This window comes from Acomys minous (assembly GCF_964271855.1).
Source record: "Acomys minous genome assembly, chromosome: 7".
Taxonomy (NCBI): Eukaryota; Metazoa; Chordata; class Mammalia; order Rodentia; family Muridae; genus Acomys; species Acomys minous.
In genome coordinates, this window is record NC_140488.1 from 94,396,062 (window position 1) to 94,684,419 (window position 288,358).

At 40.7% G+C, this 288,358-nt stretch overlaps 1 protein-coding gene and 2 pseudogenes across 15 annotated transcripts; 1 reads left to right on the top strand and 2 right to left on the bottom strand.

Annotated features, from left to right (window-relative positions):
* Positions 1-8,408: 8,408 nt before the first annotated feature.
* On the bottom strand, positions 8,409-222,187 carry REPS2 (RALBP1 associated Eps domain containing 2). Of its 13 annotated transcripts, none has more exons than XM_084790165.1 (19): positions 221,821-222,187; positions 157,908-158,031; positions 150,444-150,592; positions 148,197-148,320; positions 142,481-142,578; positions 123,283-123,421; positions 119,762-119,825; positions 116,953-117,095; positions 114,848-114,942; positions 108,588-108,660; positions 107,125-107,178; positions 102,266-102,311; positions 98,147-98,283; positions 97,408-97,479; positions 69,477-69,538; positions 34,087-34,170; positions 31,591-31,736; positions 22,847-22,952; positions 8,409-14,127 (listed from the first exon to the last, which is right to left on the bottom strand). In XM_084790165.1, exons 1-19 carry the CDS (start codon positions 222,052-222,054, stop codon positions 14,059-14,061), a joined length of 2,019 nt encoding a protein of 672 aa, XP_084646291.1. In that variant the 5' UTR covers positions 222,055-222,187; the 3' UTR covers positions 8,409-14,058. The 13 variants fall into 13 exon arrangements, with proteins under 13 accessions (XP_084646291.1, XP_084646292.1, XP_084646286.1 ...); XM_084790166.1 differs by having other exon boundaries at positions 108,588-108,657; positions 148,197-148,323; XM_084790160.1 differs by having other exon boundaries at positions 148,197-148,323.
* Positions 222,188-240,405: 18,218 nt separating this feature from the next.
* On the top strand, positions 240,406-241,169 carry LOC311601249 (prohibitin 1-like; annotated as a pseudogene). The gene has a single exon. The product of its transcript is annotated as a prohibitin 1-like (transcript).
* A 41,972-nt stretch (positions 241,170-283,141) lies between these two features.
* Positions 283,142-283,546, bottom strand: LOC311602673 (zinc finger protein 431-like; annotated as a pseudogene). The gene has a single exon. The product of its transcript is annotated as a zinc finger protein 431-like (transcript).
* Between the last annotated feature and the right edge of the window lie 4,812 nt (positions 283,547-288,358).

The following is a 288,358-nucleotide window of genomic DNA, read 5'->3' on the forward strand; positions in this document are numbered from 1 at the left end:
GAATTAAGCTAGCATGGTTAGATCATGTTAAAAAAACAGTTGTGTGCAGTCTTTGGGTAAAGTTTTTTTGTAGATAGCAGGAAATGGGGGAATCACAAATCACTCCCTGAATATTAGCAATATGAACAATTACATACTTTTTTCCTTAAATGTTGGAAATCGTTTCAATCTCACCTCATGGTAGCGTATGCCTTCCCAGAATCTACACTTAGCCTACCCTATCACAACATACTCCACTGTGCCTGTCTATAGCTCTCCATCCCACTGATCTGCGAGCCTCTTAAAGCAACAAGTTTGTCATCTTGGTCTCATTTCCAGCTCCTGAGCCAGCACTTGGCTGTGCAGTAAACCATCTATAGATGGCGAGTCAGCACACAGAACAAATTCATGGACAGTGTAGTAAACTTTCTTCCCTGTGACAAAATGCCTTACATAAACAAGAAAGATATATTTTGACTCATGGTTGAATGAAAAAAAAAGAAATAAAAACTGAAGAATATGACTGTTAATAAACCTGCCCCGAGTCTGCCTAGCAACCTATGATGTCATCACCTGCCCACTACAAGGCGTGCTAGATGCTCAGATTATGAAAAGGGCTAGCCCACCTTGTCTCCCTCTCTTCCTCTTACCTCTTCCTCTTCTGCCTGTTTCTCTCACTCTCTCTCTGTCTCTGTCTTTCTCCCCCTTTGGGACACTCCTCCCCCTTTCCTGCTCTCCCACTTTTTTTATAATAAACTTTTCCAGATTATACCTGTTGCCTGGCATCTTATTTTTCATATTTAATATTGCTGGTCCCATACATAGAGGGCAATCCCATTGTCTCGTACTCTGGGAACCCTTTCCACCTGCACACAACAACAGATCTTTCTCTTAACTCTTCTCAATCTGCCGTGTTACCATCTAATGACGGCTGACCCTCCTTTGCTCATGATTGCACTCCTCTCTCTCTCTCTCTCTCTCTCTCTCTCTCTCTCTCTCTCTCTCTCTCTCTCTCTCTCTCTCTCTCGGTTTTTAGAGACAAGGTTTCTCTGTAGAACCTTGACTGTCCTGGAACTCACTCTATAGACCATGCTGGCCTCCAACTCAGAGGTCCACCTGCCTCTGCCTCCCAAGTGCTGGGATTAAAGGTGTGTGCCACCACCACTCCACATGTTGATTGAGCATCTTAATGACCCTGTTCCACTTTTAAAATGTCCTGCTTCTAGCTGCTCACAACATGTGGCTGATGTGACTGCCATGCTGGTTTGGGGATGGGGGTGGAGCTATTGCCTTTTCACCATCTTAGCTGAGAGCAACCACGTGACCAGCCACTATCTTTGTTTTGGGAAAATAGTTGCTATGTCCATCATCATTACAAAGAGCTACCAGCTCTGTTCAAAACTTTGCTAAACTCCAAATACAGCTTCTGTCTTTTAAGATTTTGCTGCTCGGTCTGCAATGGTGCAACTAATTACAGGACTAAGCTTTACCTAACTTTTAGTTTTACATTTTCAAGGTTATATACTTACAATATATAGTTCAACCCAAGTTCAAAATGTTTTTATATAATGTTTTATTTCTAACTTATGTCTTTATTAATTCCTAGACAAATAAATAAATGTTGTTTCTCCCACCACCAGCTGCTCTGGATTCCCTGTACTGTCTGTACAATTTTAAAATTGCTCTACAGTGTTCTACTATATTGCCAGTCCTGGAAACTGTGATATATTAATTCTAAAGACATTCACTTGTTTACAATGTTAGAACTTTCTTATTATGCTCTTCTTTCATTCTCAAAACCCTAAAAACCACTGCCTTACAAATATGTTTAGCCCTGTTTTCTGAAGACAGTAATGTTACTAATTTATTAATATAGCATTGGATTTTTATAACATGAACTTTTAATAAACTAAATCATACAGGAAACTATAATGACCTTTTTTATGGACTATGTTTGTTTTTAAGACTTCAGCTTAACAGGGATAAAAGCTAAACTATAGATCTTTTAAACTTTAACATCCTATACATATCTTCAAAATTAAACAAAGTTTGTCTATCTAAATATTCTTAAGATAGACTGCAATCTCACTTCCATCTTAACTAAAAGGCTGAGGATGGTTCCTAACTCCCCACCCCATAAAGGAGCTGATAAAACTGGTTTTTAAGCTGGGCAGTGGTGGCACATTCCTTTAATCCCACCACTCGGGAGGCAGAGGCAGGCAGGTTGCTGTGAGTTCAAGGCCAGCCTGGTCTACAAAGTGAGTCCAGGACAGCCAAGGCTACACAGAGAAACCCTGTCTCAAAAACAAAACAAAAAAAATGGTTTTTAAAATCTTTAAAGTCCTAGAGGAGCCTTTCCAACAGGCTCAGCTACAGCAAAAAACTATGCCCCAGGACTTAGCCACTGCCCTGAGGCAAGGAAACAGAGGTCTGCCATGGCCACTCCTGCCAGTGTCCAGCCTAAGTCAGCTCCATTAGGGACCTGTTTCTAATGCAGCCAGGAGGGGACACCGGTTACACAACTGTCTTAAAAGCCCATGCTCTGCCTGCTGGCAGACTGTCCTCTGGAAGTCAACATGTTCCCATGCAGGTTTGTCCTCTGTGCCCAGCCACTGGAGGTTCAACCAGCACAGATGGTATAGATACTTCTAGCCTTCAAGCTCTTTGACCTAGTGGAGTATGGATGGCTCCTAGATTCAGCAACCCCGCCAAATCCAAGGTAATGCTACAGGTCTGCTTTAACCTCATAGGTGGGTTACACAGTCACATTGCTAACTTCTGCCATGGGAAGCTTCAGATACCTTCCCAGTTTTCATATGCAGGAGACCAGGCCTTAACTCTCACTCCTAGAGCTGCTACTGCCAGGTCTAAGAATAGTCTACCTTGTTACCAGACTTAGAAGGCAGGTCTCAGATACAACTTTTCACCATTCTTTCAGCTAAAGGACAGTGACTGCTCCCCACAATTTCACCTGTGTCTTAAAGCTTCCAAGAAGATGTTTTGTGAATTTTGGAGGGTCTAGGAAAATGTTTTAAGATTGATACATGCAAGTTATAAATATTAAAGGTCTTAGAAGGTGTTTTAAGATTGGTAAATGCACGTTATGAAGGTCAGAGAGTCTAAAAGGGTGTTTTATTTCTTCCTGTTGCTATGCTATTGTTGTATTAACTGGTCAGAGTGTTGGCACTGATCAATGGAGCTCTGACTTATTAATCTAACTATGGCAAACATTTCACTATATGATCTACTATCACCATTCCTAGCTCAAAACTGTTTCTCATTGTGCCTGAATTATACATATTCAGCCTTCTGGACAGAAGGAAGAAGCCCCTCTTTCAAGATATATACTGATGTGGAAAATTAAGATCAAATGAGTTTTTGCCCTTCTGCTCTACAGGTCACTGTCCTCCTCACGTTACCATTCCAAAGATGTCAGAAAGATCCATAAGGTTTCTGCCTTTCCTAAGCTCACCTCAAAGAATATTCATGCTTTTACCCCAAAGTTTTTTCCCAAGCCTCTGCTATACTGTAACACAAAAGTATATATGTCTACTGCCTTTTTCTACAATGTGCATTTCACTACAGATTACAAACAATGATGATGCTAACATGTCTAAAACTTATCTCTTTTTACAAACTTAAAAGGATTGTTGTCCAGAGGGTCCTAGAAACCTAGAAGTAGAACATTATGATAGGCAGATTTGGGCCCAGGGGTCCCACTCAAACTAAGGCACCAGCCAAGGACAATACAGGCAATAAACCTTAAACCCCTGCGCAGATCTAGCCAATGGACAGGACATTCTCCACAGTTGAGTGGAGAGTGGGGTATGACTTTCACATGTACTCTAGTGCCTCATATTTGACCGTGTCCCCTGGAGGGAGAGACCTGGTGGCACTCAGAGGAAGGACAGCAGGTTACCAAGAAGAGACTTGATACCCTATGAGCATATACAGGGGGAGGAGGTCCCACTCAGTCACAGTCATATGGGAGGGGAATAAGGGGAAAATGGGAGGGAGGGAAGAATGGGAGGATACAAGGGATGGGACAAGCATTGAGATGTAACAAGAATAAATTAATAAAAAATTTTTTTTAAAAAAAAGGATTGTTGTAAGCTACAAGAAATCCACCTCTCAGGTCAAATGGAACCCAGAAAAATACTGCCAATTAACAGTATAAGTTTCCCACCTATCACCTATTTAAGAGAGTGAAATTCCTCCCCCTTTCACTGGTTTTGGAACTCCTCTCCCTAACTACCCAATTGCCACTTTTCTGCACCCAACACCTGCTGATTTTTTTCTCTTTTTTTAAAAATAATTTATTACAATTTATTCAGATTACATTTCAATTATTATCCCCTTGCTTGTATCTTCTCATTCCCACCCTCCCTCCCGCTTCTGTCCTATTCCCCTCCCCTAGACCTCTGACAGAAGGAGACCTCTTCCCCCAACATATGACCACAGCTTATCAGGTCTCATCCAGATAACCTGCTTCTCCTTCCTCTGTGTGCCACCAGCAAGGGGAAGTGATCAAATCAGGGGCACCAGAGTTCATGTCACAGACATGGAGCATGAGTTGTCCATTGGCTATATCTGAACAGGGTGTCTAGGTTGACTGCATGCATTGTCCTTGGTTGGTGCAACAGTTTGTGCAGGCCCTCCAGGGTCCAGAGCTGCCTGCCTTGATGGTCTCCTTGTGGGGCTCCTGAATCCTCTGGGTCCTTTCATCTCCCCATTCTTCCATACCACTCTCAGTGCTCCACCTGGAGTCCAGCAGGGAGTCCCAGCATCTGTCTAGATCTCCACTGGGTGGACTCTATCAGAGGACATCTATGTTGGGCTAATATCCACTTATACATGAGTATATATACCATGTGTGTCTTTCTGGGTCTGGGTGACCTCACTCAGGATGATCTTCTCTAGTTACATCCATTTGCCTGCAAATTTCGATTTTTTCCTTGTTTTTAATAGCTAAGTAGTATTCCATTGTGTAAATGTACTAGTTTCTTTATCCATTCCTCAGTTGAAGGACATCTAGGTTGTTTCCAGATTCAGGCTATTATGAATAAAGCTGCTATGAACACAGTTGTAATGGTGGAGCATCTTCCAGGTATATGCCCAGGAGTCGTACAGCTGAGTCTTGAGGGGGAAAAAAGATAGTATCAAATGGTGCTGGCCTAACTGGGTGGTTACATGTAGAAAAATGCAAGTAGACCCTTATTTATCATCCTGCACAAAACTAAAGTCCAAGTGGATCGAAGACCTCAACATAAAACCAGACACACTAAATTTGTTAGAAGAAAAAGTGGGGAAGAGTCTGGAACACATTGGCACAGGAGACAACTTCCTGAACAGAACACCAACAGCCCAGGCCTTAAGGTCAACAATTAATAAATTGGACCTCATGAGGCTGAGAAGCTTCTGTAAGGCAGGAGACACTGTCAAGAGAGCAAAGCGACAGCTACAGACTGGGAAAAGATCTTCTACATCTGACAAAGGGCTAATATCCAAAATATATAGAGAACTTAAGAAATTAAACACCACCAAACATAATAACCCAATTAAAAATGGGACACAGAACTAAACAGAATTCTCAACAGAGGAAAATGAAATGGCTAAGAAACACTTAAAGAAATGTCCAATATCCTTAGTCATCAGGGAAATGCAAATCAAAACAACTCTGAGATTCCATCTTCTACCAGTCAGAGTAGTTAAGATCAATAACTCAAATGACAGCACATGCTGGTGAGGATGTGGAGAAAGGAGAACACTCCTCCATTGCTGGTGGGAATGCAAACTTGTACAACCACTTGTACAATCAATCTTGTGCTTTCTCATAAAACTCTGGCTGATTAAATGAGTTCCCCCTTCTTAGTCAGTGCAAATGTTTCCCTTTGTCCTAGAGACTGTTGACACCTCTCTGGTTCACTGGGGAACAGAGGTAGGCATGACTGAGGCTGGTCCTTCTTCCTGTCCTTCAGTTAGGACCTTTCCCATTGGGCAAGGCTGTTGCCAACACAGCCCCCACCCCTGACTGCTAAAACCCTAGCGCTAGGTGGACTGTGTCCTTAGGCCAGCTCAATCCTGTTCAGGCTGTGCTATTTTGGTCGCTGACCAGCACAGACAAATCACTGGGACAGATTGTACCAATTTATTTTATAGTTAAACCTGGCTTTCAGGGATGCCCCAGTGGGTCACTGCCTCTACCTCCCCATGGAAATAGTCCTTTTGATGACCCTCCAGGCTCCTCTAAGATGCCTTCTGGACAATTTCAAATCCCTATGCCACATTAAGGGTTGCTAAGCTTACATGCCACTGCAACCAAACTTGGATAGATCCAAAATGAGACCTTTTTAATTACTGCCAGCAATCAGGTAAAATGGAAGAAGACTCCTTATTTTTAAGCCTTTTCTCTCTTCTGCTCTCCCAAAAGTTTCAAATGTACACCAAAAGGGAATTTTCTCCCTAGCCTACTAACTTTGTCTTCTGCCCATATATATGCTCCAGTATCCTGCCAGATTTCCTACATCTAGGACAGCACCAAAACAGCTACCCACAGGTGCTCCACTCCAGCCTCACAGATCATGTCAACTAGACCTTCATTGCCCTTCCCAGCCAGATGTTCTCAGACCCGGGACAGCAAATACAACAGCCTGCTCTTCCCAGAACTGGCCAACATTTCAGCCTTTTCACCCCATAATCGCTACCTCAATGTCAGCAGGAAGTAACTAAAGGCAATTGATTTCTTTGCCCCTTACCCATTTATTATCAACAAAAGGCTGAAATGGTGTGCTTCAGAACCCAGACAAACAGCTCCAGGTTCTCCCAGCACTCCTCAGTCCATATCTGCTGCAGTATATGGCTGGCCCTGCACTCTATGTTGGACTTTCTAGAACAAGGACTTTTCCTTCCTTCTCCTACACCATATAGTCTGGATACTTTGTTGCTCCTGTTTTCTCTCTCTCTCTTTCCCCCTTACTTAGCAGCCAAGAGCTGCTTCCAATGAACCTACAATTATATACTTTAAGTTACCTTACATTGGCAGCCTGGGTCAAAAGACTGGCTAAGAGTCTGGCATAGCCAAAATGGCCCATCTATATAGGGGCCAGAGGAGCTTCAGGGATGGAAGCTGAGCCAATACCTGGGTGGGGGATGGGGTATGCTAGCCTGGAAGGTTCTGTAACAGGTAGAGACTAAGGGATGCTGGGAGAGCTTGGTGGTCAGGTCTGCTTTGATATGTTAATGGACACCTCAACCATTTGTCTGGTGTTTGAGACCTAGCAATGGTTACAGACAATTTAGTGCTTTGTGGAAGGGAGGGTACAATAAAACAGCTCACATTATAGCATGCAGAAAACACTGAAACCAAGACGGGCCTCAAGGACTTCCTAAAGTCCTCAAAATCTTCCAAAATAATAACCAACGGCTTTACTACACGTCCAAAGCATAATAGATGAACACTATAACACAGCAGAAAATAAGAAAAAGTCTTGAGACAATAGGAGACTTGTGTCTCCTAAAATTATACACATTTCAAAGGTAAGAAGTTGCAACTGAGGTGCAAGAGTCCTTGGTCAGGATTTGAGGAACCATGTTCTTCACTGTCCTTTACCACTCCTGTGATGGTTAGTGTTGTTAGCTTGACAGAACCTAGAATTGCCTGGGAAACAGACCTTGGGCATGCCTGTAGGGGTTATCTTGATTATACTAATTGCAGTGGGAAGAGCCCTGGCTGTGGATGGCATTGTTCTTGATGGGATTCTGAACTGTATAAATGAAGAAAGGGAATTGAATAGCAGAGTGACCAATAACTCCAAACTCCTGCCACCCTGATTTCTCTGTTATGATGGATTGTGAGCTGGAATAAACCCTTTCTCTCTTAAGTTGCTTCTGTCAAGGTATTTTATGACATTAAAAAAGCAAAGGAAGTAAGACAAACCCTTTTTTAGCTAAGAACATCATGATGGGAACACTTTTTGTTGTCATTGTTTTATTTGTTGTTGTTTTAGTTGTGAGACATGGCTTCACTATATAGCCTAAGCTGGCCTTTCACTCATTAGATAGCTCGGGCTGGTCAATAATTTATGACCCTCTTGCCTCAGCCTCTAAAATGGTAGGATTACAGGAATATACCCAGTTTATGAATATTTACAAACTAAAAGAATGCTGAAAGAATAAAGCAAGTAATCTGGCTCCATGCTAAGTCCAGTTTCAAGTCAATAGATTTTTCAAGTGAGTCTGTTCTGATGTTCCATGACTATGTGCTTACTGTTTATAGATACTAAAGAACCTGCCAAATCAGGAGATAAATTAACCAAACCACAAACTTTGATTTCAATGGAAAGACCCTCCAACTCCTTTCACATTGCCTGATTTAAGTGCACATGAAACCAAATAGAGACCAGAAAATATTGACACCAAGACGCCATCAAAACCATTAGTTATCATACATTTATTTTTAACATAGCACCCCAGTTTCACATCATGTACATTTTCCAAGTTGGAAATCCTTAACTTACTATGTTCTTCACAGATTTTTCAACAAGTGTGAAAAAGAGGCAGTAAAGTTAGCATGAGTCTACAAATCACAATCCAAATCTAGGACACTCTTGGAGATTTATTTATGTTTAAGGTAAATACACAGAATGTTCCCAGTGCTTAGCAAATGAATGAGACTCTGGCTGAGTTAAATATTAGCACAACTTGTTAGCACAATATCAAGAAAAGACAGAAAGCATCAAATATATACTTTGCTGTTACACTTTTTACTGTTACATGTACCTGTAGTGAAAAAATATAATATACATTTTTACCTTCAAGGTTAAAATAGACAGTCAGTTCATTATCTCTCTTAGCCAATAACTAGGAAGACTAAAATGGCTCTTTTTGTCTCTGGCTCACTTAAATGCCTTACTTGTGCTGGAGATGAAAAGAATAGTAGCTCTAGTTCTAAAGAAGAGGGCATCCCTGCTTCCCAAGTTAGGAGCAGTGGAAGTTGTCACACAGTTGACTTGAAACAAAAACTACAACTTAGTTGATCAAAGTGACGCATGATTGGTACTGTGTTCAGTCTTATGGCAGAGCTCCCTGAAAGAACCTTAGGATCTAGTCCTATCATCCCAGACTGTTATGAACCTGGTACCTGAGGGGTTTCTTAATGTAGTCCTCAAATCATAAGTTAAGCCCTCTTAAGCCTGCTGTCCTCTAGTCTTTAGAGTCATAAACCTACTGATGCTAATGTCCCACAGCGATGACACTAGCTAGGAGCAAGATAGGAAAAATCAGACATACAAACTAAGCATTCTTCAATAGTTGCTAGCAAAGCAAGGCTTCTGCAGACAGAGTGGGTACTGTCAACTACAACCTGCAGTGCTTTCAATGTATCATTTACTAACCATGTATGTTTAGAGAAATTAGAAAGGAAGGAAGCCTACAAGCCTAAAACTAACTATCCCTGGGCTTCCCAGCTCATAATTGCATAATGGCTGCTTCAAGACATATTTACTAGACTTTCTCTGAAAGCCTGTTTCGGGCTAGGCAGCAGCTCTCAGAATCTGCATGCATTGCCTTTAAAGTCTGTCTATTATTCTTGTGATGTTCATATATTTAGATGTATTCTATTCCTCTTCACAAACAAGCAAAGCAAAATGGCCCACAGAAATATTTATTCAAATTGCCATCAGTGGCGAACCTGTCTGTGTTGGTGAGCTGTCTTCATCAGCTGTGCCAAAAGAGAAACAAAACGTGCAGGCTGAAGATTGCACACATCCAAATCTCTGCTTCTTACTAGGAACTTGAGCTACACTGAGTCATGACACAAAAAATCTATAACACCTATAACTAGAGTCGAAATTCAACTGATCTGTTGAAGTCTGAGTTTTAATGGAACACTTGAAACAGAATTAATCAGCTGGAAAGAGAAAAGAAAACCACTAGTGTTGTACTTAGTGTGGGGTGGGGGGATTCTTTAGCCACTACTTCATTTTTATCACATTCTCAATGTTCAAACCACAACCCAATGAGCCTCCTTCTCAATCACATGGGCAATCTGCTTGTGATGAGATGGCTTTATGTTTGTAAGACCGTATTCTCTTGATGCTATCTAGTCAGAGTGTGACTGTAGTTTGTGTTGAACAAATGTTTTAGCTTTAAGGTGTTAATACTATAATTGAGATCTTTCTAACTACTGCTTTAAAAAGACATTTGCAAATGTCTGTCTTGATTGCAAGAATTACATCAATTTCAGATGTTGTCTAAATGATCTTCTAATTATGTATCTTTTATGGCCACAGGTATGAGACTAATCAGGACAGAGACAAATATTTAGCAATACTATACAACCAAATCACAGCTAAAGGAAAATATTTTACAATAGTGTAGACATTGGTAGGAAGTCAAAACAAAAGTTCATGTTTTTGATTACTTATCTCTAAAATGTGCTAAAATGGAACATTTGTGACACAAGCAACCAACGATATACTGGAGAAAACTACAAGCTACTACATATTGAGTTCTGTTTTATCACAGTAGTCTATCTGAGAAAGCAAATGCCCATAGGAATATGGGACTGGAATCTGTTCAAAGCAATAGCGTTTGAAAATTCTGCCAAGATGTAAAGTAACATACTGCATCTTCAAAGGTGAGGCATTAGAAGAATAGTTTAATAATATTATTTCCCTTCAAATTGTATTTTTCACTTAATTCTTAGAGAAATATCTAGACCTAAAATTCCTTAGGAAATGTTTTCATAAAGACCAATTAACATGATAAATAGAAAAGGCTTTCTTATCTATTTTTAGGATTGACAGGGGACTAACTTGGAATCTATAAAATCAGGCTAGCATCCCAACTCTGCCACTAGCTATCTATTTCTATGGATTCCTGGGTCAAGAGTCCACAGCTCTTAGGCATGTGATTTTCCCATGCCAGCAACAGGAGAGGAACATTGCTCCAGCCTAGCTCTAACTTTCACATAGCCACAGCCTCCAGCTAAGCTGATTCATTTCCCAATAAATCCCAAGCACTTGTATGATATTTATAAAGTGCTTTGATCTTTCCAACTAGAGCAAACATCTATCTTGATTGTCACGTTACATATCCATTCTTTCTATTTATCATTTGGGCTTTGCTTTAGGTCTATGGATAGAAAGGCAGTCAAATGCTATATGACACTTATAAGAGATGCTAAAGGCCCCAATAAGCCCACGATCAGTTCCTACTGTGCTTTCATCTCTAGTACTGGATGATCCCCATGCAGGAAGATCATTGAACAACAAGGCAATTAAACCCCCATGAATGGAGATAGGGTTAACATTCACTCTGTAGAATTCTGTACAACAAGCAAGTCTCATCTCTCATCCCTCATCAAAAAAGCTTCTTTTTGTGGTAGATGGTGATTAATTCCAGAGTAGTGGGTGATTTCAATGTGTTTACCTTCCTGTAACATATTAAAGGCTCTCAAAAATATTATCAGGCACTGTAACCCTAAGAAAACACAGAAGTAAAGGATGAATACTAGTCATATAATAATATGTATTTAGTAGTATATATTTAGACAGAAACACAAATATTTATTTTTAAAAATCTATTTCTAAGCAACTAGTAAACTGATAAAAATTAAGTACAGCAAAAGAATTCTCTCTTCCTCTCTCTCTCTCTCTCTCTCTCTCTCTCTCTCTCTCTCTCTCTCTCTCTCTTTGTGTGTGTGTGTGTGTGTGTGTATTATTGGTATGTGTTTTAATACAATGCCTAAATTAAAATATTGGTGATGAGATGGAGGTGTGGCCCACCATTTGTCTAGAATGAATGATGTCTTGGGTTTGATACAGGTGAAGCTATGAAATTCAGAAGGCCTTGATTGCCCAATGCAAACTTTAGCCTTTACAGAAAACAAAGCCAACTAAATAAAATTCCAATCTCTTCACTCAGTTCCTCATGTCATTTACTTCATGAGGGAGTCATGTCAGGGTTTTAAAATGCTCAGTATAGACTAACATTCCTTGGGTTGTGTCTAGTTGGTGGATATGAAGCGCTATCCCAAGTGAGTGTATATGCACCTGAAGATTGTGAGCTAAAGTACATATGCTAGTCTTTCCTGTATTCAGTGTACCAAATGCTAAACATGCTGTGAAAATCTGCACTCATAACACTGTTGAAAATATATCACAGCCCTCACATCCCAGCAAATGGAAAAACAAAGTCATCTAGGAATTTGAACTGACCTACTCATAATCTCAGGAGGGGTTAAACTCATTCCTGAGCCCCTCCCGACAAGAGCAACAACTAAAGGCAGCCAAAAGAGAAAAAGAAATGCAGAAATAGTTCAAGTTTCATGAATTTCCAAATCAAATCAGATTCAAATCCTTAAATATGCATGGAAGAGATTCAACAATTTGTTTTTCTTTGGGAAAACATCATCTGTTTGAACCCTTCTCTTCTGATGTTAAGCTACTGCTAAAGCTTGCCAAAGGAACAGAGAAGTATTAAATAAATGCCTATTTTACTAAATGCTCTCAGCTCTATTGAAATCAACAGCTTAATCTTACATATTGTAAATCTATCCAAAACCATATCAAAAAGTACCCTGTACATACCACATCCCACTACCCAAAGAATAAGAAATGCACAAGAGACAGCATGCTGTGCTGGAAGTCTCTGGAAGTAATGCTAACATTGGAATGCCCTGTTGAGGATCAGCGAACCAGGGACCCTATGACCCTATAGGTCAGTCATTTCCTACTTTCAATTGGGCTACACTACTAAATTTCTACAGGATACTGGCTTCTGCCATTTGAGCTTGCTTCCACTAGAATTACCTGAGCTCCCCTGAACTGTATATAAAGCCAATACCTCCCAAAAGCACGCTTTACAAAGAAAAAGTAGTCATATAGCTGGTGAGAAGATTACATTCTTTCATTGTCTTCAGGCCCCACACATTTGAAATCCAGGCTAAAATAAAGACAATGGCAACAACAACAACCAGGAATTGTTGCAGAGTTGGTAGCTATTTCCCTTCCCTTCTTAGCCTGGATAACTGGGTACAACAACAAATAGGTAGCAATCCAGCTACTCATATTTGATGGGTGGCTTCCAAGTTCATGCATTTACAGAGATGCTATCCCATGCAGGATAAAAGTAGGGATCTGGCAAGTATTTAAAGTAGATTGTTAAAGTAGATTGTGCTTGCCCAAAAGTTTACATGAAAAGGACTAAGTTATCTAGGTTGATGGCCTAGACTGGACACATTAAACAGTCCATTGCCAATTTCTCTATTTCATGGAGGTGTAAAGACCCAATAAGATTCTCATATTTAATAGAAAACAATAATCATGTATTATTTATAGCTTATACAATATCAAAATGGTACTAGAGAAGCAGTTTTTAGCATATAGTGGTAGAGGGCACTGTGCCAGTGTAAATCTGATACTTTAATTGTATTTCAGCTTTTGTTTTTATTATCATCATGCCAAGACTATCCAGCTTGAATCCACACTATTCAGGAAGCCAACCTACTGTGTGTAACACACATACAAGAATAAAATGAGCATCCTGGTAGTACTTCATTAATAGCTTCTGTAAAAAGTATAAATTTTTAAAATAAATAATGCTTTGAATTATCTGCTAGAAGACTAACTTTAATAAGGAGCAATATCGAAAAGTGGTTAAATGCGAGATAAATCCCACTAATAAGTATAATTTTTAAATGATATTTGGATTAAACTGGAGTATTTCTGCCCATCAGGCAAGCATTCAATCACTGCACTATATCCCTAGCTCTCTTTTTACTTTTTATTTGAGACAGTGTCTCAGTAAGCTTCTCAAGATGGTTTTGAGCTTCTGACCCTCCTGCTTCAGCTCCCAGGTAGCTGATAATTAAGATTTTAAGTGCAATAATTAGTTGAAGACATTTTTACCACCACTGTAAAATTCATGTGAACTGCAAAAGAGAAAGTCATATAGATTATGTTGTGCTGCTCACAGCTTTTGACATTGAGACATCTATGACAAGTAGTTGGGCTCAAACACTCAAAAGAAAGATCTTGGCAGACAAAGTCACCCACTGTCACTCGAGCCTTGAAAATGTCACAACACTGTGACTGGACGAAGTTGTTCCAATTGGTTTTCCAATGCAATCCGTTCTTGATGAACCTCCTAAATTATACAAAACAGGGGAAAGAAAAAGAAAAGGCATCATTTCTTGGGTTCATTTCTTTTCTTTACACATTCACAGGAAATACACATGTGGATGAAAGGCACCAATTTCAATGCTAGTGATTGAATGATGGGGGATTCACAATCACTAAGCCACTGTACTGCTAGCACTGATATGTGTCAACACAGAGTGGTAACCTTGAAACAGTCATCTCAGACACAAGAACAGGCAGCCAAGTGCCAGCACTGTGAGCATGGTACAACAATGAGCATGCACTTCATAGTACAACCGATCAACTGTTCTTTGCGACCCTGGCCTTCGCCTCACTCTGCATGGATGGGCCCAGAAGGTGGCAGAGAATGACAGTAAATATTAAAAAGCCAATAGGCGAAAACTAAAAGGAAAAGTAGACTCCAAGTACAAAACTGAATCACCTCAGCTAAATTTCTAGTTGCAATCTCTGGCTTCTTTTCTGACAATACTGAGCCAGGCATGAAGGATAAAATGATACACTGGTCATCCTCCACCAAAATCTCTTGTCTAGGCTCTTGCACATACTACAGCTTAATGTAATTACTGGGTAAAAGACAGAAGAGAAGAACAGCAAACTGCTATTTGGAAATGCAAATTTTCAGTCTTAAAACAGATTTTGCACAGACAAAAAGGACGCATAAAGGCACTCTTAAATGTGATTGGCCAAGGTAGGCAAGAATTCTTATGTGAAGGATCAACTCTGAGATGCTCCAGAGAGCCAATATATATTTGAAAAACTACTGCACCAACCAAGGACAATACATGGAGTAAACATCAAACCCCTACTCTGATCTAGCCAATGGACAGGGCATTCTCCACAGTTGTGTGGAGAGCAGGAACTGACTCTGACATGAACTCTGGTGCCCCATATTTGACCACTTCCCCTTGGTGGGGAGGCCTGGTGGCACTCAGAGGAAGGATAAGCAGGCTACCAAGATGAGACTTGATACCCTATGACCATATAGTGGGGGAGGAGGTCCCCTTCAGTCTTAGAGCTAGGGGAGGGGAATAGGGTGAAAGTGGGAGGTAGGGAGAGAGGAATGGGAAGTTACAAGGGATGGGATAACCATTGAGATATAATCTGAAGAAATTAATTTTTTTAAATGCCCAATGGTTAAAAAAAAAAAAAAGGAAGGAAGGAAGAAAGAAAGAAAAAGAAAAACTAATGTACAGAACCAAATGTTCATTCATTTATACTTTTAGCAACCTATCTTCTATATCTATGGGCTGTAGGTCAGATGCTGCTCTAGCTATGATGGTAACAGCAAAACCCAAGAAAGAATAGGCTTGGGGGAGCAAATGAGTTTTGTGAAAGTGATATGCAAAAGGAATGGAGTTCAGTTCGCAGCGTACTTGCCTAAAAGGTCAGTCATTCTAGGTTCCATGTCTAGCAGCACATAAACAGGCCATAGTGCATGTGCCTGGAGTCCCAGCACTTCAGGAGATTTAAAAAAAAAAAGGACGACCAAAAGGAGTTCAAGGCTGGGATATATTAGTGAATCTGATAGGAGCCTGAGTAAGAAGGAGACCCCATCTCTATAAAACAAAGCTGAAAAAAAGCAAAAAGAACAATAAACCTGACCTACCCAAAAGCCGGAGAGAGAACATAAAGCCAAATAAAATGAAGTAAAACTGATACAAAAATAGATATCACTTCAAAAGATTACTGAATGACTTTCCAGGGTCTGGGTAGCATTTTGCAGTCCCACCACCAATGCATTAGGTCCCAATTGCCTTCCCTTAATGATATCATGTTTTGCTTCAGCAGTTCTAATGTATGTATAGTAGTATATAATTCTAGCTTCAGTTGTTATTTCCCAAGTGGCTAATGATGGAGAATATCATTGCACGTGCATATATGTCATCCCTACATTCTCTTTGGTGAAATATCTGTTTCAGTCCTGTGCCAATTTTTAAATCAAGATGTTTAGGTTCTTTTTTAAAATTTATTCATATTATATCTCAATTGTTATCCCATCACCTGTATCCTCCCATTCCTCCCTCCCTCCTGCTTTCACCCTATTCCCTTCCCCTAGGTCTAAGACTGAGGGGGACCTCCTCCCCCACTATATGGTCATAGGCTATCAAGTCTCATCTTGATAGTCTGCTTATTCTTTCTCTGAGAGCCACCAGGCTTCCCCACCAAGGGGAGGTGGTCAAATATGGAGTTCTTAATCTTTTTAAAAATATTATTTAAATTTTTTCACACTACATATGTTGATCATATTCTTTCCAGTCCAACTCATTCCAGATCTCCACTACCCATCCAACTTCATGTTCTCACTCTCTCAAGCAGGAGAAAGAACAAAAAGTGAAAATTAAAACAGACAAGCAAGCTGAAAATAATACAAAAACAGCAAAACAAAACAAAAGCATGCACAGAAAATTTGCTTTGTGTTGGACAACTACTCCTGGGCATGGGGCTTCCCTGGAGTGTGCTCATTATACCCAGTGAGAGTCCATTGGAGAAAATGACTTTCCCTTTCCCAGAAAGGTCAATTGCAAATAGATTCTTAACTAGGGGTGGGACCTTGTGTCCACGTCCCCTTCTCCATACTGGGATTTTGCCTGGCTTGTGCATGTGCAGGCCTATGTATGCTGCCACAGTCTCTGTGATGTCATATGTGCATCAGTCTTGTTGAGTCTGGAAAATGCTCTCCCCTTGGAGTCATCCAGCACCTCTAGTTCTCATAATCTTCCCGCCTCCTCTTCCATGTGGATCACTGAGGAAGGTAGGATTTTGACGAAGATATTCTATTTAGGACTGAGTGCTCCAAAGTCTCTCACTTTCTGCACATTGTCTAGCTGTGGGTCTGTGTTAATTCCCACTTGGTGAAAGAAGCTTCTCTGATGAGGGATATAGTAGTGTGTCATTAGGAGCCATTTTATTGCTATGTTCCTTTAGCAGGCTGATAGTAGTAGGTTTTCCCTCAGACTTATTTTTGAGTTTTAAACTGATGTTTTGATCATAATACAAGCTTTCTGTCTAATATGTAGTTTGAAAATATTTGCTCCCTATCTGTAAATTGTCTCTTAACTCTCTGGTGTCTTTGGCAGAGCAAAGGTGTTTAATTTTAATGAAGGCCAATAAATTATTTTCTTGTAGATGATGCTTGTGGTCATTTCTTTATACTAAGGTCATGTCTAACCTCAAGTCATGTGGGTTTTTCTCTTTATTTTCTCCTAAAAGTTTTATCGCTTTATGTTTTCCATTAACATGGATGAGCCTTTGTAAGTTAATCTTTGCAGATGGGGTGAGACTTAGATCAAGTTTCTCTATTACATATGGATAACCAATTGCTAAATGTGTTGTTGGGAGACTAGCTTTTTGGTGAGTTGATTTTGCATCATTGTCTTTTACCAAGTGGCTTTATGTGTAGGATCTATTTCAGGATTCTGATCTGCACACCACTCTCGGCACTATACTGCCTTGATTATTGCAGCTTGACAGTGATTTCTTCATTTGTTCTTTCTTTTCACACTGGGTTTTTGCAATTCCAAGTTCTCCAGCCCTCACACACAAAATTTTGGATCAGCTTGTTTGTATTCATTTTTAAAATCCTGCTGGGATCTTAATTGGTATTGTCATGAATCTAAAAGATCACTGGGGAGAAAATGACATCTCTATTCTATTGACTCTTCCGAATATACAGAGAAGATGTATCTGTACCTGTAGGGTTCCCTGGATTTCTCTCGGCAGTATTTCTTTGTTTCCAAGTATACAAATCTTATGTGTATTCTCATAGTTTTGTACCAAAGTATTTCATTTCGGGGGAGGAGGCCAGCTACTGTGAAGTGATACTTTTTAAAGATTCCATTACCAATTATTTATGATTTATACACAGGAACATGACTGGTTATTTTGTGTATTGTTCTATATCCTATGACCTTCACAAATTCAACTGAACAATCAAATTGGTTTTTTTTCAGTCTAATTTGCAATAGTATCACAAAAATGTTCAACAACTTTTCAAAAGATTATATACTCAAATTTCAGAATCCCTTGGGAATTTTAGATGGCTGAAATAGTTGTAGAGACTCCTCTGCTTTCAGGTTAGCAAGATCAACATTGTTTACATGTCAATTCTCCTTAAACTTGTTGATAGATTCAATGCATAATCCTAACAGTTTTTAATTTGTGGCACTTTCCTACCAATCCTCAAATTTGCATGAGATAAAAGACTTACAAACCCCAATGGAATCATTAAAAAACAAACATGTTGAAAATGTTATATTACCACATTTCAAGACAGTATACAGCAGCAGCAATCAAGACTGTGTAGCACAAGGATCCACAGAAAGACTGATGGAACAGATAAGAAGTCAGAACTGAACCCACAATTTCAGGTCATTAGATTTATGATAATGGCACCAAAGTGATGAAGAGAAAAAAAAGTATTTTCATCAAATGATGCTGGATTAAGAAAATACTACATGGAGAGAAATGAAACCTGACCCTAATGTCACATCATGTACAAATTTAATTTAAAAATATAAAAGAAAAACAATAAAGCTGTTAGAAGAAAATATTAATTATTTCATAATCTATAGATATACAAAGTTCCCTTACATAGAAAGTAATAATCATATTTCTTTAAATGGCAAATTTGGATTCTATCAAAATTTGAAGTATCTACTCATAAAAGTATATAGTTCTTAAGTTAATAAGGTATACAAACACTAGAAGGGAATATTGACAAACATTTTGTGGGACTGTTTGGGAAGGATTAGGAGGTATGGCCTTGTTAGAGGAGTTCTATCACTGGTGGTAGACTCTGAGCCTTCAAAAATTCACTCAGAGCCAATCCCTTTCTCTGCCTGTAACTTGCAGATAAGACATAAGCTCTCAGCTACTGCTCAAGCGCTATGCCTATCTGCATGCTGCCATGCTTCCTACTGTGATGGTCATGGACTCATTCTCTCAAATTGCCAGTAAGCCCATATCTAGCTGCTGTTTTTCATAAGTTGCCTTGGTCGTGGATTGGTTTGGTTTGGTTTGATTTGGTTGTTTTGTTTTGTTTGAAACAGGGTCTCTCTGTGTAACCCTGGCTGTCCTGGGTTTAAAGACCAGGCTGGCCTCGAACTCACAGAGATCCACCTGCCTCTGCCTCCCAAGTATTGGGATTAAAGCTGTGTGCTACCACAGCTGGCTAACACCAATTATCAACTAATCCTATTTCTAGGATAAATGAGGATATATTTCCACATAAAAACATGTCCAAGCACTAGCCCAAGGGACAGGTCCCATGAAAGTCTGCACCTACCAGGAAACGGGGATAGAGGTGAGGACATCCTATTGAGACTCTAGATGAGGAAAATATAGAGGATAGGCAAGTAGGGGGACCCAGAGGGTCCTAGAAACCTACAAGAAGAACATTATGATGGCTAGATCTGAGCCCAGGGATTCTGCTTGATCTAAGGCACCATCCATGGACAAAACGGGCAGTCATCATCAAACCCCTACCCAGATCTAGCCAAGGGACAGAACATTCTCCACAGCTAAGTGGAGACTGGGGACTGACTTTCACAGGATCTCTGGTGCCCCATATTTGGCCATGTCCCTTTGTTGGGGAGGCCCAATGGCACTCGGAGGAAGGATAGCGGTCTACCAAGAAAAGACTTGATACCCTAGCACCATATTCAGGGGGAGGAGGTCCCCCACAGCCACCATCATAGGGAAGGGGGATTGGGGTGAAAGTGGGAGGGAGGGAGGAATGGGAGGATGCATGGGATGGGATAGAAAATGAGATGTAATAGGAATTATTTTTTAATTTTCAATAAAAATGTGTTATTATTAAAAAAAATGTCCAAGGTTTCTGTGGACTGCTCTGGCATAAATGAGACATTAATGTCATCCCTCTCTGCAGGATTCATGGGACATTTTTGGAGAGTAGGTAAAAAGAATATAAGTGCCACAGGTTGTAAAGAGGACTAGGACAAAACAGTGTTTTCTGAAAATGCAGAACTCATGAACTCACAGAAGTCATGGCTACCTGCAGAAGATCAAGCCAGTGAACATTCAAATGCAAATGGAGAGGGCCCAGAGGCCCCACCCATAGGCAGAGGAACTACTGGCAGTTGATGGCTGCTACCTCAGAGAGAGTCAGTTTTCTTTAGGGCTGTGGTCCCCCCTAAGTTGACCAGCAGTTAGTTGCAGTAGATGGCCCTACACCCATGCACTTAGGGGCAGCACAAGTTAGACTCAGTGATTTATTTTTAAAAGACATGAGGGGAGCAAAAGGGGTGAATATAATCAAAATACACTGCATGGAATTCTCAAAGAGTAAGTAAAAGCATGATATTTTTTTAAAAAAACATGTTCAATGATGCAGTTTTACTCACAATATTCTAAAACTGTAAACGGTTCAAGTTTTCATAAGTAGATCTAATAATAAAATTGCAGCATATTCACTCAGTGTGATATTAGGTAGCAATAAAAAGAGTAAATTCCTTATGCATATAACAAAACAGACAAATCTCAAAAACTTTCTACAAAAGTATTTGTTGTCGGATACTATCATATATAGTTACAGAACAGGCAAAACTATGATATAAAGACATCAGAATAGTGGTTGCCCTGTGGCGGGGGTAGAAGTAGAATGAGAAAGAACACAGGGACGCCTCTTATGGCAATGCCAACAGTCCCTAAACTCAATTTGGGTTCTACAAATATATGCATTTGCCACAAGATCAGCAAGTATGCAGATAAGACTTATATGTGTTAAATTTCACATTATAAGAAAAAACTGCAAAAAACATTGAACTCTATGAGGCTAGCTTATTCTGCATACATAGTGAGTTCCAGGACAGAAGGGACTATGTAGAGAGAGCTTATCTCAAAAAAATAAAATGTTAGTGGCAGAAGTGAAACAGTAGCTGTATAAATAATCACTGCGCAATTATTCCAAATTTTCTAATTATTTACAAGTTCTGGAATAAAATATCTTGGCAGAGGTGGGAGGCACATAAATGAGAAGTGAGGATGGGCGAGAGTAGGGAGTGCTGAAAGCAGTACCCATGGAGGAGGAGGCAAAGGAGGAGAAGCGCAGCCTCTCGGTCACAAGCACTGTTTCCAGATGGGCCTGGTGGTACATAACTATACCTCAGTGCTTAGGAGGTTGAGGTGGGAGGATTTTGAGTTCTAGTCCAGCCTGGGCTACATAGCAAGGCCCTGTCTTTTAAAAAAAAGAAAACTAATTTTAGAGAAGAGGATGGTCATTTATGCAGATCCTTCTAAAATCCCAACAAACAAACAAACCAAAGCTCATTAGGTTTGACCATAAGAGGAATGCAGGAAAACAGCAGGACCGAACTAAGGTGGGGGAGAAAGAAAACATTAAGGAAGTAAAGACAGTGAGTGAGAATAACTGCTAAGAAAACTCACAAGAAGGAGGCCAGGGAAATGGAGCAGTAATTACCCAAGGGGAACTAGTAATGCTGGAGTATGTTTATACATGGGTTGAGAATAACCCAGTAAAATCATGTCCCACCAAAACATGTCCAAGTCCTAATTCTCAGTGCCTATAAACACAATTTTATATGCAAACAGAATCATGTGAGGATGACACCGTGATAGATTAGGCTGGACCCTAACTCAAGGACTGGTGTCCTTAATCAGAAAGGCACAGTAAGAACAGATAACAGACAAGACACAGGAAGGATGTCACATCACAACAGAGATAGAGATTGCAACTTTATGTATAGGCCAAGGAATGGCAAGGATTGCCAGAAACTGCCTGGAGTTGGGAAACAGTAAACAAGGTATCATTTCTAAAGCATTCAAAGACAGCAGGGCTCTGATGATGCCTTAATTTCAAACCACAGAGCCAGGACAGAATAAAGCACTACGGCATGACATCACTAAACTTGCAGTATATGGTTAGAACAGCCTAAGAAACTGATGCCAAGGAGAAATGAGTGAGAAAAACAGGGATGATGTCCTTGAGAAAGCCAAATGGAACCATTTCCAAGGTACCAAAAGAGAGGTTAACCCAGTCTGTCTACTTCCACAGAAGTGTAAGCATCATTCATAGATGATCTAAACAATTATGCACTCACTCGGAAACTTTGAACAACAAAGAATGCAGAGTTGGTTTTGTTTCCTTTTTACTCATAACCGGTATACAGCCTCTATATTAAAGTTACTACCCTTAGTCTAAGCATTCAATACCAACCCTTGGAACTTAAATGCATTCATTCTCCACCAATTAAAAGAATTTTGACTCTGATTTAGCCAATGGACAGAACATTCTCCACAGTTGAGTGGAGAGTGGGGTGTGGCGAGCAGGAATTGCCTATGACATGAACTCTGGTGCCCCATATTTGACCACCTTCCCTTGGTGGGGAGGCCCGGTGGCACTCAAAGAAAGAATAAGCAGTCTACCAAGATGAAACTTGATATCCTATGACCATATAGTGGGGGAAGAGGTCCCCCTCAGTCTTAGACCTAGGGGAGGGGAATAGGGTGAAAGCGGTAGGGAGGGAGGAATGGGAGGATACAAGTGATGGGATAACAATTCAGTTGTAATTGGAATAAATTAATTAAATAAAAAATAACTATTAAAAAAGAATTATGAGAACAAAGACAGGACTTAGGGAAAAGAATGGGGAGCTGATGGTCAAAACAAATCAGAACAAAAAGCCAGGGTAAAGTGAAGGGATCCAAATGTGAGGAGCACCCCTTACCTTCAGCTGTTGCTGAAGCTCACTGTTTAAGCGGGCCAGCACTGCGTTGGCTTCTTTATTTTTGCGAATGGCAGTCTGAATGGCCTTCTTCTGTTTGGAAGACTGCCTGTAAAACAGTGCAAGCATTTCTATGAAAAGAGACTCAAAAGTCTGGACCCTTTCTTGCAAGTCAGAACGTAGACTCATGAGAGGTGCTAAACTGACAAAGGGTACCATCCCAGTGCTCCAAAAATAATATCCCATGTTCTCAGGCCAACAAGCAGGTAGGCCTACACCAAAATGAAGCAAATTTGTCAGGACAAATTATTTATACCTGAAGCCATTCCCATTTTACAACTTGAATAAAGGCTGTGAATTAGGCCTTTTCAAACATTTCTGTTTAAGTTATTCTAAGACATTTTAATAAGCATTTTTCTGACAATTTTTATTAGTCAAATGTCCCTTTTGTACAGGCATTAATGGAATCTACTTCAGTGGACAAGACTGGTGAAAAGGAAGAGAACATTTTCTTAAGCACAAGTTCTACATTAATTTAGCAAGACTGCCATATCCTCCTTTCTTTCTTTCTTTCTTCTTTTTTTTTCTTTTTTGGTTGTTTTGTTTTGCTTTGTTTGTTTTTGTTGTTGTTTGTTTTTTGGAGACAAGGTTTCTCTATGTAGCCTTGGCTGTCCTTGATTCACTTTGTAGACCAGGCTGGCCTTGAACTCACAGAGATCCTACCTGCCTCCACCTCCCTCAGTGCTGGGATTATAGGCGTGCACACGACACCCAGCTTCCTCCTTTATTTCTTTATAAGATAAAGAAAAATATGAGTTTTAATATGTACCTGAAGATGAGGTACTTAAGGAAAAGGGAGACTGCTTTTATACCAGCATACCTTAGCTAAGCCAGTACTAAATTCAAAGAAGAGGTGTAACTAGGGAGATCATGTGCTCCACTTGGGTCTATTAAAGTCTCCAGTTACAGTTTGGCCATAAGTCTTCTTAGTACCCTCTTGACCTTTTAAAACTGTCCATGGTGGGAATGATAAATCAACATGGTCTCCACAAGTATAACTTACAAACTCTTTTTCCCACAGCAAGAAACACAACTAAAGGATAACTCACACTCTCCTAGAAAAACAACCCTATTTTCAATCACTGAGAAATAAATCACAGTACAGATCTACCCTGTAGATATTTCCTGACTATTTCCTGCGGGGGTACACTATGCTAGCCACCCTGCTAGTCTGTAGATTAGTTACTCACGCAGTAAGTTGAAAGGTTGATTGTTTCAGCCATATAGAGGCAGGAAAGAAGCATCAAAAGTCTGCTTGTTTATAAAACAGAGATTACACTTAAAGTTGTGGTTCTGGGACTTAAACTCGGGTCCTCATGCTTGTAGAGCCAAGCACATTACCCACTGAGCTATCTCCCCCACTTTTTAAAAATAAATTCTGTTAGCATGCACTCATTGAGCAAAGGGAAAGGTTTTATAATGCCATTTTCATTCGAATACATCATGCACTTTGGCCAATATTCACTACTCACTACCCTTCTCTGCCCTGCTTCCTCTCCTACTAGTTCCTGTCATCTTCACAAAAGTCTTCTTTTTATTCTCATGTTGCACATGTGTGTGAGACAGAGACTATCTATGTTCCACAAATAAGAGTAATTTTTAATTCATAACTTCTTTACTAAATGATTAACATATGCAAGAATACAATAAAATAAATTGATACTGCAAAGTACAATTTTGAGAATAATACCAACATAACAGAAACAAAATATATATAACATAAGAATGTTTGAATTTTGACACATGATGCATTCCTCCGCTCAACAACAAACAGATTTAAATTTCTACTTAAGAGAAACTGTGCCTTGGTCCAATTTTAGTGTTTTTTCCAAAAGGACAACATTCTATAAGACTTTTACTTTGAGATGTTTGATATTCAAACATTTGTTCAAGTATGTAAATTTGGTTTCAAAGGCACATCTACAGCTATTGCACTTCTGGTAACATCTTGAATCACATCTACTTCTGATCAAGTACTATTTTAAGTTCTCAAACTGTAGACCCTTGAAATAAAATTTATTTCAGTTGTGTGTTTTTAATAAATTGAAATGAAGTAAAATTCATCTTCTCTTCACCACAGGAACAAAGAGCTATTATTAAAGTTTAGAAACTCAAGTCTGCCTTTCTACTCTAAAGAACAGTAATTACTAGTATTTCTGGTAAGGCAATAAATGTTCCAGGATAATATTTAATATATATACAAAGATTACACTGAATATCAACAACTAAAAGAACACAACAAAAAAGAAAAAATAAGAAAACACAATGGCCTATAAAGAGAATGAAAAGACAAGTTTCATCATGGCACAAGCTATGTGAAAACAACAAATCTAATAATGGATTTCTTTTCAGAATACAAAAAGTTCTCAAAACTTAGAGCACTAGCATTTGTCTCTCTGCTTTTTGACTGTGTATTTGCCAATGCAACAGCAGCAGCAGCCTCATGTGCTGTAGCTCTCCAAACTGTGAACCAAAATTAACCCTTCTTTCCAAAAGAAAGAAAGGAAGGAATAAGGAAGAGAACTCAAAATACAACAGTTAAAAAAAAGAATCAGAAAATCATCAAAGGAAAGGAAGAGATGTATGACCAAAGAGGATATGTGGTGGCAGATGCACACACACAGACACACACACACACACACACACACACACACACACACACACACACACACACACACACACGTTTTCAACATCACTAGCCTTCAGAAAAATACAAATTAAGACCACAGTGGTACAGAGTTCAAACAGCAAAAATTAAAAAAGGAACACCACTAAATTCTGGCAAAGACATTGAGAAACTCAATGTCTCACTCATATATTGCTGGTGAGAATGTGACATGGCACCACCATTCCAGAAGATAATTTAGTTTCTTTTCAAACTACACATATACTTAGCAGACAATCCAAAAATCACAGTTCAAGAGGCTTATCCCTTCATATCATTAAGTAAAGGAAGTGAGTCTAAGTGTAAATCTTTCCATTAAATAATTATTTTTATCAAAAAAAGATGCTTATCCCAATGAAAGGAAAATCAATTTATAAATAAAAATCTGTGCAGGGATACTTACATTACAGCAACTTTATTTGTGATATTCACCAACTATACACAGCTAAAATATCACTTAGTAGGAGAGTGTCTAACAGACTGGTATACCCATGCCACTGGACACTGCTGTGCAGTGCTGACTGATACACACATCTACCACACTTGGATGGATTTTTAAGGAATGAAAGTTTTCCTTTCTTTGGGATAAGTGTCCAGGACTGTTTTGTTTGGTTGGTTTGGTTTTTTATGTGCTAAATGTATACTGAGGGAAAATATATCAAATCCATAAGGTTGCATGCTACATGGTTCCATTTATATAGCATTCTTAAAATGAAAAGAATGGAAAATTACACAAGTGTCTGCTAGGGGCTATGGATGTTAGAGAATAGGAGGTAAGTGGGACTCCTCCTCAAGGACGTTGACACAGGAACTGCTACACAAATCTATATAACATGTGACAAAATGGTATAGAATTATCCTGGCTATATTTAGGTAAAATGTAATCATTGGAACAAACTTAAAGATAGACAAGCTTCTTTGGTATTACTTTTTGTTAGTTTCTATGAATCTATATAGTTCAAAACCTAAAGTTTACAGAAAGAGACCAATAAGAACCAGCTGCCTCTTCACCCTTAGACTATTACCATCCTATGTGAGTCAGCTTAGAACAGCTTCTCCTTCTCCAAGAATTGCCTCCGTTGCCCCTCTATACCTACATGGACAGATGCCTTGTATTCACGCTTGTTTGATGAAACCCTTACTTCCAGTTTCACACTTCAATGGGTGCTGGCTGGGGCATACTCATCTGAGCAGCTTCTCTCTCTCCTAGGTATGTGGATGATAGTTATGAGTTCAGTTCAGCCTTGGCACTTCACAGCAGCTGAAGGCTGTAGACTTTTTCCACAGAGAAAAATAGTAAATACCCTTTAGAACACTAGAAAATTTTCAGAAGGAACCCAAAGGTTGGCAGTTCCCATTTTATGATGTGTTCCTGCCACTATTTTCTATAAAACACCCCTATATCCTTATAAGAAATATGATTCCTTAAAGTTCTTTATGAATCAAGAAATAATATGCTAAGATATTCCAAGTTTTTTGTTGTTGTTGTTGCTGCTGGTGCTGCTGCTGCTGCTGGTGGTGGTGGTGGTGGTGGTGGTGGTGGTGGTGGTGGTGGTGGTGGTTTTGGTTTGGGTTTTTTTTTTCTATTTTGCAACCAAAGGAGTCCTAAGTAAAGAAAAGATCAGGTCTCCATTTAGACACCAATGTTAGGCCCAGGACTCCTGTTAACATCTTAGGAAGGTGTTTATCTTGCCTCATAACTGCTTCTGAAGCTTTCCACTACAGATTCCCCTAATATTTTATTCTGTGTTCCAATCTAGGTTACAACTGGCCCAGTTTCAAAGGAGGAAGACCTCTGACTAACAATTCAGCAGATAATCATTTTGTTTCATTGCGTTGCATGCCACACTATCTGCTGATGTGGAACAGAAGTACTGTGCAACACTTTCCATATGATCTGAAGTATAAATATGTTGGTGACAAGTCACCATTAGCCATATGGATAAAGGCAAGCCCCAACAAAATCTAGAATAGGAAGACAAGATGCCCAGTTTCCTGGACAGAATGATTCTACCCTTCTGAACTGTATTTTCTGTTCAAGTAGCAAATCCAAATTTATAAAAATATTTTTTGCTTATTCTTTGAGAATCTGATACATGTATACAATATACTTTTATTATTTTTAAAGGATATAAATAAGCTATGCATAGTGGCTCATGTCTATGATATACCAGCACTTAGAAGGCTGAGTCAAGAGGATTTCCATGAGTTTGAGGCCAGCCTAGGCTATATGGTGAGTTCCTGGCCAGCCTGAGCTACAGTGTGAGACTCAAACTCAAAAAAAAATCTTTCTCAGAAAGAATATAAATAGAAGTCTCTAAATAATAAAACTATTAGGTGGAACATGTAGGTTTGCATCTATATCCCAACATTTGGGCAATGAAAACAGGCGGATCGGGAGTTCATCATCCTCAGCTACACAAAGATCCAACATGACTAAATGAGATCCTCCCTTTAAGAAAAGGATACATCTTCTTAGCCTTCTCCCTGGGCTTTGACTTTTCCTAAGGAAACTGGGTGCATCTTCTAAGTCCCACACTTGTACTGCCTTTTCTAGAGTTGGAAATGGAGGACTTCCATCAGGGATTCAAGACATCAATCCCACAAACAATCCCAATACACCAAGCATGAGGAGGGAAAGAAAACAATTGCAACCACACTGAGAACATCATGTAGGTAAGCAAACAGTCTATAGTAGCTGCTAGACCACTCTGGAGTTACAAGGAAGAGTAGAGACTATAGAAGCTGACCATGGAACCATCACACGGTGCCCTCTGTCTCCATGTTGCATGAATAATCCTGTTTCCCAGGGGTTTATTTTTAATAGACAGAAAAGATGCAGCAAAGAAACAACTAAGCCAAATTGCTGTTAAACCAAATTCATGTTGGACTTTATTAATGATGACACATTATGAATTTTTTTGCACATAACCTGGACTCAGCAGTTTACTTGGATGAACTTACTAATTTCTTTGTGTGAACAATGTAATACCAAAAGTGAATTTGTTTCTGACAATGGTTCATTTTTTATGTTCATTTTTATAAAAGCTGATGACAGTTTTATAGCTAGCCTACTTTATTTTTAGCCTTTCTCGGTGTTCTGTTGGAGAATTTAGGCTTACAGAAAATGATTGTGACTCTTCTTCTCATTTTTCCCAAAGATATTACATAGCAACTAACACTGTAAATGAGAAGGAAGTGGGGGGTAGGTAACTTAGCTATATACAGCACATGTCTAAGGGAATCTGAGCTTATTCTCTCTTAAAACTCTGTCTGAGAAAGAAGGGTAGGCCAACCATTTTGTATAGTTTGGTTTTGCTCCTGGCCTTTAAGAAGTATGAATGCTAAATTCCTTCCTATCATGCCAAAGTAAACTAGTCTTAGAACTAAAATAAGAAGCTGTATACAATACTCTCATGTGAAAACTTAGGCCTTGACTATTCACATTGTGCATTAGTCTCTTAGCTAAATATCACATGGTCCCCACACTAGTATGCTGAGGGACATTCACAGAACATATGAATAGAAGAAAGCACCATTTTAATAAATACTGTAGGGACAACTGTATAATTACCATGTCAAATGAAGTTGAACCCCATCTTCTCATGAGACACAAAATGAGCTCAAAATAGAGCATAGGTATCAGCATCAGATATAAAGTGACAAGACTTTTTATAAGTAAATAATCTTTATGGACTTGGAGTAGGCATCAGTTTCTTAAATATGACACTAAAAATATAAGTGACAAGCCAGACATGGAGGTATACAACCTCAACCCTAGAAGTCAGGAAGCAGAGGCAGGTGGACCTTTGTGAGTTCAAGGCCAGACTGGTTTACAAATCAAGTTACAGGTCAACCATGGCCATACATTGAGACCCTGTCTCAAACACACACACACGTAAACTTGGTACTTCAAACTACACAAAGCAAATAAAAACACAACCAACAGAACAGGAGAAAATATCTGAAAATGTGTATATGAAAGGGGAGCTGTATGCAGACTATATGAAGAACCCAAAACACAAATATAAATGGGTTATGAGTAGATGTTTATCCAAAACTGTATTCAAATGGCCAATAAGCACAGGAAAAGATGCTCAACACTATTTATTAATCATTAAAGAAATATAAATCAAAACCACTGTGAGGTACTACATTACAGTCACTAGGATAGATTGTATGAATACAACAATAGTTAATGAAAAAGAGGTCATAAATCTGAAAGAGAGCAGGAGGCACGTGGAAGGGTTTGGAGAGAGGAAAGGAAATGAATAAATGATGCAATTACATTATAATCTCAAAAAATAAAAATGTATATTTTCTTACACAAACTAGATAAGTATTGATGAAGAAATAGAGAACTAAAACCCTCACATACATTGTTAGAAATGTTGAGTGGAGTGGTCACTGTGAAAAATAATTAGGCACTTCTTCGATGTGTTACATAGCATTATCATGTAAGTCCAAATTTTACCCAGATATATATTCCCACAAGAAACAAAAACACATGTCTATACAGAAACATGAACATAGACAGCACTACAGCATTATTTATGCAAAAAGTTCACACAACCCAAAAGTCTGACTGATGAATCACTGAATAACATGTGGAATATTAATAGAGTGGAAAAGCACTCTACATAAAAATTAAGTTCTAATTCATGTTACAACATGGGTGCACCTTCTAAGCACTAAGAAAGTAAAAGGTAATCGAGGACAAAGGACCACATGATACATGACTATATCTATGTAAAATGTAAACAAAGTAAAGACAGAGTAAACTAGTGATTTCTAGCAGCTGAACAGGGAAGGGAAAGCAGGGAGCAACTCCTACTGGGCAGGAAATTCTTTTGGAGATAACCACAAAAAAAGGTCCCAAAATTATAGTGTGGCAATGGTCACATAACTTTTGTGAATATACTGCTTTGGAGGGCAACAGGACCACTACTGACTAACTAGAATTAATATGAAGCTGAAATTCAGGAGGAAAATAGTCATCTTTGTGCTGACAGAAATCTATCCTTTTGGTTAGGAAGGTGAAGACAATGCGGAAAAATCACTTCCTGTACTGGTTGATGCCTTCAGGGAACTACCCATCTGAGGAAAGAAAAATCCTCTGAAGAAGGACATAAAGAATCCAAATGGGACCCAGCTTCCCAGGCAAGCTGCTGACATCAGACACAGAAGCTGTTGCTGTTCTTTCCACAGTAATCGCAGAAGGAAAGCTACAGAGCCCTGCGACCTGAAGGCCTCTACAGAGATATCACAAAGGTTCGCAAGTATTTGTAATACTGGCCAGAGAAGCTCTCTTCTAGTCAAGTGACAGCAGCGGGATTTTGCCCTCAATATATCAATGTCACTACAAAAGGACTGAGTCAAGTAAGAGATCTTCTCAAAGGCAGCCTTCTACAGAAGGGCAATTTGTCCAAAACACTGTTGTCTGATCCTTGGAAGTGCCCACAGTGCCTCCACAATCTCTCTGGTGTCTGTTGCAGGTAGTAAGGGAAGTATTACAGAGGATCTGACTGTGCCATTCAGTACTGAGGAAACTAAAAACAGACTCTGCATCAGGGTCCCTTTTAAACCATACCCTATTGCTGCTGAGACTCGGTCTATGAACCCCGAGCTAGCCATGTACCCTGAAGGAACTTCAGATCAGCCATGAAATAAGAAATAATTACCCTCACCATACTTGTTCCCTTCATAGAAAAATCTGGACCAATACAAAAAGGGAGGTTAGGAAGGAAAGAAAAGAGAGAATGATGGGAAACCAAACCAAATACTCCTAGAACTTGCCTGCTCCTTTGGGCAGGCTAAGTCCTATGGAGTATAAGATCTACTTTATACTGTCAGATTAGGAGTCTGTAATGCCACCACCATCACCATCACCATGGCAGAGATGACTATGGCAACCATAAAACCCTATGGCTAGGACTGTAAGTGCAAACACATTAACAAATATATATGCATGCAGATGTAAGAGGAAGTTCCCCACCGTCTTTCACTCATCTGTGCCACTTACTTCTGTACTGTTGGTTGGGGTTTCACCATTGCTGCAGAAGCTGCCCCTCCAACTGGAGCAGCAGGCTCTTGGTTTTCAGTAGTTTGGTTCTCAGGTCTGAATTTCCTGCGAATAGGTTTTGATGGAGGCTGAGCATGTGGCGCATCCTGTGGATTAAAAAGAAACCCAAAATGCTCAAGAAGTTTTTTTAATGATCCCTCCATCCATCATGCCACTATCCAAAGTTCTGTCCTCAAGGTCAGAAGACTTCTCTATTCAAACTACACACCACAGACCTATAGCTGATACCTAGCTCACCAAGTGCTGGAGTGCGGTTAGCTGCAGCCTCCAGCAAACAGCCTGCCTGCCTTTCTTTTTAAATATGCTGAGAAGCTACTACCCGCTTCTATTACCAAGAAGGACACCAAAATAAAATTCTAGTGTCCTTACTCTTTTCCTTTTTTAATGCTGTAAACAATCTATATTTTTCTTGCCATTTAAACTCACGTAGACTGTATGACATCAGTTCCCAACCTATGGGTCATGACCCCTTTGAGGGTCAAATATCAGATATCCTGCATATTAGACATTTATATTATAATTCATAACAGCAGCAAAATTACAGTTATGCACTAGCAACAGCATAATTTTGTGGCTGGAGGTCACCACAACATAAGTAACAGTATTAAAGGGTCACAGCATTAGGAAGGTTGAGAACCACAGTTATATAACCACAAGGTCTTTTCTAATTGAAGACAAAATTGACTCTTGTCTCACTCTGAGGCTTTTTGGAGACTACAGTTCAAAGTCTGTAATGGTCTTAGTCACGTGTTCATCATTCTCCTACTCTTGATCCCTACGTGAAGTCAAACAAAAAAGCCAGTGTGTTCAAGGAAACAGCTGTACTGATTCCTTGTAGGATCCCATGTCCTCCCAAGTCCAAGGTCCACTCTCTTTGCTAAAAGAAAGGTCTAGGAGACAATACCAAAGAACAGAAAGAGGGGCGGGGGAGTACATAGGGAGCACAGCAGTGAGGAGTTCTAGCTGTGCAAAGAGCAGGAGCCCAGTGGTATGGCCAGGCAAAGGTAAAGGTGCCAAGATACAAGAAAAAAACCTGACACTCAGCAGGTGGGGAACAGGGAGATGAGAACCAACAAAGACAAATACATATGGAAATGTGATGGCCAAACTTACTGCTCTGCAAGCTAATTTTTAAAACTAATAAAACAACCAAAAAAAAAGCAAGAAAAGAAAGAAATCATGGTACCAAGAAGGGGAGACTGTTTCACCCACATGAGATGCTAACAGGGTCTCATTGTCCGAACTAGATGGTCCCAGATTCTTGGTGCCTTATTCAAAGGATTGGAAAATGAGCACATGAATGGCAAAGCAGCAAGAAGCTTGATTTAAACAGACAGTACAATCTGCCTCCATAGCATAGTGAGCAACGCGTCAGCCTCATCAATGGACAATACGGGACACATTGGAGAAATTAGTGGGCTACTTAAGCTTGCTATTTTGGGAGGCTTTCTTTTATGGGGTCCAGGAGGAGGACAAGTTGGTTGCTAAGGAGTGTAATATGGAGGATTCTATTTGACTGACAGGCTTGAGTTATATAAGCCTTTTCCTCACTGTGCATGTCCTTTCTGGTGACACATCTGATTTTAATCATATGTGTGCCCAATCATGCACAGACATAAGATGGTAAATAGAAGGTTTTCCTTAAAAGTTCACACAGAAAACAGTTTGCCTTAATGCACATGCATCCAAAACTAGTTCAAGCCAGAAGGGTTCCCTGGGTCTCATGCCTGATATGCTCTGGAGCATTTCTCAAAGGAAAATTACTACAAACAAGAAACTACTAAATGATTACTAAAAGGCAGGAGTACTTTATGCTATTGTTTGAAGTGGGGCATGCATGAAACTTGATGCAAATAGGGGTCCTAGGTTGCTGGCTGCACTGTTAGGAAAACCATGCATGCATATCCAAAACCAAGTGGAGTCCAAAGTTGCTGAGCTATTCCTATACACGTCTACCTCCTTAGCAGATGTATGGAGTGTTACTAAAGTCATCCAGCTCTCCCCACATTTTAAAAGTAGTTATTTATTTAATTTTCCATTTTGTGTGTAAGTACACCATATATGTGCAATGACCACTGAGGTCAGACAGTAGGGTGCCACAATAGAGGTGCTAGGAACTGAATCCAGGTCCTATGTAAGAGCAGTGAGCGCTCTTAACCACTGATCCATCCATCTCTCCTGCCCCTCCACAACATTTTTTTGATCTTGCCAAAAGCAAGGCAGCTATGCTTAGTTGGAAGGTTGAGAAAAGCACAAACATCCAGGGGTATCCACAACCCAGCTCCAAAGCCTTCAGGATCCCAATCTTCAGAAAGAATGCATACTTCAGGACTGTGGACCGTCACACTCATCTTGGTAGAAACTTTCAAGTGATAGATTTGTAAGATGCCCAGAGGTCTTTATGCTACCACGGCAGCATCTTTCTGCTGTACCTACCTTCTTTGCTGGACTGCCTTCTGTAGCTTGGGAAGGAGCTCTGCTTAGCTGAGGATGTAAGTCAGCTTCAGACACTTGTTCAGACTGTAACAAGATCAAAGAGAAGGTATAAATGCAAAAACCCAACCACGTAAACATCTGACCAAGAATACTTCAGAAAAGACTCACTCAGAGAAACTAAGTCACACTGATGTAAAGCAAGCACGGTTGCCCTTGGGGAAACCTTTCGCCACAGACCTTGCTAGTCCCCTCCATGTCTCCTTCTAGTATCGTTCAAGAAAAGGAACCACACATGAGCATCTCATATATTTTCACATACAGATTTCTTAAAAGCTAACACTTTACCCCCCCCCCAACATAAAAGTTACCAGAGGAGAAAGGGTTAGGAAAAGACTTAAGGAGCAGCGAGAAAAACAATCAGCACTGTAATTTCTAATATTAAATTCCTAATAAAGAAACATTGTATGGGCTGGAGAAATGGCTCAGCAGTTAAGAGTTGCATTTCTGGAGGACTGAAGTTTAATTCTCAGCACCCACACCAGGCAGCTCTCAACCATCTATAACTCCAGCTCTATGAGATTAGATGTCCTCTTCTGGCTTCTGCAGACACACACACACACACACACACACACACACACACACACACGCACGCACGCACGCACACACACACACACACACACGCACGCACGCGCACACACACACACACACACACACACACTTCTTTTAAAAACTGAAACACCCTGATAAACATAGCCATTTACATTTTAAAAAGGAAGTATGTGATGGGTGTAGTGATCAGAAAGGCTGACTATTTAGTGCACAAAGACTGATGAGGGATACCCCAAGCACTTCAAAACACATGCAAATAGAAAACAGGATAAATGGGTCTTAAACATAAGGCTCCCCATGTCCCCCAGCTTGCTACCTTCACCTGTGTCAGAGCACTCTGCTTTCAGTTGTTATTACCAGTGGTGCCAAATATTAACATGATGAGAAAGCCAGCTGCTTAGAAGCAAAGTGACTTCCACATTTCACTGGAATCAGTCCTTCATTTGCCCCCAAAAGTAATTCACACCACAAAAACGTACACTGTAACACACACTGCCACTCTGCCCCTTTCATGGCTGTCTCTAGCCTCCTACAGTGCACCTTCTTTCCCATCATGCTACTGAACAGGGTGGCTCCTAGGGTGACTCTCTGGCTGCCTCTTGTATTCTCCTCATTCACCTTCCTTCCAAAATGGCACCGTTGGTGGTCTCAGGTGGCTGGAAGTAGCAATCTCCTAGCTGTAATTACTCTATGCCTGTTCTGCTCTGTCTGCTTTTACCTCTGAAATGTGCGCTTTCTTGGGGTTCCGTGTCTTCAGTCCTCCTGCCCCAGTTTTTCCCTTCCTCATTCTTTCCCAGGGCAATTCCATCTGCTCCTGAATCTTACTTATCTTTCATCAATTAACTAATATATTTATTGTGTGTGCAAGCACATATGCACGTGTGTCATGGTACATGTGTGGAGGTCATGAAGGACCTTTTGTGAAGGTCAGTTCTCTCTTTCTACCATCTGGATCCCAAGGATCCTGCTCGGGTTGTAAGGCTTGGCAGCAGCCACCTTTATCCACTGAGCTACCTCACTGGCCAAATTATTTATTTATTCATTTCACAGTACCGGAGATTGAACCTAAGGCTTCACACATGTGAGGCAAGCACTCTCGCCCAATATCTCTAGGCCCTGTCCATGCATTTTATCCTGAACAGATTCCTACCTCTTTAAAGTCTATATATAAGTAATCAACATGTCTGGTTTCAAGTTCCATGTATTTCTTACAGCTTCTCCTCCCATTAGAGATGGCTGGTGTTCATGCTGCTGCTGTTGCTCTGATTAGCCTCTATGACAAACTGAATTCTATGTGTCATACACATATTGCTCAAGTGTTCTGCGTAAGTTATTATGCCATATCCTCACAGCCTTAAGAAGCAGTGATTTACAAGACATGTAGAGATAAAGGTAGAGACTGAGGGAATGGCCAACCAATGCTGGCCCAAGCTGAGACCCACCACATGGAAGAGAGCCAACCTCTGACACCATTAACAATACTCTGCTATGTTTACAGACAGGAGCCTAACTTAACTGTTCTCTGAGAGATCCCACCTAGCAGTTGATTGAATCAAATGCTGAGACTCACAGCATTAGGTGGAGCTCGAGGAGTCCTGTGGAAGAGTGGGAGGGAAAGATAGAAGGACCCAGAGGGGACAAGAATGCTACAAGAAGACCAACAGAGTCAACTAACCTTGTCCTATAGGGGCTTACAAGATGGAAACATCAACCAAAGAGCATGCATGGACTGGACCTAGGCCCCATACACACATGTAACTTACGGGTAGTTTAATTTTCATGTGTAAGTTGAGTGGGTACTGTCTATGACATGGACTCACTTCCCCCTAATGGGGCTGCCTTGCCTGGCCTCAGTGGATGAGGAGGAGTTCAGTCCTGATGCAACTTGATGTGCTGGGGTGAGTTGGTTGGGGGGAGCTCTCCTTTTTTGAGGTCAAGGGGAGGCAGGGTTAGGGATAGGTGGGAGGGTGGACCAGGAGGAGAGGAGAGAGGGGGCTTTGATAAGGATGTAAAGTGAATATATAAATTAAAAATAATTTTTAAAAACAATCTCAAAAAAGGAGTAGTGATTATTCCCAGCCTACCGATGACAAAATTAAAAATAAAAAAAGTCAAGAAACTCACCCAAAGATCATATAAATAGCAGGGTCTGAGGCCAGGTTTCAAGCTCCAAAGCTAGGCTCGTTACCATGGTCTCAAGTTCTAAAGCTAGGCTTGTTACCATGGTGCATGCAATACAGCCTCAGGCACTCGTAGACCTCAATGCTGTTTCTGCAAGGCATTATTTATCAAACAGCTGTGGCTGGCTGGCTATGCTGGCATTCAAGGATGAACAAAATCTAGCCTCTGCTGACAGCCATCTGGGAGTCCAGTGGAAGAGGTAGATAAACAGAGATGCACATTTCAATGCAATGTGGTAGAGAGAGTGGGGAGCACTCATTCTTGTTGGACAGTGAAGACCTAGGAGGTGACACTGCAGCTGAGGTCTGAGTGAGATGTAGTATGTAGTCAGCTACAAGAGCTATATGTGTGGCTAAGGAGAGAGGTAGGTCCAAAGGAAACTCACAAAGGCCTACTGTGCTGGCCAGTCTTTATAAACTAGAGTTGTCTGAAAGGAAGGAACCTCAGTGGAGAAGATGCCTCTGAAAGATACAGCTATAAGGTGGATTAGTGAGTGATGGGGAAGGGCTCAGCCCATTGTGGGTGATTCTAGCCTTGGGTTCTATAAGAAATCGGGGTGAGCAAGCCATGATAAGCAAGCCAGTAGCCAGCACTCTTCCATGGCCTCTGCATCAGCTCCTGCTTCTACGTCCCTGCCCTGTTTGAGTTCCTGTCCTGGCTTCTTTCAGTGATAAACTTCAATGTGGAAGTATAAACCCAATAAACCCTTTCCTCCACAACCAGCTTTTTGGTCATGGTGTTTTGTTGCAGCAATAGAAATCAGAGGTAAGATGCTTATATATACTCAGACAACTAGAATTTTAGCTTGAAATATCACAGAAGATTGAGGCCAGTCTCTCAGACAGGAAGTGCAGAAGGAGCAGTGTCTTAGGGTTTTATTGCTGTGAAGAGAGACAGCATGGCCATGACAACTCTTATAAAAGGAAAACATTTAATTAGGACTGTACAGTTTCAGAGGGTTAGTCCATTATCATCATGGCAGGAAGCATGGCAACATGCAGGCAGACATGGTGCTGGAGAAGGATTTGAGAGTTCTACATCTGGATCAGCAGGCAGGAGAGAGAGAGAGTGAGAGAGAGAGAGAGAGAGAGAGAGAGAGAGAGAGAGAGAGACAGAGAGAGACAGAGAGAGAGAGAGAGAGAGAGAGAGAGAGAGAGAGAGAGAGACAGAGACAGAGACAGAGAGACAGAGACAGAGAGACAGAGACAGAGACAGAGACAGAGAGACAGAGACAGAGACAGAGAGAGACAGAGAGAGAGAGACAGAGAGAGAGACAGAGAGAGAGAGCACACGCCAGTGGGCCTGGCTTGGGCATTTGAAACCCCCAAAGCTCTCCCCCAGTGACACATTTCCTCCAACAAAGCTTCACCTTCTTTCTACTGCCACTTCTTAAGCATTCAAATACATGAGTCCATGGGGGCCATTCTTATTCAAACCACAAGCAGAAATAAGGAGAGCTTATTTTGGGGGTATGCCAAGTTCAAGTAAGGCTCTCCAGGAGCCATACATTGTCAGCAACCCCCTTGTCCCTGGGTGCTCAGAGTCACACTCCTTGGAGTCAAATGTCAGGTTTCCTAGCAGCTTGAGAGCTCACCACCCACTCAAATACAGGGCTTCTGCTGAAGAATCCATCTCAAAGCTGAGGTTCCCTCCCACCTGACACTTGCAATTTATTACTTGGAAGGTATATGCTCTGGCCCCAAGTCTATGCATGCCGGCCGCTGCAGGGAGTACAGGTGTGCAGGGACAAATCCCAGCAGGCAGGCAGGCAGGCAGGCAGAGGAGGGGCGGCAGGTCCAGGTATTCTGCCTTTTGATTTGCCAGTTCTCTCTCAGTGCAAAGCAGGCAGAGAAGTGTGTCCTCCACCGATTCCCTGTGGAGAGGAGTGATGTCTCCTTATGGAAATACTGAGGGAGATGGCAAACTGACCTTTTCGGCATAAATGCGGATTGTGAGCCCAGCAAGAGAAGTAGACTGCCTTTGTTTTTGCCACCTTAAAATAAGCAGCAATCAGGTGGAAAGCTGAGGGAGCAGTGGTAGGGCTCTCTGATTTGGTATTTTTCCATTTACAAATGTACCTTCCTGAAATTATGTGCAGTTGCCTAGGTATTCTGCTCTATGACTACAGACAAATAGCTGCACAGCATTAGAGAGAATCTCGCCCGCCATCAGTGTCCTTCAGAAGCACCTCAGAACCTTCCAGCCATTTTTTACTACCCCATGGCTGATTTTTTAAAATATTTTATTAACTTATTCATATTACATCTCAATTGTTATTCCATCCCTTGTATCCTCCCATTCCTCCCTCCCTCCCATTTTCCCCTTATTCCCCTCCCATATGACTGTGACTGAGGGGGATTACCTCCCCCTGTATATGCTCATAGGGTATCAGTCTCTTCTTGGTAGCCTGCTATCCTTCCTCTGAGTGCCACCAGGTCTCCCCCTCCAGGGGATGTGGTCAAATATGAGGCACCAGAGTTCATGTGAAAGTCATACACCACTCTCCACTCAACTGTGGAGAATGTCCTGTCCATTGACTAGGTAGGGGTTCAAAGTTTACTGCACGTATTGTCTTTGGCTGGTGCCATAGTTTGAGCAGGACCCCATGGCCGACTTTAAATGGGTTCATCTAGTGACTATTCAAAGGAATGGATCTTGCCAGGCATGGTGACGCACGCCTTTAATCCTATCACTGAGGAGGCAGAGGCAGGCGGATCTCTGTGAGTTCAAGGCCAGCTTGGTCTACAAAGCAAGGATAGCCAAGGCTATTACAGAGAAACTCTGTCTCAAAAAACCAAAAATAATAATAATAATAATAATAATAATAATAATAATAATAATAAAAAAAAAAGGAATGGATCTCACAAATGGATCATAGGAATTCAGAGGGGGGTCCAGAAAGTGGCACAGGGAAAGAAGACTGGCTCTGTGGTATGAAAAATTTGAAAAGGAGATTTAGACATGGAAAACTGCCTCATCACAATACACTCTCACACTTCATGGAAACAGCATAAGCTTCATGGTTCACTTCAGGCTTAGCCACTAGGTGGCAGCATAAACTGGGGAGGTTCCTTTGCTATTTCTTTTTTTTAATATATTTTATTAATTTATTCATATTACATCTCAATCCTTTGCTGTTTCTTCACACTTCCATAAATTATCAGTTTTAGAAGAATGATCATCTGTAAAAGCAGGAAGGCCTCAGAAGCTGGCTTCTTCCTCTGTGGATTCAAGAAAGTGGAGGTGGGAGAGACTCTACCACCTCCACAATATGGCCTTCCCCCAAAGTCTTGGTTCTATAAACTGAAATCCAACTCCTATACCAATGAAAGAAGCATATATTTGGTTTATAACTAATGTAACAAACACCAGTCATGCCTTTGTGGCTCCATGTGAAACAACATATACTCAGTCAGGATGTAGAAGCCAGGTCACTGAAGCTCAAAATACATATGTATATGTATTTATATATTATATATAACATGTTATATTTCATAACTTTTTACTTTATATTAATTGTACATAACAGGTTTGATTATGACATTTTCATATATACACAAACAGGTATATGTATGTATATACATATATATATGTAATTTTGATCGTATTCACCCTGTCACACTCTCTTGTCCCTCTCCCAATCACATTGATCCTTTCCTCTTCCTTATGAGTCCCTCTTCTATATTTATGGTTTGTTGTTGTTGTTGTTGCTTTTGTCTTTCTTTCTTGGCAGTTCAATGAGTTTCAGGGTTGCTTATAAAAGCCCAGGTGAGAGGACCATTTACAGGAACACAAACAACTCACTAGTCGCTACACCACTGAAGAAAAGCTCTCTCCCTCTTTCAGCCTCTATTAACTACCTATAGATGCTAAGGGAGGGGTGGGGCTTCATGAGTTCCTCCCCCTTCCACAACAGCTTCTATTGGGCCCAATTGTGTGCTGATCTTGTGCAGGTAATTACAAATTCTGTAAGTTCAAAAGGGCAATGACCATGTCATTTCACAACCCCCCAACTTCCTCCAGCTCTTACATTCTTTCCACCCTCTCTTCTGTGATGCTTCATACACTTTGTAGAGGGTGATATGGACATCCCATTTAGGGCTGCACATTCAACAATCTCTTATTTTCAACAGTTTGACCAGTTACAAAACTCTGTATTAAGCACCCTTCCATGCAAAATGTAGCTTCTTTGACCAAAGCTGACAGCAGCACTAATCTATAGCCATAAACATAGTTTCCTATCAGGTAATATGACAGGCACATCATCTCCATTTAACAAAGCAACAGCAATGGGCCTGGTAAATGGATCAGTGGTCAAGGGTACTTGCTGTTCCTGTAGAGGACCCAGGTTCAGTGCCAGCACCCATGTAGTGGCTCATAACCACATGACTCTAATTCCACGGGATCTGATGCCCTCTTCTGGCCGCCACAGGCAACAGGCATGCCAGCATTGTGCTCATTCATACACATAAAATAAAAAGCAAATATTTTTTAAAAACAAACAAATTATTAAAAAACAGTAGTAGTTTCCCTAATGGGGCCTACTATCTTCCCAGCCACTGGCTTTTGGTCACATATATATCATGTTTTAATGTTAACATTCCTCTTCCTCTAATATAAATGAAAACATTTTTACTCTGGATTTACAATGAAAAAGCCTCATTACATAACAAAGTGATACTACTTTGGATGTGAAAAACAAACTTTGTATATTCCCATGGCTGATGAGACAATATGGCCTTTCCTTAGCTGGCTTACCAGAAACAGTCATGGGCCCAGAGAGGCTTCTGTGCATTCATTTATTTAGCCACAGAGTTTGGGGTGGTTTTTTTTGGGGGGGGGGTCTTTTGCCTCTTTTGTCTCTTGTATGCTAGGGACAATGGTAAAAGGCGAATAGCTGTCAAAGGTCCCGTGGTGCCCCGCTTAGATCACCTTTATAGAGATGGTATACCCATCCAACTAGCTGCTCTGAGTGCTAGCTACTAAGGTCTTACAGCTGCTATCTTCTCCATGGAGGGAAGCTGCCTCCCAACCTCACCCTCACTAGTCCACAGATAATGACTCACTTTAGTTGGATATAAAGGCAAGTTCCATGCCTCAAAGGGGATAACTCTGAGATGTAACTTATGTACCAAAATCCTCCTGTATATATTAGGCTTAGCTTTTTCCCCTTCAGCATGCTCCCATCTCTTCTTTCTGTTTTCCCCCTGAAAAGCACTCCCTTAATAAATCACTTTCTGAGATTCTTCACCTCAGACTCTGCTTCTAGGGAAGCTGACATGAGGCTCTACACAACATGCTCCCAGAAGAGGGGAACTTCAGGTGAGGTTGGGTTTTTTATGGGTTTTTTTTTCACTTTACATCCCAATCACAGTCTTCCCACCTCTCCTCCCAGTCCCACCCTCTTCTCCTTATTTCCCCTTTCCACCTCCTCAGAAACGGGGAGACCCCCACTCTGTACCAACTCACCCTGGTACATCAAGTCACATCAGGACTAAGCACATCCTCTTCCACTGAGCCCAGACAAGGCAGCCTAGGTAGGGGAAAGTGACCAACAAGGAGGCAACAGAGTCCAAGTCAGAGACAGCCTCTGCTCCACTTGCTAGGGACCCACATGAAGACTGAGCTGCCCATCAGTTACTTATGTGTCATGGGCCTAGGTCCAGTCCATGCATGCTCGTTGGTTGGTGCTTCTGTCTCTGTAAGCTCCCACAGGCCTAGGTTAGTTGAGTCTGTTGGTCTTTCTGCTGTGTTCTTGTCCCCTCTGGGTCCTTCTATCCACCCCCTCCCCGTCCCCTGCAAGTCTTCCAGAGCTAGACTCCCTGAGTTCTGCCTAATGTTTGGCATCTGTTTCAATCTGCTGCTCGGTGGAGCCTCTCAGAGAGTTCTTAAACACTTTTTCCTGGTGTTTGTTTTTGCCTCTCTCTCTCTCTCTCTCTCTCTCTCTCTCTCTCTCTCTCTCTCTCTCTCTGTGTGTGTGTGTGTGTGTGTGTGTGTGTGTGTGTGTGTGTGTGTGTGTGCATGTGTTTCTGTCTCTTGTATCACTTGTCCTGTAGGAAGCCACTTGCCATGTTATAAAGGACACCCAAGCAGTCCTAACACAGGATCTAAGCAAGGAAGTGAGGCTTCCTGTCAGTAAGCCATCTTAGCAGTGGATCCTCCAGGTCCTGTTGATTTTTCCCTCCTGCTATCTTGACAATAGCTTCAGGGGAGACTGAGTGCGAACCATCAACCATCCTATTCCCAACTTCTTCATCCAGAGACAGTTACACATGTTAGTTGTTCACTTTTCCTTTCTGAAGGTACTCTGCTGCTCAGAATTTGGGATCTGGTTAGGGTAGAGCAAGGGGGAGAATATGGGAGAAGAATGCTGGCAGGGCTGGACTTGCACTATCTAAAGCATATTTGATACTATTCCCCTACTTCTATACTTTGCCCTACATTGTACCAGGAAGAAGCATGGGAATAGCTAATCTTTTTGGTAAACTCTTAATTCCTTAAATTACATTTCTTCCACTAAGAAATAGCATAGCACTTCCTGTTTTTCTGACCAGACTTAGCCCTGTATATGTAAATGTTAAGAATCTGAAGCTTTGCCTGAGGGCATTGGGCTATGAACAGACTTTATGTAGAGAGTGACTTGATTTTTGATGCATTTTCAAAAGATTATTCTGGATCCAGTGAGTGGAAAGGACTGGAAGAACCCACATTGAGCCAAGGGAATTCCATTATGATGCTGAAGAAGAAAATGAGACAAGAGTCGATTGTTATGGAAGCCATGTTCCAGCCAGGCATCGTAGTACATGCCTGGATCTGAGGCAGGGGAACTGCAAGGTCAAAGACAGCCTGAGCTATTTATCAAGACTCTGTCTCAAGAAACTAAAATAAACAAGTAAATAAAACAAGCCTGGTCGACAAGAATGGGAACAGGCAGTTATGAAAGCTATTTAGATTAGAAACTGGATAAATGCTTGGTAACTGATGAAATATAGTTAGGTGAAAACAAAAAGAACAAAGATAAGGATCTCCAGCTTTGACCTTGGATGATGGGTAAATAGTTGAGAGAGAAAATAGCTCAAAGCAAGAGGAGAAAATTATGGGCATACAGAGACTGAATCTAATTAAGCAGGTGCCTCACAACACAGCGCTAGAATGACACATAATGCCCTGTGGCGATAGCTCTCAAATGCAGCTCCCCAGGGAAGATTAAGGCATGAATTGTCTAGAGTCGGGACATGCAAGCTTTTTCCATAAAGGGACATACAGCAAATATTTTACGTACGGGTCTCTATTTGCCACACATAAATACAATGAATTGGCATTGCTGTGTTCCAAGAAACCTTATTCCAAAATTTGATGATAAATAAACTTGGCTGTAGACTATAGTTGCCCGCCCTTCATATAAAAGGATATATATAAAGATCAGCTTGCACCGCCTCATCCATCTCTTCCTTGAAGCTTCATGGAATACATTATACACATTCCATGCTCTGAAATGCACATCCTAGACTCACTGGCTTCAGATCCTTCTTTTTGTGTTAGTCCTATTAGCATCCAGCAGAAGTAATGCTCTATGGAATATACTTTTAGGACACTGAACATGGATTGGGTATTACTGGGATGGAGAACATACGATTTGAATTCAGTGACATGGCCTACTGTGCTGGCTAGTTTTTGTGTCAACTTCACACAAGCTAGAGTGATCTGAGAGAAAGGAACCTCAAATTGAGAAATTGCCTCCTTAAGACTGGGCTGCAGGCAAGCCTGTAGGGCATTTTCTCAATTAGTGATTGATGGGGGAGGGACCAGCCCACTTGCAGGTGGTGCCATGCATAGGCTGGTGGTCCTGGTTTATATGAGAAAGCCATAAGGAATAAGCCAAAAAGCAGTACTTTTCTGTTGCTGTCAAGAGACACCATGACCAAGGCAACTTATAAAAGAAAGCATTTCATTAGTGGCTTCCTTACAGTTTCAGAGGGGGAATCTATGACCACCATGGCAGGAAGCATAGCAGCAGACAGGAAGTCAGGGCACTGCAGTGGTAACTGAGACCTTACATCCTGATCCACAAGTTGCAAACAGAGAAAGATCACACCCAGGAAGGGCTTCTGAAACCTCAAAGCCCACGTGCAATGACAACATCCTCCATCAAAGCCACACCTCCTAATCCTTCCCCCAAACAGTTCCACCAACCGGGGACCCAGCATTCAAAAATATATGAATCTATGGGGGTTATTCTCTTTCAAACCACCACGAACAGTAACGTGGAAGCACAAGAAAAATAAACCATTTCCTCCCTGAATTACTCTTAGTTGAGATGTTTCATCCCAGCAATAGTAACCCTAACAAAGACACCCACATTCCATCCTTGGTCAAAAACATAACAGAGACTTTCAATGTGGCTTACCAGGTAAAAGCACCTAACACCAAGCCTGACGACCTGCGTTCAATCCACAAAACCTAAACAGTAGAAGGAGAGAACCAACTCCCAAAAGTTGTCCCCTGACCTCCAAATGTGCAACATAGGGCATGTACACATACACATGTGTGAGCAAACACACACACACACATAAATGTTAACAAAAACCTTTAAAACAGAGTAGAAATCATCTATGACATTGATAAATTATGGGTTTTTAACTAACATAATACAACACAATCAAATTCTTGTTCCACTAAGGCAAGCTAGCTCAATAAAGGGCCTATTCCCAGATCTGAGCCCAGGTGCTCATCACATGTCCCACATGGAGTACTTCATCTTGCATCTCACACTAACTCAAAGCCTTATAGTGAGACCTCAAGGTTTGCTGCATACAACACAACCCCTCTACCAGGCAAAGGTTTTCATCATAGCCAGTTTAGTACAACCATAGAGAGTCTGCGCTGGGCACAGTGACATTCCAAATCTTCCAGCCCAGTGCTTCCCAAATATAGCTGGCAGAAGAGAATTGCCTAGGGAAGCTTAATAAACTACGCATATCAAGACAGTACTGCAGACTTTCCTCATCAGAATTCTCCTAGGGATAGAGCATTAGGAACAGATTTTAACAAGCCCCTGTGTGATTTTTATGCAGCCAGCCCAGACCAACTGGGGGGCACTGATAGACCAAATTCTTCATTTAAGAGATGGAAAAATCAAGTCTCCAAGATGCGAGGCAGGCCTGGGCCACAGGTGCTCTTGAAATGACTGACTAGGCTTCTGAGTTGTTTGCTCAGCTACTTATATGTCGGATTGGAAAGTAAGTCATAAAACTCTGTAAATGCGTATTAGCAGTAAGACTTGGTTTAAAAGCTGATTTTGGAACAAAAACATATACTGTTTTTTTTTTTTTAAGTTTTACTACAGAACTTTGCCAAGGCATGGATAATTGGTGACTTTTAACATTTTAAATCTCCATACTATTGGTGGTTTATAAAAAAGAAACTCAAGCATTGTTTAAAACTGAAGATCCCAGAAGCAACAGCTACATTCCAGAGTGGTAAGTGGACAACCCTGCAGCAGCCTTCTGAGGATTTTCAGCATCATCTCAACATCCTAAATGCCAGTGAGTGCCTGATTTACACCTGGCCTCATCTTTGTTCAGCACGGTCTCACCAGAAAGCCAAGTAATGCAACCTAGGCAGAAGATGCAGAATCAACAGGCAGCAGCTCCCTAGCCACAGCAAACACTGCAGTTCCACAACCAGTTTCCAGAGCTTCCTAAGAACTCAACTCTCTGCCAGAGTGTTTACTACAATCCACAACCCATGTTACCTGCAAAATAGAGAAATAGAAGTGTAAGCCCCTTGAAAGCACAGTGTGTGCCTTTTTTGTTAGCCTCTACCAAGGGCCTAGTCTACTTTCCATCAGACAGGGGGTATTGTAATCAGCAAGTGGAATGGGACAGCAACAAATGCAACTCTTTTGTGTGCCATGAAACAAGAGGCAAGTGGAATAGCAGAATACAACAGGAGCTGGGTGCACACTATAGAGTCAAATCCAGTTTGTGTCCTTACTAGGTGCATAAGCTGGTCACATACGTGATCTCTCTAAACCCTGATTTCTTCATCAGCAAAATGAGGATAATCTATCTAATTCATAGTACTGTGAGGATTAAGCAGAATGTCTGTCCAGAATGCTAAACACAATCGCATAAGAACTGTTCAATAAGCCAGGTGTGGGCTCATGCCTTTAATCCCAGTATTTGGTAGGCAGAGGCAGGCGGATCGCTGTGAGTTCGAGGCCAGCCTAGTCTACAAAGTGAGTCAAGGACAATCAAGGCTACACAGAGAGACCCTGTCTTGAAAAACCAAAAAAAAATTTTTTTTAAAGAACTCTTCAATCATGGCAGAAACTACTATAATTAGGACTAAAAGTACAATAGATTTCTTAGGCACAGTTTCTGTTGTTGTAAATAGCAGCCAATTCAATGACTGGAAGGGACATTTTCTCCTTTATGGATTAGATGGACCCCTATAGCGAAACCTGCTGGTTCCAGTTGAGAGTAAAAGTGACGAACTATCCACAACCCGGATCTGTGCGCTAAATATTATTCCTATCTGTACAGGATGGGAGAACAATTGTAAACTTTGAGAATTCATGGCTACCCCAGCTCCAGCCATCTCAGCTAGTTTGCACTGGGCACCTCTGAAGCACCCGTTCCTCACAGCAGATCAACCTAACATGGGGACAGCACCAGGGCAAAGAATGCCAAGGTTCCCTATCATAGTTCAGTGGTACCAGAAATCAAGAACTGTAAACTAAAACCCTGGGCTCAGTAATCACATGGCCAAACCTCTGGGAGACTGTGGAAACCCACTGGATTATGGACAATATCCATGAAGCACACTGGTTCGTACATATAAAGGAAGGTGCTTTACCTGGGGATAAAATAAAATATTTTTTCACCATGACTGAACTTTGGTTTCTTCTGTTTGCAATGTCTAGGAACAGAATAAAGGTCTGAGCTGAATCCACAGACCATTCTCTCTATCACACCTACAGTGGAATACAAAGCATGGTCCTCACAGACACAGCTGTCAATGGCAGGCTTCAGAGTTGAATTCCCCATGAGTAGGTTGGATAAAGATGCCTTCTGCAAGCCTCTGGCCTCCCAAGCTCATAGTGAGGCTTTGAGAAAGCTTCACTGCTTCTCCCCTATTGCTGACTCCAGTGACAGAGTATTAGAATAGGATCTTCTCGGGTCCTGGAAACCTACAAGAAGAACTTTATGACAGGCAGATCTGGGTCTTGGGGTCCTTCTCAAACTAAGGCACCAGCCACAGAGAATATAGGCAGTAAACTTCGAACCCCTACCAAGACCTAGCCGACGAACATGATATTCTCCACCGTTGAGTGGAGAGTGAGATCTGACTCTCACACGAACTCTGGTGCCCCTTTTCTGACCACGTCCCCTGGATGGGGAGGCCTGGCGGCACTCAGAGGAGGGATAGCAAGTTACCAAGAAGAGACTCGATAATCTAAGAGCATATATAGGGGGAGGAGGTCTCCCTCAATCACAGACATAGGGGAGGGGAGAAGGGGGGAAGTGGGAGGGAGGGAAGAATGGGAGGAAACAGGGGAAGGGCTAATAATCGAGATGTGAAAAAAGAAAAAAATAAAAAAAATTATTAAAAAAATAAAAAAGAAAAAGAAAAGAATAGGATCTTCTCTTAGCTACTTTTAGCTCACAGTCAAGCTATTACAAATGTCCAAAGTTGGGTTGACTCAGCCCTTTCTGCATGAGCTTTATCTATGAGAGGACTATGGCTTTAAATTTTCAGTTAGGAATAGCTTTCCAACAAGGAACTATTTTTTAAAAATGTAGGAATTGGGAAGCAACTCTAAACTAAGTTAGCGCTGATGGAATTGTGCAAGTGAGTGGGTGGAGAGATGGCTCAGCAGTTAAGAATACTTGTTGCTCTTGCAGAGGACCTGGATTGGATTCCTAGCACCCACATGGGCAGCTCACAATCATCTATAACTCCAGTTCCAGAGGCTCCATCACCCTCTTCTGACCTCCACAGGCACCAGGTACACATGTGGTTCACAGATATGCAAGCAACATCTATATACATAAAGTAAAAGAAATAAATCTGGTTGAGCATTGTGATGCATGCCTTTAATCCCAGCACTTAAGAGGCAGAGAAGGTAGATCTTCATGATTTCAAAGCCAGCCTGATCTGCATAGCAAGTTTCAGGCCAGCCAGGGCTATATAGTGAGATCCTGTCTCAAAAAATCAAAAATAAATAAATCCTAGGGAAAAAGAGAATGTGCAAGTGGAAATGTAGGGCAACTAATGAAGTATGCCTGTACTAACACCTTGTAAAATTGTGTTGTAGTGTCTATGAAAGCTGAACATATACCCAGATAATTCTATGCTTTATAACCAAAAGAAATAAAAATGCATCCACTCAACAGCTTGGACATGATGGAACAGAGTAGCACTATTCATCATTGACAAAATCTAAAAACTACTCAATATCCATCCACAAGAGCAAGCTACAATATTTGCATACATAGTAGAATATTATACAGCAATGATCACATATGGTAATTCAAACATCACATAAACAATAGCAGTCAGACAAGAGTACACATTACACAATTCAACATAGACAAAATAGTAAAGACAAAGGTAATCTATACTGTTAAAAGACACAACAGTGTTAATCCTAAATATAGAAGATAAGTATAGGAAAACAGCATGGGGTGGAGGGTATGTCTGGAATGTTTATTATATTCCACTTCTTGATTTGTGTATATATTACATGTGTGTGTTCATCTTTCCAAAATTCATTGAGTTCCACACTCAATGTAAACCTTTCGATATTTCTATATTATGTGTCAATAAAAACTTTAAAGCATAAATCCTGTAGAGCTAATTTTCTGCAATGTCCCTAAAGTGCCATCTAGTGGCAGAAGCTTAATGTATACAAAAGAGAAGATCACCTCAAACAACCGCAAAGGTTGTTTTAACAGATGTATAGGGATTGGGTTAAAGCAGTGCCCTAAACTAAATGTGGTCCCAAGGGGTGGGTGCTCTTGTTCCTTGCTGTAGAGATTCCCCAGGAAGGAGTCAGAAGCAAGAGAAGCTCCAGCACACAGCAAGTTGGTACCAGTTGCTGATGATGCACACCTCTTCCTCATTCTACCTGTCATCAGCATGATGGGAACACTGGAATATTACCACGACTAATAGCACTGATGGCCCAAAACTGAGGCTTCCCCAGAATCCTCCAGAAAGAGGGGTAGCAACATACCACTATGTTGTCAGCAGAGTGGGGCACTTTGGAGGGAGTTGAGAAGAAAACTTGCTTTACTCTGTTTGCTCTAGCTACCCTTGTTTAGCTCTTTTAAGACAGCAAGCCTTTAAAGCTGCCAGTTGAATAAAAGATACTTATCAAGAGTTTTTCTGGTAAAGTCTGAAAAAATGGTTCATCTTGCTCAGATACAGGTCTTCAAGAGAAAAAGAATCTACAAATCATACACACACACACACACACACACACACACACACACACACATCGTGATCATTGAGTTGGGAGACTGTAGGGTCAAAGGCTGATAAGATGGATGGTCCACCCTACTTTTGACACATTCATCTCATTTGCATTAGTTTCATTTATGTTAGAATTCTATTTAGACTTGTATTCTCCATGAGAGAAGCTTGAAGAAATATGGCCTAGGCATGCCTCTTGCCAACAGATTCTCCTCCCTCTCATTTCTATTATGAACAGAGCGATATGGATTAGCAATGACACAAGCAGAAGACAAGGTCATAGGTCACAGACATGAATAAGGAGGTGATTTTAAAGCAGATATGCTGCCAGTACCTGTAACCCCAGCACCAGGGTGGCTGAGACGTGAGGACCACAGGTTACAGGTTAGCTCGGGCTACACAACAAGACTCTGCCTCCCATAAAGCAAAAACAAAATAAAAAAAGGGGGGACTGGTTACGTGGCTCAGGGGTTTGGCCCTCCCACATTACACCAAAAAGGAAAAAATGGGGGGGGGGAACTAATTCAACTACAAGTGATCATGTGCTCCAGTCCAGCATTCGTTCTGAGCTTGTGGCCGTTCTGGCTATCCTGAGTCTCCTGTATTTTCTAACTACATTTCACCCTTTTTTTTTCACTTGGCCTGGAGTGATAATAATTATAACATCTGCTATCAACTGTGTATGGCTGGTCATAAGTTAGGCATTAAATGGCCTAAAGACTTTCACTCCTTTAGTTACAAAATATATACTCCTACAATGTCCACTTTTAAGATGATTAAATTGAGGCAGGAAGGCACTAAGTACCTTGCCCAAAGTCTCAAAGCCAGTAAGACACAGATTCAAATCCCAAGTCCATGTTCTTAGTTCCTTTCTCTGGCTGCATCCCTGATCTCAATTCCTATTGTCTTCCACTGTCATTACCCATTAAGGCCACAGTACATTTAGGACTGCTTCCTGTTTTCTGTCACTATCTGGTGATGAAGAAGGAGAGTGAAGAGAAGAGAAGCAAGGACTTCAGGAACCTAGAAATCAACCGTAACTCACCCCGCCATGGGAAACAGTGAGCTATCTTGTTACTCAGGGAGAAATTAATAGCTAGCTACTGCCTATAATCCTTAGCAGTGAAGCAGGAGGAGACAGATGGGCTTAAATGAGACACATAGAATAAAACAGTTATATAAAGGTGCCATGAGAAAGTACAGAAGATATGGTTTAGGACATGGGCTGCCTTCTGAGAACAATGAACTGTGAAGGAGCTACAGGACAGAGCTATTACACCTAGCTTCATATTCCCATTTTTCTTAGCAAAGTATGGCCCTATTCCATTAAAACCTGATAAAGTTATTGCACAAACAGATAGGAGTGACAAGAAAAAGACATGCCAGCAAAGCAAGCTTTATGCAATGTGACACTATCAGGAGCATAATGGGAGGGGTACTAATAAAAAAAAGCAAGCAACACTTGTTTAACTATATTAATAGCAGCTTTATTCATAATAGCCAGAAACTGGAAACAACCCTAGGTGTCCCTCAACAGAAGAATGGATTTTTAAAAATGGTACATTTACAAAAAGGAATACTACTCAGCTGTTAAAAACAAGAAAACCATGAAATTTGTAGGCAAATGGATAGAACTAGAAAATATTATCCTAAGAGAGGTAACCCAGGCCTAGAAAGACACACATGGTTATGTACTCACTTAAAGTGGATATTAGCCATGTATTACAGGGTAGATATACTACAAATCATGGGCCCAAAGAAGCTAAGTAACAAGGAGAGTCCAAGGGAGAACCCTCGTTGAAATGAATCTCATTTAGATGGAATAGACAGTGGAAGAGGAAATAGAGAGGGTGTGGGAGGGAAATGAGGGGTGGATCAGATGTCGGGAGAGTGAGGAGGGGAGATTTGAGGGCCTGTACAAAACATGAAAGCTGAAGGAAGGGGCTTCAGTGGGACAAGCTGAAGACCTGAGACAGGGCAGGCTACAGGAGGATGTGGGGATGTCTCTAGCTGGGCCTCCTAGCAGTGGGAGGCATGAGACTGAGGAGGTGACCTTCTAGCCAGTCAGGACCTATAGTGGTGGGACGGGAACACCAATCTACCTATAAAACCATCAAACCAAAATTGACCCTGCCTACAAGATGTACAGATAGAGTAGAGACTGAGGGAATGACCAATCAATACCTCACCCAGCCTGAGGCCCACCCCATAGGAAAGAGCCAACCCCTGACACCATTAACTATGCTTACAGACAGGAGCCTAACTTAACTGTTCTCTGAGAGACCCCTCCCAGCAGCTGATCAAATTAGATGCTGAGGCTCACATCTATGCCAAGCATTAGGTGGAGCTCAGGGAGTCCTGAGGAAGAGTGGGAGGGAAGGATAGAAGGACCCAGAGAGGATAAGAGTGCTGCAAGACCAACAGAGTCAACTAACCTCGGCCCATGGGGGCTTACAGAGATGGAAGCACCAGCCATAGAACATGCATGGACTGGAGCTAGGCCCTGCTGCCTTGCCTGGCCTCCGTGGATGAGGAGAAGCTCAGTCCTGATGTGACTTGATGCTGGGATGGGTTGGAGGACTCCCCTTTTCTGAGGAGAAGGGGAACAGGGATGGGGGAAGAGGGCGGGAGGGAGGGACTGGGAGGAGAGGAAGGAAAGGGGCTACGATAGGGATATAAAGTGAATATACCAATTAAAAATGAATTAAAGAAAACAAATCGCTAGTAATGGGGTAAAGATGTTTCATTTAAAATGTTTTTTAAATAAAATACATTCCTGATGTATCTAGTTGGTTGATAAGAATATAACTTGATTCACAGAATGGTGCTTTGAATGAGAAGAGCCTCACATAAACTCACATATTTGAACACTCAGTCCCCAGTTGGAGGCTGTTTGGGAAAGTTATAGAACCTTCAGAAGGTCAAGCCTTGCTGGAGGAAGAATGTCACGGGGGTGGGCTTTGAGGGTCTACAGCCTTGCCCTACTTGTTGTTCATGTTCTCTCTCTCTCTCTCTCTCTCTCTCTCTCTCTCTCTCTCTCTCTCTCTCTCTCTCTCTCTGTCTCTATCTCTCTTTCTGTCTCTGTCTCTCTCTCCCCCTGTGTGTGTGTGTGTGTGTGTGTGTGTGTGTGTGTGTGTGTGTGTGTGTGTCTCCTCCCTACCTTCTTCCCTCTCTGTTTCCTCTGTGTGGATGAAAATGTGATTAGGCAGCTTCCTGCTTTTGCTACCATGCCTGTCTGTGCCATGCCTTCCTCCACCATTATGGACTCTAACCCTCTGGAACCATAGGCTAAAATAAACCCTTTATTCCTTCAGTTGTTCTTAGTCAGGGTATTTTATCACAGTAACAGAAAAATAACTAGTGCACATAGTATAGCATCACAGTGGGAGGTGGTACTTGGGGTAGGCAGCAGAGTTAGGGTCACAGCTTTGTCATGGTCCTGCTCTGGGTGACATTGCACAACTTCCTAAAGGTCTCTGAGCCTTAGTTTACTTATCTTCAAAATGAGGCTAGCAATGGAGCCCAGAGCCATGACCATCAGAAGGATCAAATGGGTTAGCATTTATAAAGCACTTCAAAGAGCATTGTCACATAAGCACCAAGTATTTGATAAATGAACTTAGTAAGGAAGGTTCACATGCTCTCTATGGTTTATAGACTTCTCAAATCAATTCTATAGTGCACAGAAATATTAATCATACAAAAGTTGTAATTTTTTTCCTTTTGGAAAACATAATAAAGGTTACACATAACCTTTTGCTACAATAAATATGGATCCCAGACCAACATAAAAGACTTTTAGGGACAGGATGATTTTATAAGCACCAGAGATGGCACTTTTAGATAAAAATAAAGAGGACCACATTTAGAAAATGACTGGGAGTAACAGGGACTAGAAATTCCTGTCACCTTTTGATTAGCAGACTTCTAATTGGTGACTTAGAGCAAAATTATTTTCTCTTCATCTAAACATTCATCATAAAATTTCTAACACTTTCTCCAGAAACTTTTTCCAGCTTTCCTTGTCTACAGGAGAAGGCTCTGTTACCTACTAGCTATGAGACTGTAAGTAGCTCACTTCCAATTACTAAAACTCAATTTCCTTTATGATAAAATGAGAATGAAATGACACACAAAAGCATAAGCATGAATGTGTTCACATTAGGTAGACTTAGGGCATACTCAGGAACAAGCCAAAGGCTCCTATAGGTGAACTCACAACTTGGTAAACCAAACTAAGGTTTCTGACATGGATGGAGGCGGCTTTGCCTTTGCGTATAGCACAATGGCATGGATTAAAATGCCTTGACTGGACAACAAGATAGTGGTTCAATGGGTAGAAGTGCTTGATGTACAAGTCTGATGACTGAAGTTCACTTACTGGAACCTATGGTGAAAGCGCAGAACCAACCCCATCCCCCACCACACCAATATGTGCACCCACATTCACACACACACACACACACACATACACACACACACACACACACACACACACACACACACACACACACACACACACACTCCCTCTCCCCCCCCCCCCATAAAATAAAACACTCCATGCGAGGCGAGGCACGAAATGGTATCAAGCTCATCCCTTGAAGCGAGACTACAGGGGCGCTTTATTGCTTGTAGTACTAGAGTCTGTGAATGTGCTCAGGCTGTATTCTCAGGCTGGTAAGCAAACATACAGGCCCTAGCTTAACAAAGGTTTAACTTAGGATCTGTCAAGTTTATAAGTATTCAAAATATCCCAGTAATCATCATGCTTTTCACTTTCAGTATAATATCTAAATTACATAAAATAGTCAACAGTTTATGACAAAACAGGTTTGTGCTAAATGGTTTGGGGCTCCTGTAGCCTAATATAGGCATTCTCAACATATATGAGATAGGTTAGGCTAAATTATAATGCTGAACAGGTCAGAAATACTAAATGTATTTTTAATTTATACTATTTTCAATTTACAATGAGTTTATGGGGATGAAATCGTGTCATAAATCAGGGAGCAGGGAGTATTTGTATATTATCACAGCATGGGACTGGGATAAGCCACCATCTGGGACCATCTTTTAGAACTCTTGATAGCCACACTAGATAAAAGTGCTCTACCTCAAGTCAAAGAATTGGCTCCACACTGAAGGTCATAGGTGTGGGTCTGGGGTAGCCTGGAAGTACTAGAAAGGAAGAACTGGGACAGCTATGAAGGAAGTTAAAACACAAAACTCAAAACCTGTAATATATAATCAAAATCAGAGGATACAAAGCCTAACATTAAAACAAATATAATTAGCAAAAAAAAATTCACTCCTAATAAAAATTAAAACAGAAGCTATGCATGGTGGCACACAACTCTAATCTCAGCACTCAGGGAGGCAGAGGCAGGCAGATTTCTGTGAGTTCGAGGCCTGCCTGGTCTACAAAGCAAATCTAGGACAGCCAAGGACACGTAGAGAAACCATGTTTTGAAAAACCAAAAATAAAATAAAATAAAATAGGACAAACTTAAAATGCACATTTCTGTCTAGAACTTTCCAAGATAAAAGTGGGCAACTTGTGAAAGAAAAAAGAACACTTGCTATCAGGTGGCCTGTACCCTCCAGTACTTCCAGTCCCTGGGGACCTGATGACCTTTTCTGACCTCTAAATGCTACTGAACTCACTGAGCTCCACACAGACACTCATACACATAATTTAAAAACCAAATCAAATCTTGTTTTCTATGCTGTACACAGCTATGCAGACTATTAAGTTAGAAGATGATCATTTCATCTGGGGCTAGCGCATTACTAGAAATAATAGAAGTGCTGAAAGGCATACAGTAATATGGCCAAGTGACATTCAGGAAGAAATAAACAGAAAAGCAAAACCCATGGAGATATGGCTCTGAATGTTCTAAAATTAAACACATGATTTTCCAGATGGAAAATGTACACTGTCACCTGGCATAAATAAATTTAAATCTATTACTAGTCACATTATAGTGACATTAAAATAAAACATCGAGACTACAGTTTTAAAAGCTACCCCAGAGAAAAGGCAAAGTCACTCCAAAGGAACTAGAAACTAGGTTGGCAGTAGGCTCTTCAGTGCTAGCAGTAGCCCAATAAATGGCAGACAGGAAGGAGCTAGTGCATTTTAATGCTGAGAGAGAATAACCTGCAGTCTAGAATTCTGATCATAGGAAGACTAACATTTAAGAGCGAGGGCACTAAGTGTTGACCTATCCAGAGAAGTAGATGAGGTGGCCTGTTTCCATAAACTACTTATTTGAATCTGACAACTCCTAGAATTACTCTAACTACATCAGTACACAATGTCTCCATTTCTGAGAGCATGTTCTCTTAAAGGGGCTTCCAATAGTCATTTTAGTCTGGCAAAGCTGCAAATGACTCCTTAAAATTCCAGACATCATATCAGAGGGTTTCCGCCCTGTTTTCTTTGATTATTAAAAAAAAAAAGACATTTTTTCTAAAACTGTATTTCTCCCACCACAACAGCTATTTTTAAGCTTCCACCAATCCCTGTATACTGTACCACTAAATGCTTAACAGAGCACAGAAGATCCGTTTCTGTTCTAGCATGCCTAGGGCTGTAGGTACACAGAGCAGGTGAGAGCAGGGAAAACATGGCTTAAGCCAACCTGTCCCTCAACTGTGCTTTATGACTATCCATCTACATTTTTAATGCAACAGACTCAAAGGCCTTCATACTAGGACCCATCCCACCTAATCCTTTCACTTTGCAGAAGAAAAAATAGGTCCAGGGGAAGAATTTACACAGTTCCTCCAAGGTCACAGAGTTACATTGGAGGAGTGCTAGGATTAGTGCATGGATAGACTCCTTCATGATAGCCCATTTAACAGTGTTGAACAGCATCATCCTACAGAAAGATAAATCCTTGGTTTACATCTTCTTTTTCTGACCACTGAAATGTTCATTAACATACTTCTGGCCTACATTGCAGCACAAAACAGTCACACTTGGGGAAAAATTAAAAGTGGCATCTTATGTGACAAATTTTGTAAATTCACTTCAAATTAATTTAAGTTTCTCATAAATAAAGATATTTCTAATTTTTTCAAAGTTTCATACATAACATTCTCCTTTTTCTCCTCCCTATAATTCCTCCCATGCCCATTAATTGTCAAATTCAGGTCTTCTTATTCTATAATTATTACATATGCACAGAGAAAGAAAGAGAGAGAGAGAGAGAGAGAGAGAGAGAGAGAGAGAGAGAGAGAGAGAAACTTACAAACACAATCTGCTGAGTTCTTTTAGTGTTGCTCATGTGTACATGTGTGTAGGGCCAAATACTTGGGACTGGATAATCTATTAGGAGGCTTGCCCCTGTAAAAGAATGTGTGTGTGTGTGTGTGTGTGTGTGTGTGTGTGTATGTGTATGTATGTATGTCTTAGCAGCCACTAACTGTCTATAGCATGTCCTCTAGGTATAGGGCAATGTGAGCTTTCCCCTACCCACGATGGAATGTCCACATGGCTACTGGTGCTATCATTTTCCAAGTCTTGTTTAGACAGGTATATTGCTGAGATTTCATGGGTACAGCTTCCCTGTCTCATATATATATCACTAACATGCAACAAATAGCCTGGTCCTCTGTCTCTTATGATCTTCTCCCTTTTCCTCAATGTTCCCCTAGCCTTAATTAGTATGGGAAATTCTATTGTAGATGTATCAGTTAGGACTGGGCATCACACACTCTGTTGGTCTCTTCAGTTGACCAAAAGTGGCTTCTCATAATGGTTTCTGATGGTTTTTTTAAAGCTTCTTTGAAAGGAGGTGATAACTCTACTTATCTGTGGGCAAAGGGCTAAGTATTTAGAATGTAGTTAGAAATTATACTGGTTTAGGGAAGTTGCAGTAGTAGCTTCTCTAGGGTCTAAGGCCTCACCAACCACAGATAATAGGCCAGGTTTACAGTATCAGATATGAATCCCCTTCCACTGAGAAGGCCTTAAGTCCAATTCGATAGCTGTTGGTTACCACCATTGTTGTGCCATTGCTGTGGTTCCTAGGCATCACAGCTGGTTAAGATTACTGATCCTCTTTCTTCCTTGGCAGCTTCTATTACCATATAAGAAAAGCTAGTCTTCAGGGAGGAGGCTTCCAGGTCAGACCCAGCTCAATTCTTCTAAGTTCTGTGTCCAAAGCAAATGGTGTCTTCGACAATAGGCTTTTACATTCAGTTTCTTGGAGGCAACCAAGGATAACAGCAATAGCCTATACTTGCTTTAAGAGTCTATGAAATATTATACTTAGTGAGACAACCCAAACCAAAAGACAAACACTGTAAATTCCCTTATTTGTGGATTCTAACTCTTACATCTTTAGATGTGAGTATATAACACGGAGTAACTATAGATACAAGGAAAGTAAAAAGGAACAATGAGGTTGGGGGAGAAGGAGATCTACAGAGCGAATAGTAGGATACCAGTGCTAAAAGGGGGGAAATGAGAAAAGGATAAGGGAGGGGCCTTAACTTGGTAGGGAGGGGTGGAAGACAATCTATAAGGAGAGGGAGAGAGATAATGCTAAGAATGTTGAAAAAGCCTTGGTGAATCATTATTTCATGTTTACTTAAAATTACCTATTTTATATGTAAGTGTATGTGTGTGTGTGTGTGTGTGTGTTTAGATGAAGATATGTCACTTGGGATAACAATGCTCACCCCAGAAGCCATAAACTAACAAAAACCCCAGTGACAGACATGAAAATCCTCCTTTTGATGGATAAAAGATACTTCTTGATACATTATTAAATTTATATTTTGAAGACTAAATATTAAGAAGTGGAATGTAGGGGGATGGAGAGATGGCTCAGCAGTTAAGAGCATTGACTGCTTTTCCAGAGGTGATGAGTTCAATTCCCAGCAACCACATGTTGGCTCACAACCATCATGATGTGATCTGATGCCCTCTTCTGGCCTGTAGGGGTACATGCAGGCAGAACATTGTATACATAATAAATAAATCCTTAATAGTCACTGGTCACTACTATCTCTCAACATAAATGGTCTCAATTCTCCAACAAAAAGAGACAGACTAACCAAATGGATGCATAAACAAGATCCAACATTCTTCTGCATCTAAGAAACACATCTCAGCCATAAGGACAGATATTACCTCAGAGTAAAAGGCTGGGAAAAAGTATTCCAAGCAATGGACACAGGAAGCAAGCTGGTGTAGCCATTTTAATATCTAATAAAATAGACTTTACACCAAAACTAATCAAAAGAGATGAGGAAGGACACTTTATACTCATCAAAGGCAAAGGCAAAGATGACATCACAATTCTGAACATTTATGCTCCCAATACAAGGGCACCCACATTTGTAAAAGACCTGTTAACAAAGCTTAAACCACACATAGAACCCCACACACTAATAGTGGGAGACTTCAAAACCCCACTTTCACTGAAGGATAGGTCATTAAAACAGAAACTAAACTGCGAAATAATGACATTAGCCAACGTCATGAATCAAATGGATCTAACAGATATCTACAGAACTTTTTGTCCAAACACAAAGGATTATAACTTCTTCTCAGCACCCCATGGAACCTTCTCCAAAATAGATCACATATTAGGTCATAAAGCAAGCCACAACAGATTCAAGAAGATTGAAATAATACCATGTATCCTATCAGATCACCATGGTCTAAGGCTGGACTTCAACAACGACAGAAATAATAAAAAGCCTACACACACATGGAAACTAAACAACTCTCTACTTAATGACACCTGGGCCAGGGAAGAAGTAAAGAAAGAAATTGAAGACTTCCTGCAATTCAATGAAAATGAAGGAACAGCATACTCAAATTTGTGGGACACATTGAAGTCAGTGCTAAGAGGAAAATTCATAGCACTAAGTGCCTTTTAAAGAAATTGGAAACATCACACATAAGCAACTTAACGACACATCTGGAAGCCCTAGGGAAAAAAAGAAGCAGAAACACCCAAGAGGAGTAGACGTCTAGAAATAAACTCAAGGCTGAAATCAATAAATTAGAAATAAAGAGAACAATTCAAAGAATCAACAAAACTAGGAACTGGTTCTTTGAGAAAATCAACAAGCTAGACAAACTGTTAGACAAACTAACTAAAAGGCAGAGAGACAGTATTGAAATCAACAAAATCAGAAATGAAAAGGGAGACATAACAACAGACACTGAAGAAATACAAAGAATCATAAGATCCTACTTTGAAGGCATATATGTCACAAAATTTGAAAATCTAAGGGAATGGACAATTTTCTTGATTGATTCCATTTGCCAAAATTTAATCAAGATCAGATAAACAAATTAAATAGTCCTATTTCTATAGAAATAGAAGCAATCAGTGATAGTCTCCCAACCAAAAAAGTCCAAGGCCAGATGGTTTCAGCACAGAATTCTACCAGACCTTCAAAGAAGAGCTAATACCAACACTCTTCAAGCTACTCCAAAAGATAGAAATGGATGGAACTTTCCCAAATTCATTCTATGAGGCCACAGTCACGTTGATCCCCATAAAGACCCAACAAAAAAAGAGAATTTCAGACCAATTTCTCTTATGAACATTGACACAAAAATACTCAATAAAATACTTGCAAAACGATTACAAGAACATATCAAAGATATCATTCACCATGACCAGGTAGGCTTCATTCCTGGCATGCAAGGATGGTTTAATGTACAGAAATCCATCAATGTAATCCACCATATAAACAAACTGAAAGAAAAACACAACATTATCACCTCCTTAGATGCAGAAAAAGCATTTGAAAAAATCCAACACCCATTCATGTTTAAAGTTTTGGAGAGATTGGGAATACAAGGCACATACCTAAACATAAGAAAGGCTATATACAGCAAGCCAATAGCCAATGTCAAATTAAATGGAGAGATACTCAGGGAAATTCTTCTAAAATTAGGGACCAGACACGGCTGCCCACTTTCTCCTTATCTCTTCAATATAGTTCTTGAAGTTCTAGCCAGAGCAATAAGACAACAAAAGGAGATCAAGGGGATCCAAACAGGAAAGGAGGGAGTCAAATTATCCCTATTTGCAGATAATATGATAGTGTACATAAGTGACTCCCAAAATTCCACCCGAGAACTCTTACAGCTGATAAACACCTTCAGCAAAGTGGTTGGATACAAAATTAACTAAAAAAATGTCAGTAGCCTTCCTATATACAAATGGCAAACATGCAGAGGAAGAATTTAGGAAAACCACACCCTTCACAATAGCCACGAGCAATATAAAATATCTAGGAGTAATTCTAACCAAGCAAGTGAAGGACTTGTTTGAAAAAAAAAACTTTAAATCTCTGAAGAAAGAGAATGAAGATGACATCAGAAGATGGAAGAATGTCCCTTGTTCGTGGATTGGGAGAATTGCAATTCCTATCAAAATACGTTTATAATATTTTAAAGATATTGAAAGATCAATTCTCAAATTCATATGGAAAATCAAAAACCCCAGAATAGCTAAAACAATCCTATACAATAAAAGATCCTCTGGAGAAATCTCCATACCCGATCTCAAGCTGTGCTATAGAGCAACAGTAATTAAAACTGCATACTACTGGCATAGCAATAGGTTGATCAATGGAATCGAATCAAAGACCCAGAAATGAACCCACACACATATGGTCACCTGATTTTTGACAAAGAAGCCAAATCTATTCAATGGAAAAAGGATAGCATCTTCAACAGCTGGTCTAACTGGATGTCTACATGCAGAAAAATGCAATTAGACCCATATTTGTCACCATGCACAAAAAGCAAGTCCAAGTGGATTAAAGAACTCAACATAAAACCAAAGACACTAAATCGGTGAGAAGAAAAAGTGGGGAGGGGAAGAGCCTGGAACACATTGGCACAGGAGACAACTTCTTGAACAGAACATCAACGGCCCAGGCATCAACAGCCCAGGCCTTACGGTCAACAATTAATAAATGGGGACCCCATGAGGCTGAGAAGCTTCTGTAAGGCAGGAGACACTGTCAAGAGAACAAAGCGACAGCCTACAGACTGGGGAAAGATCTTCACCAACCCTACATCTGACAAAGGTCTAATATCCAAAATATATAAAGAACTCAATAAATTAAGCACCACCAAACCAAATAACCCAATTGAGAAATGGGACTCAGAACTAAACAGAGAATTCTCAGCAGAGGAATATCGAATGGCTGAGAAACACTTTTTAAAAAATGCTCAACAACCTTAATCATCAGAGAAATGCAAATCAAAACAACTCTGAGATTCCATCTTACACCCATCAGAATGGCTAAGATCGAAAATTCAAGTGACACCACATGCTGGCGAGGATGTGGAGAGAGAGGAACACTCCTTCATTGCTGGTAGGAATGAAAAATTGCACAATCACTTTGGAAATCTATCTGGCACTTTCTCAGAAAACTGGGAATAGGGCTTCCTCAAGACCCAGCTATTCCACTCCTTGGAATATACCTGGAAGATGCTCCTCCACACAACAAGGATATGTGCTCAGCCATGTTCATAGCAGCCTTTTTCATAATAGCCAGAACCTGGAAACAGCCTAAATGTCCCTCAGTAGAAGAATGGATAAAGAAACTGTGGTACATTTACACTATGGAATACTACTCAGCTAGTAAAAGTAAGGAAATCCCGAAATTTGTGGACAAATGGATTGAATTAGAAGTGATCATACTGAGTGAGTTAACCCAGAAGCAGAAAGACTCACATGGTATATGCTCACTTATAATTGGACACTAGCCCAAAATGCATGTCCCATGAAAGTCTTCACTTATCAGGAGACGGGGATAGATGTGAGGACATCCTACTGAGACTCTAGGTAAGACAAATATAGAAGATGGGGAAATAGAAGGACCCAGAGGGTTGTAGAAACCTACAAGAAGAATATTGTAATGGGTGGATCAGGGATCAGGGGTGTCTGCTCAAACTATTGCACTAACCAAGGACAATACAAGTAGTAAACACCAAACCCCTACTCTGATCTAGACAGTGGACAGAACAGCCCCCACAGTTATGTGAAGAGCAGGGACTGACTCTGACATGAGCTCTGGTGCCCCATATTTGACGACCTCCCCTTGGAGGGGAGCCCTGGTGGCACTCAAAGAAAGAATAGGCTGACTACCAAGATAAGACTTGTTAGCCTGCAACCATAAAGTGGGGTAGGAAATCCCCTTCAGACATGGACCTAAGGGAGGGTAATAGGGTGGAGGTGGGAGGGTAGGAGGAACAGAAGGATATGAGTGATGGGAGATCAATTGAGTTGTAATCTGAATAAATTAATAAAAAATGAAAAAAGTAGTAAACATCGAACCTCTACTCTGATCTAGCCAATGGACAGGACATTCTCCACAGTTATATGGAGAGCATGGACTGACTTAGACATGAACTCTGGTGTCCCATATTTGACCACCTCCTCTTGGTGGGGAGGGCTGATGGCACTCAAAGAAAGAATAAGCAGGCTATCAAGATAAGACTTGATATCCTTTGACCATATAGTGGGGGAGGAGGTCCCCCTCGGTCATAGACCTAGGGGAGGGGAATAGGGTGAAAGCGGGAGGGAGGGAGGAATGGGAGGATATAAGTGATGGGATAACAATTGAGTTGTAATCTGAATAAATTAATAAAAAATTTAAAACAACAAGAACAGAAAATAATAAATAAATCTTTTTTAAAAAAAAGAAGTGGAATGTACTTTTGAAAGCTGATAAATATGTCAGTTTGAATGGTCGTGCAATGAAGGAGTAGGCAGTGGTGTCTTGCTGTGTATCTGACTAGGCTTTTCTCTGTCATGTTCTAGCTTTATCAGAATTTGAAATGACTGGTGGTGAGGCTGAGAAGGATTCTGGAGAACCCAAGACAAAGGTGGTTCCCTGCTCACAGCCTGCCAGCCTGCAATTCTCTATGGGCGATATTCAAGGACATCTGAAATCTCTGACAAGCACTTATGGATGTGTGGGTGCAACTGCTGCTGAGCATAGCACAGCCATCCTGGAGTAACTCCCCACAGAGGTAGTCACACTGGCAGGAAATGTCCCAAAGGACTCAAAGATAAAGTGCATTACCACACATTACTTACACCTTGCTATTTGTGGAGATGAACAATTGAACTCTCTCATCAAGATTACAATTGCTGCTGGTGGTGTCACCCTGTATATCCACCAATCTCTGACTAGGAAGAAAAGACAACAGAAAATTGTCTAAGCATGCCTGGATTCCTTATATTATCTCAGGACTCCACTCATAACATAATGGTAATTCCAATGCACTGCATCACTATAAAATATAGCTTTGTCTTTCATAACTGTAGCTGAGCAAACTGGGCATTTACTTAGCTTTCTTTTTTTATTTTTTTATTAATTTATTCTTGTTACATCTCAATGGTTATCCCATCCCTTGTATCCTCCCATTCTTCCCTCCCTCCCATTTTTCCCTTATTCCCCTCCCCTATGACTGTTCCTGAGGGGGATTTCCTCCCCCTGTATATACCAAACAAATGTCTGTGTTCAAATCTTAATCATACTTAGTGGTTACTGTGCCTTCAAAGAAGCTACTGATTCTGAAATAGCAGGTTTGGATTAAGCTAATTAAAATTTTTTGTTTTTTTCAAGACAGGGTTTCTCTGTGTAGCCTAGGCTGTCCTGGACTCACCGTGTAGACCAAGCTGGCCTCGAACTCACAGCGATCCTGCCTGCCTCTACCTCCCAAGTGCTGGGATTATAGGCGTGCTAATTAATTTTTAAAACTGGATTTTATGGGCTGGAGAGATGAATGGCTCAGTGGCTAACAGTGTGCACTATTCTTGCAGAGGACTCAAGCTCAGGTCCTTTACACTAGCGCTCTGTATCCTTCAGCCACCTCAAACAGAAAGGCTCTCCCGTTTCTTTAAATGTCACTTCACTGGTCACCCTCCTCACTGCATGAGTCTTCTTAGTTTGGAGACAAAAGGCATTAAGATGACAATCCTTCACCCCTACCTCTGTTCTATGTTAAATACCTTACTTTAATTGCCCTTTGCTTGCTTATGCTATGAATAAATCATTTAAGTATGAAATAAAAATAAATCACGTCCTGGACTGAACCATGCCCTGGTTTATGGAAAATGAGGAACAAAAGCACCTGATTCTTTCTTCACTTAGTACTCCTCAATCTTATCTATACAGGAGAAAATATGAGATTTTTTTTCTTTAAATTTACTCCCTTTCCCAACTCTGGGGCCCCATATGCATAACCCAATCCAGGTGTTCATATCACTATGGCTCTTGGTGTAAGAGGAGCCAGATAAACGGCACTTTATGTTGAAAATCTGTATTTCACCTCTCTCAAATGACGGAAGTAAATGTACTTTTTTGTTTTGTTTTGTCTTGGGTTTTGTTTTGCAGTGCTGAACTCTGAGCCTATAGGACCTCTGTACATGACAACCAGTGCTCCACCAATGAGCTACATCCTAGCCCTAGATACACTTTAGTTGTATACAGAACATACTGAGAAAATGGACGTATTTCACTAATGACTGGCTGCATGCTTTTAAAGATGGTATTCCTTTATAGAAAATAAAACATTTTCTTGTTTATTGCAATCTTGTCTTTAAATCTTACTTAGAGCTACTAATAAATGGAATTATTTAAATTATACCAGGCTCACTAGCTTCTCCTCTAGGTGTCTGATGCTGCTGCTGTAATCTAAACCTCATAAAAGTCTCTATGGATATATTTCCATAGTCATGGATATATTTCCAAGGTCAGGTTGATGGTCCGTATACAGGAACAAAAACTTCAAAACCATTCAACAGAGCAAAGGAAGAATTCAGAAATGTTTGAGTTCTCTATAATAAAATCTGCTATGAGGTGATAAAAATGATCTCATGCGAGAGTGAACAAGAAGTGAAGAAGAAAATGAGACAAACTAAAAACCTGGACAATTTGAAAGTCTAAGCCAATGTGCATGCAATCAGCTTTCACTTTCAAATCTTCAAGGGGGCTATTAGTGTAACATGCAGAATCTAACTTTAATCACATAATGTAAAAATGAGGTAGCAGATGAGAGCAATTTGGCAACATTCAAAGCAAGACCTTAAGGTGGGTGTTCTAGTGTTTTTAACCACTAAGCCCTTGGAACAGTAATAAGTGTCTTAACAATAAAAAGACGGTCCAAACATCTAGAAAGACTATCAACTTTAACAAAACTGAACTTTGTTTTGTGTTTTGCTATAGGACTTCAAAGCTTTTAGGGGGTTTGTTTGTATTTTCAATCTCCTAGAGAAGTTAGGCCAAGTGGCTTGCAAATTCATCTTACCACAAAGCCCTATTAATATCTCCCAGATTCTTTCATCCCAAGTAGCTTTGGAAACACTCTGATGTCACACGCAGGTGGCTTTTTAGCTGTTTCTAGTTTGGCATGGCACAAAACTAAATACAACCACATGTTTACTACATAAGACTTTATATATTAAATAGATGTGTCCCATTTACAGTGAACAAGGGGGAGTAAGAGGAGAGAAGTGGTCTGGTGGTTTTCTGCCTGCATTCCTTACACACCTGCTCCTGGAGTCTGATATATGAAAGTTGGGGCTGAATGCTGGGCTCAGTGCTTATGTCTTTCTGAGAAATCTGGTAGACAATGGAGTGGACTTATTCACTAATACCGACTTGAGAATTCCCAGACTCCCTTTAAACCCTCCATCACTAAGTCCCAAGCAGGCAAGATACTCAGGGCAACCATCTCAGATAAGGGCAGCTGGTAGCAGCAGTACTTTCCAGATAAGCATCCCAAAATGCCTGCTAATGCTATTGTGACCAAGTCCAGGTTTGCTGTTGGTACAAAGTGGGAGGCTCAACTATTCTTTGCCTTCTGTAGGAGGATGCACACAAAGTCTCAGTTACAAGTGAGCACAACAGATCTATTGTTTGCCTTGGTGTATATTATATAGATACTTAGACTCCCAGGATTCAGTTTCGGAGGGGCTCTACTATTTACTAGCTATGGCCCCTTAGTAACTTGCGTAAGCCTGGCATACTCCAATTGCCTTGTCAATAAAAAAAAAAGAATAATATTACGACCTACATCATAAGGATTTGGGAGGATAAAATTTATGCATTAAAAATGATTAGTGCTGACAGACAGAATTCTGCCTTAAAAAGGGCAAGCTTGGATGCAGGCAGACTCAACAGCCTAACTCTGCCAAGACAGGGTAAGCAAGTCCTCAACAGTTCCTGCCTCACAAATATGTCTGTCAGATATATTGGGTCAGAAGCCTGAAGAAGATTCTCCAACGTTGTAGAAAATTTTGGGTGACTGCTCAGGCAGCAAATTGTCTCTGTCACCTTCTCATTTGGGAAGCTGCTAACCTGCACTCCCTGTATACTCAGGTAATCAATTTTATTCCTTCTCAGGTCTCTGATGGGGTTGAAGACCAGGTAGTTTAGTTTTATAGTTAAGCTTAGTCGTTTAGGGATTAATATATTTTTAGGTCTAGTCAGATGTTTTAAGTTGATGAAGACAAGATGTGATGGATATTGATTTACATTCTGAATTTTAGATGCACCAAGATAGGAAAGATGTTTTCTTCAAGGCTGCCAAATACAAATAACCAAAACACTAGAAAGTAACATCTACTGGATTCCTGATTGTCTCATGTTTCTTCTTGCTGCAGGTAGTTCATTGTATATGTGTGTAATAATATAAATGCATATGTAAAAAATAAAAAATATTTAATAACGAATTCAATGAGAAATATAAATAAATAAATAAAATTTTAAAAGTGATTAGTACTATGTCTGACCTGATGCAGATGCTCAGGTAACACAGCTAATAATTTTGAATGAGAATAAATTATAACAAAGGAAACACTTGGGGTAGAACTAAGGTTTGGCATTTATCAAACAGCAGGGACTCAATTACCACTTCTTAACAGATCAATTTCACTTAAAATCAGTGCTGAATTCTGGAAAGGGGGTTCTCACTTGTTTATATGCAGATAAGGAATAACTGTGCTCTTTATTACTCGTCAGACTAAAGCAAGAAGCTAATACCTCATGGTATTTGCATCTTCTGATTGATTGCTAAAGACCATGTAATTATCTGAAGCAAGGACAAGCAAATGTTTCAAGCAAATGTTACAAATGGTTTCCAAGACTAACTCCAAGACTCGCCACATGATAAGGTATGCCCTGATCCACACAGAGCAGCAAAACAGAAACCATGACTCTTTGTAGAACCATTTCCCAACATTTTTCACCAACAGCTAGAAGGGCTCTTGAGAGACAGAAGATTCCTCAGTAGTAATAATGAGTGACCTACAGCACTACATACACTACTACATGGGTTTGCTGCCCATTCTCATTTTCAAATCTTGATGGGGAAAGCCATGGTAGCACAGGCAAAGGTGGCACAATAAATTTACAGGTAAAGCAGATTCTGAGTACACAGTCTCTCTTCCCAGTTCTTTCAGTTTATTAATCTGAGTGCAAAGAGCATCCTTAAGAAGCCACTATCAACTGAGTGTGGTGGCGCACACCTGTAATCCGAGCACTCAGGGAGGCAGAGGCAGATGCAGGCCGACCTCTGTGGTGATCTACAGAGTGAGTCCAGGAGAGCCAGGGCTACACAGAGAACCCCTGTCCCAAAAAACCAAAAACCAAAAACCAAAATGAAAGAAAAAGAAAGGAAGGAAGGAAGGAAGGAAAGAAGGAAGGAAAGAAAGAAAGAATATAGACCAAAATCACAATACTAATACCATGCTAACGGTCACTTATTTTCAGGATATGTGGAATTAATACAGTTCCTAAACTGCCATTGAATATAAGGTCATGCAGGCTGCATGTACTATACAGAACACTCATGTCTCTTGACCCCCAATTATAGACACACTCCTTCTACTTCTCTTTGTGTAGAAAAACCACACCCAGCTCTCAAGAACCACAACTGAAAGTATGGCTATTAGCTGAAAGTGAGGCTGTGAGGCTACCTGAATTAGAAGAAGTTAACCTCTCTCTATTTTCTTAATCCAGAAATTAGCTGGCAACTCCAATGTGGGGATCAATCACTGAAAAGCAGCATAGTGATAGGACAATAGTGTGCAGAAATCAAATATGTAACCTACCTGTGTTGGGCATGGTCTTGGAGGAAGTGCCGGTGGTGGAGGTAACAATCCTGAGTTAGTACCTAAAAAAAAAAAAAATACTGTTAAGAATCATCTTTTCATAAAAAGACCAAAAAAAATGTTTTCAGCTAATAATAGTGATGGCATTTACCGTGTTTAAATTTATTAAATTCCTTTGAAGGCTTTTTTCTAAGTCAATAGTATTCACAATAGCAAAATTATATTATAAGCTGAGGTATCCATCAGAAGATAACTGGATAAAGAAACTGATATATATATATATATATATATATATACATACACACACACACACACACACAATGGAGTCTTATTCAACAATAAGGAAAATTGGGATTATACTCATGTGCTGGGAAATAGGTGTAACTGTAGAACATCATATTAAGTGAAACAAGTTAAACTCGGTGTTTTTCTCATTTATGGATCCTAGATTGTATATAGATATATAAAGCCATGGACATAGAAAGGAAACTAAAGGAAGCATGCAGACCTACCATAAGGGGTGAAAGGAAAGACGACTAACAGGAAAGAAGGGGAGGGTGAACATGGTCAAAGCACATGATATACTTGAAGGAAAGAAATGGTCATACAACATATAATGAATACACGCTAGAAAAAGAATGCATGTTATTTCCAATACCCTTTTCATCTTCACCTTACCCAAAATTCAAGTATTTGTATAAGTTGTGATAATTAAGCCAGGATAAAAAACAGTAAGGAAAATCAGGAACAAGACAAGCCTGTCCATCTCTCTCTTTCTATATCTCTACAATATAGTACTCGAAGCCTGAGCTAGAGCAATAAGACAATTAAAGGAAATCAAGGGGATACAAAGATACAAAGTCAAAGTATCTCTATTCGCAGATGATATGTAGTATACATAAGTGACCCAAAAAATTCTACCATGGAACTCCTTCAGCAAAGTGGCTGGGTACAAAATTAATTCAAAAATACCAGTAGCTTTCCTGTATACAAATAACAAATGGGCTGAGAAAGAAATTAAGGAAGCAACACCCTTCACAGCAGACACAAATAATATAAAGTATCTTGGTGTAACTCTAACCAATCAAATGAAAGATTTGTATGGCAAGAACTTCAAGTCTCTGAAGAAAGAAATTTAAGAAGGTATCAGAAGATGGAAAGATCTCCCATGCTCATGGATCAGTAGGATTAACATAGTAAAAATGGCCATCTTACCAAAAGCAATCTACAGATTCAATGCAATTCCCATGAAAATACTAACACAATGCTTTACAGATGTTAAAAAGAACAATTCTCTTTTTGTGGAATAGTTTGAAGAGAATTGAAAGTCTGATAGAATTCTGCACTGAATCCATCTGGCCCTGGGCTTTTTTGCTTAGGAGACTTTTGATGACTACTTCTATTTACTTAGGAGATATAGGACTATTTGCTTTGTTTACTTGACCTTGATTCAATTTTAGTAACTGATAGACATCAAGAAAATTTTCCATTTCATTTAGATTTTCAGATTTTTGTGGCATATAGGCTTTTGAAGTAAGACCTAATGATGATTCTTTGGATTTCCTCAGTGTCTGTCATTATGTCTCCCTTTTTATTTCTGATTTTGTTGATTTGAATCCTCTTCTTCTGCCTTTTAGTTAATTTGGCTAAGGGTTTGTCTATCTTGTTGATTTCTCAAAGATCCAGCTCTTGGTTTTTGTTAATTGTTTGAATTGTTCCCTTTGTTTCTAATTTATTGATTTCTGCCCTGAGTTTGATTATTTCCAGCCATCTACTCCACTTGGGTATGTCTGCATCTTTTTGTTCTAGAGCTTTCAGGTGTACTGTTAAGTTGCTAGTATGAGATCTCTCCAATTTCTTTGTAAAGGTGCTTAGTGCTTTGAGCTTTCCTCTTAGCACTGCTTTCATTTCAAGTTTGGTTATGGAAAAACAAAAAACGCAAATAGCTAAGAGAATCCTATACAATAAAAGATCTTCCAGAGGTAGCTCCATCCCTGACCTCAAGCTGTACTAGGGAGTAATGGTTAAAAAAAAATTGCATGGTACTGGAATAGAAACAGGCTGGTTGATCAATGGAATTGAATCAAAGACCCAGAAATAATCCCACACATCTATGGACACTTGGTTTTTTACAAAGAAGCCAAAACCATACAATGAAAAAAAGATAACATCTTCAACAAATGGTGCTGATCTAACTGGATGTCTATGTATAGAAAAATTCAAATAGACTCTTATTTATCACCCTGCATAAAACTTAAGTCCAGGTAAATTAAAGATCTCAAGATATTAAACACTACCAAGCCAAATAATTCAATTTTAAAAATGGAGTACAGAACTAAATAGAACTCTCAACAAAAGAATACCAAATGGCTGAGAAATACTTAAAGAAATGCTCAATGTTCATAGTTATCAGGGAAATACAAATCAAAATGACTCTGAGATTCTATCTTACATCTACCAGAATGGCTAAAATAAAAAATTCAAGTGACAGCACATGCTGGCAAGGATGTGGAGAAAGGAGAACACTCCTCCATTGCTGGTAGGAGTGCAAACTTGTACAACCAGTTCGGAAATCAATCTGGTGCTTTTTCAGAAAATTGGGAATAATACTACCGTAAGACCCAGCTATACCCCTCCTGGGCATACACCCAAAAGATGCTCTATCATACAACAAGGACATTTGCTCAGCTATGTTCATTGCAGCTTTAGTCATAATAGCCAGAAACTGGAAACAACCTAGATGTCCCTCAACCAAAGGATGGATAAACAAACTATTGTACATCTATACAATGGAGTACTACTCAGCTATTAAAAGTAAAGAAATCATGCAATTTGTAGACAAATGAATGGAACTAGAAAAGATCATCCTGAGCAAGGTAACCCAGACCCAGAAAGACACACATGGTATATACTCACTTACAAGTGGATCTTAACCATATAGTACAGGATAACCATAGAAAAATTCACTGACCCAAAGCAGCTAAGGAACAATGAGGACCCAAGAGAGGATGCTTAATTCTCATTCAGAAGGAGAAATAGAATATATATGGGAAGTGGATGAAGAGAGGGAACAGAGAAGGAAAAGAAGTGGGGAGGAAAATGAGAATGGGGATCAGATGTTGGGGAGAGTGACGGTAGAAGACCAGAGGGCTTGGAGAAAGAAGAGCAAGGGCATCTCTGACACAAGCTGGATACCTACAACAGGGTAGGCTCCTGAGAAGATATGGGGGTGACTCTAGCCAAGACTTCAAGTACCAGAGGTCATGGAGACTGAAAAGACTTCCCTCTAACCAGACAGGACTTCTAGTAGAAGGAGGGAAACACCAACCCACCCACAAAACTTCGACACAAAATGTACCCTGCCTACAAGATGTGCAGGGATAAAGATAGAGCAGAGATTGGGGGAATGCCCAACCAATGCCTAGCCCAACCTGAAACACACCCCATGAGAGAGAGCCAACCCCTGACACTATTAATGATATTCTGCTATACTTGCAGATAGGAGCCTAGCAGAATTGTCCTCTGAGGAGCTACATCCAGCAGTGGATCGAAACAGATACTGAAACTCACAGCCAAATATTGGGTGGAACACAGACAGCATTGTGAAAGGGGGAAGGGGAGGATAGAAGGACCCAGAGGGGACCAGAACTCTACAAGAAGACCAACAGAGTCAAATAACCTGGGCCTAGAAGGACTAACTGAAGCACCAACCAAGGACCATGCATGGACTGGACCTAAGCCCCCTACACAGATGTAGTCAATGGGCAGCTTAGTCTTCATGTGGGTCCCCTAGTAAGGGGAATGGTGGCTAACTCTGACATGGACTCTGTAGCCTGCTTTTTTATCACTTCCCTCTGGTGGGGCTGTTTCTCTAGGCCCCAGGGGAAGAAGATGTGCTCAGTTCTGATGCATCTTGATGTGCTGGGATGGGTTGGTCAGGGGGCTCCCCTTTTCTGTGGAGTGCGGGGAGGGGGGAGGTAGGGACAGTGTGACCTGGAGGAAAGAAGGGAGGTAAATACCATTGGGATGTAAAGTGAGTAAATAAAATAAAATAAAATAAAAAAACAGTAAGGAAAACATATATTTTTTTTTTCAAAATACTGGATTTAGCATGGGAATGTAGTCAAGTCCTTATTCTGATATCTACTACTCAGTTTCAAACAAACCAGATTCAAATAAATTGGGCCAAAAAGAATCTTCTTTGGGTTCTCATATTTCTCGTTAGCTTCCAGTCATTACTGCTTATTATCTTAGTGCATAGGCTGCAGAAAAGGGGGATCTATAAAGAAATGGAGTGGCCAGCAGTAGAAGAAACCAAAAGTGATGGACTGACTTTACTTCTTCCAAAGATTTCTTTCTTTTTCTCTCTCTGATTGCCACTACCAAGGATAACTAAATGTGTTTCTAAAATAATCTGGCTACATCGGAAGGATCTTTTGAAAGAAAGTCTAAGTCTAACATTTTCTGAGGAAGGCAATAACATCTGAATTCTAACTTCACAATACAAATAAACAGCTGCTATGCAATTATAAACAAAATCCATGACCACATGCAAGAAATAAGTTTAGAACCATACAATGGCAAGTTAAACCACAATCTTTACAAACTACTCTGAAAACACCATATCTAGATAACTGCAGATAGTTTATTCAGAAGTCTTTGATAACTGTGCTAACATTAGACACTGTTCTGTGCCTTAAAAACAAGACACACACATACACACACACACACACACACACACACACACACACACACACACACACACACACACCTGCCAAGGCTCAGGAACCATCATGGAAGAGAGAAGAAAAGACTGTAAGAGCCAGGGAGAACCGAAGCAAAACAGTGTCTTCTAAACACGAAAGCGCCGCTACACTCATGAAGGCACAGCAGCCATAATTGCCTGTACAAGGATGCACAAGCCAAGCCAGTCAACATTCCAGCATGGGGTGGGAGGCGAGCTCATGAAAAGCAGCTGGTATTAGTTTACAACTTCTGGAGGTCAGAGTGTCTGTTTTCCTTGACATGTAGCTATTGGTAGGTCCGCCATGCTCCAGTGGATGGTCCCACACCCAGAAGCATTTGGACAGCACACTTTAAACTCACCGGGTTTTAAAAAGAAGGGGTTCATGAAGTTCAGGGAGTAAGATAGATCAGGGAGGAGTGGGAATAAATATGATCAAAACACATTGAATAAAATCATAGAATTAATAAGAGTATTGTTTTTTTAAAAGAAGTACTACTAATATATCAAGAGTATAAATATTCTTGTAATTTCCACTAATTTGGCCTTTCTGGATCAGACAAGCCAAAAGATGGAGCTTGGTGCTTTTCACAGATGTAATTCAGAATAATGTCACAGAAGTCTTTATTCTTTATTCTTGGCTAGTACATGGATATACTACAACCAAGTGTGTCCACCAGGTATCTGCCTTTCATTACAATTTGTAAAGCACATCAGTGGGTCATAACTCCACAGGCTGAACAGGCACCAGTAATAGCATGTACCAGAAGAAAGTGTTTACAGCCATAAGGATAACCTATCTCAGGGCCCCTAATATACAGGTCCTCCCAAGTTAGGCCTTTAAATTCCCACCAGTTACTTCTAAACAAAACAAATAGACAAGCAAAATCTGTGCACCTTTCTAAAAAAAATCCAGGCAACTGCACTAATCATTGCAGTTTATCAGGATCTTAAATTCAAGGCCAATCTAGGCTATATAACAAGACTCTGTCTCAAAACCAAATAAATAGTTTTTAAATGGTGATAATGGGCATGTCAGTCTTTCCTTTAAAGAGAAATATCTATGAGGTCACTATACATAGCCTTTAATAAATTATGAAAATTCTCATCTATTCTTATTTTGATATTTTTTCCTGACAACCTGATGGTGAATTGTAACTAACATTGCAACTGTATATGGTGGTAGAATTTCTTATAATGCCATGATGTGCTAAATGGCATTATGGACTATCTAACATGGAAGCATAACCTAATTCAAATTGCTCAGATTTTCCTGTCCCCTAGGTACAGTTGGTTAAAATTTTTGTTTAAGATGTTTTGTAACCATATTCATAGGTGACACAGACAGTCGTGATTTTCCTTTCTCACATGACCCTTGGTTAAGCTTGATTTACCTGGAAAGCATTCTCCTATTCATTTTTATGTAACAGATTGTACAGAGTAAGAAAAACTTTCAAATTTTTCTAGAAGTAAGATTTTTGCTTAATTTGAAGTAGAAAGATCCACTTCTAATCCGATCTTTGAAGTAGGAAGACACACCTTTAATCCAGATCTTTTGAGCTGGTAAAAGACACACCTTTAATCCAGATCTTGAGAAATGAAGACTCGCCTTTCTTTATTCTGGGCCACACCTTCTGCTGGAAGCCCTTCATAATGACATGAAAGAAGGAAGCTTTTGCTCTTTGCCTGTCTGCCCTCACCTCCCTAGCAAGTTCATTCCTTCACTGGAGTTAGAACCCACTTCTTCAGGATTCCAGCTTCTACTAAAGACCAGCTGTGACATCCAGCCTCGTGGACTGAGCAACTACTGGATTCTTAGACCTTCCATTCATAGGCAGCCATTGTTAGATTATCTGGACCACAGCCTGTAAGATATTCTAATAAATCTAAATTTTATATATATATATATACATATATATATATATATGTATATATATATATATATGTTAATAGCAAATTTGGTTATTGACATACTATTTTCTCATAACATGTTGAGAATAGAATTTCAGTGTCTTTGACTTCCATTATCATTGTTAAAAAGTCAACTGTCAGTCAAATCATTGTTCTTCATTAGAAAGTAGTTTTCTCTCTGGTTGTTTTTAAGAACTTTCTTTTTAATACTCTTAAATATCAAACTTTCCCCTGTATCTGCATATATACTACTTTATCATATTCTTTTCTTCTTACCCAAGTTCTTATGAACTTCTAAACCGTGTGGTAACTCAAATTAACTTTGGCCAATCCTCAGTGTTTCTCTGAATATTGTCTTCCTACTTGTTTTTCTTCAAGAGCTTCATCTAACTGTGATGTATTTGGGATAATTTTCTGAGATTTATTGTCCAATTGAGCAATTTTCTCTTCAGCTATACTTATTACATTATGAATCCAGTCACTGAATTTTAGACACCAAATATTTTGCTTTGACATCTTATTTTTGTTTCTTGTGATATATTTTTTTTAAATACAATCCTTCTATTTAGCCCCAAGTGGATCTTGAACACACTTTGTAGCACAGGATAGTCTCAGACTTTCCATTTTTCATGTTTTAGTCTCCAAAGTGCGGGAATTGCATGCATGTACCACGACACCTGACTGCTGCTGCTTTTAACATATTAAATACACTCAGTAATTCTGTAATCTTAATTCTTTGTGTTTCCTACTATTTGTTGCTTCTGCTAGTTCTCTCTGAGTTTCATTTCCAAATATGTCTGGCAACCTTTGAGACTGAACTCATATTCCTTAGAACTTTGCCTGTGGTAATACTTTAGGTCTGGGTAGAAAGTGGCCCCCTCAATTACCTTTTGTTTCTTCTGGATACCTGAGGGTATTACCAACCTGAGGTAGAGTGAAATTAATTCCTAGCTTCTGCTGTCTGACCTGAGCATACATTACTATTTTTTAGTATATAGCAGTTTGCATACATGCAACTAATCTCATTCTTAGCTCATTAAAACAAAAGACAAATGAGTTGTCTAAATGCTCTTTAAATTTAAAACTAGGAAATTAGAAAAATGACTGATAGGTTACTGCATAAATTTGAGAAGGCAGTTGAGTAAGGAAAAGATATATATTCTCTAGATGCTGAGGCCCTTTCAGATCTCTCCTCTTGTACTCCATGAAAAAAAATTATATCTAAAGAGTAGAAGAATGTTTTCCAAGGAATCTGATCAGCCAAGAAGATAGATTAAAAGCTACTGGCATAAAGGGACCACAATAGGTTCACCCTGCTAGATCACTCTATGGTTTTGCCAACATTTGGAAAATCCCATCCATTTGTTCATATATTCTAAGTCAGCATACCTCTAATTCTTAAATATAATCAGATGATTAAGTATTACTAGGTAGCTGCAGAAAACATTCTAACATAAGGTATACAATAAATAATAATAATAATAAATGACTTCAAAGATAATAGACCTATACTAAGAGAAAACCTTAAATTATATATTATTAGTATAATAATATTGGTCATTAACTTTATTCCAGAAATACCTAAATTATTACTATAAACTAGACACTGTTTGGGGTGCTACAAAAATACTAGTAGGGAGGCAGCGGCCAAAAAACATTATCCTCATAAATCTTATATGCTACTGAGAAGATTAAAACAGAGGATGTGAGATGAAATATTAAATAGAGTCATCAAGTAAAGTTGCAATAAGAGGCACTGTTTAGAAAGATGAGATAATTGGAAGCTTTTTGAAAAAAAAGAACATTCAGAAAATTAAAAGCACTCAGAAATTAAAATATGAGAGCAGAAAGTGAAAGCTCAATAGAAAGTTTCAAAGTTAATCTCAGAAATTTTCCCAGAAAGCAGAGTAATATTCAAATAAAGGTTCCACAGAGAGACAGAAAATATGAAAAAGAAATCATTTAAATGGTTTAATAAATTTTTCCAGAAATGAACAGTATGAGCTCCTAAATTTAAAGAGCCCACTACACTCAAGACAATGGAAGAAAACAGAAGTAGAGGAAGATACATTATCACAAAAATACTGGAATTAGAAGATATCTACATGTTTTGGCAGAGAATGGGGGAGTACGGCAGGCCACATACGAAGTAACAGATGTCCAAAAAGTTTTAGAGTTTTTATGTACCTTTAGAACCCAGAATTCATTGAAATGCTTGTATCAGAATTCTAAATAAATTTTACTTCCAATTGATGGCTATATACTTACAATTGGAATGTGAAATGTCCTCCCATTGGGCTCCTATTTTGAAATACTGTGTCTTGAACTGGTGATGCTTTTTGGGGAGATTGAAGCCTTGAGATTTTATAGCCCAGCCTCACTTCCTGAACTCTCTTTGCTTCCTGGTCCATCTCAATGTGGGGGTAAGGTCCAGTTACCACAAACTTCACCGTGCCTTTTCCATCATAGTGGCTTGAACCTTCTAAAATCATGAGCTCAAGTAGACCTCCATCAAATTGCTTTTTGTCAGGTCATAGCAATAAGAAAAGTAACTAATATAGGATATTAGTGTCAAGAAATGGAGTTGTTGCTGTTGATAACCCTGATAATTTGTTTTATAGCTTTTGGAAATATCTTCATTAGAATATGCAAAAATCTAGAAATGTGGACTATTGAGGCTCTTGGATGGTATAGTCTGGGATTGGGCAATTCTAATGGGAGCTCATAAGACTGGAATAGTAGTAGACACAAAGATTGAAAAGACTGGGCTCATGAGTCTTCAGAGGGAAAGAAAAGCTCTACTGGGGCCTGAGCTGGAGGCCATTCATATCATATTCTGGTAAAAAAACAAAAAACAAAAAAAAACCTATTAGCATTCAACCCATGCCCTGGAAACTTGAGTTAGGATGACTTAAACTGAAATTGACTGCTTTATTTAGTGGAGAAAATTTCAAAACAGTATAACATTGAGGCTGTGACATGTTTATTGTTTGTTACATTCATCCAGATTTATAGTGAAAGAGAAAAGAAAGTGAAGCATTCTTTAAGAATAGAATGAGACGTGATAGGCTGTGATCATATGGTGGGGGAGGAGGTCCCCTTCTGTCACAGACCTAGGGGAGGGGAATAGGGTAAAAAGGGGAAGGAGGGAGGAACAGGAGGATACAAAAGAGGGGATAACAATTGAGATGTAATCTGAATAAATTAATTAAATAAAAATAAAAAAGAAATAGAAAATGTGCAATTTAGTGCCATAATGAGCTCAGGTTACTAACACAGACTCAGGATTGGCTGTTTACACTATATTTAGATCTTCTTTGGTCTGATCTGTCCTTGATGCATCTCATTCCTCCCTTTTAGAATGGGAATGTTTACTATATGTCCCCATGTATCCGAAATGTATATAGCATGTTTTATTTTTATTTTATAGAGGCTCAAAGTTAAGGGACTGCATTGCATGTAAGAAGAAATTTTGAACTTTAGAACAGTGCTATAACTGTTAGGGCTATGAAGACTTTTAGGTTGAGCTGAATGCATTTTATATTATAAGATGACCATGAAACTATGGTATCAGGAGTGGAATACTGTGGTTTGAAAATGAAATGCTCCTCACAGGTTCATTTGTTTGTTTGGTTTGGTTTTTCGAGACAGGGTTTCTCTTGTACTGGCTGTCCTAAAACTCACCCTGTAGACCAAGCTGGCCTTGAACTCACAACGGTCCGCCTGCCTCTGTCTCCTGAGTGCTGGGATTAAAGGTGTGCACCACCACACCTGGTGCAGGTTCATATGTTTGAACTCTGGCTCTCCAGGTGGTGGCACTGTTTTGAGATGTTGGGGACACTCTAGGTGAACTCACTGGGAGCTTACCTCAAGATTTTATAACTTGGCCCACTCCTTGAACTCTGTTTCCTGATCTGAAAATGATGTGAAGAGTCTCAACTACATGTTCCAGTGGCCATAAACGCCTCCATATCTTCCCCACCACTATCACAATGGACTGTATCCTCTCAAACTGAGAACCAAAATAAACCTCTCCTCCCTTAATATTGCTTCTGGTCAGGTGTTTGGTTACAGTGATGTAACAACTAACTCCTGCACCACCCAAACTAGCAGCCTAAACAATGGTATAATTAAGAGCCCCCTTGTATTTATCCTTCCCTGGGAAGCCACTTAAGGACACATTCTATCAAAACAAAAAGTAAAACAAGGGATATAGGATAAAAGATGTCCAATATAGTTGAATGAACAAGGGAATCCTGTGGTGGCAATATGGAGAGATATCATTATGAAAAAGTATATAACAAGCACTTAAGACCATAAGTTTATGTCTCTCTGAAATGTAAAATGTATAAAATACTTGATGTGTCAAAACTTCCTAAGAGGAACTATAGAAAAATGATGGAGTCTGTGATCAAATTAGGGGAAAGCACAATGGATAAAACAAGTTTTATTAATCACTCTAAGATGAACTAAACCTGAAAAGACACGAAAGGGTAAATGTACAAACACAAAAGGTAAATTTACTATATGGTTTAATGGCCATAATATAAATACTAAATATGTATCTAATGAAAATTAAAATATAGCTATACTGGAAAACTGAAGAAAAGACAGGTGATGATAACAGTACTGAAAGGTCAAGAAGAAGTTATATTATTTGGAAGTGTAAGGGAAGAAATATCAAAACAATCAATATTAACAATCTTGCAGTAGACTTTTGAGAGGCATGGCAGTGGCCTGAGAGGAACTCCTCCAAAGACTTATGTTTATCCCTTAGTTTAACATGGAACTTCTAGGCCATTCTTTCTACCGTGTCAAGATATCAGCTATGGCTTCCTTACAAGCTTCTTCCTTCTTCAGAACCTTAACCACTACCCTCAATCAAGAGAAGAGAAAATTAGGAATTAGCATTTATTTACTTCTCTTTGGTCCAGATTTGGGATCTAAATGAGAAACCACAAGAGTTTTCTATTGGCAGATAGGTTTTTACAAGTAAGAAGACAGTCGGGAATATATGAATATGCTTGAATCTCCTCTCATCCATCCTCCCCCACCACACACAAGTGACCCAGGTCTTTGGTTGCTACAGAAAACAACCTTTCCTTATGTTTATGGATCATGGTGTGAGGTATTTAACAAGTTTCATTCTGCCAATTTTATATTGAATCATCTGCCTCCCACAGCACCTACGCACACCACTATTGTTTAGCAACCTCTTACATAATGCTTTAATAACTAGAATTGAACTTAGTGAAGAACCGTCTCTTATATCTGCAATTCCATTTTCACTTAAAATTAAATTCAAGCATTTGATTCTGTATGTTCTAATCAATCAAAAACAAAACACACACCTCCACAGAAAGTGCAACTTTAAAAATATTTCCCTGGATAACCTATTGTACATTTGCAAATGCTGACAAGGTGCCTGTTAATAGAACGGAAAGGGGGTACAAGAGAAGGAGGAAAGAATACTTTTCTATATACAAGTTGTCATCTTCTTGAAGCAATTGCAAGTTGCTTCTAGTTAAGGTGGACCATCAGCTGTCAGCAAGGCTTTATCAAGGCAAAAATCTTTATAAGTGCAATTAAGAAAAAAAAGGGGGGCACACCTGTAATCTCAGCCCTCAGGGAGGCAGAGGCAGGCAGATCTCTGTGAGTTCAAAGCCAGTCTGGTCTACAAAGTGAGTCCAGGACAGCTAAGGCTACACCTTGTCATGAAAAACCAAAACAAACAAACAACAACAACAACAACAAAAACCCTCAAATCAACAAAGCCAGATTCAAAAGTTCAAGTAAAGATATTGCCATTTAATCCTAAATTCATATAACATGTTAATGGGCCTCCTTGCTTAAAATTATTTCTTGGGCTTGAGAGATGGCTCAGCTGTTAAAGGCTAGGCTTACAACTAAAAATATGAAATTGTTTCTCAAATTCATTAAGTCTGATCCTCTGAATTGTATCAAAACACTAACCTTTAACATTGTTTTATCCTCTTACATCATTATATTTAGAAATTTCCAAGCAAGCTGGATATAGTGTTTCATGTTTATAATCCCAGCACTCTGGAGACTAGCCTGGGTTACATAATGAATTCTGAGACAGCCTGGTCTATAGAGTTGAGAGCTTGTTCCAAAAAAAAAAAAAAAACTATTCTCAGCAAAATCGCTTTCACAAACATCACTATTTACTAATTTCCTTTTTATTTCTATAAGGATCAATTCATCAGATAAAGGAGCACATGTTCTAACTTACTGGATGAAAAGAAAGCAGCAGATGTGATGATTGAAAGCTTCAATAAAAGAAGGACAATTCTTTAGGGGAGTGAAACTTGGAATAACTTCAGCTATGGAAAAGAGCTCCAACCCCCACTATGAATAGTTTATGAAGGAAATAAAAGTGTTCAAATTCCAATGGGGAGGCACTCAAAGAAGGGGAAATGTTAAAAGGAGTTTGCCAGTAAGAACTAGACTTTCAAGTATCAATCAAGTACAGAGTCAGCCATAAGAAAAGCTTCTGGGCTCTGATCAGAAGGGACCCTTTTTCTTCTTGACAGTTTCATAAAGTGGCTGTTTCACAGTAATAGGAATTGTTCATTCTTTTCTTTCTAGTCACAAAAGTATGTGCAGCCTTATATCCATCCTGATTAGTCAGTCATGCACAAGGACAGCAGAGGTATACCTATGTACTTATCACAAGGACTTCCTGGAGTGCCTTCCTAATAATACCTTCCTTGGCTCTGGTTGGTCATCCATATGCATTACATCACCAAAATATAAGCCTATTAAAATCTATATCAAACAGGACACAATTTTGCCTTCAAGTAAAAGAGATGAATTCACAATGTTTTATTCAATAAATATAATGTTAACAACTAAGTTTGGAAAAGTAATACAATCAAATTCAATTCTTCCACTTTGCAGATGAGACTATTAAAGCCTGGGGAATAAAAAAAGATAATGTCTAGTTTACTACCACTATGGGACAGTAATCAATTACACATTTTGAGCCTTCAAAACAGATACAGAGCAGAAAAATCCAGAGAGACAAGAATAAGTAAGCAGATGTGAGGGTGGGAGGGCTAAGGCCAAGGAATGAGCATTTCAAAAGGCCTCAGAGAAAGAACAGACCAGCTCATACTAAAAGGATATTCCTGCTCACTCTGTAAAGCATAGACTCAAAACTAAAAATAAGTAAGTGATATGGCTCAGTGGATAAAAGTCCTTACATGTAAGCCCAAGAACCTGAGTTCAAGTCCCAGACTCACATGAAGGCAGACAACAGACACACAATTCTTTTGGTTTCAAGAAAACTAAGGGCCAGTGAGGTTATTCAGTGGATAAAGGTGCTTGACACCAATCCTGATGACCTGAGTTTGATCCCTGAGACTCACATAGTAGAAAGAGAGAACTGACTCCCCAAATCCCACAAGTGGTCCTCTGACCTCCACACATGTGCCATAGTGTATACACAGAGACGGGGGAGAGAATAGATAAGTAAATTTAAAAGGTCCACTTCACAAGAGGGAACCAATGCTTGGTAATACATACCCAGTTAGAAACACATAGTAGAAAAACCTTGGCCCTAGCAAGCGGAAGACACATATTACTGTTGTTTGGTTAAACTGACATATATAATGTCAAAGTGCCTTCTAAAACTATCTGTGTTTATATTCATAGGCAAATAACATTCTCATCATTAATCAAAGAAGCTTCTCTTTACAACAAATGGTCTTTAATATAGAGATGAATGGCTGTTCAGGGAAAAGTGATGATTTGACTATCCTTAAGCAGGACATTTATAGCACCTCCTCTATAGCTCAGGACATCATAGAAGAAGGGTCAGAGAATTTAAGAGCCAAAGATAAAGGGAAGGGCTGTAAAATGTTATCTCCTAGGCATAATACAGCCATTTCTGTGTGACGAACTCACAGCATGCAAAGTTAACCCCAACTGAGTCTGCACAAGACCTGGCCCTGTCCACAAGCATTCACTGATGGAGGAGGGCTCATGGAGCCCTACTTTGAGCTGAACTATTGGCTATTGATGAATCTGGTTTACCCACTGGTGGGCCCACCAAGCTCCAATGAATAGTTCTAAAGCCACAGTCACACAGATGGCCCTGTTAAAGCTCAATGGGACAAAACAGAACAATAGGCATATATTTGGGAAAGGTATTTATAGGAAAAATGTGAGGTTGATAGAAGCAGGATGGAAATGAGAAATTGTGGGTGAGAATAACTAGAACACATTATATACATGTATAAAAATGTTAAAGAACAAATTAAATAAAAATTTAAAATTTTTAAAATTTTAAACAAAATAAAAGTGTTATGATGTAAGCATTTAGCCATGTGATCACCTATTCACAAGTCCCAAGTTCAATTTCCAGCACTCACATGGCAGCTCACAACTATCTAAAACTCCAGTTCCCAGGAATTGGATGCCCTCTTCTGGCCTCTGCTTGTATTTGCACTTATACAGATACACACATACAGACAAATAAATAATAAAATAAAGCTTTAAATGTATATATCCAGTGCAATGCTAATATAAGAAAAAGCATAGAAGTCAACGGAAGAGAGTCTAAAAGGAAACCCTTAGAAGTTAGAAGGTTCTCAACAAAGGTTCCAAAACAAGGCCATGGAAAATGAGGTGCATTTTCTTTGACAAATGGTTCTGGGGAAAATGGACATCCAAATATAAAATTATTAACTCAGGCCTTTACCTCATGTTTTATGCAAAAATAAAGCCTAAATTAATCATGAATCTGACTATAAAAGCTAAAATGATGAAACTTAGAACATAAAGAAAATGTTCAAGACCTTGGGTTAGACAAATATTTCTTAGAGATGATCCATAAAAGAGAAAGACTGATAAAGCTACAATTCACCAAAATTCAAACTTATGGCCAAGCGTAGCAGTGCATTCCTGCAATCCTATACATTTTAAGTCCATATTTTTGTTTCAGCTGAGTAATGGAGACAGACAAACAAAGAAAAAGACAACCTGGAAAAGTTTCTGTCACCTAGAACTCTCTTTTCTACTATGAATTTTTAAGATATGACAGTAGTCAGACTAATTCTTCAACATTTCAAATTAAACTGACATCAAATCTGCACCATGATGACGGCCACTGGGATCACCCCTGCCACTCTAATGGAACTCTTCTTTTATTACTTCCTGTATCCTTATGCTCCTTCCCTGATCATCATTTATTTTTCTAGACCATGAAACAGACTGCAGTCTTTTTTGTCTCTACTTCCTTCCTATATATCCCATCCCAGGCATGCCAGCCCATGATACTGTTCTCTTACTAAATTTGTGTATTCTTGTGACTTCAGTTTCACTACTATCAGGAATGAGGTGTTGACGTAACAGGTCTTAAAGCATTGTAAGTAGGGAAGCAACCTCGTGGATATACTTGAGAAGAAAATGAAGCCTGTAACTCCAGGAAAGCAAACAAGATTAGAAACTACTATACAGTAGCCTCGCAGGTGACTAGCAATAGGAAATAAGCAAGTGCAGCTGTCAAGGAAGAAGCAATAGAATTTGACTCCAAAATAAGAGCTATGTTTTAATGTCTACTTCAACAGCCCTGCATCCCTCTGCCCATACATTTACTGATAGTTCTAGCTAGCAAATGCCCACATTCAGTTTCCTTCTTACAATCACATGTCACATAATATTAACTAGGAGAGGTTGGAGTCATAGCCATCCATACTCCTCTTGGAATTCTACACACTGCTAAGCATGCAGAAAGCACTCATTAAATACAGACAGAATAGATACAGCACTTTCCCTAAATACAGTCACTAAAGGTTATATCTATTTTCAAAACATTCTACAAGCTCCTATGAATACCAAATTTACATTGCATTATGGTTTCCTTCAGTCATGAGCTGAATGTTTAACAATAGGAAAATGGTTAAATGAACCAGAGTCTTAATTAATAAAGGTCAAGGTAATAAAATATAATACCATAATTTTGCAATGACCAGTGGAATCATGGGCCTAAACAGCAGTTTTCTGGAAAGGGCTCATGAAAGCTTGTGAGAGCCTGCTGTGTGCACCTGTTCACAGCTCCATATTCAGTGACACATCATTATGCATGAAAGCAGCCAGGGCAGGAGTGTTTACACCACAGAAATTGACAAATGACAGGTTGTTAACATTTACCAATGTATATGTAGACAACAATAACTGATTGCTGATAAAAATCATTATTTGAAAGCTTGTTGGAGATCTCTGTTACATCACATGGATGAGGCTAATACTATATGAACTCACTGATAAAGCAAACAATTCAAATTAGAAAGGCATTAAATATCAAGAAACTCCTAATATGGAACAGGAGAAAGTAGACAGTGTCACTAGGAAGTAACTTGTTGAACAAATCTGAGTCTAATTGAGCCTAGATGTACCTACTGGCTCACAGAAAATACAACAGATGGAAGAATAAGCAACCAGTCAAAAACTTGAAAATGGAAATCAACAGTATGAATTATTTTCTTGTGAATTAATTAATTAATTAACAACTATAATGGGAGAAAAATGATTGATGAAGGGGCATACCTATTAAGCGACAGATTCTCAAAGCAAGAACAAATGAACATAGAGTCATATGTTTGAATCTTGATTTAAACAAGTCACTACAAAAAGACAGAAGAAACCAGGACACTGACTGAATATTAAATCTTATTTATGAACTATTGCTGATTTTGTTAGGTAGAAGAGTACTAGAACAGAACCAGAGGGAGGAGAGGAAGGACAAGAGAGAGTGTGGGTGATATAAGCAAAGTACAGTGATTTGTATGTATAAAAATGTCAATGAAACATTGATTTGCAGGGTGCAGTGGTGCACACCTGTAATCCCAGCACTCTGGGATGCAGAGGCAGGCAGATCTCTGTGGCTTCAAGGCCAGTCTGGTCTACAAAGCGAGTCCAGGACAGCCAAAGCTACACAGAGAAACCCTGTCTTGAAAACACAACAACAAAAGAAATACACTAATTTGCATGTAACTAAAAACTAAGAATTCAAGAAGCAACAAAAAATTAATAAAAATAAAAGCTTTATCTGATATACACAGGCACAGACACAATAGGGATTATATAATATTTAGGACTTACAGCAAAATAATGTATGAAAATGGTCCACTAAATTTGAAATTTTCCATAACATAGTTTTTAAATAAAGTAGTCAGTATACAGAATATATGCATAAAAGAAAGACAAATATCAGTATGAACATGGATGTATGTCTAGGAAATAGCATATTATGAAAAAGTAATGAAAAAACATGTATAGTGTAGTCTCAAACACTTTAAAGACATAAAACCCGTAATTGACATTATAGGGACATATAAATACTCACAATGCACTACTAACTGTTAGGAGGAGACACTGCTCGGAATGAGGTGGCACATGGGACTTGGTCGGGATGAGGTCAAGAAATGGGCTCGTGTTTGAATTGTATATACAAGAAGATATTTGTCTCCTCGTGGAATGAGTTTTATACACATTTTCAACAGGACAGTCACTCTAACTGTTGCTACTTGATTCTGCAGAGATTATGGCACTATTCCTCCCCTACACAGCCCCCTAAAAGCATTCATGAGCCCAGGAATTGCCATCAAATCAGAGAGTAGAAAAGAGAATGCACCCCAGCCAACAGCAGTATCGGCTTCACCCTTGTCTTGGCAAGAATTGCTAAATCCCCAGGCTTTTACCTTGTACAGGCCCAAACCACCGCATTTTGTTTATTGAGAAAGTTGCACAGACTTTGAGAAGAAGAAAAACAACTTCTAAATAAAGACAGACAGGAACCAGAAAAGGCAAAAGCCCACACTTGGCAAAGACTGCCTTTCAGCTAGCTGTTCATGCTGGGCTCTGGCATACCTAGCCTTGTAAACAACCTGGACTAGTCTCATACCTCTGAAAAGTTTCATCTAGGCCAATATCCAAAAAGTCTTCTCATTGTTTACATGAACTTCTAGACTTAAAATCTTATGCCAAAGGAACACTATGCTGCAGCCAACACTTTTTATAATCTCTCAAAACCGAAAACCTCAAGAACACGTATTAATGCTTTGTCAATATAAGTTCCAGTTGTGTTACTTCCAAGAGCAAGCCCTCTATAACAAGCAAGATCGGGTCTGAAGGCAAAGATTCAGATCTCAAACTACAAAGTACCCCTTAGCCCTGCTGTGGGTTATGACCCCGTTCGGCAAACCTCTATCTCAAAAAATATTTATGATTCATAATAGTAGCAAAATGACAGTTATGAAGTAGCAACAAAAATAATATTATGGGTGTAGGTCATAACATGAAGAAATATATTAAAGGGCCACAGCATTAGGAAGGTTGAACCCACTGCCTTAGGCCTTCAAAGACAGAAGACTACACTAACAGTCAAAGGCCTGAGTCTGAATGAAGAGTTCTTTGTCCTGCTGGCTGGTAAAGCAAAGTGAGGTGGATGAGTAAAAGTAATAACAGCTTGATGTCCCCTGCCCTGTCCCACTCCCATAAGCGGAAGCTTAGCAGACACGCCTATGAAATATCTGATTGAGCAGATGGATTGGGAAATGCAAATGGAGAGGCAGAAAAGAAATATTGCCCCTTCTATGATTGCAAAATTGGGTCCTAGCATGAGACCATATAGTTAAAACCCAAGCTTTAACTGCTACTGGCTCAATGACCTTGGACAAACTAGCTTGCACTTGTTTCTGTATCAATGAGGAGGAAACACTACCTGCTTTGCAGAGCTGCTGTGGAATAGCACATTAGAAATTAGAAATAATGCACATAAAATGCTTTAACTATGTCCTCTGTACAAAATGAGACTCAAACTCGTGTCACTCACAACTAGTATACCTGGTGGTAGGCAGCAGTGAAGTGAAAACCCGCAGGTATAAACAGGGAAGCCTGAATTTAAGATAGAGTCTCTGCTTCCTAGATAAGGTATATGCTACTTGAGAAATGGTCCTAGATCAATTATGTCATGCACAAGAGAAATTTTAAACTGAACTATGACATTCAATAATGATCTTTTTTGTTTGTTTGTTTCTAATTTAGAATTTTTTTTCATTTTTTTCTCCTTTATTAATTTATTCTTGTTACATCTCAATGGTTATCCCATCCCTTGTATCCTCCCATTCTTCCCTCCCTCCCATTTTCCCCTTATTCCCCTCCCCTATGACTGTTCCTGAGGGGGATTACCTCCCCCTGTATATGTTCATAGGGTATCAAGTCTCTTCTTGGTAACCTGCTGTCCTTCCTCTGAGTGCCACCAGGTCTCCCCCTCCAGGGGACATGGTCAAAGGTGAGGCACCAGAGTATGTGAGAAAGTAATATCCCACTCTCCACTCTACTGTGGAGAGTGTTCTGTCCATTGTCTAGATCTGGGTAGGGGTGTAAGGTTTACTGCCTGTATTGTCCTTGGCTGGTGCCTTAGTTTGAGCGGGACCCCTGTGCCCAAATCTGCCTATCATAATGTTCTACTTGTAGGCTTCTAGGACCCTCTGGATCCTTCTACTTTGCCATTCTCCCATGCTTCTCTCATCTAGAGTCCCACTAGAATGTCCTCCCCTCTGTCTCAGTTTCCTGGTAAGTGATCAATAATGATCTTATTGGTGTCTTCCAAACAGACTAAAAGGGATTTCATCTTTAATCTGTGAGTGGTTGAAGGATTATTAGCTAAGCTGTTAGGAGCACTATAATGAGCATGCACTCCACCTCACTATGTAAACTTCCTAATATGATGTGTACTGACGTAAATTTAATGAGGTTACAGAATTCATGATAACTAAACTAAAGCCAACTGTGTTTCTATACATTATCAGTTGAAGGCTTTGTAAATGAATTTTCCTATTAAAAATATTTAGAATAGAATAAAAAAGAACAAAGTTCCTAGGAACAAATTTAACAAGTATAAGATCTGTATGCTTATAAAGTATAAAAACACTACTAAAAGCAAATTAAAGACCTAAATGGACAAAAAGCCATTCTGTGTTTGGAGAGTAGAAGACATTATTAAAAGAGTAATACTAACCAAACCTAACTGATATATTGGTGCAATCCCTATTGAAACACCAGTCAGATTTGTTTTCCTGCAGGAACTGATAAGCTAATATTAAATTTTGTATGGAAATGCTAGAGAATCTGAACAATAACAAAAGTACTTAAAAAAAGAATAAAGTAGAAGGTCTTATAGTCCCTGATACCAAAGCATACTACAACAGCTATGAATTTAAAGAAGAGTAGGAAGGGGTATATGGAATGGTTTGGAAGGAGGAAAGAAAAGGCAAGATGTTGTAATTAAATTACAATCTCCAAAAATGTTTTTAAAGATCTGGAGAGGTGGCTCAGCAATTAAGAGCTCTGGCTGCTCTGCCAAAGGGCTAGGGTTTGATCCCCAAAACCAACATGGTACCTCAGAACCATCCATAACTGCTGTTCCAGGGGATATAATGCCTTCTTTTGGTCTCATATGGTGCACAGGCACACATGTATAGAAAACAACCATCCATATAAAATCATTCTTAATAAAGAACTACAAATAGACAATTATCCAGACAATATGCTGTTCAAATAAAGATAGATATGGTCAATGGAATAGAATTGAGATTCTAGAAATAAACGTGTACTTATATGGTTAATTGACTTTCCATAAAAGTAGCAAAAATTAATAGTTTTCTACAAATGATACAGGAAAAACTAATAAATGCATGTAGAAAAATAAAACTGGACTTCCACCTCATATGCAAAAATTAACTTGGATGGACTTCAGATAAATTTTAAAATCAAACTTATGAAACTTTCTGAAGAAGAGTAACTTCATATCCTTGAGCTGGGCAATAGTTTCCTAGATAGGACACTGACAGCACAAGTGACAAAACCGGGTAAACTGAACCCTATGAAAGCTTTAAACAGAACTGAATCAAAGGGTCCCATCAAAAACACAAAAGACAAACCCACAAAATGAGAGGAAATATTTATATATGAAAGACCAAAAACTAAACTTGTACCTAGAATATGTTTTTTTTTAACTTACAAATCAAGAACAAAAGAATGAACACCCAAACTTAAAATGGGGAGAGCTTTTTTTATGGCTATTTCTTCCAACACAACAGATAGTACACTCAAATGCCTTAGGAAGGTACAATTAAAAAAAACTATAACAGGTATTCTGAGGATGTAAATGGACTGGTATACTTATGCATTACTTGTGAAGTGGTAAATTGGTAGAGCTGCTTTGGAAAACAGTTCAAGAAATTCTCAAAATATTCAGTATAGTTTTGTCATATAAACTAGAAATTCTACTCTTGTGTATATATCCAAGATAAGTGAAAGCATGTTTCCATGAAAACTTGGACATGAATGATCACAGAACTCTTTAGAATAGCCAAAAGTAGAAACAACTCAAGCGGCCATCAACAGATAAACAATAAAATTTCCTATTGGGACTCTAGATGAGGGAAATATGGGAGAATGAGGAAATAGAAGGATCCACAGGGTCCTAGAAACCCACAAGAAGATCATCATGATGGGCAGATATGGACCCAGGGGGGTCTGGTCAACCTCCTGCACCAACCAAGGACAATACATGCAGTAAACATTGAACCCCTACTCAAATCTGGCCAATGGTCAGGACATTCTCCATAGTTGCGTGGAGAGTGGGGACTGACTCAGACATGAACTCTGGTGCCCCATATTTAACCATCTCCTCTTGGTGGGGAGGCCTGGTGGCACTTAGAGAAAGAATAAGCAGGCTACCAAGATGAGACTTGATAGGCTGTGACCATATTGTGGGGAAGGAGATAATCTTCTGTCACAGACCTACGGGAGGGGAATAGGGTGAAAGAGGGAGGGAGGGACGGAGGGAGGAACAGGAGGATACAAGTGAGGAGATGTAATCTAAATAAATTAATAAAAAAATAAAAAATAACTTTAAAAAACGTGATATATCCATTCCACCACAAAAGGAATGACACAGTGGTTCACACTATACAATAGATGAATATTTAAAACTTTAAGTGGAAAAAAGTCTCAAAGGACCACATTTTACTTTAATACAGAATGTTCAAAACACATATATGCATAGAAATATAAAGTAGGTTGGTGGTTACCAGTGACTGGAGGGAGAAAAGGATGGAATGGGAAATAACTGGTAACAGATAAAGAATTATTCTGGGATATTGAAAGTGTTCTGAAATTAGAGAGTGTGGATGATTATATAATACTATATACTGCCGTGCGGTGGTGGTGCACACCTTTAATCCCAGCATTTGGGAAGCAGAGGCAGGCGGATCGCTGTGAGTTCGAGACCAACCTGGTCTACAAAGTGAGTCCAGGACAGTCAAGACTACACAGAGAAACTCTGTCTCGGAAGTGTGTGTGTGTGTGTGTGTGTGTGTGTGTGTGTGTGTGTGTGTGTATACATATATATGCCACTGAACTGCATACTTTTTTAAAAGGTAAATTTGACTTGAACTTATAAAAATAAAACTGCTCAAACTGGATTTGTATCATGAGCCTCAAATATTGGATGTGGGGCGAGAATCCCATAATCCTACTAAAATTTTAAATTCTACTAAATTTTGAAAGGAAACAAGTAGCTCTCCCAGGCATGAGGCATGAGGTGATCTACAAAGCAGAGATTTGTACCCTTCAGAGACCTTGAGAGGAAGTCTGATCTTGAAAGCATCTCTTAGCCCCGAGGAGTTTCCTATTTCTCAAGTCACAGGGAAAAATAACCATGTGTATAAACTCCAGGACACACTTCCCCCAGCTCACCACTGAGTAAACAGCACTTGCCTTCCACTTTAGGCCAGAGCCCTAGAGTGACAGGTCACCTCAGCAAACATCTCACAAGGGGAGCATATGGGACGTTCTCATTCCCCTATACTGGAGGGGAACAGAAAAGTCACCTGAAGAATGTAGCAGTATCTGAAAGAATGCTCCAGAATGCTTCTGTCATTTCAGCTGCGTTCCAGGAGGTGGTAGCAGATGGTTAAAAAGATACCTCGCAATGGTAGGCAACTTTTAGATGGATGAATTTATCCAGGAAAAATAGCTCTGGATTCTCATGTGCTGCTGAATATATGTATAAGAGACAATATTTAAAAGAATAAATAAAAGGTAGGACTGCATCTCATTTCTGTCCTCCCATCATACTGTTCCTTTCCCTGAGTCAGGTATAATCTCAGTACTTAGAAAGTGGAAATAGGCAAACCTGGGTTACCAGTTTTGAGACTCTACCTCAAAAACAAATAAAAGTACTCTTTTTGGAATTTTCTACACATTTGCAATATGTCTTTGTTGCTTAATTTACCTCTGCCTTTTTCTAGGTAGTACACAGACATCATTCTTTTTGAAGAGCTTCATTTTGTGGTATGGAGGCATTATAATTTTAATTATGGGATGAATTTTATTATCAATATTTTAAAAGAAAAGGCAGTATCTTATTTTATTTTCTGTCACTGTTAAAAAAAAACCACTCTGGCAAAAGCAACTTGAGGGAGAAAGAGCTTATCTTAGCTCACAGTTCCAGGTTACAGTCCACTAAAACAGAGAAGTCACAAGAGCAGGAACTTAAAGCAACTGGTTACATGACATCCCCAGTCAAGAAGCAAAGAGCTATAAATACCCAGCCATGCTCAACCCTCCTCTCCACTCACAGTGCAGGATCCCAATTGGGAATGGTGCCTCCATAGTAGGGAAGCCCTTCCCACCTCGCACTCATAAGCCAGCCTAATCTAGGCAATCCCTCACTGAGACACCTTCCAAGGTAATTCCACAATTCATCTAGCTGGCACTGATGGGAAAGCAGCTCCTCATGGGAAACCACTACCCACGAAAGCATTGGTTCAGCCATCACAGTGGTGTTAACGTGGGGCTCTTAGTGAATGTTGCCATAAGAAGTGTGGTACAAAAAGCAACCCATCAATATCCACCTCATCTTTTAAATTAAAAGATGTCAATTAGAGAGCAGCTACCCTGTTCTATAGCTAGATATATCCATGGGACCAGGTTTTGTTGCCTTGGTCAGAGTGGAACTGGTGGAAGGCCCTAGTCCAATTTTTTAAAGGAGTAGCTGTAACTCCTCACACAATCTCTGTGCTTCTGCTAGGGTTCTCCATAACAGAAATAGATAGGGCTGTTGTGGTAAAAGCAGAACTAAAGTATTTTACCATCACCATGGAAACCTCATGCTGTGAACCTTAGGCATGGCTCTGAAAGAGGAGGCCAGAGTCAAGAGTGGAAGGAGAGGAAGTTCCATCCAGTAGAAGAGGGTAAAAACATTTTGTGGGGGAAAAATTTACCATTACAATGAGAAAAGCCAGTTCAGTTGTAAAATGGATTGGCCTCAATGTGTGATTTTTCTTACAGGAATACCAGTTGTCCATGTTTCATGGTTACAGTAATAGACCTACAAAACCAAATCAGCACCAAACAGGCCCCAGGCTTGACTACTGCTAGGTTTTGTAGATCTGTATCACATCTGACTTAAGACTCCTTGCATAATTATTACATTTATTTATGTATTTGTGCATGTATATGTGGTGGCTCACCCTTCCACATTTATATCATCTTTCAAAGATGACAGTTGTGTGAGGCTGATGGCTTCAAGACCAGGATCAGTTATAACAAATAATACGATCAGATTATATCACCTTTTCCAATGAAAGCCCACACTTGTTTGATACCTGTTCCTAGAGCCCTACACTCCTGTAAATTATATATCTATACTTTCTTTGCAACTCTCAAAATTGAAGCCTATTGGCCTGTACTTTGAAATTTGCCCTTTTAAAAAGTAGTTGTTTCTTGTTTGATATAAACATTACTCTTATTTAACTACCTCATCTTTCTCTTCATTTCCTCTTGCACACTTGTTTGTTGGCACTCTCCATCCATTTTTTTCTCTCTCTTTGTTCCTTCTTGTCTTCCTTTTTTAAAGTTGTTTTTGTTTTTAAAATGTTCTCACTGTGTAGCCCTGGCTGACCTTGAACTCTCTTTGTAGACCAGCGTGGTCTTGAACTCATCAAAGATGCACTTGCCTCTGCCTTCTAAGAGCTAGGACCAAAGTAGTAAGTCACCACATCTGGTTTCTTTTACACTTTTTTTTTTAGATTTATTTTATGTGTATGAGTATTTTGCCTGCATGTGCAAATGCAAACAAAGTCCAAAGAGGGTGTCAGGTCCTCTGGACTCAGGGTTCCAGGAGAAACTCTGTGGGTACTGGGTACTGGACAGAGCAGCCAGGGCTCTTTACTGCTGGGCCACTTCTCTAGCCAATCCATCCAATTTCTTGTCCACATTGTCACCACACTTTAAGTTACTTTCTCACAGCATCTGGGCAGCACACACTGCTTTCTATCACCCTGTGGGGGTCCATTGTTTAGAGAAGGCTTTGTTTTAGCCTTGTTTTTTAACTCAAGTTGATATCTTGCTTCACCTCAACCATCTTCCCCTCTTTCCTATACCTTTCTTTCTTCTTCTTTTTGTAAGTAGAGCATCCCAGATAGATTTTGTGTCAAAGGACAAAATTAGCAAAAGAAGGGACTGGAGGGATAAGGACCTAGCAGAGAAGCAGATTATACCAGCTGCCCATGGCCCGCTGACATTCTCATGTGCCTTGGAGAAGAGAAGTTCTTAGGCAAAGTGGGAGAAATATAACACGTATTATCTGTGATTAGTCAATAGAAGCTGGGTGAACCTTGTGAGCAGATGAGTCACAAAAGAAGACATAATGGTCAATAATACTGTGGAAAGATGCTTGTCCTTACAAAGAATCAGGAAAGTTTTTGCCTATATCCAAAAGGATGAAGAATGATGCATTATAGTAATGATGTAAGGGAACATTCTCAGACAATGCTAGAAATAAAGCAAACTGATAGGTTTTCTTCAGTAGTCTAGCAACATACATCTATACTTTAAACACATCTATAGCCTTTGATCTCAAAACTCCTACATTTAGGATTTAATACAAGAAAATAATTGGATAGAAAAACAAAAATGTAGCTTTGAAGTCATTGATAACTTTTGCCTTACATGCAACCTAAGAGCAAAGTGGGATTATGGGGAGGAAAAGAAGGTTTGTGTCTGTTGGGGGAGGACCTTCTCCACCAATGCATGCTCAACTATAGTACCTCCATATCATGCATCCATAAAAAGAATGATATAGTTCTTCACTGTGAAATAGAAACAAAAGAAACAATGGCTAATTGGAAAGTGTAATCTGATCCTATCTACCAAAAGTGATGTCTAAAGGCAAGCACAATGAGAAAGGTCATCTAAGTTCTCTTAGGCAGACTCCTCTGGTACATTTAGTCTCTGCTTTAGGCATTTCTGCTTCATCTCATTTTTAGCACTTTCTAGAAATATGGAACATAATTTAGAAACTCCCTTGTACTTTTCTGTAAGAATGAACAAATTAAGTAGATGGAATGTGTTTTGGTTTGAATGAGATGTCTCTCATATTCTCAGGCATTTGGATACTTGGTCCTCAGTTGGTGGTCTCTCAGGGCTGCCCCTGGAACTTTCCAGCTATGGAAATATAAGCCTTGGGTGTTCTAAGGTGTCTGGGCCAAACAGGGTGACATTTGAAGTATGTTTATCAACTAACCAAAGCCTTACAACCACATGAAGTACATACTGGCCTTACTTTAAAGATAAAAGAATCTGAGACAAAGATTAGCTCACTCTCTGAAAACTGAACAGGCAAAAAGCAGCTATGCTGAGTTTCAGATACACTGGAATATGTGTGTGCATGTCCATTCTCAGTCCTTGCAAGGGAAAGATACTTACTCGGCTATCCAGATTATTTTAATCTTTTTGTAACCACAGTAAGTCTTCTAGTTCGTAATCCTATAACCATGTGAAATTTTCATAACATTATCACCCATGGCTGCTCTTACCCTAAAGACCAGTCACTATGAAATTATGCCAGAATTTGGAACTAAGTATGGGAAAAAATTTAAGAGAAAATTTTATCTAATGCAGATAGTCATTGCAGAGAGTCAGTTTCACAGAGAGTTCTAGATTCGAGTATATTTTTAAAAATCTATAACTTTACTGCGAGAAGAGTACTTTATTAGAACAAGTGAAACATCCTGAGCTCTGCCAGGACACTGAGGTCATGCCAATGTGGGAGCCAATGAAACGCTCTGCTTTAGGAGAAAGGGTGATAAAGTACACATCACTAGCAGCCAGGTCTGCCTTGATTTAAACTGCACACAGATTGAGAAAGCATTATAGGAAATCATATCGCTAGTTCACCTCCATACGTCAGTGGAAAGGCCCTTGCAGTTCCCCAAATGCCATCTGAGACAGTGCCATCTCTGCTGTGACCTGCACTGAAGCAAAGGCATGTCATTTTGTTCCTTAGCTTTCCTAGGAGAATACACCCTACCTCACAGGAAGTAAGGGAAAAGGCAGCTCTCTCTGACACGCCCAGCCCCAGCTGCTGGCTCAAAAATATTTCCCAAAACCCCAGAGCAGCCCACCCACAAAGCCCATAGCCCTAGACCCTCTTCCCACCACCCAAACACTAATCAGATCTGGAGTCTTCTGAGTTGAACTCTAAGAACACAAGGATAAACTGTCATATAAAGTTCTGGCCAGGTACTGATCACTAAGCTCTGACCCCTGAGAACCATACAATGTCTCAGGAAAATGCCAAGGTCTTATTTACAAATTACCATGATACAGAAGACAAGACTGCAGCGAAGTACACAGTGGGATGCCTGGAGTTGAAACATTTTTAGTTTCTTAGTAAAGAAAAACTTCATAATTCTTGATCCTCAGCAGTGTGGGCAAGTCTCCAGACCCATATGCTATGTATCTGTCTGGGATTTTTCCTGCCCAAGAATATCACAGCAGCATAAAGACTTGCATGGCAAGGAAAACTGCCAGGTCTGTCTGCTCTTTTCTCTGACACACAGCGGCCTTAGCAGCAGAGAATTATACTGGTTCCAACAGGAAAGAGAAGGGCTTTGGGAGGCAGGGGGCACTTCACCTGGCGCGCTGGGCTGGAAGACTTTATTCAGATCCAAGGAGGAGGCTCTGGAATGGGTTTTCTGTGGCCTTGGTGGCGGGGTGGGAGGGTCCTCACCCCTTTTCATGGCCTCTTCTATGGATGTGCTAGAGTAAGATCTGTAGCAAAATAAGGGAAGGTCAGAGGGAAAAGAGCGGAGCTTTACTCCCTTAAGCTGGGTTGACCCAGAAAACACCCCAAAGTCAAAATGACTGCAGAGAACAGACAAGCTGCCCAAAAGCAACTATAAATTCTACTGTCCCTTAAATGCCATTGTGTACAATAAGTATGTGAATCCAGCCAAGACTGTGATCATTAGCCCTTATTAAGTCATAAGCCTACATTTACACTCTCTCCAAAAATGTTTTGTATAATTTCAAATCAATTTCTGTTATAGTTGTTAATAAGCCTTTTGGCTTGCATACTTCAGTGTTTTTGGAAAAGGGTTTCATGGTATTAACTGATTAAAAAGACTGGTTCACTCCCAATGTGATGATAGGCACATAAGGAATTGAGACAGCAACCCTGTGACTAAGAACTCAAACACAAGGGTTATGCCACAAGTGACACACGCGTAGGAAAGGGAAACGCGTCTATCAACTTCAGGAGGTTAGCCAGCCTTGCCCTCAGAAATAAGAGTTTTATGAACATTTTCAAAGCAATGACTTAATTTTAACCTTCTTTAAGGTGTAGCAAAGCATAGCTAACTTGGTGACTTCTGGCACTATAATAATAATATTTAAAGAAAATGAAAGAAGAGCTAGAATGTTGCAAACTCTGATTTGTTTCTATTTCAGTTTTTATGATGCTATTATAGTGCTCATGAAGCAGAGAAGAAATCTGCCTGCAGCAGCAGCTAGATATTTACAGGCACATACTCATTTTCTATGGTAATTAAACTCCATACTTTTTGGTTTGTTGATAAGGATAGGTTCACAATATGATGATCAGGAAAAACATGGAGAAAGTGGATGTCTCCATCCATATACTCAGCTTCTCAGCTGACTTCATGTCAAAGCAGAAATGACCTCTGAATCAGCGATACAACTGAGAAAGAAATTACCTTCAGGAAACTGGCTTCTGTAATCAGCTGTCACAACAGTCCTTCCTAAATTACAGTTGACCACAGACTATTAAACTCCTTTAGGATTTGGTAAAGTTGTTTGTGACAAAGCAAAGTTTTGTTTGTTTTTAACTGTATCGGGTTTGTTCTTTGACCACTTCATACCTGTATAATGTGCATTCATATTATCACACCCCTCTCTAATTTTCCTCCCATCTATAAGCCCTGCTTCCTCCCAAGTTTCCTTCCCACATTCATGAGGTTTTTTGGTTGTTATTTTGGTTTGTTTCTTTGTTTATGAGACCGACTGAGGGGATGGAGAGATGGCTCAGTGGTTAAGAGCACTGGCTGCTCTTCCAAAGGTCCTGTGTTCAATTCCCAGCAACCACATGGTGGCTCCCAACCATCTGTAATGTGATCTGATGCCCTCTTCTGGCCTGCAGACACACACACAGGCAGAGCACTGTATACCTAATTTTTGTTTAAAGAGAGAGACCCACTGAGGTTTACATGTGTGACTAAGAGCTTGGAACTACCCATTCATGCCTGGTGAACTCTCCCTTGATGGGATGGGAGAGACAACGATTGCTCCTCTCCCAGAATCCATCAGTAATCAATAGTTCAGCGGGAGGGGCAGGGTCCCATGAGGTCCAATTCGTAATTAACTATTGCTAGGAAAGGTTTTTCTTTTAAAAAAAAAAGTTTCTCAAGGTCTCTCTATGTTGGCTGAAGGTTTTGTTTGTCTTTCAAGGAAGCAACCTTTAAGACAACCATAATAATGGTATGGGGCATGCTCTTGGCTTGATCCTTGTAGCATTTATGTCTAGACAGACAAGACAAACAAAGGCAAGAGCTAAGGGAAAAGTTCTCTAACTCTGTCGATCAGAACCAAAGGGAATCAACAATTACTCTGTAAAGTAAGCTAGAGTTCTTAGTTAGAAGTTAAAAAAATAAAAAACTTTCTATGCCACATAGAGCTTTGGTGATATGGTCTACTCAAGGGAGAAAGAATAAGTGTAGAAACATAAGTGTAATAGTTTGTATGTGCATTCACATGCTTGTAGGCACATACACACACTATCCCACACCACATATCTCCTCTCTGTATATGATCTTCATGCTTATATTTTCACATGGAAAGGTACTGAGTACCAAATATGTGAGACTGTACGCAGGACTATGACCAAGTAAAACACAGTGTTCAAGGAATTGGCAAAATAATGGACAACATAACTGCAGAATGGTAATGTTTCCTCTTTCCCTTATATGTCTACAAGTCCTTACCACTTGACAAATAAGAGTAAGGGTGGTTTTATATCCTTTATCTCAGTAAATGGCCAATTAGAAATATGGAAAATAGAATTATCCATATTAGACCAATAAGCCAACCTGTACAAGAATAATATATAAAATCTGTCCAGACCATTACTAGTGGATCATGCTCCTTTGAGATTTTATACTTTCATTCATTTTGGGGGAGAGAAGAACTCAGCAGAAGTTCAATTTTTGGCTGATATCAGCTCACTTCTGCAATTCATGAAAGTCTTTTCTTATAAAAATGGGTAAATATTATCATTTCTATATTTCAAAGCTAGTATAAACTAATATGGAAAGAATCTGCCAACCGTTTTTTTTATTAATTTATTCTTGTTACATCTCAATGGTTATCCCAACCCTTGTATCCTCCCATTCCAACCTTTAAAAAAAAAACAGAATGAGTAAATATGGTCACCATAGAAGGAGTGACCATACTCTTTTTACTCAAATGAATTATTGTTTAAAAATATACATGAATGTAGGTATCTGTGGTTTATATGAACAAAGAAATACAGCCTAAATTATTTTATTTACATTGAGATAGTATGTCCTTAAATTTCAAGAGTATAAAATATAATAAAGTTTAAATCCACTACGGGGGTGGCATAGAGGAGCTGAATGAAGCTGGAAGTGGGGGAAAGTCACCGAGAGTCAAAGCAAAACAAACAAAAAACCCAACCACATAGTATTCTCTATTACACTGCAGTGAGGACACTGGGACCATGTGCAGCTGGGACAGCCATTGAGCACCCCTCAGTGACACATTGTCAAGCTAAGTATATATGTCACATGACCCACCATTCCAATTTCTGGGTGCTTTTGCAGAGATTATCACATCAGTTTTCAAGGTGAACGTGCAGAACCTCCCCATTAGAGTGTCGTTTGTGGCAGTGAGATTTAAGTGTGATCTAGTTTCAGGAGTTTAAGTGCAAATAAGAGGTAAACAGCCTGGTACACTTCTCATGTAATAGTATTTAGGTTAGAATTCAGACTAAATGTTCCCAGACTGATGGGTTGCCACGTATGAAAATGTGAAAAATAAAAGAGCTCCACACTACAAAGAAAAAAAAGAGAGTGGCCCCAACATTTCTTGTCTTTTGTGGGCTAACTCATTTAGCGTCCTGGATCATATCTCCCCTCTGCTCCTCTCTTCCAAGTCTTATAACAGCCATAAGTTTGCTGTCTTGGTTCTCCCTTTCATTAATGGCTATTTAAAACTGAAGCTGAGAGGAGGCACTAAGAATGGTTCAAGCAGGCCCTGAGTAGTGCTTACCTGATGCCCAGTGTCTCCTTGAAGTCACCATAAGCATTTTCTCTTCTCTAGATTTTATGCCCTAGACTTACTTGTTTGGTACTCACATTCACAGAAACTTTAGTTGTTACCTTTTAACCCTAGTTCCCTCTTAACAAAGCCATACACCCTCCATTACTTATCATCCTACCCCCAACTCAGTCATGTTACAAAAACTACTTCCTATCAAGGGTCCAGATAACAACAGCCACCATCTTCTAGCACTAATGCTCACAAAGACTAAGATGCTTTCCAGCATCACTACGTAACCAAGGCAGGCCACTCACAAGAAGTGCAATGGCCCACATATTTAGATTCACGTCTAAAGGTAAAGCAGATAGTGATTTGGGCGTGGGTTTGGGGTTTTGGATTTACTTCTAGGCAGAGAAAAGGCACAAGATCATCAAGTGAGAAATTAAATAAACACTACCTGGATCTTGGTCTTGCTTTGAGATTGTTGTAGTCCTTAGAAGTTGCTGAAACAAAAGATTATTTGTTGGTTGCTTAGGATTTCACTTATCAGTTAACCAGGGAGGTAAGTAGTGCCTGGGCTAGTACAGAACACAGCAACGAGTACAGCTGAGGCGGAGAACACAGGGGCTTCCACACTTTGATAGTTCTCTGATTTTACTTTCAAAGTTAAAAGCACAAGGAGAAGGAAAGAAATTCAGCATGTTTTCTTTCATTGGTACATTGAGAGGCCATTCTCAAGTCTAAATGGATTAATGGAGACATTCCAAGATAAAAAGACACTCCACTTAAGAGTTTATCTTTTTATATAAAGACAGATTCCCACCTGAAAGCTTCTTGGTTTCTCGTGATAGTCTAATAATAGATTTGAAACCAGTCTCTCATAAAGGTTAGGAAGAAATATATCTACTTACATATTATCTTTAACTATATAACATTACCAGAGTCAGATGTCGTGGCTAATACCTCCTTTTGAGAGTCTAGAGGCAGAGGCAAGAGGCCACAAGTTTAAGGCCAGCCATGTCTACATATTGAGTTATGCTAGCCAAGGCTAATTAATGAGATCTTATGAGAGTGTGCATGTGTGTGTGTGTGTGTGTGTGTGTGTGTGTGTAAGCACAAAGCACCATGGGCATGAGAAAACTGAGCTCCTAAAAAAAGTTAAAAGGTCTGCGACTTTTTCTATAAGAAAATATCCCTGGCTGGGTGTGGCTGCTCATGCTTATGATCCCAGCACTTGGAAAGCTGAGTCAGGAAGGTCACCGTGGGTTTGAAAGCAGTCAGGGCTACACAGTAAGTTCCAAAATAGCCTGGCTAAACTAGAGTGAGACTGTATCTCAAAAACTTCCCTCCACAAAAAAAAAAAGAAGAAGAAGAAAAAGAAATTTTTCTTGTTCCCATGTCTCTGTAACCAAATCAGAAAAAGAATACTATGGAATAAAACCATTAAAATGTGTTTCAACCATACTTTTTCTTATGAAAACTAAATCAGACACTAATTTGCTCACTACCAAGATCCATGGAGCCCACTTTCCCATCAGAAGTTGTGGGGAGTAATTAGAAACACTTACAAAAACATCAGTCCTCTTTTTGTGTTTCCACTCATTCATGGAAGGTGCCTATAGACGCTCATAGCTCATCTATGGTTTTGCAAACACTGCAGGTTTTCATCATAAAAATCCACAAGAAGAGTGCTACTTATGGAGAGAATATAATTTGCTTCTTTGTTTCACATATTTATCCAAAAGAAAGTATCTTGCTGCACTCACTATTCTGTCCTCATTTACACTGCCGCAAAGATAAAAGCCTCCTCTGGTATAAAGCAGCATAGATTGATGATGATCATTAAAACTCTTGGGTTAGACAAGCAAGGCAGAGAGGGGAGCTGAAAATTCTCATAAATGCTAGCAAGGCACAAAGCAAACTCTCGAGAGAGCCAGCCTCTCCTTACATGTGGTCAGCTGCATAAAAAAGAGCCATTTCTCCTGACATAAGCATTTTGCCTTGCTGTAGGGAGAACAGGCATGTTTCAGCTTCTAACTGAAGTGCTGCCATAGCCCCCTCCTCAGCAACAGAAGCATGGAAAAGCCAAGAGGTTGAGTTTGTCCTTGCCCATAGCATGCACCCACACCTGCGCAAAGAAGGAGCAGCACCTCCGCATCTCCTCCCAACTCCAGGCAGCAAAGAAAGGCAGCCTAGATGGGGACTCCCCTCTCTCTCAGCCAGAGACTGCCCTGAAGCTAGGAGGCCAGCATGTGGCCAGACTCACGGCAATGCTGGAGGCAGGCTCATGAGTAGGCCCACCACTACTCCTCTGTGTTCTTCTTCTCCCTCCGGACTCACTAATTTCCAGAAATAATTGGATAGTAAAAGTCCTGACTATGTTAAGACACTGGCTCCCACAGCACCAGACCCTGGGAACCGTTAATTTCTTTGTCATTTGTCTTTATCATTATCTTTGTGCTGGTGTGTGGATGGGTGTGGAAGGAAGGGTGAGCTTTGCTAATGAGAGATAGACAAACAGACAGACAGACAGATGAAGTGGGGATGTGTATGAGCAATGAAAAAAGAAGCAGGGACCGGGTTTGGAGAGGGGATCCAGAGACCTCAGGTGCTCCTCTTAGCCATGTCACAAAAAAGCTGAGCCTCCCTTTCCTCACACAGTAAGCAAGTCCCTCTCTTCGGGGGACAAATAAGAAGGCTGAGTCCTGGGAAATGTGAATACCCTGCAGAACTGCAAAGGGTCCATTTGGTATAGGACATATATAAACGCTCATAACATTCTAGGCCTGGAAATCTGGATTTAATCCTTACAAGATTAAAAACTGGAACAGGCAGTGGAAGGGGAGAATTGCTGCGCTGCAGAAGGTTTGTGAGCTGGTCATTAGCAATGGAACTGCACCTGGAATTGCCTGTGGCCGTCTGGAGACCACCCTGCACAGGAACACCTTGCCATGACACAGAAGCAAGCAACAAACTAGTGCTGTGCATTGTGTGTGCTTGAAACCTCTTAGACCCTACTATGCATATCCATCCAACAACTAAAAGGAAAGACTATGTGGGAAATGTTTAACAAGGAATCTCCATTCCCTAATCACTTGGTACCCCTCACCTACCATCCACCACGTCCATCACCTTCGCTGCTATCATTATTATTACCACCGTGTATGGGAATGGTAAGCAGAGCAGAGACATGCCTTTCCTCTCTACTTGCAAAGAAGTATCTAAGGCACAGCTTGGTAAGTCGACTCAGGTTTCAGACTACAAAAGCCTCAAGAGTTAAGTCTAGTTAAGTCTTCCATCTACCCCCACCCCCACCCCGACAGCTCGACTCAGCTCCCCGGTGCATATGAGTATACACAAAAATGGCACTATGTTCCAAGCTCAAGCAAAAGCCAATGGATGGATAACAGCTTCTCATTTAGCTAGAGAGAGGAAGAAAACGACAACTTCCTGGAACACTCCAAGCATGTTATCTTTTGTCATCTTTCCAGGAAATGAGAACGGGAAGAGGACATAGACCTAATGACTAACCTTCTAAAAGGCTGAAACGGAACTGAGAGGAACTGTCTCCAGTACACAGACTGCCATGCAGAATTATAATCACCACCTTGTGACTCTCCTATCTCCCAGGGGAAAGCTGTGGTGACTTCCCAGGAAACAGGCTATTAAATATGTTTGAGATGAATGATTGCATCATATCCAGAAGGGGGCAGCAGTGGGAAGAATAAATTAAAAAACACACAGCATGTTCCCAGGCAGTGTGAAACAAATTTAATAGACTTCATGTGCTGTGGCACACCTGTTAGGTTTTATCTGGTGGTGCCAAGCCCTGATCAAAGAAGGTTTAATTTTTTTTTAATGGGAATTGAGGCTCATGTCTCAGGGAACACTTGATCTCATGCTGAATTCTCTGGGACAAAAAAAAATTAGGATTCTCAAAGCCTATAGGAGAAGCATTAATTTAACACTCCAAATTGAAATAGCTTTTACCAATACCATGTCATAAAATTTACAAAAACTGCAAAGCATCCACCTTAACATCCAAAATCAGAGCCATTAAGAATTGACCTATACAAATAGAGCATTCCCCCCTGTGGTGAATGGATCCAAATACATTTCAAAAGTTAAAATCAGGCTTAAGAATTCCCACTGATTTTAGAGTCATGATTGATTTGCCATCTTAATTTCCTACTGTGCAGCATTGCTTTTTGGAGGTAGTGGTTTCCAAATAGGCCACATGCCAGAATCACCTGGGGGCTGGTATTTCTTCATCCTATCTCCTCGTATTTCCTCCTTCTCCATACTACTGTTGCTTTTAAACTTCAAATGAACTTAGTGTTTGGGAAACATAAGCATAGGCTTCAGTATTCTACTGATTCTTCTGTTGCAACTTTAAACAAATAAGCTTGGGATAATAGGTAGTCAACCATAAAAACATTATTTACATTCTAAATATTCAAGAGCAATAACAATAAAGAAGAAAGCAAAAACTTTTTAATCCTCATAACCAAAGATCTAAATAAAAATGCTTTCTGGAGCCACTTGACTTATAACAGGGTTTATCTTGCTTCAGGAATGGCTCCATTAAGAGAAAGCTAAAGGGGACTAGAGACATGGCTCAGCACTTAGAGTGCTTACTGGTTTTGCAGAGGGTGTGGCTTTAGATCCCACCACCCATATGGCAGCTCACAACCATCTGTAATTCCAGTTCCAAGGGGTCAAACACCTCTTATTGACATATATGGGCACCGCACACATATAAGGCACATATAAACACTCAGGCATACACACAAAAATTAATTAATTAATTTGAAAACATTTTCTTAAAATTCTCTGTAATTTCCCAGACACATTTCTACTTCTCCAAAAAACTGACCTGTACAAATTCATTTATTTTTCTCCTTGGAATCTACTCCATGTTTAAGCAGTACCTTCCTGATAGGGAAAGGTTATAAAAATATTTGAGATTGACATTTTAACAATGGAAAATAGCAACTCTGGACCTCAAGTTAATCCACCTTACAAGTTCCTTACCTTACAAAGAAAGCACGGGCGTTTATCTGAATCACTGCCCCAATTTTATACATCTAAATTCAAGCAGGATGAAATCTAAGTTCAGAGCCTAATGTCATCCTCTTCTGAAGAAAGGGAGACAGTAGAAAACCTAAGGCTTCTTGTAATAAGATACAAACCAAAAATTTAGAGACAAACAGACACAATATCACAGACACAACAATCCTCAAGTCACCAAACAGCTGAGGTTTTTTTTATTAGAAATTATTAGATAGAGACTACATTAAAATGGTTTTCTCCTACCTGTATCTTCAGATATGTCCTTTTGTAAGGAATCGTTAACAGTACTTTTCAAAGCTAGTAATATTTTGTTTCATGTTTAAGGAAGAAGAAAGAGAAAGAGGAAAGAGAAAACAAAAGCCTTGTGAAAATTTATTTCTGAGATACATCACATTAAAATAAATAATTCCTATCCCTCAATTACAGAAGTCTTACAAACCTCTAGCATCGCTATAGCATTTCTAGAACAATGAAAACTTCAAGGAGCATGGCAACAGGTTTTCCACCTACAGAAGGAAGCCCTAATTTCAACGTTCTAGAGACAGCCACTAGTGGTTAGGAAGAGTATTGCCACAAAGCATCCAAAATATCTTCTTAACAGTCAATCAACGACAGGACAATGTTTGGGATTTAAACACAAGCTTCAATAATTTTAGAATTTTGTAGTCAAAATCAAGACCTATAAATTAAGAACATGATCAGCTATAGATAATGTCTAGTTCCACTTGAATATCCTAAACAAACATTTAACTAGAAAGCATGAAAACCATCAGTGCTTACTAGAAAACTTCTTTTTCATGTTTAATGTCTCTGTGAGTCTGAATTAATGGAAGGGCTCAGCAATAAAACCTGAAATGGCTTCACTTCAGATAGGCTTCTCCCACTTGTAAGTGGTGAATTGATATAACAGATGGAACACTGGCTTAAGATGGAAAATCTTGGTTCCTGTCCCAGTTTTTTTTTTTTTCTTTTTGTAAAAGTAGATAATTCATACCGCCTGTCTGAATTCAGCTGCTTATTTCTAAATGTTGACTGATTTCAAAAGCACTAGCTTTGTGAGGTCTGTATATAAGACAGTATATGAGAAAGGACCTGGTAAGTCAAAGGATCATTACAAAGGACAGGGTTTAGAGGAGAGGGTCCTTCCTCCACTTGTGGATACTGCAGGCCTGAGGGTATTCCTAATACTGGACACTATGCTGACTGCCTTCTCAGCTACCCATTAAAATAAGCAAATTGAAACCAGGCTCTATATCCACCTCCATGCCCATAAGACCAATGTGAAACAGATAAAGCTTTAGGATTGGCACACTGTCTGAAAGAACTTCCTCATGGATTAGATGCATATACAAATGTACATTAATGGTGAGTTTTTTTTTCAAATCGCTTATGGCAACACTAAATTCTTTCCCACTTCCTAACTATAGGAGTAAAATGCAATGTAATATGTCAACAAACCCTAAGATTAACACACACACACACAAACAAAGATTAACACAATGATCAATGAATTAAGGTATGTCAGACAATGAAGGTTTCACTGCCATTTTGTGAACTATAAGCTTATGCCAACAATTTAAAAACACGATATATCCAAATGAGTATACATATTGAGCAGTGGCCTCATATGACCTGGAAGTTGTTCTAGGAGAAACAGATGAGGAAGCATAGGAAGGTATCCTTATAAGAACAAAACCATTTCATACCTTGTTTGTCATCACCAGTAGTCACATCTTGGGTAGGGACAGGAAAGTCAGCCATGTCTTTAACAGATGTCTTCTTGGAAAAGAAAATTAAATATATGGGCTTAAAAAGTTAAGCAATAATCACATATGAATAAATGTTTTAAAAGTTAATAGTTCAAAAAAGTTAATAGTTCATGTCAAAATTTATATCTTAAATAAGTCCTTGACATTTAATTCTACTTTATTAATTTAATTTCCTGATGAGGTACAAGTAAATTTTCACCAAAATATTTATATACATAGAGGAAAAATGGATTTGAGAAACATAAAGATTCAAATCAAGACTTATTAGTGAATCTTACATTGAATTTGAGTCTTGACTGGGATTCAGCCAGAGATTTTTCATTACCTTTGTTCAGTCAGCTAAGTACCAACTTGGCCTTTATAAACTTTTTTTCACAAACAGGGAGAGGGTGTAATAAGTAGCCCTATACTATGAAAATTTTCTAGGATCTGTTATGTACTGGATGTTCAGCCTCTTTGTTGTGGAATAAGAAATTTTTATTGATGACCAGATAAAAAATTTCCCCTAAAGCTGAGCATGGTGGCACACACCATTAATCTCAACACTTGGGAGGCAAAAGCAGGTGGGTCTCTGTAAATTTGAGGCCAGCCTGGTCTACAGAGTGAGTTCCAGGACAACCAGGGCTACATAATGAGACCCTGTTTCAAAAAAATTTCCCCCAATTCACAGATTAGAAAAGTTCTCAGTATGCTAATAAGTTGAATACTCAAATTGATCACCTTTGAATTGCTTTCAAATAGCTTCAAGTCCACTAACTATATATTTATTTCTAAAAAGCCTTCCCCATATGTACTCTAACAATAGTATTGGTAATACATAGTATGTTTAGAAATTGCCCAGCAAGTAGGTCTTACATCTCCACTGAAACAAAGCCATTGCGCGCAGTGATCAGGGAACTACTTGGCTTGACTGTGGTAACTGTTTCACAATATGTGCATATCTCTATACATGCATCAACACATCATGAACATGTATAATTGTATTTGTCTAGTATACACCAAAAAGGCTGAAAAGTATATACTCTAAAGCCTCTGCTGTGATTGAAGGATAAAATATATTCATATTTATGTTATCTTTATGTACAAAGTCTGTAAAGGTATTTACGCATTGAAAATGACTAGGTAGAAGGAGAATGAAGTGACAGGATGTCTTGACACCAAATGCACTTTGGTATTACATACATTTAAGCATACTTGAAACTTAGAGATGAATGTAAAAATGCAAGGAAGATGATCAAAATCATAAAGGGTTTTGGTCCAATGATTAGTTTTAGTTTACTTCTCAGAACTCAAACCCATACTTCTGGTTTATAAATGGTTCCAAAATAAAAGGCTTTAGCATGACTAGGTGGAAACTTGCTCAGAGATCTAACAACCCTCATCTAGATGATTCTTCATGTGTTAGTGTCACTTTTATGGCATAATGTAGTATATACTAACTCACTTTAAAGTAAAAAGATTTTATGTACAACTGCAGAAGAAACTTTAGGTGTATTTCTTGAAAGGGCCATGTTTAATTTAGGTTGTATACATGAAAGTCCAAGTAAACTTTCTCTTCATTTTTAATTTATTTTTTGGGAATTTCATATATAAGTGCTAATTTTATATCATTTCTACTATATTCTCTCCTCCTCCAACTCCTCCTATGTCTACCTCACTCCCTTTCAAATTCATGGCCTCTTATTCTATCATAATTATTTTTATGAACTTACAGATGTGTAGACATATATACAGCCTGCTAAGTCCATCTAGTGTTGCCTCTATGTACATGTGCTTAGGGCTAACCACCTTGGGACTGGATAGCTTACCAGGGATCTAGTTCCTAGAGAAGACTGAGTCTCCCTCTCTTAGGAGTCATTCATTTCCTTTAGCTCTTCAGCATGGTAAGTCAATGACAACACCAGTTGGCATTCCAATATGGAAGGAGGAAATCTTCCTGGCACTCTCACTTTTTTATTTATAGGGTATCATTTTTCTGTAGACTAATTTGTAGTTAGTCCACATCTACATTTTAGCTGTTCCTTCTGAAAGGGCAGCAAACATGTCCTTTAATCTATTTGATATGGCATGCATTCCTGTCCTAATAGGTGATTCTCCACACTACAATTAAAGCCCCAGCAATAATTTCCTAACCACAGTCTATTATGTCCAATAAATTATCAAAGTATTTTTATATAGTGCTGGGGGTTGAATCTAGAGTCTCATAGCATTCTAGTCAAGTGGCTGTACCACTTTACTATATCTCAAATCTGCTTTTCTGTTTTTCTTTTGAGGCAGGGTCTCATTAAGTTTCCCAGGCTAGCCTTAAAATCACTCCATACCACAGAATACTCATGAACTTATAATACTCATGTCTTAACATAGCAAACAGATGGCAATACAAATATGGCCAGACAATGTATCATAATAGTACATCTCTTTTATTGTCTTCTTCCACCTGGACCCCATTAAAGAAGAAAAATGATCTAGGAATAAAACAATGCCGATTTAAAAAACAAAACATCACTGGAAAATCTAGGTGAACATATATCTCAGTGGTAAAGCAGTTGCCTAAACACCAAGAAAAAAACAAAAAAGCAAATAAAAATGAACACAAGATTTTAACAGCTATTTTACCAAAGAAACTACACAAATGGCTACCAAGCACATGAAGAAATGTTCAACCTCACGGTTCATTTTCAAACTGAAACCATATGAGATCTACCTACAGCCCATTAGGATGGGTAAATGAAAATGACAGGAGCAAGGGCTATCAGGAATATGAGGAAACAGGAGCCCTCATACACTGCTGGTGAGAGAATTTAAAAATGCAGTTGCTTTGGGAAGCAGTTTGGTGGTTCCTCAAAAGTTTAACATAGTTATAGCACAATCCAATAATTTGACTAGTAAATACATTGAAAAGAGAACCAATAATATTTGTCCATTCAAAAACATAAACATGTAGGCTCATAATAGCCAAAATAGGCAACAAAGAGAAAGAAATAAAATGTGGTATATCCATACAATGAAAACTTATCAGCACCAAAAAAGAATGAAGTACCATCAAAACATTATGCTAAGTGAAAAACCATGCAACCACTATTATCCTATTTATATGAAATGTTCAGAATAGACTTATCCAGAAAAAGAAAGATTAATGGGAGTCAGGGAGATAGATCAGTGGGTTAAAAAAAAATCACTTGTTTGCCACATCTTTGGATGTGTTCATCCCTGAGGAGTTCAATCCCCAGGCCCCGTATTGCACATTGTTTTCTGTCCTCCACGCTGATGGCACAGCATGTGCACTCACCCCGAGAATAAATAAGTATAATAAGTAATTTGACTAGTGATTGTCAGAGGATGGTGATGGGGAGTGTGGCAAATGGGTGCTAATGACAAGAAGATTTTAATTCGGAGTGATGAAAATGTTTTGTGCCTACACCTCAGGGATGCAGCTTTCATGAGTTCTCAGCAGGCTGAGGCGGGCTTTTCAGTGACACAGCTGCTTTTGAATCATCAATACTCTAAGTAACTCCTTGCTGATATTCCTGTAAGAAACCCCAACAAATTCACTGCTTCACTAAAAAACGTTCTAAGATTAGACTTTGTTGATGGCTGAACAACTCTATCAGTACAGTAAAAACAGCTGAACTGTGTGCTTTAAATGGGTATGGAATGGCATTTCTCAATAAAGGTGTTTTTTAAAGAAAAATATCCAGAAAACATACTAACATGCAATATACCAAAAATTATAATCCATAATTCTTGATGACAGTAAATACAAGGTTACAGCCCTGCTATCTTTGAAAAAGTATGTTATTCAGAAAACTTCTTGTGACCTGAAACTTCAATCAACTTCAGGTTTGTTTACAACAAAAACACCTGTACTGGAGTTGCTGTTCAAAGGGCTGGCACCAAACTCTATTTACAATCCATGTGTTTGTGACAGATTAAAAGACTTGCAGACAGAACAATGAGTAAGAGTTTAGAAGAACATCAAATATATAATCACTAGCCAATAAAATCTTATGTAAACTGTTTTATTGATTTTATTGCTGTATACTAATTCTACAAAGCAATGGGCCGCATTATTTCCACACACGTAATGTGCTTTGATCTTATTTGTGCCCTTCATTAGCCCTTCTTATCCTCTCTCCTCCTCTACGCTTCCCCCCTTTCACATTCCTTTTACCTGTATGGCCCTTTTGCCCTCCCTAAATACCACATTTTATAGAAAACGTGCTATTTCTCTTTTGAAGGTTGACTCCATTTACCATTACTATCTCTAGTTACCTTCAATTTCCTGCAGATGGCACAATTTCATTCATTCTTTCTTTTGTAGGAAGTTATCTCACTATGTCACCTTGGCTGGCCTGGGCCTGTCTAGACAAGGCTGGTGAGGACCTCACAACCATCCTTCTGCCTCTGTCTGAGTGATGAGGTAAAAGGCATGTACTACTTCACCCGGATTTTGTTCACTTCTATGCTGAACTGAAAACACTCCATTGTACATAGATCACATTTTCTTTATTCATCGACATCTGTGCTAATTCCATCAACTTAGCTTCTGTGGATAGTGCTGTAATAAACATGCTTTTGGGAATCTCCATAATAAGCTGACTTTGATTCTTCTGGGTGGATATCAAGAAGTGGTATATATGGATCATACGGTAGTTCTGTTTTTAAGACTCTGAGAAGCCAGTATACTGATTCCCATGGTGGCTGAAGTAATTTACATTCCCAACAACCTTATTTGGGGTTCCTTTTTACCTACCTCCTTGCCAACATACATTGTTTGCTTGATGGCAGCCTTTCTGACTGTGGTAAGAAAGAATCTCAATGTGATGCTTTGCTTGGCTCATCCTCTTTTGTGACAGGATCCTGTGCAGCCTAGCCTCAGGCTCAATACATAGCTGAGACAGGCCGCAGACTCCTGGTCATACTACATCTACCTCTCAGATGCTAGGACCACAAGTATGTGCCACCACACTTACTGTGTGCAGTGCTGACAATCAAACTTAGGGCCTCATATACCCCAGGCAAGCACTCTACCAACTCAGGTACATCCAGGCTTCAATGTGGTATCCGAGTTGTATTTCCTTGGTGAATGCAGAGGGTGGGTGTATTTTTATGTGTTGGCCATCTATACTTCATAATCAATGCAGTCTCCATAAAAATTGGAGCAATGGGCTGAACAGACAATTCTTAAAAGAAGCAACACAAAGCTGGGTATGGTGGGAGGTGGAGGCAGGAAGATCAACAGTTTAGTATATCCTTAGCTACATTATAGTAAGTTTAAGGCCATTGCTTGAGACATTAGACTTTGTCTCAAAAAAAAGTAGCCAATAGACATTTGAGAGAGTGTTCAGTTTTCTTAGCCATCAGGAAAATACAAACTAAAATTGCTTTGAGATTCTATCTCACTCCAGTCAGAATGACTATCTTCAAGGAAAACAGATGACAAAAAATGCTGGCAAGGAAGGATATGAGGAAGAAGAAACCATTGTATGTGGCCAATAGAAATATAAACCTATGTAGCTATTATGGAAAGCAGTGGGGGGGCGGTTCTCTTCCATATGACCCAGCTGTACCACTCCTGAGCATATACCCAAACTATCGTATGTCCTACTACAGAGATACTAGTCCATCCATGTTTATTGATGTTCAAAATAGCAAGATTATGTAATCAGCCCAGATATCCAAATACACAGAGGACTAATGAAAATACAGTACATATACACAATAGAGTTTTATTAAGTCATAAGAAAGTGAAATCCTGGCAACTTCAGGAAACAGATGCAACTGAAGATCATTATGTTATGTGAAAAGGCATATGTATATGAAAATATGATAAATCCCATTTCTGTACACAGTGTAGCCATTGGTAAGGTGCCCATGGGCCTATAAACAACTCCTTTATTTACTAAGGACTTACAGCCTAGTTAAACAACTTGTCTAGTATTATCTGCCTTCATCTGACTACACAGAATTTCACATCCAGAAGGTCAAGAGACAGTCGTTATTTCACACACTATTTTTATGAAGAAAAATAATTATACGCATTATTCAGTGTGCACATTTGAAAGGCCAATCCTCAAATGCAGCATAAAAAGAATATGATCTAAACATTCATTTTCCAGAGTTTGTGAAGCTATAAGCTATCATTTACTTCTACATACATCCTGATTAACATGGGTAAGTTTTTGTTTTATTTTTACCTCCATCCGATTCAAGTCACAGGGTTGTTGGCTTGCTGGCATTGGCTCAGAATAAGAATCAAATATTGTACACTCCCACTTGGATTTAGGAAAGGCTAGTAAGGAAAAAAAAGAATATGTAACAATGTTTATTGTAGCATTAGTGGAATGCCTTTGCAGTGCTTCTGTGCTTGTTAATTGTAACAACAGAGTAGGCTTGCTCACGCACACTACTTCCATCACTAGTTGTGATGAGACAGCATCTGAAGGTCTTTGCCAACTCAATCTAGTATGGCCATTCCCATTCCTCACATGTTGAAACTGAGGGACAGAAAAGGTAAGCAACTTCTATTCAAGGGCATACAAATGGCAAGTGACAGGCAGACACTGGACACCAGGCAGGCAGTCCAGTTGACAAGTTCTTGCTCTTAGCAATGCATGGTAGTAATGTGCCATGTTAGCTACCAGGATATGTTAAGTTTTAATCAGATTAAACACAATTTTAAATGCAGTAATTATAAAGATGGTTTAAATACTATAAACATTAACTAAAAAATATCTCCTTTTAGGTATTGCTAGAAAGAAACAAGAAACTAAAATTATATATAGCAAACATAACTTCATGAAATATTTATTTCTTTGATTAGTAGGAGTAACAAAAATAAAAGCATATATTCCTCTTGACTGACAATAAAGAAATAATATTACAAGTCTCTTGTACCATGCAACAGCAAAAGTATTTGTTAGTTGGGAAGCTAAGTACATTGACATGAGGGCTTGATTAGCTGATCACCTAGCAGCCAGGTTACCTCTTAGAAGCAGATTCTATTTTACTACTTCACCACGAGTAATTAAGGAAGAAATATCACAATGACTTTTAAAAGTTGCTAATATTCCAAAAAGGAAAAGCAGACTGGGGTAGATAATAAATAGAATCTATTAATCAAATCTGTCAAGACACTGTCAGGAAGTCAAATTTTAATAAAATGCTTCTGAAAATTAAACTAGATGTAAAAGACTTGATTAGTGTCGTTTTTAACCCTTACTCATCTTCCCACCACTGCTGTGCACTGAAGTGCTGCCTGGGCTACAACTACCATTTGCAGGCAAGAGAAGGCAGACTCCTGTAGAAAGCTAACACTTTTCCAAGGCTACAAATGACAACAATCAACTGCTAACTCTCTCCACCCTATCTTCCATCTCTGTGTACACTGTCTGAGTCCTCCTCTGGTCTTGGCTAGTCTCGTTCTGGTGAGCAGCCCAGAGAATTATTGCAGACAAGAAATCTAATCTTGTCACTTCCCTGCCTAACCCAGGCCAATGCTATTTCTCATTATTTGTTTCCTGCTTTTCTCTTTAGCCTCATCTTGGCCTCTCTTCTTTGTTTATACATGCCCACCACTGTGCCCTGAACTTTCTATCCCTTGGATATTCCACCTCTCTTCAGTGCCTCTCAGCATAGCAGCTGCTCCCTTTTGCCCAAACCGCAGAGAAAATGCAGTGCCTCTCACATAGTGACAGCTCAATACACTTTAACATGCCATATGACAAAAATGTTCTCCTGGAATCTACCAGTCACCCGGGTATGGAAGTGTCAAAAAGGGCTCATGGATAGCCCACCAAACAACACAATATAGCCTTACAAGTCTGTCCTCTAATTTAGGGGAAGGGATTGGTTCTATGATTATAAGTATCTGATATAATTCCTATCACCTTTTTGTTAAAAAAAAAAAAACCTTTATAGTTTTGAAGTACCTTACTCAATACCACTTAGAGACACTAGGATCTGTCTCAAGATGCCAAACGTATACTTGACTCTACAAGATTTATTTTCTATCAAGAGAGGGATTCAGTACTTGCCATCCATGACTGTCATGAGAAAAGAAATTATATTGGTTCTAATCTACTCAAAAGGCACCAGAAATATAAAGACAGATGGTTTATACTTCCTTAAATCATCCCTATAGCTTGTATTCTAACATGTGAAAGTCTGATATAAGTTAAAGAAAGAACCTTCAGATGTCAAGGATTCCCTGGTGTCCAGATATCATTTTAAGAAATAAGAGTTTGTTATTAGGCATGCAGAAAAAAATGGCTAAGGTTTCTGGTGCACAATGAGGCCTTACCTGCTTGCAGGTACTCTGGCTGCAGAGTTGGAGGCAGGCCCTCTGGTAGTGGGTAGCCGTTCTTCCGTGCTACAATAAGATGAAATGCAGCACAAAACTCAGGCAAGGTCAGGGCTCCATCACAGTCAGCATCACTGAGTTCCCTAAAGATAAGAGATGTCATAAGTTGCCTGTCATGCAGCATCAGCCTCAAGCATGCACACACAATTCCCAGATTCCTGCCCACGGCCTGCAATAGCCTTGAAGTTTCCTAGGCAAACTCATGTGAAATCCCAGGGGCCACTGAAAGAAAGAAAACAAGCTGGTTTGTGGCAGTATCATCAGTGGCACTCTGTAAATGAAAATGGAAATTCTTCTCTCTGATAGGTCTGTTTTTTCAACACCGAGACAAGGCATAGGAAACTCTAGAGAGGAAAAAAAAAGTGATGTCTGGGGTTTTGCAGTTACCTGACAGCTGCTCAATAAGTGCAGTCTGCATGGTGTGAAGAGTGCTAGACTTGATGCTGGAAATGAGCCAAGGAAGGGCAGAGCCAGCCACTAAGGAGTTCACTCAGAGCATGGACATAGGTCTTTCTTTCTTTCTTTCTTTCTTTTTTTCAGTTTTCAGGGAATATTTTCAAGTAGTATACATTTTGGTAGCAAGTTAGTCTCTACATGTGATTTTCTTCTTAGAGAGCTGGGCATGGTGGCATATACCCAGCACTTAGGAAATTAAGGCGGGGAGATCAGGAGTTCAAGACTAGCCTGATCCGCACAGTAATTTCAAATCCAGCCTCAGGTTCATGGGACCCTGTTTAGAACATGGAGACAGAGATGGGATGAGGCAAGGGAATGAGAAAGAGGAAGGAGACAGAAAGGAGAGAGGGACAGAGAAAGTGAGAGAGCAAGAATAAATGAAAGCAAGGGAGACAGAGGGGGAGGGAGAGAGAATGAGAATAAAGGAATACAAGTAGGTTCAAGAAATGCTGCTTGCATCAATATTTTAATATAAAAGTAGCAACTAGAAAAAGGCTGGTACTGGAAAAGACAAACATGAGGAAAGAGTCTTGAAAAGGTGTGTCTTCACTTGCCATCTTTCACTAAAAGACACAGATCTGTTCACCGAACACAAAACAAACCTTTTTGCTAAAAGAACTAAGACCCCTTAAACAGTGGCATCTCTCTGATACACAAACACAAGCGTATTTGTATTAGAACTGGTATAGAAATAAGACTCATGTAAAACTATACTGAAAAGATGTTGCTATTGAGGCAGAAAGATCTCTAAGGGAAGGTCTAACTCTGCTTTGGACCATTTGCATCCTCCTATTCCCCATGAGACTCTTGCTCTAATTCTGAATGCACCAGCCCTGAAACAGCTGCTCCCTGGGGTGAGGCGTCTGGAAACTGCTTCAGATGCTGCATGGAGAGGATGCCATTTAGCCTTCATGCATTTGTCTCTACAAAAAGACGGGAAGCCTCACAGGGTAATGCAAAGGCTGGGAGTTCTGCCAAAACAGAATATATTCTTTTCAAAATGGTCACCTTTTTCCTACCCTTAAAATCTAACATAAGCCTTGTTGAAAAAAAAAGCCAGACTATATGGCTGAAGACCCTAAATCCAGCTCAAAGATCCTTGGCACACTGGCATGCACGGTATGGCGGAGACAGTTTCTCAACAAGCAGCACAATACATGGTGCGCAACTCTGAATTCTACCATGACTTTGTAATGCCTCATGAAAAAAATCCTGACATAAATATTCCAATGTTTTAATATATATTTATAACAGCATGATCCACAAAGGCAGGAGTTTATAGTGCTGAGCCTTTTCATAGATGCAAAAAGAACCATCTGGACCATTGCAACACAGCTCTCCTGGAGCTACAACTGTGGCAGGCCTCCATTGCAAGGCAGAGCCGACACTGCAGCTGCACGAGCTGAATTAGGGCCCAGCTGTGAAACACCTGCCAACTTTACAAAGTTCACAGGCATCTAGAATAGACAAATTTAACTTCATTCCAGAATGTTCTTGGACCTTCTGTGCACCCTACCTTATAAAATATTATGAAGAATGGCTTTTCAAGGTCCTCTGGCACCTTGCCTCACACTAAGTTAAAAAATATGAAAATAAAATACATGACAGAATGTCTCACATGTACACAAACTGCCTAGACTGAAACCAGGATGAAGAAAGAATAAGCAGGAAATTACTTTTCTTATATGTACACATATATGCATGCATGTATATATGTGTATGCCACATGAATACAGTGTCCTAGGAGGCCAAAAGAGAGTGTTGAATTCCCAGGAGCTGAAACTACAGGCAGGCAAGAGTGCCATACGGGGGCTATGAACAAAATCAGCCCCTTTAGAATAGTAGCCATCTCTCCAACCAAAGGAAATTGCTTTTAAATTAATAGCTAACACTTGGGGTTCATACTGTACACCTGATACTGTTCATTGTGATTTTCATATGATAATTCATTTACTCTTCATAGCAACAAAAACTTGAGTTCTATTCACTCTCAACCTGTTTTTTAAAACAATTTTAAAAACAAGCTTTTCAGGGCTGGGAGTGTGCCTCAGCAGTGGAACACTTATCTGATATATGTGAGGCCCTGGATTCAAACCCTGGCACCACCAAAATTATTTAAAAAACAAAACTTACTTGAGAGGCTGAGGCATGACACTTGCTACAAATCTGAGGCTAGCTTGAGCTCTAGAGTGAGTTACAGGTCATCCTGGGTTAAGAGTGAAACTCTGCCGCAAACAAAAATCAAGTCTTAACTTTCAAAAGTGCTAAGAGATGAGTGTATGGTAGTACTCACCAGATATAAGAAAGTTCTGGAATGGAGAGCTTTGACTTGGTGAAGAAGTTCTTGGCCACAGACCCTGTGAAAAGCCATTATTTATGTAAGCCACTAGTTACTTGTCTGGAGCAGCTTTTATGTGCAATCAAATCACCATTTTTTCACATAGCAGTCTCTACCAAATGACCACTTATTCCTCCAGCAACAATAATCACAAGGCCTTTTAGAAAAGCAGCATGTGGCTTGCTTAGCATGTCTGAAGGCCAAAGACTGATTCCTGTTGCTGCAAAACCCAGAAAAATACAAACAAAAGGAATATAGAATATGTAAAAAGGAAGAATAATAAATACAAATCATATAAAATCCTGCCTTGCTTTTACCAAATCTGCACATTTTTACAAAAATTTCCTGAGAAAATCTTCAAATTCGCTTAAGTAAATAACAAATAAAGCCAGGCGGTGTTGGCACACGCATTTAATCCAAGCACTCTGGAAGCAGAGGCAAGTGGATCACTGTGAGTTCAAGGCCAGCCTGGTCTACAAAGCAAGTCCAGGACAGCCAAAGCTACACAGAGAAACTTTGTCTCGAAAAAACAAAAAACAAAACAATAAAAATAACAAATATGTTGAGATTTATACTTAGAGAATGGAAAAGCAATGTAAAGCTATGGCAAAAATGATAAGCAAAAAGAAAAAATAGTATCATTAATGCCACCAGAGACAAGAGAGACCTCTTGAGAAATAGTTTCGATGAGATTTAAGATTTCTTGGTGGCACTTTGAAGAATTCATCCAGGACTCTTCTCATTGTAAATTTACCTATGTCAATTGAAATTGCGCTATCATCCGATTGTTCCTGCCGCACTTAAAATGTTAGCCTTCACTGAGATTTTTCATGCTTTATGCTCTCAATGGCTTCACATTTCAAAAGCCTCCTTTATAATACAAGACAGCATAAAGCCCCAAGTTCTGTCAAAAGTCTCCCAGAGCAATTACAAGTTTTCCCATTGGCCTTCAAGCAATAGGAACAGGAAGGAATGCAGTTGGTGGTAGAGTACTTGAATGCCATCTGCGAAGGCCTGGGATACATGTCCCAGCAATACAAAAACAAGGAAAAATCAGGCCAGGCATGGCCTGGGCATCTTTAATCCCAGTACTCAGTAGAGAGAGGCAGACAAGTCTCTGTGAGTTTGAGGCTAGCCTGGCCTACATAGCAAGTTACAGACCAGCAGGGGTTACACAGCGAGACACTGCTTCAAAAACAAAACAAAATTAATTTTAAAGGGGATTATAATGCATCCGAAAGCAATATTCATTTTCTTTTGGTAAGTTATAAAGAATCAAAAGCCAATAACCCACTAAGCCTTCTCCCTAAATTCACTCTGTCAATAATGGTAACACATGAGTCTTGGCTACCAATGTAACCAACCACCTTGTGAAACACTTGACAGAACTTGTCAGTCCATTTATCAACTATCCCATGGCAACCAAGATAGAAAGACATTCTCTTCTCCTATCAGTCTATCTTCTGCCGGACCCTCTCTTTTCAAAGCACAGTAGACCCGAGCCATTAGCTAGCGCTGGCTTTCACAGCAGACACTATTCACACAGTGTCTCAAAAAGATTAGGTGGGCCAGGCAGTGGTGGTGCACACCTTTAATCCCTGCACTCAGGGAGGCAGAGGCAGGTGGATCGCTGTGAGTTCGAGGCCAGCCTGGTCTACAAAGCGAGTCCAGGATAGTCAAGGCTACACAGAGAAATTCTGTCCAGAAAAACCAAAAAAAAAAAAAAAAAAAAAAAAAAAGATTAGGAGGAAGGCACTGAGAGGCTGCCAGCTATCAAGTCCAGCTGTGTCCCAGAAGCCACCAGCTAAAGAAGGAGCAGAGGGAAAGGATCTAAGTGCTCTCTCCTTTGAGTGTACCTTCTGAGAAGAACTCCAGCCCCACCACCAAGCCAGCATAAAAAGAGACTCCATTTACATGAAAAGTCCAGAACACAGAAGTCTACAGACAGAAAGTAGAACTGTGATCATGACCTAGGGCTGGCAGGTGGAGAAGACAGGAGTGGGAATAAGTGCCACTAAGTGGGTGGACTGGAGAGGAGTGATGGAAAGGTTCTAAACTTAGGTTATGAATCTCATCTGCGAAGGAGCCAAAATCACTGAGCGGCACAGTTTAAATAAGTTTTATATCTCAACTAAGATGTTTCTTTTAAAAGACATCAACTAATTGCCATTCATGAACCTCTTTATTGTGACCAAACTAAACATTTAAAGGAATTTATTAGACAATCAGAAAATCTTGAACAATAAACACTTGATTTATTAAAGAATCTGTGATTTTTTTCCCTCACATGTACTGGTGAGTTCCAGCAACCTTTTTTAAGAGACCCAAAGAAAGATATATCCTGAAATATTTTTCAAATCAAATGGTCTGGCAATTGTATTTCAAGATCATCTTGGCTGTAAGAAAATATAGATTAAAATGCTGGCACTTGTCCTTGGGGACTTGTTAAAGTGACAAGTCAAGTTGTATCTACACTTGAAATGCTGCAAAAAAATAAAAAGGTCGAAAGAAAATTTAAAAAACATCTCTAACAACTACTTACTATTCATATTTGGCTTAATAGCTGCATATGCTGGGAAGAGACTCTGTTGAGCAATAGGTAAGGTTACCCTGGATTCCTGTTTGTCTTTTCTAAATCATGGTGGTACATTCATTTGTTATTTCAATGCTATTCTACCTTCCACAAGGCCATTACCACCAACTACCAAAATGATGTTTGCCCTGACATATACAAGAATATATATATATACACTGATATATCTTATTTCATTAAAAAATAGTCTTTATTCATGCTCCACTGTTAGCTTAGAATGATCGAACCACACTGTTATTCTTTAAGTTTGAAGTGTAAGAAGAAAGTTTTATAATTGTTTTTCTTCCAGATTCTCCTATTTTACTGTTTGGTCTTTAGCCTGGTAAAATGCAGGCAGGTGGGAATGAAATCAATTCCTCTCGGCTTGAATTTTACATGAGGGCACAGCAGGAATGAAGATATCTGAAAATAATCCAGAAGAACTGACATTGAGAACATGCTGGCCAGTTTCCTTTTACTCCTAATTTTAAGAAGCAGCAAAGAAAGACTTGAGCCAAAAAAAAAAAAAATTAACATGAGCGTAAGCTTGTCGGGAACTTAAACCATAAGGAGACTTCTGCTGGCAGGCTATACTTTGTCTTTGCTCTGACTCTAATACAGTGAGTAAGCAACTGAAGGTGTCCCTTGGCACTACCATCTACTATTCCAAGTGCTTTGGCTGATAGGTACAGGAGCTGGGTCAAGTTCCCCCAAGATCTCATTTAACCCTTCTGCAATAGCAGTGTAATTTTCCCTTTTTTTTTCCAGCATGAGTTATATTTAATAAGAAATTCCACCTTAGAGAAATACAAATTGGAATCAAAGAAGGTTATAATATGCATTTTGTATGAATGGTTTCTCACGATATTCTCCATTATTCACATGGGACACCATGTTCTCTCACCTGAAATAAAGGAACTTGGGTCTGGCTGGAGGGACCGAAACTGATTGACATAGTACTCCCGCTGTTCTTCCGTTATCCTCCAGGGCTCATCTGGGTAATTACTGTTGTTATCCTGCAGTTCTCGCTCCACTGAAAAGGACTTGAAAAAAAAAGTGCTCACAGAACTTGCCTTTGATGAGATGAGGTGGAAAACTTAAACACCAATGAAAGTTATTTTGTATTCTAAAATTTTCCTCAAGGAAATAAACTGCCTTATAATAAGAATTTAAGCAAAACATAAACTATGATATAAAGTAGATATCAAGCTTTATGGGTTTTCTGTATCTTCAAAGTTAACATGAAATACTGAATAAAGAATGATGTAAGTTTTCCAATGTGTTCAAAGATGGGTTTTAAAAGACAACCATTCATAGGCCAGACGTGGTAGTACATGCCTTTAATCCCAGCACTTGGAAGGCAGAGGCAGGTGGATCGCTATGAGTTAGAGGCCAGCCTGGTCTACAAAGCAAGTCTAGGCCAGCCAAGGCTACACAGAGAAACCCTGTCTCAAAAAACCATCATCATCATCATCATAATAATAATAATAATACAACTATTCTTATCTTCAATTATTCACCCCATTTTGATCCTTTTAGATTATCTAAGTGGATAACAATATGTTTTTCACATGTATGTGCAGTGGCACATAGAGGGAGGCTCAAAGTTGATAACAGGAGTCTTCCTCAATTGGTCACCACCTCACGTGTATTGACACAGGGATCTCTCAACTGAGCCTTGAGCTCTCTGTTAAGGCTAGCCTAGCTGGCCAGCTTGGTCCCTGACTCCACCTTCCAAGCACTAGAATTATAGGCAGGTTACTGTGCCCAGTGGAATGCTGGTCTTCACATTTACATAGCAAATGCTATAAATGCTGAGTCATCTCCCTAACATCAGACTCTCTGTTGCTCTTCACAGAACATATGACAATGCTACAACTGCATAATCTTTTCTTCTGTCCTTTTTTTTTCTTTTCCTTTCTTTTGAAACTGGATCTCAGACTGCAGCCCAGGCTTGTCTACAACTCACAAGGTAGCCAAAGTTAGCTTTAGATTTACTGTAGTCATGACTCATCCTCCTGAGTGCTGGGATTATAGGTTATGAGCTAGCATAACTGGGTTGTTGTTGCATGTATGCTGTATAAATCCAGGAGCCAAACTCAAGTCCGTGGGTCCTACTTAAGTGGCAAATCAGTTATGAGTTGGGAATATTTACTAATTACAAAGCTGGGCAGCGAGAACTGTGGTGGTAATACCATGAGCAGGGTAACAAGACTGTGCATCAATCCTGCCACTAGAGGGCAGCACGCATGCCAACTTTGAATATTTAAGAGCTCAGAAGTCCAAAGGGGTGGGGGTCGGGGGAAGGCCTATAGTAGGTTTTGCAGACAGAAGTAAAGTGGAAGTGGTGAAAGAAATATCTGAGGAGCATGTCTACGGAACCAAGAGGTGGCCACAAGGAAGACAAAAAGAAACTAGGAGAGGAAAGAAAGGTACAGAAATCTTTCTAAGTGTCAGTCTGCTGGACTGCTGGATGGAAGCTCCTACCCTGGAGTGTATTCCTTCTCTCCAAGGAATGAAGCTTCCTGATCTAGTCACTGTTCTTGATAGCCCATAGCTGTTCTTTCTCCACTCATATGCAGCTACTCTCTTTCCTATTTGCATCACTTTGTGCCTGGGTAGTGTTAGTAGCTTTTTAATAGGTCTTGATCTATTCTGACAAGAAGAATCTGGAATAGACAGGAAAAAGTAATTGATCCCTCTACTTAAAAGTCTACAAACACTCAACTGGATGGTGATCCTCCTGCTGAGGTAAGGCCCTTACTCAGCATGCATGTGGTCCTGGCGTTAATCTCCAGTACCAAGAAACAAGCCTATAAAATTACCTGTTGCTTCTCAAAACAGTCCATCTTCTCTACCTGGCTATCAGGACTCTTTTGTTTGGTTTGTTTTGTTTTTTGAGACAGTGTTTCTCTGTGTTAACCTTGGCTGTCCTGGAACTTACTCTGTAGACCAGGCTGGCCTCGAACTCACAGAGATCCACCTGCCTCTGCCTCCCAAGTGCTGGGATTAAAGGTGTGCGCCGCCACGCCCAGCCCATCAGGACTCTTATAGTCCATGCCACTCTTTGCTCACATGGTAGACTTCCAATTACCCATGTACTCACATGTATTATGAACCAAACTCAGGTTTTTCTTCCCAGAAAACTATTCTCTGGTGCCATCATAATAAAATCCTTCCATTTCTTGCATCCTTCTGCTCCAGAGGGCCCTCTCCATATATCTACCATATGTACACCCATGCCTGTACCCATAACCATGGTCACTTCCTGCTCCACTACAATCTATTACACGGGTAAGCAGCAGCAGTCATGTGTGGGTGAGCATCCTGACTCATACCTGGTATCATCTGGCTATGTTGGAACAACAGTGATTGGACACACAACACACTGGCCTCTGAGATGCTTTGCCACAGAACGTTCTTTTCGTAGAACAACTTTTGTGAAATGTTCATTATTAAAAATATAAATAATAAATATACAAACTAAGAAGAAGAGAAAGCAAAACCCGAACAATTACACAGCCAGGCCATGATTCAGAGCAAGGGTCAGGCATGACTTAAGCTATGGAGAAGCCAGAAGAATCTGTGTGATGGGGACAGAAGTGATATAGAGATAGGAGTGTGGTACATGCTTATAATCCCTACATCCAGGAGGGTGAGGCAAAGATCAGCCATCATGAGTTCAAGACCAAGCTTAGCTACATAGAGAATTCAAATTCTACATGGTAATATTGTGTCTCAAAAAATAAGACAAGTGAGTAGTGGGATAAAACACATCTAAAAGACCCAGTATGGCAGAACGAGTACGAAGAGCCAAAAAGAGAAACTGTGTCTGCAGAGGCTGACTAAGCAGAACTGCACAAGAGAGAGTGGAGAGAGCGGAGTGCTGCAGGTCCAGGAACTAATTACCTTATCTCAGTTCCAGCCCTCCAGAACTGCCCTTCCTTGCTCACCTTTGTGTCAGAACTGACAACTTGTGACTCACAGTTAAAAACCTTTTGGAATCTATTCACTTAGCAGACACTAGTTTTTACCAAAAACAAAAGCTAAGAATGTCGCCAGACAGCATCTTGGGCCTACAGAAAAGCTTCCTCCATCTTGCTGTACCTGCCTCTCTGATATTCCCACCGATGCATTTTAAATTTGCCTTGATTTATGACCTTCTTTGTTCTGTAAAACTATAAAAACATTAAGAAACTGCTTCACTATTGGAACATGGGATTTGGGGCAACATAAATCTGTATTCCCAGACCATGGTCACTCAAAATGGCTACAGAATAAACTCTCTCTCATTGCCTTAAATAGAGAGAGGGAGGGAGGGAGGTTGGGAGAGAGAGAGGAGACACAGAGACACAGAGAGACAGAGACAGAGCTCCAGAACTCCATCCCTACAGGGGCTGGGAAGATGATCAGCAAGTAAGAGCTCTAAGACGGACAACTTCCGTTTAATCTCTAAAGCCCATGTGGTGGAAGGACAAGACTGATTACCAGAAGTTGTCCTCTGATCTCCACACACATGCGCTCACACATACACACATAGTGAAATAATATTTTTTTAACTACTAAAAAGGTTGCCAGAGCTGTCAAGATGACTCCATATGGTAAAGGTGCATGCTGCCATACCTGACAACCAGAGTTTGATCTTCGGGACCAACATAGGAAAAGAAAGGAACCAAGGAATCAAAGTAACTTTTGCAAGTTGTACTCTGACCTCTACATATAGACTGTGATATGGACACATGGACATGAGCGCACGCGCACGCACACACACACACACACACACACTTAAATCTAACCACTGGGCTACTCTACTGATCTCTCTATTTTTATTTCCATGAGCACCTGAGCCCCTCATTTCTAAGAAAGTGTAAGGTGGTGAGGAACATTTAGTCCTTAAGATGAAAAAGGCCTTACAACAAAAGGAGGGCATCTGAACACTGTGTTCCTTTGGTCACCTGCGTTAAGCTGGCTAAACTGTGCCCATCATTTTCCCCTGGTTTACCAATCGATTGATTTAACAAACCAAGTGTTTTGAAGATCTTTTTTTTTAATACCATTTTATAACTATGGTGAATACTACGTAGTTTGGACATTTCCAATAATTTTAAGTGTCTTTGCAAGAGTTCAAAAGCTAGAACTCTGCCAAATTGTACTTTATCACACATACAGTCCCTACCAGATATATAAGAAATACACAAGAGTATGTCATGTCTATTTTTTTTCTTTTTGGTTTTGCAAGACATGGTTTCTCTCTGTGTTAGCCTTGGCTGTCCTGGACTCGCTTTGTAGACCAGGCTGGTCTCGAACTCACAGGGATCTGCCTGTCTCCTGAGTGCTAGGATTAAAGGCGTGTGCCACATGCCTATTTTTATTAACAAGCTTGAATTAGCCCCTGAGTGTGTCTTACACTACAACAGCTATGGAAACACTCACTGCTCTATACTAGTCCCTTTTTCTTTTGTTTTTCAGTTTATGTGTATAGGTGTTTTGCCTGAATGTATGTCTGTGCACCGCCTATATGTAGTGTCTTCAGAGGCCAAACGAGGGTGTTGGATAACCTAAGACTGGAGTTAGAGGTGGTTGTATGCCACCATGTGGGTTCTGGGAATCAGACTTGGGTCCTCTGAAAGATCAACTATCTCTCCAAACCCTCTCTATACAATTTTTTTTTTTTTTTTTTGGTTTTTCGAGACAAGGTCTCTCTGTGTAGCCTTGACTGTCCTGGACTCACTTTGTAGACCAGGCTGGCCTTGAACTCACAGCAATCCACCTGCCTCTGCCTCCTGAGTGCTGGGATTAAAGGTGTGTGCCACCACGCCCAGCTCTATACAATTTTTAATGGGGGAAAAACCTGTACAAATATACAAGTGTGCGTGCCTTATCAGGCAGGGAAATTGTTGGTCCAGAGGATTTAGAAGCTCCTCCAAAACAAAGTAGGCTATTGCCATTGCCTTGGTTGCCTCCCAAAGTTCGAAGCTAAGACTGTATTGCCGAAGACACCACACAGTTCAGACAGAGGACTTGGAGGGCTAAAGCTGCAACTGACCTAGACGCCTCCCCCCTGAGAACTATCTCTCAGTACCAGAAGCGGATATGCAAGCTGTCAAGGGAGAAAAGCAGTCTATCCAGTTGTGATGCCTACGAACCACAACAATGACTAGAAGGTGAGATACCCTGAAAGATGGAGCAGTGGTGTCATATGTAGGGGGACCAACAGCTGCCTAATCAGTCTGAAGGCTCACTCAGTAGGAGGGAATCCACTCCTGGTACTGCAAATCTAGACAACCACCCATGGCTGGGGAGGCAGGAAAACCTGCTACCGTCACTGTCCTAAACAAGTGTAATTCCTAACTGCATGGTAAATATTTATCATTATCCCCACTGCTAAGTGCATCTCTCCCGATTCATCACAGAAACTTCTTTTTTAATCAAATGGAAACTACTACAGAAATCAAAAACTGGTTAAAACACAGAGAACAAGTAACTGTGAGGTGTCCAGGCCGAATTAATAAATCTACAACATAACTCCTACTTCTAAAGCTCAGGAAAAATCAAGGAATAGGGAGCAGAAAGATTTTTAAAGACAGAGGACCCGGACATTGGCTAACAGGTTGTTTCTTCTATATATGAGAAAGAATCTGCACCTATGAAATCTTAACAATTTGGTAGGGTAAACAAGATTTAAACAGTGACAACTCCATTTGACCTGCCATTGTGAACTGGGAAGATCTCCCTAGATAAAGCACTACAGATAATGACTGCTCAGAGAGGTAGAATCAGCCGCCCCCAGGGATGAGCTCCCTAATTGGTTATCCAACCCCGTGGTCATCCTAAATACACACATATTAGAGCAACACTAAATGAATTAAGCAGGTTATTTTTGCACATTGAAATTATTATATGTATAACATGTAATGGTAGTCATTTTTAAAAAGGGGCTGAATTTGAGAGAGAGTTAGGGGACATGGAGGAGATGGAAAAATAACATAAATATAAAACTCATATGAAATTGTCAAAAACAAATAAAACTTATATTAAAAATAAACTAGGTAGCTGGATGTGGTAGTGCGTACCTGTAATCTCAGCACTCAGGAGGCAGAGTCAAGCGGATCTCTGTGAGTTTGATGCCAGCCTGATCTACAACATGAATTCCAGGATAGCCATGGCTATTACACAGAGAAACTCTGCCTCAAAAAACGAAATAATAGTAATAAAATAGGTATTAGAAAGTGGGGGGGGCTGTAGGAAGAAATGAGAGGTAGAAATGATCATTTTGCTGCATACATGTATGAAATTCTCAAAAACAAAGAAGTTAAAATAAAAAAGAAGGAAGTCTCTGAGTCCATTTGTTTTTTGCTTTCCCCCCACCCCCAAGTTTGAGCTCTATCAAGTAAGAGCTCTGTCTGTCTTTCTGTGCTTCACCTATGGCCTAATCTTTGTGGGAGTTCCATAGCTACTAAGTAAGTTATTTCAAGAACAGATAGATAATGGCATATGGAGGAAGAAATTACTTCCCCCACACCGTGAAGCTAAGATAATCTACAAAACTGACCCAGTAGAAGAAGCAAAATAATTTAAATTTGTTACATAAGCAGTAACATGCTCATTCACCCATCCAACGGGCACTTACTGAATACAGCAAACCCAGACCCCTAATAGCCAGGGACATACTGAGAGACAAACATCTCCTTCTCTAGAAGTGTTGTGTCCAGTAAGGAAGAAAGGCACCCAGGCCATCTCAAACCAGTAAGGGAAGGGTTTTGATAACATGAGGTACTCTGGTGTTTCCTACTCAAACTCTGGTCCCTACACATATCGGCATGACTGCGGAACTTATTATAAATGCAAGCTCTAAGTTCTAACCCCAGTCTCCTAGTGACCAGTCTGAGTAAGACTCAGCACTAGATGACTCACCAACCCTCTAGGTGATTCAAAGTCATCTCAAGCATAAGAAGCACTGTCATGGTACACACACAGCGCAGGGCAAACAAAAGGAGTGCCATTCGTAAAGACATCAAAGCATGAAAGGAAATGGCCACCTGCTAGAAGCCTGCCCAGTTCAACCCCAGCTCTACTGGTTTTGTTGGCTGGGAAGAGATACTTGCTACTTGATGCCAATTTTTAGCTCTGCCAGTTTTTTTTTTTTTTTGAGATAGGATTTCTCTGTTAGCCTTAGCTGTCCTGGACTCACTTTGTAGACCAGGGTGGCCTTGAACTCACAGCAATCCACTGGCCTCTGCCTCCCTGAGTGCTGGGATTACAGGTGTGCACCACCACACCCAGCTGTTGCCAGTATTTTTAAGAAAAAAAACTCATGAGAAGCCAGGAGTGGTGGTACACATCTACAATCCCAGCACTCCAGAGGTAGATGCAAGGAGAGCAGGAGTTTAAAACAAACCTTGGCTGCATAGTAAGTTTGAGGTCAGCCTGAGCTACATGAGACCCCATCTGCAAAAGGAAAAACAAAAAAGAACATGAGGAGAAAGAACATTCTCCCACGTCTGTCTATATAATCTACAAACATATGGCTTATTATACAGTTTCTCTAGACACAGGAGAATTATATTTGCTTGTATCTAAAACATTCAACTCCTTGATTTTGTTTCAAATGAAATGTAAATATTTGGTCCGGCAAGTTATTATCTCTAGGGAAAATGTACTGTTTGTAATGAAAGAGACATCAAAAGACTTATTAAAAGTAATGCTATTAATAAAATACCCAAAGGTGAAGTTTACCCTCAAAGTACCTTTTTAAAAAAAATTACACAAAGGTGAATAATAGGAATTACAAGTAAGTATTGTCTGGCAGAATGTTTAAAGGGTGTGGATACTGTTTCAGCCACAGAACAATTCTGCTTAGACAATAAGACTCCTGTAAATGCTGCTGCCTTAGACTTCAGCCATTTCACCTATGGAGGTAGAGCAATTTTAGACTAAAGTCCCTTTGTAGCCTTAACAGAAACAATACAAAAACTACTTTTAGCCATAATTTTCAAAGGTAATCTAGGGCTCAAATTTCACCTCCTTAGGTTAATGTTAAACTGCAGAGATCTCTCTGAGCCTAATTATAGTACATAGATGCTAGCTTTTAAGGTACCTAAATTTTCACAGCACTGACCACTCTGCTCAGATATTCCCACTGATGTAATAGAAGCAAAAATGTTATAGGAGTAGCTTATCACTTTCTGGTTGGCTTTAAAAGCCACTCCACAAGACAGAAGTCATGCATGGTGCCGTTAACTGGGCCAAAAACCCATGGCTAGCTAAGTCATTTGCCCTAGGGGAGAACTTACTACTATTATTATTCTGCTAAATGAATACAATAATAAACTGCCCCCTAAGTTAGTCTATCTCTCAACTCTCATCAGAAAAGCTTCTTGCCGCAGCAGTTGGTGATCGATACAGAGTCCTGCAACTAGTCAATGTATGAAGAATCTAAGACCACGGAGTGTTCAGTTTGAAATGAATAACTATAGTACATCCCCATGTCTCCAAGGTTCAAAGATCCTCATGAAAGAGGGTGGTAGAAAGAATACAAGAGCCAGAGGTAGTACACATCTGAAGTAAAATCATGTTTGTTTGACATGACAGTCTCATTGCCCACATGAACTTATGGCAACTGTGGCTAAATAAAGACCTACACAAAACCAAGCCACTAAAACCCCAGCATGTGGAGGGGCTCCAGAAGTCCCACCTCTAGCTGAGGAGCTATTGGTAAGTGATGGCTGCTATGGGAGGGAGAGCCAGTTTTCTTGGATACCCACGTCTCAGTAGATTGTCCTTTACCCATGCACATACAGCTGATTCAAAGGAATTTTTATTATTTTTTTTTTGTTTTTTTGTTTTTTTGTTTTTTCGAGACAGGGTCTCTCTGTGTAGCCTTGGCCGTCCTGGACTCACTTTGTAGACCAGGCTGGCCTCGAACTCACAGCGATCCGCCTACCTCTGCATCCCGAGTGCTGGGATTAAAGGCGTGCACCACCACGCCCGGCTTCAAAGGAATTTTTAAAAAGAGTATATGAAGCTGGTAAGAAATAATGCTGTGACATATGGAGAAGATGGAGGGGAAGAAAAGGGGGGAATTTTATCAAAATACATTATATACATATATGAAATTCTCAAATAAAAGAAAGCTATGCCCATAAACATAAATGAATATTTGGGAACATGTATTTACCACTCTGCTAAATGATAGCTACTGTAAGTATCCAATATATCTATTTTCATCCTTGCAATAACTCTTGAAAATAGGACCCATTATTTCCAATTTGTTGAACAGGAAACTGAGGATTAGGTAAAGGAGGTAATTTACCAAGACCACGTGCCTAGAAATAAGAGGCAGAATATGAACTCTCTATCATCAAGCTCTATGGCTATCTCTTCCTATCTATCCATCCATCCTACAATAAGGAATTGTTTCCTTTTCAGAAAGAACCTAAAGGCAATACCTAAATCTGTTTTGTAGGTCAGGGATCTGCTCCTGAGATAGAAATGATTATGTTGGATTTATACCTTCCCCCATCATCTAATGTAGTTTCAGATTTCAGCTGGTGGACTATTAGATTATCCAGAAAAACCTCTCTTTAGACATATATTTTTTGGCTGCGAGCAACATCTAGCATGTTTTCACGTGTTGAAAGAATCTGGAAGGCAGGCTACTATGTTTATAGAGAACTAGTTCACTGTTGTTTTCATACATAACACTATTTTGATGAACATAAGAAACACTTCTTTTTTTTCAATTTTTATTTTTTTAAATTAATTTATTCATATTACATCTCAGTTGTTAGCCCATCCCATGTATCCTCCCATTCATCCCTTCCTCCCACTTCCCCCCCCTACTCCCCTCCCCTCCCCTATGTCTGTGTCTGAGGGGGACCTCCTCCCCCTGTATATGCTCATAGGGTATCAAGTCTCTCCTTGGTGACCTATTATCTTTCCTCTGAGTGCTACCAGGCATCTCCATCCAAAGGACATGTTCAAATATGGGGCACCAGAGTTTGTGTGAAAGTTAGATCTCCTTCTCCACTCACCAGTGGAGAATGTCCTGCACTATGGAATACTACTCAGCTATTAAAAACAAGGAATTTCCAAAATTTGTAGACAAATGGATTGAACTAGAAATTGTCATAATGAGTGAGTTCACACAGAAGCAAAAAGAGCTAAATGGTATATACTCACTTATATCGAGACACTAGTCCAAGGTGTACGTCCCCATGAAAAACTGTACCTACCAGGTTAGTGGGTAAGAGGGGAGGACATCCTATTGAAACTTTAGGTGTGAGAAGCCTGGGAGAATGAGGAAATAGAAGGATCCAGCGGGTCCTGGAAAACTACAGGCGAGTCTGGGCCCTGGGGTCCTCTGCAAACTATGGCAACAACCAAGGAAAAAATAGGCAGTAAACCTCGAACCCCTACCAAGAAACACTTCTTACATAAGATGCCAAGGTCTACTATTCTAGAAGGAAAGGTGTCCTTTGCAACTGCCAGGGATTTTCCTGATGCTTAGAGAAGACCAGGAGAAAAGAAGAACTCAGCAGTAAGAGGAGAGTTTGCTCCAAAAATACTGTAAGAATGTTCTACTCCCATCCTTGTAGGTCGGGTCAAGGTTGCCTGCCTTTGCCAGGATGTTCTCCCTTTCACACTCAAGATAGCGTGAGGCCAGATGGGAAACAGATGCTTCAAGAACCCAGGCTAAAAACAAGAAATACTTCTGAGATTTAGGCTACAGACTGAAGGTACCAATACAGTGCAAGCTGATCTCTCGTCTCATCTCCCTCCGAGCCCAGGCTCTAGTCATTTCAGTCTTCCTTTAGCTCAAATATGATTGTTCTCTATGTAATATCTGGCAGACTGGCTCACTCAAAATACATTTTGCCCCCTCATAGCATAAGTCTCTATGCTGCACAGGCTGCATAATAAAAATAAAAATTAAAAAAACAGTAACATCCAACCAAACACTTGGTGCCAGAATTCCAGATGAGATATAGGTTTCATTAAACAAACACACCAAAGGAAGCCTGATTCACATACAAGTTACAGGGTGAAAAAAGTGGTAAACGAGGCCTTCATGTGGCTTGTTGGAGTCACACACAGTGTGGCAGTAGTGGTGAAACAATGGCAGTATCTCCCAATCCTGTAGCTTTCTGACTGTGGCAGAGGCGAGATTCCCGTAGTTGCCTAGTTTTATCTGTGGGACTTGAAGGTTTGTTCCTATAGGCTTAGAGTTTCTTTTGGTCTCTCGAAATTGTAATAAGTTATCCATATTGCCTATTATTAAGCACCTTTGTTTAAACTAGTCAAAGGAGCTCCTGTTGTCTGCACTTAAGAGCCTGCTCAGTGAATGCCTTTTGTCAAGACTCCTGCCAAGACATGGAGGATTCCTCTCCTTACCTTGGGGCTCCATCTTTGCCTAGTCAACTTAAGTCCCACTTCATGCTTCACAGCTCAGCTCAAGTATCAATTGTTTGAGGACGCCACCCTCACGTTATAGCCCTATGATGGAGTTTTCTGCTACATACCACTAAAACAATCCTTATCCTTCCAGAGGTCCTCTGTTTACAATTCTACATGCATACATGAGATTGTATGACTTGAACTCACCTCCTCAACTTGGCTCCAAGTGTTTTGAGAACAAATCTGTAGTCCTCAAAGTAACACTGGAATGGTTGCTGACTCACAGAAGCAAGATTTCCAGATGGATGAATATAATACCTAATGAGCAAGACTGTTAGAAAGACCGAAATGGCCAAGCAGCACTCAGACCAAATATACACTCATCCAGTAGTCACTACTGTTGTTGGGACAGAAGCCATTACACTACTCCTCAGTTCACAACAAGAAGAAAACAGATGGGCCAAGGGCTAAAATGATGTCCTTATAAAGGAGGTTTACATATTAACAGCCTACTCTATAACTAAGACCAAAGGATCCTGGAGAGTAATTCAGAAACAAAAACCACCCTTAGTTCTAAATTTACAAAGTGTATTTGGATATTTTTAGCTACATCTAAAACAACTAATCAGAGGAGCTGCTACCTATCAACTCAATGTGCACACTAATTACTCCTCATAAAGTTCTGGCTATAATAAGCCTTCCATGCAATTCCTTACACCTTGTGGGAGAGCACTAATGCCACAAATGGAATGCGCTCATTTGCATTTATCTGTAGTCTAACCACCCAGTTGTAATACCATTAAATCTATGGCTATTATTTGTTACCATTCTCTCATTGCCCTCTGCCTCTAAATATAAATGTTTTCAGGCCTTAAGTCAACACTCTGATCAGTTCTGATAATTGCTGAATTAGTATCTGATTCCTACAAATATCCTTCAGCTTCTCTTCCAGATACGTACTTTCCTAGAGTTTTCATTCAGCAACCCAATATTTCTTTAGTAGTCTCATCTTATAATTAAAAAATTTATATTAGAGGTTACTACCAAAAAAGAAACAAAGCAAATAGACTTTCTAATTTTCTGAAAGTATGGCCACATAGTGAGCACTTATTGAAAAATACAAACACAGATTTTTTAAGCTTTCATCTGAGAAAAAATAAACTTCAGTATCACTTAAAGTAAAATATTTCTTTCCTCAAGAATAATGGCTAGAAAACTACAAAAGGAACTATAAACAAGCAGAAGAAACAAGTAGCAGGAAGATTGGTACCAAAAAAAGGTCCTCCTTGTGGTCACAGTGCCACTCTATGGCACTACAGGTTTTACAGTAGAAATAGTGAGGTAAAATACACATTAGACACACAAACCTCATTATTTCTTAGGAAATGGTATAAAAGTCTAGCTAGGGTTTGAAGTAAAGTGGAGAATGAATTGGTAAGCAATGTCTCAAGTCAAGAATGAGCGCATAATATATAACTATAAAAGACTCAAACTAGTTCTATCTCTTTACTCAAACATACACACATCCTCTTCCTCCCTCTTTCTACTTTAGGTGGAAGGAGAAAACTAAATAAATAAGACAGAGGGGCTGTATTTACTATCTCTAAGAACAGGCCTGAGATCTAACTCAACACATGTGTGGGATACGCAGAGCAACCAAATGATACCTCGAAATGAATCTCTGAAAGCCTGGGTGAGTTCTGATGGCCCTAAGCTGCCTTGTGGGCCACTTCCTAAGATAAGCAGTAACTGAGATGGTGCTTAGCGTGGCTTATTCATTGACTTTCTTTTATTTCATGAGGCCACTATAACCACTCTACCTGGCCCCATCCTAACCTTCCAGCTATTCTCTATGCTCTACTTATCTTGCTAGAATCCTGATCCAATCCACCCACCAACAACTTTCATAGCACAGAAACCCAATTATCTCCAGGGCCATGTCAGCCTCCCCCAAAAGAGTATTACTTTTATTCCCATCAAAAGTATTACAGGAACAATTTACCTGTGGCACAAGCAATTCTCTTCTGACCTATGCCAATGACATTCCAACAGAGACTCAAGAGTGTTTATTTTATCATCCTTACACACTTGCTTTTTGTCTTGAGAACTATTCCAAGAGCGCTTAACAAGTAGAAAGAATTTTCTTTCTGACCCTAAGTGGCAAAAGTGAAATCTCAGGGGGAGGAGGAGAAAAATGGCAAAAAAAAATTGAGACTGAGTGGGAAACAAATACACAACTACATATAATAAATGCTTTTCTATTCACAAACGTTTACATGAACATGCTGATAAGATATCCTTCCATATCTATCCAGTTTGATAACAAAATTTACAGAATCAAAAATACAGCCCAAAAACCCAAGTGCAATGGCAGGATTCTAAAGGACTCCAATTTCTGTTTGTTATTATTTTATCTAAGAAGAATAGTGAAGAATGCTAAGAATGTTCTCCACAGCACTGTAATGTTCAGACCTCCAGGAGAAGACACTACCCAGCAAGCTTGGTCAGGGTTTCAAAAGTGACAGTGGTTTTGTTAAAAGTAGAAACTAATTGTGTTCTATCAGATGTAATTACAAAGATGTTTCATTGCCAAACCAGCCTCCCTAAAGTTGGGTTAAAAAAATAAAATGAGTTTTAAAAAGTTAAAAAATAAATAAATAAAATGAGAAAAGAGTATTATGAAGGAATGAATGAATACAAGTGCGCGCGCACGCACACACACACACACACACACACACACACACACACACACTTAGTTCTATTTGCTTGTGTCTGCATAAAATGTTCTGGGAACACTAGTTTTTAAAACTCTAGTTGTCTTTAAAATAGAAATCCATAATTATCAGAATCCCATTCATCTGATTGAGTTTCACAGATAAATACACAATTGAGCAATAAACTTTTTTTTAAGAATGGAAAACTACAGTCATCACATACATATGAGCATAGTAGGAAGCCCTCATATTTTGTGCTGTCTCTGGAGGGAAAAAAGCAAAGATGTATTCAGACAAAGAAAGAACAAAGGAGGAAAAAGTAGAGGTAAAGAATAAAGTTCCCACTAGAAATGCTGTCACCTGAGACCCGACAAGGCGCAGTTGCTGAGCGGTGTGGTGAGAGTGCTGCAGTGAGCTATTGTGGCTGAGGAGGAAAACAGAAGCCAAACAATACAGGAGCCCAGGATTCGTATTCAAGACCATGATAATAAGAGCCATGAGCAGAATGACAGATTACAAGTCAGCATAGGATGAGCGGAACCTTAATTTGGCATAAACACCTCCCAAATGCCAAGCCTATAATAGCACTGGCTATGGGTCCCTAAAGGCTTCCCTAGGACCCTGAGGCTATGTCCCCTCCTAACTTTTCTATGGTAGTGGCAGTGATCTGTAGGCAAGGTCTTGAGATGTAGTTCAGGGATGCTGGGAGCTGGCTGAGCCTGGGATATCCCCAAACTCGCAATCACCCTGCTGTGTACTACTGCTCCCAGTTTAGGAAGTGCTGGGGAATCAAACCCAGGTTCTTTGCTGTGCTAGTCTGACACCTTACCCACTTAGTTACAGTTCCAGTATCCCACTGTATTCAGGAAAGGTTTACATAGAAGGTCACAAATAAAGCTAGAACAAAGAGAATAGACTGTCATCAGTGCAGAAACATGGCACCATGAGGGGAATTAGTCACTCCAACTAGCTTAGCACTGTGCCCAATAAATATTAATCCCACCACCACCAAGAACCTTCACTTCAAATCCCCTCGTCTCCATGACTAATTCAAATTGTCATTTTGCTTTCTGTAACATGGAGTGCAGCCAAACCAGGCTGACAGGCACAAGAAGAAAACCTAAGAGCTGAACAAAGGAAAATACACCCACCACGAAAATCAGACTGCTATCCTGGGCAAGAAAGGCTCCTTGCTGTCATTCTAACAGAAGGCCATGCTTCAAACAGGTGGTAGAACAAACAAGCATTACAGCAATCAGACCAGCATCCTGCTGGAATATATTGCTAAATCTATACCAAGATGTGAATGCAACCAAAGAGAGAAAGAACTTGCTCCAAGCCAGGTGGAGTCAGGCTGGACCTTGGCAGAACGTGTTTTGTCCCTGTGCTTTCAACAGTCAACTGTTGCAAACAACTATATCCAGCCTTGGCTCTCGCTAAAATTCCAGACCCAGAGAAACATTGAACTCTTGTTTCCCTCCTCTGGGCTGTCTCAAAAGCTCCATTCCCAACATCCAACACTGAATTATAGCACCAGGCTTTTTTCCCAGCACCACTTTTTCCTCCAGTGCTTCCCTGCTTAACAGATGACACTGCCATCCTCCATCCAGTTCCTGAGCCAGCATCTAGAGAGGAATGCTGTCCAGTGCTTGAACTCCAGTCCATCTACTTCCTAGCCGTGATCTTGGAAAAACTCAGGAAAGCATATACACCTTAGGCTTTGTCATCTAAAATGGAGGCTAAGGTATTACCCCAGAAGACAGTTGTGAACACTGAGTTTATGTGCTTAACTGCTAAGTATATAGAAAATGTCTTTGTACATGCAGCTCTGTCTGCTTTCTTACCTGTTCCCCATCCTTACCACCTTACCTAGCTAATATCTCCATTATCCTTCCCACTTCAACTGTATGTTACTCCTTAAATAAGCCTCCTTTGACTACCTCGGTCTGCAAGTGTAGGTTATATTCCACTGCTTTTTTTCACCTTCAAAGTGCGGCATAATTTTCATTCCCATCATATACTATAACCATATGTCAACTTTGTGATGGCTTGGTTGATAGTCATCTCCTACAATAGCCTGAAAGTTGTGCCACAGTGGGGCCTATTCATGGCATACCTCATTTAACAGAGTATCTGGTACTTTATAGGTATTCACTAAGTATTTAAGTGAAGGATTCAAGAAGCATACTTCTCAGAAAAAAAGAGCACCGACTACTCTTCCAGAGGTGCTGAGTTCAATGCCCAGCAACCACATGATGGCTCACAACTATCTATAATGTGATCTAATGCCCTCTTCTAGCCTGCAGGCATACATGCAGGTAGAGCACTGTATACATAATATAAATTATTTTTTAAAAAGAAGCCTATAGGCTAGAAGAGAAATCAGAGGACATCAATCCAAGGGAGGGTTCATGGCCTCACTTCTAGGGAGCTTGGAAGGAAGGGTCCAGTGAACCCCATCATACCCCTGTGAAGCTGAAGACTTGTACTAATTTGACCAGTGTTTTACCCATTCAACATTTCTTCTCTACAAAAACAGAACATACTCCTCAGGAAGCTGCAGGCCACACCTTAGAGAGTTGTGAGAGGAATCCCTCCAATCCCTTCCCTAATGTAAACATGCCTCCCCAATTTGTGTGATTCTAGTGTTTAAAGGCACATATTTTTATATGGTGGGATCTCTAAAACACAGCCAAGTACTACATCTGGGGCTCAGCTGAAGAAACAACCTTCCATTCCAACTTGAGGGTAAAACTCATCTGGATTGGCTGTAAACGAGAATTCTCGTTTTGGAGTCAGGGTCTTGAGTGTTAGAAGTTGGCCTTAAACTGACTATGTACACACAAGGATGACCTCGAACACCTGACACTCCTGCCAGGTATGGTCTCGAAAAAGAGTTTCATGGATACTTTGGGGATGGGGATGCACTACAGTAGTAGGGTTTTTGCCTAGCATGGGCAAGGCCATCCTCAGTACCACATACATGTTTGCATGCATGTGCACACATGCGCGCGCACGCACACACACACACACACACACACACACACACACACAGAGGGGTGGTGTTATAACATCTAATGTTTGTTCATGATATAATCTAGCCCTCATGTAGTATGGGACTCTAATATTGAGCTAAGTGCTTACTGTGCAGGCTTTGATAGTAAACTCTCCTAGAGTCAAATTCTGGTTCTGCCACATACTAGGTAAGAATGAAATCTTCGACTTGTTGTTTGGCCTCTCTTGGCCATCCATCTATACTGATAGAGACAGCAGTGCCCTAGAGCTTATGATTATAGGAAACAGTAAATATATCACATGTGGCTTAATCTCTATCTTTTAGAGTTCTTTGCAAATAGAGCACTGCTATAAGATCAAGTTCTGTGCCTTGTTAACAGTGTCCTATGCCTAAAAGGTAGTCACTGAACTCTAGGATCTTCTTCAGACTGTATCTTCTCTTCCAAACTAGCATCCCACATTTTTTGTGGGAGTGTCTGACTCCACTCTTCTATTTTGAGTAGAGCTGCTTGTGCAGAAATGGTCCTTCCTGAGTTCCATAATTGAAATGTTATACAAACCACCACCCACTTCTTTTTGTCTTTCATGTTAAATAATACACCTAACTTTTTGATAGTTTCTCTCATGTGTGCATGCATGCATGTGCAAACACACACACACACATCTTTTTGAATAATATACCTTCTCCACAAAAGAACTTAGACATACAACATAAAACAACAGCTATGAACATAGAGAAAGAATCAGAGCTCTTTACATGAAGGAAAACACCAGAGAATTAGAAGCTGAAACTATCTAAGCTACAGTGTGACCAGAAGAAATTAAACAGCATTATACTCATGCCAAAATATTTTGTATATATTATATGCAAGAAGTAGGAGTTGCTTATACTTACAGAACAATTGCTATCCAAACAGCATTGTCTCAGGCACTGAGACAATATAGAACTACTGCAGCCTTTCAAAAGCTCACCATATAATTGGAGGCACACAGCAAATGGAAAACAGTTAATTAGGCATTAAGAGTAATAGTGAAGAGCAAGGCAAACATGAGGCAAGCTGCTTCAGAAAATGTGATGCTCTCCTGAAGGAGGTGCTCCATGATTAAGTAGATGAAGGGGTGGGGATGCTTTAGACACACTGAAAATCAAGAGCCAACCTCTGGCTTATTCTAGAGACCAAAAGGGGATAGAAGCAAGCAGAAAAGAAACAAACAAAAAAATCAGAAAGTGTAATGTTTAAATGAGGGAGTAGTTTTATACCTTTCTTGAAACAAAATAGAAAGCAATCAAAAAGCTATCTTCTCAATAGAAGACAATGAACTCTATTTGACAGCAGAGCAGAAGGACATAGTATTTGGAAGGAGGAAGAAAATCAGTAAGTAAGGATGCAGGGGACAAGAAAGTGTCAAAGTGTCATGAGGGAATACAAAGTATGATATATCTGTATGAAATGGCACAGTAAAGCTAGCCATGGGGACCCATGCCTGCAATCTCATCTCTTGGGAGGTGGAGGCAAAAGGATCAGCCCCAGATACACAGTGAGTTTGACACCATCTTGGTGAGACCTTGTCTTACCCTACCCAACAGAAGAAAAATATTAAAATGAAGCTCATTACTTCATATTCTAGCTGTAAAATAATTAAGAATTTTAAGTGCTGTATTTCTTTCAGGATGTTCTTTATAAGAATTATTTTTATTTTTTAAGTAAGTATATACATGTGTGTCTATGTGTGTGTACGCACATGCATACAGGTAGGTACTCATGGAAGCCAGAAGAAGGTGTTGGATTCCCTGGAGCTGGAGTTACAAGTGATTGTGTGTTGCTGATGTGGGTACTTGGACTTGAACACTGATCCTCTGCAAGAGCAACAAATGCTCATAACTACTGAGCCATGTCCCCATTCCTAAATGCTTATTTCCACAGTACAAATTTTCTTCTAATTCTGTCATTGATGTAGGCCCACATCATCACTTACCCGAATAAGAGATGCCTGACGACGAAGGGGTTTGGCTCCAGGACCCTCTGATGAGGGTCCTTCAGGCTGGCCAATGGGCTGCCTAGTTTCATAAGGAGCTGAAAAACAAGAGAAAATGCTAGCAGGGTATACAAAGAATCTATTCCAAAATTATCAGTTCACATTCAAACTGATGTAGAATGTGCTTCTTAAGAAAAAAAAAAGCACTAAAGTAATTGGACTGTGTAATCTGAGAGCTACCTAGGGCTCACAAATCCTGATCATAATTCCTCTAAATGATCTAAAGATATCTAGACAATGTCATGACTAGACCAAAGGATTCACATCAGGTAAATATTATGAGTAGGTCAAGAGTGTGAAACAGTGAGATCCCCTCAACTGACATTTAGAAAGAGTGAATCAACAGCTAGAAATATGTTACAAGCATATGATTTTCTTCCTGTTCTTTGTGGTACTCTGAACCATTATCTGAAGTAGTGGAGCTCACTTTTGTGCTCATTCATGGTTGTGAAGGATGTGACTTTAGCCTAAAATGAATACTGGTTGCAGGTCAGAACTAAACAAAGGCCTGATTTGAATAATCAGCACCTCCAGCCTTAGAAACTGCATCTAGGGACTGGCTATATTTTGTCTAGATGGCTAATGGGCTATTTTTACTTCCTTCTTTTCTTCTAGTGGGATCAAAACAGAAGCATTTTATGCTTTACTCCCATTGGATGCCATTGGATCCCCTATCACTTAAAAACCAATGAATTCAGACATCAGTTGCCCCTTACCAATTTCATACTATATTCAATCAAAGTTTACATTCATTTGAGGAGAGAAAAGTAAAAGCTTTTGGATTTAAAAAAATTAACTGGGAAAGAAAAAACTCAACTGTGCATCAAGTAGAAAACTTAGGAATAGTATTTCCCCTGGTTGAATGTGTACATTTCATATCTCCCAATTAAGTACAGGAACTACATTATAAAACTACACCATAAAATTTTGGGGGAAAAGAACTTATTCTGAGACTGGAGCGCATGGCCTATTTGAAGTTAACCTAATGCTTATACATATAATCTATACCTGTTAAAAAGCATCGTTTTATTTCAAGTATTTGGATGTTTTACCTGCATGTATGCCTGTACAACATGTGTGTGCTTGGTGCCTATAGAGGCCAGAAAAGGGAATTGAATCCCGCAGAACTGGAGTTCTGTAAAGTTGTAAGCTTCAGTGTGGGGACTAGGAACTGATCCAGGTCTGCTAGACAATTTTAACCAATGAGTAAATTCTCCAGCCCCAAAAGGTATCATTTTTAATGAAGAACTTCCTGAAGTCCATATTTATAGACACTTTTAGAGGAAAAGGAGAAGGAATTTCCTCAATTTTTTATTTTGCAATGAAGTTTTTTTTTAAATAAGTTTTCTGAGGGCTAGAGAGATGACTTGGTGGTTAAGAGTGCTGGTTCCTTTTTCAGAGGAGCCATGTTCAATTCCCAGCACCCACATGGTAATTCACAACCACCTATTACTCCAGTCTCAGGGGATCCCGTACCCTCTTCTGGCCTCCACCAGCACTACATGTACTTGGTATACAGACATATATGCAGGCAAAACACTCACACAGATAAAATAAAAATAAAGGTTAAAATTTTTGGATTCATATTTTTTAAATTACAGGTCAATACCAAAATATAGTTATAATTTAACCTCCAAAGAAAATTAATATGAATTTTGAACACTAAAACTCAATATTATCATTTATCATTTATTATAAAATTAAATGTTTATCTTCCTTATTGTGCAGAATATAAAGCTAAATATACAAAAATAAATAAATATATTATATGTATATTATTCTACTAATCAATAGCCAAAATATTTTTCAGTAATTTTACTATCTTTAAAATGTTTTTAAGCCACAAAAAAAGGATTGCTATTCTTTACTTCTTTTATTTCTAGAACACAAAATAATGACCTTACCAATATGGTAGCAAAACAGTTAAATATATTCAGCTCTAGCACAAAGGAGAAATTATCACCCCAAATGAAACCATTCCTTATCTCTGTGGGCTAACATTTTGAGGACTTAACTATATAAATATATAAACTGCTTCTTTCTGTAGTTTACTTATAAATAAAATTGGGGGATGGGGCTGGAGAGATGGCTCAGAGGTTAAGAGCACTGACTGCTCCTCCAGAGGTCCTGAGTTCAATTCCCAGCAACCACATGGTGGCTCACAACCATTTATGTGATCTGATGCCCTCTTCTGGCCTGCAGTTGTACTGGCAGGCAGAGCACTGTATACATAATAAATAAATAAATCTTTAAAAATAAATAAATAAATAAAATTGGGTGGAGAGCAAAAGGTGACTGTTATGGCACCACACTTAGCATGATTTGATCATTTTAAAATAAAGAAGGTACAATAATAACACATCAAGAACACCAAATGGAGCCAGGCGTGGTGGTGCATGCCTGTGATCCCAGCACTCAGGAAGCAGAAGCAGGTAGATCTCTGTGAGTTCTGGGCCAGCCTGGTCTGCAAAGAGAGTCCAGGACAGCTAGGGCTACACAGAGAACCCCTGTCTCCAAAATAAAAAAAAATGAACACCAAGCAGACTGGACTGTGGAACACACCTGTAAACTTAACAGGCAAGAGGCCAAACTCATGAGACCTTGCCTCAAAAAATAAAAAGAAGAGAAAAAAGAAAGGAAAGCAGAAGGAAGGGGAGAGAGAGAGAGAAGGAGGGAGGGAGGGAGGAAAAGGGGGGGAGAGAGAGAGAGAGAAAGAAAGAAAGAGAGAAAGAAAACCATCCACCCATTCAGGCTCACAACTATATTTTGCATTTCTTCCTAGCAACTAGAAGACAAAATTATAGCATATTAGAATACCTAAATGATTGCCTGGCAACACATTTAGTGCATTTCAAAACCTACCAGGAGTAGATACAAATGTAAAAACTACAAAAGAAAAATTCATAGAGAGCACATAATCCAAGTCTTCAAAAGCAGTTTTCAACTTGTAGGCAGACACTGTCCTCTGACAACTAAGTTTTTTTAAACCATTCCATGTTGATTGAACCACATTAAACTTTGAACCTTACCAAAAGGTTTCAAGCATAGTAAACCAAAGCATGGCTAGGGTCCTAGTGATATAAGCTCTAGTGAAACCTGTGGGCCTGCACTTTCCGTAACAGAGAGGGTGTGTCTACTAGCTAGAAGAGAACCATGGGAGAGGAGAGTACCATGTGACTCTCAGCTCAACTCTCTCACCTACAGGGGTCTTAACATAGAGAGATGGATGTATTTTACCAGACGGGCTTCAGTGGAAAACTCAGCTAGACAGGAGCTCACTTGGGAGAGGCAGACTTTCTTTGCCTACTGTGGGGAAGGGCTGCGCTACCCAAGGCTGCCTGTGGCTGAAAAAGTGGGTATCTAAATCAACCATATATCTAAGGAATGTGCTCCATTTAGCTACATGAGCAACAAAGCTGATAATCAGGCCGGCAGCAATCTGATTTATGGCTTGCTCCTCAACTGAACTAAACTCAGAAAAAAGGTACATATTATTTATTGCCTTGACTTCCTTCCCAAATGAAACCCAAAATATACAACTCAAAAGCAAACCAAATAACTCTTCAAATCCTTCACAAGAGGTTTCATATGGAAGTAGAAACATCATCTTTCTCCAAGGAGAGAACTAATTTTTAAAACCCTGAAGAGTTCATTACTCTCAAGTTCAGGTTCAAAGTAGAACTGTGGTTGTTTTTTTTCCCACACACCTATCCAAATATTCTACATCTAAGGAAACACCAATGGTATCCTTATTCCTAATAGCCAAACACTACAGATTACTAAAATGTTCATTAACAGGAGAAAGGCCACATGATTATCTGTGCAATGAAATCTACTGAATAATAAAATGAAAGGAACTACCAATACAATGATATTTTGACTTTTGTGTTGAGAAGACAGCAGACACAAGTAGAATCAGCCTGCATGTTTCTTTTTGCAAGAAGTTCTAGAAGAAATAGAACTAATGGAGAGTGATGAAAACCACAACAGTGCTGCATCCAGGATAGGGCATCGCTGGAAAGAGGCGTCTGCAGTGCGATGGGAATGCTTTTTATCTCAGTGGTAGCTGAATGACTATGTCCATTTGTTAACATTCAAATTAAATACTTCAAATATCTGTACTTTATCATACATAGATTTTACCATTTTAAAGGAAAGTATAAAAAAAGGAATGAGGGCATACAGAGCCTTGGCATCAACTCCTGAGAGTCCAGAAAGGAGGGACGTGGGCTGCCTCTTCTCTGCTGCAGGGATGGGAGCCCACTTAAGATAGGATAAAAGGATGGAGCAGGAAATAGAAAACAGAGGACACAAACAAGGACTGTCAACGGTACAACTTAATGATAGGCTGATTTAGTAGGAGACAAATGGATTTACCTGTGTACTAAACATTAATTTTTAAGCCCAAATTAGATTTGAAACAGAAGAAACAATTCCACTTCCTTTAAAAAGGCAAATCATACAAAGAAAACTACAAGAGGAAAATTAAGAATTATCAGCCCTATGCAGTTTTGGACACCAGTGACATAGGTGACTTTCAGGAGTTTTGTTTGTTTTTTACTATCCATTAGGAACACTATCTTACATTGCATAGGATGTAATTTCTAAGTGAGTTTACACTCATATTCCCAGTGAATCTTCCTAACATCCTCATCACTGTTTTAAAAGAAAAAATATGGCTCAGAAAAGCTCAATGACTTGCCTAAAGCTATGCAGGGGCCTCCTAAACCCAACCTGGTTGAAAGCTTTCCATCACAACCTACCTGCTCCTCTCAGCAAAAGGACAGCCTCTCTTTATTTCAGCCTAGCATAACTTTTTATTCCTGTGACCCTCTAGAAGTCACCATTTTTTCCAATGCAGCAAAATCTTACAGAAACTGGGTCATTTCCACCATGTCCCACAAACTGGGCGGGGGGCTACAGGGCATTCTACGCTAGAATACATTAAATTGGTCACATCTAAAACTAGAAGCGTGAACCACAGAAGAATAAGGTGCTGCCATGAATTTCTGGAGTTTCACACATTGCAGTCTGGGCAGCCAACTCTGCAAGTCATCGTGAGAACCAACTCACATAATTTACCCCTGAAATGACCAGAAGAGCATAAATATGAGCAAGCAGACAGCCCTATAACTGTGCATGAGTCATAGTTCTCAGCAAAGCACCACCCCTAGCATTTTCTTTATCCTTATCCTAAAACATAATAGCTCAATATTTTAATTTAGGTCCCCAATCTTTAAAGATTGGATCAACTCTTGCTTTTTGGATAGTTATCTTTTTTAAGAATTTTCAGAAAAGCAGTTATTAAATAAGTATTTTTAATGTCCTTGCAGAAGCGAATAACAATTCTCAAAAAATGCAACCCTTTAGCATGCTACATTCCTTTAATGAAATTTGTATATAAATATTAAATCTAAATAGTTGTTTACAAGTCTAAAGATGAACCAGCTTCCAGGCTAGGAAACAAAGCATTGCTGAGATAGGTTTAATTTCAATTTTTAAACTTTGCTTGAGAATATACAATGAATTGAGCCATGCTTCCAAAGACGGGAGTAATTAAATCAGGAAATTAAACAGCTGGTGGCATTGCTGCCTGGTAGATTAAGGAGACTCTAAGACACTGTCTGTGACAGCTAGCCCCCTGGTCGCCTCTTACCTGGATGCATCTGTTCTGTGCCGCTCCGCAGTTTGCTGTAGCCATGGCTCAAGGACACCCTCTGGTAATGAGGCGGGGAAGAAGGAGGGGAGGCGAGAGGTGACATCGTGGGAGACTGTGTTTCCTGCTTCAAAGAAGCAGAGCAGAGTTCAGAGGCAACCACTGAAGAAGCCTGGCATTGTGAGCTGCAGTTTAAGAAGCAAACTGTGACTGTGTGGCTGGTGACCTGGCTGATTTAACAAATGGGGAGAAATGCGTCCTCCAAAAAGCAGCATAGCAAAAAGGTAGCATCAAGGATTCAAAAGGCACTCAGAAAATACAGCCTCATTGGTGCTGCACTACCTAAATACCAACACCAGCCCGAAACGCTTTCAGTCAGCCCAATAATATTTTCCTTTGGAAAATGAAAGATACTGATCACATGAGAGAACATTTATAACCCTCAATTGTGAACAGATTCATTTTTGTTCAATTAATGAATTAATGAGTCTTCCTTTTTAAGACTCCTATTTATTGAATTTCTGTTTACCAAGTATAAATCTAGAAAATGCAATCAAATGTATGTTTTAAATGTTTAATGGTGGGTATCCTTTGAGCTTACTATACAAAAATTAAATGTTGGGAGAGTTGTTTGGCATTGAGACTCCAAAAACATAGCCATCCCATCTAGTATGATCTGAAATACTAAGATGAAGCCTTCACAAGTACAATTGGAATCTCAACTCGACTATGAACCTGCCTGCTACAGGACTCTAGGCCAAATAAGCAGCCTGAGCCCTGCTGCTGGCTTTCCTCCTAGTCTTTTTAAAAAGCACCAATAGACTGGAAGCATGGAGCACCCAAAGAACAGGGAAGTGATGCTTTTTATAACACAAGAGTCTATATTGGATTCTTTAATTTTAAAAACAAATACATGATCTGAGATGAGTCTAGACCTGGAAACTTCCCAGGGAATCTGCCACTATGATACAGTAATTTATGTCTTCAGTCCTCTCCAAATGCTGGTACAGTCATATACTGAAGTATACTGACTACAAATTCCTGTGTCACTCTAATACGCTACTTAAATGATTAAAGCAACCTTATGTGGAGGTGTTTAACAAAATCAGCTACGCCTCTTTTAACTATACACATAAAACTTTAGCCAGGCGTGATGAAGTGCGCCTGTAATACCAGCATTCAGAAGACAGTAAAACCACACACGGAAGCCTGATGCCAGCCTGGGCTATATAGACAAACCCTGTGTCATGAAGTAAATAAATAAATAAACCTGCAACCTTGAATATTCAAGACCATCAAAGGAAACCATGTAAGCTAATTTTCTAATATAATCATTTAACATTCATTGTATTTTTAAAACATCTTGATGCAATTCTCCCCAAATCTAGCATATTCCTTTACCTTACAGAAGACACTGTTGACTATAATCTGCCTTCTCTATATGTCTCTTTATCAGAAGGATAAGTTATATCATGGTGTCCTTGGTGTTTACTGATATGCAGACTGTCTGTCTCTTCCTGATAGCCCGTTCTAATGACATCCTTTTGTCACTATTAATCACCACCTGACGACTGCAATCAGTAGCCTGATTTTAAAAGCCCATGCTCCCTATTCTGGCTCCAAGCCTGCTAAGTGGGTAAGAGCATTTACAGAGATGCCATTCCATATATGTTTCCCAAGAAAGAAAAAAAAAGGTTTGGTAAACACAGATTTCCAGGTCTCTGTACACTAGAACCTGCCTGTCAGTGTACACTCTAAATTTCCCAGGCTGAGTGAGGCAGTCTTTCCATAAGAATGGGTCATGAGAACAAACTTTCCAACCATGTTTAATCAGAGAATCCTTTTGGGGCTTCTTTTTGGAGGGGAACACTTGCTAACTCCTAGAAGTTCCCTTCTTCTGTTTGGTTTTGGCTTTGTTGTTTGTTTGCATGTTGTTTTCCAAGTCATATGTTAATGAACCCATCTAGAAAAGCGCTGACCTAGAGAAATCAAATATGTATATTAAATCAACAGCACTGTTTGAGGCACTCTACATTAAGGCAGATTCTAAAGGGCCAGTGGGTGGCTAGCAGTAATTCTTGTGTGTCAGCTTCTTCTTGCTACAGGAAAACTTTCTTGGCTCACTTCCAAATCTGTAATTGTGTTCCAGATGGCAAGATTTGCTGGCAGTTTGGCAACAGACCAGAGGCTGTGCTACATGAGGCTCCATGGTCAGAATCAAATGAACGTGCCGAATCAGACTCTTACCTGTTTATCCTCATCGTCCATTCTTTTGAAGGAATTTTTTTCTGTGGTTAAGTATGGAATCTGAACCTTTGCTCCATGCAGCTCAGCTGGGTTCCCAAACCGTATCTCACCATCACTCTTGGACATCACGAAGCGAGGCAGAGGCAGTTCTTTAGAAGCAGAAGTAGAAGAGCTTAAGTGAGGCTTTATCTTAAAACTGCAAAAGGGAGAGCTCAATGGCCAAAAATAAATCAATTTTTAGGGAAAATTCCAGAGCATTAAATATAGTTTAAATTTTAGTTCACGTACAATGGAGATGCCTATAATAATATCATGAGAAAAAAAATGCAATGCTTTAACCAAGGTGCTCCAGCTTAACATTTTCCATGCTGCTAAATCATCACAGAACAAATTCAGGTTTGGGACTAGCTCACACTTGATCCTAAAAAAAAAAAAAAAGGATGTGAATTTTATCAAAACAAGAGGAAATGATAGCAAGGAAAGCTGATAAATGCTTAAATACACCAGATGCAGTGTTCGGGGACTGCAAATACCAACCCATTTATCTTCAGAGCAATTCTGTAAGATAAACTAGCATTAGCAACTCCCTTTACAGCTGTGGAAACTGATGAAGAAGCTACATAATGTCCCCCAGGACCACACAACTCATCTCTGGGCAAGACACAGTGTGAACCCAAGCAAGCTGGTTCTTGCCAGCTCCCTACATTAATGTCCCCTCCTCCTGAGGCAAACCTGGTGGGTTGAATAGTTTCCCACTCAATGTCATTCTTTTATGAATTTTCAACTCAATCTGTTTGCCTGTTGATAACATAATGAAGAAAGTGTTATGAAGTCAGAGCGATTGTTCTAGCATTCAAACAGATTCAAAAGACAAAACCATTGGCCACACAGTACAACAAAGAGCCGCCTGATATATTATTTTTCAAATTCTGACAAAAACTATTCTGAAAATTAAAATGATTCCTTGACATGCTTCTAGTTCCCAGCACAAGCACATAACACAGAGAGCCACACAAATAAGAGTAATGCTGGCGATTAGGCATAATGATTTGCATCTGTAGCCATTGTCCAGGCTAATTCCCAGTGTGCCTATGCACTTCTGTCATCCCGCCACTCCAAAAACACAGCTGTGCTTCCAATGATGGATGCTGTGCTAGAGGCAGGAAACATCTTAGCAACAGCAAATGTGCTACTCCCCAGGCAAAGAAGGCCCTTGGTTCTCTAAAAGCCACGTGTTTATTTTTAGTTGCTATGTCCACATTTGATTCAAAGAGGTGGGCAATTATGATAAAACCCCGTGTGAATCAGCTGAGGACCCAAGAGACATAAATAGATAAATCAATCTGAAAACTTAAATCAAGACTCCTCTCTAAAGAAAGATGGTCACCATTTTTAATGTTTGAATGTTTCCCAAGCATGGGCAGCTCTCCAGCACTGAAGGCGGAAATGGATTTCAAAAAGAAAAAGGTTAAAGAACCTCCTGAGTCTTGGTGAGTCACACAGAAGCCAGTCCTGTGGCTCTGTTCAGAAATATCTCTTTCATCTGGGTCTGACAAATGGATCTAGAAATATAGGACAAGAGCATACAAAATGCTTTCTACTCTGGTCTGACCACAAGACTATAGGTCTACTTCAAGCATTCTTCAAGAAAAAAAATCAAGATGCTTGGTATTTATAAGTTCCTTGGTCAATGCATTTGGTCCAGAGAACAACAGAATACAAGTGTTGCATTACAAATATTAACAGCTGTGCCAGGACTCCAAGATACCCTTAAGGACACTGTCACTTCACACATTCTCCCACTTTGGCTATGGCACTTCTCCAAAATCATTTGCCAAGGAAACAAATTTTTGCCTCCAGATGGCCACCCAACAGTGAAAGACAAAATACAGCTGAATTTTTTCCTGTACTTTCTTCAGTCCTGTGATTTCAAGCAACTCTCACTTAGCAGAATGGTAACCATATATCTTATCCTTGGCAACTCATGACAGCAACAATCTCCCTGAAGCAGCTACAAACTATTAGAAAGGTAAAACTGTAAGTCTTCAGTCTGAATATTTCTTATCTTCTGTACATTGAATTTGATAGTGAAGCTTTATAGAAAATTAACCAGCAAAGCACCCACTACTATACAGTGATGTGTGCCAAGTGACCACAGAAGCTCTTTTTGTTGTAGTTGCTTAGACTCTTATCCCCCATTCTCAAGTAAATTGACACATGGAAAACAAATTAAGAGTATCAAGTGTTCTTAACAGCTGAGTCATTTCTCTAGACCCATAGACATTTTTTAAGTGATGAAGCTGGGAAGATTGTTCAGTGGGTAAGGGCGTTTTCTCTGCAAGCATAGAGACCTGAGCAAAAAAGATGGGGGAAAAAAAGAACAACTCCAGAGTCTTAGTGAATCACATAGACACCAATCCTGTGACTCTGTCCACAGAAAGTTGTGTCTTTCATCTCTGTCTGCAAAATGGAAGTAAAACATAGAACAAAAGTATATAAAATACTTTCTACCTTGGACCAAACATGAAAATATAACTGTACTTCAATATTACTTCAGAGAAAAGGCCAACAGATGCTTGGTATTTGTAAGCTTCCTGGTCCAGAGAACAACAGAATACAAGTGTTGCATTACAAATATTAACTGCTGTACCAGGACTCCTAGATTCCCTTAAGGACACTGTCACTTCACACATTCTCCCACTTTGGCTATGGCACTTCTCCAAAATTGTTTCAAATTCCCAGAACATATGGAAAAATCTGGGCATGGCTGTGTATGCCTGTAAATCCAGCACTGTTGAAGGAGAGAAGACTATCCAAATAGAGTGCTGGCTAGCCAATGTAGCTAAAAGAGCTAGCACTCTCCAGGTCAATAACAGACCCTGTCTCAAATCAATAAAGTGGGCAGCAATAAAGAATGACAGATGAAGCCAAGTGTGGTGGCACATGTCTTTTATCCCAGCACTCGGGAAGCAGAAGCAGGTGGATCTCTATGAGTTTGAGGCCAGCCTGGTCTACAAAGCAAGTCCAGGACAGCCAAGGCTACACAAACTTTGTCACAAAAAACAAACAAACAAACAAAAAAAGAATGACAGATGACATGGACCTCCACTTGCATGTGTATAGGTGTACACACACAGACATGTACATGCAACAAACATACACACAAACATATAGAGAGGGAAGGAGGGAGACCACAAAAAAGAAAAAAATCAAAGTGAAATAAGTTGGTCACAAAAAAAAAAAAAAACAACTACTCTATGATACCAAGTAGTAAAATACATACAAGGAGAAAGCTGCACAGTGAATTGCCAGAAATAAAGAATGAGGGGGAAATGGGGGGGTAGTTGTTTGAACAGACTTTGTATTTTATAAGGTGAGGGGGAAACTTCTAGAAACTGCATGTACAACAAAATGGATAGGCTTAACTACTAAATTTCACACATAAAATGTTTGTGTGAATAAATCAATGAAATATTTTATATTTGTTTTTAGTGAATGCTCTTCAAACTCAAAAATATATTTTACTCTCATTGCATACTTCAGTGCTTGTGACATCTTAAGTGTTAGACAGACAAGGCTATTGGTCACCATACTGGATAAGCTACAAGGAAATATGGGCCACTATGGTCAACAAGTGAGTGAGTTTTCCTTAAATAATATAAAAGACATTTTGTATGTAGTTACAGTTTATACATATCATTAAAATACACCACTTGAAGAGTTTTGGCTTGCATGTATGTGTGTATATGTCAGAAACAGGATGGGAAGGGAGAACTAATATATAAATTAAAATACAAATTTTTCTTTCATGTTCTTTTCCAGTCCCCTTACTCCTTTTCCCCATTGTCAGTGTTTAGTTTCCTGGTAAGCCCCAAAGATTTTACTAAATAAAAGAATCAAAGGTGGGCCAGCAAGATGGCTCAGTGTGTAGTGTCATCAATCCTGACAACCTGAGTTTTATCCCTGGGACCCTTGTGGTAGAAGGAAAGAACCAACTCCTCAAAGTTGTCCTCTGCATCTACACACATACTATGGCATGTATGCACAGACACACACACACACACACACACACACACACACACACACACACACACACACACATATATACACACGCATACACACACACACGCATACCCCTAAAATGTGTTTTTTTTTTAAATCAAAGATTCTATCAAAAAATCCTACAACAAGCATAAATAAGTGAAGGTGAAAAGTATTGCTCATCAGGTTGGAGATGACCTTGAGGAGGGAGGGAGGAACAAAAGAGCAGAGGCCATAGGTATCTGTGGAGAGTGGAATGCCTAGAAAACACAATTGATCAGCCATACAGTAGGGGATCACTATGCATAGGGGAATTTGTCGAGAGCAGCTCTAGATTCCCATAGGAAGGCTGAGAAGGGAAGAAGGGATGAAGGGATGAAGGAAGTTGCTAAAAGAGTCCCTGAATCTTAAAAAGGAAAAGAATTGAGATGAGTATTAGTCAAAAGGGCTGAACTAACTTCAGCTTAATGGGAAATCCCAACACAGTATTTAGTATTCGAATGTCCATCTCTGCTTAGGGAAGGAGTTACACGCTCACCAGGCTCACTTGGCTACATCCTTACCTTCTGGGATTCTCATTCCACCCCCAACCATCCCATCCCACCCACTCTAAGGAGTTGTCTTTTCTACAAAGCACCGAACTGTTTGTCCCACTCAAAAGATTTCTCTTCTACCCTTCAAAGATAAAGTTTGCCAAATAAGCAGAGCACAGAGACTACCCCTCCCCCAGCCCTCTCAGTTCAACCAGAGAATCCTTGTTTCTGTTTTTCTTGGATAAGATAATTCTTGTTTGAAGAGGGGAAAAAATCCAGTGAAACAAGAGTCACTGCACCAAATGCTTTCCACCTCACTCAAGATCTAAAGACTAGGGAGGAGGCAAGATTAGAAACCCCACTGTGCCTAAAAAGGCTTGAGTCTCATCTTTCAGGCGACTTTCTCAGAGTCGGCACTTCCTTGCATATTAGACTGGAAAGTTCTTTGTTGTGGGAGAAGGGGCCCTGTTCCATACAGTGCAGGACATTTAGTACCATGTCTGGCCTCTACCCACTAGATGCCTGTAGCTGCCTCTCCATCATTATGATAAACAGAAAAAAAATGTTGGCACACACTGGCTAACAGCTCCTGAAGGTACAAAGTCTCCTGGGTTGAGAATGGCCATTTTCCATCGAGGAATCTCAGGAGGAAAATGGCTTGCCTAAGGATCCTTGCAGTGGTAGGTCTCAAATTATAACATGGCTCGGAAATTTTGTGATTTCACAGAACAGTAGAAATCTCTACTACCTCACCAAGGACTGCTATAAAGTTGCCACATTTTTTACTTTGCCAAGAATTTTAAACCAGGTGCCATTTGGGAGACTGAAGCAGTTAGATAGTCAGAGTCATGAGTTCAAAGCCAGTCTGGGCTACAGAGTGAGAACCAGCCTCAAAAACAACAATGAAGTATTTCATCCCAAGTCATAACTCATTAAAAGTTTGCTAAAAGGACACCTAACAATAGGGGAGAAACTCTTAGAATTAAGCACATTCATATATATTCATCTTTCCTACTAGCTGTCTTTCCTTCTACTGCAAAGCGTGCCAAACTACCTACAGAGCATGAGCCATTTTGGAGAAACACAGTCCTGAAGACAACAGGAATGACTCCATTCAGAGATCCCAAGGGGACTATAGAAAAGAAAGCAAGGGGTCTGCTACCTGAATGAGAGCGGGAAAGTAGCTTTATTTCTCCTACCCTAACAGAAGTTAAATCCCTTCTTTCCATGAAGCATGGAGGCAGCCAACCCTTATGGCATCATTATAGTACTTGCAACTTTCCGGGTTTTTTTTTTTTTAATGTCATTACAGTTGTAAACAGCCTGATGTATTGTACATGCTCATTACTGCTCTGCAGGTATGACAGCTGTTTCAACCACTGTGGGATATTTTATTTAATAAAGAAGTATGCATATTGCTATAGATATGCTAATTTGTTTCCTTTATAATTCTATTCCTTTGTACACATTTGAAACAATGTTCTGGACTGGAATGGGGCTCAGTAGAAAAGCATATGCTTAGTATGCCCAAGGCCCTGGGTTTGATTCCAGGGCCCTAAATTAAAATTAATAAATAAGCCCAAGAAGGATTCAATTTGACAAAATGGTTTGTGGTACTCACAAAAAGATTAAGAATCCTACCCTGAATCCTGTCTGACCCCCCTCACACATACTCAAGTTCAGACTCCAGAAAGGAGAGACAACAGGAATTCTCTGTGTTCCATAAGTTGTACTCCCACTCACCTGGCAAACTGTTCAGTTATCAATTTAACTCCAGTGCAAGCATGGTAAGGCTACGAAACCCTTATTATGAACATTAGGGAGGCATTAACCAGTAGGGCCATGTAAATACATATTTAGCACTTAAGCAACGCTGATATTAAGTGTTCCCTTAAGTGATACACCCTGTGTGCCAACCAATATCATGAAATATATATTCATAGTTATGTAAGCAAAGTTCTTGGAAATGTTTCACATGACTTTCATAAGAAGTTATTCTCAAGCCTGGTCCCATGTAAGAATCACCAACAGGGTTCTCAAAAGTCCTACTGCTCTAGATGGGCTTCAGGCTAATTAAATATGAATTTCCCATACTTTCACTTTGTGTTTAAAGCACTCCAGGTGATTCTCAAGGGAACTGAGAAGGGGTGACAAGCAGACCAGGAAGGCTTCTTTACAATTTCCTCAGGAACTTCCAGGGAATTTGAATTCTATTTGATTCAGTTTAAAGTGATTAACGTGCTTTCTCCATGTGTTGCCACATGGCTCTTGAGAACTCCAAGAAGGCAGCTAGGGATGTGGCTCAGTGGTAGAAGCCTGGGTTCCATCCTAGGATGGGAAAGAACAAAAAAGCAGAAGAGAACTCTTGAGAAGATAAATTCATCCTGCCAAAATCTTGATAACTCCAACGTCAGCAGAACAGTCAATTCAGGAACACAGATTTAAAACATGAGCAGATAGGAATGGGGAAGAGAAAAGGACAGCCAAGTCCCTGTACCTCTTTCATTATTCCATCCTAACCCCTATCAGAGCCTTAAATGATATTACTGGTACCTCATGTGGAAAAGTAAATGGAATGTTATGATTTTTGCCATAGGCTGGAGAATTCCTGTCCCAACCTCATCTTGCTAAAGAACAAAATCTATCTTAACCACCAGTTAAAAGGAACTAATACCAGGTCACTCTATGAATTTTTTCATCATTTGAAAGGAAAAAAAACCAGAAACGAAAACTACTCGATGAGTTTCCTTATTTTATTTAACAGGGGGTAGAGGAAGCTGGGAGAAATGCCATAAAAGCTTACAGAACAGGCCTTAGACATACCAAAAAGAATTCACACAAAAAAGAAGCCTGTTGTGGACAATAAAACATATAAATGTGAGCTACTCACCACATTTAATACTCTCTGTCCGCACAGGAAGGCCGGACTGTGCTGCAGCAATCAATTTCAGGGCAACATAAAACTGTGTTGGACCAAAATAACCAATCCGCTTTGCACCACACAGTTCTGTGATCTGAAACAGACAAGAAGAGCAATGCTGAAAACGCCATTTCATAACAGGAAAAATGGGACACTGCTGTATAATGAAAGCTCAAGGATTTCACCATATAACTAACCAAAAAGCCCCCGGGAACCTATGTGTATGCAATGGTCGAGGATTTTTTTCCCTCTAGTTTACAGAGAGGTTTGTTATTCAAATCATTAATTTCCACCTACTCACAGTGTTTCAGAAGTGATTATTCCTCCTCTTTTGAAGACAAAAATAAAGATGACAAATGATGGCTGTTACTCTTTTTATAAAAGAGAATGGGTGACTTTTCAGGGGGTAGACTCTAATGTACAAAGTCTAGAAAGTCACCGGAGTGGAAAGAACAGATTAGTCATTACCACTACTTATGCATTATCCTGCCTTACCAAAGTTGAATGTGAATTAGTCCAAAGCTAGAGATGAAACTCAGTGGTAACACACCTACCTACCATGCACAAAGCCCTAGATTCAACCCCAGTACCACAAAAATAAAATTATCAAGCAAAGTCACTTCTGAGTAAATTATACCTCAGGCGCCCATTTCAGAGAAACAAAAAGGCACTATGCACATAAACACTACGCTGCAGTAACTGTTGGTCCCATTCTGCCCCTACAATGAGAAGATTTTCCTTCACACCTAGACTGAATTCAACTATTTCTCCTCTACAGATCCTTCCCAAACTCTTGGGCATAAGAGTTAATTTTTCCAGTGCATTCTGAAAGCACTCTATTCAAATGTCGGAAAATGCCCATCTCATGATACAGTTTTGGACGTATTTCAAAAAAAGAAAGGGAGAAAAGGCGGGGCATGTGGGGGACTCTGGTATAGCTGAGAGTTAATAATCGTTCAGGTTAGGTTCATGGTGGTTCATTTCCCCAGATTCAAATTCCTATACTGTGCATTCTACTCTAGTTCTCTGTTGCACTCTGCCCCCCATCAGCATGCATTCTCTTCAAGGCCAGGGCAACTTTCTTTTACCTCCTCACAAAAAAATAGCGACCCAAGACGCAATCAAGTCTCAATCAAGTAAATGAAACTTAGACTCAAAATAAAATTTAATTGTCCACTACTGTGAATATGTAAATTACATATCTTACGTTATAGATGAGGCTGTACATGGAAAACATGGCCAACAGCACCTGTGCATCAAGATAGTTGTCTTATGGGATAACTCCTAATACAATGACATTATAGTCCTTTGCAGGTGAACAAATGAACTATATTTACTAAAGTAAACAATTACATTTCAGAAAGTGTGAATTTGGGAGGTCACCAAGATGTTTCAGCAGGCAGGGGTGCCTGACCACCTCAGTTTTATCACCAGGACCTACATGAAGAAAGGAGAGCGCCAACCCCTGCAGGCTGTTCTCTGATGGCCACACTTGTACACTATAGCTCATGCGTCCATGGCGCATGCATCCACACATGAAGTAAATAAACATAATGTAACCAAAAAAACTTTTTTAAAGGTGTAAGTTTACTTTGAGGCCAATCTGGTCTATAGAGCAAGTTCCAGGACAGCAAGGGCACATAGAAACCTTGTTTCAAAAAACAAACGAACAAAAGGTTGCATTTACTATCAAGCTGATTTAGAGTTATTCCTTTACCGTAACTACTATCTTAAACCAGAAAGTGTTTTACAACAGGTAACTGAAATTGCTGGTAAAACATTCATCATGGTACTTTATCTGACATCAGAAAACAAGCTCATTTACATTTGGTTCTATATTTTGATATATACTGTTAGAATCACTGCACTTTAGCCAAAATACAATAGGCATATATAAGCACAGTAAGCCCTTAGGTCATGCCTTGCTCTTTGTATACCAAACCTCCTAGAGACATGCCAAGAGCCTTCCAAAATACACAAGCTTCAAGGAACTGAAAATAATTTTAAACCTTTGGAATTTACCTATGGAGCAGAGCCTTATCACCCTGAGATTTCTCAATCCAAAAGGCAAGCTGCGTCTAGAAGGGTTTTGTTTTGTTTTGATATTTTTGTTTTGTTTTGGTTTTGTTCAAGATTCAAAGCATCTTCTGGTGAACTCTCCATGGAAAAATTATAAGGTATGAGTAGAAATAGTTTAATGATATCTAAAGAGGAAAGTGATAGCAGGGAGTGGTGGCACATGCCCTTAATCCCAGCACTCAAGAGGCAGAGGCAGGTGGATTGCTGTAAATTCAAGGCCAGCCTGGTCTACAAAAGCAAGTTCAGGACAGCCAAGGCTACAGAGAAACCCTGTCTCGAAAAACAGAAGAAAGAAGAGGAGGAGGAGGAGGTGATCTATCCAGCTACTCGATTAGCAGGAGGCATTTCATAAGCTAGCTCCTTCACCTCTCTTCTTTAGTTTACTCTAAATGTGTAACACACTCTGCTGGATCCATCTTAGATTATATACTGTGCAGATTCTCAGTACAGGATGAAAGCCTCTGGACTAGGGTTTGTTTTCTCAGGTGGAAAGCAGGAGACAGCAAAAAGGAATGGATGAAATCAACTTCCTTACAACTTACAGATGTACATTAACTAGAGGTTGGATACAAATCAGAAAAATGCACTGGCCATTTGGGAGGAATATGGAGACAGCTCCGGTAGGAGGTTGATACCACTAAAATAGCTTCCCTCCTGCCTGTTTCTGTAGGATTAAGTAACTGTGCTAAGTAACCAGTCTGTACATGCTCCAGGTTGCCTGAAATAATACTTTTTTTCCCAGATGAAAGATAATAAATTTTTGGAATAGTTCAAGGTTTGGATACACTTCTCTCCTTCAAGTATTTTTAAAGGTCTCCACAGAATGGCCTAAACTCTTTTAGTTTGTAGTAGGAGGGGCTAGAAGAACTCTCCAAGAACTCCCCCCTCTCTGCCCGCCCGCCCCCTCCCTCTCTCTCTCTCCTGCAGCTGGTGAGCTCAGGCTCTGCTCTCCGCTTACCAGGTTCAAGCCCTGCTCTAGATTGTGTGCCTTTCTCCAGCAGCCTCAGGGTTCCCACCACAGTCTATTAGGAGAACCAGGCCCATTTCAGTTCCAAATAGCTTCCCAGGCTCCTTATGGCCTTCCTGGAAAACTCAGTCCTGAGTATGACTTTTGAGGCCTTACTATCTGATCCAAATCACCCTTCCAGCCAGCCCTACCCTGAAGTAAGCTAAGGCTCTAGTCACCGCAGACACTAGTCTGTTTCTCAGTACCCATTCAGGAGTCCTCCACATAGAAGCCACATGTGTCTTTGTTTCTTTGCCTGCCAGACTTGTTCTTCAAGTTACCCAATGACTGATATTAACTCTGAACCCTTATGCAATTCCATGACACTATGTCGGACTTTCCATTGCCGTGACAAAATACCTGACACAAACCACTTAAAGGGGGAAGGGTTTATTGCAGTCAGTTTCACTGATCTCAGTCTAGTATGGACAGTGTATCAGGACAAGAGGTCTATCAGGCAGGCAGAACAGCTCACTTCCTGGCAAGAAAGAAGCAAAAGAAGGAACTACACTGTTGGTGCTGTTAATTGTTTGCATTGCACCCTGTCACAGCTCATCCTTCATCTCCCCGGTGCCCAGTACAAGTTAATGATGTGGTTTCTATCATGGCTGTTCCCTAACACTCATTTTTATGATGTTTGCTGTACACTTTTCTGCTCAATGAATGTCTACGGGGTTAGTCTTCACAGCCTGTACAAATAGAACATTCTCCCATGTGTTATAATTACTTTCACGAGTGGCTGCTAAATTATTACCTTTCGCTATATCACATCATATATCTAAGAGTTCCTACAAAAATATAAGAGATTTTGAACTGCTCTGTTCCCCGCTTATTCAGCTAGGAGAGTACTGGTTCAAACTTAACTGTTCTCCATTATTAATCCTAGGCCTGAGATTCAGAAAGCAGAGTATCTCAGTGATGCCTTGCCACTCTAGAGACCCACTTTCTTGTCCAGCATACCCTAGTGGATGTCAATTGGCACACTCAACAACAATATGGAAGAGAACTTGAAGAACACACTCAGAAGTTGTACCTCAGCCCATTTATACTTTCTAATATCACTTCAGTAAGCCACTAAAGAAAAGATGAACTTCTATAGCGTATTGCTCAATATGTATAAGCCTAAACCAAATCCGCTCGCTAAAGAGAAAGCAGACATGCAGGGCCTAGGTGTGATATCAGACAGCAGATCTTATTTATCTTTTTCTATATTTTATACATAGCAATACAATATACATTAAATGACACTATAATAGAACGCCTCCTAGTTATACACAAAGTTCCCAGGTCAAAAAGTTAAGTGAGATCCTCAAGGTCTCAAATTCAAAGACAGTATCAAACTACATGTGACGAGACTCAGAGTTCATATTCTGTTCATTATGTCAGGAGTTGGAAAACTACTGCCCATGAGTCAATACCCGCTCACTTCCTGATTCAGCACACAAGCTAAAACTGGTCTTCACAGATGACCATGTCATGGTGATTAACACTAACTTAGACCATCATTAAGGAAAATGTTACTCTTGAAACATTAATTCCATTCTTCTTACAAGTACACGTGAATGCTTTTTCTGAAGTAGTTTTGGCTGAGAAGGCAGCTTTGTTGGTAGAGTTGACATACTGCATGAAAAAGCCCTGGGTTAGATCCGTAGCACCACATAAAACCGTGTGTGGTAGCATGCCTGTAATCCCAGCATTCAGGACATGGAAGCAAAAGGATCAGAAATTCTAAGTAATCTTGGACTACACAGTGATTTCAAGGTTAGTCTTTGATATATGAGAAACTGTAGTAAAAACTAAAACCAAAATAAAAATTCCTCACATTTTGAATTTTTTCAATAAGCACTTTTTAGAAGTTTGCTTTCTCCCTTGTAATATAAGCACCTATATAATGGCTTTGATTTTTGTCACTGAGTCCAAAAATCCCAAAAATACTTACCACCTGGTCCTTTATAGAAAGGAATACCAACCCCTACATACCAACACAGTGTCTCAATCAGCTGTATTTCATATCCTTTCATATACTTTCAGTAGCCATGCAGAGAGGGGATTTTCTTAAATTAATCAGTTATACTAAGTGAACACCACTTAAAGTGTGAACATTTCCATTCATAGAAAATACATGCATTCCCCCTCTTCTTGAGCCCCCAATTTTCACTCATTCATTCATTCTTTATACATGAGCTTTAAATTTTCAGTTTTTAAGTAGGGGCTTCAATATTACTATTAACTTCTACAGAAGCCAACTAGAACAAGTAGATGTCATACTTCAAATGTGAATGAAACCTATTCAATAGGGAGGGAAATAGCTCAGTGGATAAAGTGCTTTGCTGTGCAAGCCTGAAGACTAGACTTCCTATCTTTAGCACCCTTAGAAATGGCCTGCCTATAATTCCAGTGCTCAGAGAGCAGAGACAGAGGATTCCTCTGGCCTCTACAGGCACACAGGAGCATGCACATCCACACACAGTTGAAGAAAAGTCACAAATTACAAGGGCCACTTCTCAGCTCAAAAGCTGAAAATCAGCCCAGTGGTGATGGCACACACCTTTAATCCCAGCCAGCACTCTCAAGGCAGAGGCAGGTGGAGCTCTGTGATTTTGAGGCCAGCCTGGTCTACGGAGTGAGTTCCAGGGCAGCCGGGGCTACACAGGGAGCCTTGTCTCAAAAACAAAAAGGTTTTATTTTGAGATCAAATGTTCTAATTCTCATGTCGCTGAGATATAAACAGGCCAACCAGGCTCCATTAGGAACACATTTCCAAAATAGTATGCTTTAAAGAGAGACATGGCAGGAAAGGGACTATGCTCAGAGCTTCTGCTTCTGCAGATGCAGCTGCAGAATTGCCTGTGGTACTGGAGTGGGGGAAAGGAACAGCTACCATCAGTCAGATTGCTGATGTCTATGGGTCATGGAGGCAGCAGTACATATGGCTTCTACTTGGCATGAGCTGTATGTGCGGCTTGGGGCTTGGCTTCCAGCTAGTCAGAACCCGCCCACCCCGTCTAGTTTCTCCAGCTCTCCGAATGATCCCATGACTTACCTTAAATCCTTAACCCTTTCTGGCTTGCCCTAGAGTTGATTCTGTTGTTTTCTGTAGAAGATCACCAATTAACAAGGAATGAGGAAGTACTCATGATCCTCAATTTACCTCAGGATAAACTGGGGAAATTTTTTTAAAGCATGGTGCTCAGCAATTGCAGGATGTGAAAACAAATAGTTTACAGATAAGCCATTTCTGGAAGTTGAAGCTTACCAAACTGGTTGCTAGCAGCCTCTAGAAACTAGAGCACAGGGAGAAGCCACACTTCACTGTATATTATTTTGTATCTTGTATATTTTGAACCACATTTTTAAAATTTAGTAAAGTATGAAGAGCAAGAGACACAGGCAAACATCATGTCCCCAAGAAATGTTGTGAAACACACCAGAAACACCCTCATTCCATCTGCTATTAAGTGCAATTTCAGAACAAAGTGTCCAATACAACAAAACTGCAAGGGGTCCCACTCACCAAGCACAGACTTAACTCATAAACAAAGGGACTCTTCTGTCTGACCTGTCAACACAGAGCAAAGCAACAGCTTGCCTTATAGAAGACCCTCTAGCCTTATAGAAGATGCCTCTAGAGGAGGCATCTGATGTCCTTTGGGCTCAGATCTCATCTGTTGGAACAAAGCATTCACACAAGATAGAGTCTAAGGCTGTCAACTTCCCCAAACATTCTGTGACTCAAAGTGAAATCTAAAAGGGTGGTTTCAACCTTTCTCTCTGGTACTCACTACTTCCAACTTGCACTGTGGTTCTCAGTACACCTTCTGTAAGGATGGAAGTCTCTCAAGGTTAAGTTCTACATTTTTAATTGGGGTGTGTGTGTGTGTGTGTGTGTGTGTGTGTGTGTGTGTGTGTGTATGTGTGTGTGTGTGTTTAAATCAAGATTCTGCATATGAGAGAATGCATGTCTTGTCTTTGTAAGTTTAGCTTGTGTCATTTAACATGATTGTTACTTCCATTCTACAAATGTCTTAATTTCATTCTTCTTTATGGCTAAGAAAAATGTAATTGTATATATTATCCCATTTTCCTTATTGATTTACCTGCTGATGACTAATGTACATTTGGGCTGATTACATATCTTGGCTATTGTGAATAGTACAGCACTAAATACTGACAGATTCCTTTGAGTACATACTCATGAGTTAAGTGTGGCTGAGTCATATAGCAGTTCCAATTTTAGTTCCTTTTTAATAAATTTCAGTATGTGTGTGCATATTCATGTGCCATGGCACACATGTAAAATTCAGAGGACAATCAGTTCTCTCCTTCTACCCTAAGAATCTAAGGGGTTGACCTCAGGTCATCAGGGTTAGTGGCATGTGCCTTTACCCAAGGAGCTATCTTGAAGTCCTATTTTTAGCTTTTTAAATGTTCCTATCTTTTTATTAACTCATAAACAACAGTTACTTGTCTTCTGATTTGCTGAATCAGTTAAGTCAGACAATACTCACCACAGTAATGTCTGTTAAAGTGGCTGGCTATGAAAACTCCAGCACCATACCCGTAAGAAGGGCACTCTCAACAAAAGCAACTAACTGTGCTGCTTTCAACCACCTTCTACACTTTCACACAGCCAGCTTAACCTTCTTTCTCTGCTGTTCATTCTTCTTGGGAGGGCTGTAAGACTTCATCCTCTTCTCAGCACCACCATGAAGTCTCATCAGAGAATGGAGGGTAGACTCCCTTTGAACCTTGTAGTCAGACAAAGTAAGACCATCTTCTCTCTGCTTGCCAGCAAAGAGCAGCTTTGGCTCATCAGAAGTGGCTTCCTTATCCTGGATCTTTGCCTTTATATTTTCTATAGTGCCTGAGGGTTCCCCATGAGGGTCTTGGCAGCAGTTCCACTGCAGAAAGCAGATCGGAAAGTATTTTTAGTTTTCTAAGGAACCGCCACATTGACTTCCCCATTGGTGGCACCAGTTCACACTATCTCTAGTAGTAAATAAGGGTTACTTTTTAAAAAAAATATTTATTTATTAGTATGTATACAGTGCTCTGCCTGCATGTACACCCACAGACCAGGAAATGGTATCATCACATTTATAGATGGCTTTGAGCCACCATGTGGTTGCTGGGAATTGAACAAGACTTCTGGAAGAGCAGCCAGTGCTCTTAACCTCTGAACCATCTCTCCAGCCCCCAAGGGTTATGCTTTACCATATCCTTTCTAGCATTTATTACCATTACTTTCTTAATAACCTATTTTGACTGCTGTCAGATGAAATTTCAGTGTGCTTTGTTTGTTGTTTGTTGTTTGGTTTGGTTTAGTTTTGGGGTTTTTGGTTGGTTGGTTGGTTGGTTGGTTGGTTGGTTGGTTGGTTTTTCAAGACAGAATTTCTCTGTATAACAGAGTCCTGTCTGTCCTAGACTTGATTTGTAGACCAGGTTGGCCTCAAACTCAAGAAGATCCACCTGCCTCTGCCTCCTGAATGCTGGGATTAAAACAATCCACTACCAACACCCAGCTGAAATGTCAATGTTTCAATTTGCACACTTTTCCAAATATTTATTATCTTCCTTTGATATCTGCCTATTCATTTGCCCATTTACTAATTCAATGATTTGGTTAGTTTGATGTTTAATTTTTGGAAGTGCTTATAGATTTAAGAAATTAATCCCCTGTCAGACATATAGCTGGAAAAGGTTGTTCTCCCATCCTGTACGGTGTCTCTTCATTCTATCAAATGTTTCCTTTGGTTTGCAGAAGCTTTTTAATTTCATGTCAACTCTGGGGCTACTGACGTGCTTTTCAGGAAATCCATGCCTCAGCCTCTATCCTGAAATGTTTGCTTCCAAAGTTCCAGGTGTTTTGAGTTGGTTGGTTAGTTTCTCGTGTGTGTGTGTGTGTGTGTGTGTGTGTGTGTGTGTGTGTGTGTGTGTGTGTGTGTGTAGGGTAGGGTATTATTTCAGATGTGTGTGTTCATTGAGACAGTCTTTCTTCTTAGCCCTTGGCTGTACTGAAATTCGCTATGTAGACCTCAAACTCACAGAGATCTGTCTCTCTCTCTCTCTCTCTCTCTCTCTCTCTCTCTCTCTCTCTCTCGTGCTGGAATTAAAAGTATGTGCCACCATGCCCAGCCAGAGTTTCAGGTCTTACACACTAAGGTCTTTAAAAAATTTTGAATTGATTTACAAATAAAATTTCTAAAGTGTAAAGGACCCAGATACTGCCTGATCATAGGCTAGGGGGAAACTATAAGCTCTATTTTAAAAGAAAAAAATGTAAGAAGAAAAGTTGCATAAATGTGCAAAGGCAGTGACGGACCAACTGAAAAAGTACAAGAGCCATAGGCAAGCCAACAGGTAATGTATACCTATAATCCCAGCATTCAGGAGTTAGACACAGGAGATCAAAAGTTCAAGGTCATCCTTAGCTACACAGATGGGAAAGCTAAAAAATTACATAGTTACAAATAGTGTAGCCAAATAGAGCACAGCTCCAATCACAAGGCTCCCATGTCGGGGGTAGAAGATGGGAACCAGAAGCCTCATCCACAAGTAAGCCAGGTGGAGATGGCCTTGTTGAAAAGAAACTGACAGTCCTACCCACAGGACAACCCCACAAGCCTCAAGTCTAGTTGTGGGTTTTGATGAGACTGGGTCTTCCAGCAGATAGGTCAGTAATGGAGGGGTAATCCCATTTTGTACTCTCTATATGATTTGGAAAGCAATGTAACCAGGTGCAATCTTGAGAAAGAACCTTTTGTTTAAAACTGAGCTACCCTGGAGGATATTAAAAAGGAAAATAACAAGTCAGACCACCCAAATTTAACTTATCACAGCACTGGGGTAAGAGCTAGACCTCACAAGTGGTTAGAAGATGCAGAGTTAGAGGACCATATGTTTTTTTTTTTACTTTATTAATTTATTCTTGTTACATCTCAATGGTTATCCCATCCCTTGTATCCTCCCATTCTTCCCTCCCTCCCATTTTCCCCTTATTCCCCTCCCCTATGACTGTTCCTGAGGGGGATTACCTCCCCCTGTATATGCTCATAGGATATCAAGTCTCTTCTTGGTAACCTGCTGTCCTTCCTCTGAGTGCCACCAGGTCTCCCCCTCCAGGGGACATGGTCAAAGGTGAGGCACCAGAGTATGTGAGAAAGTCATATCCCACTCTCCACTCTACTGTGGAGAGTGTTCTGTCCATTGTCTAGATCTGGGTAGAGGACCATATGTTAACAAGCTGAAAAGTCGCTGAGGCAGAGGCAGGTGGATCTCTGTGAGTCTGGGGCCAGCCTGGTCTGGTCTACAAAGAGAGTCCAGGACAGCCAGAGCTTGTTACACAAAGAAACCTTGTCATGAAAAACAAAAACAAAACAAACAAACAAAAACAACCTGAGAAGTCCCTTGAAGGGTTGCATGAGGTTCAGCTCAGCCATGAAGTGAACAACCCTCATCCTTAGTAGCCAAGAGCAGACTTCATCAACTGACAGTAATACCCATGAGTCTGAGGTCAGCAAGTCAATCAACTTCTGGAACCAAGTATCTGCTCTTTACTGTCGTAGAACTCAAGACTCCTGAGTTGCATCCACCAACAGGTTGGTTAGTATGAAGTATTCTTGAAAGTAAGAAGACAGGCCCCCTCATCTGTACAGATCTCACTGCAGTGATTACTTTTCACAGCAAGATACTAGCTCCTTCAGGGAGGTACTCTCTAAGGAGTCTTGGAAGGAGGAAGAGAACCTGCACAGCTCACAGCCTGCAATGCTGAGCATGGGCAGCAAAGGTCCTTGTATACAAAGAAAGGATGCTACCAAAGTGAAGACAGCCATGGTGGACAGCAGACACTTATCCAATAGAGGCTTTGAGTCAAAGTCACAAGGTCTCATGTAGCCCAGGCTAGGCTTGAATTTCTGATACTACTGCTTTCAGCTCCCTCTCATGCGCTGGGATTACAGGTGTACGTTGCCATGCTTGGCTCTCTGGTAATGTTTTTATTGTGTACCTAAATATGAGGAGAATGCTGACTAATGTGATGATATCATTGATGGTGCTCATCTCTTGTGACTTCTCAGCTAGACTTTCTTTGACAAGCAAGTGGCCGTGGCTTTCCAAGCTGCCCAGATGGCTGCAATCATGTGGGTACTCATCACCAGAGGTTCAAGGGTTCCTCGGAGCTGGCACACACCTGGGAAGAAATAGGGAGCCAACCACACAAAGGTCAGCAGAGGGGCAAGTGGACCATAAAGCGAACTACCAAGTCACAAAGGGCCCTCTCCATCAATTTAGGAGAAAAGAATAGCATTAGCCACAGTAATAAATAAAACTTATCAAAGACAAACTGTTCCAGGCACTGGTCTAAATACTAGGGACTAATGAAATGAAAGGGAAAAAAATTATACATACACACAAGCAGTTTTGACCCTAGAACTGAATTAAAATGCAATTATAGCACAGATTACAAGAGAAAATTACTTTCAGGATTCTGGCCCAAGTTTCAGAACTTTGCATAGCACAGAAGTTCTGTGCAGCTGGAAGCAAAGAAATCTCAGGTGAACACAAATGAACTGCCAGAATTATATAAAGCTTCTGCTGGTTCTGGCAACTCAGACTTAACTCACAGCCAAAGGATTAGCTTTGCAGATTGTTCGTTTTCTGACATTTTTAGTGCTTTTCAAAAGTAAAAGCCAGGCTTATGATGCATGACTTTAATCATAGCACATAAGAAGTTAAGACAGGAGGACCACCATAAATTTGGAGGCCAACTTGGGCTACATAGTAAATCCCAGGCTAGCTTGAGCTTCAGAATAAGACTCTGTCTCAAAAGATAAAAATAGTCAGTTATAGTGATGCATGCTTTTAATTCCAGCACTGGAGGCAGAGGCAGGCTGAATTCTGAATTCTGGTCTACATACTGAGTTCCAGGACAGCCAGAACTACATAGTAAGACCCTATCTTTAGATAGATAGATAGATAGACAGACACACACACACACACACACACACACACACACATACATACATACATACATACATATATACATACATGCATACATGATAACATAGATAGATGATGGATGGATGGACAGATAGATTGATAGCAAAAGAAAAGGGAAATCATAGTTTTGTGTTATTTGGAATTTTCTTGAGTTGATTTCAAGACAATCTCAATTTTATGCCGAATATTTGGGGCACACATTTGTTTTTGTCTTTTTTTAAAAAAAAACTAATACCTTAATAATAAATAGGACAAACCAGGCCATTTCTAATAAGTAGACCACTAGTCTTATACAAAGATCTTTGGCATGCTGAGGAAATGAATAAATGTAAGTTCAGTCTAGATCACACAGGAATTCTACTCTTGACCCCAAATCCAAATAAACTGGAGGCTTCTCGCATGGAGCTAAACTTATTCCAGAAACACCAACCTTGGATGAGCTAAGCAATCTGACTTCAATTACTTGGCTTCTTTGTCAAGTTCCTAATGAAGACCATATCTGGTTCTTAAAATAACAAACACACCTCTCAACTTCCTGATATCCTAATACCGTCCCTGCCCCAAAGAGCCCAGTGGCATTCAAAGCCACCTACTCCACAGCACTAAATCTGGAGAAGGACCCTTCTTCCATATTCAGGATCATTCTCACCAACAGCAGGGTCTCATGACCAGCAGCACGCTCCTGTCCTCTATATCACCATGATATAGCCACGTGGATTTAAATGTAGCTTAGTGGCACAAGTGTAGTGGACGTAAACATGTTTTTGTTTTTACCCCAAATGTGGGATGTGAAACAGACTTGTGTGAGGGTGTGTGGTGTTTTTCCACTGAAAACAGACTTGTGAGAGAACAGGTGATGTTTTCTCACTGGAAGAGAAACTACCTCTTGTGGGGGCATGGTCTTTGCCAACTGAGAAACATCCTGGTACAGACTCTGAGAGGAGATATATATATGAGCCCAAAACAAGAGGCGTGGCTTTTTGGTCTTGGCTGTTCATCACTTCACTTCAAGACGATCCTAGAGAGAACCACTCCAGCGAACGCTTTGAGGTTTCAGAATCCGGCTGCTGCCTCGGGTTCCAGCGGCTGTGGTCGAAGTCACCTTTGGTAAATTACTGGTTTGCTGTTTAACTGGTCTATTGGAATCCTGCCAACTACACCAGTGGAATCTCTCCAAGGAACTGAGTCTTAAAAAGGTCTATCTAGAATACCAGTGTCCTCACTGGGTCAATTCTATGGTATGATCAGGCTATAGTTCTGGCCCTACTGCCCTCTACATGTGCATCTTTCAAACGTCCTCTGAAGCTTTCCTAGGAAAGAAAAAAAGGTGGAACTACTGAAAATCCTGCTAATATTCCCTTTTCTCCTTAATTAGCCACAGTTGTTTCTAGATGCTGTTAGTAAGAATGTTGAGAAGATAGGTTAAAGGAGAACCTTGATCAGACAAGAGCTTCCAAACCTGACTACATCAAGTATCAACCTCTGGATAACAGATCACCCCTAAAGTTAAGTGCCTTAAAGCAGTACTTGTTCAGTTCAAAATTCTGGGGCTCAGTAATTAGCCTGAGTTCAGCTGGACAACTATATGGATCTGGGCCAAATGCCATGGGTCTCAGGTGGCTTCACTTATACTTCTGCAGGTGACTATTGGGTTGACTTTGTGCTGCTGTTTTCCTCCACATGGTCTCTCCTCCTGCAGCCCAAGCCTGTGGTTTTTCCACAGAGTGGCAGAGTTCCCAAAGCAGTGAGAAATGGCAATGATTCTTCGTGCCAGGGCCTACAGGCCACACAAGGTCACTTTTACTGTAGTATATGGTCAACTTAAGTTACAGGAAGGTGTTAAGGATTAGGAATGGGCTCCACCTCTAGATGGGAGGAGTTGCAAAGATTAAAAGGCATTTTGCAATCTACCTCACATGATGGGTTTGCAAAGAAGATAGTGGGAGGCTGTCACCACAGAGGTAGTAGTCTAGAGAATTTTCACTTATTTGAATTGCTCATGCCTACAATCTGTGCTCTCACCAGCGTTTCCACTCACCACTACCAGATCCAGCTACCGATGCAACAATAGCTACTAAAAGCGATAAACACACATGCTGAGGCAGCCAGTTTTTTTAAACAATGTGTAAAGGGTTTTCTGCAGGTCTTTCACACCATAAGGAAGGTAAAGTACAAGGTCTAAGTGGCCATAATGGCTAGTACATGTAAATCCCAGAACTTTGAAGGCTCAGACGGGAGGATTACTATAAATTTGAAGTCACCCTGGCCACATATAAAAAGTTCAAGGCCACCCAAGGCTAGTGTGAGATCCTGTCTCAAAAAACAACCACACGGACTGGAACCATGTGGCACTCAATATTGATTTTCTGGAGTTAACTTCTCTGTCTATGGACCTCAGTTTTCTCCCCCAAATATAAAAAGACATTTATTGCATATGTACAATTGAGTCGTCTGATCACTTAATATAGAAAATTAGTTAACTTCCATGAGTTGCAGGAAAATGTAATGTAATTCTAAAGGAATAAAACAAATTCTGCTCTGAATTCATTAGGTTGTTTGAGATTTAACCAAAACCCCTTTCAAGAGCTGTGGAAATAGGTAGACCCCACAAACTGAAACTAAATGTTTCCCTGACAACTGCTGAACAAAAGAAGGAAGGTCTCCATGGAAACCACCCAGGCCTTGCATCTACTATTCACCTTACATTTTGCCTGGCATTCAGGCACATCAAATCAGAGGTAAAAGCAAACGGAACCTGAAAGAGAAGGCTTTGGAGCAAAGAATAATGTCCCTATTTGGTACAGTGAGATTTTTCTAAGGTACAGCCAGTCCAAATGTCTCAGGACTCAAATTAAGAGATCTTTGCATGGCGGGCCCATTTTTAAATACTCCCCGACTTAATCCATTTGAGCGTTAACAATAAGCTACCTTGGACTGGGTAATATATTCAGGTTAGAACTTTATTTCTATTAGAATCTATTGGATTCCAGTTCTGGAATCTAAGTCTATATAAGATCAAGATGCCAGCAGATTGAGATTGAGTATTTGGTTAGGGGTGTGAAGGACAGAAGTGTCTCTCCTCTCCTCCTATACCTCCTTCACTCCTCCCCTCCACAGATGGTGCTTCCTTCCTGTTTCCTGCCACCATAGAATGAACAAACAAGCTCTCTTCCGCCTCTTTTATAAGGATAGTAAACCCATTCATGAGGGCTCCATCCTCATGACTCACTTAAAAACAGAGCACCCCCAAAGAACTGTGAAAATAGTGTACTATTTTCCTAGGTCTGTTATAACCATGCACATTCTGTGCCTTAAAACAAGAGATCCATATTTATTGTTTTACAGTTCTGGAGACTGGAATACAAAAGCTGAGGTATCAGCAAACAGGGCTCCTCCCTTCAGAGGGCCTTAACAGAAGCATCTACTCCATGCCTCCTGCTAGCTTCTCCAGCCTCAGATGTTCCTTGGAGCTTAGACCAGTGATTCTCAACCTTCCTAATGCTGCGACCAATGCAGTTCCTTAAGTTGTGGAGAGCCCAACCATAAAATTATTTCGTTGCTACTTCACAACTAATTTTGCTACTGTTATGAATCATAATGTAAATATCTGTGTTTTCCAATGGTCTTAGGTGACTCCTGTGAAAGGGATGTTTGACACCCCCTATGGGTCACGACCCACAGATTGAGACCTACTGGCTTAGATGCACTGTTATGATTGTTATGTTACATGCCCTCTCCCTGAGTCTGCCTTTGTGTGATTGTCATTGTATAAGAACAATATTCATAATGCATTAGGCCCATCCTATGAGCACATCCTAACTAGATTACTTCTCCTATCCCCAAAGACCAAATCTTAGCTACTGGAGTTATCAGCATATCTTTTGGAAGAGACAATTCAATACAGAATATACTGCATTTATAGAAAGTATTTTATTTGATCTGTTCACTTTTGGTGGTGGTGGTGGTGGTGGTGGTGGTGGTGGTGGTGGTGGTCGTTGTTTTTCGAGACAGGGTTTCTCTGTGTAGCCTTGACTACCCTGAACTGGCTTGGTAGACCAGGCTGGCCTCAAACTCACAGAGATCCACCTGCCTTTGCCCCCCCCTCCCACCAAGTGCTGGAAGTAAAGGCGTGCGCCACCACTGCCCAGCTGTTGTTGTTTTTAAGTAAATCAGTAGCCCCATTTATTTTGTACCTCGGTCAAAATAGAATGTCTTCAGTTGGTCACAGACTCACATATAGCTACAATGAAATCTAGGCAGTTCAACCTTTACTTTGGGCAGCTATAGGCCAAACTCAAAATGGGAAGTTCTGTTTAAAAGGGAAGGGAATGTATGCAACAAGGAAAATCACCCCAGGCAAAATAACTCTGGTCCTTTGATGAACACTTACAAAAATGAAATCAGGAAAGTTAACTATAGTTAGGAAAGATCCTGAAACTGAAATGAAAAAATTGTTTTATTTCTAACAAAAATCAAGAAGCAAGTGACAATGGACACACAATGAAAAGTCCCCCAAACCTGCAGTGTTTGAAAAAAACACATGGAATCACATGAACCCACATGGCTCTGTCTCATAATAACAAGGAGTCATATGACCAGATATAAAAGTGATAACACTTAGTACTGTACTTTTTACACTCTGATCCTTTCACATCCAGTATCTGTCATTTCTATTCATGAGGGTTTTTTTTTTTCATTTGAAGTATACACCCACATACAGATTTAAGAAAGAGTACAGAAATAAATAAATAAATAAATAGGTACAGAGAGCCTTTGTAGTATTTATCCATTTTCTCCTGATGATACTGGCAATTGCTACTGTACAATATCACAGCCACAATGCTGACATTGATGCATCACAAGGACTTCTCAGGATGCCTACTTTTAGCTACTCATTCCCTCATGGCTTTGGCCCCTCCGCCCCTGGCAACACTAATATGTTCACCATGCCTATAAATTTTAAAACGTTAAATAGAAAGACAAAGACATGGAAGGAAAAAAACTTCTTTTTCCTTGCTTGCCCTCACTTTCACTGGCATGTCCATCTATCCTGTTGCTGCTGTATTCCTTTATAGCCACAAAATGGTAACTACAACAGAACTGGGGAGCCTTTATACTAAGTAAAATGAGCATACATAGAGGGACAAGCATTTCTCCTTTCATAGACGCTAAAATCAACTTGAAAATATGATAGGAATTACTAGAGATTGGGAATGTGATGGAAATGGAGTGGTTAGATTTGATCAGCTCACAGTATACATATAAATGTCCATGTACATTTACATAGAATCATTTTGAGATCCCCTACTATATACAATTAAAATGTGTTAATAAAAAATTAAAAGAATACAAAATATGGTGTGTACCTGTAGTCCCAGCTGACCAGAAAGCTTAGAAGGAAGAATTATCTTCAGCCTAGGAATTCAAGACCATACTTGGCAATATGACAACTCATTTCAAAAGTTAATGAATAAAGAAAGGGGTGGGGACTCCATGGTAAGATGTTTGTCTAGCAAGCACAAGGCAGTGGGATAACAGCCCAGTGCCCAGCACCCAAGAAACCAAAATTAAGTAAAATATTTTTTTTCAAAACTCAATTGGGTATATTTCTGCGGGCCTGTTTCTAGGTTCTTTGTCCTGTTCTAGCTATCTGTGTTCAGCTACTGCCACAGCCTTGACTGCTATAGTTATGCACTATATTTGGAAACCATGTGAGTAATTCCTCCTGTTTTATGCTTCTTTTATAAATACTGTTAGGTGTTTCACCTCCTTTGCTAGTTCATATAGATCATATTGTTGTGAGCCATATATGCTTTAAGATAAAAATATTTATACCTATTAAAATAATCTTGTCATGATTCTTATAAAATTATTTTAAACCTATTTTTCAATCTACAAAGAATTGAAACTCTCATTATTCTGAGTCTTCCAACAATGCCTATGAGATATTTTTCCATCAATTAAGTTTTATTTCATCAGTTCTCATGGTTTTCAACACGTGTCCTGCAAACCCTTTGCTAGATCTACTTTTCAGTACTTCCTGAGTGGTATTATATGCGTTCTTATTGAAGAACCTAGGGCATCATACGTGCTAAGCTAGTACTCTAACACTGAACAATACACTCAACTCAAGTAATATATTTTTCACCTTTAGTGTTTATATGTTCATAGATAGTATTAATGCATTCATTTTTAAAATTTATCTTGTACCTCACACTTTGCTGGATTCACTTATTAGTTCTAGGAATTCTTTTTGCGGATTTCATGTATTTTCTTTACATAGTTAATCTGTAAATAAGGAGGGGTATTTTCCCCCTTCTAATCTGTATGCCTTCTATTTCCCTTGACTTATTAGCATACTGGTTAGGATTCACAATACAATGTTGAAAAACAATGATGAAAACAGATATCCTTGTCTGGAAAAGTATTCTGGGGCTGGAGATGTAACTCAGTGGTAGAGGATGTTCTCAGTACACGTGATAATCTGGATTAATCCTCAGTACTAAAATAAAAAAATCCCAGCTAGAAAGTCAAATGTGTAGCAACAACTAAAGAAGAAAAGTCGTCTGTTGGGGGGGATGCACCTGAAACCTCAGCACCCAGGAGGAAGATCAAGGAGGACTGGATTGCAAGGTCAGCTTGCACTACAGAGCAAGTTCAAGGCCAGCCTAAGGCGGATGAGAAGAGAAGAAAAGGGTAAAGAGAAAAAGGGGAGGGGAGAAGGAAAAAAGAAAAGGAAAGGAAAAAAGATATGGATTACTTTAAATTCATAACTGTCCTATGGGCCAAATCTGCTCTACTATGTGTTTGTATAAAGAAATTTCATTGGAAACATGCATGCAAATACATTTACATATTACCCATGGCCACTTTGGCACTACAATAGTGGAGTTGAACAGCTGCGACAGACCATATGGCCTGCATAGACTAAAATATTTGCCATCTGGCCTTTAAAGAAAAAAATGTTAAACTCCAGTCTAAAGAAAAATGCCTGCATAAAATAATAATGTCATATAGATTACTAAATATAAGACAAAAATCACATAACTTGGGGGGAAGGATAGGTAGAGTTAACAGTCTCTGTGAGCTGGGCATTGGGCCACATACCTGTAACCCTAGCTACTTGGGAGGCAGAAACAAGGATATGGAAGATCTAAACTCGGGCTAGACAACATAGTGAGATCACCATTTCGAACAAGGTCAGGGGGGAGCATAGGGCCTCCGACATGATAGCCAAGTACCCTATACCCGAGCTGTTGTGTTGTCCTTCCACCCCCTTGCATTTTGTAGAAAAAGATAAACAAAAACACTAACGCTGATACTTCTGTTTTTACCAAAATATTCCCCAACTATACGGTCTCGGTTTTGTTTTGTTTTGTTTTGTTTTATTTTGTTTTGTTTTCAAGCCAAATCACAACAGAATCACCCACCCACTAGCACAACTGGACTCAAAGAATTACATGATTAAACCCCTATTCAAAACATCCACAAGGGTACTCACCAGTTCAAACCCATCTACCCTGTGCTTTTCATTGCAAGTGGGGCAGTGCCATGCTGGTTTGTTTGTAACTGGGGGCTAGAGTCCTGAGCAATGGGATTTGCAAAACTGGAACCATAAAAGTTTTACTTGGCCCTTGTACTTCCAAAAGGCCATACTAATGAGATGCTACACCATTCACTTCTGGTGAGGAGGTAAATTATAGTGACCAGGTCAGTTCTAGTGACCAAGTGAGCAAGTCACCTCATTGAAGTGCTGAGCCTCAGCTACCATGTGTCATTACTACCTTTCCCTCAAATGATGCCTTTGAAAGCACATACATTCCTTACCTCCTCAAAGGTGAAGTGTGTCAAAAGTTAGCTGAAATAGAAGAGTGTGTGGATACCTTGTCAGCCTGTTTTCTCACTTTTTAGATCCCAGTGTCCTACAAACTGATATGAGTATGTAGCACAGAAACAAAATCTATTTTAATCTAAGAGAATTGGGAGACTTCCAAAGAGCACTGACCTGAAAAATCTTGACAGAGCAGAGGAAATTGATTTTTCTCCCGAACCATGCAGAGGATTAGACTCAGATTTAGGCCAATAAAAGATTTATATTCCTCCCAGGTCACAACATAACATTACACACACACACACACACACACACACACACACACACACCCTACAAACTGTCACAGCTGACAGACATAAAAAAGTCATGTCTTAGAAATGCTAGTTACCAAAGCAAAAAGACAATACATTCATTCTATAAATTTTTCTGTGATAGAACATTTTCAGCCTTTCAAAAAGATGCCTATAATTTTTATCCTCATCCTAGCCCATTTTCAAAACAACTGCCCATGAAACCTCAGTATTAGAAAATAGCATTGGCCAAGTGTTTAAGGTGATAAAAATATTCTTAAGACTGATAATAAATAACTAAAAATTATGAAAACATCTAGCTTCCTAATTTTCAAATATTGGGCATCAACTCTATGCCCATACCACTAACCTATGGAGAAAACTATGTCATTATAACTTGGTTTTACTCTAATGTATATTAATTATGGTAAGTACATTAGACCCAGCTATACTTTAAACAAAAGAGGTACTGGCATCCTACTTGACCATGACTGCCCTGGCCACATACACTGAACAGTGTGAAATGAGAAAGCAAGTCTTCCCACCAGGAACTCGCCTTTCTAGCTACAGGAAAAACTAAAGCCAAAGCTGTCTTTTTTTATATTTTTACAGTGCTTATCACTTTTGCAAGTTGTCTTTAAATCATGGATTTTTTCCTATGTCTATAAAAGGAATTATGACACACGGTGTGTCAAACCAAGAGATAAAAATTTTAAAAAGCTATCACTGTGTAAATGAAGCAAGATACTGGGACAGCAATAGTCTAGAAGGTAAGAGAATGAGCCACAGCCTGGAGAAAATTGGTCACAGCCAACTAAACACAATTTTGAAAGAAAAAAAGGAAAATGTTTGAAGGAAGCAAAAAGTTTTAAGCCACTGCATTCAACAGTAGTTAGGACCAATGTGCTGATTCCTAGGGTGGAAACCATTTTATTTTGTGGGTGCATGATGAGACACAGTAAATCCATGTGCTTCACACCCTGTTAGAGCCCTCCAATTTCTGACCGCTCAAAGCCAAGTGTATTAAACAAAAGTATAGCTCAGTTGAGTAATGAAAAGGGCAAGTTGGTATTCTCAATTTTTAGGAAAACCTAATTTAATTTCCAAGCTATATAGGAAATTTCAATGCTAATTGTTCAAAGTCCCTTTCCAAGAGCCAGTGAAACTGAGAGACACCACACATTAACTAGAAGTACATGCCCCCCAGCTTTGCATCTACACTTTGGCCTGGCATTCATGCACATCAAATCAGCAGTAAAAAAGGCTAGGGCTATAACTCAGTTGGCAGAGTATTTGGAATGCACAAAGCCCTAGGTTCAATCTCCAGACCACATAAAACTGAGTATGGCAGCACACAACTGTACTATAAGCACTTGGGAACACATGCAGGAGAAATGCCACGAGCTTGAAGCCAGTCGGGATTACATAGCAAGACCCAGCGTCATTTTAAATGGCTGTGCTAGCACACCCCATTGAAAGAGGACTCCTGTAACAGGGTGGAAATGGTTGATGGGTCTGGAGGTACAGCTGCACACAAGTCATGACTTCCAATGTTCAATATCACGGAGAGTAACTATAGCTGTCAGTGATTGTCTATTTCAAAATAGCCAGAGAGAGAATTTTGAATGTTCCTAACACAAAGAAGTGATAAATATGACAGACACATCAGTAACTATGATCTGGGCATACATACTGTATATGTGTACTGAGATGAGACTGTACAAGTATGTTTTGAATTAAGACAAAAATATATTTTAAAACCCACAAATGAAGTTATTTGTTGTTGTTTGTTTGCTTGCTTGCTTGGGGTTTTTTCTTGATTTTCTTAGACAGGGTTTCCCTATGTAGTCTTGGCTGTCCTGGACTTGCTTTGTAGACCAGTCTGGCCTCAAACTCATAGAGATCTCCTTGCCTCTGTCTCCCTGAGTGCTGGGATTAAAGGTGTACACTATCAAGCCAAGCTACAAATCAAGTATTTTAACTATAACTTTTATATTAATTATTTTATTTCCCTCATTTGCTATATATTTTCAAAACTAAATGTATATTTTCACTCATATTATAGATGCTTTTTCTGAGATAGAGTCTATATTGTCGTTGCTATCTTGGAACTCTATGTAAACCAGGCTGGCCTCAACTCATAGAAATATACCTGCTTTTGTTCCCCCAAGCTCCCCATTCTGGGATTAGAGGCATGTGCCACTTCACCTGAGCAATCTAAATGTTTTAAATAAGTGTTTGGAATTATAGACCTTAAAAATAAATATAATTTATGTTTTGATAATTGTGGCAAAAGAAGATCCTAGCATGAAACCCAATGTTTCACTTCCTGGTATCCATAGTCCTTGGTATCACTGTCTCCCACACTGTGTCAAGAATGTAAACAAGGCTACCAAGAAGAGTCTTGATACCCTATGAGCATATACAGGGGGAGGAAATCCCCCTCAGTCACAGTCATAGGGGAGGGGAGTAAAGGGGAAAGCGGGAGTGAGGGAGGAATGGGAGGATACAAGGGATGGGATAATCATTGAGATGTAACAAGAATAAATTAATAAAATATATTTTTAAAAATAGTAGAAGGCAGAAAATAATCAAATCTAGGGATGAAATCAATAAAGAGAACAATACAAAAAAATCAATGAAAACAAAGAATGTGAACAATAGAAGAGGGCAGAAGTGATAACATGTGAGTTCCAAGGTTGGATCATAAAAAATAATTGTGACTTTTGTCCTACTGTCTCTCTCAGATCCCTCACTCTGGGAGGCAGTCAACAGTCATGTCTGAATGACTGATGATGCTCAAGCAGCCATAAGGAAGGGCCCACATGGGGATAAACTGAGGCCTCTTGCCAGGCACCATATGACTGAGTCATCATGGAAGTGGATGAATCTTCAACCTCCAGTCAGGCCTTCAGATAGCTGCAGCCCTAGAACACAACTTGACTGACTACAACCTCAAAGAGGACCCTAAGCCAGAACCCGTGGATTATCTTCTCATGTCCTAACTCACAGAAATGATGTGAGATAATAACTGTTCAATTTTTTTAGCTTATAAGCTTTAAGCTACCTTCTTACTAAGAAAGCACGCAACTGTTATAAATCAATGTTGCCATCATTATTGACGCCAATGTAATGTACAGCATGGCAAGAATAGGTCTCTGGATGCAAATGAATGCACTTCAAACCTAGGCCAACCAAACATAAGCTCTCCTACTTCCTTAACAAAAACAAGATAGCAATGGAATTACCAATTTCAAAGAGTTTTGTTAAAAGAAAAATCATGCTAGACACAAGAACCTGCTACTAAAACATTTTAGTTCCCCTCCCTCTTCCTCTACTCCTCCTTCACCCCACCACACACACCCTCTTCTCCCCCTCCCCCCACCTCCATCCTTCTCCTCCTCCTTCTCCCCCTCCCTTCATGTATACCTACACACATGCAAGTACACACCTTTCTTAACTCCTTCCTTTCCAGGGTATCCTGGAACTTGCTACATAGCTCAGGATGACCTAAGGGCTTGGATATAGGCAAGCATCATCATGCCCAGCCAACTCTCTCAGTTTTTAAGATGGCTACATGACTTTTTTTTCCTGAGCCTCGATTTATAAACACAAGAACAATTAAATAATACTGATCCTTAGGGAAATCTGAAAAAGACTAATTTTCCATAAAAGCAAGGAAAAAGCTCAGAGCTGTTGCCAGTTATAAAACAAAAGGCCATCCCATGTGCTAAAGAGCTTTATATAATTTATTCCATTTAATCTTTTCAATACCCTGGCATTATTAACTAGGCTATACAAATGCAGATTTCTCAACCTTAGCACTACTTATGACAGAAGTTAAATAATTATGTGGGGAACTAACTTCTAATCAGATTTTTACTCCTTTATAGGTTCTTCTTTCTTCCACCCTTCTCCACTCGCCATCATGAAGACATGAGTCCAATCCTTAGCATGCAAGTCCTCAGCAGGGAAGAAAAAAAGAACGCCAGGTGTGGTATGGCACATGCTTATAATACTAGTTGGGGAAGGCAGAGACAACTGTCCTTGGGTCTACAAAGTTAGTCCAGGACACCTAAGGCTACATAGAGAAACTCTGTATTGAAAAAAAAAAAACTATGGGAGGCAGAGACAAGGTGATCACCACATGCCCCAAGCCAGCCAAAGGTATGTAGGGAGAACTTGTCTCATAAAACAAAAACAAAAAATAAAAAGTTTCCAATACTTCTAATAACTGCCAAATTTCCACATCAATGATCAGCAAAAATGATACTTGAAGGTATCTGCAACAGAGCTGGGCATGGTGGTACATGTGCAATTATGTGTAATACACACTTGGGGAGCTGAGGAAGGGAAGGCAAAGTCCAAGCTAGGTTGTGCTACAGAGCAATACTCTTGTCTCAAAACCTTATCTGCAGAAGCTATGGTGCAATATGAAATCGTCTGTGGTATACTGTCTTAGTTAGAGTTTATATTGCTATGAAAAGATACCATGACCACAGCAACTCTTACAAAGGAAAAGCTGGGGCTGGCTTACAGTTCAAAGGTTTTGTCCATTGTCCAACTTCCTGAACAGAACTCCAATAGCCCAGGCCTTAAGGTCAACAATTAACCAATGGGACCTCATGAGGCTGAGAAGCTTCTGTAAGGCAGGGGACACTGTCAACAGAACAAAGCAACAGCCTACAGACTGGGAAAAGATATTCACCAACCCTTCATCTGACAAAGGTCTAATATCCAAAATATATAAAGAACTCAAGAAATTAAAAACCACCAAACCAAATAACCCAATTAAGAAATGGAGCTCAGAACTAAACAGAGAACTCTTAACAGAGGAATAGCGAATGGCTGAGAAACAAAGAAATGTTCAACATCTTTAGTCATCAGAGAAATGCAAATCAAAACGACTCTGAGATTCCATCTTATACCCATCAGAATGGCTAATATCAAAAACTCAAGTGACACCACATGCTGGCGAGGGTGTGGAGAAAGAGGAACACTCCCTCATTGCTGGTGGGAATGCAAACTTGTACAACCACTTTGGAAATCTATCTGGTACTTTCTCAGAAAACTGGGTATAGGGCCTCCTCAAGACCCAGCTATCCCTCTCCTTGGAATATACCCAGAAAATGCCCCACCACACAACAGGGACATATGCTCAACCATGTTCATATCAGCCTTATTCATAATGGCCAGAACCTGGAAACAGCCTAAATGTCCCTCAGTTGAAGAATGGATAAAGAAACTGTGGTATGTTTACACTATGGAATACTACTCAGCTATTAAAACCGAAGAAATCGTGAAATTTGTGGACAAATGGATGGAAGTAGAAATGATCATACTGAGTGCGTTAACCCAGAAGCAGAGACACTCACATCATATATACTCACCTGTAATTGGGCACTAGCCCAAAAGGCATGTCCCATGAAAGTCTTCACTTACCAGGAAATTGGCATAGATGTGAGAACATCCTACTGAGGCTCTAGGTAAGAGAAATATAGGAGATGGGGAAATAGAAGGATCCAGAGGGTCCTAGAAAACTACAAGAAGAATATTGTAATGGGTGGATCAGGGCCCAGGGGGGCATCTGCTCAAACTATTGGACTAACCAAGGACAATACAAGTAGTAAACATTGAACCCCTACTCTGATCTACCCAATGGACAGGACATTCTCCCGAGTTATGTGGAAAGTGGGGACTGACTTTGACATGAACTCTGGTGCCCCATATTTGACGACCTCCCCATGGTGGGGAGACCTAGTGGCACTCAAGGAAAGAATAAGCAGGCTACTAAGATGAGACTTGATAGCCTATGACCATATAGTGGGGGAAGAGGTCCCCCTCGGTCATAGACCTAGGGGAGGGGAATAGGGTGAAAGCGGGAGGGAGGGAGGATGGGGAGGGAAACAATTTAGTTTTAATCTGAATAAATTAATAAAATTTAAAAAAAAGAATAATTTAAGACATAAATCTTTCCAAGAAATATATAAATGTGATGTTTGCTAACACTATCTAGGATGTGGTTTTCTACAAACAACATATATACAGAGGTTATAATTCTTGTTTCTGTACTACAATGTCTCATGCCATCCACATAAGAAAGATAATGTTAATAAATAAGTGATAAATAATATTAACTAAATGTTAGTGACTAAAGAAACAAGACCTAGATGAAAATATTCCTTATGCTGCCTTTTCTTCTGAACTATGTCCTGATGAAAATCCTAGTGCTGACTTTGGCTGAGTGCCTAAATTGGTTTTGGACTATCCTTTAAACGGAGAAGAAAAGGCAAAATTTGTACTATCTTCAGAATTTAGTCTCCACCTACATCCCACATTTCTTGAAACTGTTCTCAGATTTCTTAATCAATATTGAAAGATGTACAACCCTCCTGTGGCTATGAATTTTGGCACGTTTAATGGTATCCATGGAAACGTCCTAATTGAAAACATTCAGCTCCCATAGGATCATCTCATCCCATGAAGCACTAAAGAGAATTTATTTAAATCTTCCTACATATTTGACACCATATAAAGAATTTTGAAGCACGAGGTAATATAATATATGTCATGGCAGAAACCTTCTAATCTGACCATTCAAAATCATTCTCGATAATCACTTCCAGGAATTCAAACCCCTGATCTGGGATATGATTAAACAGTTTAAAATTTTAGTGGTTTGTCTGTTGTGTAAATGACACTCTGAAGTTGGGGGAAGGCCTATCAAAAATATGTTCTTTCACTACATCAAAAACTATTTATTGATTTACACCATAAGAGAAGGAACCAGAAACTAGAAATCACTTTTTTCTTACCTTTCCTGATAATTTTGTCTCAAATATTAAATGCCTCATGATTTCTAATTAGAACCAGCATCACTTTTCCTACTTGAAAAACCCTCCACTACAAGTAATAAACACAGGGTTATAAAAGCTCCAGCTCTACTATCTCACTATTGTCCAAGGAACATCTGTTCTGAACTGTCAGCTGTTACTATGGTAGAGAAGCTAGAGAATCACTGACCTCTAAGAGGCCATGTCATCGTCATATTTTTATACTTCTGCCTTACCTGTAAAACGTACATTAAGATGGCATGGCATTCTTCTACTGAAGCTTCAGGAGAATTAGCATAATCTTACCCTTACCACTGTATACCCAGCAATGTCACCCCTCCTGTTAGAGCTCCAAACATCTTTCTGAAGTCAGCAGGAATAGCTCAAGAACAAAAGAAAGAAAGAAAAAAGAAAAACAAGGGCAGAAGGAACATGGAAACCAGCCAAGGCTGACAGAATTTCAATAACCTAAGATTTGAAAAGCTGTACAAATGTATTTATTATAAAGATGTTTCAGCTTGTTATTATTATCTTGTTTTTATTGAGTAAAAGATCTGTGCTCATGCCAGATGAACGAGAAAGCATTAGGAAATTGTTTCTGAAGGATGGTGCTCAGTAATCCAAACAAGCCAAAACGAGCCCCTACCATTTTAATAGCCCATCATCCACACAGAGAACAGAGAAGGCAAAGCACTCTTCTTTCCTTTGGGTTTTTATCCTAGCTGGTTTATGACAAAAGAAAACAAGTGTCTGTGGAGTGCTCTGCCTCAAATGGGAGATCTATATTACATGCATGTGTGTGCATGCACATACACATACGTATACATGGATCAGGAACAACCAAGGGTGACAAGATGGAAGACTATAAAAGCCAGAGACTGGGGAAGAGAGAGGTGAAACATTGTCTTCTAGTCATGACAAGCCCCCTGCACTCATGAGCTCACAGAGCAGAGATGAACAGCACAGGCATCCCCCAATCTATGACTGACACAACTGTGAGAATGGTACCTACAAGACACTGCAATGGGCTTCTAGGCAACCAAAACAGATAGTTACCATGTTTTGCATGTACTTTGGTACAACCATGTCTTCAGACAAGAATAGAAATTGAATGAGAATCAAGCCAGGTATGGAGACACATGCCTATAATCCTAGCCTGGGAGAGAGGCTGAGGCAGGAGGATTGATTAAAGGTTGAGGCTAGCCTAGGGTACAATATGAGTTCAAGGCCAGCCTGGGGTACATGGCAAAATTTTGTCTCTAAAGGAAAAGTGATGTACAGAAAGAAAAGAAAACAAAATGGAAGGGAAAGGAAGAGGAAGAAGGAGAAAGAAGAGGAGGAGGAAGTGGAAAAGTAAAACAGTGAAAAGAAAGTCCTTCCCACTGGCTGCCTACCTCAGAGTTTGCAGGCAGAAGCTAGTTTCAACCAGTAGAGAGCTTTACTTCTAGTCAACTCCTACTAATAGGAATAACAGGGCCTATTACCCTGGGAGCTGCCTAAGTGAAATTCCTGCCCACTACCAGAAAAGCTAAAGACAGTCCTCCTAATAAGTACCCTGACCCTCCACTGGAAACAGTGGTACAGGCCTGTAATTCCAGCTACGCTGAAGACTGAAGGAAGAGGATTGAAAGCTCAAGGCCTAACTGGGCTACAGAGTAAATTTAATGCCAGCCTAGGAAAGTTACTGAGATTCCATCTCAATTTTAAAGTAAAAAGAGGGCTGGGGAAACAGCTCAGAAGTGGCGTGCTTGTCTAACATGTGTGAGACCCTAGGTTTACTCCCAATGCCACAAAAGAAAAAACAATTCTAAAAAAAGGCTCTTTCGATGTTCAGCCGGGAATATGTCTCATTTTAATTCCAGAAACTCAGAATGAAAAAAGACTCAGAATGTACAGTTTGAAGAATATAAAAAGCCAGGTACAATGGCTGACATGTACAATCCCAGCAGTGGGAGGCTGAGGCAAGAGTACCTTTGTAGGCTTTCTAGGTCTGTGTAATCCAGCTGGAATGACACACTTCAATCCCTTTGGCTAGAATGCAGACATGTCCTTAGTACACTCATTAATCTAAAACGAAGATGTTTAATTAAGGGGCAGACAAAGTGATGAATCAGAGAGATTTGACGGAGTGAAGCAGAGATAGGATTTGCCCAACTCTCTTGAGGACAGAAAAGAGAGGACACTTCGGAGCAAGGCAGGAAGAGAGAGTCCAGTTCAGTTTGCTGCAGGGCAGGTGAATACAGTTGAGCTGAGTTCAGTTTAGAGAATTTCAGTTTGGAGAAGTTTGGTTTGTGTAGTTATAATCAGTTTTACTAAGCACACCAATGCAGTCAGAAGCCAAGAGAAGCTAGCTTGGAAGAGTGCACAGAAGATAGAGGCTTCCAGGCCAAGGCCTATGGATAGAGAGAACAGAGAAAGAAATGCTCTGAGCTCATCCCAAGTCTTATATCCACACATCTTAGGTATGGTTCTCATCTCACCCCTTTACCAGAGGAAATAAAAGATATATTTTCATAGAAAGGCTACCAATTGTATAAGTTGATTTTGAGTCCTACTAATTTTCTGGAAATGCTGACCATTTTTGGGTATTTTCCAGTGGAATTTTTGGGATGTCTTATTTGTGAACAAATAAAGATAATTTTACTTTAAAAAAAAAAAAAGAGTACCTTTGTAAGTGCCAGGAGTGAGACCCTCTATCAACAACAGCAAATCAAAAAAAGTGGAGGAGGTTATTCTGGCTGTTCCAGAGGATAGTCCATCATGACAGGAAGTGACAGGCACTTGGAGCAACTGGTCACATGGGCAATCCCATAATCAGAAAGCAGACAGCGATGATGCTCACTCGGCTTGCCCTCTCCATTTTATCCTGCCCATGAGATGGTCCTGCCCGTAATTAAAATAGGTGTTCCCACATTAATTAACATAATAGCAATAATCTCTCACATTCTCAGAGGCTAATCCCTCCTGGGTATGCCCAGGGGCTTGCCTTATATATGATTCTAGGTGCTATCAAGTTGACAACATTAACCATAACTGATGCTAAAAAAATTTCTGGTGCAAAGAGATGCTAGTGATAATTATGTGTTTTTAGTGTGCTTAATATTGAATTGTAGGCTTAATACAGTTAAAATGGTAATTCGATGTATATTTTACTGTAATGAAAAACTTATTTAAACTATTTAGATAGTTAAAATATGAGGAAGAAAAAGATCTGGAAATTTTTTAAAAATTAAAAAGACAAGCTGGCCATGGTGACCCATGCCTTTACTCCCATAACTCAGGGAGGCAGAAACAGGTGGATTTCTGTGAGTTGGAGGCCAGCCTGGTCTACAGAGTGAGTCCAGGACAGCCAAGGCTACACAGAGAAACCTTGTCTCAAATGCCCACCCCTTGCAAAAAAAAAAAAAACGCAAAAAATAAAATAAAATATTGGGGAGGAGAGATGGCTCAGAGGTTCAGAGCATTGACTGTTCTTCCAGAAGTCCTGAGTTCAATTCCTAGCAACCACATGGTGGCTCACAATCATCTATAATGTGATCTGATGTCCTCTTCTGGCATGCAGGCAGAGCACTGTACACATAATAATAAATATTAAATCTTTTTAAAAAATAGGAAGAAAACCACAAAAACAAAGAAACACAAAAGCAAAAGCAGGAGGATTGCTACAAGTTAGTGGCCAGCCCAGTGTATAAAACAAGTTCTAAGACTACATAGTGAGACCCTATCTTGGAAAAGCAGAAAGCGCAGAGCAGAACAGGGTTTATGGGAACTATTCCAGACGCAAGGAAATGAAAGGGCTATAACAAATGAAATCAATATGTCATCTTGGCTACAGCCTGCAATAGAGAGTAACTATTCCAACAAAGAATGTTTTAGGGATAACTAATGAATTTGAAATATAGATCAGAGACTAGAGTATTGCATTAATATTAATTTTTCTCTTTTTGCTTTATTTTGTTTTGTTTCACAGTACTGGGGATTGAACTTATGACCTACAGTCTCATACATATTGGACAAGTACTCTACCATGAAGCTATATCATCAGCCCAAATTTCCTATATTCAAATACTAGTATTTACATATATACATGTTTCATACTTACAGTTTCAGTTGAAAATTGTGAAAATCATATCTTAACTGGATATGATAAAGCTAAAGACAAAAAGAGCTGCATGTAAATGCTATATAATCTAGTTAATGGACATTTTTCTCAAAAAAGTTTGCGTCTGAAACTCTAAAACTACCATATATATATATTAAAATTGAAAAGGTGAACATATGAGCTGGGTGTGGTGGTGCATACGTTTAGTCCCAGCACTCAGGAGGCAGAGGCAGGCAGATCGCTGTGAGTTCGAGGCCAGCCTGGTCTACAAAGCAAGTCCAGGACAGCCAAGAAAACATAGAGAATTCCTGTCTCGAAAAACAAAAACAAAACAAAAAACAAAGAAAGAAAAGGGAATATGTTGTTAGGTTTACATATTAAGGTACAAGAAAGTATGAGATATACAACTTAATTTTAAATGAGTTTGTAGAGAGCAACAGTTGTATATATACAAATATATAAAATAAAGACAGAAAGGGTGGGGAAAAACAGTGCCACTGTGACAGATGTTAAGTAAACCTAGGTCAAAGGAAATACAAGACATCTTGGTATTAACTGCTATTTGCTGTAAGTTTGATATTACTAAAGTAAAATGTTAGCCTGAAGACTTTAGTCACTACATGACAGACAACCACCCTCATAACCAAAAATGTTCAGACTGGGAAGAAAAGGTGTCTGTGTTGAGCCCTAGAAGTTGGAGAGCACATTGGCTAGAATTATGCTAATACAATAGGAATCGAACATAACTGATCTTCATTTTTGTAGGGCATGGGTTTGTTTATCTTAGTCAAATATTTACCACAAATAATCTATAAAATGAGACTTAGTGACCCGCAAATGGATGAGCACATTTTTAAGGAGAAATTGAATATGTCTCAAAGCATATTCAAGTCCCAAGATACTTTAACTATAAAGGGAGAATTTAGTAATTTGGCAGTAAAGAAACTGCAGATTCCAATTTAAAAGAGGAATCACGGTATATGTCCTGTAGTAGCAAGATCTACCAATATCATATCCCTGGTAATATACTAAAAAAGATGCATATATTTTACTATTCTTGCCCCAAAATGCACTATTTTATTTGAACCATAAGAAATTATCAAAGTCTGTCATGGTGGCTTATAAATCTAGCACTCAGGAGGTAGGGGCAGAAGGATTAAGAGTTCAAGATCAAGCCCGGCATGGTGGTGCATGCCTTTAATCCCAGCACTTGGGAGGCAGAGGCAGGTGGATCGCTGTGGGTTCGAGGCCAGCCTAGACTACAAAGTGAGTCCAGGACAGTCAAGACTACACAGAGAGACCCTGTCTCGAAAAACCAAAAAAAAAAAAAGAGTTCAAGATCAACTTTATCTACATAGTGACTTTGAGGCCAATCTGGGATACATGAATCAGACTATGTCAGAAAGAAAGAGAGCGAGAAAGAGGGGGGAAGGAAGGAAGGAGAGAAGGAAGGAAGGAAAGAAAAAAGAAAACAGACAAACTCAAATTGAGGGACATTCTATGAAATAAATGGCCCATATTTCTCAAAGGTATTATGAAACACAAGATTAAGAAACTGTTACAGACAGAGCAAAACTAAAGACAAATTAAAATGAAATGCAATAAGGGATTCCAGATAAGAGTCAGAAATAGACCACCACCAGAAAAACTGATGAAGCCAAGTGTGGTGGCACATGTCTTTAATCTGAGCACATGAGAGGAAAAGACAGCTCTCTTTCTGGTCTACAGTGTGGATTCCGGGACAGCCAGGGATATATAAAAAGACTCTGTTTCAAAAAAAGAAAAGAAAAGAAAAGAAAGACAAGAGACAAACTGATGAAATTCAAATGCAAATTAGTAGTAATGAAATGATGTCAACCCAACTTTTCTCTTTTTTTCCTCAGGATTGGTTTTTATGGGGTTTGTTTATTTGTTTGTTTGTTTTTGAGATAGGTATCAGAGTTTCACTATGCAGGATGGCCTCAAACTCAGGGTACTGAGATTCCAATGCTCCAGCATCCCTTGATCTCTATGGCAGTTTGAATGAAAATGGTCCCATGGACTCATATCATTGAATGCTTTGGTCTACAGTTGGTGGAATTATTTGGCAAGGATTAGAAGGCTGTAGCCTTATTGCAGGAGGTGTGTTACTGGGGGTTAGCCGTGAGGTTTAAGAAGTCAGTTAGCTCTCTGACTGCCTCATGAGTTGTTCCCTCAACATGTAAACTCTCAGCCATTGCTCCAGTGCCTGTCTGCCTGCTGCCATGCCCTCACTATAATGGTCACGGACTCACTCTCTAAAATTGTAAGCAACTTAATGTTTTCTTATATAAGTTGCCTTGGTCATGGTACTTTGTCACAGCAGTAGAGAAGTAACTAAGACCAGTTCAATCCCCTATTGTTTTAAAAGATGAATTTGTATTTACTTGTGGTATGTATGTGTGCCTGCTTGTACATGAGCTTCTGTGCACCATGCACGTACAGGTGCCTGTGGGGGCAAGAGGATATTGGATCCCCTAAAACTAGAAGCAGAGGTGGTTGTGGGCCAACCGAAAGGAGTGCTGGTGTGCAAACCGGAAGCCTTTGAAGGAGAAGTATGGACTTTCAACAGTTGAGCCCCTCAGTTCTTTCACTCTTGATAATGAATGGTACTATGCTACCTAACACTATGGAAGCAAAGTGTGAATTAAACTTCTTGCAACTCTTCTGTGTCAATTTCCATAAACTCATCTGTCTTGTTTGTTTGAGAGAGTGTTTCTCTGTGTAGTCCTGGCTGTCCTGAAACTCACTCTGTAGACCAGATTGGCCTCCAACTCAGAGCCTCACCAGTTTCTCCCTTCCCTGTCCAGGGATTAAAAGCATGCAACACCACACCATCCCAGCCCCACTCTCAGGTAAACTCATTTCTTAAGTGACTAAGTGAATACTCTGAGTGGATTGAACATGCATGTTCTTCTCTAGCCTCACTCAGAACTCCACTAGAAAGAGTAACGCAAAAAAATAAAAATAAAAAATAAAAAAAAATTTTTTTAAAAAGGAAAAGTAATGCAGGCCTCTTTAAATAAAAAGGGCTTAAACCTAGAAGCATACAAGAAAGGAAATAGAGAGAAAATTATATGGATGGAAAACTAACATACAATGATGACAGGAAGAAGGTTAACTCATACAACAGTCTGGGGAAGTTTCCAGACCTATCTGGTGCTGGAGGCAGAAGGGCAAACCTAAGTCATCAGTACTGTAGGTAGCCCTCTGGGAACACTGCCCCACCCTAATACTTAGCAAATCTCTTCCTCTTACTGAGGGAGGGAGCCATTTTAGACTTAGCCTTTCACCTACCACTCAAACATTAAAAGGGAAATTAGCAAAACTACATGTTCAACATTTCCTAATCATGCTTCGTGTCTAGAGTCAGACATCTGAGCACCTTTGGGGTGCAGAGTGGTCAATGTCCATAGTTCACAGTGCTGTCTTCCGTGCTGTCCACCTCAGTTAGTAGGGGACACGTCCTTTCTTAAGATCATCCATAACCAGAAACTGGAACTGTTGGTATTCAGCTCTGCAGCTGCATAACGCTAGCCTGTTTTGACTTCTGCTTTGGAACCGCTGCTGACTTCTGGGGGTGAGCCAGTCCCTACTGACCCTTCTCCCGGACATGTGGTTCCTATCTTCTCTCAAGCCACTAACAGCCAGTCTGAAAGCTTTAGTGCCAATTAAGATGCCATGAATCGTGAGGCATCCTAATTTTAGAGGGGCAGGCTACATTCAAGATAAGTGGAACATTCAGCTAAGGTGGCAAATCCCTATAAACCCAGCACTTATAAGACAGAAGCAAGAGAGCTGCCCAACTCCAAGGCCAGCCTGGCTCAAAAACAAGCTAATAAGACAAACCAACAGAAGGAACGGAGCCCAAGAGAAGTCACAAGAACCAGAGACCCATTTTCTTTTATATTTTATTTTGTTCTAGTTTATTATCATCTCTTGGAAACCTGTTTGTTTGGGTTTTTTGGTGGGAGGTAGAAAGGAGGTGGATCTGGATGGGAGGGGAAGTGAGGAGGAACTGGGAAGAGTAGAGGGAAGAAAAACTGTAATCGGGATATACTGAATGAGGAAAAAAATCTATTTTCTTTTTTATAAAAGATTTATGCATTTTTTATGTGCTGGTGTGTTGCCTGCATGCGGTGTTTGTGCACCACATGAGTGCCTGGTGCCTTCAGAGGCCAGAAGGAGTTAGAACCCCTGAAGCAGGAGGTACAAATAGCTGTGGGTGTCCAATGTAGGCATGAGGAATTGAACCGGGTCCTCTGAAAGAGCAGCTAGTGCTCTTACCACTGAGCCATCTCTCTAGCCCAAGAATCTGTTTCCAATAAGAAGGAAACAGCCAAGCTAACAAGATTCAAAGATGAATCAAACTAGAGGAAATAAGTCTATGGCAGAACATTTGCCTAGTCTTTGCAAGGACCTGGGATCAATCTTCAAAAAGTTCTTTTGGGTTTTCTGCTGTTGTTGTTGTTGTTATTGTTGTTGTTGTTGTTGTTGTTGTTAATTTTAAATAGCTGAAACAGGACAGACATGCTGGCACATATATCTTTAATCTCAGCATTCATTTATCACTCAAACACTAAGCAGGAATGAGCAAAACTAAGTGGTCAAGGTTTCCTAACAATTCTAAATTGACTCAGACATCTGCCCCACTTTGGACGCAGAGTGGTCAATTTCTGTATTTGGCAGTGTTGTCCTCCATGCCATCCACCTCATTCAGTGGATCTCTATGAGTTTAAGGATAGCATGTTCTAAACAGTGAGGTGCAAGCGGGTCAGGACTGCAAAGTGAGACCCTCTCTCAAAAAAAGATGAAACAAATCAAGACACTATGATATTTAAATGATGATAGAAACATATCTCACTGAGATACAATGTACAGTCCAAAAATATACTCTTATATTTATAGTCAATTGATTGTAAGCAAGGGTTCCAAAAGAATTTGCTAGAACAAAGAATTCTAACACTGGGGAGGTGGAAACAAGAGAATAAGAAGTTTAAAGTCATCTTGGCTACCAAGCAAGCTCAAGGCCAGTTTGGGATACATGAGATCCAGATTCATAAAAAATAAAACAAACATATCCAAAAACAGTCTTTCAAAAAATGGTGCTAAGAGAACTAAAGGCCCATGTACAAAAGAATAAAGCTGAACCACTACTTCACCGAACATAATCAAATTCACTCAAAAAATATTTTTTAAAAACTTAAATACATGAACTGCAACTACAAACTCATAGAAAAGATATGCAAATCTTTGTGATCTTAGATTATGCAATGATTTTTTAAACATGGTACCAAAGACCAGTGAGATGACTCAGTGGGTTAAGGTGCTTGCCACCAAGCCTCATGACCTGAGTTTGATCCCCACGACCCACATGAGAGAAAGAGACAAGCAACTCCTCAAAACTGTCCTCCAATCTCCACATGCACACTGTGGCCCATGTGTACCCTTCCCAACATTGAAATCAATACATATAATTTCAATTCTTTAAGAGTTTAATTATTTTTTCACATGGTATATACTCACTAATAATTGAGCACTAGCCCAAAAGGCATGCCCCACGAAAGTCTTCATTTACCAGGAGATTGAGATAGATTTGAGGACATCCTACTGGGACTCTAGGTAAGAGAAATATAGGAGATGGGGAAATAGAAGGATCCAGAAGGTCCTAGAAACCTACAAGAAGAACATCGTGATGAATGGATCGGGGCCCAGGGGTGTCTGCTCAAACTATTGCACTAACCAAGGACAATACAAGCAGTAAACATCGAACCCCTACTCTGATCTACCCAATGGACAGGACATTCTCCATAGTTGAGTGGAGAGTGGGGACTGACTCTGACATGAACTCTGGTGCCCCATATTTGACCACCTCCCCTTGGTGGGGAGGCCTGGTGGCACTCAAAGAAAAAATAAGTAGGCTACCAAGATGAGGCTTGATAGCCTATGACCATATAGTGGGGGAGGAAGTCCGCCTCAGTCATAGCCCTAGGGGAAGGGAATAGGGTGAAAGCAGGAGGGAGGGATGAATGGGACAATACAAGTGATGGGATAACAATTTAGTTGTAATCCGAATACATTGATAAAAAATTTTTAAAAAGAGTTTAAGTATTTTTAAGAAAAACACCAAAAACACAAATGACAAAAAAAATTTAAGCCCTCATCAAAAGTTAAAACTTCCTTATTTCAAAAGGCATCAGAAAGGAAGAAAAAGTCAAACTAAAGAATGGGAAATTTTTTTGAAAATCATTTATCTGATGGAATATCTATATCTAAAATGTATTTTACAACCCTTACAATTCAAGCTATAAAGAAAAACACTACAATTGTTAAAATAGACAGGCAATCTTTATATACATATGGCTGGGGATATAGCTCACTCAGTGGTTAGTGCTTTCCTAACACACACTGAGTCCAGGCCGATCCAGAACTAAATATATTGGGTATGGTGGTGCACAGCTATCATTCCAGTACTTGGCAGGTACAAGCAAGAAGATCACAAGTTTGAGATCATCTTCAACTAGTAGAAACCAGCCTGGAAGACATAAGACACTATCTCAAAATAAAAACCCTGAAAATATACAAGTATCCAATCAGTATATGAGGAGATTGTCAAAGCTAGATATGGTGCTATATAACTGTAACCCCAGGATCCAGGAGGCTGAAGCAGGAGGATTACTGTGAGTTCAAAGATAGCCTAAGCTACATAGTGAGTTCTAGACCACTATACTATGAAACTGTCTCAAAATAAATAAGTGGGAGGAGAATGGAAGAAATTCAATATTATAAGTCATCAGGAGAGCCGGGCATGGTGGCACACACCTTTAATCCCAGCACTCGGGAGGCAGAGGCAGGTGATCGCTGTGAGTTCAAGGTCAGCCTGGTCTACAAAGTGAGTCCATGACAGCCAAGGCTAACACAGAGAGACCCTGTCTTGAAAAACCAAATAAATAAATCATCTAAGAGCTACCAATTAAAACTATAGTATTAGGCAGGCTTGGTGCTGCATGCATATAATCCCAACACTAAGGAAGCAGGAACAGGACTGTCTCTGCAAGTTCCAGGCTAGCCTCCACACAGAGAAATATCTTGTTCCCAACCCATTAAGCACAATGGGCTACCACTACTCACCCAGTAGGCTAGCTAAATTCAAAACAGAAGACAATAACTACTGTTAGCAAGGATGTGGAGAAATGAGAAGACTCATGTTGGTGGCAAGAATTAAGCAACTTTGCAAAAGCATCTAGGAGTTCCTCAAAAGGGTATCCACACAGAATGCGATACAACTCTACTCCCACATACAATTTCAAAAGAACATATCCACACAAAAACTCATATACCAATGTTCATTGAAGCACTGTTCACAACTATCAAAAGGAAAAACTAAAACAAACATCCATCAATTGATGAATTAACAAGTAAAATGTAGTCTGTCCATACAATGAAATAATACTGGGCCATAAGAAATACTAATACATGCTGCAACATAGATGAACCTTGAAAGCATACTACATGGAGCTGGACAGCAACAGGCAACTAACTATATATTACATGACTGCATTTCTTTTTGTTTGTTGTTTTTGTTAAAAAACAGATTCTTGCTCTGCATCCCCAGACGGACGTGATTAACCTCAAGCATGCAGTGATTCTCTGGTCTCGGCCTCCCACATGCTGAGATCGTAGGAGTTCACCATTGCGCTCTACTTATGAGTGCATTTCTATGTGATGTCCAGAAAAGGCAAATACATAGACACATAAACAGCCTCTGTAGCTGTCTAGCAACAGTAGGCTTGGAGGCCACCACTAGGAAATGTGGGGATTCTTTTGGAAGTAATGGACATATTCTAGATTAAATAGTGGTTACAGTTGTACAACTCTGTGACTATAGTAAAACCATTAACTTGCATACTTTATGGGATGTGGGCTACAAGTCAGTAGCATTGTTACATTTTAAGAGGGAAATGAGAAAAAATTAATTACTAGATGTTCCACACTTGATTACTGTATGTCATGCCAACTAAGTTCAATCTGATGAGTGCAGAGTATATCATTGTAATTGTGTGTGTGATTTATTAAGTGAAAAATGTACCTCAGCCCAGGTGGCTTAATTCAGATTATTAAACTGTCAATGTTTATACGCTGGCTGAAAGCTCAAAAGTAGAAAGCACTATGGTTAGAAACAGAAAAGGCTGGAGAGATTACAATTACTGCTCTAGCAAAGGAAACATATTAGCCAGTGAGATGATAAAATGCATTACTCAGCCTCACTGGAAGGGGTGTAAATAGCCATGATTAAAAACTAATATGGGTACATAAAGAAAAATGAAGCCAAGTTTATTTGAGATGGGCCATAGTACATAGAACTAAGTTTAGGAAAATGGAAATATTTAGTGGGACAAAGGGGGAAATGGATCATGGAACCTGCACATGATCTGTTCTGACTCTTCTATGTAACTTCCCATTCTGGAAGGAGATCACCAAGTGGGAGCAGCCAACTTTTCCTGCAAACACTTCAGGCCCTGCTGGCTTTCTGGTCTCTGCCACAATCATCCAAAAGCAGGGCTTTTGTTTGTTTGTTTTGTTTTTCGAGACAGGGTCTTTCTCTGTGTGTATCCTTGACTATTCCTGGACTCACTTTGGAACCAGGCTGGCCTCGAACTCACAGCGATCCCCCAGCCTCTGCCTCCCAAGGGCTGATATTAAAGGCATACACCACCATGTCCAGCGAGCAGGGCTTTTTAAACTTTTGCTACTTGCAATCTTTTTTTATACAACCCTAACTATATGGTATATTAAATAGTATTATAATTCAGTCATACCTAAATTTAATTTAAAATAGTTATTTACTCTACTTATAATTTTACCATTTGTTCAAGACAAAAAGCAAATTTGCAAGCTAATACAATGGATGTACTTCTTTGTTTTTACATAAAACTTAAATTCTGGAAGAATATGTGACACAGCAGAACATAGAGCATCCTTAACACTTTACACAGATATTTACTGCCAGTTCTGAGAATGCTGCTTCAGATAAATATGTAGTACAAAATGGGAAAGGTATGCTAGAGGAATTTCAGAAATAGTTGAAAATTCTGCCCTTATCACAAGCAAAAATTCATTGGATGGCTTTTATTTTATGAAACTCAAGGTGGCAACTCAATTTCTATAATCAAACATTCATTTATTTGTGTGTGTGTGTGTATGTGTGTGTGTGTGTGTGTGTGTGTGTGCATGTTATCTCATGTAACCAGGTTGTTCTCCTAATATGCTATGTAGCCAAGAATGACATGGTCTTGAATTTCCTTATTTCCTCTACTTCCCAAGTATCGTAACTACAGACATAAGCCACTTGCTCCTAACACAATATAACCTAAAGCTATAGTAATTAAATACTTACTTGGTAGTAAGAAAATATTTTAAATCTTTATTTTCTATAATTAAACTACTGTTTCTATAAGCACAGAGCACTTTGTTCTTACGGGGAGGGCAATACAATTCATAACATACAAGAGTCTCACATCTGAGCCAAAGTGTCTCAGGCAGCATTCACTGGTGCCGTGTGAAGGGCTATAGAGCACAAGGTGCACACTGTGTTCCGAACCAGACTACGGTGAAGGCATGCAATCCAATGTGAATGAGTGCTGCCAAAAGCACCTAGGATTTGTTGCTATTTGATTCTGAATTAATTTTGGGTTACTGTACATTCAGTTACACAACCCCATACAGGGCTGCAACCTACAATCTAAGAAGCTGGGTTCTAGAGTGAGAAAATTGCCCCTACCGCCCCTCTACATCAACCCTGTGCTCTCCACCCTGTATGAGCAACAAAAGAAGGCCAAAGCTGTTCCTCATCACCATGGGGTAGCTTCCACCATCATACTGACCTGACCTGCAAAGGAAGGCTTGTAATCCATAATTAAACAGTGCACCAGTGCGCCAGTACCTGCATTTGCTAGATAAAGTTACATTTTGAAAGGGAAAAATCAATACTCATTTTGATTTCACAACTTTAAACAATGGAATGTTGGAAAACTGCTCCTGACAAGGCATCCTGCTATACATTCACTGAGCAGCCTGTCACTAACATCATTCTCCAACACAAAGGGCTATTTTTATGCAGTATACTACAAAGATAGATAAAATTTGTTGCCGTGGCAACAAGTTCTCCAGAAGATATGTTAATCTGTAAAAAAAAATGCAAAAGAGAACAAAGCTATTTCTTTGCATTTTCCTTTAAAATGTATGGGGAGGATTTAAGTTTTTTAAGATGTCGGATCGGGACTTTAGTGGGCTTAAGAAAGATACAAAAAATCCTCAGTATATATATATATATATATATATATATATATAAATACTCAGTATATACATGCTTACAGGTGTTTTTATTGTATAAATTAAAGGCATATGAGATAATGTTTTGGCATGCATATCCATATTGAAATTATAACTAGAGTCATGTAACAACATTTCCATCACCTTCCATTGTTATCATTGTATGTGTTAGCATATGCGCATGCTGGTACATGTGCATACACATATATAACTTCATATGATAGGAATGCCTAAAATCCACCCTCTTAGTAAAATTTCAATATACAACACATTATTAACCAAACCCTTGCTGTAACTAGACTTATAGGCTTCTTTTCCTACATAAATGCAATTTTGTGTCCTTTGTCCTATATTCTTCCCTACTTCCTATCTTCCCCTGGCCCTGCTAGCAATGGCTCTATTCTGTTTCTATGTACTCAACCGTTTCAGATTCCACACATAAAGGAGATCATGTAGTAGGTTTCTTTCTGTGTCTAGATCGTTTCATTTCACTTAGCATAATTTCTTTCTTATTCATTAATACTGTCACAAGTAAGGTATCTTTTCAAAAATTAAAGTCCATGTGTGTATATGTGTGTGTGTGCGAGTGTGTGTGTGTGTGTGTGTGTGTGTGTGCCTGCCACAATTTCTTCCTCTGTCCATCTGACAGACACTTAAGCCATTTTAGCCTTTGTCAAAAAACTACAAGGAACATTTGAGAAGAGATTTTTCTTAAATACACAGAAGAGGAATTGATGAATCCTGTGGCAGTAGTGTGTGTGTGTGTGTGTGTGTGTGAGAGAGAGAGAGAGAGAGAGAGAGAGAGAGAGAGAGAGAGAGAGAGAGAGAGAGAGAGAGTTGAGCATCAAACTCACGTCCTTGTGTTTGCATAGGAAGTGCTATCTCCATGAGCTAGATCACAGCCCCATTTACTTATTGTCTTTCTTTTGTTTTCTTTAGGAACCCCCATATTCTTTGCCATAGTGCCTACACTAATCTACTTTGCATGTAACAGTCTACCAAGGTTCCTTTTCCTCCATATCCTTGCCAATGTGCTAGCACTTGTTTTTTTTAATCATGTGTCTTTTTTACATATACATTTATATTATTACACATATATACAATAAACTACCTATAGCAAGAAGAACTATGACATAATCAGGAATTATATAAATGTTACATTCATAGTGTTTTAGCTATTTGTATTTGGCAACCTTTCCTATCTTGCTGAGTTTAAAATTCTGAATGTAAATAAATATCTATTGTATCTCGTCATTATCAACTTAAAACATCTATCTAGACCTAAAAACATCTTAACCCCTAAACAATTAAGCTTAATTGTAGAACTAAACTATCTGGTATTCATAGCATATAGATCTTTCATTTCCTCAGTTAAATTCATTCCTAACTGATTTTCTTTCTTTTAAAGACTATTATAAGTAAAACTGTATATAAGTCAGCCATGGTGGCACATGCCCTCTAATCCCAGCACTTAGAGGCAAAAATATGCAGATCTGTAAGTTTGAGGCCAGCCTGGTCTACATAGTGAGTTCCAAGCCAGTCAGGGCTATATAAAGAGACCCTGTCTCAAAAATTAACTGGAGATATAGCTCAGTGGTAGAGAAAGCACTTATCTAGCATTCATAAGGCTCTGGACTTGACCTCCAGCACTGCTGCACAAAAACGCCAACTGACTTTGTGTGTTCGTTTGGTTTGTAGCAACTTTATCAGATTCATTTATTAGTTCTATCAAACTTCAGTATTTCCTCCTACAGAATTATGTCATCTGCAAACTGAGGCAATTTTACTTCTCCTTCTCAGATTTAGATGCCACTTACATCTCTTTTTTGCCCCCTTATTGCTCTTTTTTTTTAATTTTATGTGTATGTCTGTTTTGTTTGTGTGTATATCTGCACAACACATGTGTGCAGTGTCCAAGGACACCAGAAGAGAGTGCTGGATCCCCTGGAGGGGCTACACATGGTTGTGAACCACCATGTAGGCACTAGGAATTGTACCTGGGTCCTCTGGAAGAACCACCAATGCTCCTAACTACCAAGCCATCTCTCCAGCCCACTCCTTTTTTTAAAATGGGGTTATAGAGCCTATTGCAGGGTTGTATAAGGGGTTATATATGAGGTTTTAATAGGCTAGGCTCTAAGTGGCTATATAGTTAAAGCATACTTTGAAATTCTGATACCTCTCCCTTCCAAGCACTGGGATTACAGACTTAACATCATCCCTGGCTTGCCTGACTATTCTTGTTAGTAATTTTCATATTGTCTTTGAATAAAAGTGATGAGAGTGAGTACCCTTGCCTTGTATAGGATCCTAAAAGAGAGACAGCACTGATTTTGATATTAGCTGTGGACCTTTTTCCACAAATATCCTTCTTTATGTTGAAATTTTTTTCCTTCCATACTTATTTTGTTAAGAATTTTTATCAGGAAAGGACGTGTAACCTTGTCCAGTGCTTTTTAAACATCTATTGAAATGACCATTCACCCATTTACCTTTCACTCTGTTGCTATAGTGTATCACATTGTTTTGTGTATTTACAGCAAGCCTGAATTTCAAGATAAACCCTACTTGTTTACAGTTTATGATCCTTTGAATATGCCACTGGATCAGCTGGGCAGTGTTTTATTGAAGATTTCTGTGTATGTGTTCTTCAGAGATACTGGCCTTAAGTTTTCTTTTCTTGTGGTAGCTGAATCTGATTTTGGCATCAGGGTGACTTTGACCTAGGAAAAGGAGCTTAAGAGTGCTCCTTTTACTTCTGTTTTTAGAAGAGTTTAAAAGGACTGGAGCTGGGCATCATGGTACTTGCCTGTAATTCCAGCTACTCGGGAAGCTGAGGAAGCAAGTTCAACGCCAGCTTGGACTGCAAGATGAGGTAAATGGGGCTATATAGTGGCACCCTGTCTCGAGCAAACAGACAAACAAGATAAATGGTTTTGGTTTTTGTTTGGTTTTGGTGGTTCATGCCTATAAACCCAACACTCTGGAGGCTGAAACAGGAGGACTGCTGTGAGTTCAAGGCCATCCTGGTATATACAGAAAGTTTCTAGCCAGTGGGAGCTACAGAAGAAAGCAACAAGCAACAAAGGAAGGGAGATAGGGAGGAAAAAGAGATGGGCCCTGCCCTTTACTAAGATACACACATCTAATCATTCCTTTAAGCAAGACATCCAACATCTACAAAATCGATAAAAAAGCAACAACTCCGCCTCTACGGCATTACCAGGAATGACACATTCAGTGGATAGAAATCACAGATGTCACAAGACAGCCCTCTCAAACCCTCACAACTTCTCAGGCTAAAAGTGTATGTAGTGCTGAGGTTAAAAAACCTTCATCTTGGAACAAAGACTAATTTCAGAGGCTAAAACATCCACACACTAAAATCTACATAGAGTATTCTTATTGTCATCTCTCAGTATTAAAACTGTGAAAGCATGAGAGTCTGTGCAGAGGAGGGATGATAAAACCTTTCTAAGTTGGGTGTGCTGTGGCACATATCTGGAAGGTGGAGGGAAGAGACTAGAAGACTAGGACTTAAGATCAACCTCTACTCTAAGGCCAGTTCAGGGTCAAGGTGAGCTACATGAAATCCTGCCTGAAAAACAAACAAACAAGCAAACAAAAACAGGGCAGCCAGGTACAGTGGCGTACACCTTTAATCCCAGCACTCTGAAGGCGGAGGCAGGGGAATCTCTGTTGAGTTTGAGGCCAGCCTGACCATTTGAGTCCAGGACAGCCAAAGCTACACAGAGAAACCTTGTCTCCAAAACAAAATACACAAACAAACAAAAACCCTAGAGTTAGGACCAATGATATGGCTCTGTGTGTAAAGGAACTTACAGGCAAGCCTAGCATTCTAAGTTTGATCCCCAGGACACACATGATAGAAAGAAAAACCAATTCCTGTGAGTTGTCCTTTGACCTACACAAACACACACACACACACACACACACACACACACACACACACACACACACACACACCAAAATGTAATTTTAAATTTTAATTTGGTTTGGTTTTTCAAGACAGGGTTTCTCTCTGTAGTCTTGGCTGTCCTGGACTCACTTTGTAGACCAGGCTGGCCTCAAACAGCGATCTGCCTGCCTCTGCCTTCTGAGTGCTGGGATTAAAGGTGTGCACCACCACCGCCCAGTGCAAAATGTAATTTTAAAGAGGAAAAACATGCTATAATTCCAAAGATAAACTCAAAGGGTAGAACATAACAAATGGCTCTGTGAGCAAAAAGCTGTTGGTGTATCGACATCTGTTTTCACAAAGCTGACTCTGAACTAAGGGAGAGACAAAGAGATTACTATGTTAAATGTCCTTTTGAAAGTATCTGAGACAAACACTAAGTATTTCAAAAAGAATGTCTTTAAATAAAATGCTGTGCAATACAGGGGATTGAATCCAGGACCTCACACATGTTAGACAAACACTCTACTATTGAACTATATCTTCAATCTTTTTAAAAATTCTTTTTAATGTTTGAGACAGTTTCCTTAAGTTGCTGAGGCTAACCTAAGCTGTCTATGTAGCCAATGGAAGCTTTGAATTTACCATCATTTTGGCTTCCATGCCCCAAGTAACAAGATTACATCTGCACCACCAGGCCTCGCTTAATAAAGAAATCTTAATAGCTGACATTTATGGGGTTTACTTCAGTTCCTTGGGATATTCACATGGGTAAAACCCCAAGAAGGCTGAACTATTTCTCTCCAAAATGCTACAAATGGATTAAGTGAAAACAAACATCTCCCACTAGCTTAATGTTAAGAGCCTCTCCTACTCCTGAATTACCAACAGATGTAGAACAGTGGTTCTCAACCAGTGAGTTTCAACCCCCTTTGAGGGTCACATATCAGATATCATGCATATCAGATACTTACATGACAATCCATAACAGTAGCAATGAAAATAATTTTATGGCTGGGGGTCACCACAATATGAGCAAGTGTATTAAAGGGTCACAGCATTAGGAAAGTTGAAGACCACTGCTGTAGAGGATAGCTGAGTTTCTCAAAGCTGTCAAAATGGGATTTGCCTTCCAGCCTGTTAGCACTAAGGGCTCTCACATAAAAAGTGTAAAGAAAACAGGCCCAGCAGGCAGCTGGCACTTGCTCCAGGATGGCATTCCACCGTCTATCCTAACTCTTTTGTCCTTTAGCTTGCTTAGCGAAGCCATCTGAGAGGGCTAGACTAAAGGTAAGGAGCACAAATCAGAGATGAGACATCAGACTGTGGTGACTACCAAGTACCTAAGGAAGCAGCTGAGTATCCATTCACTCTAGGCTTCTTGCAAGGAGGCCTAAAAGCAGGGGAACCATAGCATCCTTACAGAACCTCACTCCCAACTTGGACAAGAGTAAGCTAGGAAGAACATACATTTCTATTCCTAACGTCATGCAGCTCTTTAGAGCAAGGCTTTTAAACTATTTTTGCAACAAAAAAAAAATTATTGAAAAGCAATATTTCCGTCTTCCCCAGATACTGTGTATCTGCATGCAGATACATAGTGTAGTAGGTGGACATCTTATAAGGATAATGTTTTAAATACATAAAGCACATAAGACAGATGATTTTACTATTTTAAAGATTCTTTCACAAGCCAGGCGTGGTGGCGTATGCCTTTAATCCCAGCACTCAGGAGGCAAAGGCAGGTGGATCGCTGTGAGTTCAAGGCCAGCCTGGTCTACAAAGTGAGTCCAGGACAGCCAAGGCTACACAGAGAAACCCTGTCTCGAAAAACAAAATCAAAAACAAAAACAGTCTTTGACAATGAGACAGGTTAACTCCTGGCAACACCCAGCCTACCTCAAAGAAGATGATGAGCATCAATGAACCTCCTTATGGAGATGGCTTCAAATGTCCTCGTTTTGGCCACACACAGAACTCTGCCTAAAAATGGGCAAGCTTGGATGCAGGCAGAGTTGACAGCCAAACTCTGCCAAGATAGGGTAAGCCAAGTCCTCAATAGTTCCTGCCTCACAAATATGTCTGTCATATATATCAGGCCAGAAGACTGAAGATGATGCTCCAACATTATAGAGAGTTTTGAGTGACTATTCAGGTAGAAAACTGTCTCTGTCATTTTCTCATTTTGGAAGCTGCTAACCTGCACTCCCTGTATACTCAGGTAATTAATTGTATTCCTTCTTAAATCTCTGATGGGGTTGAAGACCAGGTAGTTTAGTTTTACAGTTAAGCTTAATTGTTTAGGGGATAAGATGGTTTTAGGTCTAGATAGATGTTTTAAGTTGATAATGGTGAGATACGATAGCTATTTATTTACATTCAGATTTTTAGATGCACCAAGATAGGAAAGATGTTTTCTTCAAGGCTGCCAAATACAAATAGCCAAAACACTATGGATGTAACATTTATATAATTCCTGATTGTTTTGTGGTTCTTCTTGTTGTAGGTAGTTTATTGTATATATGTGTAATAATATAAATGTATATGTACAAAATGATAATAATAAAAATAAAGCATATAAAACTATATTTAAATATAAGCCATCAAAATAATAAAAACCAAATATGTTGTAAAAATGTATGTTTTTATCACAATGAATAAGATCAGCCAATGTCTAATCTACAGTAATCCATCCCTGATATATCTCTGATAAATGTATAATGTAAAGATTCTTTTTGTTTTCTTGAGACAGGGTCTAACTGTGTCACCCAGGCAGTTCTCAAATTCCCGGCAATTCTCTGCCTCAGCCTTCTAAGTGCTTATAAAATATGTGAGCCACCTAATACATATAAACATTCTATTTCTGTAAAAATGCTATCATTTTCACAAAACTCAAGTCCAAGTGGATTAAAGATCTCAACCCAGATACACTAAATCTGTTAGAAGAAAAAGTGGGGAAGAGCCTTGAACTCATTGGCACAGGAGACAACTTCCTGAACAGAACACCAACAGTTCAGGCTCTAACATGAACAATTAATAAATGAAACCTTATGAAACTGAAACGCTTCTGTAAGACAAAGGACACTGTCAACAGAACAAAACAGAGCCTACAGACAGGGAAAAGATCTTCACCAATCCTACATCTGACAAAGGGCTAATATCCAAAATATATAAAGAACTCAAGAAAGTAGACACTACCAAACCAAATAATCCAATTAAGAAATGGGGCTCAGAACTAAACAGAGAATTCTCAACAGAGGAATATCAAATGACAGAGAAACACCTAAATGTCTTCAACATCCTTAGTCATCAGGAAAATGCAAATCAAAATGACTCTGAAATTCCATCTTACACCCATCAGAATGGCTAAGATCAAAAATTCAAGTGACACCACATGCTGGCGAGGATGTGGAGAAAGAGAAACACTTCTCCATTGCTGGTGGGATTGCAAACTTGTACAACCACTTTGGAAATCAATCTGGAGCTTTCTCAGAAAACTGGGAATAGGGCTATCTCAAGACCCAGCTATTCCATTCCTTGGAATATACCTGAAAGATGCTCTACCACACAACACAGGCAGTTGCTCAACTATGTTCACAGCAGCTTTATTAATACTAGTCAGGATCTGGAAATGACCTAGATGTCCCTCAACTGAAGAATGGATAAAGAAACTGTGGTACATTTACACAATGGAATACTATTTGGCAATCAAACACAAGGAAATCTTGACATTTTCAAGCAAATGGGATGGAACTAGAAAAGATCAAACTAAGTGAAGTAATCCAGACCCGGAAAGACACGTATGATATATACTCACTTATAAGTCGATATTAGCCCAACATAGATGTCCTCTGAGAGACTCCACTCCTCGGGTAATTGAGACAGATGCCAGGACTCGCTACTGGTCTCTAGGTGAGAGTGGTATGGAAGAGTTGGGGGGTGGAAGGGCCCAGAGGGTTCAGGAGCCCCACAAGGAAACCATCAAGGCTGGCAGATCTGGACGGGAGCCTGCACAAATTGTTGCACCAACCAAGGACAATGCATGCAGTGAACCTAGACTCCCTGTCAGATCAAGGGAATGGACAGCCCATTCTCCACGGTTGGGGGGAAAGCGGGGACTACCTCTGACATGAACCCTGGTGACCTTCCCCCCCCTCATCTGACCACCTCCCCTTAGTGGGGAGGCTGGGGTTAGGCACACAGAGGAAGCGAATGAGACCTGCTAGGCTGTGATCAGATGGTGGGGGAGGAGGTCCCCTTCTGTCAGAGGTCTAGGGGAGGGGAATAAGGCAGAAGAGGGAGTGAGGGTGGGAACAGAAAGATACAATCAAGGGGATAACAACTGGGATGTAATCCGTTTTATTTTGGTTTTTTTGTTTGTTTGTTTGTTTTTGAGACAGGGTTTTTCTGTGTAATCTTGGCTGTCCTGGACTCTTGTATACCAGGGTGGCCTCGAATTCACAGAGATCCACCTGCTTCTGCCTCCAGAGTGCTGGGATTAAAGGCATGCGCCACCACCACCCAGCTTAGGATGTAATCTGAATAAATCATAATAAATTTTTTAAAAATAAAAAATGCCAGCATTGTTGTGGTATGTTGGCCATATCCACAGTAAAATACTCAGTTTTAGATGGGGAAGCTAATACAAATGAAGATGTGCTAGGTTATCAGGCATAGTGGTACAAACCTATGGTCTGAGCACTTGAAAGTCTGAGGCAGGAGAATTACCTCAACTTTGGGTCCAGCCTGGGCTATAAAGATTACACCAGGCTGACCAGGGATACATACAGCCAGTCAAGACAGTATGCCAAGACCATGTCCCAAAATATATATATTATTTTCAACATTCAAATTGACACATCCCTGAACTGAACCTAAAGATTTGCTTTTAACTTTTTTTCTTTCTTTTTTTTCTTTCTCTTTTTTTCTTTTTTGCTTTTTTGAGACAGAGTTTCTCTGTGTAGCCTTGGCTATCCTAGACTCACTTTGTAGACCAGGCTGGCCTCGAACTCACTCTGCCTGCCTCTGCCTCCCTGAGTGCTGGGATTACAGGCGTGTTCCACTCCACCAGGCTGCTTTTTAATTTTTTGCACAGGTACAACCTGATTCTCACATGTTAGGAAAGTACTCAACCATTAAGTAGCATTCTCTGTACCAACATATGTTTTTCTACTTCTTTTTTCCTACCTCCTTTGAATTAAAAGGAAAAACAAATAACCTAAAGAGTAAAATGGAAAATATCTAGAAAGATAGTCTTACCAGTTCTACTTGGGATAAATACACACACACACACACACACACACACACACACACACACACACACAATTGTACATGGAAACTAAGCCAGCACTCAGGAAGAGGAGGCAATCCATCCTCAGTGTCATAGTTAAGTGCATTAACAGCCCAAGTTACACTAGATCTTGTCAGAGAGTAGGGGAGTCAACCAACCTTCCTTCCTTCCTCTCTTCCTTTCTTTTTTTTGAGACTGGATTTCTTTGTGTAGCCCTGGAACACACTTTGTAGACCATGCTAGCCTTGAACTCAGATCCACCTGCCTCTGTCTCCTCAGTGCATGAATCATGGCAGAGTTTTCTAAGACAACTCCTTTTTTAAGGATAAATTCTTCTGATTGAGAATTAAGCATCCTTCCTAGGGTCCTCCTTGTCTGTGGATTGTAGTATGGTTATCTTGTATTATGTGGCTCCACCCAGCAGGGGATCGAAGAGGATGCTGAGATTCACAGCCAAACTTTGGGCAGAGCACAGGGAATCTTTTGAAAGACTGAGGAGATAAAAGGACCCAGAGAGAACAGGAGCACCACAAAACCAACAAAGCCAACAAATCTGGGCCCAGGGGCACTGTGGAGACTGATCCACCAAACAAGGTCCTTATAGAGAGCTCCTAGGCCCCCAGTTCAGATGTAAACAATAGGCAGCTCAGTCTCCATGTGGGTCCCCTATTAAGGGGAGCAGAAGCTGTCTCTGACATGGACTCTGTTGCCTGCTCTTTGTTCACTTCCCCCTGGCAGGGCGGCCTTGCCAGGCCACAGAGAAAGAGGATGCAGGCAATCCTGATGAGACTTGATAGGCTGAGGTCACTTGGTAGGGGAGGAGGTCACCCCTCTCTGAGGACTAAGGCAGGAGGAGAAGGGGAAGAGGGAGGGATGGTGGGACCAGGAGGAAAGAAGGGAGGGGGCTACGATCAGGATATAAAGTGAATACAAAATTTTAAATAAATAAATAAAAAGTTTACAGTCAAAATTTTTAATTAAAAAATAAAAAGGATAAATTCTAAATTAGTTACTAAACAGTGTATGAGTGTAGTGTGTGTGTGTGTGTGTGTGTGTGTGTGTGTGTGTGTGTTTTCAAGATATTTCTCAAAAAGCTAACCAGGCTGAGTATCTTGGAACATGCCTGAAATCCTGACCTTTGGAAGGGTAAGGGAGAAGGACTATGAATTTGAAAACAGCCTGAGCTGCAAAGGCCAGCCTATGCTGTACTGGGAAAGCCCGACTCAAAAAAGACATTTTTTTTTTTTAATGAAAAGCTAATCACAAGAATAATGTTCTATTTCAGATGAAACATAGAAAGCAGGCATAGTACAGAGACCTTAAGGTATCCCCCCAACAGGTCTCACTTCCTGTCATTAGCATTCTCCCTAAGAACTGACAGGACTTGTGACCTGCTTCCAGCCAACAGAATACATCAAAGGTGATAGGGCATCATTTATCCTAGCTGGCTGGAAAGAGACAGACCCTGCTAGCCTTGAAGAAGCAAACAGTTGTGCTGTGAATTGCATAGAGGGAGGCCCATGTCTGTTCTCTGGAGCAGCTCAGGGACTTAGTACTAAAACATAAGCAGCACCAGGCGGTGGTGGCACACACCTTTAATCCCAGCACTCGGGAGGCAGAGGCAGGTAGATCTCTGTGAGTTCCAGGCCAGCCTGATCTACAAAGCAAGTCCAGGACAGCCAAGGCTACACAGAGAAACCTTGTCTCAAAAAACCAAAATAAATAAATAAATAAATAAATTTTAAGCAGCCTTGGGATGTGGCTCAGCAGGGAAAGTTGCCCAGTCTGGATGATGCTCTGGGTTCCATCTCAGACACCAAAAGAAACAAACTTTCAAATCACAAGCAACTGCATTCTACAACAGCACTGAAGTTTGGATGACGTTCCTAAACTCCAGAAGCAGTGTAGCCCAGCTGATATCTTGACTGAAGCTTTCAGAAACCCGTAAGTAACTCCCAACCCACAGAAGCTAGGGGAAAGTAAATGGGTACTGTGTTTAGGTGTTAAACGTGTGGCAACTCAATACAGAGTAACAGATGGATTCTGCAATGTTAAACGTGTGGCAACTCAATACAGAGTAACAGATGGATTCTGCAATTACCAGCAGAGGAAGAGCCAATCATGCCAGTATGCCAGGGGTTGTCTACAGACTACAAGTCCCATGCTTCAGGAAGCCCTCAGGCCTGAATGGCTCAGGATGACTGGTTGCCTACCAGTAGATGTGCAAGAAGTACAGAATTCAATAAATAGAAAATATAAGGTACTTGACTATAGAACACTAAAGTGGGGGGAGGGACTAGAAAGGAACCAAACCATCTTGTAGAAGTTTCAAATAATTAGCAAAATAACCCAAAATTACCTCAAAACCAATTTCCTGTGCCCTTAAAGCAGGCCAGTCTCAAATTAGGAGTGTGAAACTAGGACAATTTTCAAAGCTGTCTTTTATTTCTGGACTCACCTGGTTACTTTTCAATCCCCCAACTGCTTTCTCCAAGTATTCTCTCTTTTTTTTATTTGTTTCTTTTTGTTTGTTTGTTTCTTTTTTGCTTTGGTTTGGTTTGGTTTGGTTTTTCTCCTTTTTTTGATTACTTTTTTTGAGTTACCATACAAGGTAATGAGCTTCATTATTGTCTTTTTTATCGATATGTATCAAAATCATTTGTTCTTATTAGTCCCCTTCCCCCAATGTCCTCCTCTACTGCCCCTGACCACCTTGCTCCCTGCACATTCTATTTCTTCTGTTTTCATGACATATGTTCCATTACTCTCTTTTACACCTTCCCAGTCCCTTAATATCTCTTCCTCCCCTCTCATAATTTTTTTCTAGTTTCAGATCTCAATCCTCCACCTACACACACACACACACACACACACACACACACACACACACGCAAGCACGCGCGCGCGCACACACACACACACACACGCACACCAAAAAAAGAAAATCTAGATTCTGCAGGAAAGAAAACATGTGTTGCCAGGCATTGGTGTTGCATGCCTTTAATCCCAGCACTTGGGATGCAAAGGCAGGCAGATTCGAGGCTAGATTGATCTATAAAGTGAGTTCCAGGAGATCAAGAAATGAAAACAAAACAAAAAGGAAAGCAAAAAAAGAAACCACATATTGTATTTCTCAGTTTGGCATATTTTTCTTACCATACTGATTTCCAGTTCCATCCATTTTCCTGCAAATGTCACAATTGCACTTCATTATAACTACGTAAAATCAAATTCCATTGTGTATATATGCCACATTTTCTCTACCCATTCACATGTAGGAGGGCACTTAGGCTGCTTCCAGTTCCTGGCTATTGTGAACAGTACAGCAGTAGCATGGACGTGCAATTAGCTCTGTGGTAGTCTGACTCAAGAGTTCTTTGTCTATATGTCCCAACTCTTACAAATCAGTTCTCAAGCACCATTACCCCACAGCCAATAAACAGCATGATATAGAAAACCATTGTCAGTCTTACCATGTAACCACAGGCTATATGTACCCTTCCCACTCATCTTAAACCACTCCATGCTCCCATCTCCTCCTGCCCACTCCCAGGCTCATTTCCTGAATATAAAACCTATCAAATATATGTCTAAGACTTGATTTACAATAATAGGAAAAAGGGAGCAAAATTAGAAATGTAGACTAATGGTGTTGAGTCTGAGTAGTTAAGTACACTGAGGTCTACTACATTATTGTATCTATTTGTTAGAGATTTTGTGGGTTTTGTTGTTGTTTTGGGGGGTATGTATCTGCTGACTCCTATTTGGCAAGAGGTCCTATAGCAAAAAAGAAACAAAGAACAAAAAGGAAAAGATATGGCCCAGGCTGCCCTAAAACTCAGAATCCCCCGCTTCTCATTGTTTTCAGCATTTCCCTACCAGCGTGCACCACCACAACCAACAAGATTTTGTGTTTTTTTAAAAAAATGACCCAGCCTGGTCTACAAAGCAAGTCCAGGACAGCCAAGGCTACACAGAGAAACCTTGTCTCAAAAACCAATAAATAAATAAATAAATAAAATAAAAAAGTGACATACAAGCAAGACGCAATGGCGCATGCCTGTGATCCCAGCACTCGGGAGGCAGAGGCAGGTGGATTGATGTGAGTTCAAGGCCAGCCTGGTCTACAGAGAGAGTCCAGGACAGCCAGGGCTACACAGAGAAACCCTGTCTCAAAACAAAAAAGTAACATACACAATGAAATTCTATTCAGCAGTTTAAAAAATAAAAATTTCAGGTAAATGGATATAACTGGACAATACTATATACTAAGTGAGGCAACCTAAACCCAGAAAGATAAATGCTACATATTCTCTCTCATATGTGGATTTTAACTCCAAATCTTCAGATCTGATTATATAACCCAAAGTAACTACAGAAGCCAAGAAAAGGGAAAGGGACCATGAGGGGATGCAGGAAGGAGCTCTAAATAGGGAGATAGGACCCAGTTGCTATGAAGGAGGAAAGAGAAATGGGGGCAGTGTTTAACTAGGGAGGAATAAAGGAGAGTGGTACAGTGGGAAAGGAAGGCAGGGGCGATAACACTAAGCCATGAGAAAACATTTTATAGGCTTACTTAAAATATGTACTCTAGCAGCCAGGCGTGGTGGCACATGCCTTTAATTCCAGCATTTGGGAGGCAGAGGCAGGGGGATCTCTGTAAGTTTGAGACCAGCCTGGTCTACAAGAGTCCAGGACAGCCAAGATGACACAGAGAAACCCTGTCTCGAAAAACAAAACAAAACAAACAAATATATATACTCTATATAGATATGAGTATATACAGGTACACACGCAGAGAAAGACAGAGACAAAGAGATAGGGAAAGACAGACAGAGAGACCATTTAGGTGAAGTTGTGCTACACGGAGTGGTAATGCTCCCTGCCAGAGCCATAGACTCTAACAAAAACCCCAGTATCAAGCATGAAAATCCTCCTTTCTAGTTGTTGGTTAGAGAAATCCAAGGAACCTCCCTAAACAATAAAGTCTGTTGCTATTGCCCTTGTATGCCTCCTAGAAGGTGAAGATAAATCCCATCGCTGAAAACATGAGCTGAATCTGATGAGAAAGCCTCTCCTCCCCCACCAGGACTAGCTTTCATAGTATCAGAAGGTGCTCGGTAGGCTGCCAAGGGAGGAAAAAGAGAAATCAATAGTCCTAGCCATCTGTAAAGCCTCCGAACCACAACAATAACCCGCCTAGCAAGGTTTCACCAATGGTGCAATAGCAGAACTTTCATCTTGGAGGTAACCAACAGCTGTCTAACTGGACTTAAGGAATGCGCAATAAGAACAGTTTCTTGCCTGGTACTGTTAAACAACTATCCAGGGCTGGAGAGGTCACAGACCCTGGGCAACAACCTATTGCTGCCACTTTTCCTAAACCAATGTAATTTCTAGCTCTGTCTACATATTTACCCTTATGCTTACAGGTAAGTGTAGCTCTCACACTCAGCAAAGCCGCTTCTTTTGCAAAAGACAGAGCATGTACTGCAGAGATCCACAACTGATCAAAACGCAGAGAGTAACAAGCACAAGGTACCAGCTCAATTTGGTACAACTATAACACAGTTCCTACACTTAAGGCTCAAGGAAAACTGAGGAAGACGAGGTAGAAAGAAAGACACAGCCATAGAATCAGGATACCTGCTGACAGACTTTCTCTTCTATATGAGATGAAAACTGCACCCATGAAATTTCAAGATTAGCCACAGATCCCAGGACTCAGGAGGCAGAGGCAGGCAGATCTCTGTGAGGTCGAGGCCAGCCAGGTCTACAAAGTGAGTCTAGAATAGCCAGGGCTATTACACAGAGAAACCCTGTCTCGGAAAAAAAAGAAAAAGAAAAGAAATCTCAAGGTTTTGATTGCATAAACAAGACCAATTGACATTCCGATGTGGATGGCAGAAATTCCACAAGGCCCCACCTCTAGATGAAGAGCTATAGGCAAGTAATGGCTGCTTAGAGAAAGCAAAAGCAGGAGAGAACCAGAGAAACCAAGAGTGACTGAGAGCAAGTGTGTGTGTGAGAGGGACAGGGAGACAGACAGGGAGAGAGACAGACAGACAGACAGACAGAGACACAGAGACACAGAGACACAGAGACAGAGACAGAGACAGAATCAGTTTTCTCCAGTAACAACCCCCTGATAGGTTATCTAATCCCAAGTGGTCAGCCCTAAGCACATATACATAAGAGCAACATTGAATAGACTCAGGTGTGTGTGTGTGTGTGTGTGTGTGTGTGTGTGTGTGTGTGTGTGTGTATGTCTGTGTGTGTAAAAGAATAATAAATAAGAGGTCATGTAGGGAGAAAGGGGGACATGGGAAGAGTTGGAGAGGGGGATGGAAATGATAAAGTTTTTAAATATAAATAAAAATGCCTAGTACCACAACAGTAACAGAATTGTACTCCAGTTTTCTGGACTGTTGTTTTTCTCTCTCTCTCTCTCTCTCTCTCTCTCTCTCTCTCTCTCTCTCTCTCTCTCTCTCTCTTCTCTCTCTCTCTCTCCTTTCCCTTTGACACAGTGTCTCACTGTATACCCACAGCTGGCCTGGAATTCACTATGAGGGCCAGGCTGACTTTGAACTCATATAGCTCCACCTGCCTCTGTCTCTTTAGTGCTGGGATTACAGGCATGTACCACTACAATTTTTTCTTAATGGCATGTACTGGATTTCTCTATAATTTTGTTCAAATGACTGCCTAACCTGGAAAAGCTGTTGCTGCTGCTATTGATGCATGACATATTAATATTACTAGTCATATGTATGCATGAGTGTGTGTGTATATGTGTGTGCATCTGAATTTTTGGAAACTTCAGCTGTGCTATCAACTCTGGGAAAAAGTACCCTAGTTTGCCAGGTTCAGTTGGCATTGCACAGAAATTAACAGACATATTTGTCCAGAAACATTAAACTTAGGGTTTTTTTTCATTTGTATAGGGATAATATACTATATTAAATACATAAGGACTTTTCTATGTGGATGTGATTACAGAAACTAAGAGTATCCTCTAAATAATAGAAAAAATGAAGGCCCAGTTAGATCCAAAGACCACTGACACATACATGAATATCAATGAGCATTCTATATGAGTAGAATGGAGTGTTTTCAATGTTTATGTGCATTTAGAACAATCTCCCGTGTGACATTGTGCATAAGTCAGGAAAGTCACCTACTTTCCTTTGGCATAAAGATCTCCGCACTATCACAATGATGACTCACTATAAGAGTGGGTAATAAAGTTTTCAAAAGGAAACAAGTGAACTGATGGGACATGTGTCAACAAGGACAAATTCCAAAAAAAATATAGCCATGAGAAGAAAAACAAGTTGCAGAAGGTTCTGAAAATACAATGTCCCATTTTAAACTGAAATAACACATAAAATATTTTGTTTTAGTGAATATATATATCACATACATACATATATGTAAAATAAAAGTAGAAAATAATTTTAAATCATGCACATTGAGGTTCTGTGTCACTATACAGATCAAATTGGCTTCAAACTTGCTATCCTCCTGCCTCAGCCTCCCCAGAGCTGGGCTTATAGGCATGCCTCCCATTGTACCATACTTCAAATATTCAAATATCCTTTTAACTGGACAATGCTTTGAATCTAAAGTTACCTTCACCTACTGGTTTGAGACCAGCCTGGACTACATAAGGTCTTGTCTTTAAAAAAAAAAAAACACTATTCCTAGCTGGGCATGGTGGCACACTCCTGTAATCCCAGCACTTGGGAGGCAGAGGCAGGAGGATCTCTGTGAGTTCGAGGCCAGCCTGGTCTACAAAACAAGTGCAGGACAGCAAGGCTACACAGAGAAACTCTGTCTCAAAATATTGTATTGTAATTTAGATTTTGTATATATGTGGGGAAGCACCTTAATACAGTACCCACAGAAGCCAAAAGGGGACATCAGATTCAATGGAGCAGGAGTTACAGGGGGTCATGAGCTACCCAAGATGGGTTCTGGGAACTAAACTTACCCAATGAAACAGCTGCCCTGCCCCTCATTTACGTTTTACTATGAACCACAACAGTAACCAGCATGACACAATTACCCCAAAGGTGCAGTAATGCTATTCATAACTTGGAGGTAACCAAAACAAGTCTATAATGGAACTTAAGGCCCACTCAACAAGAAGGAAATCATACCTGGTCCTGAAAACCTAACCAACTAACTACCCAGGATTAGTGGGATCTCAGATGAAAGCCTATAACCACAACTTTACTAAACCAACATAATTCCTAACTGCATTCTAAGTAGTTATCCTTATACCCACAGGCAATTGTAGCTCTCACACCTCATCAAAGAAACTTCACTTTGCTACAGATAGAGACCATTACAGAAAAACCACAACCAATCAAAATGCAGAGTTGTGAAGCCCAGTTCCAATGGATACATCTACAAAACACCCCCACACCAAACACTTTGTGATCATTGTAGAAGGGGGAGTGGGAAGACTGTAAGAACAAGAGGATCAGGGAGTTCACTGTGAGATCGTGTGTCCTAGTACTGTCAAAAGCTACATCCATAAACTCCCACCAACATGACGGCCTAAAGATGAGCTGAACAAAGACAACAACAATAGACATGCTAACACAGATGGGGAAAGGAACAAGAGGCCTTAATGCTATACAAAGAACAACACCAACTGAGAGATTCTGTGAGTGGGAGAAATAGTCTTCCTTAGGGAATAACATATCAATTGGCTATCTAACACCAAATGGTCAGCACTGAAAACATATACATATAGGTGACATTATACAGACTGATCAGGTTAGGTTTAGGAAGATGTGTGTATATACATATATGTGTATATGCATGTAACAACAATTAATTTTAAAAGAGGCTATGAAATTAAATGAGAGCAAGGACTAATATATGGGAGGGTTTGAAGGCAAAAAGAGGAAAAGGGAAATATTGTAATTATATTAATTCAAAAATAAAAATAATGTAAAATGTAAAATTCTAAGTAAATTTTTAAATAAATAAAATTTTAAATAAATAATTTTTAAATAAAATTTTAAATAAACATAATTTAAATTTTAAATATAGTTCTGGATAATAATCTCATAACAGGAAAAAGCTTTCCTGATAAGGATTCTGTTAGTTCCCTTTTACCTGTTGATTTCCTTAAGGATTAAGCAATTTCTTCAAAGTTTTTTTTATTTCAAATGAATGACTTGTGATGGCACACACCTGTAACCCCAGCACTTAGGAGGTAGTAGCAGGAGTTCAAGGTCAACTTTTGCTACATAAAGAATTTGAGGCCAGCTGGAGCTATGAGAGATCCTGAGTTGAAATTTTTTAGTGACTTCTCAAAGATGAGATTGAACACAGAGATTTTTAAAACATCCCTACTGAGCTAGAAATTTGGTTTAATGATTAAGAGCACCTGTTGCTCTTGCAGAGGCCCAGGGTTGAATTCCCAGCATCCACATGGCAGCTCACAACTGTCTGTAACTACAGATCCCAGGGAATCCCATACCCTTTTCTGACCTTGGTAGACACCAGGCATACGCATGGTGTACATATATGCACACAGGGAAAGCTCTCATACACATCTCACAACCTAGACAGGCTTCTTTACCTTAATACATTATCTGACAATCAGATATTACTTAATGGGATTTTCCCCCATTCAATTATTTCTCCTGATAGTATAGATTGAACTACATTTTATAACTAATCTTGATGTCCAAGAATGGCCTATCAAAAATAAAAATAGAGCTAGTGCATGCTTTTAGTCTGGGCACTTGGGAGGCAGAGGCAAACAAATCTCTGAGTTCAAGGACAGCCTGGTCTAAAAAGTGAGCTCCAGGACAGCCAGGACTACACAGAGAAACCCTATCTTGAAAGGCAAAAAAAGGAGGAGGAGGAGGAAGAGGAGGAGGAGGAGGAGAAGGAGGAGGAGGAAGAAGAAGAAGAAGAGAAAGAGAGAGAGGGAGAAAGAGAGAGAGAGAACTCAAATGTGGACAGAGTCTCCAGAGAATGACATCATCTAAAAAAATGGACATTATAAAGGAGTCTACAGGTTTGTTAATTCTTTGAGTCAAATATAAACTTTGTCACTTGGAGTTAGCTATTGTACACTCCAACTCTCCCAATGATTTAAGGACCTCCTACTGTGCCCCAGTCAAGGTTACACTCATCTCCCCAGAGTATCATCCAGAAAGCCAAACCTTTAATATATGGACCTTTAGGAGACTCTTCGCCAAAGCATAGCAAGTGTTGATGCTTTATATAGAAGAGATTTCATATACATAATTTATAATTATATAGGTATATAAATCTCATAAATAAGATTTTATACATACAATTTATAAGTATATACAAATATTTCTATATCAACTGGAGAAAAACCCTACATCAACTTTGCAGGCTTACTTCCAAAACAAAATGATGGATACAGTGGTTAATTTTATCCTTCAAAAAAACCCCACAATTATCTATTTTTATAGAACATTTATTTCTGGTTAGATTCTCTTCCTTTTTTTTTTTTTTTTTTTTTGTTGTTGTTGTTGTTATTGTTTTTTGAGACTGGGTCTTTCTATGTTAGCCTTAGTTGTCCTGGACTCGCTTTGTAGACAAGGCTGGCCTCGAACTCACAGCAATCCTACTGTGCTGGGATTAAAGGCATGAACCACCATACTGGCTTTCCTCCTTCGTAATAGATAATAATAATCATTTTTTAAGACAAAGACTCTTTGACCAGGCTGGCCTCAAATTAACTATATAGCTGAGGGTAACCTTGAACTTGTGACTCTTTTGCCTCTATCTCCTCAGTGCTGAGATTATAGCTGTGTGCCTCCATGGTTGTGCCATGATGGGGACTAAACCCAGTGTTTCATGCATGCTAGGCAAACACCCTACCAACTGAGCCAAAGCTCCAGCCCCGGGTTCCAGTTATCTTAATCCTATGCCTTGTTAAGAGGAAACCTGGCTGTTAACCATAGAAACTACCAGGTCTGGTTACTGTCTCGAGGATTTGAGCAGTTATACCTGTTGGGCCACTTAAATCTGAACTTACAGGTTCATGTTTAGAAAGAAAAGGGGGAAATTTTCTACATTTGTTTTAAAAGAACTAATACACTAGTGAGTTAAAACAAATGAAATTAGAAAGAGCACATGATGAAGGAGAAGAAAAAGAAGAAGAAGAAGAAGAAGAAGAAGAAGAAGAAGAAGAAGAAGAAGAAGAAGAAGAAGAAGAAGGGCAGATTGCTCTGAGTTCAAGGCCATCCTGGTCTACAAAGCAAGTCCAGGACAGCCAAGACTAACACAGACGGACCCTGTCTCAAAAAACTAAAAAAAAAAAAAAAAAGAAAAAAAAGGAAAGAACACACATAACATCAAAGTGATTACCTTCCTTAGTTCAGGATGATTTTAAATGTTAATTTTTACCGGTACCAAGAGTAGTGGGTTATTCTATTTGTTATGTTAGAGGGGGTGTGCTTTATCTCTCTGGGCTAAGCAAGGGAGACTAAAGCTCAGACTTACTACAAGCAATCTAGGAACAGCTCCTTTTGCTAACATCTGAAACCGTCTTTTGCATGCAGTATTTATTCCACTCTAAGTCTCTGTGCCTTGGGTTGTTTTTTTAATTTTATGTACTTCAAGGAAGCATCGGTTATCACACAGGAAAGCCGCCTCTCCAATTTCTGAGGAAACCTCAACCGAGTTTCATATGGCCCCTTCCTCTTATCACATTTGATTTATTACTGACCACCAAATAATCCTGGCCAGATGCATGGCCCAGTTATCTGGTGCACTGCCTTAAACGATTTAGTAAATGTATTATGCCCAGCAGTATCTTGAGGTCCTTGTAATAGCTACAGTTTGTTTCAGAACACTGACTTCCTCATCACTTTGTGCAACTCAACTGCTTAGCAGCTGTGGCTGAACTACCTTCTTATCAAGGAATTCTACAGGAGCAAACAGCCATGCTAAATTCTATGAATACTAATCATGTTCAGAAATCCTAAATACAAAAAGGTGAACCAAGTGGCTAAAATTATTCTCATAAACATATGAGCATATATGTATGCTCAAGCAGTATGAAACAGTCTTGAGTGACAAAAAAAGAAAGAAAGAAAGAAAGAAAGAAAGAAAGAAAGAAAGAAAGAAAGAAAGTCAGTCCCCACAAAGGAAAAGATATGGCACATGAACCATAAAACCCTCAGTATTCCCTAGGAACTACATTTTAAAGCACTGCTCAGCACTGTAAATATTCAGTTGTTGTTAATAACTTTCACACTATTGCTTTTTAAGTAAAGATTCCTATTTGGGCTTGCCATTAACATTATCATTACCATTTACTGCTGGTGACATCGAATGACAGACGAAAGGTTTAACAAGCAGTCTTTCTCCAAGCTTCAAGGAAAGCACAAACCAAAAACAGCACCTGCTGTGAATCATCTCTTCCTCCTTTCCAGGTATGGGGCAGACAGAAAGCTGTGACACCCTTTGTTTCATAACTTCATGTCAAAGTCAAGCAACAATAAGACGGGAAACTACAGCTGTAGACTTCTGAGTCCACCCCTGAACCCAAATGGGGAACTTACTTTGGACTTGATCAATGCTCTTCTCTTATTAGTCCCTGTTCTACATACAACTGGGCATTAAGGTTTTCCAGCTTCATAGTAATAATCAGAAAAGCGTTAGTGAACAAATATATGTATCAGGTACGTTGCATATCACAAATATAAAGAGAGGACAACATGTAGCCCTAGGCCCAGAGCCATACAGACACACACGTACACACCCTTCAAGTTCAAATCCCAGCAAGGCACCCCGAGAGTGAAGTCAACAAAGGGAGGGGCAGGAGCAAGGAACAGAGGTTAAAGCAGACAGCAGCCAAAACAAACATCACTTCCAGAACAGGGCAAACTTTGGGTCTGGGAGACTGTAGAACCCCCAGAAATGACAGGGGTGTCAGACTTTCTCAAGGGACGAAGAGTGCACCCAAGCACTGGGAGAGGAGGAGAGGAGCTGCAGAGGAGGCTGGTGCCCCTGGGGACAAGGGCGTCGCCGCCATCCTCGGCTGCAGAGCACCCTCCTCCTTTTGCCGCCCTGGCCGCCGCCCTCCAGATCCCCAAGAATAGTCATTGTTGCCCCATTCTTCCCATAGACACTGTCCCCACAGACCCGCGAAGGATAAAGGAGCGCAGAGACATACCTGGTGCAATGTCTCGGGTGGCAGCTGCGACGCTCGGAAAAGATCGGCCACCGGACCCGCGGCCGCAGTGGTAGTGCCAGGGGCGACCCTTGTAGCCTCGGGGAGCCCAGGTCCGGGGCCCCCGCTTGCAGCCCCTGCACAGCGCGCAAAGAGCTCAGAGTAGCACTGCTGCTCGCTATCGCTCAGCAGCAAGGGCGGCCCCGTGCCGCAGCCTCCGCCTGCCACCACCTCCATGGGGCCTTCTGTAGGGTCCTGGCCGAGCGCCTTCTCCAGCCGAGGTGCCGGTGCCTCCGCCAGGGCCACCACCGCCGCCTTGGCCTCCGAAGCCGCCGCCCCCACGCCCCGCAGCTGCAGCGCCACCGCTTCCTCCAAGCGCTCGCCGGCCCCGCCCCCCCGGGCTTGAATGTTGTGCCTCCTCCGTGCGGCACATGGAGACAGGCGCAATGCCGACCAATCACAGCTCAGGATCCCACCTGGGCCCCTCCCACAACTCCCGCCCCGCCCCGCCCCTTTGCCAGGTAAGGAACACAACTCCGCCCGCTGCCTTCCTAAGTGTTTCACCTGCTCTGCAGGCGGGCCCAGTGGGAAGAGCAGCTGCCAACGCCCCTCCAAGCTCACGCAGCTCCTGAGGGGCATCTTGGGCTTTCCACCCTGCCTAGCAAAGGAAATCTGGACACAAAAACAAGAACAACAGCGCTTTTCAGGGGATGGGAAAAAACTCAGATGTTTTCTCATTAAGAAGTCCCTAAGGGATGTGGTGTCCACTTAGAAAAGGGACAGGCACGAAGTTTTCCCTTCCTCTAAAACAGTACCACCTATGTCCTGAAAACCTAAAGAACAGAGATGCTCCGATGAACAGAGTCTCAGCGCCTCTTCAAAGCCTCAGGGTTAGGCCACTTTTTTTCAGGTATGGCTCAAATCTGGATTTGAGCCTTCCTATGAAATGACAGCAATTACTCTTAAGTCCTAGAGGAAAGAGGGGGAGGGAAAAGTCTCTTTTTGCAGATGTGAAGTGCATTCTGCTCCATTGCTCTACTGAAATCTGGGAAACAGTTGGTGGGAGGCACTATGTGGAAAAATGTATGCCTCTTAAGTCCTGAAAGTACTGACCTCTGTAACACAGTGTCCTCGCCCGCCTTCTGGAATGTTTTTTTTTTTAAGACTAGATCTTTCCTTAAAACATCTGGCTCTGAAGCCTGGCGTGGTGGTGCAGGCCTTTAATCCCAGCACTTGGGAGGCAGAGGCAGGCGGACCAGTTCTGAGGCCAGCCTGGTCTACAAAGTGAGTCTTAGGACAGCCAAGGCTACAACAGAGAAGCCCTGTCCCAAAAAAAACTTTTAAAAAAGCATCTGGCTCTGAAAACACTTTTTTGAGGGGAACAGGAAGACAAGCAAACTTTTAAAATTTTGTTCAAAATTTGTTGAAATTTCTACCAAGAAATCAACACTAGAACCCAGAACGTTAAAACCCCTGAGTGTTTTTTTCAAATGGCTCTTCTCCCAGCTGGCTATTGCTCTAGCCAAAGTTCTTTTTTTTTTCTTTTTTAAAATTTTAATTTATTATAATTTATTCAGATTACATCCCAATTGTTATCCCCTCGCTTTTATCTTCACATTCCCACCCTCACTCCCACTTCTGCCCTATTGCCCTCCCCTAGACCTCTGACAGAAGGGGACCTCCTCCCCAAACATATGGCCACAGCCTATAAGGTCTCATTAGAATAGCCTGCTTCACCTTCCCCTGTGTGCCTCCCAGCCTCCCCACCAAGGAGAAGTGATCAAATTGGGGCCACCAGAGTTCATGTCACAGGCAGTCCCTCCTCTCCACACAACCATGGAGCATGAGCTGTCCATTAGCTAGATCTGAACAGGGGGTCTAGGTTCACTGCGTGCATTGTCCTTGGTTGGTGCAACAGTTTGTGTAGGTCCCTCTAGGTCCAGATCTGCCAGCCTTGATGGTCTCCTTGTGGGGTTCCTGAACTCTCTGGGTCCTTTCATCTCCCCCTTCTTCAATACCATTCTCAGTGCTCCACCCAGAATCCCAGCATCTGTCCAGATCTTCTGATCCTCCACTGGGTGGTCTCTCGGAGGACATCTATGTTGGGCTAATATCCACTTATAAGTGAGTATATGCCATGCATCTTTCTGGGTCTCAGTTACCTCACTCAGGATGATCTTTTCTAGTTATATCTATTTGCCTGCAAATTTCGATTTTTCCTTGTTTTTAATAGCTTGGTAGTATTCCATTGTGTGAATATACCACAGTTTCTTTATCCATTCTTTGGTTGAGGGACAACTAGACCGTTTCCAGATTCTGACTATTACAAATAAAGCTGCTATGAACATAGTTGAGCAAATGCCCTTGTTGTGTGGTAGAGCATCTTTAGGGTATATTCCCAGGAGTGGTGTAGCAGGGTCCTGAGGTAGCCCTACTCTCAATTTTCTGAGAAAGCGCCATATTGATTTCCAAAGTGGTTGTACAAATTTGCACTCCTGCCAGCAATGGAGAAGTGCTCCCCTTTCTCCACATCCTCGCCAACATGTGCTATGACTTGAGTTGTTTTTTTTTCTAGCCAAACTTCTATGAAGAGAAAGCCTATGCCAAGTGTGGTGGCTCATATTTATAACCTTAACACTAGGAGGCTAGGGCAGAAGAATCACTGAAAATTTGAAACTACTCTAGGCTACATAGTGAGTTCCAAGTTAGCCTGCAAAAAGAAAAAAGTCTACAAAATAATATACTGGAAGAAAAGGGTCTGCCCCACAACAATTCTACAAATTTCAGTATATGTCTCGTGTGTTTGCATTTTTTCCCAAAAGAAAAATCTGGTTTTGGTATTGGTTTTGGTTTTTTGTTTGTTTGTTTTTGTTTTGTTTTTTTTTAGACAAGGTATCTCTACATAGCCCTGGCTGTCCTGGAATTCACTATGTAAACCAAGCTGGCCTCAAACTCACATAGATCTGCCTGTCTCTACTGCCCAAGTGCTAGGATTAAAGGCATGTAACCTCCTGGCCTCCAAAAGAAAAATCTTAAGTGTCATTGCTCTTGAGAAGAGCTGCACAAATGTACCCATTATACATGCATGCCTCAGGGCAAAACACTAGCCCAAAGAGGGGAAAACTTCATGGCTAAACAGTAATAAAACTCCCCTTTAGAGCTTGACCTGGTAGCACACGCCATTTTAAACCCAGAACTCAGGAGACAGAGACAAGCAGATCTCTGTAAGTTTGAAACCAGACTGGTCCACATAGTAAGTCCCAGGACAGCCAGTGCTACATGAGACACTGTCTTTTAAAAATCCACAGAGAGAGATGAGAGAGGAGAGAGAGAGAGATTTTAATTAAAAGCATGAGCCAGATGTGGCAAATACCTGTAATCCTAGCACTCCAAAGGCAAACCACCCAGAGCTACATTGCAAGACCTTTTTAATCCCAGTGCTCAAGAGGCAGAGACAGAAGGATCCCTGTGAGTTCAAGACCAGCCTGGTCTACAAAGGAAGTACAGGACAGCCAAGGCTAACACAGAGAGACCCTGTCTTGAAAAGAAGAAGAAGAAGAAGAACAGTAACAGCACAAACAGCAAAAACTAAAGACAAGGCCGGGCGTGGTGGCGCACGCCTTTAATCCCAGCACTCGGGAGGCAGAGGCAGGTGGATCGCTGTGAGTTCGAGGCCAGCCTGGTCTACAAAGCCAGTCCAGGACAGCCAAGGCTACACAGAGAAACCCTGTCTCAAAAAACCGGAAAAAAAAAAACAAAGACAACTCAAGAAATACCATCAATGATAATAAATACACTTTGATATTGTAGTCAACTAAAATAAGGACCAATGGAAGGAAGAAAAAAGAGGGAAAAAGTCCCAAGATGGGAAATGCCAATAAAAGAAAGGGGAAGAAGGAGATCAACATTAGAAAAAGAAATGTGTCAGCCTCAATTATGGCCACAGTTATACTTCCCTTTGGACCCTAGAGACATAAAATACAGAAGAACACCCCTGGTGAGGACATGACTCAGTAGCACTGCATTTGCCTAGCATGCGCCAAGCACAAGGATGACCCCCAATGCCAGAGAAGAAAAAGTAAAGGAGACTCAGACCAAGCATGCTAGCAACTAAATGAAGGAGTGAACTTCTAGACAAACTCCTATGTTAATACGCCTTTAGCCAGGCACAGTGGCGCACACTTGTAATCCCACCACTCAGGGAGGCAGAGGCAGGTGGATCTCTGTGACTTCAAGACCAACCTGGTCTACAAAATGAGTCCAGGACAGCCAAGGCTACACAGAAACCCTGTCTAGAAAAATTAAAATGTGTGTGTGCGGTGTGTGTGTGTGTGTGTGTATGCCTTCAAATTGGCTTGTCCTTTTTTTTCTTTTAAAGTTCATAAGAGTTAGCAAGAAATTCAAACATACCCAGAGGCATTCCTGTTATCTTTATAATGCAAACTGAACAAATCCAAAGGTGTTAACAGCCTTTTATAGCTTTTTGAATACTGGCTAAATGACCTCAAGCTAAGTACAACCAGAAATGTGTCTCTTCTCCTTGAACTAGCCCCTTAAGCTGAGATCTCACAACTTCAGCCAAAAACATGTTGTGAGATCTCAGCTTCCTGCTCCTACTGCCATGGCCTGCCATTTGCTTTCGTGTCTCCCCACCATGATGGGCTGTGTTGTTGTTATTATTGTTGCTGCTGTTGTTGTTTGGTATGGGTTTTTTTTTTTTTGTTTTTTTGAGACAGAGTTTCTCTGGGTAGCCTTGGCTGTCCTGGGCTTGCTTTGTAGACCAGGCTGAGCTCGAACTCACAGTGATCCCACCTGCCTCTGTTTCCCCCAGTGCTAGGAGTACAGGCTCCATGATGAACTCTTATGCTTTTTGAACCATAAGCCAAAATAAACTGTCTTTGGTAAGTTGCTTTTGGTCATGGCGATTTTATAACAGCAACAGAGAAATAACCAATACAGTCACTGTGTCCAGCAAGAAGGCATTTTATCTTCATTTGGCAGATTAAAATTGAATGTAGAACTGGTATGATTTGCTTAACTGGACACCGGATGTGGAGTTCCTTTCCTTCATTGCTCAAACCAATTCAATAAAGCTGACAAATATTTATCAAGCAGCAGGTGTTACAATGTGGATATGTAGGAAGCCTCACATCTTTGCCTATCAGTCTATGAGTGAAATAATCAGCATCTATTGGTAACGTAGGAGGTGCTCACTGTGTGTCTATCGGAGTATCTCAAAAATACCTTTAAAAATATACAAGGCATGTTGCTTTCAAGGAGTCAACAACCTCACTAGAAAAGGCAAAAACTAGCACAACAAACAAAAATAAGTGAGACAATATATAATTAAGTACTAAATTGTGTACCCCAGGCTAAGTGATGTGGAAGTTTGGAAATTAGAAAAAAAAATCTATGAACCAATGTTAACCCAAGAAGGCTCAACAACAAGATCGCTGTCTGCTGAGACTGAGTAGAACAGGGATGGGGCAACAGGGTGGGGAGGGGTGGGGGATGATCCGGGAAAGGGAGGCATGCCAGAGACTGGACAGCAAGAAAGCAATGAGTAAGGAGAAACAAACTGGGCCAGACGGGAGAGCAGCCTCTGATGCAAGCCTCCAGGATACAGGAGAGATCCGGGTCAACAAATGTGAAGGGCACATTGAGAAGGGATCCAACAATAGTAATACTTAAACTAGAAAACAATGGGGGGAAAGAGGCACTTTTAAAAGTGTTTTTACTAAGCCTGTCAGAGCTGCTCATGCCTGTAACTTGGGAGGCCAAAGCAGGCAGATCTTGTGAACTGGAGCTGAAGCCTGATTGATCTACGTTAAGAGTTCTAAGCCAGCTAGGGCTACTCAATAGTAGTAGTAGTAGTAGTAGCAGCAGCAGCAGTAGTAATATCTTTTTAAAGAAAAAAACTGTAGCCAGTGGTGGTGGCGCACACCTTTAATCCCAGCCAAGGATACACAGAGAAACCCTGTCGAAGAAGAAGAAGAAGAAGAAGAAGAAGAAGAAGAAGAAGAAGAAGAAGAAGAAGAAGAAGAAGAAGAAGAAGAAGAAAGAACAAACTTTAAAGATGGATGGAAGTTGAAGAAGTGCTCAATTTTTGATACCAAATAATCCTTGTTTGATTTTAACTTTTTCATCTTGCTAGTACCTCCCTCTACTCCAGAATGTAAACATGTTTGAGAGCTCTGTTTCCAAATTCAGGACTTCTCAAAACTTCTCAGGTAGAAGTGTGCTTTGTCGAGTCTCTCTGAGGTTCTGAGGTGAGAAAGGAAACAGACAGGGAAAATAAGAAACTGGATCATTGTCATGACAAACTTAAATTTCCATCCCAGCTCTGACAACAAGAGAGCTAATGGGGTCTGCACAGACCCCCTCCTAAATAGTTACTGTATGGCACTATTATGCCTTTCCAGTGAGAAATCACCTCAAGTACTTAGAGATCAATAAAGGAGGAGTCTTTAACAGTAGCACACAGCTGGCTCTGGCTAATGCCAAAAGAAGAACCTGTACAAAAATCCCCCTCATCTTCTTTTTTTTTTGGGGGGGGGGGCATTGGGTTTTTTGAGGCAGGGTTTCTCTATGTTGCCCTGGCTGTCCTGGACTCACTTTGTAGACCAGGCTGGCCTCACACTCACAATGATCCACCTGCCTGCCTCTGCCTCCCGAGTGCTGGGACTAAAGGCGTGCGCCACCACCACCTGGCTCAATTAAACATGTTTTACAGAGACAGAAAATTCCAAGGTTTTGTTGTTTGGACAAATGGGGAGATTTGCAATGAAAACATAGAATAACAGCTATCTGAGACAAACTAGTGCTGCTTTTTCTAGGCAGCTGTTATCCAGGGTCCCTATGCCTGTCCCTGGGAGAACGATGCTCATCCTGATAAGAGGAACTAGGGCTTAATTAGCTGTTGTCAGCAAGGGCTGCCTCCCTAAACTGCCTGGAAGAGGCAGTGCTCCTTCAGCTAAATTTTCCTTTTGTGTAACTTAATGCCTTCTAAGCAAGTTTATTGGTAAATATTTTATTACTTCCATTTCCCCTTTCCTTCTAAGCTCATAGGAAAACAGAAGAGTTGGAATTCTTAACCTCTCATCTGCCCTATAGGCTACCAATGACAATGGAATCAGAAGTCACTGTCTGTCCTGCTATTATGGCTTGTTTTCCTAAGATTAATGTACTAAATGTATCCCCAGTGAGGCAGTACTGAGGTGGTGTTAAGAGGTAAATCCTGCTGTAAGGTCACTAGGGTCATAGGGGCTCAACTCTCATGAATGGATTAATGCTAGTCTTAAGGAGTGGGCTGGGTCTTTCTTAAGGTACACCTACTGAATTAGTGTAATAATTACCAGGAAAGAGTATTAACAAAGAACAAGCCTGGTTCCTTAACCTCTCCACTGTGCATATTCATTCTCTCTCTCTCTCTCTCTCTCTCTCTCTCTCTCTCTCTCTCTCTCTCTCTCTCTCTCTCTCTCTCTGTCCATGATGTCATTCACTATATTGTGATGTGGGGTGGATCCACACAATCTTAGACTTTTGCCTCCAAAACTATACGCTAAAGAAGACTATCTTGTGGTGTGTGCCTTTAATCCCAGCACACGGGAGGCAGAGGCAGGCGGATCTCTGTGAGTTCGAGGCCAGCCTGGTCTACAAAGAGAGTCCAGGACAGCCAGGGCTACACAGAGAAACCCTGTCTCGAAAAAAGACTCTTTTCATTTGAGGTTTTGGTTTCTGCTTCTATTTTTATTGTTGTTGTTATTGTTTGCTTGCTTGCTTAATTGATTGCTTTGTTTTATTTTGGGCTTGGTATTTGATTTGTTTTGTTCTTGAAAAAAGTCTCACTATGTAGCCCAGGCTGTCCTCCAGCTTATACCCCTCTGGTATCAGGCATGCATCACCACATACAGAACCTGGCTTGAAAAAACTGCTTACCTTAGTTATTCAGCACTTTCGTCACCACAGAGTTGAGCAAGGACTGTGGTTAAATTGACAGAATCAAATGTTCTACAACTGTTCATGTTTCTGAAAAGGAGAGCATTCACAGAATGAGTCAGGGGAAGCCAATCTGCTATAGCAAACAGCCAAAAAGTCGTAATGGATAACAAAACCATTCTTTTTTTTTAAATTTCTTCACAGCCCAACATGAGTCCATATAAGGAGTGGTTTTGTAAAGCTCATTCAAGAACAATGCTGAAACCTCCATTTCCTAAGACCTCGGGTACTTATTGCTAGACCCTGTGCATCTAGCACCTATTTTTTAAAAAGCGTTCAGACATATGTAGCAGATGCACAGCTTGGTCATTTGGCTCACCCAACAACTGCTGTGGGGCCCTCTCTGTGTTACCTGCCTTGGGATCCTGTTCCCCTAACTGGGCTGCCTTGTCTGGCCTCCAGTGGGAGAGGATGTGCCTAGTTCAGCACCAACTTAGTGTGCCAGGGTGGGTTGGCACCCATGAGGAACCTCCCCTTTCTCTGAGGAGAAGACAGGAGACTGGGGGAAGAGGTGATGGGGGGGGACTAGAAGGAGACAGAATAAATTTAAAATAAAAATTTTAAAGTATTCAGGAACGTAGCAAAGGTAGAAATTTTTACACAGTGGAGTAACTGGCCAGCCCCAGAAGAGGCACAGATCACTTCTCCCTACGTTCCATTGGCTAGAAACAAGATATATAGCCATAACAAAGGGATTTCGAAAAATATAATCAAGCTGTATAATGAATGAGGAATGAAAACAGCGGGTTGGGTAGTACCTGACCAGTTTCTTTCCTAATTACCATGAGAAAAGCTATGGTAGTTAGCACCATTGGTTTCTCTGCCAAGATTCCCTTTACTAGGAATCTAAATGTCTGCTAATGGCCCACAGCTATTCTCATTACACGCTTGCTTTTTAACAAACTGAAGCCACTTGTAGGTAATACCCTTGCAGTTTCCATCCTCTGCAGAAAAAGCCCACTGGAACTGATTGGTTTCCATGAGTGGATATAGCGCTAGCCTATAATCAAAAAGGGCTGTAGCGGGCGAGCATGTGGGATTATCAGTGAAAGAGTATGTGGGGTTGTTTGCTTGGTTGTTTTGAGACTTTGTCTCACTTTGTAGCCTAGGCTGGCCTCCAAGCTGTTGTGGTTCTCCTCTTAGCCTTCCAAATGGTAGGATTACAGATGTGAGCTGCCACACCCAGGTTAAAGCACCGAGTGTGGGTTGGTAATGCTGAGGGGGATAATAGGTATAAGAGGGCTCATTTTATCATTCTGTGTGTTTTGTGATTTCTTAAATTTCACATAATAAAAAAAATTTTCAGTGATGCATGCTTTTAATCTCAGCACTCAGAGGACAGCGGGCAGAAGACCTCTGTGAGTCTGAGGCAAGCCTGGTCTACATAGTGCGTTCTAGACCAGCAAAGACTACAAAGTGAGACCCTGTCTCAAAAAAAAGTTTAAAATAAGTAAAAATAAAGTCTGAGCTGGGCATAGTGGCACACGCCTGTAATCCCAGTGCTCAGGGAGGCCTTGACTGTCCTGGATTCACTTTGTAGACCAGGCTAGCCTCGAACTCACAGCCATCCGCCTGCCTCTGCCTCCCAAGTGCTGGGATTAAAGGCATGTGCCACCACCACCAGGAGTATAATTTACTTCTTAAGTGCGATGATAGCTTAGGGTTTATGAAACACACATTCCAAGACATTTACAGGTGCATTCCCTATTATTTGCAAGTGAGGTGAAATGGTATGCTGAGTTTTCACTAAAATACTCAAGTACAAAAGAAAAGGTCAGGAAGAGATAGCTTGAAACAAAATCTGAAAGTAAGGACAATTGTTTTAGGTGAATAAAAGACAGAGGAAAGGACACTCCACTAGTCTCTAGAGTTTTGTACATATGCCAGGTGGTCTATACCTGTAATCCCAGCACTTAGGAAATTGAGGCAGGAGAATAGCATAAGCTAGAGACTGAAACCCGCTCTCCAAAAACAAAAAAAAAAAAAAGAAGTTAAATTTTTTCCATGCTTAAAAAAAATACTTTTTTGCGGGGGCTGCAGAGATGGCTCGGTGGTTAAGAGCACTGTCTGTTCTTCCAGAGGTCGTGAGTTCAATTCCCAGCAACCACATGGTGGCTCACAGCCATCTATAATGTGATCTGGTGCCCTCGTCTGGTGTGCAGGCACATATTTGGGCAGAATACTGTATAAATAATAAATAAATAAATCTTTTTTAAAAAACACTTTTTGCAATCCTAGCACTTGAGAGGTTGAGGCAGGAGGATCGGAATATCAAGGTCATCCTCTACTGCAGGGTGATTTAGAGGCCAGCCTGCCCTACTTGAGACTCTGTCTCAAAATTCTAAAGAAAAAGATGTATCAGCACACCTCCTGCAGGCTCATTTTTTCATTCCACTATGTATACCCTCGCTGAGACTCCTTATCGATATGGCTTTAACCATTTTGCTGAGGTATTTTGTTTGTTTGCCTGTTTAAGAACATGGCTTCATTATGTAGCCTAGGCTGGTCTCAAAACTCACACTGGGGGCTGGAGAGATGGCTCAGCGGTTAAGAGCACTGACTGCTCTTCCAGAGGTCCTGAGTTCAGTTCCCAGCAACCAAATGGTGGCTCACAACCATCTGTAATGTGATATGGTGCCCTCTTCTGGCCTGCAGGAGTTCATGCAGGCAGAGCACTGTATACATAATAATAAATAAATAAATAAATAAATAAATAAATAAATAAATAAATAAAAATAAAATAAAAACTCACACTGATCCTCCTCCTCAGTCTCCCAAGTGCAGAGATTACAAGGGATGACACAGGCCATTGTACCTGGCTCCCAACATGACTGAGAACTTTAATAAAACTAGAAATGGTAGACATAATCACAGTATGAAGAAAGTGTGCCTTTGTCTTAGAAACTAATGAAATATCTGGCAACTGGTCAAATTGTTTTCATTGTGTTAGAATACTAGTACGAAGAAAATTCAGCACATCTGATTGACAATGCCTGATTTCCTCTGGGACTGGGAGAAACAGAAGTGTATGTTGATCTTAAAGGGGGTGTTTATCTCACATACCCAGAATTATCTCCACGAGACTCCACCCACTAACTGATGTGAGAAGAGGCACAAGAGCACAGCCTAAGAAGCTGTACTATTTTTTAAGCTTTAGAACCTCTTGGGGACTATGTGTTTGCTAAGAGTTTCCAAATTATTAGACATGCCAGCTCTGTAACTATGAAAATAATACCACTGGATTCAAAAACTAAAAGACTTGGTCACTTCCATAATTATTTCCATTTTGGAACCAGAGTGCTATACTTGCTTTGATAGACGGGGTGGAGGCCTTAACATGCAATGAGGATTTCATTTGAAGCCTTCTGTGACCCAAAAAAAAAGTTGGAAACATTTTTGAGTTCATGAAACTCATTCTTAATTTTGACCCAAACCAGCTGTTTCATTTAAGCCAGCAGAGATTATTTTTAAAACCATTATTTCTGGAGCTAGATCTTATCCAGCCATGGCTTTACAGAGTCTGATCCTCTAGGAAAGCTCTGTTAGGAAGCTTTCCCAAGCCTGGTACCTCCCCCACAGACTGCTCTTTGTTTATTTATTTTTCTTTTATGTACATAGGTGTTGTGCCTACATGTATCCCCGTACACCACATTCATTCATGATGCCCTTGGAACCCAGAAGAGGGCATCGGATTCCCTGGAACTGGAGTTACAGTTGTAAGCTGCCATGTGGGTGCTGAACTGAACCCAGGTTCTCTTGAAAAGTAGCCAGGGCTCTTGACCACTATCAGCCTGCCCCAGATTGACCACACATACACATACACACACACACACACACACACACACACACACGCAAGCACACGCACATGCACACGCACACACACAAACACACACACATATATATATAATTTACTTACATGTCTCTGTGTATGCTGTCATGTGTGCAGTTGTCCAAGGCCTCTGGAGCCTCTGGAGCTGGAGTTACAGGTGGTCGTGAGCCAGTGTGGGTGCTGGGAAGCAAACTCTGATCTTCCGAAAGAGTACCAGTTTTTAGCTGATAAACCATCTTTCTAGCCCCTCACAAATTACTCTTAACTATTTGCTTAAGATGTATATTTACACAAGCATATGAGAGCTGTTCAAATACACACTCATGATCCACTGACAATAAGTATCAGTGATGATACAGAAAAATTGAAGCTCATATACATTGCTGGTGGGATTGTAAAGTAGCATAACCACTTTGGAAAGCAGTCTAGCGGTTCCTCCGACTTTTAAACGTAGTTACTCTGTGAGTTTGTTTCATTTCTGTTGCTGTAGTAGAATGCTCTGGCAAAAGTAGCTTAGGGGCTGCAGAGACGGCTCAATGATTAAGAGCACTGACTCCTCTTCCAGAGGACTTGGGTTCAACATGGCAGCTCAAAACCATCTATGACTCCAGTTCCAGAGGCTCTGATGCCTTCTTCTGGCCTCTGCATGCATGTGGTACACTTACATATATGCAGACAAAACAGACTTAAAATAAAATTACATTTTTGAAAAAGAAAGAAAGGAACCCAGCATGGTGGCACATGCCTTTAATCCCAGTGCTCCGGAGGCAGAGACAGGTGAATCACTGTAAGTTCAAGGCCAGCCTGATCTACAAAAGTGAGTCCAGGATAGCCAGGACTGTTACACAGAGAAACTCTGTCTCGAAAAAACAAAGAAGAAGAAGAAGAAGAAGAAGAAGAAGAAGAAGAAGAAGAAGAAGAAGAAGAAGAAGAAGAAGAAGAAGAAGAAGTAAATTTGAACTACAGAGGTATCTCACTTCTTAAGAGCACTGATGCTCTTCCGGAAGACCTGGGTTCAATTCCCAGAACCACTTAGTGACTCAAAAGCATCTGTAGCTTATCAAGTCTCAGGGGATCTGACACCCTCTTCTGTTCTCCACAGGCACCAGGCATGCACATGGTATGCAGACATACAGACAGACAAAACATCTATACACATTTGTTTGTTTGTTTGTTTGTTTGTTTGTTTTTTGAGACAGGGTTTCTCTGTGTAGCCCTGGCTGTCCTGGACTCACTTTGTAAACCAGCCTGGCCTCGAACTCACAGTGATCTGCCTGCCTCTGCCTCTCAACACTTATACACATTGAATTGAATAAATAATCATTTGAAACACAACTTAAAGGAGAAAGAGTTTATGCTGGCTATAACTCCAGAAAGACAGAGCCTTTAAAATGGGGAAGATATACAGCAGACAGGAAAGATATGGTGGCAGGAACAGGAGGTTGGTTCGTCACACTTCACCCTCACTCAGGAAGCAGAGAGTGAACAGGAAGTGAGGCCAGGCTATAAAACCTCAAGACCCTGGGCCAAGGCATGATAGCATACACTTTTAATCCCAGCACTCAGGAAGCAGAGGCAGAGCGATGTCTACATAGAGAAGAGTTCCAGGTCAGACAAGACTACATAATGCCCTGTCTCAAAAACAACCTGAAAGCCCGCCCCCAGTGATGTACTTTCTCCAACAAGACTCCACCTTCTAAAGGTTTCACAACCTTCCCAAATAGTGCCACTAGCTGAGGACCAAGCATCCAAACACATGAAGCCTATGGGGGACATTTCACATTCAAACCACAGCACTGGGTAATTCATCAATCCTGCTTCTAGGTACATACTCAAGAGCAATGAAAGCACACATCAACACAAACCTTGTGCCTTGGAGTCTGAAGAGATGGCTCAGCCATTAAGAGCACTGGCTGCTCTTCCAGATGAGGCAAGTTTAATTTCCAGCATCCATGACCATCTGCAACTCCAGTTTCAGGGGATTAAATGTTCTCTTCTGGTTTCTATGAGCACCAGGCATACACGTGGTACACAGACACACATGCAGGTAAAACATCCATTCATATAAAATAAAGTAAAATGGTCCCCCAGGTGTACGTTAGAGCTTGATTAATAATAATCATACAGTAAAAACAACCCAAATGCCTAGTAACTAAGGAACAGATAATAAAAAGTGACACACTCATAAAATGAAGGTATTATTCAGTGAAGTGCTATACTATGGGTGAACATTATGCAAAGTGATAGAACTCAGATACCAAGGCCAAATGCCGTTGGAGTTGAATTATTTGAAATATCCAAAACAGGCCAATTGAGAGAGAGACTGATTGTCTAGGGCTCAGCAGATAGGCTGGGGAGACATGAGGAGTGATTACTAGTGTGCATAGGGTTTAAGGGTGATGAAAGTGTTCTGGAATTAGTAATGCTAGCTCTGAAATTTTATCAATGGACTAAAAAACTCTATAAAATTATACAATTTTAAGAGGAATTAATTTTATGTGTACAGATGTTTTGTCTGAATGTATGTACATGCACCACTTGTATTCCTGGTGCTTGTAGAGGTCAAAAGAGGACATTGGATCCCCTGGAACTGGAGTTACAGATTGTGAGGCCCATTCTGGGTATTACAATCAAACTCAAATCTTCTGGAAGAGCAGCCAGTGCTCCTAACCGCTGAGTCATCTCTCCAGACCCAAGGGTAATTCTTACTTTTTAATATAATATTGTAATTAATCTTTGGAGAATTTCGTGCAAGCATACAATATATTTGATCACATTCACGCCCATTCTTCCACCAACTGCTCCCCCTCTCTTTCTCACGTGATCCCCTGAGTCCATATACTCATAGGTGTGGAGCTACCCACTGGAGCATTGGCCTATCAGGAGCCACACCCATGCTTAAAGCAAACTGACTCTCCCTTCCCAGAAGCCATCACCTGTAACTAATTCCTCAGCTAGGAGTGGCTGGTGTCCATAGCTCCTCAGCTAGGTGTAGGACTGACAATCCCCTTCCCCCTCCAGGCTAAAATGTTGACTGGCTTGGGTTGAAGCAGGTCTTGGGCAAGCAGCCACAGCTGCTGTGACTTCCCGAATGCTGGCATGTCCAGAAGACACTGTTATGCGCTGATCCTTCCCAAGCTCTGACTCTTCCAATCTTGTAACCCAGCACTTAAGGATTCTGTGACAGCGAGATTGTTAGTGCATGCCTGGGCTATTAAGTCCAGCCTGGGCTATCAAGTGTAGCCATGGAAAAAAAAAAAAACAACACAAATGCCACCATACCCAGAAAAAAAAGTGTAGCCATGGCTCAAAAAAAGTAAATTAAACTAGAATGGTGATTTTTTAAAATTTTGTTAATTTTTATTAAATTTGATCATTTCATTTGTATGTATAATGCTTTCTGGTTACTCTCGCTCACATTTATGAATAGGACAGAAGAATTGGGGTTTTTTTGTTTCAAACATACTACCAATTTTATTTTAGATATTTTTTAAAGTTACTCTGTAGTCTATTAATCTTAAACATAAAATCATGTTAACTTAATATATGACCATTTTTAAAATATTAATTAAAAAAATTAAAATGGTGATTTTTTTGAGACAGGGTTTCTCTGTGTAGCCCTGGCTGTCCTGGAGTTACTTTGTAGACCAGGCTGGCCTCAAACTCACATCAATCCACCTGCCTCTGCCTCCTGAGTGCTGGGATTAAAGACGTGGGCCACTATGCCTTTAATCCCAGCAAGAATCATCACATGGAGGCTGGACAAGACAAACCAACAGAAGGAAGAGGCACAAGAATCAGAAATCCACCCATTCACACACTCAGAAGTCCCATTAAAATACTAAACTGAGAGCTATAAAATATAAACAGAGGACCTGCTGCAGTCCCGCCACATAGGCCCTGTGCTTGCTGTTTCAGACGCTGAGTTCATATGAGCTTTATGTGAGGGCCTGGTTCTGCTGGTGTCCTCCAGCCCCTCTGGCTCTTACAATCTTTCTACTTCCTTTTCCACAGGCTTCTCTGAGCTCTGAGAGGAGGAATTTAATGGAGACATCCCATTTGGAGCAGTGTGTTCCAAGAAATCTCTGCGTGTGTGTGTGTCTCTGTCTGTCTGTCTGTCTGTCTGTCTGTCTGTCTGTCTGTCTGTCTGTCTGTCTGTCTGTCTCTCTCTCTCTCTCTCTCTCTCTCTCTCTCTCTCTCTGTGTGTGTGTGTGTGTGTGTGTGTGTGTGTGTGTGTGTGTATAAAATGTCTCTAAGCTGTGATTATAATGTAACTCTCCAGACATAGCAGTCCACACAATAGGAAGCACAGCCCAGGGTGCTGCCAGACTTCTGACAGTTCATTACTTGTGCAGATGTCTTGATCCTCTTGCATCACATCAATTTAAAGCAGAATAAAGACCCTGCAGGGACACAGGAGAAATGGAGGTTCTCCGCTGCCGTCTTTCTAAATCTTGCTCCTTCTGCCTCGTTAGTTTGCTGACTCGGGATCTCCAACAATACTTCATTGGCTGGCCAGCTCTAGCCAGTGTCTAAGAGACACCTCCTTCTGAATATCCAGACTCCCGGACAGCCATTTCTCTTTCCCACTGTGCAGTAGGAAAATATTTTAATAAGGCACTCAATTGTGTCTCACTTGATACAGTGTAAGCCTCATAACTGGCTTTGAAATGGTTTATATAAGAGTCTTATCAAAATGGGTGAAATTTGAACAAATTAAGGATAAGCTGAAAGGATAAATTTTAGTATGCCTTATTTCATTGAATGGCTAGCAAACCATTGTTTTTAGCATGTCTCAAAACCACACACTCCAAACTTTAGTAAGGCTAATTCTAACTAGATTTTGGTTTGGTTTATTATTAGTGGTGGTGGTGGTGGCGGTGGTGGTGGTGGTGGTGGTAGTTTGAGACAGGGTCTCATATACTGTAGGTTGGCTTTCAACTTGCTCTGTAGCCAAAATTGACCTTGCACCTCCCGAATCCTAAGATTACAGATGTGTGCCACCACACCTCATTTTTTTTCATCTTTCTTTCTTTTTCTTCCCTTGGTTTTTCCTTTCTTTGTTTTTATAAAGAGGTCTCAGCATGTTGTCCTTGATTTCTTAGATTTACCCAATCCTCCTATCTCACGATCCCAAGGAGCTGGGACTACAGGCGCACGCCATCTTCAAAGACTCAGACCAGGGTCCTCATGAATGCCATGTTGTAAATGTAGTTTTGCTGTCCTCAGAAGAAGGGATGAGACAAGAGCCATACACAAGCTTTATGACTACGTGGCTTAGGCTGAGCTCAGAGCATTTCTATCTACCTGTCCCTAGGTCTGGGCATGGAGGCTTCTAGCCTCCATAAAATCTAATCTTCTGGAAGGTCGGACCTTGAAGGCTTCTGCTTCTAGCCTCCGTCTGCTAACCTGGGCCTAGAATGTTTTCAGCCTCCAAGATTTACTGCTGCATAAGTTGACTCTTTCTAGTTCTTTCTGAGCTCTGGCTGGCTCAACTCAGCTGTTCTGACTTAAAACTTCCAGGACAGCCAAGGCTACACAGAGAAACCCTGCCTTGGAAAAAAACAAACAAAAAAACTTCTCTCCAACCTAGCTGGCTGAAAATAGTGTCTCTTGGTTTCTACTGAATTGCTGTGCTTGGAAAACCTGCCTCTGAACGCCACAAACTGAACTGCACTGTACTTCCAAACTCCATGAATAATTCTCCTGCCTGCTCTCTCTCTCCCTCCCTCCCTCCCTCCCTCTCTCTCTCCCCATCCCTCTCTGTCTCTGTCTCTCTGTCTCTCCCTCTCTCTCTCTCTCTCTCTCCCCTCTCTGTCTCTCTCTGTGTCTCTCTGTGTGTGTGTGTCTCTCTCTCTGTCTCTCTCTGTCTCTGTCTCTGTCTCTGTCTCTCTCTCTCTCTCTCTCTCTCTCTCTCTCTCTCTGTCTCTCTCTCTCTCTTTCTCAGCTGACCTTAAGTAGCTTGTTATTCTTGACTGTTTTCATGGGGTTCTAGTGTATACTAGAACCAGACATGAAGATGTGTACCTTTAATCCCAGCACTCAGGAGGCAGAGGCAGGCTGATATCTGTGAGTTCGAGGACAACCTGGTCTACAAAGTGAATCCAGGACAGCCAGGGCTATTAAACGGAGAAACTCCCATCTCAGGAAAAAAAAAACAAAAACAAAAACAAAAAAGTGTGCTAAATTCCAGCCAGAAGGATTAAAAATGCGTCATGTCTATATTCCAGCAAGAGGAATTAAGGGTGTATACTAAGGGTGTCTTGGTATTCCGGCTAGAACACAGAGACCTAAGTATTTGCCAGAGTAGCCATGTTGCTGTATTAAAATTCCTCTACACTAGGTAAACACTTACCATTAAACTGTAATCTAGTACTTGTCTTGCTTTGGACAGTGGGGTGGGTTGAGACAGTACCCCACTATATAGTATAGGCTGACCTTGAACTCCTCATCTTTCCACCTCCCCCTCCCAAATTCTGTCAGTGATATTCATATCCCGCTGCCCTTGGCTTGTTTTTTAACTAAATGAAATTTCTGCCTCTGTTTACATAAGAATGAAGAAGGTTGTAAATACATAAAAATAATAACCACATTTCCAAAGCTAATTGTGGTGACCAAAAGGTCCATTGCTAGAAGAATGAATTAACAAAATCTAGTGTGTACATAGAGTGGAAGATTACACACCCTGAAAAAAAGAAAAGTCTCACATATCCTGTAATATGGATTTACTGGGTGAAATAGAAAAATCACAGACGAGAGTGAAAGTGAGTGTGAGTGGATGCAACAGAAGGAGTCATGGCTGCCAAGGTGTTTGAGTCCATCAGAAAGTTCGGCCTGGCTTTAGCAGTTGCAGGAGGCATGGTGAGCTCTGCCTTATATAACGTGGATGCTGGGCACAGAACTGTCATCTTCGACCGATTCTGTGGAGTACAGGACATTGTGGTAGGGGAAGGGACTCACTTTCTCATCCCTTGGGTACAGAAACCAATTATCTTTGACTGCTGCTCTCAACATCACACTGTGCATCCTCTTCTGGCCAGTGGCCAGCCAGCTTCCTTGTATCTACACCAGCATCAGCGAGGACTACGATGAGCGATAAGTGAGTGCTGCCATCTATCACCACAGAGATCCTCAAGTTGGTGGTGGCTCGCTTCGACGCTGGAGAATTGATTACCCAGAGAGAGCTGGTCTCCAGGCAGGTGTCCCTGACACATCTGACTTTGGGAAGGAGTTCACAGAAGCGGTAGAAGCCAAACAGATGACTCAACAGGATGAGGGAGACTCCAAGGCAGCTGAGCTGATCGCCAACTCGCTGGCCACAGCCAGTGATGATGGCCTGACTGAGCTGCAGAAGCTGGAAGCGACTGAGGACACCAGCTCTCTGGCTCTCCCCTCCCTGCCAGGAGGCGGGGCAGTCCGTGCTCCTCCAGCTTCAACTTCTCAGGCCAACCAGGCCACAGCCTCGACGGTTCTGAATGGGGCCTACTTTCCGCTCCACCCCAGAAATCACTGTGAAATTTCATGATTGGCTTAAAATGAAGGAAATAAAAGTAAAATCACTTCAGATCTCTAATTGTTAAAAAAAAAAAAAAAAAGAAAAGAAAAGAAAAGAAAAATCACAGACATTCACTTTACGATTTCACTATATAAGATATCCAAAGTCAATAATTTGATAGAGACAGAAATAAGAATGGCAATTTTCAAGGGTGGGGAAGAGAAGGGAAATAATTTTTGCTTAATGGCTATAGAATTTAAGTTTTACAAGATAAAAAAGTTCTGGATGGCCTGGAGAGATGGTTCAGAGGTTAAGAGCACTGGCTGCTCCTCTAGACGTTCTGAGTTCAACTCCCAGCAACCACACAGGTTGGCTCACAACCATCAATACTGGGATCTGATGACCTCTTCTGGCAGGCAGGCACACATGTAGACAGAATGGTATATACATAATAAATAAATACTTTTTAAGAGGAAATGTTTTTTTAAAGTTCTGGAGGCCTATAATACAACAATGTGAAAACATAGAATACTATTAAAGTGTTCTCTTTAAAATGATCGGTTCTGTGCTGTGTGTATTCTACCACAATTTCAGTTCTCTTAGTTAAAAAGTAAACTGTTTAGATAAGGTCTTCAAAAATGCAGAATATGGCATTTTAATTGTTTTTATTATTTTAAAGATTCACTGACAATGAGACAGGTTAACTCCTGGCAACACCCAACCTACCTCAAAGAAGATGATGAGCATCAAAGAACCTCTTTATGGAGATGGCTTCAAATGTGGCAAATAAGCCACTGGGGAAAATGTCCTCGTTTCTTGCCACTGACAGAATTCTGCCTAAAAAGGGACAAGCTTGGATGCAGGCAGAGTCGACAGCCAAACTCTGCCAAGACAGGGTAAGCAAGTCCTCAACAGTGTCTGCCTCACAAATATGTCTGTCAGATATACTGGGCCAGAAGGCTGGAAAAGATGCTCCAACATTATAGTTTTGAGTGACTGTTCAGGTATAAAACTGTCTTTGTCATCTTCTCATTTGGAAAACTGCTAACCTGCACTCCTGACATATTCAGGTAATCAAGTTTATTCCTTCTCAAGTCTCTGATGGAGTTGAAGACCGGGCAGCTTAGTTTTACAATGAAGCTTAGTTGTTTAGGGTTTAAGATGTTTATAGGTCTAGATAGATGTTTTAAGTTGATAATGACAAGATGTGATGGAGATTGATTTACATTCAGAATTTTAGACACACCAAGATAGGAAAGATGTTTTCTTCAAGGCTGTCAAATACAAATAGCCAAAACACTAAGAATGTAACATTTATATAATTCCTGATTGTGTCATGGTTCTTCTTGCTATAGGAAGTTTATTGTATAAATGTGGAATAATATAAATGTATATGTAAAAAATTTTAACATGTTTAATTAGTAAAAAATAAAAATAAATTGTTGCATTGGAATGCATCAGTTCTAATTTGCTAAAATCTGTTTTCTAACATACTCTCTGCCAACCTGACAAACTGTTCATGCTTTGGCAAATCATACCATTGATGTTAACAGTTCTCTTTTCCACTGTCAAGGCTTTCCTGACCTCAGTTACCTCTTTGTTCCCCACTACCAAGTATCCTCTGAGAAATGTTGGCCAAGTACAATCCTCAGACTACTGATGATGCTTAGAGTACATAAAAGTGTCCATGCACACTCCAGGGGTCTTGAAGGAAAAACAGTTGTGTCCACACACATGTAATTTTAAATGTAAGAAAATTTGTGATCTAAAAAAAATCTCATTATATCCTCAGCTATCATTACAATCCCAAAGTTTGCATACTTACCATAAAAAGTAATAAATAAATAAATAAAACACTTCATCAGGGGGCTTGGGTGATGTCTTCATGAGTGAAATGCTTGTCCCACAAACATGGAGATCCCAGCACCCATGTAAATGCAGGGAAAGTATGATGGTGTGTGCGTATAATCTCAGTGTGTGAGGGGCAGAGACGGGATACCTGGAGCATACTGGCTAACAAGACTAGCCAGAAGAACAAACTCCAGTTCAGTGAGGGACCCTGCCTCTATGTATAAGGTGGAGAGCAACCGAAGAAACCACCCAGTGTTGATCTCAGGCCTCCAAATGCATCCAAACACAACATACATGCACGTAAAGGCAACACACACACACACACACACACACACACACACACACACACACACACACTAATATGAAAAAAATTGTATCAGGCCTGGGAACACAGCTCATCAGTACAGTGCTTGCGTAGTACATTTAAGGCCTTGGTTTCAATTCTCAGCACCACGAAAAAGGAGGGAGAAAAACAGATTTAACAAGTCATTTCCTAGCTAGGCAGTGGTGGCATATATCTCTAATCTCAGCATTCAGAAGGCAGAGGCAGAAGCAGATGAATCTCTGTGAGTTTAAGGACAGCCTGGTCTACAGAGAGTTCCGGGACAGCCAAAGCTACACAGAGAAACTCTGTCTCAACCCCCCCCCCAAATCAGTTCCTTTTGTAATTAATATTTAGTTGCTAGGATGCATTTGATTTCAGCTTGTGTGTGTGTGTGTGTGTGTGTGTGTGTGTGTGTGTGTGTGTGTGTGTGTGTTTTGAGACAAGGTTTCTCTGTGTAGCCTTGGCTATCCTGGATTCGATTTGTAGATAAGGCTGGCCTCTAATTTACAGAGATCCGCCTGCCTCTGCCTCCCAAAATGTTGGGATTATAGGTGTGCACCACCACGCCTGGCTTCAGCCAATATATTTTATGCCATTTACCATTGCTTGAATTTGTTTGATTTTCAATTTTTGTTATTCTTCGGCAATTTGTAAAAATGGATCAATATTTCATCAAAGTTGGGATGATGGCCCATGCCTGTAACACCAGCACTCAGAAACAAGAGAACCTCAAGTTTGAGGTGTCTGGGGTACATAGTGAAATCCTTATCAAAAAATTTCCAACCAAAAGATTATTCCCTTGAGCTAGGTGTGGTAATACATGCCTGTAATCCCAGCACTTGGAAAGTAGATGAGGTAGGATCAGGAATTCAAGGCCAGCCCTGGCTACAAGAGCTCGTCAGTCACACGTGTGCACACACACACCACAAAGCCAGGCATGTTGACACACATGCTTAGTAACAGCATTTAAGAGGCAGAGGCAGACAGATCTCTGAGTGTTTGAGACCAGTCTGATCTACATGGTGAGTTCCAGGACAGCCAGGGCTAAAACAGAGAAACCATATCTCGGGGAGAAAAAAAACAAAACAAAACAAAACAATATTACAATGAACAAGATTAAACAGTCAACATTCCCGCATGGATGGAAGAGAGCCCCCTGAGGCCCCAGTCCTACCAAAGGACTATTAGCAGTTGGTGGCTACTGGGGGAGGGAGAGTCACTCTCCTTTGGGAATATGGACACATAGGTTGCTCGTACACCACCCCCCATGTGGCATATGGACAGCACTAATTGGATTTGGATGGCTACTCATAGAAAGAAAGAAAGAAAGAAAGAAAGAAAGAAAGAAAGAAAGAAAGAAAGAAAGAAAAAGAAAGAAAACCTGAAACTTGAAGGGAGATGAGGTTGGGTGCTGTAGGGAGACTTAAAGGGAGGTCGTGGTGGATGAATATGAATGATACACATTCTATAAATGTATGGGGCTCTCAAAGAATAAAAATTATTATTTAAATAAAATAAAACTATCAATGTGAAGGAAGAAATACTACAGCACAGAATATGTTTATAAACTCAAGCATTATGTAGAAATCATGTAGATAACACGGGGCTCTGTATCATCACAGTGGGAAAAATAAGAAAATAGAGTGATGTGCAGATGACAAAGAATAGCAACAAAAAAAACCACAACAATTCTATGAACATTAGATGCTATTTCTTCCATAGCCTCTTATACTTTGTCTGTTAGGAAACTGACAAATAGCATCAGGAAAACACCAGAGCCCTTGAATCCTTTTCCAAAACAAAGCACAATGACCTTTCTGGTGAACTAGCTAAGATTTTTCCAGAATCAACTAAAAATTGTGCTTCACAGGATGTTGACAGTTCAAGCTGTTCTATTGCCAAGAACTTCATAAAATAACTCACAGAGTTAGTAGACATGTGCACAAAAGAGGGACTAAGTATTTGCCTATCAATTGACTGTGACCATCACCCACTATCAGTGGCATTCTGTATGAACAAGGACTTGCTCTGCTCTTCAGATATTTCTGCAGGACATTACCCAGGCCTGTGCAATAAGCCCCATGAGTGAAGAGTGTTCCATGATTTCTTTTGTTGATCCCTGAATCCCCAAGCTACAAGAACCATTTTTCCTCTGGGTAAAAATGACTTGGGGAGCAGTAGCTGTGTGAGCAGGATTGCAGGATTTTGCTAGGTGAGTCAAACTGGGCTCACGGAACAAAAACAGAATTGCAATTGTCTCCAGCACTTAACATAATTCAGATGTAAAGTTATAGTGTCACAATTGTTTCTGTGTGTGCTTATTTGTTTATTTGGATTTTAATTTTTAATTTTTTTTATTTTTTTATTAATTTATTCTTGTTACATCTCAATGGTTATCCCATCCCTTGTATCCTCCCATTCTTCCCTCCCTCCCATTTTCCCCTTATTCCCCTCCCCTATGACTGTTCCTGAGGGGGATTTCCTTCCCCTGTAAATGCTCATAGGGTATCAAGTCTCTTCTTGGTAACCTGCTATCCTTCCACCGAGTGCCACTAGGTCTCCCCCTCCAGGGAAAATGGTCAAATATGAGGCACCAGAGTACGTGTGAAAGTCTTACCCAACTCTCCACTCAACTGTGGAGAACGTTCTGCCCATTGGCTAGATCTGGGTAGGGGTGCAAACTAGTACAGCCACTTTGGAAATCTATCTGGTGCTATCTCAGAAAACTGGGAATAGGGCTTCCTCAAGACCCAGCTATTCCACTCCTTGGAATATACCCAGAAGATGCTTCAGCACACAACAAGAAATTTTGCTCAACCATGTTCATAGCAGCCTTATTCATAATAGCCAGAACATGGAAACAGCCTAAGTGTCCCTCAGTAGAAGAATGGATAAAGAAACTGTGGTACATATACACTATGGAATACTACTCAGCTATTGAAAACAAGGAATTCCCGAAATTTGTGGACAAATGGATTGAACTAGAAATGATCATAATGAGTGAGTTAACCCAGAAGCAGAAAGACTCAAATGGTATATACTCACTTATATCTGCATACTAGCCCAAGGGGCATGTCCCACGAAAGACTTCACTTACCAAGAAACTGAGACAGAGGGGAGTACATCCTATTAATTTTTTTACTTTTATTTATGTGGATGCATGCATGTGTGCCTGTGTGTGTGTGTGTGTGTGTGTGTGTGTGTGTGTGTGTGTGTGTGTGTGCATTCATGCAGGTGCCCAAGGAGACCAGATGGGATGATCCATTAGACCTGGAATTAAAAGCAGCCACCCAGCATAGGTGCTGGGAACCAAACTCCGATCCTCTGCAAGAGTGGCAAGTGCTCTTAACTATTGAACCATCTCTCCTGTCCCTAAATAGTTGGATTTTTTTTTCTGAGGCAGGGTCTTCTTCCTGTGACCCACATTGGCCTCAGTTTTAAGGCAGTCGAGGACAACTTTTGAACTCCTAATCTTCCTGCCTCTGCCTTCCATGTGCTGCAACTACAGGCATGCAACACTGTACCTACCTGCTACCATGTTAACTCTGTTTTTAGACTTGACAATATCTCCCAATTATTCCAACCATATACATGCACGTGCCTAACTCTTATATGTCTTGCCACCAATTGTCTACTTGGCTTTATTGGCTAGGTAGAACTGAATCACATGCCTACTCAAGAATCAGTTTGAGGGGCTGGAGAGATGGCTCAGAGGTTAAGAGCACTGGCTGCTCTTCCAAAGATCCTGAGTTCAATTCCCAGCAACCACATGGTGGTTCATAACCATCTATATAAAGAGATCTGGTGCCCTTTTCTGGCCTGCAGGCAGAATATTGTATAAATAATAAATAAACAAATCTTTTTTTTTTAAGATTCTTTCCTGACCAAAAAAAAAATCAGTTTGAGGAGAAATAAATACTTTGGCCAAGTATGACTGACAGTGCAAACTTGTCATTCCAGCCTTTATAAGGCAAAGGCAAGAGGAGATCAGGGCTTCATGGCTAGCCTAGGCAACATGGTAGGAACCTACTGGGGAAGGAGCCATATACTTGACTCATAGTACATGGAGAAATTAAGTTAATATAACTACACACACATTTGCATATACCAGTAATTTCAGAATTCTAGTCCTTGGCAGGTGGAGGCAGGAAGCTCAAGGTAATCCTCAAGTATATGGCTTGTCAGAGGCCACGTAGCCTATATATTACCCTGCCTCAAAACAAACATCAACATAATAATAAATAAAACTACAAAGATCACTTAGTGGGTAAAGGTACTTGCTTTGTCTGAGTTTGATTCCTGGAACCCACTTGGAGAGAATTGACTCTTACAAGTTGTCTTTCTTGTGACCTTCACACATGTGCCTACCTCCTACCCCAACCCTTTTTTTTTTTTTTTTGAGAGACAGGGTTTCTGTGTGTAGCCTTTGCTGTCCTGGACTCGCTTTGTAGACTAGGCTGGCCTCAAACTCACAGCGATCCACCTGCCTCTGCTTGCTGAGTGCTGGGACTAAAAGGTATGCACCACCACCACCCGGCCTACCTGAACTCTTATACGAGATGGGGGGTGGGAGGGATGGATGGATGGACGGTGGGACAGAGGGAGAGAGAGATAATAAATATAGAAGCAATCAGATGGAGGGGGCCTGGGTATGCCTACTGCTTGCCTAGCAAACACAAAGCCCTGGATGCAATCCCCAGCACCAGATGTTGTGGCATACACCTGTAATCTCAGCACTCAAGAAATGGAGGGAAGAGGATCTGAAGTTGAAGGTCATTCATGGCTACACCAAGATTTCAAGGCTAGCCTGGGTTACATGAGACTCTTACCTTTAAAGAAGAAGGAGATATTGAGGCACAAAGAACCCAATCACCCTCTCTCAACTTTTCATATGTTGAAAGGACTCACTGATACAATGATGTATTTTGATTTGGGAGTGTATCTTAAAATCATATTCAATTCTACTTAAACAAAGCAAATTTATCATATATATGATCAACCCAGAATTAGATACACACACACACACACACACACACACACACACACACACACACACACACATACACCTTTCTTCAACACCCAGTAGAAAAAATGTCCCAGCCAAAGGAGACATTTTTGGGGTCCACACAGAGAAATAGAATCCCCCAGTCAAATACAACAGCAGATAAAATATGAGAGCGAGTGGAGTTTATTTAAGCTAGAGAGTAGATGGCCAACTGTTAATTGACACATAATGAAGCAGAAAGACTAGGCTACTGGGTAGGAAGTTACACAAAGCAAAATGACTCATGTTCTAGAACCCCAGAAAGGCTTAGGCACTGGAGGGAAGGTGATGTGTAGGGTTTAGGGGAGCCAAAACCAGAATTGGTTAAAAAAATCTTTTAAAATAATCCAAGATCTTCATCCTAATCCTACAGACTCCTAAATATAGAATGGGTGTGTGTCAAAGTGTTAATGAAAAAGCTTACAGCATAGCAAAGCTGGTCAAGGACTGTTGCAGAGGCATGCTGGGCCTGTTAGTCAGCCTCTGATCTCAGCTATACAGAAAGCTGGAGGAGTAGGATAGCAAGTTCAAGCCCAGCCTGGGCAACTCAGTGAGACCTTATCTCAATGGAAAACTTAAAAGTGAGGATAGGAGCCAGGCAGTGGTGGCACATGACTCTAATCCCAGCACTCGGGGAGCAGAAGCAGATGGGAAGACTTTGTGAGTTCAAGGCCAGCCTAGTCTACAGAGTGACTTCCAGGACTACACAGAAAAACCCTGTCTTGAAAAACCAAAATAAGGCCAGGTGTGATGGCACATGCCTGTAATCCCAGCACTTGGGAGGCAGAGGCAGAGGGATCGCTGTGAGTTCAAGGCCAACCTGATCTACAATGCAAGTCCAAGACAGCAAAGGCTACACAGAGAAATCCTGTCTTGAAAAACCAAAAAAAGAAAAAAGAAATAAAGACCAAAGTAAGAAAAAAAAAGTGAGGATAGGAAACGCAGAGTGGCACAGAACTTGCCTAGCATGTGTGGGACAAGGTGCTAGTCCCCGTATTACTACCATCACCGACACCAATAGTAATGATACCACTAATAATGAGTGGCTATAAAGTGCTGTTTGCGATATGCTATCAGGAGATGGTATTTAAGTGAGAAAAGGCTCAATAAATAATGTCTGGCTGTAAAAAAGAAAAGTTGATTGACATAAGGAGGTAAAAAAAAAAAAAAACTATGAGAAATAGAAGTAAGTCCATCAACATCTTAGTCACCTTGAGTTCAGGAGGATGGCTTTTCTCTCCTCCCTATGATCTATTAGAATATTCATCTTTTGAGATCTTCTCAGTGGAAGAGAACTTTGCTAATTATGCATGAAACCCTCCATTCAGTCCACAGTACTGCAGAAAAGAAATGGGGGCAGGGGGAGGTGGGCAGAGAAAAGGAAGGAAGGAGAGAGACCAGAGTACCAGAAAGGCTGATTGTGGCACTGTACACTTGCAGTCAAAAAAGAATTATATATCCAGGCAGGAAAACCATACTGAAGTAAAGTTTAATTTAGCCACAAACAAACAAACAAGCAAAACAACAACAACAACAAAAAGGCCGGGTGTGGTGGTGCACGTCTTTAATCCCAGCACTCAGGAGGCAGGGGCAGGCGGATCGCTGTGAGTTCGAGGCCAGCCTGGTCTACAATGTGAGTCCAGGACAGCCAAGGCTACACAGAGAGACCCTGTCTCCAAACATTTCAAGGAATCATTTAAAAAAAAAAAGAAACCTATAGCCAACACTAAACTAAATGGGGGGAGGAAACCAAGCATTTCCTCTGAAATAAAGCAAAGGTGCCCTTTTTCACTACTCTTATTCAATAGACTCCTCAAAGTTTTAGCTCAAAACAATAATTGGAAATACATATGCACCAAGATATCAGGACTTCTAATTTCACAAAAAATAAACATTAATAGTCATAAAAGGTGAAAAGTGTGCTGATTAGGATTATGTCAACTTGACACAAAGTAGAGTCAGTTGAGAGCAGAGACCCTCAACCGAGAAAATGCCTCCAAAAGATTGGCCTATGGGCAAGTGTGTGGGATGTTTTTCTTGTTTAATGATTGATGTTATGTGGGAAGATCCAACTTATTGTATGTGGTGCCATCTCTGGGAAAGTGCTCCTTGTATGTGTAAGAAATCAGGCTAAGCAAACTATGAGGGGAAAGCCAGTACACCGCCCTCTATGACTTCTGCTTCTGTTCCTGCATCCAGGTTCCTGCCTTGAGTTCCTGCCCTGACTTTCCTTGATGGTGGACTGTCATGTTGAACTGTAAGCAGAAATAAACTTTCCTCCCCCATATCTTTAGATGTGTTCAAATTGAAAATCAACAAAGAAACCTCCAAGTTAAATGATAGATCAAATGAACTTAAGAGACACATACAGAATATTCCATCTGGCAGATATGAAGTACAAATTCTTTTCAGAAGCCCAAGGAACCTTCTATAAACTAGACGACATTCAGGGCTGGGGAGTCAGCTCTGTCAATAAAGTGCTTACCATGTAACCATGAGGATCTGAGTTCAATAACCAGCACCGATGCAAAAAGCCAAGTGTGACAGCATGTGACTGCTGGAGAGGCAGAATAAGGAGGATTCTGGGAAGTCGCTGGCTAGCCAGGGTAGCTACATCAACAAGCTCCACATACAGTGAGAGACTGTCTCAAACAACAAGGTGAAAAATAATTGAGAAAGCCAATATTGGCGTCTGTCCTCCATATGCACACAAACATGTGCACACATACGCAAGCCACAAATCAGCTTTTGACAAACAAAAGAATTTTAAAAATCCTCTTGTATTGTATTCAATCATGGTGCAATAAAACCAAAGCAAATACTTAAAGAGTAAAGAATACACTCTTGAATGTATTATTGAATAAATCAGGGAGGAAATCTTTTTTTGTTTGTTTGTTTTTTGAGACAGAGTTTCTCTGTGTGGCCCTGACTGTCCTGAACTCACTTTGTAGACTAGGCTGGCTTCGAACTCACAGCGATCCGCCTGCCTCTGCCTCCTGAGTGCTGGGATTAAAGGCATGTGCCACCATGTCTGGCTCAGACTCCATGTTTTTTGTGAGCTTTCTGTTTGTTTGCTTTAGTACTTTTTGTTTTATTTTTTTTCTTTATTTTTTAGTTTGTTTTGACTTTCATTTTTTGTTGTTGTTTTGTTTTTTGTTTCTGAGAGAGAGAGCTGGTTGGGTAGGAAAATGGGGAGGCTCTGAGAAGAGTTGGGACAAGGAAGATTATATGATCAAAATATATAACATGGAAAAATTAAATACAAATGGCAAAAAATGCTTAAAAACAAGTTGCACATCCTTAGCCATCAAGGAAATGCAAATTGAAACTGCTTTGCAATTCCATCTTACTTCAGTTAGAGTGACTATCACTAAGAAAACAAACAATAACAAACACTGGCAAAGATGTGAGGGAAAAGGAACTCATTTACCACTAAGTTACAAGTATGTAAGCTTGTACTGCAGCTGTGGAAATCACTATTGTGGTTCCTCAATAAACAGACCATAGAAATACCACATGGGAATATACCCAAAGGATTCTAAGTCAGCATACCACAGAGATATTTGTACATTCATATTTATAGCTGCACCATTCACAATACGCAGGTAATGAAACCAGCCTAGATGACTAGCAACAGATGAATGACTAAAGAAAATGATGCACAGGGCTAGAGAGATGGCTCAGATGATGCTTGCTGATGCTCTCCTGCCTCACAACCCACTAATAAATCCAGTTCCAGAGGATCCCATACCTTCTTCTGACTTTCACGGACAGTGTGTGCACTTGGTGTACAGACATACATGCAAAGCACCCATACACACACAAAAAATAATTTTTAAAAGAAAATGAGGCACATATACACAATGGAATATTTGGGATCCATAAAGAAAAATGAAATCATGACACTTTCAGGAAAATGGATGCAACTGGAAATCATTACATTAAGTGAAATAAGCCAGACAGACAAATACAGCACAGCATGGTTTCTTTCATATACAAACACTCGATTTGAAATTATATATACATGTGTTTGCTCTCATCTGCAATTAGTTCCTAGATCCAAAGCTCCAGATGTGAGTATACAACATAAAATAACAACAGAAATCAGGAAAGCACAAAGGGACCATATATGGAGTTGGAGGAGTCATAAGGGGGCAATGGCAGGATTCAGGTGATTTGAAGTGTAAAGTGAGGATTGGGAAGGTTCAATACAGAAGAGAAGGAAAGGCAAGAGACAAATAACAAAACCTCAAGGAATCATTATTGTATATTTGCCTAAATATATTATCTTATATTTGCCTAAAATTATAATTATAGACAGCACACACGCACGTGCGCACATGTGTGTGCATTGATAAGGCTCTCCACAAGTACCATATGTAGACAAGTTCTCTCTCTCTTCTCCTCTCCCTTCCCTCACCGCCCTTCTCTCTCTCCAGCTACTGTCGTGGTTTTCACACTGCCAGGAAGCTTCACAATCACAAACAGGGCCAGAAGTGGAATGACAAACAATACCAAAAATAATAATAATAACTCATTTGGGCAGAACTCTGAGGACCAATCCTTCTCATGCAAAGGGAACTGTGCTGGAAAAAAGTAGAGGTTGAAGCCAAACAACCAAATTCTGCTCTCCGGAAGTGTGTCAGGGTGCATGTCATCAGGAACAGCAAGAAAATCACGGTGTTCATGCCCAGTGATGGCTGCTTGAAACTCATTGAGGAAAACGATGATGTTCTGGTTGCTGGATTTGGTCTAAAGGTCATGTTGTAGGTCGAATCCCTGGAGTCTGCTTTAAGACTATTAAAGTAGCCAGTGTGTATCTTTTGGGCCTGTACAAAGCCAAGAAGGAAAGGCTATGATCATAAATTTTAACTATAGAAACAGTAATAAATTTTCTTCTGTTAAATTTATTTATTTATTATGTATACAGTGCTCTGCTTGTATGTCTGTCTGCAGACAAGAAGAGGGCACCAGATCACATTATTGATGCTTGTGAGCCACCATGTGGTTGCTGGGAATTGAACTCAGGACCTCTAGAAGAGCAGCCAGTGCTCTTTACCTCTGAGCCATCTCTCCAGCCCTAAATTTTCATATTTTAAAAAATAGACTAATGCCAGGCGTGGTGGCGCACACCTTTAATTCCAACACTTGGGTGGCAGAGGCAGGCAGATCGTTGTGAGTTCGGGGCCAGCCTGGTCTACAAAGTGAGTCTAGGACAGCCAAGACTACACAAAGAAATCCTGTCTCAGAAAAAAAATAGACTATGGGCTGGAGAGATGGCTCAGTTGTTAAGAACACTGACTGCTGTTCCAGAGGTCATGAGTTCAATTCCCAGCAACCACGTGGTGGCTCACAACCATCTATAATGTGATCTGGTGCCCTCTTCTGGCCTGCAGGGCTACAAGCAGGCAAAACATTGTATATGTAATAAATAAATATTTTTTTTTAAATACACTAACAAAACCCCCAGTTCCAGGTATGAGAAATGCCCTTTCAAATGGTGGGCCAGGGTAGTACAAGTGACTCCCAAAAAATATAGACTACTGTTGCCCTTCTTTGCCTCTTGGAGGTTGAAGGTAAAATCCCCTATTTTGCTGAAGACACCATGCACTCAGGTCACACAGGACTTGAATTGTTTGAGCTAGATCTAACTGGAAAGCCTCCTTCCCACAGTCTAGCATCCATGATTCCAGAAAATACTATTTAAACTGCCAAGGGAACAGTTAACAGTCCCACCCAGCTGCAGTGCCTGTGACAAACAATGGTCAACATAACAAGACATATGTAAAGATGCAATAAGCGACACTCACATATAAGTGGTAACCAACAGCTGTCTTACTGGACTTAGGGCCCATTCAACAATAGGGGAATCATGCTTGCTACTAAAAACCTAACCAATGGGGCTGGAGAGATGGCTCAGAGGTAAAGAGCACTGGCTGCTCTTCTAGAGGTCCTGAGTTCAATTCCTGACAACCACATGGTGGCTCACAACCATCTATGTGATCTGATGCCTGCCCTCTTCTGGTCTGCAGGTGTACATGCAGGAAGAACACTATATACACAATAAAATAAATAAATAATTTTTTTTAATCTAGTCAACTTCCTGGGGCTAGTGAGGTCATAGACCTAAGAAAAGAAATCACTACCACCACTTTGCTATACCAGCATAATTTCTTCCTACATTATAAATTTTTATTGTTTTTTGAGACAGGGTTTCTCTGTGTACCCTTGGCTGTCCTGCAATTGCTTTGTAGACCAGGCTGGCCTTGAACTCACAGTGATCCACCTGCCTCTGCCTCCCGAGTGCTGGGATTAAAGGTGTGTACTACCATGCCCAGCTTTAATTTATTGTTAAAGTGAATTTATTAGAATGTCTCCCAAGCTGTGGTCCAGCTGGTACAACCATGGCTGTCTACCAATAGAAAGTTGAAGAATCTAGTAGTTGTTTGGTCCATGAGGCTGGATGTTTCAGCTGGTCTTCAATACACACCAGAATTCCAAAGAACTAGGCTCTATTGACGGTAAAGGAATGAAAACTTCCTAGTCAATATCTAGTGCAAACAAGTAAAGGGAGAGAGCTTCCTTCTATATACTTTATATATGTAGGCTGTCACCCAAAGCTGTGGCTCTGATTAAAGGTGAATGTTATCACCTCAAAGGATCCAGATTAAAGAAAGGTCTTCCCAAAAGCTTTAATTAAGAAAAATCTCTCATGAGCCAGGTGTGGTGGTGCATGCCTGTAATGTGTCAGCACTTGGGAGGCAGAGGCATGTCGATCACTGTGAGTTCGAGGCCAGCCTGGTCTACAAAGTGAGTCCAGGACAGGCAAGGCTACACAGAGAAACTCTTTCTCAAAAAGAAAGAAAGAAGGAAAGAAAGAAAGAAAGAAAGAAAGAAAGAAAGAAAGAAAGAAAGAAAGAGAAAAAGAAAAAATCCCTCACAGGTATACCCTGTGTACCCAACTGTTTGGGGGATTTAAATTAATCCCCGATGCAATAGCCAACACAAGTGACAAGACAGAGGAAGAAACACCCATAGTCATAAAGAAAAAACAAGGGTTAAGAAAAAAAGACGGAAGGAATGAAAGTTTCTACGGTGGACAGCAGCCAGGACTACTTAAAATGGATTGTGTCTGGTCCTACATGAGAACAGCTGTGTCCTTCTGAGTCAGCCTGTTCAAAGGCAAAAACAGCTTTGTTCTGATGTTAGAATAGCTCAGCATAGCCATTCACCTGCGAGCAGAGGCCACAGTACTGATAGGTGAGTTTTTCTCAATCTTTTTTTTTAACAGTCATTTATTTATGATACAGTATTCTGCCCGCATGTGTGCCTGCAGGCCAGAAGAAGGCACCAGATCTTATTATAGATGGTTGTGAGCCACCATGTGGTTGCTGGGAATTGAACTCAGGACCTCTGGAAGAGCAGTCAGTGCTCTTAACCTCTGAGCCATCTCTCCAGCCCCAGTGGATGCACTTATGTCACAGCTCCTGTATCTATGGCTCAGGGAACGTCATGGAAGAAAAGCTGGAAAGATTGTTAGAGCAAGAATACCAGGAAGTCTGCTGCGAAGACCTCTCATAGAAATGTCCACATAAACAAGAGAAGCAATGGCAATATCAATAGTTATCATGTTAATGCAGAATATGGGGGAGGGGAGTCATGGAACATCATCCTTGGATGAAGAACTACAAGCAACTAATGACTGCTGAGAGAGGGAGAATTGGCCTCTTCCAGGGATGGGCTCCTGAATTGGTTATGCAGTACCAAGTGGCCAGCCCTGAAGCCATTCATACACAAACAACAAAACAGACTCAGCATGATATATTTATATATTTGTTCATACACATATATGTATGTATTTATGTAGCAATAAAAGTCAAAGAAAAAGAGGCTATTAATTTGAGGGGGAGACATGGGAGGGAAGGGAGGGAGGAAAGAGAAGGGGGTAAGTGATGTAATCTTTTTCGATTAAAAGTCTATTTTTTTAAAGGTTTTTTTTTTTTTTTGCCTCCCTGAGTTCCCCCTCTGTTTCACAGAGGGTCTTTTTCTCTATGTGTCTGCTGCGTGTGTGTCTGTCCTCACCCTCAGTAAAATGCCTTCCTTAACTGCTAAGTCTGTCTGCAGTGAGATTTCCCTGCGGCTACTTGTTGTCCTTCAGGTTTTTCTAGCCTTTAAATTCTTTAAGTGGCAGAGAAAAAAACCCAGACAAGACTCCTAGATTGTATAATTTGGAGACTTTATCATTTCAGATGTCTCATCTCTGGATTTCTCCTGACAATGGTAGCATCATTTTGGGACTTTTTCTTGAAATTTCTTTTGAGGACCACCAACTCATCAAGATGGGGACAAAATCCTCCCAAGATTTCTTCACACTCTCCACTGGCTTGCCTCATGGACAACTGGATCAAGCTAGCCTTCAGTCAAAGAAACTCAGAGGCTAAATTCTAAACTTAAGTGGCTGATGAAAGGCTCCTTGAAGTCTTTTTTTTTTAAGATTTGTTTATTAAGTATACAGTGATCTGCCTGAATGTACACCTGCCCGCCAGTAGAGGGCACCAGACCTCATTATAGATGGTTGTGAGCCACCATGTGGTTTCTGGGAATTGAACTCAGGACCTCTGGAAGAATGGCCAGTGATCTTAACCTCTGAGCCATCTCTCAAGGCCCCTTGAAGTCTTGAACCAGACAAATGACCTCCTCCATGGTGTACATCTTATAGTAGACGATAGTGCTATTCAATCATATGGCATTCTCCAAAGAGACACAGTATCGCCAAATAGCTGTCTTACTCACTGGACCATCATCTGTTATATCCCATTATGACCCCTTAAGTAGACCCTTCTCTAGTGTACTCTGACTCCTGATCCCCATCATCAACCCTTTGTCAACTGGTAAGAGTGATGACCACACCAAACCCCCTAAGAGCAGTTAGGCTGACCTCTGAGAGGGGGAATGAGACCAGGAGTTAGACAGACTGACTCCCTGCTAGGCAGACAGATGGGGAGAGGGGTCATGGCTAGGTAAGAAAGGTGGCAAATATCCAAGATCTCTAGCTTCTTCCTCGCCCTCCTAACCTGAGACAAAGCCTCTCCCACCAGCAGGCCCCTAATGATGGACAGGCTCAGCAAGTTCAAGGCTGGATCTGGACATGTTACATAACAGTTTGGGGCCAATCAACCATCCTAGTGCCCTTCAAACTGACCAAGCCTAAATTATGGGTGGAAGACTCTTCAGAGGCCTTAAAACCCCCAGCTGTCCAGGAAAGACTGGCTCTTTGGCCTCCCAAGCCCCGCTCTGTTTCACAGAAAGTCTTTCTCTCTGTGTGTCTGCTATATGTATGTTTCCTCACCTGCCAACAAATGCCTTTCTTAGCCTCTAAAAATGTATAAAAAGTTGAAAACATAGTTTCAAAAACATTATATATGTGTGTTTATGCTTGTGTGTGTTTTTATGTATGTCTATAGGATACAAAACTAGAGGGGAGATTGGGAAAAGAAAGGAAAAGAGCTTAAGTGAGATGAAAAATAGAAAGGACCATGGAGGGCTGGACAGATGGCTCGGTGGTTAAGAGCACTGACTGCTCTTCCAAAGGACCCAGGTTCAATTCCCAGCACCCATATGGCAGCTCACAACTGTCTGTAACTCCAAGATCTGACACCCTCACACCAAAGCACATAAATTTAAATAAAATAAAATATTTTTTTAAAAAAAGAAAATAAAAGACCATGAAATACATAGAATAGAAAAGGCAGAAGGGGTAATTACTGGGAGATGAGAGATAGGAGGATGAAATGAAGGACAGCATGAGGGAGAACCAATAAAAAGAAATACATGACACATATGCATACATTTGATGCTGAACCAAAACAGCTATACAAAGGTAAGTAAATAAGTGTTTGTTTGTTTGTGTGTGTGTGTGTGTGTGTGTGTGTGTGTGTGTGTGTGTGGTGTCTTGAAAGTGGAAGGAATACCATAATACAAGAAAAAGAAATCTTATGGGAGGAAGGAAAAGAAGGGTGTTCGAATAAATGTGACAAAAGTGGAGGGGATGGGATTACTTGGGCGAGAGAAGAAAACCAGCCAGAGAGGTGCACAGGGTATAGGAAACGGCAGTGGAGGAGGGCACTGAACAGCAACAAAGTATAATGACACATACACATGAAAATAACACAGGGAAACTTATTATTTTGCATAAAATTTGTTGACAAAATAAGAAGAGCAAATAAAATTTCAGAAATGAAAGGACCGATTCAGTCACACCACAGAATCTGACCATATTTTAAGAAAGCACGCCTTAGTGCATAAATGGAACAGATGGGCAGTCATAAAGTAGAGATGAGTGTCAACACAGCCTGGGTAGAGTCCAGGGAGTCGAACAAGACAGCCATTCTGCCCATGCGGCTCCCTGGCCGCCTGAAACAGCCCTCCACACATTCCTTCACACAGCTGCAGGGCCTCAAAGCCCCGTGGCGGCTTTACTCCCTTCTCCAACCTCTTGGCCTGCTTGTCTCCTACACCAAGTCTAGCCCTGTGTCACACGGAGTCACTCCTTTCTCTTGCCTCTTTCTTCAGATCAGTCTCAACTCTCTTAAGGATGTACCCTTTGCTTTGCAAAAAACCTTATATGTCCTCATGCAAAGTGCAAGGACTGGCAGGGCTCAGTGGTGCATGCCTGTAATCCCAGCACTGGGGAAGCAGAGGCACATGGATCTCAGTGAATTTGAGGTGAGCCTGGTCTACGATGTGAGTCTGGGACAGCCAAGGCTACACAGAGAAACCCTGTCTCTGGGGGCAGGGAGCCAAAGATAGATAGATAGATAGATAGATAGATAGATAGATAGATAGATAGATAGAAAGGACAGGCTTACATAATATATCCAATGCTGACTCTTCCCACAAATCCACCAAAGACCAAAGTAAACTGTCAATGAGCAAACCTAAGTTTACAGCTTATTTTAGGAAGGGAGACTAGGACCTTGACAGCCTTTATAGCATCTCAGAAGGGCAACAATGAAATTAGCATATTTATGAGGTCTTCTTGGCAAGTCTGCACTAAATCTGGTCAATATCATTCCTCACTGCAGAGCTTAGTCTCCGGAGTTCCATCACGGTAAATTAGCTTTACACTCTCTTGAACTTCACTTAAGTGGAAGTGCACAGTATTTCCTCTTGGGTGTCTGGCTTCTTTCACTTATTATGTCCATGAATCATGCATGTGGTTAAGTGCAGCCAGAGCCTGTTTTTATGGGATTGCTGTGTGTGACTATCGCCCTGTTATTGAATGCAAGAGTTGTCTCTAGTTCTTGCCTATTAGGAGAAAGGCCCCTTCGAACAGTCTCGTGAACGTCTTTTGACAGACATGGACACCATGTTTCTTGCTCCTATGTGTAGCACTGCAGTTCTTGGGCAATGGAATGCCATATGTTTTCCTTCAGTAGATAATGCTAAGGTGACTTGACACTGTATAAATAAGTTCATATGTAGTTTAATGGATTTCAGTGAACATTTGGGGCATTTAGATGAGAGAGCTCTCCTGCTCCACTTGACTCCAAGCTTTATAGGGTCCAAATCACATCTGTCTTCCTCGTGTAGTACAGAGCCTGCTGCAGCTGGAATGCAGTACCTATGTGAGGAAAATTTACAACACTGAGAGCTATCTCTTTAAGTCTATATTTAGAGGAGTCAATACAGGAGAATATACTATCACCAATTTTCCTAATGTATCATAACCACTTGACTATAGGCATATGAAGAAAGATTCATAAACATACTACAAGATATCAGTACTGTAAAGACATAGCAAAAATAAAATGGTAACAATTCCATTTTTTTTTTCAAGACAAGATTTCTCTGTATATACCTGGCTATCCTGAAATTTGCACTATAGATCTAGTTAGCCTCGAACTCAGAGATCCACTGGCCTCTGCCTCCCGGGTGCTGGGATCAAAAGCATTCATCCATGTGCAGTGGCACACACCTGTAATCCCAGCACTCAGGAGGCAGAGGCAGGCAGATCTCTGTGGAGCCCAGCCTTGTCTACAAAGTGAGTCCAGGACAGAGAAACCCTGTCTTGAAAAACCAAAAACAAAACAAAAATTAAACACTAAAAAAAGTATCATCCAACCAGTAAATAGGCCAATGACAGGAATACACAGCTCTCAAAAGAAGAAATACAAATGGACAATAGATGCTTGAAAAAGTGTTCAAGATCTGAGCCAAGCTGGGAAATGCAAATTGAAGCTGCATTCATTGCTGCTCTTGCAGAAGAGCAGCTTAGTTCCTTGTGAACATGTCAGGGGGTTCACAACCATCTGAAACTCTACCTCCAGGGAATCCATTGCCCTCTTCTCCACTCGGCCTGCACATGAAAGATACCAAGAGCTTTCAATGACAACAAAGCCAGGACATCCAAGGGTACACAGAGAAACTGCATCTCGAAAACCAAAAATAAATAAATAAAAGAAAGAAAGAAAGAAAGAAAGGCATTCACCACCAGTGTTTGGCTCACATTTTTTTCTTTTTCTTTTTTAGACAGGGTTTCTCTGTGTAGCCTTGGCTGTCCTCGACTCATTTCGTAGATCAGGCTGGCCTCGAACTCACAGAGATCTGCTTGCCCATGCCTCCTTGAGTGCTGGGATTACAGGTGTGCACCACACACCCGGCTGCTAACTTTGTTTTCATTTCTTTTTTAAGTTCGTGTGTGTGTGTGTGTGTGTGTGTGTGTGTGTGTGTGTGTGTGTGTGTTGCTGGGAATTGAGCCTAGCCCTTAAACATACCTGTCAAATCTCTCTCTCTCTCTCTCTCTCTCTCTCTCTCTCTCTCTCTCTCTCTCTCTCTCTCTCCCTTCCTCTCTTCCTACATATCGATCAACAGATAAAAGGATAAAGAAAATGTGAACAAATGCACAATGGAATTCTGTTTAACTGTAATGAAAAAGGAAGTCAAGATATTTACAGAAAATGAGTGTACTTGGCAATCATTACATAAAGCAAAGTAAGCCAGACTCCTGAAAAGAAAAACACATTTACTTTCATATGTGTGTGTGTGGCTGTGTGTGTATGCATTTACAAATGTGTATTTGTAAGTCTTAAAACTAGAAAGGAGCTCATGAGAGGAGAGGAAGAAATCATAAGGTCGGTAGGAATTACAGAGAGCAGTGGGACACACACAATAGAAAAGCAGAGAGGTAGTACTAACTGGGCAAAAGGAGAAGCAAGCAGAAGTCTGAGAATGGAAATGGGAGATAACATCAAGGAGGGGAATTAATGAGAACAAACTATAATGGTTCATATAGATGACATTGGCTTGTAAATAAATGTATGTGTATGTAAAATGCCATAATTACCCCCATTGCTTTGTATATTAATCTAAACATTTATATTGAAATGATAAGTGCAAATAAAACAAAACGATACATACTTCCAGGGCCCCAAAGTCCCTCTGGCCTCTTTGCTCCTGTCTCCAAACTCCTGGCCTCTTTCTCCCAAACCAAATCAAGCTGTTTCCAAATAGGGCCATTCCTCCTGTTGCTTCTTTCTTTGCAGCCTTTGTGAGTCTTTCTGGATCCTAACTCTCTTAGGGTTCTACCCTTTGATGTGCAACACCTCAATTATCTTCATACAGGTCAGGCAGGGGCTTGTACACTATGTCCAATGCTGGATCTATGGCAAATCCACCAAAGTAAAGTGGTACAAAGCCAACATGTGTTGACTGCGTTATGGCAGTGAGAGAGGCCATGGCCTTTACAGTGTTTGTTTGTTGTTTTGGTTTGGTTTTTGGTTTTTAGAGACAGGGTTTCTCTGTTTAGCCTTGGCTGTCCTGGGCTCGCTTTGTAGACCAGGCTGGCCTCGAACTCACATCGATCCACCTGCCTCTGCCTCCCAAGTGCTGGGATTAAAGGCGTGTGTCACCACTGCCCAGCTGCCTTTGCAGTCTTTATAGAATCTCTGAAGGGCAACAATAAAATTAGGATGTTTGTTAGATCTTTTCACAGATCTTCCCTAAAGCTGCTCTTTGCATCTCATGTCTCAGTTGGGTTTGAGTAAGGCTCTGGTAGAGACAGAAGAGAGCTAGAGACATGAGGATTACAAGTTCTAGGCCAGCCTGAACTACATAACAAGAGCCTGTCTCAAAAAGGAAGGAACAGTAAGGTGATTGCAACTTTCCTCTACCCTGGGGAGAGTATCCAGAGGATGTGAACCCACGTTGATGAAAACTTGGGAATTCCTGAATGTGAGAAGACTCCTCCTGTACGCAATGCCTATCACTCTACCTATAGCTAGAGTCGATTTGGCTGATGTAGTCAGCTAGGCAGGTGGCCCTTTCCTCCCTCCCAACTCCACTTACAAGCTATCGGCTGCATCCCAAATAGATGACCTTCCATAGTAGAAGATCGTTCTTTGGTCAAATGTGTATGAGTAATTGTGCTTATGTATTAGGACTTTAATAAAAGGCTCCCATGGTGGTAAAGCTTCCAAGACTCCAGATATTATCCAGATGTGGCACTGCATGGGGGAATTTGTTTTATTAAGAAGGGCAGGGGGCAAGGGGCGGAGCAGACGAGGCTGGCAGTCTAGAGCCCTACTGAATTAGCACTATATATGAAGAGACAGTGTGGTTTTTTTTTTAATTCTCTAGCACAGTCTCTGAAATTTCTGAGGCAGTTCTAGGCCTTAAAAGCTACAGTTTACCCTTCTCTGTACATTCCTGCATCGATAAACTTTAAATCACCAAGATGATGGAGACCTCTGGGCTAATGTGTTAGCATACATATTATAAAGTATTTATAAAGTATCAACATGAAAACATGTAACTAACACCTAGATTTTCTATTCTTACCTAAATATGATCAAGCCTGGACTTTTTCATTTGGATAGCTTCTTTGTTTTGCTTTGTTTTAATACAGTATCTTGAAGGCCAGGCTGACCTGGAACATAATATGTAACTGGCACTGAACTTGAACTCCTGAACCTCCTGATTCCACTCCAAAGTGCTGAGATTACAGACATGACCCACTTTGCTAGCTTTTATTTTTCAGGAATGGGTGCTTGAAACAGTATCTCACTCTGTAGCCCAGGCTTACCTGAAAGTCAGTATATATCCCAGGCTAGCATAAAATTCATTATGTAGCTAAGGATCACCTCAAACGTATGATAATCCTTCTATCTCAACCCCCAAAGTGCCGATCTTTGACAGACATGTACCAGCAAGCACAGCATCTATGGGCAGGTCTACTCTGGGTTCCCCACCAACCAGACCAAGAATTTCTCAAACCTGGGCTGCTTTCCACTCAGCCTTCTTTTACTCTTCTCTCCCTTTGCAAGTGTGACCTGAAACACAATTAGAAATACTTCTCAGGTTACTTCCTCTCCCTTGACCTTTTTCTTCCTTCCACTGGCATTTCCTGTAATAGATTTCTTGTAAAACTAGATGTGGTGGTTCACCCTTGAATCATAACACTCAGGAGTGTGAGGGATGGATGAGCAGGAAGAGCATGAGTTTTGAAGACTCTGTCTCAACTAAATCTCTCAAACATCAGGTACCACAGTACCTAATCTCGAATTATATTACAGAGCCATAATAAGACAAACAGCATAGTGATTGCCGAAACAGATATGTAAACCAATGAAATAGAGGACCCAGAAATAAACTCATACCATTAGAGCCACCTCAGTTGTGAAAAGGATAACAAAAACATATACGAGAGAGCAGTGACTTTACCAAATGGTACTGGGCTAAGTGCATTTCCACCACATGTAGAAGAACTCGTCTGCACCAGCCCTCTCATTCTGCACAAAAATCAGTTCAAAGGACATCAAAGACCACAGTATAAGAACTGGAACTCTGAAACCGCTGGAGGAGAGGTAAGAGAAAACACTGGAAGATAAAGGCACAGGCAAGAACTTTCTGTAAAGATTTCTGTACAACAGGAAATAATCTCAAGAACCGACAAATGAGAATACATGAAATCAAGAAACTCTTACATGACAAAAAGGAAAAAAAATCACCAGAGTGAAGGGACAATTTACAAAATAAGAAAAGTACCAAATTATACATGAGAGAGGAGATTAATTACCTGGAAATACAAAGTACAGAAAATTAGCAGAGTCTGGAGATCATGGCTCTACAGTTAAGAACACTTCTGCTCTTGCAGAGGACCAGGATTCAGTTCCCAGAACCCACATGGTGGCTCACAATTATCCACAACTCCAGTTCCAGGAGATCTAACGCCTTCTCCTAACCTCCAAAGGCACCAGCGCCCCTGTGGTGCACATACATTTATGCAAGCAAAATACTTATACACATGAAACAAAAAATCATTTTTTTAAAATTGTAAAACTGAAAAAATAAACACTAAAAAAAAAGTATCATCCAACCAGTAAATAGGCCAATGACAGGAATACACAGCTCTCAAAAGAAGAAATACAAATGGACAATAGATGCCTGAAAGTGTTCAAGATCTGAGCCAAGCTGGGAAATGCAAATTGAAGCTGCATTCATTGCTGCTCTTGCAGAAGAGCAGCTCAGTTCCTTGTGAACATGTCAGGGAGTTCACAACCATCTGAAACTCTACCTCCAGGGAATCCATTGCCCTCTTCTCCACTCCACCTGCACATGAAAGATACCAAGCGCTTTCAATGACAACAAAGCCAGAGAAATATGCCCATTCGCTTTTTCCTTTATCCACTTTGAAGCTTTTTGATTAAATTATTTAATTACAAAAATATATATATTCTACTATGAGATAGAATTTCACACCAGTCAGAATGGCAAACATCAATAAAGGCTTGGAGAAAAGGAGGAATTCTCACTGTTGGTGGGACTACAAACTTGTGTAGCCAGTATTCTGGAGGTGCCTCAAAGATCTAAACATAGCCAGACCTGTGAACAAAAATTTTAACCCCAACGCTGGTGGGCAAACACAGACAGATCCCAGGAGCTCACTGACTAGTCAAAATGGTCCAAGAGACCCTTTCTCAGCCAAAAGGTGATAAGCAATAGAGGAAAATACTGAAGGTCAACCGCTGACCTTCCCACAGGAACATGCACAGATTAATATGTCTGAGTGGGCGAACACAGGAACACACACACACACACACACACACACACACACACACACACACACAAATAGAAGTATCATATGACCCAAGAATATTTCTATTTGGTCCATACCTGAAGGAATCCAACAACATATTAGAGTTATTTTGCACATCTATATTTATTACTGCATCTATATTTATTACTGCACTATTCTCAATATCCAGGAAATGAAGCCAGCTTAGATGTTCTTTGCCATATAAATGGATAAAGAAAATGTGGTACATACACACAATAAAACTTTATGTAGCCATAATGAAAAATGAATCATGACATTTTCAGGAACTGCATTCAACTGGTAATCATTATGCTAAGCAAAATAAGCCAAACAAATATTCCATGGTGGTCGTGTACGCCTTTAATCCCAGCACTCAGGAGGCAGAGGCAGGTGGATTACTGTGAGTTTACCAGCCTGGTTTACAAAGCAAGTCCAGGACAGCCAAGGCAAGGATACACAGAGAAACCCTGTCTCCAAAAGACTAAAACAAAAAAAAAATCCATGTTTCCTCTCGTGTGCAGAACCTAGATTTAAAATTATATGTATGCATATACTTGTGTATGTTTATATATCTGTGTTTGTACATCGAACCACTAGAAATGAGACCTTGAGAAAGGAAGGAGAGATGAGAACAAAATATAATACACAGGTCAGGCATGAGGTTGATATAAAGAACTGCATTACTTTACATGCTAGCATAAATAATTAAAACATCTCCCCCATCCATCTATCTATATCTATAATCTATCTCTATCTCTGTCTCTTTCCCCGCAATGTTTATGTGCATGCATTGTCTGTCTGTGTGTGTGTGTGTGTGTGTGTGTGTGTGTGTGTGTGTGTATCTTGATCATGACTCTGTATAAAGGACCATGGAAGGGGAAGAAAAGACAGGGCAGGGTTGCAGAAATGTCTCAGCAGTAAGAGCAAGTACTGCTCATTCAGGAGACCAGAGCTTGGACCCCAGCATCCAGTTCAGGAGGCTCACAAGCATCTGTACCAGCAGCTGCCTGAGGTCTAACACCCTTTTCTGACACCTTCAGGCACCCACATGTATGTGACATATACACATACACAAACACATAAGTAAAAGAAAAATTTTTGAAAGGAAGACGAAAAAATATATGGGACATGAATGCAGGTAGGAGGGAGGGCTTATCTGGGGAAAGGAGGGACCCAGCTGGGGTCAAACAGAAAGCACCAGGGACGGTGAAGCAGGGAAGTGAATAACAACAATGTATGATAATGCCATAATGGAAATAAAAAGTAAGTTGAACACTAAACTAAAAAATAATAATTTGTTGAAGAGGGCAAAGAACCAAGACAAATTAAAATAGCAGGTTCAGCTCCCCAGAGACTCTGACTTTCTTTTAAGACAACAAGAATTGTTGCATAAATGGAACAGATGGACAGTCTGTTGTCTCAGTGCACAAACGGAACACATGAACAGATGTGTGTCAACATCAGGGAGCCTCACCAGACTGCCATACTGCCCATGTGGCTCCCTGACTGCCTGAAACAGTCATCCATACACACCTCCAGGGCCTCAAAGCCACACTGGCCTCTTGGTCTGCCTGTCTCCCACACCAGTTCTAGTCCTGTCTCACACAGGGTCACTGCTTTCCTCTGGGCTTTTCAGTAGCCGTGCTAAGAGTTTCTTAGACCTGCACTGCTTCCTACATAAGCTGTTTTCTTTGGATTGAGGAAGTATCATGACAGAAGGAAGGCTGAGGCAAGACAACTGCAAATTCTAGGCAAGCAAATGTTGAGCCAGGTGGTGGTGGTGGTGGTGGTGGTGGTGGTGGTGGCGGCGGCGGCGGCGGCAGCAGCAGCAGCAGCAGCAGGAGCAGCAGTGACAGAAGTAGAAGCACATGCCTTTAATCCTAGCACTTGGGACCTGGTCTACAAAGTGAGTTCCAGGACAGCCAGGAATACACAAAGAAACCCTGTCTCTATAAACAAGATAGATAGATAGATAGATAGATAGATAGATAGATAGATAGATAGATAGAATTTGTGTGTGTGTGTGTGTGTGTGTGTGTGTGTGTGTGTGTGTGTGTGTGCCACATTTTCATTATCCATTTATTTGTTGATAGAAATCCAAGCTGGGCTGGAGAGATGGCTCAGAGGTTAGAGCACTGACTGCTCTTCCAAAGGTCCTGAGTCCAGTTCCCAGCACCCACTCACATCATGGCTTGCAACCATCTATAATGTGATCTAGTGCCCTCTTCTGCCCTGAGGCAGAATACTATATACATAATAATAAATAAATAAATCTTTTAAAAAAGAAAGACATCCAAGCTAGTTCCTATAGAACCATAGTCATAGAATGTCGATCATGTGTGCTAGATTAGACTTTTAAAGATGGCCTCAGCATTCATGTTGGGCTGCAGACACAGCTGTATAATATCAATTTTAAGTTTCTCCTTTGAAAAAACCCTGCTGTGTGGAGAAGCCTTAAAGTTGAGCTAGAGATGAAGAGTATACTGTGGATGTCAACATCAGAGGCAGAGAAACCCCTGTGTTCCTATTGTGAGACAGCACTAAAAATGGGGATGCGCAAGTGCTGGCGCTGTTTGGCTGTATACAGGAGCTCAGCTGTGCACTTTGTGTATTCCACTCATAGCTAACAGGCCGTTCACCTGTCAGCCAGACCCTCTGGTGTCAGAGACAACATACATATTCAAGGATGAGTAAAAATAGGAGCTGGCTAGATCTCACTGGATTTTTACAGTGAGTTATTGCTATGAAAGGTTTTTGATTTAATCATTATTTGACTTTGATATAAACAGTAATATGATCTAAGTGAGTAGTTGCACGGCCTCAGATTTGGCAATTAGAAAATTCAAACATGGGCTGGCAAGATGATTCATCCAAGGCACTGGCTTCTGAGTCTGACAACATGACTTTGATTGCCCAGAATCTGCAAGGTAGAAGGAAAAAAACTGACACACACAAGTTGTCCTCTAGTTTCCATACACCTACTATGCCACATACACATACACCATACATACATACATACATATGGACATACATGTAAAAAATTACTGTGCTTTCTTTTTAAAAGAGAGAAAATATATGACTCAAAGAAGACAGTGGGGAGTGGCCCACAGGCTCCCCTAGGACAAAGCCATAGCATAAGTCTATAAAGTATTAAAGCTAACAGGTCTTACCTTTAAAAAGAAGCTTTTTTATTTCAGGATGTCTGGAAAGATGTTCTTTTGGGTAGGATGCGAGGTTTGAAAGGCCCTTTTCTTTTCAAATTAAAATATAAATGACATTTTTAAAAAGCCCAGGCCCAGATGGAGTCACAGCTGAATTCTACCAGACCTTTAAAGAACTAATGCTAATGCTTCTCAGACTATTCCATAAAATAAAGAGGGAAGGAACTGTGCCAAATCCATCTGACAAAGCCAGGATCACACTCCTACCAAAACCAGACAGAAAACAACAGAAAAAGAAAATTAAAGGCCAATCACTCTGATGAATATGGATGTAAATTTTCTCAATAAAATCCAAACTAAATTCTACTACACATCAAAAAGATTTCATTCCAAGCATGCAAAATGCTTCAACATACACAAGCCAATATTTGTTTTTTTAACTTTTTATTTTTATTTGATACATACATTATGTCTCGACTGCAATTTCTCCTACCTGTACTCCACCCTCACAGCCACCCACCCCCACCTCCCCTCTCCCCTAAATCCACTCCTTCTCTGTTTCCCTTCAAAAAGAAAAAAGAGAAGCCCTACGTGGCCAGCCTAGTCTACAAAGCAAGTTCAGGACAGCCAAGGCTACACAGAGAAACTCTGTCTCAAAAAAAAAACAAACAAAAAGAGCAAGTCTAGGACAGCCAAGGCTACGCGGAGAAACCCTGTCTTAAACAAACAAACAAAAAAAGACTAGGCGAGGCAACATGGTAGGAAGAAAAGGATCCCAACTTCAGGCAAACAATTCAGAGACAACCCCCACTCCCTCTGTGGGGCTCCCACAAGAACACCAAGCTATGCAACCATGACATAAATGCAGACCACCTAGCTCAGACTCATGCAGGCTCCTTGGTTGTTGCTTCAGTCTCTGTGAGGCCCATGAGCCCTGCTTAGTTGATTCTGTGAGTTGTGTTTTCCTGGTGTCCTCGACCCCTCTGGCTCCTACAATCCTTCCTCATCCTCTTCTGCAGGTTCTGGGAGCTCTGCTGAGTGTTAGGCTGCAAGTCTCGGCATCTGCTCCCATCAGCTGCTGGAGAAAGCCTCTCTGATGACAATTGGGCTAGGCACCTATCTATGAGTATAGCAGAATATTATTAGGAATCATTTCATTGGCTTTTTTTTACCGTCATATTTGGTTCTTTCTATCCTGGGTCTCTGGATTGACCAGCCTCTGGTTGCTGGCCATCCAGGCAATGCCAAGCATGGGCTCCTTCTTGAGGCATGGACCTCAAATTGGACCACCCATTAGTTGGCCACTCCCACAAGTTTTGCACACCGTTACCCCAGCACATCTTGCAAGCAAACAGGACATATCGTAGGTTGAAGTTTTTGTTTTGTTTTGTTTTGTTTTGTTTTGTTTTTTCTGAATGATGTCCTAGTCCAACTACCAGGAGCCTTGCCTAAATAAATCAATATTTGTAATACATCATATTAATACAATGAGGGATAGAAGTCACATGATCACTTCAGTACAGGCAGTAAAGGCCTTTAACAAAGTCTGACAGCCTTTCATGATAAAAGTGTTGAAGAGTCTAGAAATAAAAGGAACATACATCAACCTAATAAAGATCACATATGGTAAACCTATAGCCAATCTTATACTAAATAACTTAGTCGTGGTGACAAGGTATATTTTCTCCTGATTTTAGTGGAGTTGCTTTCCACTTTCCCCATTTAGTCTTATGGTATAGCTTCACAGTGATAAAACTGTAACTAAGACACTTAACATTTACAGGGCCTTGTTGGAAGTTGGTCTGATGTATTTTGATGCTAATTACTGCTTGCTGTCTCTGTGCCCACCCTGTACCTTGCCTAAGAGCCTACCCTGTTTGACCACTAAGAGGCCATCACATCTGGGCTGGGCAAATGGGACAGGGCATGTCTAAGGTTCCAGGGCTTGGAGAGACAGAGAATCTTGGGAAGAGGAGACCAGAGGAGAGGGGAGAAGAAGGCTGCACCATGGGTTAGGTGGAGGAGAAGCACATGGCCGGTGTGGATGGAGACTTGGCCCAGATGATGATAATTAGCCAGTATTTGGGATTATGGATGGGAGGTAGCTTGATAGAAATTATTAGAACCAGATGGCATGGGGTTGTAGTTTAGGAGATTAATATTTGCCCTGCCCCAGGTTAGCTAAGCCTATTTTATTGTTTTTTGTTTTTTGCTTTTTCCAGACAGGGTCTCTCTGTGTATCCTTGGCTGTCCTAGACTTGCTTTGTAGACCAGGCTGGCCTTGAACTCACAGAGACACACCTGCCTGTAGGAATCAGGCCGGACTGGGCTGCCTGCCTGTCTTGCTGTTTCATGTCCTGTTTCTAGCAGCTTCCATGTCTGTGTTTACCTTGGTTAGCTAGTCCTGTTTACTGCTCTGAGAACGCGCCCCTCCCTTCCTCGAGACTTTTCCTCCTGTGTGCAATCACCTCTTGAGGGATTTCACCTGGGAGGAGGAGGATTCCTGTTTGGCTGCCTATAAGAAGGCTCTTTGGAACTCTGGAAAAAGAATAATAAACCACCGCCGCGGCTGCTGCTGCAACTGCTGCTCTCTTAGCAAGAAGGACCCGCTGTGTTAGTGTGTGTGTGTGTGTGTGTGTGTGTGTGTGTGTGCGCGCGCGCGTGCGTGTGTGTGTGTGTGCGTGCGCGCGCGCGCACGCGCGCGCATGAGTTAAATCCACAGTCCCTTGCCCTCGACTCGGTACCATGGTGGCGCGGGCGCCACACCTGCCTCTGCCTCCTGAGTGCTGGGACTAAAAGCATGAGTCACGACCACCTGGCTCTAAGGCTATTTTAAAATATAACAGGTGTCTGTGTCTTGATTGATTGCTACCGGATTAGAAAATGCAACCATAATAAACATTATTAGACCGTACTGATAAAATAACTGCAACAGGGCCTAGGATCTGGCCACATAAACCAGTGATGGTGCCACACACCTATGATCACAGACTCAGGTGACAGAGCCAGGTAAATTAGAAGTTCAATATCATCCATCTGAACATAGTGAGTTCAGAGCCAGCATAGGGTACAAAAGACTATTTTGAAAGGAAGGAAGGAAAAAAGGAAGGAAGTCAAACTATTCTTTATTTTCTGATTATATGATCATAGACATAGGAGATTCTCTATAGACTACATCAAAACACTTTTATTTTATTGTTTTAAGCCAGCATTTTATGTGGCCCAAATTTTCTTCAAGGTCACTATTTAGGAGATGGTGACCTTTAACTCTGGATTCGCTGGCCTCCAGACCCCAAGTGTGCACTGCTGCCCCTGTCTTTCTAAGAAAACTCCTTGAATTTATAAGCACCTTCAGCAAAGTAGAAGGATACAAAAATCAGCACACAAAACAGTAGGCTTTCAGTACAAGAATAATGAACACCTTGAGAAAGAAGTCAGGAGAACCAGTCCACTCACAATAGCTTTAAAAAAACTAAATGCCTAGAAATAAGTCTAGCCAAGGAAGTGAACGACTCTAAAATGAAGTTTTCAAAACAGTCAAGAGAGAAATCAAAGAAGACTCTAGAAGATAGACAGACCTCCCATGCTCACAGATCAGAACTAATATTGTTAAAATGGCCATATTACCAAATGCAATCTACAGACTCAGTCCAATCCACATTAAAACACATACATACATATATTGAGAAAGAATGTACAAGTAATATAAAAAAACCAGATTTTTTTTTTAGTTTTTTTCGAGACAGAGTTTCTCTGTGTAGTCTTGGCTGTCCCAGACTCACTTTGTAGACTAGGCTGGACTCGAACTCACAGCGATCCACCTGCCTCTGCCTCCTGAGTGCTGGGATTAAAGGCGTGCGCCACCATGTTGGGAGATAGTCGGATGTATTTTGATGCTAATTACTGCTTGCTGTCTGACCAACCTTTTGCTTAATAAAAAGTCATCCCACCTGGGCAGGGCAAAAGAGATAGATGGGGCTAAAAAAAAAAAAAGGCCGCCATAAGTTAACTAATAAAAAAAAAATCACACTGAGCTGGAGAGATGGCTCAGAGGTTAAGAACACTGACTTCTCTTCCAAAGGTCATGAATTCAATTCCCAGCAACCACATGTTGGCTCACAACCATCTATAATGAGATTTGTATACATAATAAATAAATCTAAAAAACACATAGTCAGCAACATAAATAAAAAATCCAAACCAAATAAAAAACATTAACAAATATTTAAATTTTTAAATAAAAAATAACTTAATAAAAGTTATTAAAAGCAAATAACATAAAATTAAAAGAAAATCCCATACCTGCCCCACTATCAAAAATAGTTTAAAAAATTAAAATCTACCCTGCCCCAAATTAACTAAAACTATTTTAAATATAACAAATGTCTATGTCTTAATTAATTACTAACCAAATCTACAAATACAAATAAAATTTTAAAACAATAATTGGCACCCAATGTGGTTTTAAAGATTTTATTTATCTTTTTTGTTTGTTTGTTTTTTTGTTTTTCGAGACAAGGTTTCTTTGTGTAACCTTGGCTATCCTAGACTTGCTTTGTAAACTAGGCTGGCCTGGAACTCACAGTGATCCACCTGCCTCTGTCTCTCTCTGTCTCCCAAGTGCTGGGATTAAAGGCATGTGCCACCATGCCCAGCTCTCTATTATTTATACAGTATCCTGCCCCCATGTGTGCCTGCACACCAGAACAGGGCACCAGATCTCACATAGATGGTTATGAGCCACCATGTGGTTGCTGGGGATTGAACTCAGAACCTTTGGAAGAACACATAGTGCTCTTAACCTCTGAGCCATCTCTCCAGCCCTCTTTTTTTTAAGGTTTTTTTGAGACAGGGTTTCTCTGTGTAACAGTCCTGGCTGTCCTGGACTTGCTTTTGTAGACCAGGCTGGCCTCGAACTCACAGTGATCCGCCTGCCTCTACCTCCCAAGTGCTGGGCTTACAGGTGTGCGCCACCACGTCCGGCTTGTCTCCAGCCCCTCTTAAAGATATTTTTAATTATGTGAATGAGTGTGTACCTGTGTGGGAGTACTACACACAACTGCAGTGCCCAAGGATACCAAAAGAGGGTGTTGTGTGGGGGTGACTTTTTAAAACTATTTTTATTTTGGTTTCTTATATCTCTTTCTCTCTTCTTCACCCCAATCCCTTAAAACACCCAACACCAGGTAGAAGAGAAAGAAGGTTAGTGGGGAAAAGAGGCGTAGTTCTCTTAGCTACTTCCTGTTGTTTAGCGTCATCGCTCCCTGGGGCAAAGTCCAATCTTCATTTCAGGAAGTCTCTGACTTCTTCTCATCCCACTGCATCAACAGCAACCAAGAACAGCAGGGGGAGCAGCAGCATTCATCCCCCTCCCGGTCTCCAGACTCTGTCTGGCATTTATCCCCTCTCCAGAGTCCTCAGAATTAAACTAACTGCAGCTGGCAAAGACCACGCCCGTCTCAGAACTGCACAAATAGTCTGCTGCTGTGGACAATCTCATATCCCACACCTGGGGTTAAAACAAAAACAAGTTTACATAACCTAACTGAGAAACCAAAACTTTCATAACAGTGTTGTATCCTGGAGCTGGGATTGTGAGCTACCTGGCCTGAGTGTTAAGAACCAAACTCAGTCTTCTGCAAGATCAGCAAACTCCGTTAACTACTGAACCATGTCTCCAGCCCCTGGTTTTTGTTTTGTTTTGGGTTTGTTTGTTTGTTTGTTTTGTTCTATTTTTGTTTATCAAGACAGGGTTTCTCTGTGTAGCCTTGGCTGTCCTGGACTCGCTTTGTAGACCAGGCTGGCCTCGAACTCACAGCGATCCACCTGCCTCTGCCTCCAGAGTGCTGGAGTACTGGGATTAAAGGCATGCGCCACCACACCCAGCTCCTAGGTATTTTTCTTAAAAGCCATAAAAACAGGGTCTGGAAGCCGGGCGTGGTGGCTCACACCTTTAATTCCAGCACTCTGAAGGCAGAGGCAAGCGGATCGCTGTCAGTTCGAAGCCAGCCTGGTCTACAAATGAAGTCCAGGATAGCTAGGGCTACACAGAGAAACCCTGTCTCGGTGAGAGGGGGGGCAGGGAACTTAGGTAGTTAGAGGTACATTTAGGATCAAGAACTTACAAAAAGTTCTCCCAGGTCTTGCTATTTTACATTCCTACCAGCAGTTTTAAAACATTCCACTAGGGGTGGAAAAATGGCTCCTTCTTTAAGAGCACTGGCTTTTCTTCCAGAGGGCCCAGGTTTGGTTCCCAGTGGCCACATGACAGCTCTCAACTATCGCTAACAAGTTCCCAGGGATCCAACACCCTCTTCTCTTGTACCCTCTGGGGGCACCAGGCATGCACTTGGTATACAGACATAGATGCAGACAAAACGCCTACATGCTTAAATAAATAAAACAAAATTCCACTTCACATCACTTCCAAATCTTCAGGACTTTTCTTCATATGGGTTTTGCTTTCACTGCTGCTGCTTTTGAAACAGGGTCCCAAAAAGCTGGTAAACTGGCCTGGAACTCACTACATAGTCCAGGCTGGCCCTGAACTCTCTATAACCTCCCAAAGCCTGACCGTATAGGCAGAGGCCACCATATCTGATGTCAATTCGCTTTTTGCTTTTTTATAATGTAAGTTCCCCGAGTACTGTCTTAACTGGGCTTTAATTTTATTTCCACAATGGCTAATGATGTCATGCACCTTTGCGTATCCTTATTTGACATTCCTAAATCTCCTTTAATGGCAGGTCTTAATGCCTTCAGTCTGTCCTTTCTAAAGCCTGTCCTAATAGCCTTTAAATAAGTTATCTAAGCCAGACACAGTGTAACCGCAGTACTCAGGGGGTGGAAGTAGAAAGATGAATTCAAGATCATCCTTGGCTATCTAGGGAGTTTGAAGCAGGCTGGGATACATGAGACCCTGTCTCCAAACAACAAAAAGAGCAGTTATCTGGTGCGTGTGGTGACTCAAATCACTAATCCAGTATCTGAGAGGCTTCAGCAGGAAAATTGCCCCAAGTCCCAGGTCAATTTGGGCTACATAGTGAGTTCCAGGCCAATCTAAAGTATAAGCTGAGACGCTATCTCAAATAACCACAAGAATAATAAAACTCTTAAAAAGTGAGAAAACTGAGCCAGGCGTGATGACTCGTGCCTGTCATCCCAGCACCAGATGGCTGAAACAGGAGGATTACCATGAGTTCAAGGCCACCCCTGGTTACATAGTGAATTACAGACCAGTCGGCTACATAGCAAGACACAATTTTAAAAAGGAGGAGAGGAACTGGAGGTTTAGGAAGAGGAGGAGCTGTTATCTGAGCCTGTAGTCTAAAAGATTTCCTTGATGAAACACATCCTTTTGAGGTACATATTTAGCCAAAAATGCTTTTCATACTGATCCAATTTTGCTGTAAAATGCAGACACCCAGCCAAGCACGGCGGCTCATACCTTTAATCCCAGCACTCCAGAAGCTGAGGCAGACATTGCTGTGAATTTGAGGCCATCGTGGGCCATATGGTGAGTTCTGGCTAGTCTGGGGTACAGAGTGAGACCCTATCTCAAACAATATATAATAAAAATAATTATAAAGAAAGAGGTCACAAATTTGACAGGGGGTAGTTGGGGGACCTAGGGAGTAGTTTGAGGAAGGAGAGGGAGGGTGAAAATAATGTAAATATAGTGTATGAAGTCTTCACATAAATCAAAAGAGAAATGAGGGGAAAAAAAAGCAAAACCTCTCTTCAAATAAATTGGTGTAACTTTCCCAAAGTAAAGTGCTGACTGCAGTGTTTTATTTCCAAATTGGGGTGTAAGCAGTTCCACCACAGGCATGAGAGCTGGAGACTATGATCTATTATAAATAAATTACATTTCCCCAAACCAAACTATCTGATTGTGAAGGAAGCTGGACCTGGGGGAATGTTGCAAATCATAACAATTTCTAGCCCCACACAAGGAGGCTGAAGGAACAAGAATATATACATTAATTTTCAGTTCTAATGAGGTTATAACCCAATGCCTTGAATATGCTAGGCAAGAGCTACTGCCCCACACACCCAGCACACACACATGTACACATATACTAGTCACTGAGCCTTACAAGGCTTTAGAATGGTTGGGAGAAGAAACTGTCAGATTTTATTAAAGGGTGGTTATGAAAAGTCCTCTTTTTTGTTTCTCAAGACAGGGTCTCTCTGTGGATTCTTGGCTGTCTTGGACTCACTTTGTAGACGAGGCTGACCTTGAACTCACAGCGATCCACCTGCCTCTGCCTCCAGAGTGCTAGGATTAAAGGCCTGTGCCACCATGCCCAGCTTGAAAAGTTCATTTTGTTCAATATTTTTAAAAATGTTAGCAGGGCATGGTGACGCACAGCTTTAATCCCAGTGCTCCAGAGGCAGAGGTAGGTGAATCTCTGAGTACAAGGCCAACCTGGTCTAGAGAGTGAGTTCAGGACAGCCAGGCTACACAGAGAAACCCCATCTTGAAAAAAGAAGTTTCAAGCTGGGAGTAGTGGTGAATGCCTTTAATCTCAGCAGCTAGTAAACAGAAGCAGGCGGATCTCTGTGAGTCCAAAGCTATCTTTGTCTACATAGTGAATTCCAGGGCAGCCAGGGCTACATGGAGAAACCCTATCTCAAAACAAAACAAAAAGGAACTGTTTCAAAAAAGAATCAAGTTGTGTGGTAGTGGCACACTCCTTTAATCCCAGAATTTGGGAATTCAAGGTCAGCCTGGTCTGCAGAGTGGGTTCCAGGACAGCCAGGATTACACGGAGAAACCCTGTCTTTTTTTTAAAGATTTATTTATTTATTATTATGTATACAATGCTCTGTCTGCATGTACAGCTGCAGGCCAGAAGGCACCAGATCTCATTATAGATGGCTGTGAGCCACTACGTGGTTGCTGGGAATTGAACTCAGGACCTCTGGAAGAACAGTCAGTGCCCTTAACCACAACCATCTATAATGAGATCTTGTATCCTCTTCAGATGTACAGGTGTATATGGAGGCAAAACACTGTGCATCTAATAAATAAATAAATATTTTTTAAAAGAGTGAGGTTAGTGTGCAGTGAAATAGCCATCACTCCACTTAAACTTCACTGGGTGGTGTTGCCACACGCCTTTAATCCCAGCACTTGGGAGGCAGAGGCAGGTGGATCGCTGTGAGTTCGAGGCCAGCCTGGTCTACAAAGCAAGTCCAGAACAGCCAAGTCCAGGACAGCCAAGGCTACACAGAGAAACCTGTCTCGAGAAAAAAAAAAAAAACTTCACTTACAACTAATTTCTTTTTTATTTAAATAATTTATTCAGATTACATCTCAGTTGTTATCCCCTCACTTGTATCTCCCCTTTCCCCCTTCCCTCCCTCTTTCAGTCTATTTCCCTCCCCTAGGTCTGTGACAGAAGGGGACCTCCTCCCCCACCATACGGTCACAGCGTATCAGGTCTCATCTTGGTAGCCTGCTTCCTCTTCCTCTGAGTGCCACCAGGTCTCCCCACCAAGGGGAAGTGGTCAAATAGGGGACACCAGAGTTCATGTCAGAGTCAGTCCCTACTCTCCACACAACCATTGGCTAGATCTGAATAGGGAGTCTAGGTTTACTGCACGCATTGTCCTTGGTTGGTTGGTACAGTAGTTTGTGCAGGCCCCCCTGGGTCCAGATCCTCCAGCCTTGGTAGTAGGGTTTCAGGACCCACTGGGTCCTTCTATTTCCCCATTCTTCCACACCTCTCTCACCTGGAGTCCCAACAACAAGTCATAGCATCTGTCTCATTTCTTACCTTCTTGGGTTATCTGTTGCATTATATTCACATGACAATTCAAAGTGTTACATCTTCACTCAGTATACCATGTTCAGTCTTCTTAGAGACAGGGTCTCATATATGATAGGTTGGCCTTGAACTCACTGTGTAGCCAGGATGACCATGAAGCCTCAATCCTTCTGCCTCTACCTTCTAGGTACTGAGATTGCCAGTGTACACCACATTGCCTGGCCTCTATGGTGCTGGGGTTGGAACGTGGGCTTTCTGCTTGATAGGCAAGTACTCTACCAACTGAGCCACAAGGCCAGCCCCTTTCTCTCACAGTTCTGGAATCCAAGAACCTGAAAGCAGGGCGGTGCCAGAATTGGTTCTTGTCCCCAAGCGTGTAATGTCTGTGGGAGTCCCTGGCACCTCTTGGGTCATATAGATACATCACTCCACTCTCTGCCTCCAACTTCATATGGCCTTCTCCTCCATGTGTCTCTGTCGGCTCCTTTTCTGTCTTTTTAAAGAACATAGCTGTCTTCAGACTGAGAGCCTACCTAATATGGGACGATCCTAACTGTAAGAGCTTTCTATAAATTAGTTCTAAGGTTCTTATTCCAAATAAAGTCATATTTAGAGTTTCCAGCAGGAACAAGATATGTGGCACCTACCTATGATTCCAGCTCTCTAGAGGCAGGGCAACAAAACTGCCACAAATTTAAGACCAGCCTGGCCTATATAGTGAGTTGCAGGCCAGCCAGAGTTACATAGCAAGAATCTATCTTTAAAACCACAAAGCTGGCCGGGCAGTGGTGGCACACGCCTTTAATTCCAGCACTCGGGAGGCAGAGGCAGGCAGATTGCTGTGAGTTCAAGGCCAGCCTGGTCTACAAAGTGAGTACAGGACAGCCAAGGCTACACAGAGAAACCCTGTCTCAAAAAACCAAAAAAATTAAAAAATAAAAATAAATAAAACCACAAAGCTGAACCAGGCATGGTGGGGCACACCTTTAATCCTAGCACTCGGAAGGCAGAGGCAGGTGGGTCACTGTGAGTTTGAGGCCAGCCTGATCTACAAAAGCCAGGACTGTTACACAGAAAAACCCTTTCCTGAAAAACAAAAAACAAAACAAACAAAACCACAAAACTGAGCCAGGCGTGGTGGTGTAGGCCTTTAAACCCAGCTCTCAGTAGGCAAAGGCAGATGGATCTCTGTGAGTTCAAGGCCAGCCTGGTCTACAAAGCAAGTCCAGGATGGCCAGAGCTACACAGAGAAACCCTGTCTTGAAAAACAAAAACAAAAAGAAACCCACAAAGCTGGGAGCATAATTTGGTTGGTAGAACACAAAGCTCTGGGTTCAATCCCTAGCACTTATAAACTGGCTGTAACAGCCCATGCCTATTATTCCAACACTCAGAAGGTAAAAGCAGAATAATTGGAAGTCTAGCCTGGGGCTGGAGAGATGTTGAAGTCCATAAAGTACTTGTTGGCCAAGCCTGAGGAGCTTGGTTTTGATCCTCAGTATACACATAAAAGTCAGGCAGTACCAGGTGGCACACACCTTTAACCCCAGCACTCGGGGAGGCACCAGCAGGCAGATCTCTGTGAGTTCAAGGCCAGCCTGGTCTACAAAGTGAGTCCAGAACAGCCAGGGCTACAACAGAGAAACCCTGTCCTGAAAAACTAAAACCAAACAGCAAAGCCAGGCACAGCAGCATGTATTTGTAATCCTAGCACTGAGGCAGCAGAGCCAGGTGGTTCCCTAGAGCTCACTGGCCAGCTAGTCTAGCAAAATTGGTGAGCTATAGTTCAGTGAATGGCCCTACCTCAAAAAATAATGCGGAGGCCAGGCATGGTGATGCATGCCTTTAATCCCAGCACTCAGGAGGCAGAGGCAGGTGGATCGCTGTGAGTTCAAGGCCAGCCTGGTCTACAAAGCGAATCCAGGACAGCCAAGACTAACACAGAGAGATACCGTATTGAAAAAAAAATTAAGTCATGAATTCCACAGGAAGTAGATGAGGCCAAATTATCTTTTTTTAAGATTTATTTATTATGTATACAGTGTTATGTTTGCCTATACCAGAAGAGGGCACCAGATCTCATTATAGATGGTTGTGAGCCACCATGTGGTTGCTGGGAACTGAACTCAGGACCTCTGGAAGAGCAGCCAGTGCTCTTAACCTCTGAGCCATCTCTCCAGCTCCCAGGAGACTAAATTATCTTAAGCAAACTATCTCAAACTCAAAAAGAGAAATATCACACCCATCCCTCATATGAAGATCCTAGATTTTAATTTTTTCTCTTGTTTTCCTTCTTTCTTTTTCAAGACAGAATTTCACGGTGTAGCCTTGCCTGTCTTAGACTCACTTTGTAGAACAGGCTGGCCTCAAACTCACAGATATCCACATGGCTCTGCCTCCCCAAGTGCTGGGGTTACAAGCATGTGCCACCGCACCCTGCTTTAATTTTTTTCTATACATGTATATGTAATGTCCAAGTTGTGAAATCCCCAAAGACCACATGGAATCAGCCAGATACAAATTACACTGGGTCTCTTATTAGTCGAGCTCAAAGCTTGAATCGTCAGCTCCCTCGTAAGGAGGGAAGATGGCAGTCCCTCGTGCTAGGGGAACAGGGTTTGTAAAGGAAAAAGCTGCAGGTGGGGAGGGGGAAAGGTCCAAGCCTTGCTGTTGATAGGTTAGAGAGATACAGGAAAGTTGTCCTTTGAGCTGGTTAGCTAGGGGACTAGGGCTAAGTGAGGGGACCAGGGCCAGACCACAGGGGGCAGTTTTTTGTTTCTTTTTGTTTTTGTTTTTCGAGACAGGGTCTGTGTATCCTTGACTGTCCTGGACTCAAACACACAGCAATCTGCCTGCCTCTGCCTCCCAAGTGCTGGGATTAAAGGCATGTGCTACCACCACCCGGCGAAATTTTTGTTTCTTTAGGCCACTGTAGCTCTGATTGGTTGGCCCCAGGTGCAAGCTCCTAGGAACAGTTGCTATCTGTATGTTTGGGCCTCTCCCTGGAAACTCCGGGAGCGGGGTGTCAGGTGCTCAGGCCCTGAACACAAAATGGCATTGATTTGGTCTCTACAGATACATGTAAGAGGTGGGAAGTCGGGAGGTAGAGGCAGGTGGATTGCTGTGAGTTCGAAGCTAACACAGAGAGAACCTGTCTCGAAAAAAAAAGAGGTGGGGGCGGGCAGTGGTGGTGCACACCTTTAATCCCAGCACTTGGGAGGCAGAGGCAGGTGGATCCCTGTGAGTTTGAGGCCAGCCTGGTCTATAAAGTGAGTCTAGGACAGCCAAGGCTACACAGAGAAACCTTGTCTCGAAAAAAAATTAAAAAAGAGGTGGGAAGTATATGTCATGAAACTAGAAAGAGGACCATTAGAAGGAAAGCAGATATTAAGGAAAGATTGGGGAGGGGAACAATAAAACAGTATAAAAGAATACATGTGACATGGAAGAGGAAGGGGGCCTGGTGGGCGAGCAAGGGGACCAGAGGAGGAGCAATGGATTAGAGAAAGAGGAGAGGAGAGAAGCAATACAAACAAATGTGAGTTCCCATGACTGTATATACTGATGTAAACTAAATAAGAATAAAACGCTAGGAAGGGTGTTGTGTGGCACTAATCCCACGACTTGGGGGACAGAGACAGAGCAGAAGATTAAGGTCATCCTCAGTTTCACAGTGAGCTCAAGGCCAACTTGGGCTGCTTGAGATCTTGCAGTTTATTTGTTTGTTTCGAGCAGACTTAGGCCAGCATGATAGCACACACCCATAATCCTTACACTCCAGAGAGATCTCTGTGAGTTCGAGGCCAGCCCTATCAATATAGTGAGTTCCAGCCAGCCAGAGTTAATGTGTACAGCCTTATCTAAAAAAGAGACAGACTTATTTTCATACAATTTTCAATTTTCCAGGTACTTCCTATCCTTTTAAGAAGATAAACAAGGGGGAATGGAGAGACGGCTCAGCGGTTAAGAGCACTGGCCGCCCTTCCAAAGGATGCTGGTTCAATTCCCAGCATCCACATGGTAGCTCACAACTGCTTGTAACTCCAATTCCACAGGGATCTGACACCCTCACACAGACATACATGCAGGCAGAACACCAATGTATATAAAATAAAATAAATTCTTTTTAAAAAGAAGATAAGCAAACCTTAGACACCTTAATCTGTCTTTGGAGCTTAAAAGACTAGAAGTCAGGGGTCAGGCACAGTGGCACACATTTGTAATCCCAACAGTTTGGGAGGCAGGGGCAAGTGGATTTCTATAGTTCCAAGCCAGCAAGGGCTATATAGTGAAAACCTGTCTCAAACAAACAAACAAAGCACTAAAATCTCATTACTTTTTTTTTCTTCTTAGTCCAGTTTATTTAGTTTGTTTGTTTTGAGATAGAGTTTCATTCTGTAGTCCAAGCTGGCCCTGACCTCATGATCTTTCTGCCTCAGCCTCTCAAATTTGAGATTACCAGTGCATGGTGTGATGGTAGTGGTGGTGATTAATGGGATTTGAGGGGCTTTTGTGAGGGTTTTGTATTGGCAATGATGGCGGTGGTGATCTGTTTTGATTTAATTTGGTATCTTTTTTTTGAGACAAGGTTTCTCTGTGTAGCCTTGGCCATCCTGGACTCACTTGGTAGACCAGGCTGGCCTCGAACTCACAGTGATCCTCCTGCCTCTGCCTCCCGAGTGCTGGAATTAAAAGCCTGCACCACCACGCCCAGTTTATTTATTTATTTTTTCTTGTATGTGTTCTTTTATTCACTCAGAGACTACTGTGATGTGCAAAGACTTCACCATATTGAATACCTTCAGAGGGTTTCTCTTCAGTATGGCTTCATGCCTTCCATGTCTTCTAGAACTTTGACAATGTTCTTCAATATTGTGGTCTTCCTAATTATAGCCTATAGCAGTGAGGTTCCTGTAGGTCTCCAGCATCACATCTTTGTAGAGATTCCTCTGGGAAGGATCCAGCAAAGCCCAGTCTTCCCGAGTGAAGTTCACATGTACATCATCATAGGTCACTGCATCCATGTCATTGCCGCTTCGGATCTCTCCTGAGCTCCCCTCACAGGACCCAGCAGCAGCGCTCAGAGCTGGGCTGGGAGATCATCACACCAGCCACTAAAGCAGCCTCAGCAAAGGAGCAGAAACTGCAGCAAGGCACCCGGCCCAGTTTATTTTTACTTTTGTAGATAGACCATAACTATGTAGTCCAGGGTCGTCTTTTTTCTTTTCTTTTCTTTTTTTGTTTTTTGTTTTCCAACACAGAGTTTCTCTGTGTAACAGCCCTGGCTGTCCTGGACTCACTTTGTAAACCAGGCTGGCCTTGAACTCACAGCTATCCGTCTGCCTCTGCCTCCCTGAGTGCTGGGATTAAAGACGAGTGCCACCACACCCAGCCCAGGGTGGTCTTAAACTCACGATGTAGCCTAGAGACCTTAAACTCCTGACCTTTCCTACCCCACCTGCTAAACTGCTGCCATTACAAGCGTGAGGTACTGTGCTCACCTCTTAGTCTAATTTCAATGCCATTTTTGAAGTTCTCAAATAGTCTATGAAATGGGGAAACTCCAGACCAAATTCTTACACTTATCATTTTTAAACTGCCATTAAAGAAAATGCTAGCCTTGCAAAGCTAACCACAAGCTGACAAACAAAAAGAAATGAGAACTAAGCCATTTGTGGTGTTAAAAATAGGCATTCCAAGTAATAGCAGTCCCACCCTACGTCTGGTGTTTCATATTCATTTCTCTCAGAAACACTATTACAATTTTTTAAATAATTGATTTTGTCAAGTGCTATTAGAATTTTTTTAGTTGATTTGAGACAGGGTTTCTCTGTGTAGCCCTGACTGTCCTGGAACTCACTATGTAGACCAGGCTGCTCTTGAACTCAGAGATCTGCCTCCCAGTGGTAACATTGAAGGTGTGCACCACTATGTCTCGCTTCTTGCTTGATTTCTTTCTTCTTTTCTTTCTTTCTTTTTTTTTTTTTTTTTTTGTTTTTTTGTTTTGTTTTGTTTTGTTTTTGTTGTTGTTGTTTGTTTGTTTTTCAAGACAGGGTTTCTCTATGTAGCCTTGGCTATCTGGTCTTATTTTATAGACCAGGCTGGCCTCAAGATCACAGAGATCTGCCTGCCTCTGCCTTCCAAGTGCTGGGATTAAAGGCGTGCAACACCACCGCCAGACCTTGACTTTTTATTACATTTTTAAAAGATTTATTTATATATTTTCTGTATATGAATTATATCCCATGATAGATGGTTGTGAACCACTTGTGGTTGCTGGGAATTGAACTCAGGACCTCTGGAAAGACAGCTAGCTCTCTTAACCTCTGAGCCATCTCTCCAGCCCCCTTCTTTTTTTTTTGTTTTTTGTTTTTTGTTTTTTGAGACAGGGCTTCTCTGTGGAGCCTTGGCTGTCCTGGACTAGCTTTGTAGACCAGGCCATCCTCGAACCCACAGAAATCCACCTGCCTCTGCCTCCTAAGTGCTGGGATTAAAGGTGTGGGCCACCACTGCCTAGTGGTTCCAACCCCCTTCTTATTGCATTTTTATTTATTTGAGGAAGGTAGGCATGCTACATGTATGAATTTGTGGAAGTCCTTTTTCCTTCCACCATGGGGGTCCAGGGGAATCTAACTCAGATTTTAAAGATTTGGTTTTATACACATGTATGTCTGTGTCATGTGCATCCTGGATCTTGAGTTATGGATGGTTGTGAGCCACACTTCCGGTACTGGGAAATGAACCCTGGTCCTCTGTAAGAGCAAGTGCTCCTAGCCAGTGAGCCATCTCTCCAGCCCCTGTTGTTATAACTATTGATGGATACTCATTTCAAAGGGAATTGCCCAAGTCTTCCTCTTTCCCTCTAAACGTGTGATTTCTACATGCCAAGTTGAGCTTGGTTGGCTTCTGTTAAGGCTACATGCTCCTGCTGTCGGTATAAACAAACAATAGCAGGGCTTGTCTCCCATAAAATTGGCTACGGAGTTGCTAGGATTTCAGGGGTCTTTACAAAGTCAATAAAATGAAACAGAGCCAGATATGGTAATATTCACTTATAATTCCATAATTCAGGAGATGGAGGTGGGAAGGATCTGGAGTTCAAGGTCACTCTTGGCTACATGACAAATTCAAGGCCAGCCTAAGATTCATAAGATGCTGACTCTAAGGGAAAAAAAGAAGGAAGAAAAGAAAAAAAGAAGACCTCACAAATTTATATAAACTTTGAGAATGTTTGAGTTACTTGATTCACATAAACAACCTACAATTATGGACAACTTTCAAGTAAAGTTGGATCCCACAAGAAAGCACACATGTGAAAAAATGCCTACGTCAACTGTGCTGGCTAGCTTTTGTTTTATTTTCCTAAGACAGGCTCTCACTATGTACCCCTGGCTGTCCTGGAACTCACTGTACAGACCAGACCAACCTCCAACTCATAGAGATCTACCAATCTCTGCCTCCCAAGTGCTGGGATTAGAGGGGTACACTACCATGCCTGGCTATGTGTTGGCTAGTTTTTATGCCAACTTGACATAACCATCTGAGAGGAGGGAACCTCAATTGAGAAAATGCCTCCATAACATCAGGCTGTAGGAAAGTCTATGTAGGGTATTTTCTGAATTAGGGATTGATGTGGGCAGGCCCAGGCCATTATCAGTGATGCCACCCCTGGGCTAAGCTGGTGGTCCTGGGTTCTATAAGGAAGCAGGCTGAGCAAGCCATGAGAAGCAGGCAGATCTCTGTGACTCTGAAGCCAGCCTGGTCTACACAGTGAGTCCCAGGACTCCCAGGACCACATAATGAGACCCTGTCTCAAAAACAAAACAATATGCCAGGCGTGTTGGCACCGCCTTTAATCCCAGCACTTCTGAGGCAGAGACAGGCGGATCACTGTGAGTTCGAGGCCAGCCTGGACTACAAAGCGAGTCTAGGACAGCCAAGGCTACACAGAGAAACCCTGTCTCGAAAAACAAACAAACAAAAAGCAATACAAAAACACAAAACAAAATGGTGAGCCAGGCAGTGGTGGGGCACGCCTTTAATCCCAGCACTTCTGAGGCAGAGACAGGTGAATTGCTGTGAGTTCGAGGCCAGCCTGGTCTACATAGTGAGTCCAGGACAGTCAAGGCTACACAAAGAAACCCTGTCTCAAAAAACAAAAACAAGCCAGGCGTGGTGGCGCATGTCTTTAATCCCAGCACTCGGGAGGCAGAGGCACGTGGATCTCTGTGAGTTCGAGGCCAGCCTGGTCTACAGAGCAAGTCCAGGACAGCCAAGGCTACACAGAGAAACCCTGTCTCAAAAGACCAAAAGAAAAAAGAAAAAAGAAAAACCAAAAAATAAAAAATAAATAAAAACAAAAACAAAATGGTGGCATTCTCCTATAATCCTGCAGAATTGTTATCAAATGTTCAAAATTAGCCTGATCTACATATCAAGTTCTAAGACAGCCATCTTGGGGATCATAGGAGACCCCATCTGAAAAACACAGATGGAGGTGGGGTGCCTGGAGAGATGGCTCAGCAGTTAAAAGCACTGTCAGCACCTGTAGAGGACACAGCTTCAATTCCAAGCATCCACATGGCAGCTCACAACTGTCTATATGAAACTTTAGTTCCAAGGTATCTATGGCACTCGGTATGCATGAGGTTCAAATATATGTGTATGCCAGCAAAATACCCATATACATAAAATAAAATAAATAAATCTTTTAAAAAAAAAAAGAAAAAAGAGCAAATAAATACATCTGAAGTCTTCTTGCTTTCATATAAATATAAGAAAGATATACTCCCAGCCAAGAGTGCTGATACATGCATGCAATTCCAGCATCAGGAAGTGAAGCAGCGAGACTGTGTGTGGAAACCAGGCTGGTCCCCAGGGGCAAACTATTCTCACAGGCATACTACACCAAAAAGGAAAGAAAGATGCACTCCCTTCTTTGGGGGATTTTAGCATCTACAAAAAAGGAAGATTGGGAGTGTTACCTGAGTATGAGAAGCTATTTCGGTATTTATGTGTCTATGAGGAGACCCTAGGCTCTAAGGAAGGCAATTTTTTCAGTTTTGGTTTTGGTTTTTTTGTTTGTTTGTTTGTTTGTTTTTTGTTTATTTTGTTTTGTTTTTTGTTTTGGTTTGTTTGGTTTGGTTTTTTGAGACAGGGTATCTCTGTGTAGCCTTGGCTGTCCTGGACTCTCTTTGTAGACCAGGCTGGCCTCGAACTCACAGAAATCCACCTGCCTCTACCTCCCGAGTTCTGGGATTAAAGGCGTGCGCCACCATGCCTGGCTGAAGGGAATGTTATACTCAGAAAACAGAGGCAGGCAGATTTCTGGGAGTTCAAGGCTACCCTGGTCTATACAGTAAGTTCTAAGCCAACAAGTGATACAAAACACAGTGAGACCCTGTCTCCAAAAAGGGTAGAAATAAAGGGTGGGTGAGGGAGATGTCACAGCATGGTGGTCCACAACTGTAATCCCAGTATGTGGGAGCTAGAGGCCAGAGGATCTTGAGGTCATCCTTCAACTACATAGCAAGTTTTAGGCCCACATGGGATATGTGAGACCCTGTCTCAGAAAAAAAAAGGGGGGGGGAGTGTAAATTCTATCCAAAGGAGAGATTGGGCTTCCTTCACCTTGCTATATCTTGCAAGCTGTTCAGAAACCAATAGTGGTTTAATGGGTGGACTTGATGGTGGGTGGCTAATACTACTAAGCAACAGGAACATTGATAACAGCAAGAGAACAGTGGTAGTCCGCCGTGCATCAGAAGCAAGGATTTGGAGCTTTATGTTCTAGGGGCTCACCCTTAGTCAGCTCTGTTTGTCTTTCCCAAATAATTCTGACTCAGGGCAGCAATGACTGATGTGCTCGATTCTTTGCAAAATGCCTTCCATCATTCCTCTCCCTGTATCCATACCTTCATCAGCCCCCTTCACTGCCTTGTTCCTTACTCTACACAATGTGATAACG

Bases quoted from the DNA above. Each gene is read 5' to 3' on its own strand.
- REPS2 (XM_084790160.1), bottom strand. From the start codon at position 222,054: ATGGAGGTGGTGGCAGGCGGAGGCTGCGGCACGGGGCCGCCCTTGCTG. The intron at 123,422-142,480 runs GTAAGTGATGAT...TTTTTTTTCAAG, and splicing joins GTCAGGCATCTCTTATTCGG to TCCTTTTCAGTGGAGCGAGA. The intron at 114,943-116,952 runs GTAAGGCCTCAT...TTTCCTTACTAG, and splicing joins GCCAGAGTACCTGCAAGCAG to CCTTTCCTAAATCCAAGTGG.